This window comes from Tasmannia lanceolata, unplaced genomic scaffold, assembly GCF_043159265.1.
Source record: "Tasmannia lanceolata isolate RefF3 unplaced genomic scaffold, GAP_Taslan_0.1 ptg000015l, whole genome shotgun sequence".
Lineage (NCBI taxonomy): Eukaryota > Viridiplantae > Streptophyta > Magnoliopsida > Canellales > Winteraceae > Tasmannia > Tasmannia lanceolata.
Window position 1 is genome coordinate 24,432,501 of NW_027518692.1, and position 222,645 is coordinate 24,655,145.

At 38.3% G+C, this 222,645-nt stretch overlaps 11 protein-coding genes and 1 pseudogene across 14 annotated transcripts; 6 read left to right on the plus strand and 6 right to left on the minus strand.

Annotated features, from left to right (window-relative positions):
• Positions 1–36,708: 36,708 nt before the first annotated feature.
• Positions 36,709–38,510, minus strand: LOC143847219 (putative GATA transcription factor 22). The gene is made up of 3 exons (XM_077355965.1): positions 38,220–38,510; positions 37,712–38,107; positions 36,709–37,287 (listed from the first exon to the last, which is right to left on the minus strand). The coding sequence occupies exons 1-3, from the start codon at positions 38,403–38,405 to the stop codon at positions 36,976–36,978; spliced, it is 894 nt and encodes a 297-aa protein (XP_077212080.1). The 5' UTR covers positions 38,406–38,510; the 3' UTR covers positions 36,709–36,975.
• An 8,555-nt stretch (positions 38,511–47,065) lies between these two features.
• LOC143845604 (uncharacterized) lies at positions 47,066–53,206 on the plus strand. Its single transcript, XM_077353983.1, has 3 exons — positions 47,066–47,260; positions 47,396–47,563; positions 52,635–53,206. The coding sequence occupies exons 1-3, from the start codon at positions 47,218–47,220 to the stop codon at positions 52,946–52,948; spliced, it is 525 nt and encodes a 174-aa protein (XP_077210098.1). The 5' UTR covers positions 47,066–47,217; the 3' UTR covers positions 52,949–53,206.
• A 956-nt stretch (positions 53,207–54,162) lies between these two features.
• LOC143845603 (putative serine/threonine-protein kinase SIS8) lies at positions 54,163–80,832 on the minus strand. The gene is made up of 13 exons (XM_077353982.1): positions 80,204–80,832; positions 78,356–78,796; positions 74,093–74,196; positions 69,276–70,366; positions 68,937–68,977; positions 59,893–59,961; positions 59,660–59,760; positions 59,108–59,186; positions 58,924–59,022; positions 56,360–56,428; positions 55,904–55,953; positions 55,623–55,799; positions 54,163–54,810 (listed from the first exon to the last, which is right to left on the minus strand). The coding sequence occupies exons 1-13, from the start codon at positions 80,594–80,596 to the stop codon at positions 54,729–54,731; spliced, it is 2,796 nt and encodes a 931-aa protein (XP_077210097.1). The 5' UTR covers positions 80,597–80,832; the 3' UTR covers positions 54,163–54,728.
• Positions 80,833–89,819: 8,987 nt separating this feature from the next.
• On the plus strand, positions 89,820–94,068 carry LOC143846676 (large ribosomal subunit protein eL22y-like). The gene is made up of 2 exons (XM_077355173.1): positions 89,820–90,142; positions 93,795–94,068. The coding sequence occupies exons 1-2, from the start codon at positions 89,916–89,918 to the stop codon at positions 93,937–93,939; spliced, it is 372 nt and encodes a 123-aa protein (XP_077211288.1). The 5' UTR covers positions 89,820–89,915; the 3' UTR covers positions 93,940–94,068.
• A 4,438-nt stretch (positions 94,069–98,506) lies between these two features.
• On the plus strand, positions 98,507–117,343 carry LOC143845607 (glycine dehydrogenase (decarboxylating), mitochondrial-like). 3 transcript variants are annotated; one of them, XM_077353989.1, is made up of 17 exons: positions 98,507–99,247; positions 100,177–100,739; positions 101,069–101,314; positions 101,396–101,473; positions 103,672–103,772; positions 103,850–104,045; positions 104,144–104,269; positions 104,393–104,578; positions 105,106–105,219; positions 107,235–107,387; positions 108,461–108,649; positions 108,865–108,942; positions 109,038–109,163; positions 109,241–109,339; positions 109,505–109,622; positions 110,102–110,228; positions 117,006–117,343. In XM_077353989.1, the coding sequence occupies exons 1-16, from the start codon at positions 98,593–98,595 to the stop codon at positions 110,194–110,196; spliced, it is 3,123 nt and encodes a 1,040-aa protein (XP_077210104.1). In that variant the 5' UTR covers positions 98,507–98,592; the 3' UTR covers positions 110,197–110,228; positions 117,006–117,343. The 3 variants fall into 3 exon arrangements, with proteins under 3 accessions (XP_077210104.1, XP_077210103.1, XP_077210101.1); XM_077353988.1 differs by having other exon boundaries at positions 117,052–117,343; XM_077353986.1 differs by lacking the exon at positions 117,006–117,343 and having other exon boundaries at positions 110,102–110,370.
• Positions 117,344–119,453: 2,110 nt separating this feature from the next.
• On the plus strand, positions 119,454–130,981 carry LOC143845611 (glucosamine inositolphosphorylceramide transferase 1-like). The gene is made up of 4 exons (XM_077353993.1): positions 119,454–120,248; positions 120,888–121,010; positions 126,723–126,890; positions 128,744–130,981. The coding sequence occupies exons 1-4, from the start codon at positions 119,925–119,927 to the stop codon at positions 130,418–130,420; spliced, it is 2,292 nt and encodes a 763-aa protein (XP_077210108.1). The 5' UTR covers positions 119,454–119,924; the 3' UTR covers positions 130,421–130,981.
• Positions 130,982–136,750: 5,769 nt separating this feature from the next.
• Positions 136,751–147,850, plus strand: HDA2 (histone deacetylase 2). Of its 2 annotated transcripts, none has more exons than XM_077353995.1 (13): positions 136,751–136,965; positions 137,083–137,138; positions 137,722–137,839; positions 139,187–139,249; positions 139,809–139,877; positions 140,004–140,170; positions 140,305–140,369; positions 140,433–140,494; positions 140,715–140,759; positions 140,858–140,908; positions 144,112–144,198; positions 147,181–147,268; positions 147,348–147,850. In XM_077353995.1, the coding sequence occupies exons 1-13, from the start codon at positions 136,834–136,836 to the stop codon at positions 147,446–147,448; spliced, it is 1,104 nt and encodes a 367-aa protein (XP_077210110.1). In that variant the 5' UTR covers positions 136,751–136,833; the 3' UTR covers positions 147,449–147,850. The 2 variants fall into 2 exon arrangements, with proteins under 2 accessions (XP_077210110.1, XP_077210111.1); XM_077353996.1 differs by having other exon boundaries at positions 136,755–136,965; positions 140,448–140,494.
• A 3,806-nt stretch (positions 147,851–151,656) lies between these two features.
• Positions 151,657–152,693, minus strand: LOC143845614 (PRA1 family protein F3-like). The gene has a single exon (XM_077353997.1). The coding sequence runs from the start codon at positions 152,489–152,491 to the stop codon at positions 151,922–151,924; it is 570 nt and encodes a 189-aa protein (XP_077210112.1). The 5' UTR covers positions 152,492–152,693; the 3' UTR covers positions 151,657–151,921.
• Positions 152,694–164,530: 11,837 nt separating this feature from the next.
• Positions 164,531–171,321, plus strand: LOC143845615 (nucleosome assembly protein 1;2-like). The gene is made up of 12 exons (XM_077353998.1): positions 164,531–164,852; positions 164,966–165,009; positions 165,378–165,473; positions 168,735–168,827; positions 169,084–169,177; positions 169,260–169,321; positions 169,420–169,604; positions 169,694–169,871; positions 169,952–169,995; positions 170,508–170,718; positions 170,808–170,828; positions 170,960–171,321. Exons 1-12 carry the CDS (start codon positions 164,783–164,785, stop codon positions 171,020–171,022), a joined length of 1,161 nt encoding a protein of 386 aa, XP_077210113.1. The 5' UTR covers positions 164,531–164,782; the 3' UTR covers positions 171,023–171,321.
• A 2,997-nt stretch (positions 171,322–174,318) lies between these two features.
• LOC143845617 (beta-galactosidase-like) lies at positions 174,319–182,529 on the minus strand. Its single transcript, XM_077353999.1, has 19 exons — positions 182,070–182,529; positions 181,852–181,947; positions 181,563–181,675; positions 181,376–181,442; positions 181,181–181,273; positions 180,769–180,912; positions 180,042–180,130; positions 178,112–178,217; positions 177,899–177,986; positions 177,501–177,619; positions 177,247–177,411; positions 176,988–177,163; positions 176,787–176,896; positions 176,558–176,667; positions 176,350–176,460; positions 176,157–176,267; positions 175,856–176,061; positions 175,426–175,762; positions 174,319–175,253 (listed from the first exon to the last, which is right to left on the minus strand). Exons 1-19 carry the CDS (start codon positions 182,241–182,243, stop codon positions 175,143–175,145), a joined length of 2,526 nt encoding a protein of 841 aa, XP_077210114.1. The 5' UTR covers positions 182,244–182,529; the 3' UTR covers positions 174,319–175,142.
• Positions 182,530–190,157: 7,628 nt separating this feature from the next.
• LOC143891878 (cytokinin dehydrogenase 5-like) lies at positions 190,158–203,146 on the minus strand. Its single transcript, XM_077396380.1, has 9 exons — positions 202,464–203,146; positions 201,856–201,983; positions 199,957–200,220; positions 198,801–199,069; positions 197,826–198,127; positions 196,434–196,626; positions 191,887–192,061; positions 190,789–190,874; positions 190,158–190,380 (listed from the first exon to the last, which is right to left on the minus strand). Exons 1-9 carry the CDS (start codon positions 203,083–203,085, stop codon positions 190,158–190,160), a joined length of 2,262 nt encoding a protein of 753 aa, XP_077252495.1. The 5' UTR covers positions 203,086–203,146.
• Positions 203,147–218,167: 15,021 nt separating this feature from the next.
• Positions 218,168–218,521, minus strand: LOC143891879 (secreted RxLR effector protein 161 pseudogene; annotated as a pseudogene).
• Between the last annotated feature and the right edge of the window lie 4,124 nt (positions 218,522–222,645).

Here is a 222,645-nt window from a genome sequence, read left to right on the forward strand (position 1 = left end):
GTTTTTCAGTGAAATGGAGTGGACTCACTGATTCCTTTTTCAAAAGAAGCCATATTAAGTGCCTGCTAGAGTAACAACAATTCAGGAAAAGATAAAAGTTGTCACCAAAGACTAAAAGAGGTTTTGAGAATTTGGTTGTCTCTCTTTGTGAGAGTTAGGCTCAAATGTATTCCTTTTTATCTGTGAGTTCTTTACAAGTGGAAATTGTTACAACACTTACAAAAGATCTCTCTTAAAGAGTTGGAATAGTTTCCAAATTCATCATCTATTTTTGTTGGGAGATCGGTGGAAAATCTTCCAATATGCTCATCGAATAAGAGTCACCGTAGGTGAGTTGAAGTTTAGAACACAAAGCATCCAAAGAGTTCAAAGGTAAAGTCTTTGGCATGATGTGTGCAAGTTTGTCTTTATTCGAGATGTAATGAACATACCAAAGTCGCCCGGGCTATTTGATCTCTGAAAAAGTGAAAGTCAAATCTCCACATTTTTCAATCTTCCATGAAAAGATGTGATTGAGGGTGAGGTACACTCGGCACCAACATTGTGGCACCAAAGAATGGTTGATTTCCATAGTAAAACTTGTATCCAGAGAAGTTCTGTATCTTATAAAATCCACGTTTTAGCTTGTAAAATTCAGGATTTTACAAGCGTGGATTATAAAACCCATGTATCCAAATGACCCCTTATTTTCTAAGGAGCGATATTTGGCTTTGAGTGACAATATGTAGCTTGGGAGAGCTCGAGGACACCGAGTTTAGATCATGAAAATATTAAAATGCCCTTGTATATTTCTTGTCATATCGATAGCTTGCCCAATCAGCATCAGATTATGTGAGACTCAATTGGATAAAAAGTCCAATACCACAAGTGCTAGATTAGGACGGGTTTAGAAAAAGGATTAAAGAACTCTTACGGTCTTTCTATTGATCGAGAGCGTTCTAGAGAATAGTGACAATTTGGAGCGAGAAGAGGTGAAAATAGGTTTAGCATCAAGCATGTTTGTTCTCTTGTGAAGCTTGATGATATACACGTATTGAAAAAGGAAGAGGCCATTTTAAAATTAGGCAGCTTCAATTCCAAACAAGTAAGACAATGGGCCCAAATCCTTAGTGCAAACGCCCAGTTCATGCAATTGATCAAAGTTACAATAGATGTAAAAAACTAAGAGGAGGACTAACCACCTTGCCTCAAGAACAAAACAGGGTAAAAAACAAAACCCTAAATAGAAACATATCGCCTTAGGAGTCCGGCCACCCACCCTTACTCCCCAAACTACCTGAAGAGAGGTGGTGCTAAAGTATAAAAGTTTACCACAAAAATCCACATGCAAGGCCAACCCAAAAGAAGGGCCACGTATGCCATGCATAGGCCAACCAGTCCGTTTTCAACATGTCCGTCAGTCAGCCAATGGTGAGGCTGATCGTTTAGCTAAGGATGGAGAGAATTGGCATCTTTGGAGATTTTTTATTTCCTACCTCCCTGATTTGATATTTGTTTTCTCACAGGGAGATGATAATTTAACCAGGGGGGGGTGTTCTTCAACAGTTAAAAAAAAAAGAAAAAAAGTGGGCAACTTTAACGCTTTTTTACTCCAAAATCACATTATAAGGGGGGCGCATGCGTACTACAGGGGGTGAAAATATCATCGCCCTTCTTATATTACATATCTTATCTTGTACTCTCATCTTCACCATCTTGGTCTAGGGGTTTGTTTATTCTCTTTATTAATATATTGCTTCTCATTTCAAAAAAAGAAAAGAAATGAGATATCCTCCCCCCGCCCCCTCAACAGTGGGCAACTTTAACGCTTTCTGACTCCAAAATCACATTATAAGGTGGGCGCATGCATACTGAGGAGGGGTGAAAATATCATCGCCCTTCTTATATTACATATCTTATCTTGTGCTCTCATCTTGACCATCTTGGTCTAGGGGTTTGTTTATTCTCTTTATTAATATATTGCTCCTCATTTCCACCCAAAAAAAAAAGGGAAATGAGATATCCTCCTCCCCCCCTAAAAAAAAACAGATAAAATCCCCCCTTTGACGGTTTCTGTGAGAATGGTTCATTGATTGAGGATAAATCCACCCCTTCAACATTTTTCTTCGCCTTTAAAACTTAACAAATAACGTTAAAGGGGGGGGATTTTATCTGTCCAGGGGGATATCATTCCCCAAAAAAACAATGTGAGGGGGAGTGTTAAAGTACAAAAGATTAAATAACGCCATCTCCGAAGGCTAAACACTTTTGGAGTAATTGATTGTTTCACATGTGGAACCCAAAGCAAACAAAGCTTGACACCATCTCACAACTAGATCGGCTCGATCATCATGAAGAAAAATATCCCAAAGACTTCCTCGATTGGGTTCTAAAACCGGTTATATGCCCACCACTAGCATGCTGTGATTACTTTCTGAAAGTTGTCTCAACATGGACTCTATAGGTTCCTTGTTGAACATATCTTCTATTGAATCCCTACCCATTAGAAAAGCATTACTGAATTTTCAACCCTATCTCGAACCATCAGATCATTGATTCTCTCATCCAAATTGGCTATTGCTTCTAACACCTCTCCCTTGTCGTCCTTGTTAGAGAATATTGTGGGACCCCGCCCGAGGGTCCTCTCGATCTCCACACTAGTTGGAGAGCTCCGCTGTGGCTCTCTCAAATATAGTGCCCTTACAGCATGAGCATGGCGTATGCGATACCTCTTGATTCGGAGTAAAAACTCGGAACCAAGACATACCTAAATATAAAGAAGAGTCGCCATCAAGGAGTTAAGGCCCTGGAACCCATAAAATACTCTGTTGCAACAGATAACCAGAGATGAAAAAGGTTTGTGCCTGGTTATGAGTAGGGAAGGTGTTAGGCCACCCACTCACCCGAGCGAACTCGGTCTCTTATGCAATTTTTATTATTTTTGAAGCATTTTGGGCAAAAATCATGTGAAATGGGAACCGGTATCCCCGAGAAAAAGACGATCTATCTAAGAATGCATGACTCGGGGATGGGCAAAGAAAAGGAAAAACATCCATGTACTATGGAGGGTTGATAACAGTATCACCTGACATTAGAAAGAACACTAGAATATGCCGTCTCCCCCTCTCGAAATGTTCTCACATTACTCATGGGGAGGCGGAGAAGACTAGGACCAATCCAATATCAGATGACCCTGATACCTGTCTCCACTAATCCTAACTCATCACATCTAATCCTAACTCAACTCATCTAGGAAAGTAGTAAACAATCACATGCATACTACAGCTAAACCGGTAATAGATAAGAAATAATAACAGATAAGATGAGATAAGATGAGCAAGTATCCTGAGCAAGTAATCAAGATAAGATATGCAAGTAAATGCTACAGCTAAGCATGTGAGTGAACAAATAAGCAAACCAATGAAGAACTGATATGCTACAGGTAAGCATATAATCAATAATGGTCAAGAGAAAACTATAGCTAAGTATATACAAGCATGTAAGGCTAAGCAAGAGATATAATTGCGGGATAAACAGTCAAAACAAGAAAATAGACACACTATCATGTACCTATTCAAAAGATAATGACAAGAGATAGACCACAAACTCTAAAACTCTAATAACCCTATAAAAAATATGCATAGGGTGATCTGGACCTGAATGGTCGTCCAAGCTGCCTACGTATCCAAGCCTCTTTTGGAATCAAGATCAATGTAGTTTGGTGGCGCTATTCTAAGCTACAATGCCTATTGTACCTTGAACCACTAAACTAGACTCGATCAACTACACTGGACCAGTGATTAAAGCTTATTAAAGATGATTAGATTAGATTGAAGTTGATTGTAGATTTTAGGACACCTTATATGCTCCTAACTAAATGCAAGTTCGATCCTAGACTAATGCAGGTGAGCCATACATCCTATGTGTGACTTTTTTTTAGAATTAACAAGGATTTTATTAATCAAAGGAGGGACAAGGCGTCCCAGTATAGAAAAACGATATGGGGTCAGGCACAGAATTTCCTATGTATTCCCCGTAATATCACAATTGACAATCATTTCCGCCAATGTTACCTCTTGTTTGGCCAGTATATCCACACGAGTGTTGGCAGTTCTCCTCCTATGAATAATTTGTGGATGGAGGTTCCTTACTAGGTCTCGTATTTCATCGAGAATATTGTGTTGTCTCCATGGCCCGCCTCCATGATTGCTTGCCCAAGCTATAACATTAGATGAGTCCCCCTCCACTATAAGGGGTCCTAAATTATGCTCAGAGTACCATCTTAAGCCCAACAACAGTCCCCTTGCCTCCTCTTCATTAGCATCACATGTTCCCGCCAGTTCTGAATACGACATTAAGGTTATGCCCATATGATCACGGATCAGTCCCCAAAACCCGTCGGTCCCAGATTACCAATTGAGTTGTCCTCAGGAAAAGATGGGCTATTTAAGTGAACCATATTCTAGTCATCAGTTGACGATGTGTACAACTGACCTGACAAATGCACTCCTAACTATAAGACTCTCTATGACCAACTGTGGACCCCAATCAGAGAGAGGCGGGGGGACGAGCCCCCCAGAAAGTCTCTAGATCATCAACGTGAAGGAGAGCTCCACCAAGGAACTCTCGAAAGAGTGCCCCTCACAGCATGAGCGGCGATGTAAAGTGAGATACCTCTCGATTCGGGGACTAGCCCGGATTCGAGGCGAACCTTAAACAAAGAAAGAGTCGCCATCCAAGGAAGTAGGCCCTGGATCCCATGCTGTGCTCTGTCGCAACAGCTAACCAGAGATACAAAAGGTCCGTGCCTGATGACGAATGGGGAAGGGGTTAGACGCCCCCAATTCGCCCAAGTGCAAGCATCTGGTCTCTTATGCCATTTATTATTAACTTTGAAGAGTTTTGGGCGAAAATCATGCGAAATGGGAACGAATATCCCCGAGATAACGTCTAGCTAATCATGCATGTCTCGGAGATGAATAAGAAGCACACACAAAAGAAATGAAAGACATGGCACCTAAGAATAGGTAGGTTATGAGTGTCATGCCTAATTGGTGTCTAAGTTCTGATGGGCAAACACATGCATGCTAAAGCTAAAGGTATAGGGTCTGTACATGAAAGTAAGAAAACACAGCAAAACACACAACACAATACGACTCCACACACGACTCGACACGACAAACCCTAGACTCTAATACGATACTTGACTCGGACCAAGATGGCCATCCATCCTGGCTGCACTACGTATCCCGGCCTCGGAAAGAATCAAAGTCAACGTAGTTCGGCGACCTATTCTAAACCGCGATGCTTAACCCTCTAGGACCGCTATCCTAGACTCGATCAACTAGACCTGACTAGTTTTTAACGCTACTGCGCCATTACTTAAGTTCAAGTGAATGGTAATTTTTAGGACTCTATGTATGCCCTAACTAATGCAGGTGGGCCATGCACTCTATGTGTGACTAGGCTGTGTGTCCTAAGAAAAATCACGGGCTATCTAAGCGCATTCTAGTCTAGCCATCGGCTCGACTAAGTGTCTAACTGACCACGACAAGACTTAGCATATCAACATAAACAGGACAGACTCCTAACTCTAAGACACCTCAAACGCCTAGGACAGACTCCTAACTCTATTGGAAAATCTTTTAAAAATTGTTTGCAAGGTTATTTTGAAGAATTTTTGTATTTTGGAAAGGTTTGAAAGGTTTTGAAGCTTATGGAAGTTTTTGAAGTTGCGACTGAACTCAGGATGCTAGCTGCAAGCCTGAGCTGCCTACATACCCCTCAGCTAGGGATCAAGCCATCCGTAGTTCGGACTCAGATTTTCCTAACTACTCTATGAAAGAAGGACAAAATCCTAGATTTTATGAAGGACTGGATGGAATCATATGACTTTATTAAGAAAAGACAGAATCCTATGATTCCATGACGGTGGGACAGAATCCAATAACTCTGCAAAGGTAGGACAGACTCCTAACTCTAAGAAAGGTAGGACAGAATTATAAACTCTATAGAGGTAGGACAGACGCCTAAACTCTAAAAGGGGAGGACAGACTCCAGATATCCCACAAAGGTTGGACAGCATCCTATACTTTGTAGGGAAAATGAACAGAATCACGACTCTACAAGGGTTGGACAGCATCCTATACCTTGCAAGAGCGGATGAAAATCACATGACTTGATGAGAGGTTCGACAGAATCCTAACCCCTATGATGATAGGACAGTGTAAGCCCAAGGGTTCCCCATGGGTACATTCAATCATCTTGTTTTGATGATTAACAAACGCAAATTGATTAGTTGTTTATGGACTGATCATTTGCCTTGAGTGTTGTGCTTTATACAGGTCCTACACAAGTCAAATCATACTAGCACGCACCTTGTTGGCCTATGCTTGAAGATGAACCAAACGCAATAGCAAATGAGCTTGGAACATACTTGGACCAATCACACCTTGAAAGTACCAAGGAGAAGCTCATCATCAACCATCTCAAAGCATTGAACAAACAAAGGAAGTTCATGAAGGCCAAAGGTGGAGGATCAAGAACCTAATGCAAAGGACCAAGGAGCTTGTACCACAACTTGAAGATGTCAAGCATGGAAGCTCAACCATAGAAGATCCCAGCTCAAAAGAAGAGTTCAAGAGAGTGATAGAAAGGGTAGAATGTATTCCTATCTCTCTTGCATATTCTCTTGTCAAGGCACATTGTTTAAACCCCTAAAAATATTTTTTTCAAAGAGACTAACACACCCTTTAAGGACTTAAATGGATAAGTGAATGGCCATGGTGGTGTACCAACATGTTGGGACCCATATGGCATTCAACACAAGAATGAACAAAACAGAGTTCCGAAGCAACAACCTGGACCAGCAACTAAATCCTATCAAAACTTATTTAAACGATTTTCAAATATTTTTGAAAATATTTTTAACAGATAGCTCTCATTTTTCTCATATCCGTAGAGTATAGGAATGTCAAAATCCGACGAGAAATGAGGGAGATATGAATTTTACAACTTTGATATTGTTTGCTGGAAACCAGTCTCGGAACTCCGAGAACATTCTCGGAACTCCGAGAACATTCTCGGAGCTCCGAGAAATGCTCCAGATTCCAAAATTAAAAGCTCTGTTTGAATTCTCGGAACTCCGAGAAATATTTTTCTTCAAAAAAATATAGTCGTTGGGGTGCAACGGCTAGTTGATTTTTTGACCCAGTTTTGACTGTTTTACCCCCCAAACGGTCACATGGAGTTGGGACTTTATATATACCCATTCAAGGGTCCAAAACACATGAGGAACATTGTCCAACTCTAATAAACCCTAGAAATCCATTTGTGAATAATTTTTTGGGTTAATCTCTCACCAATCCTTCATTGTGCCTTGACTTTGGGAAAATCCATTTGAGATTGGTTAGGTTTAAACTTGTTTATCTTTGAGAGCATCCTTGGAGCTACAACTTGTAATCAAGCCTAGTAAGAGGCTAATACTTCTTCTTCTTCTTTATTCGATCGGTGGCAAGGGCATCCGTTATTTTTAATTCCCTTGGGTGAACCGCTTAGAACTCGGCGGAGAAGGAGAGTCATTGTAAAGGTGGAAGGGCATCCTCATTTAATTCCCTTGGAGTGTAAAAGCCTTGGAGCCGGGCGTCGTGGAGGTCTCAATAGTGGAAATCCTCAAGTGCGACCTTGAGTAGAGTGGAGTAGGCCGTTGGCCGCCGAACCACTATAAATCCTTGTTTCGCTTGCATTGGTATTTCTCGATTTCTCACTCCCTCTCTCACTCTCTTATTTGTGCTTGTCTTATTATTTAGAATTGAATGAGTTAGCATTGCCATCCAACGTGAATATCTTTACATTGCTAATTAGCCCACTAAATCTCCCAATTAAGTTGGTTGTTTAAACAAGGGTTTTTAAGCTTATATACATTTGTGAAAATTGGTTAAGTTTAACTAATTCAACTTAATTAACCAAGGGATAAAACTAGGGTCAAATTAGTAAAATTTTTCTAAGAGGCAAAATTTTTTTAACATCCTATTCACCCCCCCCCCCTCTAGGTTGCCAAACCAAGTCTCTACTTGGATTTCAATTGGTATCAAAGCTTGGGCTCTTGATTAAGACCCTAACCGGTTAAGAGTTAAAATATCAAACTTTTTGGCAACTTAAAAGATGGGATCTAGACTACCTATTTTGGATGGTTTGGATTATGGATCATGATTGATCCATATGAAGACATACTTAAAAGGTCTAGATAAAGATATGATAAAGATAATTGAAAATGGTTTTGATTTAAATGTTAAATCTAAAAGATCAAGTGATTATGATAAAAAAATATCTTTACTAAATACAAAAGCCCTAATTACAATATGTTGTGCATTACCACCTAACATTTATGAAAAAGTATCCTCTTGTAAAAATGTTTTGGACTCTATTGAAAATCTTCAAAATCAAAACATGTGCTTAATGGGATTATCTAATGAAGACCCCTTGGATAATGCTGAATTCACATTTGAAGAACTTGTTGAAAATGTCCAAGAATTACATAAGAAACTTGAGGATCAACTAGCTAAGAATTCAAACTTGAAAAACAATTTAGTTAGTATTCATAAGGAGTTAGGTCACTAGAAATAGATCATGCACATCTTAGTGACGAAAATGAAATTTTTAAAAAAGATTTTATTGAACTAAGTGATACTATTGCTTCACTAAGAGAGAAAAATCTACTCCTTAAAGAAGAAGAAGAGAAAATTAAAATGCTTTCATCTCTTGAATTAATAAATTTTAAAATGAAAATCAATGACTTAAATATCAAGAATGAAACATTAATGTTGGAAAATCATTATTTACAAGAAAGTGCAAAACATAGTTTTCATCATAGTCATTCTTGTAAATCATCTTGTTCATCCCGTCCATCTACCTACTCATATATGTCTTGTGATTTTTGTGGTAGATTTGGTTATTACAAATCTAAATGTATGTTTCGATTTGTAAAAAGTAGTAAGTTTGTTTGGGTTAAAAATGACTTATCACCTAGGACAAACTTGCTTGTAACCAAGATGGTTTGTGTTCCAAAACCCCTAACATGATCTATATTGTGTTTATTTTAGATTAGGGGATGTGCTTTAATTGAATATCATTTGAAAATATATTTGTTGATACAATGTGCTTGTTCTTGTTTAATTTTTTTTTGTATCAATACATGAAATTGAAAATACTTTCAAAACATGTGTATATAGATATCATATGCTCATATTTGCTTAACATATATCTATATATATCACCTTAAAACTCAAAGTCTATATGCTTGAATGTAATTAATTTGAGACTTTGATATGATGAGCCTAATTGAATATCATTTTGAGTTTCCTAGTTTAAGTGCCCACATATACTTAAAAATCATCATGCACTTAAAATATGTCATTCATCCACATGACAACCACAATAGAGCATTTAATGTGAAAACCATAAATTGATCCTTATAGAGTGTACAACAACATCTCTTGCCCATGTGTTCAAATTAAAAGCTTCAAGTACATCTTTAAAATTTGAACCCGTTTTGGTAGTTGCTAGAAGTTAGGCTAATTGATCACATCATTCTAGAAAAACCAAAAGAAAAGAAACCCATAGATTTTAAAGCTTGAACTTAAATGAAACTATTTTTGGCAATCAAATAGTATTTGAGCAAAAATTGAGAAAATGCAAAAGTACTATTCTTTGAACTTTATTTTGGACAAACATGGCACTTGCTAGACAATTGAGTATTTAATTGTTTTAATATATCATTTCTAGCAAAACTAAGGTATTAGATGCTATGTCTAAGAATTCACTACAAATCCCTTCTTAGACAACTTTTTGTACCCTAGGTGAACGAACATGCACATAGTTGTCCTATCAAAACCCATTCTATTACATGCTTAATGATTTTCATCAAATCTAATAAGAATCATAGATGGGTTAAAAATTAGTGTATTTCCAAAGAGCTTTAATTGGATAATCTCATGACTAAGATGAACCTTAATATGTATAGATATGTTATATGTATTTTGTTCAAGTAGTCATGAAAGTTCATAAATTGAATACATGTGTTCAAGGTAGTTTGCGTCATTTGATACATATATATTATAAAATCCTTGGATCTTTCCTTAAGTTCATAAAATGATATATATTATATAGGAAAGTTAAATCATGAATCTAGATTCAATGTATGACTTGAAATGAAAATATCATAGAAATCTAGAATCATATTTGGGCATTTACTCACTTGAGTAAAATTAAAATTCACTAAGGTGGTTGTATACATTAGAATGTGACGGGAACATGTGCCTCCCACACATTTTTGGTTTTCAATGGGCTTATGCACTTTGTGCCTAATGCCTTCTCATTTTACATGTGGTTTTGGATGTAGATGTAATGTTTGGACCATGCACATTATGTGTCATGCCCTTTGTGTCCAAACATGGTAGATTATCCATGGAAACCTTGATGATCATATCTTCTCATAAGGTATACTCTCACCTTCATGAATCATGGATGTCTCTCTAAGACGTGTATTTTATTGACCATTCTCACTATATCTTAGTCCTATAGAATTGAACTCAAATTGGTATATATATATTCTATAGTTCTCACCCCTTGTTTGATAATATCTACATGTATTAGATGTTAAACCTTAATCTTAAAAGTCACTCAATTGGTGCCCTTAGCCTTCTTAGATTCTAAGAGGGAGATGGTACATTCACCTTAATTAAAATATCTAACAAATTGGCCTTGTCCCAACATCTCAAACATGAATAGGTATACATTTATATGTGATCTCCCTAGCTAGTTATGTATGTTACATACTTAGGGAAGTAAAGCGTGAATTTGAGAATATGATATCACATTTAGGGGGAGCACGAGCCAAAGATTGAAAATCTTTTGTCCTATGCTTGTTTATCATGATGAGCTAGATTATGGCTATCATTTTATCATGATAAACTGACACTTGGAGAGTAAGTGTCATTGTAGCCCAAGGGTTGAATTTAACTTGGTACATTTTGGAAAATATATCCAAAAACTTTTGGAGTCTATGCAAGGACATCCCTTTGGATTCATGCATTGCATGACTCATTTTCAAAGCGGGAGCTTAGTATGATAAGATTTTATCCTAAATGGCTTATCATATGATATTAAATGTGTATATCATTATGCATATGATAAGTACACTCATTTGGAGCATTGTTGCTCCATATGGATTATAATCAGGCTTGTCTTGTGTTTTTCAAGTGTAGTTGAAGACAAGAAGCCCATTGCCTAGATGTTAGTGTCATATCCTTTAGGCGTCTTGAGTTATCTTGGATGGTCTAATATGATATCATCTATTCCAAGAATAAATTTTGGTGGCCAAGTATTCCATTGTCATATCTTTGGCCTATTCTGTCATGCCATGCCTTAAATCTTAAGTTTATCTAAGGCCATTGACAAATACTGAGGGAGAGAGCTAATTGTTGCTATCTTTATGTTTATATGGATCATTGTAAGATGCTAACACTATCCATTCAAACATTTCCTCACTAATTATACTAAAAATTGCATATCATTAGATTTTAAAAAAAAGAAGAAAAAAGGGGGCTTATCATGCTAAACTATACACTTGCTTGTTTTTCTTTCATGATAAGTAAACTACAAGCTTTAACTTGCTAATCTATTATTATATTACGGGTCATAGGGTAGATTTATATTGGATATATATATATATATATATATATATATATATATATACTAAGATACACCCTAAAAATTTGTGCTAAAATTCAAATGTCTCTTTGTTTTGCCAACATAGGCTTGATCTGTTTTGTGATTATTCATTTCCTATGTTGATTGTCTCTTATCATGCCATATATACTTTGGATTATACTTTGATTTTAATTGCTAACTCATGATAAGAAGTTAGGGGGAGCATCATATTTTCATTGAATATCTTTGATGCTTTATGTAATTGTGCTTAAATGCTTAATCCTTCCTTTTTGCTAATGCCAAAAGGGGGAGAATTTGTATAATTGATTAGATCCATTACCATATGCATTCTTGTATTATAACTTGTTAAATATAACTCATGCATATGTTGAGGGGGAGCAGTAATGATTAATTTGTCTATCTTATCCTCATAAGAGGTTCCTCCCACCTATCTAATCAATTTGGTTTGTCATCATCAAAAAGGGGGAGATTGTAAGCCCAAGGGTTCCCCATGGGTACATTCAATCATCTTGTTTTGATGATTAACAAACGCAAATTGATTAGTTGTTTATGGACTGATCATTTGCCTTGAGTGTTGTGCTTTATACAGGTCCTACACAAGTCAAATCGTACTAGCACGCACCTTGTTGGCCTATGCTTGAAGATGAACCAAACCCAATGGCAAATGAGCTTGGAACATACTTGGACCAATCACACCTTGGAAGTACCAAGGAGAAGCTCATCATCAACCATCTCAAAGCATTGAACAAACAAAGGAAGTTCATGAAGGCCAAAGGTGGAGGATCAAGAACCTAATACAAAGGACCAAGGAGCTTATACCACAACTTGAAGATGTCAAGCATGGAAGCTCAACCATAGAAGATCCCAGCTCAAAAGAAGAGTTCAAGAGAGTGATAGAAAGGGTAGAATGTATTCCTATCTCTCTTGCATATTTCTCTTGTCAAGGCACATTGTTTAAACCCCTAAAAATATGTTTTTCAAAGAGGCTAACACACCCTTTAAGGACTTAAATGGATAAGTGAATGGCCATGGTGGTATACCAACATGTTGGGACCCATATGGCATTCAACACAAGAATGAACAAAACAGAGTTCCGAAGCAACAACCTGGACCAGCAACTAAATCCTATCAAAACTTATTTAAACGATTTTCAAATATTTTTGAAAATATTTTAACAGATAGCTCTCATTTTTCTCATATCCGTAGAGTATAGGAACGTCAAAATCCGACGAGAAATGAGGGAGACATGAATTTTACAAGTTCGACACTGTTTGCTGGAAACCAGTCTCGGAGCTCCGAGAAATGCTTCAGATTCCAAAATTAAAAGCTCTGTTTGAATTCTCGGAACTCCGAGAATTTGCTCGGAACTTCAAGAAATGTTTTTCTTCAAAAAAATATAGCCGTTAGGGTGCAACGGCTAGTTGATTTTTTGACCCAGTTTTGACTGTTTTACCCTCCAAACGGTCACATGGAGTTGGGACTTTATATATACTCATTCAAGGGTCCAAAACACATGAGGAACATTGTCCAACTCTAATAAACCCTAGAAATCCATTTGTGAATCATTTTTTGGGTTAATCTCTCACCAATCCTTCATTGTGCCTTGACTTTGGGAAAATCCACTTGAGATTGGTTAGGTTTAAACTTGTTTATCTTTGAGAGCATCCTTGGAGCTACAACTTGTAATCAAGCCTAGTAAGAGGCTAATACTTCTTCTTCTTCTTTATTCGATCGGTGGCAAGGGCATCCGTTGTTTTTAATTCCCTTGGGTGAACCGCTTAGAACTCGGGGGAGAAGGAGAGTCATTGTAAGGTGGAAGGGCATCCTCATTTAATTCCCTTGGAGTGTAAAAGCCTTGGAGCCGGGCATCGTGGAGGTCTCAATAGTGGAAATCCTCAAGTGCGACCTTGAGTAGAGTGGAGTAGGCCGTTGGCCGAACCACTATAAATCCTTGTTTCGCTTGCATTGGTATTTCTCGATTTCTCACTCCCTCTCTCACTCTCTTATTTGTGCTTGTCTTATTATTTAGAATTGAATGAGTTAGCATTGCCATCCAACGTGAATATCTTTACATTGCTAATTAGCCCACTAAATCTCCTAATTAAGTTGGTTGTTTAAACAAGGGTTTTTAAGCTTATATACATTTGTGAAAATTGGTTAAGCTTAACTAATTCAACTTAATTAACCAAGGGATAAAACTAGTGTCAAATTAGTAAAAGTTTTCTAAGAGGCAAAAGTTTTTTTAACATCCTATTCACCCCCCTCTAGGTTGCCAAACCAAGTCTCTACTTGGATTTCAGACAGACTCCTGAAAGATTGAAGGACTAACTCTTATGCTGAAAACTGACTCATATACGAAAGGACAGACTCCTATTGCACAACCCTAAGAGGGGTGTTAGTAAGACTGGCCTAGTCTCCTAAACACTGGGGAGATAAAGAAGGGTGTTAGTGAGACTGGGCAAGTCTCCTAAATACCGAGGTGGGCTCCAAGTAACCTTATCATTGCCCTTGCAATGAGAGGGGATTCTAATGTACAAAGCTACATGACTTTAAAAGACTAAGCAAGTCTTCTAGAGAAAGAGGGGAGTGCTACTTGGACTGACCAAATCCCCTAATGATGGGCTTGGGATGACTCCTTCATCGCCCTTGACCAATAATGCAGGAACTTGGACTTCTGGAGCGGTTATACTTGATGCTTCCGTCAGAGACCTATATGGAACCAAGTCCATGATCACCTGATCCTTCTCAGCTACTGGAACTTTACTTCTAGAAAAGAGAATGTAGATGTTTCGCACTACTGTCTTGACATCGAAGCATCCAAAATCGGCTTCAGCTCTTCCGGGCTCCCGCCACCTCAAAATGTAAAAGCCTTCAGGGTAAAGATGATGAGGGAATGTATCAAGTCCTAGAACCATGACGAGCACGCCAAATGTTATGACTCCCGAGACCCTTTTTGGATGGTGGAGGGCGAACTGGTAAGTGGGGGAAACCAGTTCATGGCTAACGAATTAAAAATAGCAAGAAGGTCATGGACAAGGTCCATGAAGGATGCTCGGGAGAGTCCATAGCCTCTAAACTCTGGGGTGATAGCTCGGAATCCAGCATCGGCTACTGCTATAGCCCGGTATCTCCAAGAATACCATATCTCAGGAAATCTTTGCAAGAAAACCACCACAGCTGGACCCTTTCCAATCTTAGCTACATGCAGCTCAAACCCTCTTATATCTAGATGGGTATTGTATCTCTTCCATTTCCGCCTCTCTGTACGTCAATCGAGAGGAGATGTGGGTACTCTTCTATGAGGGGAAAAGAAATTCCAGAGGTGGTTTTGCTCTTGGTAGGTGTGCGATTAACAGATGGAGATGTGCTCTTTTGTCTTCATGTGTTTTGTTTCACTTGGGATCAACTATTCCCCAATTTTGTTCGTTCTAGCAATTTTAACCAAGAACAAAAGATGACGTGAAGAGAGGATAGCATGTCTAAGGGCAGCTCTGTTAAGCTTGTTCAAAATGAAGGAAGTCAGTTCTTTGGGGCTGTTTGGATATCACAAAAGGGGACTCGGATATAAACTAGAAAATTGCTGCTAACTTTGGATCCTCAAGAAATTTGTGAACTATACCGAATTTGTAACTGAGTTGAGACAATCAGAAAAGGCTTCCCTATTTTGTTGACACCAATAAGACAAATCTACAGGTACTGACATGAGAATCAGCTGAGTGAATGTAATGATAGTGTAAATGTTAGATAAAATTCAAAAGAATAAGACATAACCTCACCTGTAAAAAAAAATTATGACCTGAGGCCATAAAATACAAGGCATCACCAATTTCATATAACTATCCCAATTCTCTAGATGATTCCAGGAAAGAGTAGCTCGATAGAACTTATTGTCATCAACATTAGTTTTCTTAGATTTACACAGACAAATTCATCACTCTAAGCATGTCCTTTGCTCACAACAGTAAGTTGATTAACTCATCTACTACTGTTCTTATGGAAAATGAAAATAAGCAACTTGCTCTGTAAAATATATATATATATATATATATATATATATATATATATATATATATATATAATAGCATTTGATCATAGTTGCAAGTACTACTCCACATCAGTAGTTCAAAATCAAACATCACACAACAAAACATGATTAAACATTTAACCGATTATCTTTGAAATCAAATTTCTAAATAAATAAAAAAATTGCAGAGAATAGTTAGAAATATTACGTGAATCCCGCTTACACAACAATTTTGGCTCTAACCCTTGCGATTCTTCGCCAAGCTTCCTCCAATGAGAAATTCCGAGCTAGAATTTTGTCTCAATTCACAAGCAGATGGTGGATCTGAACTCGTGATCTCGAGCTAGGGTTACAGATGAAGATGAAATGGTGGAGATAAAAAACACAAGGCGCAGATCTGAAACTTTGAAGTAGTGAATCACTTATCTCTCTTAAATCTATATGAAAAACTATTCTGCAACTCCTCTTGGATCGGAGCTTGGCCGGAGCTCCGACAAGGTCGGTCGGAGAAGAAAGCAAGAGTAGTGTTAGGGTTTTACGAAAATTTTCTTTCCCTTTCTCGTTCTCCCTCTATGCTAGAGCACTTTAGCAAATAAAAAATGAGAGTTCCCCCTTCACTGCTCTAGGTCGATAACATTTATAGGAGAAATGGTGGATGATGGCGGCAATGGAGTTAGGGTTTCTTGGGAAAAGGAGAAGAGGGTTTGGGGATGGTTGAAAAATGGTTTAATGGGGCTGACTTGGGTAGACGTAGAAGGTGGATATGGGGTACGGTGGCTGATGGTGGTGGATTTTGGGTTTTCGAAGTGGGTTAGCTGGGTCGGATTCAATGGGGTTTTGAAATGGGTTTGGAATTGCAAGAATAGATGAAGTGGGTTTTGATTGTAATGGAAGAGGGTTTGATGGAAATGGCAGAGGTAGTGGATGGAGATGGTGGCCGTGGAATGGGATGGGCTTGCCGGATTCCGGCAGAACCCGCCGGAGAAGATGAAATAAAGAGGGTTTTGATAGAGATGGTTGAGATGGTAGTGGGAGAGGAAAATGGTGGAGGCTCGGCCGGAATGGGGACGAGGATGGGCCGGAGAAGATGGAGATGGGGGGCGGATTTTCCCTCTTTTTTCTCGTTCTCCTTCTCTCTGTTTTCCTTTCTCCAACGAAAATGAAACCTCTCCCCCTCTCCTCTCTATTTTTTGCTCTTTTATAACTAGGGTTAGGGACCTAGTTCTAATCCTAACCCTCCATTTCCTTGAATGGCCTAGATCACTTCTCCTTGTGCTAAAATCTAGAACCCTAAACATATGCTTTCCATCATGGCCCTACACTTGTCCCCATTTTGATCTTAGGGTCCTTGCTCATTGCTTATAGAGGAAGCAATACAAGCCTTCCAAGAATGCCCTTTTGGAGAGGGGGATTTCACTCTTTTACCCACATCCTAATTGTTGGTCATTTGAGGGGAAATGATAAAGTCACCCCCCCATTCATTCCTTGGACAGCCCATTTTATAGAAAAAGCAACATATTTACCACCCCGCTCTTATCTGGACAGCCCCGTCTAGTGCAATTTATGACTAGTCTGCTCTTTACAAAGTCATGGCTTGGGTAGGAAATGGGGGCGGAATAAGTTCCCTTCTTCTTTGATTTGCCTATGGTAAACTAGTACTGGCACACCCATGCCTTGCTAATTCGCCTCTCTTTTCGCTTTTCTTTATATTATGCTCAACTTAAGCCCAAGACATGGGCTGGGATGTGACTTGGGTCGATTTATGAAGCTCGGGTTGAGATTTTCAACTTGAAATCGGGCTAGGTTGGGATCGATTCCATTCATTTTCCGCGAAACCTTGGCCTGACCCGATCAAATCTATAGACTTAAGCGCAAAATATCAACACCAACAATTCAGGGTTCAAATAAAGGGGTGCCAATATCAGAGGTGGAGGTTACTTCGGGAATTTAACCAATCCCGGGGACATGAGAGTGGGGATCAGGGCTTCAAATTAAAGGGGGTTTCTTGGGTTACGAACATCGATCAAAGGGCTTGGCAACAACAGTATTTTTCATATTTTTCGGGTTTATTTCGCACTTCGAGACCTTATTCAACCTCGGGATTTTATTCGAATACGCGGGTTTAGGGCCTTGTCAAAATGGGGTGTCTACACTAACAGACTCCTATACATCTAAGACAGACTCTTATACATCTAGGACAGACTCCTATACATTTAGGACAAACTCCTATTGTATAGAAAAAATATTTTGAAAGGGGTTTAAAAGATTTTATTTAAAAGGTTTGACCAGACTTGGGATGACGATCCCAAGCTGCCTACATACCGTGTGGAAAGGGATCAAGTCAACGTAGTTCAAAAAGCTTTTCGAAAATACGTTTTTTTTATTTTTGCTTAAAATGAATTTTTGATTCATGAGGACAGATTCTTAGACTAATTGACAGCTTCCTAGACTAATTAACAGAATCTTAAACTCTATGAAGGTAGGACAGAATCCTATGACTCTATGAAGGTTTGACAGACTCATAAACTGTATGAAGATAAGACTGAAACCTATGACTCTATAAGGGTAGGATAGAATCCTATGACTCTATGACGGTAGGACAGAATCTTATGACTCTATGAAAGTAGGACAGACTCCTATGACTCTATGATGGTAGGACAGAATCCTATGACTAGGACAGTAGGACATAATCTTATGACTCTATGAAAGTATGACAGACTCATATGACTTTATGACGGTAGGACAGACTCCTAACTCTATGAAGATAGAACAGAGTCCTATAACTCTATAAGGATATGACAGAATCCTATGACTCTGTGATGATAGGACAGAATCATATGACTCTATGAATGTAGGATAGACTCCTATTACTCTATGACGGTAGGACAGACTCCTAACTTTATGGTAAGACAAAACCCTAAACTCTATGAAGATAAGACATGATCCTAAACTCTATGAAGATAGATAGGACATGATTCTAAACTCTATGAAGGTAGGACGGAATCCTAAACTCTTTGAAAGTAGGAAAGAATCCCAAACTCTATGATGGTAGGACATAATCCTATGACTCTTTAGCGGTAGGACAGACTCCTAACTCTATGTAGGTAGGACAGAATCCTATAACTCTATGAATGACCCTAAAGAGGAAGAAATCTCTTATCTTGCGAAAACTCTAAGGCAGGAAGGGAAGAAGTTGGCTCAAGAAACATTCCGTCCTAGCCAAAACCCAAGAGGAAGGTTTGCGGAAATTGACAGAAGTTCTAAGTTCACACATCTCCAATGCTAAACAAAGTCCAGGAGAGAATTAAAAGACAATGATATGGACTGCAGATTTAAGACAACTTTATACAACTTATACAGACCAGATGAAAGAGGAGTACTAAAATTACAAAATCAGTTCATTTAATAGGAGATAATTAGTGACCAAAGACTATACTTGTTCTACCTTAGCCTCACTAATTGACATATCATAATACCAACATAACTGTTACCATGTTCCAACTATTTCATCAAAACTATTTCTTCTTTACCACCCTTATACCAAGTTCTGACAACAATATCAAATTCTTTAAAGGATCTACACAAAGAGCCAATGGCTAATAGTCTAAAGATTTCATATTAAAGTCCCAAATACCCTCACACAAAGATGAAAGAAAATGTGTTAGCATGACCTCATAATTGAACATTTGCATTTTATTTCCAAAAGCCTACAAACACACGCCCCAAACAATAACATGAGCAAGAGATCAAAACTCAGCAGATCAAGTGAATACGTCCAACATATTACCAGAGCATGCAAATACATAGCCAAAAGAGAAGCATTCAATTTTGAGTTTTGTGAAGTTCAGCATCTGTTCTTAAACGTTTGACTCATATAACCATGCTTTTAAAGACAAGGCAAGCATTTGACAACTACATCCTTAAATCTCAAAGATGTTACCTCCAACAGATGGTAATATTTACAACAGACCACAATAGTATATATGGGAAAATTACACTACAAATCAGATAAAGTCTAAGCTAAACTATAATTGACTTGCCCTGCATTCTAAATAATGAAAGTGATATACCAATAAAGATATGTTGTATGCAAATTGTGAATCAGCCTACAGTATCTTATGGCATTATGCAAGAGCAGTTGCATCAACGGATAAGCATTTACCAGTTCAATTCATTTACTCAAGCATAATGATGTTTTATCACCTTTCATAAGAAACAAACAACAACGAAATCCTCATTATGATATGTTTATATGAGGATGCAAATCATAAATCCCCTTCACATTAGATGAATAATATTCAAGGAAAGCAAGGTAACTACATTTACCCAGATGGCAAGTGACACAAAATTTGAACACTTGTGATGCATTCTCTAAATGCCCTATCTCAAAGATTATTACCATATATTATGGGTAAATCTTCACAACTGAGCTATTGCGAATGGAAATAACCACTTCACAAATGAAGGTGTTTTTACCTATAGAATTAATCTATGTGGTTGTTCACATATGCAACAGCCCACCTGTGGGATACGCTATGCAATGTCATCCCAAAGACCTCCCTTTACAACAAAAGTTTGCCAAAAGGTTATTACAATATAAAAATAAAAAATCATTAGGACCAACTAACAAGAAGGCAAATTGGGACCATACAAGCTTTAAAGTTAGATAAGCCAAACAAAGGAGCATGCAGGGACTTTTATCAACTTCATGCTTTTTTCTTCTTTTTTTGTGCCACGACATGGGCATTCGAATCACCTTGTAACCTTAGCAAAGCATCACACCAATTGGGAGTTGTAAAATATGAAGATTAAGGTCAATTCCAGACTCAAATCCTTGTTGAATCCATTGAGTATTCAAAAGATGAAACACAAAATTATGCCCAGTGCTAATAAAACTAACCATTATCAAATTGCCATTAAATCATTTGTACACAAGAACTGATTATCCATGAACATCTTCAATCAACAAATGTCATTCCAGCCAAACAAAGAAATCAAGAGAAAATTAACTTGAACTTGCGAGCTAAAACTCAAAGTTTAACAAATTCAGCTGCTTCCTAAAATGAATCTAAGCATGCCAATTGGAGTTGAGAAGACAAGGACAGATTACATAACCATTGAACATGATTAAGCTAATGCCATTTTATATACAAAGCAATCTATATCCTGGCAAGTTTTCGAACCTGGTTATACCCATTTGGTCTCTCAAAAGGGATGAAAATAACCAACGATAGGGGGGCTTGAATTACTTACAGGTAGAAACTCAAGGACTAGAGAACAGTAAATCACCTCATCCCCTCTGCTTGAAGCCAAACAAAACTGCCCAATGATGTTGTTATGTTTTAAGCAATTACACCAAGTTTGCTAAACAAAGGAGAGCATGATCACCACTATGATTCCAAGATACGGATCGATAGTCCAAACATAACAGGCATATCAAAGGAGAACATAATCATCTCTACGATTCCAAAATACATACCCATAGTCTAAACATAACTGGCATAGCAAAGGAGAACATAATCATCTCTACGATTCTGAAATACAAACCCATAGTCTAAACATAACAGGCATAGCAAAATATTTTCGAGCAACTATGGAAACCATGTAATGCTAATTATAACTAGGAAAAAAATGGTGGATTACCTGAGTACATGTGCAAGGGCAACAACCAATACAGTGGGGCATGACACTATTGTGGATGCACGCTTACCGATGGAGATAACGAACAGTTTGCACCCGAAGTTGAGTAGCTACTCACTAACCTCAATCCAAATCATCATACAAGCTGATATTCAACAAGGCCCAACAAAATACTTCACATGAATGGTCTGTTGAGAGTGGACCTACGGGAGATATGAGATGAGCTTGATTTATTGGGCTGTTGGGAGTGGGTTGTTGGGAAGAGTAGGGATCAATGATTTGGGTTGGGGTTTGGCTCTATTGAAAATTATGGCAGAGGAATAAAGATGGGGTTCGGTGGTGATGATGGGAAAATAGAAGTGGTGGTGGTGCTTGGTGTTGGAAAGGGTAGTTGTGAAGGTGATGAAATATGAGGGTGTTAGATGGAGGCTAGGTGATAATGATGGTGGGTGTGATGGGAAGTAGAAAAATGGAGAAAATGAAGTGGGTTTGGGTACCATCCGCCACCGTGGGTACCTAAACCCAGAAACAATGAGGTGAATATATCTCTTGATGGATAAACTAGGTTGCTTTTTTCGATGAATCTAATAAGTACTCTTTTTCCCAAATACCCAAGTCACTGCTCCAAGTCCATCAATGTTTACTTTTGCAGCAAAGCAATAAATGCAGTGGTTTGATCACAAAAAAAAACAAGCAAAAAGGGACAGATACTTTCTTGTCAGAGAAGAAAAGAAGGGATTGTTAATAACAGCCTACCAATTTCCTAAAGACTCCCAATTTCTTTGCCTTATCCTAAATTTGATATCCACACTAAATCCTTATGTTGCAATCCTCGAAGACAAAATGCTAATGTCTAAATCCTAATGTTGCCACTACAGCCGTTAACGTCGTCACCATCTTCATCCGCTAGTTGTCGCTCATCTTCATCTTTTCTTCCTTTTTTTCCCCTCTATTTTTTCTTTTGCCTATTTCAGTTGAGGTACTTCTTTGAAGTGTGTGCCTGAAATAGTTGCTCTACTCAGTTGAGGGGCCTCGATTCTTTGAGGTTCATGCCTGAGAGAGTCAAATTCCGGGAGAATCGGCATCAAAAGCCAACCCATAATGATCCATTGTGATCCATTTCCTTAAAGATCAGTATCTAAAACCGATCCATCTTTGAAGATCGATATCTAAAATCGGTCCATGAAAGCTCGCCCATCGAGGCTAGAGTCCCATCAAGCCTATTAAGGCCCATCTTCTAAGCGACATTATCTTCGGCAATCCGCATCAGTTATTCACCAACAGACAGAAATGATGTCTTCAACAACATCGGCAACAAAGATCAGGCGAAATCTTCAACAGGCAATCATCAAGATTCAACAGTGTGCTAATTATTTTTGTGATGTTCTATTGTAATTATTTGGGGATATTTTTATTGTAATCAAACGTATGTTGATTTTCAATCCACATACGTTTGAGGGGGCATGTTAGCCGTTAGATCTAGATGAGAGTGAAAGGTTAGGTTGTTGCAAGTTGTTTAGATTAGGATTCTCTTGATCTTATCCTTATCTTATTTGTAAGTGCTTACTTAAGCACGGTTTGGTGTTAATGAAAATCAATAGAGATTAGTAGAAATCTTTGTTTCTATAGTCCTTAACTTTAAAGCAAACATGAGCAAGAGCTTCATCTATCTTCTTGAGAGACCCTATTTTACTCCTAATCAAAGTTCTAGCGCCTTTGTTTTTCCTTAATTTTGCTCCTACAGAAACATAGCTGACACCCTCTTTAGCTTCAACAACTAACTTATCTCTCCTAATATTCCATATCTACGTACTACCCAAAGAAACTGAATTTTCCATACTCTCCAATTCCTCTCCCTCATCTGATTCAACTCTACTCTTATTTGAATTTCCTGCATTAATCTTTGCTTGTGTTAGCCCAGCCAACATTCAAATAATAGGTTCTCTCAGATGAACTAGACATACACTCGGAACTCCAACATATTTTTTCTCACATTTGAGTAGGAAGAAATCAAACTAACATCATCCTTTTGCTGCTCCTCAGAATTAATTTGTTTTGAGTAGCGTTAGAATTATTTTGATCCAATGAAAATTCGTTTCCCTTATCAGAGTTCTTCCTTCCATTGGCTAATGTTGATTATCTATCCTTGGAAAAGGAAGTTTCTACCCAGTGTTTGGTGGTTGGGGGATCTACCCTTTGGTTTCCATATTTTGTCCCATCTCTATACCATTGGACATCTTTTGTGGCTTTTTCACCATCGAATTGTCTGGCACTGCTAGGCCCAACTGCCTTCATCTTCTTCACTCCTTCGGAATCAGCCAAAGCTAGGAAGCCTTTAGATTTGCAATCTGTAAATTTTCCAAATGTAAGCTACTTTTTTGGTAGGTAAGCTGGGGGTTTGGCGGGAACCTTACCAGTTTATTAAATGAAAAGAAAGATGATACATTAAAGTATAAGAACCATCATCCCTATCCTTGGGACACATTAGATAGGGAAAAACAAAGGACTCAAATGATCCAAAAATACTATAGGCCTATGAGCAAACCAATGGCGAAGAAACATATTTCAAATTCATCGAGGTCAACTTCCGGCTATACATCATGAATAATTGTGATGCAGATTATCTTTGGATCCCAAAGAAGCCAAATATGCCCATTTTCAACATGGCTATAGTTAGCATGGAAATGCCAATCTAAACAGGTAGTTAGTAAACTTGATGTGCCTAATGTTCCAAGAGATCTATCATCTTCTGACTCAACTTCCTAATTCTCTGGCCCTTCCTCTACTTCTGATGGTTTGTTCTCAATGGTTTATCCTCAGTCTCTAGTGGTTTGTCCTCAATGGGCGGAGGGTTATCCTCTTATGACCCTTCTGTGGCTTTTCCTCATCTTCTGATAGTTAGTTCTCAAAGTGGGTATGGCCTTCTTCCTTTGATGGGGGGTGAGTTGAGCCTTCATCTGGTATGATCTCCATTTAAGCCTCCTCTTGAAGACTATCTGTAGACACCCCATTTTGACCAGGCCTTAAACCCTCAATGTTTGTTCAAAACCCCATCTAAATCAGTCAATTAGGGTCCTAAATTCTACCCTACAATAGCTTAGGGTCTTAGCTATGTCTCCATGAAATTTAACTCGTGTTGCACCCCAATCCTTATTTTATCCCAAAACCATCAAAAGGGGTGTGAAATATCAAGGCAAGGTGTGCCCATATCAATCCCATGAGGGAGAGGAAAAATGATTTTATCCCATCCTTTTCCTGACTAAGCCACCCCTTACAGTATAAAAGAGTAGTGATAAATGTAATGGAAGGGGGGCTATCCGAGTAAAAAGTGGGGTCGGAATATCACTCCCTTTTTGCTTAATCCCGATCGAACAGGGCATAAAAGGAGGATCCCATTTTTGTTTATAAAATCAGATCGAGAGGGAGAGAGAGAGAGAGAACCCCAAACTCTAGCCTTCTTCTCCGGCGAGATTTCGCCCAGATCCGGATGTCCTGCCGGAGATCTGACCCCCGGAGTTCTTCTATATAGTCATTACTACATCCGTTTCCCTCTCATACTCATCCAAATTCAAGATCCAAACTCTCAAGCCCTAGATCCCCAAATATCAAAAACCAAACCCTTTTCTTTCTTCTCAGGTGGGATTCCAAACCCCGAAATTCAGATCTAAGATTTGGAAGAGAAGAGAGAGAGAGGGATCAGAGCTTTTGCAGAGAAAAGGGGAGAGAGAAAATAGACCTGAGATTTCAAACCCTATTCGTTCTTTTCTTCTTCTCCGGTGGTGTTTTTCTGGTCGATCGTCTGCAAGACTCCGGTCGTACTCTCCGTTTCGATCAATTTTCAGCCAAGATCTGAAATCTGAGTAGAGAGGTGAGAGCATAGAGAAATCAAGGAGAAGAGACTTGAGATGGAAAGAGAGAAATAGTTTGAGAAAGGGAAGAAGAATCTTCATTTTCTCCGGTGGAAATCTCATCGGAATCCTAGGATTCTACTGAGCTAGGCCGATTGCCTCTCCCTGCTATTTCGATCATCACAGTAACCAAAGAGAAAAAGAGAACTTGTGAGAGCTCATTTTCTGTGAAGGAGAAAATCGAGAGGGGAGCCTTGCTGATTTGTTGAAAATCCTAGATCTATAGAGAAAAATATAGAGAAGAGAAAGGGATTTGTAGCCGTCTTCAACTGCTAATCAACCATCAGATCCATCGGCCTCAAATTCCATCTCGATCTGACCCCATTTTTTTGTATTCAAACCCTCATTTGCTACCTCTTAATTCATAAGATCTATAACTATCTCTCACTGATCCAAACCTTGCTCATCCAATTCCACAGAAATATCACTATCTTCCTCATGTTCTCTCATAGATCTAGAGCATTTTCTGATTTAAAATTTCTAGATCGGACCTTGTTCGTTGAATTTTTGGCAAATTCTGCAAGTCTCAGACACATTACGTTCGGGTGAGCTACTTCAGCAGGTTCAGGTAACATTTCAAACCCTACTTGAATTACTGAAATCTTCATGGTTGTTTGCCTTGATTTTTTGATATTATGGCATTAATTCATGAATTTGAATTTGACTCTTGAGTATAATTTGGGGGTTTAACATCTGAAGTGAATGGATCATGAGTTAGTTGTGTTAAATTGAGAATGGAAATTAGGTGATAATTTTTACCCCATGTTGCGGGCATAAAAATGGATGAATCACCTAATTTCATGTTAATCTTCTGCTTCTAGAGTAACCAGAGATTTCATAAGCTTGATTTTTTTTATGTACATGTTGGTTATTCTCTCGTTAAATCCATCAATTATTTTCCTTGCCATGCATTGTTTTCTTTAGTTGATTTCTCTTGTGCTAAAAACCATTGATTCTGATATAGACTGAGTGTAATGGTACATCCACTGATTTTATTTTGTTCTAGTGCATTGGTCAATAGTGTAGCTGTTTTCATTGTTAGGGTGTAGTCTGCATAAATCTGTTTTTGTTTTTATATATATAGTAATTTGGGGCATTAGAATTTGAAAGGAAAAATAATTTATATGAGGTTTTAAAGTGATGAAACCTCAAGTTTTGAACCCATGCTATAGTCGACCCTCTACAATGAAATGTGAAATTCAATCTTATCACCTGTTTTAATCGAAGTTCCATTGAGAAGTTGTTTCAAGAATATTTGACGATTGTAGAAGTTTTCTACAGTATCCACTTGGTATACTTCTTTGGTTTGGATGACTACTCATGTTTAAATTTTAGTCAATTTGTCCCCTTCCATTTCCATCAAACAATAAAGTAGTCACTAGAAGTTGTCATAGCTCTGATATTTTGTGTTCAAGATGAATATTGTCGCTAAAATATGATGCCTGTGGCAATGCCTTTGCTAAAATATAGAAAGCTCAAAAATTGAATAGGCATACTTCCTTAATCTCATGGTTATGTAAATGGAAGCCTGTTGTTATCAGATTCACAAGGGGGACATCATGGGGCCTTTACTTTACATTTGGACCCTAATCATAACCCAGTGTTCACTCATCTGAATATGGTATCAATTTAGTCATTTGGGGATGGACTGTTTGATGGTCATTTAATGATGTGAACCCCCTGTCCCTCAACCACCGAATAATGTGAATTTCCTTTGTTGGGTCATAAGGTGGTGTGAGCCAATTTGTTTGGTCTCCAATTATTGTTTGCTATATTCTATCATGATAAGGACATGGTTCCTCAAGAGTTATATAAGTCACTCAATTAGTTCAGATGTGCTTAGTGATGATAGAGGGTCATAGCAAAATATTGCACTGTTGAAAAGATTGTCGGCTGATAAGCCCTCACCATTTTGATATCGACAGCTTAAATCGCAAGGGTGATGAAGGCGATAGCCCAAGCCCATCCATAGGGGACTCGCTTAGTCCAAGTAGCACTCCCCTCATTTATTTTAAGACTTGCCCAGTCTTTTATATCCCTTAAAACATAAGGTTTTTCTCATTGCCAGGGCGATGAGAGAGTCATCTAGAGCCCCTGTTTAGGGAGACAAGCTATGTCTCGTGCAGAGAAAATCATACCTTTTGAAGACAAGCTTTGTCTCCTTAGCGAGTCATACATAGGAAACTACCCAAGTCTCAAATAGAACATCTCCTTTAGGTTAAAGACCGACTTGGTCTGTTAAAAACCGTACTCTTCTTGTCTTTGCAAGGGCAATGGAGCCCATCTCTGTGTTTAGGAGACTAGCCTAGTCTCATTGGCACTCCCTTCTTAGGGTTGTGCACTAGGAGTCAGTCCTTTCATATAGGAGTCAGTCCTTTAGCTAGAGAGTCTGTCTTTAGTTAGAGAGTCAATCTTTCAGGAGTCTGTCCTATCATCATAGGGGTTAGGGTTCGGTCCAACCTCTCGTCAAGTCATATGATTTTATCCAGTTCCTTGCAAGGTATAGGATGCTGTCCAACCCTTGCAGAGCTGTGATTCTGTCTTTTCCCCCCGCAAAGCATAGGATGCTGTCCGACCTTTGCGGGATATTCAGGAGTCTGTCCTCCTCTTATGATGATAGGATTCTGTCATCTTATATCAAAAACATCAAAAACATTTGAAAAATCAAAAATCTCAAAAGTCTTGAGTCATTAGGAGTATAGTTAGGAAAATCTGTTTCCGAACTATGTTGGCTTGATCCCTTTCCAATGGGTACGTAGTGCAGCTTGGGATCCACATCCCAAGTCCAGCCAAACCTTTAAAAATAAACATTTCAAATCTTCCAAAAATATAAAAATTCTTCAAAACCTTTTCAAAAAGATCTTCCCCTAGAGTTAGGAGTCCGTCTTAGCTGTTTTGGGTGTTTTAGAGTTACGAGTCTTTCTTGTGTATATTGATACGGTATGTGTGGACCCCGATCCGAGAGAGGCGGGGGGACGTGCCCCCCAGACGAGTCTCAGGATCATCCACGTGAAGGAGAGCCCCACCAAGGAACTCTCGAAAGAGTGCCCCTCACAGCATGAGCGGCGATGTAAAGTGAGATACCTCTCGATTCGGGGACCAGCCCGGATTCGAGACGCACCTTAAACAAAGAAAGAGTCGCCATCCAAGGAAGTATGCCCTGGATCCCATGCTGTGCTCCGTCGCAACAGATAACCAGAGATACAAAAGGTCCGTGCCTGATGACGAATGGGGAAGGGGTTAGGCGCCCCCAATTCGCCCAAGTGCAAGCACCTGGTCTCTTATGCCATTTATTATTAACTTTGAAGAGTTTTGGGCAAAAATCATGTGAAATGGGAACAATCATCCCCGAGAAAACGTCTATCTAAGCATGCATGACCCGGGGATGGGCAAAGAAAGTAAACATCCAAATCCTAACTCATCCCATCTAATCCTAACTCATCACATCTAAGAAAGCAATAAACAATCGCATGCATAGCTACAGCTAAGCAGATAATGACAGATATAATGAGATAAGGAAAGCAAATATCTAAGTTCAGACAGATAATCAAGCTAAGACGAATGAATAAACGATATAGCTAAGCAATCAAAGCAGTAAAGTAAACACACTAGCATGCAAGCCTATGCAAGAGATAAGACTAAGAAAATGGCAATCGATCGCACGCTAGAAGAACAAACAAACTAGAATGCATGAGAAATCTAACATAAGCACACAGCAAGCTAAAAGGTGTAAGAAAAGAAAGAAATCGGAAAATCAACGGCATGTGAGAACCAAAAAAATGCCAGGGGAAAGAAGATGGAACACACAATAGGCTCAGAGGGCGATTCAAAAGGAATCAAGCCCGGCGATCCTAATCTGCTGAAGATCGGAAAAGTCTCGCGATCGTCATGACCTATCGTTGGGCTCAGCGAGGGCAATCCCTGTAAAGGGGCCACGCTACGTCATCGCCCGTCCCAAAACCCGATAAAACGTCAGAAAACCAATGAAAACCGGAAAATCAAGATGAAAACCGAAAATGGAATGAAAAGAGGGCTCCGAGTGACCTGGCAATCACCATCCTTGCCCATTTTTGCTTTTGTTTTGAAGTGCTTGAAAATATTTATTAAAAAGGTTTGACTGAACTTGGGTGGACGAAAAGATGAGAAATATTTGTAAATGGTGATTTAAAAAAATGGTGACTAGACTCAGGATGCCAGCAGCACGCCTGAGCTGCCTACGTACCCCTCAGCTAGGGATCAAGCCATCCGTAGTTCGGACCAGATTTTCCTAACTACACTCCTGATGACTCAAGATTTTTGAGATTTTTGATTTTTCAGATGTTTTTAGTGTTTTTGACTCAAGAGAATGGAATCTCATCATCATAAGGGTAGGATAGACTCCCGATATCCCGTAAAGGTTGGACAGCATCCTATGCTTTGCGGGGGAATCGAACAGAATAACAACTCTGCAAGGGTTGGACAGCATCCTATACCTTGCAGGAGCGGATAAAAATCACATGATTGGGTGAGGGGATGGACAGAATCCTAACCCCTATGATGATAGGACAGACTCTTGAAAGACTGAAGGACTGACTCCTATGCTGAAGACTGACTCTGAAAGATGGAAAGACGGACTCTTAAACTCTCTATGACAGACTCTAAAGAGGAAGAAATCCCTTAACCTGCGAAAACTCTAAGGCAAGAAGGGAAAGGGTTGGCTCAAGAAGCATTCCGTCATAGCCTTGACCCGACGAGGCATTCCCGAAATCGACAGGATGTCGAAATGCAAAGAGTATCCCAAGGAAGAACCCCAAGTCCGTATCGTTCGAACATTCAGATTGAGGAACACAAATCAAGATGAAAAGCTACAACAAGGGATTCCATCCAAAATCCCTTTATGCCGTACGCTTCGATACAGGAAACTTGCAGTAGAATGAATAGCCAGCGATGGGATAACTAATGGATTGCCTGAGGGAAGATAGCTCAGATCTAATGAGTGCAGAGTTTAAGCAACGCTACATGCTGTAAATCAATACAGCATTTCCATCAAATAAGAGAAGTGCAATTCCACTTCAACATGAAGAACTTCCTGACACAAGCATCCGAGCTATAAATGCACATTCAATCAAAACACTTGACATACGCATAAGGCCTTCACGCACGTCCCAACGACACTTGGCATTATAATACCCTTCGCTAAAGTGAAGTCCTCCTGAATTCCACTAACCCAAATGAGCCCAAACAGTGAAATTGTGAATTGGCAAATCCAAACAGGGCACCTTCCGATTCCGACCACAATACAAGTAAAAGCCTTGCTATAAGGAGATGGAGGCCAACAAATCATCCCTTGCAATAATACCTTGAATTAATAGCTCGCGCATTTTGCTTCCAAAGTCCACAGGCAATACAATTGGTCATAAGATACATAGCAGATCGTGTAAAACCATTTAACTCAGGCAGTGCAAGAAATCAAGAATGTGAAGTGGGTATTAAGATTTTGCTGCCTTTGCCTATGCATTTAACCAATGACAATAACATTATTAGCATTTCCCTCAAAGAGTATCACAGTTCTATAAGTGTCCAGACAGGAAATCACTTGGAACAGAGGAAACAAGCTGAGTTTACGTTTTTTTTAACTAGAAATCAAAGCATTTTACCAATGAAATTAGAGGACAAGGAAAGGGATTACCGAGTAGGAATGACCTTGGATCGCCTTTGCCAGAGTTCTTTAACAGAAAAACCAATTCCTGCAATGTCGAAGGCATGAGTTGCGAAGCAAAAATCCGGTTGGTGACCAGACGAAGACGAACCACTAACCCTCTCTCTCTCTCTCTCTCTCTCTCTCTCTCTCTCTCTCTCTTTTCTTTTTCTTTTGCGATAAATATCGCAAAATCGGAGGAGGAGGTGCGGTGGCTGTGGGGGAGGTAGAAAAAATGATTTGGGTTTTTGAAATGGGTTTGGGAAAATGGCAGAGGGTGACCGGTGGTGACGGTGGCCGATGGAGATGAGGGAGGAGAGGATGGCCGGTGGGTCGGATTTACAGGGGATTCGGCTGGGTTTGGGGTTGGGGTCGCAGAAATGGGTTAAAAGTGGTGAAGATGGGTTTTGATGGTGTGGTAAGAGAAGAAGAAAAATGGAGGTGGTGGAGAGGGTGGCTCGGTCGGATTCCGGCCGGTGGGTGGTGGTGGAAATGGCGATAGGAGGAATGGGTTTCGGTTTTTGGGGTTGGGGAAAATGGGTTTGGGCTTCGGTGGTTGGGGGAAGGTGAAGGTGGAAGATGGTGGTCGCTGTTGGGGTGGAGATGGAGAAATGGGTTTCGGTTTTTGGGATTGGGGAAAATGGGGTTTTTTTCTTTTGGGTTTGGAGGGGGTGAAGGTGGAGACAGAGGAGGGTTTTCGAAGGGTTGGGTGGTGGTGGTGAGGATGGTGGTGGTGGAGCTGAGGAGGAGGAAATGGTGGTTGTGGGTTTTTTCTTTTCTCCTGTGCTTCTCCCTCTCTGTTTTCTCAAACGACCATGAGCCTCCTCCTCCCCCCTTTTTTTTTCTCTGGTTGCTTCTTATGACCTAGATATTTTTCATGGGCATGATCCTAGCCATTCATTGCAAAGTCCATGCCTTGTGTAATTTCAACCCTTGATCTCCTCCATTGCCTTTACAAATCCTAGAAAATCTCTTTCTCACCTCATCCTACCCACACATTTTCCTTGTTGATCCTATGGCTTAGAATTATTGCTTCTCAAGCAAGCAATGTGAACATCCAAGAATACCCTTAAAGATGGGTTGATTTCCTCTTTGCCCAAACCCCTATTTTGAAGAATGATATACTTGCCCCCCTCCTTTTTGCTCTAGACAGCCCCATTTAGTGTATTTTAACTACTCTTATCTCTACAGGGGGGTGGCTCGGGTAAAAAAGGGGGCGGAATAAATTTTCTTCTTCTTTGATCTGCCTATGGTAAGCTAGTATTGGCACACCCATGCCCTGCTAATTCACCCTCCCTTTTCATATTTCTTTAAACTACGCCCAGCTCGAGCTCGAGACACGGGTTGGGATGCGACTTGGGTCGATTCATGAAATTCGGGTTGAGATTTTCAACTGACAGTCGGGTTAGGCTCGGATTAATTCCATTCATTTTCCGCCTGACCTCGGCCTGACTCGACCCAATCAATAAACATGAGCGTCAGATATCAATACCAACAATTCAGGGTTCAAAGTAAAAAGGGGGTTCCTTGGGTTATGAACATCGATCAAAGGGCCTGGCAACGACAGTATTTTCAAAATTTTTGGGTTTATTTCTCACCTCGGAATTTGGGAATTTTATGTGAATTTTTTTTTTTTTTTTGAAGTGGTTATTCAATTTTGGGGACTTTAGGGCCTTGTCAAAATGGGGTGTCTACAGTATGTCCTGTCGTGTGAGTGTCCCTAGAGTTAGGAGGCCTCAAGTTGATCGGTTAGACATGTAGTCAAACCGATGGCTAGACTATGAAGCATATAGTCAGCCCATGGTTTTCTTTATGATGCACAGCCTAGTTACACATAGGATGTGGGGCCCACCTCCATTGGCTTAAAGTTATTCAACTTGCATTAGTTAAGGCATATAGAGAGTCCTAAAATTTACAATTCACTTTAATTTAAGCAATCGTACAAAAAAGCTTGAAAAATCAGTCGAGTCTAGTGGATCGAGTCTAGGATAGCGGTTCTAGATGGTTAGGCATTGTAGTTTAAAATAGGTCATCGAACTACGTTGACTCCGATTCTTCCCGAGGCCGGGATACATAGAGCAGCTGGGATGGAAGGCTATCTTGGTCCGAGTCAAGTCTTGCATTAGAGTTTTAGGATTCTTCTTGTCCAGTCATGTACAGAGTTGATTTGTGTTGTATGTTTTGCTGTGTTTTCTTACTTTCATGTACAAATCCTATACCTTTAGCTGTAGCATGCATGTGTTTGCACACTAGAATTTAGACACCAATTAGGTATGACACTCATAACCTAGTTATTCTCAGGCGACACTTCTTTCATTTATTTTTTGTGTCTTTATTATTCATCTCTGAGACATGCATGATTAGGTAGGCGTCTTCTCGGAGATATATGTTCCCATTTCATATGACTTTCGCTCAAAACTCTTCAAAATCAATAACAAATGGCATAAGAGATCAGGTGCTAGCACTTGGGCGGACGAGGTGCTCTCCGGACCTTTCAAATTCGTAACCAGGCACGAACCTTCTTTTTATATCTCTGGTTATCCATTGCAACAGAGCATAGTATGGGATCCTTGGCCCACTTCCTTGGATGGCGACTCTTCTTTGTTTAAGGTACGCCTCGAATCTGGGCTAGTCCCCGAATCGAGAGGTATCTCACATTTTATCGTCACTCATGCTATGAGAGGCATTTCTTCTTTCGAGAGTTCCTTGGTAGAGCTCTTCATTCATGTGGATGATCCTGAGACTCTCGTCGGGGCCCGTTCCCCCCGCCTCTCTCGGATCGGGGTCCACACTATCGTCATCATCTTGGGAATCTGTCCCGGACTCATCACTATCATCTTTCTCTGAGACATCTCCTGTAGGTTCTTTTAGGATGGAGAAACTGTTTTCCAGACTGATGTTGGCAGAGGAGTCGTTTTGGAGGATTTTTGTTTCAGTCTCTTTTGTGTTTGCCCTATGGTGTGAATTTTTGCTTTCTTCTATTTTTCCAGAGGCTTTGAGGCTTTGCAATAGGCCTCCATTCCTGGCGAATGGTTGATGTCCTCTTTTCTTTTCCTGCTTAGGGGATGCCTTGGAAGTATTGATGAAGTCTTGGCAATCCTGGCAGGCATGAGGTCTTTATTCGTATTCTATTCTGGTGAATTCCATAGGGGGTAAGCCATTTCTTAGTGTTTGACTTTCCTATAAATCAAGAGAAGAAAAAGGAAAGCAAAAAAGCATGAATCTATTTTCCTCTTTTTCTATTTATATAATAGATAAGGTACGTCCAAACAGAGGAGAGAGAGAGAGAGAGAGAGAGAGAGAGAGAGAGAGAGAATACCTATTGGTTGGATTACACATTTCGTACAACTAATGCAAAAGATATATCAAAGAGATTGGACCGTTTTCAAATTCATCACCTACTGGAAATTGGCGTTTCGATCACCTATTTGATGAGATGTTTGATTGGATGGCTCAATATTCTTGATCTTTTTGTCAAATTTGCCGCTCTCGTAATGAAGTAGCTGACCATTTGGCAAGAGAGGGAGTCTCTAAGGACGCTCTAGCTCTTTTCGATTATGTTCCTCCTTAGTTCCCTCTTTTTCTTTGTATTTTGCTTTCTTAATGTATCTTGCTCTTCTTCTCTTGGCTTTGTACTTTGACCACCTCGGTCATCTTACTTTATAAAATTGGCTATCATTTTCAAAAAAAAAAAATCTTCCTTAAGCCCTGTTTGTTTTAGATGGGATTAAGTTTTTATAGATTAATAAAAAAATGTCCTCGAGTTTTTATTGATTCACCAGTTACTTGTTCGAGCTAATTCGACTCGGTCCACCTCCAAGTGCAGTGGACATTTCAAATTTTCATAACATATATGCTTCAAGTTCTTCTCCCCAATTGAAATGCTGGATTATAACATGTTAGGTGCAACCCAGTTTCCCACCTACCTAGGCGTGGATAGATTGACTAGATGAGTCGAAAGGCGTTTAGCCTTAGGGACCACCTCCTCTTCCAATTTTACAAAGAGATCTTAAGGACTCATTTATAACATGTTCTAAGCGACAATCCTTCACGGCAACATGTTTTCAGCATGTTCATCCCTACCTGAATGCCCAAAACCACAGACTTCATTTCCCTTCCAAGGTTCTCTCTCATAATTGATCCTCAGAGTGATGGGATCAACACATCAAGTTTCATCGGCCCTATCAGGTCCCAATACTACAAGCTACAAATTTAGCCACTCAGTCATGTTTTTTAACTTCATAACTAATCTCAAGTACTTAAGGTCCATTCTTAAGCCTAGGACCAAGATAAGTGATACCATATAAATAAATTAATAAAAAGAAAATTTGTCTTTTCTCTATCAATCTTTTCATCAAGTCTTAGCACAACGTTTCTTTTCTTTTTCTTTTGAAATGGCAATAATTATATATCATAGCAAATTAAGGAGGCCGAGGTGGACCACCCATATTTACAATAGGAAGCAAGAAAGAAACAGGAACGAAGAAAAAACAAAATACAGAGAAAACCCCTCCTCAGGGAGGAAGGCGGTCGAACCACATAATAGAACCAGCGGAAACACCACGCTTAGCTAGCGCATCCTCCTTATCATTTGCCGATCTTCTAACATGCTGAAAGCCGATAGCGGACCCCGCAGTTAAGTCCTCAATCTCATCAAAAATGGAAAGAAATCTCCACGTAGGAGCCACCCCACCTTTCAACCAAAGAAATCTCAACACAACGTTTCTTTTACTTATGAATGTTCATTTTAATCAAAGGGAGGTTTGAGGTTCCAAACACCTAAAATTTTGCTTGGTGTATGATCTTTTGCTTTGAATAGAAGATTAATTTAATATATATATATATATATATATATATATATATATATATATGCTAATAATAAATATAATGGCGACCATATCCACACTGTTAGACATTGGTGTGGCCTTTCTGTTGGATGTATTGAATGCTAGCTATTTTAAGCATGCTCCTAATTTTGATTGTCTCATTGATCACATACTCCCTTATTTGATTACACTCCATAATTTATTGGACATTAATTTGATTAGTTGTTGATAGCCATTTGGGAATTGTTATTTAGCCTTTAACATTGAATTACAAAAGGGTAAGATAAAGAGAGAAGTGTCGCTATTGAAACAAGGTACTGGGGATCGATATCATTTCCCAAGTATAAATGTTGATATTGAACTATGCAAAAATGTGGAGTGTTGAAGAGCTTATTCAATAAATAAAATCATATTGAATTTTTGTCCACACATATGTCTACCAATACCACAACATGGTAGAAAATGAAATTGACTGTTTGCTGTCCAAAGTTATTGTATCAACTTTGGCACTTATCTTATTAAGACAATCCTAATATAATTGAAAAATAACTTCATGTGTATTTGCTCCTTTAAAGATATTCCACCTTCTTATATCTTTATACACCAAATCATGGCCTCTCTTCTTATCTAGAGATGAAATATACAAATCCCTTAAACACTGTAAAAACTGCGATCAATTTTTCATGAGAGCTACTCTTTCTCTGTTTGAAAAAACATTTACTAGAGGGAAGAAAAGGATAGAGAGAGGGAGGGAGAGAGAAAGTGATGCAATTGAAAGACGTGACTAAAAGATCACAACATTAGTTATTCAGGAAAAAAAAAGATCACAACATTAGAAGATGTAAAGCTTAGCTTTTGTGTGTGTGTGTGTGTGTGTGAAGAGAGAGAGAGAGAGAGAGAGAGAGAGAGAGAGAGACGCTGAAATTACCCAAATACTTATTTGGTGTTTTCAAGTTTATTATGAATGTGATCGATAATTTCATTACCAATCTGTTTTAGAAAAACAACATAATTACTACAGACTCAAGCGATCACTAGAAACATTCATTTCTGTTATTGGGCAGACCCTTTCATCTAAATCCTAATCTTCTCTTCCCCCTCCATAAAACATAGTCTCCCACAAGAAAACAACCTCCTTAGCTACAAAAAGATTTAAAAAAAAAAAAAAAGGAACCAAGAAAACTGTAAAATTCAACCACGAACAAGACCGCAAGAAAGTGCCATTAGCAAGATCGCCGCTTCTCTTTCGTCCTGTGGAAAAACTCTTTGGAAGGCTGAATTCTTACTCAAACTTATCGTGAATTCATCGAATCGAAGCTTCTTTCTCGGGTGAGGGGACTCGAGCTTGCACCGTGTCTTGTGTTGGATGGTGTACTCAGTATCAGATTTCTTCTCTTTGATCACCTTCTTACTAATAGATGTGCCCATAGCTAGAAGCCCGCCGCTCACCGCCATGGCTCGTCTTGCTTTCCTTTGTCGGATTCCGCAGGCATTGCAAAGAGACTGCACCCATGAATTAGAAGTATTAGGAGATTGAAGAGGTGTAATTTCTCCAACAAGGATTGATCATTTTTATCAACCAGATGGAGGGCAGTTTGGAAGTAAAAAGTGATTCCTCTAACACAATTTTGTGGGCTATCCAATCTCCCGAGAGAATAAAGATAGGACTATGCACGGTACTTTCTCTTTTTCTCTTGTTCCTAGAAGCACCAACAATTTGGCTGATCTTCTAGCCAAATTAGGAGCATCTAGTGCCTCATTTTATATGGGTATCTTTATCGATTTAAGTGCACTTGTAATCATTTCTATATTTCTTAATAAAATTGGTATCTTTTTCAACAAAAAAAAAAAAGAGAGAGATGTAATTGAGTGATAGATGAATGTTAGAGACAATAAACATGTAGATTGCGGGGTGGGGAAGATTTACCTTCGGTCCTTCAGGTCCACTCCTCCATAGAGGAGTTTTTGTAGTGTTGCAATCCGAGCAGACTCTGATCTTGTTGTTGGGTGAGTTGTTACTGTTTTCTTCCTCAGAAGGACGCAATGATCGCTGCTGATTGTGAGAAGTTTGCATCTTATCGATCTGTTTGTTTGCTACCGTGGGATCCGATCTCATCATCTTCCTCATCAACCTCATCTTGGAAGACATCCACTTAGCGGACCCATTATCGAATTTATCTCCAAATCTATCATCTTCCTCACAAATAGAAGATTTGAGTCTGATGCTAGTATTGTTCTTGTTGTTGTCATCCACAATTGCAAGTGAAGATGATAGAAGGAAGTGATTTTCACTAGACCCACTAGTTGTAAATTGGAGATCACCCTAAAATCAGTAAGAAACATAGAGTTCAGAAATCAAAGAGGTGCAATTACAGGCAATAATTCATCTATATAATGATTTTGAACTTTAATTAGATAAACCCACTTGTTCTTACCTCATATTGTTGTTGATGATGATTTCTATCATGATCTCCTTTTTCTTGTTCTTGTGTTGGGTTGAAAAAGATGGGACATGTAGATGAACTAGTTTGGGGTATTTGGTTGAAAAGAAAATGGTGTTGATCTCCATTGCCCTCTAGAGGAGGCAAAGAAGAGGGAGGCTGGAGATAAATTGAAGTCATGGACTAGTCTTGTTCAACAAAGAACAAACTAGGTATGAGATAGGGAACGTGGGTGTTAAAAGGCTAAAAGGGGGCCAATCCATAGGGGTGTAAATATCTCTTTAAAGAAGGCAAAGAAGATGGGGAAAAGAAAAGTATAAAAAAAAAAGGAAAGGCTAAAAAGGTATTCACGTGACTACGAATACAAAGACACCCAAACACTCTCAGTTAAAAGACAGGTAAAGGAGAAAGGGAGAATACTACTACACAGTCCAAAATGACAAAACCCTATCTGCAAATTTCACCAAGAGCAGTTGCACTCCAATTAGTGGTATTTTGGAGTTTTGGGAAAGAATTTTAGGGGTCTGTGCAGTTGAAAGATGGGCTACATTTTGCATGATAGCATCTCCCTCCTTAGTCTAGCCAAAAAGCATTCAATGCTTGTGCAGGCTGTAGACAAAGACAGTTTTCCATTAATCTACATTTTCTTCAACTAATTACAGAACTTTGCAGCCTTTTATCCTCTCTCTTCTTTGTATTGTAAAACCAGCTAATCAAAAGATAACAAGTTCTTTTCAACCTTGAAACACAACCCACTAGACTCAAATCAGGGAAACCAACAGACCCAAATCAGAAAAGCATGGCTTCATCTGATCCTTTAAACCCCAAATGGGCAAAAGACTATGATTTTTACTGTAGAAGAATTAGAACCCACTTGGTTTTCAACAATTTTACCTTGAGACAAAAGTAGCTGACTAGATCACATGAGAAATCAATGATTGCATGGATTCTAAGTCCTGCTTGTCTTCCAACCGTTATTAGAAAGAGTGACCCTCTTTACTAGTCGAGGGAGTAATATAGATAGAAGCCCTTTTCATTCCATACCACATGTTGAAAACCAGCCAAATACATTCTAATGGCTAGCAAAAGATTAAGAAATGACAATATGCAAAGTGTACACATAATTTATGCGGTTGGGCACTGTTAGACTGAGTTGAGATTCACCGTTGGATTGAGTTGAAATCACACTGTTGGATCATCACAGTTGGAGATTAGGCAAGTTGGTCAAAGGAGGAACCTTACTAGATTAGGCACCTAGATTACATGAGTAACTAGATTAAATTAGAATATTCTTGTATTATCTCTTTCCATGTTTACCGTGATCTTCTTTCTATCTTTATCATGTATGTGCTCTATATAAGCACACCTTTAGATGCATTGTATATCATCAAAGAATTAGTAAAGTTCCCAATTTTATCATGGTATCAAAGCAAATGCCGGGTTCAAACCTCTTTGATAGCAAAATCCACATGTAATGGCCAAACCCAAAAGTAGGGCCAAATGTGCCACGTGTAGGCCAACCCAAAGATAGAAAGAAGATCATGGTAAACATGGAAAGAGATAATCCTGGAATATTCTAATTTAACTTAGTTACTCATTTAATCTAGGTGCCTAATCTAGCTAGGTTCCTCCTTTGGCCAACCATTCCAGCATTAGTCCATGGTGACTCATTACTACTCGTCCATCGAGGCTTGAACTAGTCTTGTCTAGCTCATTGAGGCTATGATTTGTTTTGATCCATCTTTTCGCGACACATCAACGAGCGACGTCTTCTTCGGTAATATACATTATGCAATAACATCAGGGGATATTCATCATCAAATTTTGGTTGTGCGCTTCAAATCAGAAGATTCTATTTTCTTATGAAGAATTTTAATGGAAAGTTATATTTTCATATTGGGAATTTATTGTAATCAAACTTATGTCGATTTTTCAATCCACATAAGATTTTCATGGTTGGACATAAAGGCCTGCTTCCAAAAGGGAGTTGATCAAAAATTTCAGTATGAGCAAGAATCAAAAAGATTATAGAAAATTTCACTGGTCAATTTAAAACAAGATCAATCAAATCCCAAATCCCTTCTCGTAATTCTCTTTATAAATTCCCCTAACTCTCTTGTATTTCCCACAAGGAGTCCTTGTCGTCCCCACCCCCAACAAGAACTTCTCTCAAAACTCATCCTACCCTTTCTTCCATTATGGTAAAAGAGAACCCTAATAAAGTAAAAATCTGCTCACCCTCCTTTCTCCCACTCAATACACATAAGTCGTATGCATATTGACCTCCTCGGTCCTTGGCTTCCTATCTGTACTTGAATAAAATTCAGCCGTTTCAATAAAAAATGCAAATTCCCAATTAAAATTTCTATATGATATTCTTAGTCAATTAAAATTCTCAAAAGTTTTTACATGCTGTGTGAGTGCGAAGTCCAGTAATTTTCACAAATAGTACAGTGGAGCCCACTTCATAAGATGATCCAAACCGTTCATCTGATGACAGAACCTAAATAGGTTTTACCCTAGCTATAGAACATCTCCTTAGAATGATCCTAAACCATGGATCTATATAGGTTTTAATAATTTGCAGTCCCTCTACAGATTGAAGGGTAAGGATCATCCTATGGAAATGATCTATTGAATCAAGTGCATAATCACTAGAAGAAAATAAATAAATAAAGACACAAATATCATATGATGCAAAGGCAACAAATTCGAAGCCTCGAGAAAGCTTTAATTCACCCGTTTGCATATGTACGAGAATTCCTTATCCGATCAAACACTGGGTAATATCCAGTGATTGGAAAAATAGTAATGAATTTTTTTCGATCACGAGCAATGCTACGTACATGGCTTGTGAATCACTCCCGTCCATGTTTCTAGTGAGAGAGACGGTGTCACAATTTTATAGAGTGAGTCCAAAGGCGGGTACTTATCACAGGGATGCTTCAAAATCTATGGGTCATGGGTCTGTGCTAAAGGACAGTATCCTCGATGGCAAAAGGCCCCATACCTCTCCCAACACACACCCTTATGGGCAAGAATGTAACCTTTTTGGACAAGTTGGAATTTAGGGGTCCAACTCAGGTCGAGCTCAACCTGAACCCGACGGGTTCAACTAATTTTTGCTCGAGTTGGGTGGGTTAGGATTGGGAAAAGCCAACCCCATTTTAATTTTGGGTTGGGTTAAGGTTGAGGCCTTGGTAACCCTACGTGGCCCAAACCTGATCTCAATCCTCAATTTTTATTGTGATTTTTTAAATGGGATTTGCTAGGGTCCATCGCAAAAGGCATTTCGCGGCTGGTCTGTGGCATGTCTGACCATCCACCTTGTGAATGGAGTGGATGGTCAGACATGCGACAGACCAGCACCGAACTCGGGCCACCCAGATTTGGAAAAAACAGGTTAGACAGGATTGGGTTAGGGTTGAGTAATATAGAGGTGGGTTGGGTTAGGGTTGACCATCACCAACCTAACGTTCGGGTTGGGTTGGGTTAGGGACTTAGGGTTGAGAGAATGTTGTCGCGGTTATGGTTGGCCTCAACCCGACCCAACCCAGCACCCCTAAAGTTGATGAGTAGCTATTTTCCCAGTCTCCACCGTACACATGACATGGTGCGAATCAATCGGGGCTGTCGATTTGATGGGCCACCACATGATTCCTCATGTGATCTGATCTTAGCCAACTAATTACAAACAGAGGTTTAGGATGGCCACGCAAAAAACGAACCTGCATAAATATCACCTTTGTTGATGGTTAGTATAATCTTCCGGTGCAGGCGAGACCCTTAATAGGGCAATCTGGTAGGCAGACCATGATGCAGTTTGATAGTACAAAATTATATTAGAAAAAGGGAAACAAATGCACATTATCATTGTGCTTGATTATTGAAAATGAAAATACTAAGGCCCGATTTGTTTAGATTTTGAAAATCAATTGCGAGTCCAAAACAGATTATTTGACCCAAATTTACATGTAGGCCTTGTTCGTTTAGGCCCTGTTCGTTTGAGATTATGACAACCGATTGTCAGCCCTAAGCCAATTATTGGACTCAAAATTACATTTAATTTTGAGTCCAATAATAGGTTTTGGGCTGACAATCGACTGTCATAATCTGAAACGAACTAGGCCTTAAGATTGGGACAACCGATTGTGAGCCTCAAACCAACATAATCAATTAATCGGTTTGGGGCTCACAATCATAAATGAATAGGGCCTTAATTTTGAGTCTAATAATCAGTTATATTCTTGAAACGCAAAATAAACACAGCCTAAAAACAATTGATTGTGATTATATGGATATTATTGCTACAAATTCAAAGGACTATATTCGGTATTAAACGGATGGATGTTAAAGAAACACGCTGCACAGTGTGGAGACTGAGAGAGAGAGAGAGAGAGAGAGAGAGAGAGAGAGACTTTTCATTGAAATTTTGTTTTCCGTGGAAAATTTTCACTGAAAGGTTTTTCCCAGGAAAAAACACAGCTTTGGTAAGTACACTTTAGAACAGACCATTTGACTTGGATGGAACCACTTTGTTAAAACTTTCAACGCTACGCTGTGAATGGACCCGATCCAAAGAATCCAAACGTTAATTGGAGAAAAAAGTGCGGTGGGGCCCACAATTCATAGGATGATCCAAACCGTTCATTTGTTGGGACAAAACATAAATAGGCATTACCTCGTAGAACAACTCCATAGGATGATCCTAACCCCCTCGGATCTACAGAGGGACGGCACGTTATAGAAACCTCTAAAGATCGAAGGGTTAGGATCATCCTATGGAGGTCGTGGCCCCACAAATGAACGGTTGGGTCATCCTATAAAGTGGACCCCACTGCATTCTTAAAAAATATTGGACTTCACTCAGCACACAACATAAGATTCATGAGATTTTATGTGATATGTGCCCATGAAGTCCAGTATTTTTCAAAATGTAGAGTAGGGACAGTTTCATAGGATGATCCAAACCGTTCATTATAGAAACCTCTAGTCTCTAGATCGGAGGGGGTTATGATCAGCGTATGCAGAAGATCTACAGGCTAAAACCTATTTACGCTGTAGCCCAACTAACAAACGTTTTTTATAATCCAATGAATTGGGAACCCACTTCACTCTTTGAAAAAATACTGAACTTCACTCCCACGCAGCATAGGATTTATGAGATTCTTTGTGCTGTGTACGCGTGAAGTCTGGCATTTCAAAAAGTAGGGTGGGACCCGTTTCATAGGATGATCTTAACCGTTCATTCGTTGGTTGTACCCAGTAAATCATCTCCAAAGGATATCCTAACCCTCGAAACTGCAGATGTTTCTATAATGTGAACCACATCTACAAATTGGAGGGTTGGGATCATCCTGTGGAAATTTCACGGGAGATAGCCTATTTACGTTGTGGCTGCAACAATTGAACGGTTTGGATCATCCAATGAAGTGGGCCCCACTGTACTTTTCTGAAAAATAATGAACGTCAAGTAAGGTTCAGAATTATTTTGGATCGGGACGTAGCCACAAAATCTGATGGAATGCCCTTGATCTGAAAATATCCTTCATATCTTCATTCATTTATATCTATTCGTGAGAGATATTCAAGTAACATTTAAAATTCCTACTCTAAACAACAAATATGTTAGGGGGCTATAAGATCATCTTTTCAAGGAGATTTTTCTGCCATAACCTATCTAGCTTGAGGACGAAGCAAAGGACGTAAATTTAATCACTCTTTATGTGTAACATATGCAAAATTAGTAACACTCAAGTTGGCCCGGTAGAATCAATGGACTTTGTTGCAGCCAGAAATTGGATATTTGTTGAGGTGGCTTTGGAAGAACTAAAGGAGGCCTGAGCACAATAGCAAATGGTCAAACGATCTATGTAGAGAGCACTCTGGGAAGGCCCTCCGATGCTTAAGTCAGTGACCAGCAACTGATAAGGAAAGAAATACTATAAATAGTAAATTTTGGGATCTGAACATTTACCTTTGAGCCTTAGGGGATTATTTATAATTGAGCATTAAGTATGAGATTACCCTAATGCCCTTAGACAAGCGTAAACTTATGAATGGGCAAGGCAAGGTCTGAAAGCTTTCTTAAAAGGTGTGATTACATTATTATCCTTTGCCACATGTCACTCTGTGTGTTAGGTACCTTACAGATATGCCAAAAGTTCCAGAACTGATGGAACGTGTTAGGCAAGGCCCTTTAAACTTGTCCGATATTAGGCTGGGTCCCACCCAGTCCCATACCTAGGCGGGCCCCCACTCAGGACCGTAACATTGTGATTGGGTGGTTATTTTAGTCCCCATAGACTTGATCACCTAAAGTATGCCACGTGAATGATGCATCAAGAACACTTACGTGTACCCATGTTGAATGTGTGACCATAATGGCTGTTAGACTCTCTCTCTCTCTCTCTCTCTCTCTCTCTCTCTCTCTCTCTCTAACACGCAAAGAATCAACAGCTTAGGGATATCATCAATGAATGCCTTTTTCATCACCCTTAGTCAAGCGGCTATGATCATTTGTTTAGAGTTTTTCTTTTTTTTTTTAAGTTTTTTTTGTTCACCAACAAAGAAAGATCAGCAATATCGGGTGAAAATTCTTCCGTGCTTTATAAGTTTGTATCCATTTTTGACCTATAGAATGATGGAGGGAGGGAGATTTGCTTTAGTGTAGATTAGCACCCTGTGGTTGTGCAAGTGTGGGATCCTCCCGCTCAAGGTTTTGTATAGCTTAACTTTGACAGATCCAGTATGGCTAAGCCAGGACCGACAGGCATTGGTGGGGTTCTAAGGGATGCGGGGGGGGGGGGGGGGGGGGGGGGTGAGCTCATATGGGGTTTTGGGGGTCTCAGACGCAATAAGGCAGAGGTTTGAGCAGCTCATCAGGGCATAAAAATCTTGGACAAAGACTCCTTGGACTGGGTGATAGCTGAGGGAGATTCCCTTAATGTCATCCGTTAGCTGAGATTTTATATGGTGGCCGACCTTTACATGTAAAGGTTAGAGAGAGAAAACCCTCCCACCCTTGATTTTTTATCCAAGAAAAGCCCCTTTTTTTTACTTTTCCTTGGATCACAAATCAAGGGTGGCAGGTTTTCTCTCTCTCCGCCCTTGTTACTACACGGTCGGCCATCATATAATTTCTCTCGTTGGCTTAGATGTTCTCATGACCCCCTTGGAGATTCGCGTATTATTTGGACGAGATCCAAGACATAGTGGGAGGGTCTTCGATCATCTTCAGACACATTAGAAGATCGGGCAATAACGTGCCAGATAGATTAGCAAGGGAAGGAGTAGGAATGTCGGAGTTTGAGATGCCTGATTATCTCCCCCTTGATATGTTTTTCCTTTCTTCTTATTTCTTATTTCTGTCATGCTTATGATTTTGGATGTACTGTTATAGGTCTGACCATTTCGGTCTTTCCTTTGTTTTTAACGAAAATATACTACGATTAAAAAAATATCTCATGATAATTCACAAAGTCACATAAATCTTCAGTTAACTTTTACATTTTACTGGAGAGAGAGAGAGAGTGTGACTTACTTTCTAATTACTACCTCCAAGGGGTTACGCACTTACGCGACTTACTTGACTTTGGGGTATGACGAAGAATCCCGAAGGGTAAGTCGCACCACTTAAAGCTTTTTTCATAGAGGGTAAATAAATGTTTTACCCCCACCCCACCTTTACTCCCACAGAACTCACCCTAGTAAATGATATTTTCTCTCCCTTTCTAGCATTTGCACCCCTCTTGTTTGTCTTTTTCATGAAAATTGTCCAACTCCTTTTGTTTGCCTATCCCTAAAGATGACTTCATTTCCAAAATTCCAAGTAAGGACAAACAAAATGGGTGGAAATATTTGAAATGTCATTTTCCTTTTCATTCACCTATGTTCTTGTGCTTTGGTGATTTTTTTTATGTTTTTTAATTTTGAATTTCTACTAATTTTGGTATTTTTCATTTACGGTAAAACTTTATTTCTCTGATGGTTATTGAAAAACTAAAATCTCGAATTTAAGACATGATTGAGTACAATAGATGTTGAGAAAACCCGCCGGGCATAACAATCCTATCGTGCACAAATTAAACGGAAAAGATAAAATAAACCAAGCAAGCCACAAGATGAACACCAAGATTTTACGTGGTTCGGCCAAGCTTACTCCTCGGGCGAGAAACACGATCTTCCAATATGAGAAAAAACAATATACAAGGATTACAATGGATTTAACCTGAAACTCAAAAGCCGCAACACTTTCATTGCTTCTCAAACCCAAGACTGTACCCAGGAGTAACCCGAGAGAAACCCACAAGAGAAAACCCAAGAAAAATCCAAAGCAACCCAAGAAAAACCCACTTCCCTCTTCTCTCTCTCACTCTCTCTCTTCTCCATCTTTCTTTCTCTCCCTTGTCTCTCTTCTTCCTCTTTCTCTCTTGCCTTCCCACACAAGCAAGTCATGTAGATGGGAATAAGGCAACTTTCCCAACAATAGACATTGCTGACATGTCATCTTAAACTGTTTCAAGGGGCTCATTTCTTTTTCTTGTTGCTTTTGTTATTGATCTCTGTTTTCTTTTTTTCTTTTTTTTTCTTTTTTTTTGAAAGTTATTGATCTTTTCATTTATTTATTTTCCTCTTCTCACTTCTTTTTTCTTTGTTTTGTTTTTTTCACTTTGTTGAATTATTGAGTTCTATTTTTTTAGGCTACTGATATCAGCACTACTTTGTTTTTATAATTGCACTAATCCATCTTGTTTTTTCATCTTTAATTGGCTTCTGAGAGCTTTGTGGGAACTGTATTAACCTTTGACAGCTGTTTAAATAATAAATGACAAGAAGACTTAGTTCAGTTATCAAAACACGGTAGTGCCAAAATCATTTCCCTTTTTAATGTCAATTGGAAACGAATACAATATGAATACCACATGTCTAGATCCTTTTACTGAAAACAGACGAAAAGAAAGAAAATATACACAGAAAAAGGTGAAGAACGATGAGCGATGGTCCAAAGCTATACACCAATAAACCCAAGAAAGGTATGATGCTAAAGAACCTATGTTTCTAATCTAGTATCTTTTGATTCATGGCTTCTTTGATTGTTTCACACCCACCAAACCCTGAAAAAAAATCCAGAGAATAAAGAGAATCATGGGTTTTTTGTTATATTGCAGGACAGTTGAAGCCAAAGGCAAAGGACTATTCTACGCCTGTTCCCAACCCATCTACTCCTAAAATGGAGTCTTCTCAATCAACTCCTCCTCCTCCTCCTAAGGAGTCATTTGCTCGCCGTTACAAATTTTTATGGCCACTTCTCCTTACTGTCAATCTTGCTGTTGGAGGTTATTATCTTCACAGTTTCTCTTTCTCTTTTTGTCTTTTATGCTATAGAATGCATAAAGGGGCTTTAATTGAAGATGGGTTTTGAGTTTGTTCCCTATTATCACTTTGATTTTTTTTTTTGTGGGAACCCTTGATTTTAATCTTGTACTTAAGTGGGCTTATGAGATTTGGCTACATAATTGTTGTATTGGTATGTGTTTTTTTGCTTTTTGGTTTACTTGGGTCTTCAAAAGGTGGATTATATATGCTTTGAATTGTTTTGTGTGTGTGTTCTTGAAATGGGGCTTGTGGCTATTCTAATTCTGTAATTTAAGTACTTGTACTTAATTTTGTGTTCTTGGACTTAAGTGGGTTTTGAGTTTGTACCCTATTATCACTTTCATTTTTGTCGGAACCCTTGATTTTGATCTTGCACATAAGTAGGCTTATGAGATTTTGCTACATAATTGTTGAATTGGTAGTTGGTTTTTTGCTTTTTGGTTTACTTGGGTCTTCGAAAGGTAGATTAGTTGTGCTAGAATTATTTTGGGAGTGTTTTTTAAATGGGACTTGTGGTCATTCTAATTGTAAGTTTAGTATTGGTTTCTTCTCCCATTGCTTCTGAATGAAGAAATGTTGGTCAATGCAAGAATTCGTATGAATGGCGAAAAAATTAGTCAATTTCACTGTCTATATTGTAATTTCGGTTGTTTAGGAAAAAGATATTAGTGAAAGACAAGGCATTGTGAGTCTGATTTAAGAGTTATTTGAGTCCCATAAGATGTGTGGTAGCTTCTAAGGTTATTTTATATGATTTGTGGACACGAACATGAGTGTCGACTGCGACACTGACACTCAATGTCGGACATGGCAAACCCCTAAAATTTAGAAACGGGGACATGGCTAAATTAGAAAGTATATATAATCATAGTTTGTCGATACGAATTCATGTGTCGAGTTTCGACACGGATATGAGTTGTCTGACATGGAAACATCTAAAAATCTAGAAATTGTGACACATACATACACATAAAATTATTGATTATTACACAAATTCGTGTCCACGCGCCCACATTAACTCTAACATTCCTAGAAAATACATTTAAAAGTATCTAAAGGAGTGTTGACACCTGTGGACACGTGTGTCGTTTCGGACACGACATGACACGTGTGTTAGCCATAAATTCAAAGTGTCGGCTAAATCTTAGGTTTTTTCTTGTGTTGTTGAAATGGTAATCATCTGTTTAAAGACATAGTGTGAATCACATGGAATTTTAGATGCATTGACCCCTTTATGGTTACTCTTTTTGGAGAAATTATATGGTGCCCCGACCATCAAGTCACGTGAAGGTGGTATGCCAAATGCACCATCCTCGATATTTGATCCAACAGCAGCGTCTTACAAAGTGCGCTGCTGTTGGATCAAATATCAAGGGTGGTACCGCTTTCACGATGCTTGACGGTCTGGCACAATATAAAAACTCACTCTTTCTGATATAATGAATTAAGTTCCACAGTGTATCATCCTTACTGGATTTATCCTTGATGAGATTGTGGCCATTGTAAGCTCGTGAAGTTAGAGAGCCTTGACACAAGTTGGTTGTTTGTTTTAGATGAGATCCGCATTCATGTTAGTACTCTGCCTATTGGGGCATACTTAGCAACCACTCTATTACCTCTCCCATCTATAGATAAGCATAATGCAAAGGGATTACATATATCATGGATAATAGTGTCCGGCTAGAGACATCTTGCCCTTATGAACATAATATTGTCATGTTTTCTTTCAGGCCAGGAGAGCAGAATATACCTCACCATACATTAAAGCTCAATAATTATTAGGGAAGTCACATCCAACCTCTGTTTATTAATACCCCAGAAATATGATACTAAATTATTATGTATTTAGGAGTTGCAAGATGAAAACTGGAAGATTCATGTATATGCTACTACCAACATCTTTAGTTGCCCCTTTAGCGAGTTGGGGTATACTTGGAGCCTGGTACCCAGGCATGTATTCCATACTAGCAGATTTTGGGTGTTCAACAAGTGCATAAGTAATGGGTACGGATCCAGAGACAAGTTTCTCATGCAATGTCTTTGTCTTGTATTGAATATATCCCATTTGTCGTCATATTTTATTTTACCATTTTTCCCTGTTCCTGTTTTTATCTAGTTTTTGTTTGTGTTTAGGGTGCTTTTCACTTTTCTTTATTTTGTTTTTCACTTCAGCTTGACTCCTTTGTTGGATATGGTTCAGCAAGCTTTACGTAGCCAGCAAATTCCATTACTTGTTTGTTGTTGATGGGACTTAATGAGGGAATGACACTCTATTATGCGTATGTTGTGAGAAGGGAGTGGTCTTTAAAGCCATCCTTGAATGAAGCAATCTTGTATGTCTCAAGTGAAAGAGCTGTCCAGGTTAGCACCAAGGAGGGAGTGTCAGAATGCCAAAAAAATAATGAAAATGATTAATGAGGACCCTAGTTTCATTGATAATATTATCAAATCTCCATTGATGCAGAGAATAGCCGGTAGCCCAAGCAATAATGTTGAACGAGTAGCCTTCCGTTAGTAACAGCTGACCGCCAAAGTGACTAGGGTAAGCTTTAGTCCCACTGTGAATACATTCACTTCGGTCTTGGTGGGGTCACACCTCCCAATTGGGCTAGAAAAAGCAAGCCTAACCTCACCCAAATGATCGTTAAAGGCCCCTCATATACCAAATGGGCACAGGTTGCCCAAGGAGGCATCATCAAAATTAAGCTTAAAAGAGTTAGAAATTGGACGTTCCCACCTTGGACAACTCTTCTAGCCTTCTCCTTCGACATCCTGTCTCTAATGATAAAAGGACTAGTCATGAACCACGTCACTAGCGGAGTATCCTCTAAATTCTTTGCACCCAAAAGATGATGAACCGCTTACATCATCTTTTCTAACCCAAATGTCTACATCTCCATCCCTCCGAGAGGGAGGCGAAAGAATTGGGAATAGCCCCAGTCATCTAAGGATTTGGATGTCTAGATGTCCAAGCCACCTTACAACAAATAGGAATGTGACGCAGCTCTCCTCATGAATTGTGCAAAAGATTAACTATGTTACCATGAGTTGTCATCAAACCAAAACACTGAACCTTTGGAGGGACTTCCAACAGCCAGACTCTTGACCAAAAAGTGGACCGACCGCCCTTAGGTAAGCAATAGAAAAAAGTCCGAACCGAAAAAACACCTCTAGGATCCGGCACACAAATTTTGTGGCCATCAATGCATGACGCGATGAACAAACAATTGAGGCACCCAAGAAGATTGGTAAAGGCATCAATCTCCTCATCCTTAAAAGTGTCGATGCCAGTCGCAGCCCCCAACAACCCTACATTCCGCACTCAAAATAGTTAGAAATTCTAATCCCCCTTTTCACAAACGATCCTATAGAGGCTGAGAAATTGAAGGGAAAAAGGACTAGGGCCCAACCACACATCCTCCCAAAACCTTGTAAGCAGATAAAATAACTCTCTAACGCTACAAGCTGACCTCCGTATTTCTGAGCCTTGACCACTACTAACTACTCTCTCCCCTCCCACCCTTCCCAACCCCCTCCCCGTACTTACTAATGATGATCCTTCTTCAAAGGGCGTCGCACTTTTCACCCAATCTCCACAACCACTTGCCTAGCAGTCGGGTCCGAGATGTAATCCCATCTCTCATCCAGCTCTTGGATGATACTTTGATATTTCGCAGCACTTCCAAAACTGAAATTCGCACAGTGAGAGGTACAATATGGTGGTTTGAGGAGGTTTCATGGTTTAAAGTGAATGTCTCAAAGAGCTTCCTTGTGGGTGTTAATGTGGATGAGATGTGTGAGAGACCTTTGCAGTTTCTTTTGGATGTCCTGTTCATAGGCTTCCAATTTCCTATCTCGGTCTTCCTCTAAGCATCAGGATTCCTCGTAAAGCACTTTGGGATTCAGTTATGGAGTGCATAGATAGAAAAGTGGCTCATTGGTAAAAATCTTATCTCTCTCGTGGAGGTGGGGTTACTATAATTAAGGCCACTCCTGCAAATCTTCCTGTGTGTTATATGTCCCTCTTCAGGATTCTGAAGATAGTAGCAAAAAGATTGAAAAAACTTCAGGGACCTCCTTTTTCAAAAAAGGAGGGCTCGGTCTTGGGAACATTTGCCTTCAATGAGATTCGAGAGAGATGACACACTAGCTAGAGAGTGTGTACCAAGGCCAGCTATTGGCAAGTTTTGTCCCTTCCGTAATTTCTATTTTCATTTTTAGTGATGATGCTGTTATCTACCCACAAGAAGGTAAAGCCAATGCCTAGTCATTGTTGCTGAAGAAGAGGAAATGTTAATCATTAAGGAAATTGATGAAGTTGACTATTGAGAACTTCCGTTCATGGATGATTTCATGGACACTAACACTTATGTCAAACACCTGGGATAGGAAGATGGGGAGCAAATTTTGTTTGAAGAGTATGTGGATTGGCATTTATTGTTATTAGAATCTGAATAGAGACTATCCCTAGTCCTTGCACAGTTTTGAGTAATTTAATGTCGTCTTTTACTCTAATGTCACAGTATATGGGTAATATTTCCAAACTTTTATATGTTTTTTATAAACTTCCAAGTTTTTTTCTTTAAGAAATGTTTGATGCATGAAATGAGTCAAGATCTCGAACCCGACACCTCCTTGGCTTGAGGCTTCCCTTGCCTTTGGGCTCTTAGAAGAGTGTGCCTCATGTTGCGTTCTGTATGACATATTGGATTTTCTTTGCATGAACCTCTTCAGTTGGAATGTCATTTCTAGTATCTGTCTTAGGGAAGCAACCGAAGAGTGGAAATCTTCTGTCACTTTTTCTTTTCTCATCATTTTTTTTTGAATGGCCATTTGAGTTGGGCTTTTATGAAAACCCGTCAATGACTTCCCATGTCCACCACAATTTACAATTGTTACCTTTCACATTGTATCGGGGAACTTGCTTTGCTATCGGCCTAGCATTTGTTGATTGTATGGCATTGCATTGATCGTGATCTCCATACGGGCTATGTAATTTCGTTATTTGCTGATGGTGATGTGGCATTTCAGCTTACCTATTTATGAGGACGGGGAACAAAGATACCGGTACAGAAGCCGAAGAAGTTGCACAGGAGGTTCCATCTGCTCCTGTTGAGAGTACAGCCGTACCAGTTCCTGAGAAAACATTGGCCGTTCCAATTGTCGTAGAACCAATAAAGGTGCACAAACCCATTCAAGAGAATGAGCAACGCCAGCTTTTCAAGTGGATGTTGGAAGAGAAGAGGAATACCAAGCCAGAAAATGCGTCTGAGAAGAAGTGTATTGATGAAGAGAAGGCCATCCTAAAACAGTTCATTCGGGCAAAATCCATCCCAACCTTCTAAGAAACTACTGTTTTCCTTTGACAATTTAGAGATTGTTAGAGTTGGGTTTTATTTGTTGTTTGCTTTCTCCTGCTTGTGGGCTTCATTTTCTTGGTATACAAGTAAGCCTCATCGATTGCAAATTTTTATCTGTTTGTGTGCCTTGGAAAAAAAGACAGTATCTGTTTTCAGATGAAATGTGGAGAATGCTTTTTCTACTGCAGCAAAGGGGGATTTCCTTGCCTCTTGAATTGAGAAAAGGAAGAGGGGTGTTTTTTTTCTGTTCTTTTCTTTGGAAATCCTTGGCTGTACTTGAAGAACATGAAAACTTTATCTTTCTAAGCCAATGCATACACAAGGGGCATGTGAATGTGATCTGAAAGAGAACAACTGCAAGTAAATAGAAGAAAACATCCATTTGCTCTGTGTTTGTTATTGCTAATCACAAGGCTTGGATAGTCCAAAGTTCCTATGTTCTGAACTCCTGTCCTAGATTCCTAATATCTTAATATTAAATTTAATATTATCAAATATATTTTTGTAAGTATGTGTTGAGTTTTAGAAAATTAAGATGATCAAATGTAACATATTCAAAGTCTCACAATTCTAATAAGGTTGTATGTACAAGTACATTCATCAAGTAATCTAATTCCCCACTTCTCAGTCTCGTTTAGCCTTTCTAGTCTCTCTATCTCAGCTTCTGCAACATTGTGTATGATAAAACTACTTTAGTGCTTAAATCTCTAGCAAAATTATAAATCTTAATCCTAAGTATGTCTTCCTTGTTGGGTAAGTTTCTACCCGCTCTAGGCTTAATGATCTGGGCCGTGTCTTAGGAGACGTGAAATAGACATGCCTGTAAAGATGCTATCTGCACCTTGACAGAAATACCCTATGAAGCTTTACTGTTCGGGGTTAGCTTTAGGCCTTTTCTGTACAGCTTAGGTAAGCAAGGAGAGCCCTTCTTATGGTTTTCTCCTCCTATCAAGTTTACTAGAAATCTCTCCCTCTCTCTCTCTCTCTCTCTCTCTCTCTCTCTCATAACAGAATTTTCTTTTCTTTTCCTTTTCCTTTCTTCTCACCACGTCATTTCAGTTCCTCAGATTTTCCAATCAGAAGGATGTGACTGAACGGAGCCATTTTGAAGTTCTTAAGTTGTGAGGGTGGGCTTGGTGAGGAGCATTTCCGGACTGTAAAAAGAGATTGAAATAACAGTAAACAAACAGCAAAACATGAACTGAAATAACTGCAAGTCCACAAACATGCATTTTGAGATTGAAATCTATCTGTAAATAATGGAACACGTTCTGTTCATTCCCATCAACTGTTTCTTTTTTTTTCCCTTTCCTTTTTCCCTTTTCTTCACAACAGCTACAAGCACGAATGAGAAGTATACATTGCTGAAGCTACCAAGCTTCAATGAATTACACACCCAAAAAACCAACAGTAATAAGATTATTTTACTGCATTCCTTTAACATTGTTCCATAACTTACATTTCACTTCCCTGTTTGTCTCCCACTGCACTTCGCACAGTCGTAGTCTTAACAGAGCCTCTCCATTTTTACTGGGTAATGTCTTCCACTTTGAGCAGACACCCAGTTCTGAATTCTCTTTTTTTTTTCAAGATACCAATTCTTTCTCGACTTACGTCGAATGATTCTTAAACAAAAGCTGTGGAAACTAAGGCTCAAATAATTTGAACCATTAAACTGTTCCATCTTTGAAAAATCGAAGTGAGGCACAAATGATAGGGCTAGGGCTAGCTACCATTATTGCCTCTCCCATTTGAGTCATGGACCCTAACTGTCCTCAACAACCAAGTGCTTCAGGTGCTTAAGTGGAGCCATGAGCTGCGCAAAAGACGGGCGCAGATTTGGGTCACTGCAAATGTAACCAAATGTTTGTTAGAATGAATGTAAGTACCAAGCGTACATAAAGCATGGCATAGGAAGTCACTTGGGCCAAAGCTTTCAAACAAATTACAAAACAGCTTTCGCCTGAAGAGTGCTAAAACTAATTAATGGTTGTGTGGTAGTTAGAGTTGGCAATCCACCAAAGCTTCTTGTGGTGTGTAAAACTCCGTTACAAAGTTTGGATTTGGGAATAATTTGACCAGGCAAATGTTCAGGAAATACGGGAAGCTTTTGGAAAAGATTCCGAAAAAACCTCTACATTTTCTATCTAAAAAATGAGATTTGTTAGGGACCATAACAGAAGGCGTTTCGCGGAACGGCTGTTGCATGAGAGTGCAGCCACCTCAGATGAATAAAATGAATCAGAGAAAATCTGTTGAAAAGTGAGCCTATGTGGCCTCACTCTCATGCAACAGCCATTCGACAAAATGCCTTCTGCGATGGTCCACTTATTTAGAACAGCAAATATGGAAGGATGGTAAAGTACTCGTGTTTGCTAGATTTGGATGTGAGTTCAGTCTTCACTATGTTTGTCTTATTCATTAATTTTGAATTCCTCATGAGATTTACAACTTGCAATGAGAAATTGATGTCAAATTCGCATTTAATTTGGAAAACATTGGGTTTAATTTGAAAAATTCACATTTGATTCAAAAAATAGTATAATTTTTTAACTATTCAAGATTTTTAAAATGGGGCGTCAAAAATTTGGGATTTTTCAAGGATTTTTCAATTATTCGGAGAATTTTGTAACTATGCTGTCGTGTACTGCAAGCCTACCTCTGCCAACAATCACATATGATCTGCGCAGCCATGGGATCAACCTCTCTTGGTATATCAAGTCGCCTGTTTTGGAACCCAACAGCTCCAACTACCTGCATGGGGTTCATCCCACTCCATGGCATACGCAAGGTAGCCAACTCCCATAGTATCACACCAAAGCTATATACATCACATCTGCAAGAAAGAAGATAAAATAGAAAATACTAATTATACTAATTCTATAATATTAATTATAGAAACAAGATAACCAACTTCATAGACGAAAGGGAGCTCCTTACTTCTCATTGGATGGTTCATTTCTTAACACTTCTGGTGCCATCCATTCTGGCTGCAATTAAATGGAAAACACTTAATTTTGATATTACAAGGAAAAAAGAACAAAACAGAAAAAGATTGCTTCATCTAAGCAAAATGTTAATGCCTAAAGACTTAATTTTAAAGCAAGATTTGAATTATCCTGAATGCCTAACATTACTACCTAACAGTGAAATCCTACATTTGAAAAAATTGTTCCCAAGACTGAAAACCGACTCAATAGCCTATAAAATAAATATATAAACAACAATAATTAAACAAAACTAAATATGTAAAATATGTCCCTCAGAGATAAAGCGGAAACCCAGAAAACCTTTAGACCTTAAATTAAACCCCAGAGCAAAATATATAAGCAAAAAAATCAAGAAGAAAATTCAATTGATCCTGAATGCATGCGATGGCATGGTACGAAGGATTACCGTTCCTGCAGTAGATTTTGAAGACAGAAATGTGTGGTGCTTCAACCGTGACAAGCCAAAGTCGCAAACCTGCAGAAATATGTAATTGCAGGTAATCAGAATTTTACGTCTGTAGAAAAAATGAAGAATAATTGCCTGTTTTTTCACCCGGATATCATTAAAGGGGTAAAGATTCTAAGCATGCTCATGGATTTTCAACTTTTGAATGGCCTTCAAGTGCTAAAATCTGAAATGTTCCACTAAGTTCACTATACTATAAATGTAGCATGTTTTTCCTTTCCATTCCAATCTATCACGATGATGATGGAACGCAGACATACCATTAACATTTTTAATACAACAGACCGATTGAGGTAAGAAAAATTAGCAATTCCAGGAGGGCAAAAGTTGCTCCTCGGCTAAGGAATCATTACTAACATCCCCTTGGCCAGCAAATTAGCACTATATTTGGCCTCACCAGGGTATATATCAACCATGGGAAAGGAAAAAGCAATTCATGGAGTATCAAAACTAGATTAAGAAATGTGGAACTAAGGCTCGTCCATAGTTACACGTAATGAAACAAATACATTCATGATGGCTCCTTTAAAAGGAAAAATTCCGTGTTCATCGTTGTGCTTACTGAAGAGTCAAGCATTAGGAGGTATGTGTCTAAGCTCAAAATCATTGAAGGAATCAAATACCAAATGTAGAATATCTGGAGGTTCAGTATGATTCTTTAAAAAATTGGGGCTGCTGAAAGATAAGATAGTTTATATTGTGTAAAGATTCTAAGCATGCTCATGGATTTTCAACTTTTGAATGGCCTTCAAGTGCTAAAATCTGAAATGTTCCACTAAGTTCACTATACTATAAATGTAGCATGTTTTTCCCTTCCATTCCAATCTATCACGATGATGATGGAACGCAGACATACCATTAACATTTTTAATACAACAGATCGATTGAGGTAAGAAAAATTAGCAATTCCAGGAGGGCAAAAGTTGCTCCTCGGCTGAGGAATCATTACTAACATCCTCTTGGCCAGCAAATTAGCACTATATTTGGCCTCACCAAGGTATATATCAACCATGGGAAAGGAAAAAGCAATCCATGGAGTATCAAAACTAGATTAAGAAATGTGGAACTACGGCTCGTCCATAGTTACACGTAATGAAACAAATACATTCATGATGGCTCCTTTAAAAGGAAAAATTCCGTGTTCACGTTGTGCGTACTGAAGAGTCAAGCATTAGGAGGTATGTGTCTAAGCTCAAAATCATTCAAGGAATCAAATACCAAATGTAGAATATCTGGAGGTTAATGATGATTCTTTAAAAAATTGGGGCTGCTGAAAGATAAGATAGTTTATATTGTGTTATTTACGGTGGGCCCCATCAACCATTAGAGACATATTTGGAAAAATTCCGTGTTCATCATTGTGCATACTGAAGAGTCAAGCATTAAGAGGTATGTGTCTAAGCTCAAAATCATTAAAGGAATCAAATACCAAATGTAGAATATCTGGAGGTTAATGATGATTCTTTAAAAAATTGGGGCTGCTGAAAGATAAGATAGTTTATAGTGTTATTTAGGGTGGGCCCCATCAACCATTAGAGACATATTTGTAATATTGGATGTTATATTCATATATAACACACACATACAAATAAATTTATGGGAGTTGTGGGGAATGCTTCCAAACCCTAGGGACTACCTTATCCATCTTTCCTTCTCCAAGTACTTTCTATATTTCCATTTACGTTGATAGGGGCAGCCAAACATTCGATTAAGGTCAAGAAAAAAATATAGAATGTCAGCTAGACAACCAAGTGGCTTGATTTGGAGAGTTAAGGATGCAGTGTTAATGATAAGAGTGTAAGAGTTCATTGCCCTTTCTGTATTTTAGTTTTTCTGTTTCATCTCCTCTCAATTTTACTGCCTGAATTACCATATAAGGATTTTAATTGAAAAGAGCCATGTCATGTAATTATAATTGAAGATGTTGGCATTTGTTCTTAATGAGAAGATAAATGGTAACTCAAATCTTGAAATATCAGCTTCAATAGCCAACAAAAACATATTCATGAGAATTGTTGTTGAGTGTCCTTGCTTGCATGGTCGTATACATATGGAATAACTATAGTCTCTAGAGAACTGAAATATGTAAATTAGACCATATGATTGAAAGATTGGTAAATATACTATATCTCTAATATTGTATGCAGGAATCTTACCAAAACTAAAGTATATGCACCTTCCATGGTAAGGGTATGCACATATCAACGTAAAAAAATTCAATAAACATGCGACTAATTCAAAAAACAAATACATACAGACTCTGTAAAATTTAGTCCTGTGTTGTGCACATATTAATCTTGAAACCCTTGAGGTTTAGCACTTTCACTTGTATACAACATAACAACCCGGCTAACTTTCCAATGAACAAATCATACATAATATAGTTCCCATATATTTACACCAAGAGAACCACAAACATTGTTGGAAGGCGAATGACCAAAATTCACCTTTCATATAAACTATAATGAAAGAAACCCATATTAGATAATTGGGAATAATCATACCTTAACTACCCAATTTTTATCAACAAGAAGATTTGGTGACTTCAGATCTCGATGCACGATAGTAGGATGGCTTGTATGCAAGTAGTTCATCCCTTTGGCCTGAGAAGAATAACCTTAAATTTAGTTATAACTTATAAGCGTTATGTAACTAGTCGCTGAAATTTGGTAATTTGTCAACTTATACCACATCTAGTGCCATTTTCAACCGTCGTTTTTCTTCCAGTTGAATGTTGGGACGATGCAATAACCTGAACAGACTCCCCCTGCAGACAAATGAATGGTGCAAGGCAGATTAACACAGTTATCAATACCAGGGGAGCCTTCTGTCCCTCTTTAAGATGACAAAGTGAAGCTTGTAAACGAGTGATATTTAGCTCTAATCTGTATGAATTCCTTGGAGACGAATTAGTGGAGTCAGAAGTACTACTATAGGATAGATACCAAAGAACTCTCTTTTTGTTTCTCTCTCTATGAATTAAGAGAATACCAGCTGGAATCAAATTGACAGTCTTTCCGTCTAAATGTACAAAGTGATAGTCTCAAGAAATAAAATAGTTTTGCGAGCAGATAAAGAATGGTACAGAGAATAAAAAACAAAAGTACGACCACGTCTCAACAATGTCTAAGATAAGAGTCATGAGACCAAATTAGTATGTGAATGTTTTGAGGCAAACGAATCCCATTTATTTTTCCTCTGGATATACCAAAAGTAACAAGATTAATACACTTGACAAACCTTGGGAGAAACTCCGTCAGTATTGAGAGATTTGGAGGACGAGTAACAGCTCCCATGAAAAGAACAACATTTGGATGCCGCAGCCTTAGCATGATTCTAATCTGCAAAATGGCACTGGTAGACATTGAATCGGAACTCGGAAGAAATTTTCTAAAGACAATTCACGAAATCAGGAATTTGATTCATTATAGTCTAACAATTTATGAATTCAGATATGAGTGTAAGATTCTTACTTCGCATCTAAATTGCTCCAAAGCATCACCTGAGACGTCTTGGTCCAAGAATTTCTTCACAGCAACTTCCTGTCATGCAGAGCCAATTCCACAATTTCAGTATAATGACAAAAGTATCATACCATTGCCTTAACCATCACCATCACAGTCTAAAAATTCTAGAGTTTAAACGGCAGGTTCCCCCCAGTTGTTTACCGCAACATTGTTTATGTAATAACAATAGCCACCTAAAGTTGCTCAATAAATATGGTTCCCTCACAAGATATTAAACAGGAAACACATACCTATATGTGAAGAAAGTCAAGAAGATGACTGAAAGTGTATGGATTATACAACGTTCATACTGTATTTGTTCTTTACTCCGTCTGATTTTCCCACTACTGCAAGTGTACATGCATGAGGGTATTCTTGTTCCTTATTTATAGTCTTTTTTTTTTTTGGAATGGCAGAGATATCTATTAAAAGAAAAGGAGGGGAAACCCCATGACCGAAATGGTCGATACAACAGCGATAGGACCACAGCAAAAACAAAAACAAAAATAAAACTACTAATACAAAGGCATCAAGGGGGAAGATGTTCAGAAAGCTCCAATCGGGGCAAATCGACCCAGGAGCAAGCCAAACGATCAATTAGCTGATCAGCCTAATCTCCTTGCATGCTGAAACTGTGACGAGTGCCCCTCTACACAATCTTGAATTTCTTCGATTGCATCTGCGAATCTCCAAGGGTGAGGAGCCCTCCTATTGATTACATACATAGAGGGAATCACTTTCCACAATCAATCCACCCTCACTTCCTCGCCATTGGAGTTCATTAATCCAACACACCCACTTGGTTGTGCCAAGCTTGTCTCTAAGCGCTCCCCCCACTCCGGTCGGCCAAGATAACCAATGCTAGACGCATCAAAGTTCAGCTTTACTATGCCCGGATCTAGATAGGACCACCGGGGAGAGGGACCTCCATTCTTGTCCTCACAACAGCATATTTCCCTTCTCATATAATCTCATATCATAGCTAGAGATATTCTTGAAGCAACGCAAATTCTTAACCCACATCATGGTTAAAGACAATCTTCATAAATTTATAAAGAGGTTCCCTGGAAGAGTTTTTGAATTGTAGAGCATTCCTTTCATTCCAAATAACCCATATGGTACCTAGTAACACTAGCCTCCTTAAGAGTCTCACTTTTGGGGCCAGGGACGAAGGCCCAGCTACCAAGCAATTCAGCAATCAGAGAGGAAAAACCCCACAAAAACTCAAACCGCCTTAGGATGCGGCGCCAAACATATCTGGTTAACCTGTCGTGTAAGAATATGTGATCCCTGATTCCTCATCCTCTAGACACAGCGCACGGTGATCAACAATTAAAAACTTCTAATTTTCGAGGTGGTCAACCGTTATAATCATATACAGAAACGCCAACCATAAAAAGCACACACTTCAGGCAGAATGGAAATCCTCCAAATTCTAGATAGTTGATGAGCTAGAAGATGAAAGAAAGATTTGACACTATAAACCCTGGAAGAGTTCTAGACTCAAACCCTTTTGTCTCTTCCTTCTCCTTCTTTTTTGAATGGTTTTTGTCTCTTCCTTCTTGACCAAAGGAATCCAAAATGTTCAGAAACAAAGCTACTCTCAATCTCCTCGTCAAAAAAAAACTTACTGAAACATAACCTTCCAAGTAATCTGACTATCAACCCGCTCAATAGAGTCTTGGATATTGGCTACTCTATCTACCGCCACTACAAAAGGATCTGGGAACAACTCTCTTACAGTTCTCTTGCACCACTTATCCACCCAAAACCTGATTGTCTCCCTTGTAGACTCCAAACCTGATGCCTTCTTGGAATATGTACTTTTGTCTCAAAATGTCCCTCCACACAGTCAAGTCACTGCTCTGGTATATATCATCAGATGCCCAATATCACTGACACACTTCGTACTTATCCCAAATACTGAAGTCCACAAGTGATTCATCTCCTCCCAAACCTCAACAGCCACTTACCAAGATACGTTTTATTCATACCTATGAGATTTTTTATTTTTTTTTGTGGGCAAGTTGGGGTTAGGCATGACCCCTACCAGAATTTAATGAAGAAAAATATTACAATCGAGTATAGAGAATTCCACTAGAGTCCTTACACACAATATCTAAGAGAGCAGATGGAATAGATAACAGATCAATATCCATCCCTTTACATGGACAATCAATCTTAGACAAAAAAATCAGCAGCTTCGTTTGCTTCTCTCCATGTGTGGGATGCTTTCCATTACAAGAAGAGTCTAGGAGGCCTCTGATCTTTGCCCAGAAGGGTCGAGCACGCCATGGGCACCCAAATTCTCCGATGAAGATCAGGGGGAAATCAAAAATATAGAGACCGAAGATCTTTACTGCCAGCATGGAATCTGATTCAATCCAAATGTTATTCAAAGATACACTCTATTCATACCTATGAGATTGCAGAAGCCTAATCCGCCGGCTTCCAAGGGTTTACAAACATCCCCACACTTAACAAGAGGTTCTTTCCAATCAAAGTAAAAGGCAGTAAAACAAAGTTTTACGCCCTTAGAACAAAGAGACGTGTGTTCCAATCGTTGTAAATTTTTGTTTTACCGCCGTTGTTGCTGATTTTTTTTTCTGAATAGTGTCTGACCGTAAACTAAATTCCATCTTATCGAGAGGAATTCATTTCCAAAACGCCATTTTATGTTGAAGACTCGTCGAACGACTATCTTCCTCTTTTCTTCTTCCAAAAAGGCAAAAGGCACATCTTCCTTGAAGCATCCCTTGCGAGGAATCTAATAAAGACAGACCGTTTAAGCAGGTCTTCGACGATCTCCGGCCACAATTTCCAGCTAGGTAACTCTCTCCCTCCCGCCCTCTCTCCACCCACGAAACCCTATTCTGGAGAAACCCTATTATGGAGATCTTTGTTCTCCTTCAATTTCAATGGCTTCGAGATTTATCTCTCGAAGAATAGGGTTTCTTGGGTACCGGGCTTTTCAGCATTTTATTTTTTTTTGAAAGATGACAAGTTTCATTAATATCCATAAAGCATTCGGGACCAGTAGTCCCATCCTGCAATACAAAATATCAATTTGTACTGGGCTGGGCATATCCAGACCCAGGGTAAAGTTTAAATTAAAATACATGACCCAATCATTCCTATCCCCAATTCTACTACTTATGATTCTGGAGCAACCCCTGTCACTATTCAGGCCCTAAATCATCCCTCTGGTCCCTCATCTGTTCCTTCTCAAGTAACCACAGTATGTAGATCTTCCTATCCAGAAAGCCTCAACTAGCGAGAACCATGGTCTCTCAAGCTATGGAGAGGCAAAGACTACTATTACCACACATAGGATCTAGGATTACATATCACCACAGTTAACCCATACACCGCAATCCGTACAGGAAGCTATCTTTCCCTGAATTCATAAGATTGGTGCCAATATCATACGTTCCACCCCCACACTAAATACCCAACTTCCTTTGGCCCACTTCTTCCAACCTGGGTCTGACGCTTATATAAAACAGAAGTCACATGAAGAAATACATTCCCTAAAAGATCAGATAGATAGATCACAGCTTACGGTTTAGCCTTGCTTAGGATCTTTACTCAGCCATGCAGGCTACATAAAGCATCAGATCCAAGCAGCATCTCAAAAATTCCTCTAACAGTTCGCAATTTAGTTTCTATTTCATCCACCTTTTCTATATCTACTTCTTCTCTGCGACTCTGGATTGCGATCCAAGTAATAACTCTCTGGTCTTGCTTAAATCCTCCTTATACGATATCCCAATGACATCTCCCACTGCTAAGAAGCCGTTGAAACCCTCCGGCTCAAGGCACCCAGGGTCCTCAGAAGATAGCGGTAACAGAATACCCCACCTTTATCATGATTACCATTAAGCTGCCTTAATCGTTGTGTGTCTTCCATTGTTGGGGACCCCTGCTCCCGATCCTGACCTGATCCCAGAGGATCACGCCGAATTTCCAACGATGAGATCGCCGATTGTTGTTCCTCCTCCCACAGGCACCTTCGCGTTTGCCTCCCCTTTTCTAGAATCTTATTAAAGATAGGTAAATTACGAAGGGGGGTATGAAGTTCCTCCTCACTATTCAAAGTGGTCTGGGAAGGAGATAGCCCCGAAATTCGAGCACCTGCGACGCTTTCTTTCACCCATTGCTTCTTAAGAGGGGAGATCAGGACCTCAGCCGGTGTAGGCGATTCCTTCATTGCCAACTTCTCGTTATATTTAAGATTTCTTAGAAGCTCTAAATCGTCATTTACCAGGGTAATTTCCCCATTAGCTACAAATTTGAGTCTTCAAGATGATCGCTGCTAGACATACTTGGACTCGGCGATTTTTTAAAGGTTCGGAGGTAGTGTTGATTGTCGAGATCACGTTTCTTCTTTCTGATTTCTTTTTTTCTATACAAGCACTTAATCTTTATATTGAGTACTGATAAGCCTCCACATGTCGCCAAGAGACGAACATCCTTCCCAGGGCCTTTCCTAAATTTACCTTTACCCAAGCGTGTGCTTTTCACATCATCACTTTTCCCATCCATGAGAAACCTACTTTTTAATTTTAAAACCTTTAAATCCTCTGCCGACTTTATCCCAAAAATATCGACAGCCTCTTTTCTATCCGCCTTCCTTTTAGTGCCAAGACTGATTTCCTTACAATTGGCAGACTCACAGGACCCCTAACTCTAGCCTCCCTACTTTCTGACGAAAAAGGAGTGATCACAGAGGGGACAGGTGGGTAAGTGGGGAATTCAAGATTTGAACTGGGGACCACCGCCGGCTCCGGTCCACATTCAGAGGCTTCTGCCACCTTTTCCGGTGGAGAGACTGTCGCCGGTGAGCCTATATCATCAAGGATCTGAACGGATTCCTTGAAAAGTGGCAAATTGTCTTTACTACTGGCCTCTCCGGCAAAAGGAAAGCTATTGAGAAAGGCTAGCTACATTGGTCAAGTCTACTGGAACAGACTAATCTACTGGTCCTCTCCCCCTCCCCGGGTAGGGTAAAGTCCCTCGCTATCTAGGCACCCTCTTTCCTCAATCCGAATCGGGTAAGGCATCCATCAGAGTGGTTGGGGTGAGGTAGTCTCTCATCCCTGCTGAGGCGTACCGCCGACAATGCCAGAGAATTCATACTGTCCTTAGAAACCACCTTAACTCCCACCGAGTAAATGTTAGAATCCACCCTTAATTTAATGAACGTAGGAATAGATTTCCACAAAGGGGATATAACCAAGGCGGAGGCAAAAGCCAAACAGTGTGAGTGGTTCCCAAAAAGCTGGGATTCTAGGACCTGGCCCAAGTGTGATCCCAGAATATCCACCGTGGTAGCAGACCAGACATGAAGAGGAATATCATAAAACCTCAACCGAACCGTTCTAGCACTCGTATTGTAAGCAAGGAACCACGGCTGGAGGGAAGCTAAAAGCCTCACCTCCACGCCGAAGGAGAGGTGGCCTGAAATCCAGAGTAGAACCGGAATAAAATATCCACCTACTAATGGCAAAAGGCTTTTCCAACTTTGGCAGGCCCCAGAAATGTTTAGCCCAAGCCCACACATCTTCCAAAAGCCAAGAATCAGATTTTAAGGATCCAATAAGACAGCTCTTAAGGTTTTTCTTTCTATCCTCCACTACAGAATCTGGTACATCCAAACATCGATCATCATCACAAGCTGCAACTTGGATCTTTTTAGGTCTCCAAACTAGATTAGTGTTCTCTCTATGCCGAGATTCGAAGCACTTTCTGCACAAGATGCGAGAACCAAAGTTTCTGTAATTGCATTTTAAGCACATCCAATCACTTCCAGTCGATAATGGTCTTCTATGTGATTCCACTGCTCTGCGACCAGGAATTTTCCTAGATCCGAAATCCAACCTTCTCCCCCTTGTGTCCCAATCTTCCAAGCTCCCCAGAGAGCCAGCATGCGAACGCGGTGGGAGCCAATGAGACCAGAGAGGTCTTTCTGCCACTGCCCCTTGCCCAAGAGAAAAGAGAGTTCTTCTACAGCAGAGGTTAGAAATCCCAAGGGATTTAAAAACTTCCATGGTGGAGTAGCCTTCATCTAAGCAAGACAGATAAGGATTTGAAAGACGCTCAAGATTTGTACCGCAAACGCAGAGAAAGTCCGACGCTTGAGAGCCTCCCAGTGGGATGTTCCGGCGACTTCTAAAAACTTCCCTGATAGTCATTTTTCATTCGTTTCAGCATTATTTTGAACCCACGCATAACGGATTCTAAGCAGCTGGGTGAAATTGTGCCAGGGGCGGAAAGGGCCACCTCTGATTTGTATTATTGAGGTTGGCAAAGTGTGTCCAAGAGACGATATTAGGTCTCTCTAATCTCGAATTCAAGTTTTGGTCTCTAATCTTACCTTTTCAAACAACAACCCTCATCTCTGGAAATTCATCGAGCGTAGCATTTCCTGACGCCTTTTAATCTCTCTTTATTTTTTTTCATCATAAAATGATGGACTTGTTTAAGCTGAGATTATGACAGATGGATAAAAGCTATGATTTGTGGACACGGACACTAACATGAGTGCCGCTTGTCGACACAGACATTGAGTGTCGGACACGGTAAAAAAAAAGGGTGGCTCAGTGCACGAGGCTCTCGCCATTGCGGGGTCTGGGGAGGGCTAGATGTATGTAGCCCTACACCCCTGCTTTGTAGAGAGGCTGTTTCCGTGACTCGAACCCGTGACCACCAGGTCACAATGGAGAAACCTTACCAGCAGTCATTGAGTGTCAAACACGGTAATCCCTAAAAATTTAGAATCATGGACAGGGCTAAAATAGAAATTATTTATGATATAACAGCAAATATTAGTTAAAGAAAACCTAAAAAAAGTTTATAATAAAAGAAGAATTAATAATAAAAAGAGGTAAACACAATATGCAATAATAAAACAGAATGTCACACTTGACACGACACAAAAGCGGTGACCACACACCCACACTAAGTCTAACACTTATAGCAGTACATTTAAAAGTGTCCAAAGGAGTGTCGACACGGGGGGGACACACATGTCGTGATGGACACAACAGGACACATGTGTCAGCAATAACTTCAAAGTGCCGGCTAAATCATAGGATAAAAGAAAGAACAAGAGAGTGGCTTCTCCTTTTTCAAAACCATATTGATCATTTGATTTATCATCTCTTTTTAGAGTTTTCATACCATATAAAAGCTCCTCTTATATATCCGTTTTCTTGATTCGGGTTTTTTTTATCTCAATCGTATTGTATTGATTTGGGTGGTTAAACTTTGTTTTCTTCCCCAACATCCTAGAGCTGCGTGTGGTTTCTTTTTGTTAGGGACTGGATGAGAGAAGTAGATGGAGGAACATGGACTTACGAATTAGTCATTTGATTATCTGGAAAGAATATTATCTTCATTTCAATGCTTTGGATGTTTCGAATGTGTGGCCGTCCATGCATTTGCCAAAAATTCAAAATACATATTTATGTCGTTCAGTTTGAAGTTTATTTAGCTTTGTCTACAATCTTGTGAAATGGAGTTTAATTTACAATCGTTCGGATTTTTCATTCTGATCACTTGAATAATAAGATTTGTTCTATGGAACTGTTTGTTAATTTACATTTCAGAATCATTAGCCAGAACTCTTTGCTAATAAGATTTGATCCATGTAGACGAACCAAACTGGTGTCAGGATTAGACTTGTTCAATTTGAGCCGTCCTTTCACCTTCTTCACGTAAATTTTCAAAAAGATTCATTAGCCGAGCCCAACTAGTTTGGGACAAAGGCTTAGTTGAGTTGAGTTGAGTCATTAGCCGGAACTTGTGAAATGGAGTTTAAGACTTTAAGTTACCATAGTTATGATTTTTGTGTACATTTGGCCCATCAGTGCATTAAGTGGTCCCCATTGTGGATAGGCCACAGCCAAAAAAATCTTATAGGGAAGATGATCCTAGACCACGGATTTAATTCACATAAAAATAGATGGTTCAGAGAAGTCTGAGTTTTAGGCCGTAAAAAGAATGGTCAATTGATCAATGTATTTATTTTACAACTTGTTTTACTGCATACAATGGATCAATGGAACAGGAAAACTTTACAGTGAAGGTTTCACTGTAAAGTTTATCATGTAAAGGACTCACTCAAGAAAATATTTTACGATAGTTTTATTACGATTGGAACGGAACCAAGGTTAAACTTCTTTATCTCATCTAAGTCTCACCAGAGAAAGTTCCTCTAAAGCTGCTCAATTCGATTAATGACACCCATTGGGCAACTGGACAAGGAAAAGTAGTAGATTGGGAGATTAGCTAGCATCATCTTTGAAAGCATTAGAGGCGAGTGGAGTTAGCTGTACTTCTGATGTAACACAGATATGATTGACATCGACAGAACTGCTACACACTTACAATCTGGAAAGAGATTAGGATTTTATAAGAATTGTAGCTATCTTGATCTAGTTATCGGCAAACATATTCAAGGAATTTTGGTGGAAACAGACAGATAAAGCATCATAAACATTTTTTTTAAGCTAGTGTCGGATCTCAAAAGCAAGTTGGAATTTTGGTAGAGGCTATAGAGCATTGGGGAATCTGTATTCCAAACATGAATTAAATACTCTTTCAGTAATCTTATGAAGAATTGAAAACACTATATCATGGTCACCACTGCAACCAATTCTGTTCTTTTTTTCAGTTTGATCTGAATCAAGATGATTTGTCAGAACAGCATATATCAGAGACCCATTATTGCGCACAGTTTCTTATATAGCAGAATTTTTAAATTGTGTGCAATTATTTGGATTGGTGTCTTTTTTGTTAAGTTTCCAATACTGAGGATAAAATTCACTCCATTACAATCAGTAAGAAAAGTTTGACAACGTTATATACATCCTAACCATGCAAATTTCAGCTTACATTAGCAGTTTTTGCCAGAAGTAAATGGAAGTCAAACGATATAGTGCATTCTAGGGCAAAAACGAAACATTGAAATGGTGACATGAACTATTTATACAATGAGTACAACTTACAGTGCCATTCCAATCAGCACGGTAAACCTCCCCACATGAACCTGCAATATAAGGGAGCGCAAATAGATGTAAGCAAATAAGCATGCAATGTCGTCATATAAACTATAAAATCTATCAATCTTCAATGCCATCATATAAACTTCAATCTATTTGCCAATACATTCAAGCAATAGAGAAAAGAGGATGCATACAAATTCATGCTTCCATAAGTTCTTTATTATAACCGTTCACATCAACACTACACGTTTGAGGCCATCACCAGGGGGGAAAACTCTTTTTTTTTTAGAATGGCAGCAAGTTACTGATTTATTAAGAAAATGAGTTTAACCTGATGCTTACCAAGACCAATTCGTTCACCAATCTGAAGATCTTCCCACGGAATCTCCCACTCAGCAACACCATCCAACATAGGGTTAATCCTATCGTTGCTAACATTGCTTGAAATATGTGGGTCATTATTGGCTGTTTCTCTGTATTTTTCCATAGATTCATTCCCGCTCTCTTGATATTGTTGTGAAGAAAAGCCTAGTTTTGGAATTTGTTCCTCATAGGTAGTTCTTGGAATCATGGCAGATGAATTAAGAATGGGAGCACTGTCTACTACAGGCACAGAATCGGACTGGACTATGAGCCAATCACTTGTGATCCCAAACCCATGACAGCCATCCAAAACATTTGTGTCTGGTCGTTGTTTTTGTGTCACATCCTCTGAAGGTAGATTTTGCTTGGTTTCACAATCAACATGGGCTAAGGATTTTACTCCTACAAAGGATAACCGAGAATGCCCAACGGGCGATGACAAATTATAATCACCTGTTTCAATCTCCTCATTTATTTTTCTGCCTTCCATAAAGCTTTCGTCTGGTATTTTCTGCTCTACAAGATTTCGTGGGGCGTTTAAATCAGAAAACAAATCTGGGGGAGGTGATGCACCACTTTCCAAGAGAACTGCATGCAGTTTCTGCGCAAACTCAGGGTTTTGTGCCGCACTTAAAACATATTTGGAAACATCTTTAACTTTCATCTGTTGGGCAGGTGAAGTTGCTTCTTGCACTCCCGATGACCCTCCATGAAGTCTACCCAATGAAGGAAGAAGCTTCCCAAATTCATGTTCAAATCTCGCAGTTTGATATTTTTCAGAGAGATGCACATCATTCTCCCCTGTCTGAGTGCTTACTCCTAATGTTTCATCTGACCCTGAACCGGACACTTTTGGAATAACAATCGGGTCAAGGGAACTTCGCTCTAGTCTTCCACCATTTTTCTCAAATTGGCAATTGTCCTTCTTATCAAGTGCCAAACACAAATCCTTGACAGTCTGCACAATGGTACCGGAACTCGTTATGGCAAGTCCAGAATCTTGAAGAAGACTACTGGGTTCTGCAGGAATTAATGCGCCCGGAGCCCCCATTAGATCAATAATGTATTCACTGTCGGAAATAAACAATGAATTAGCATCTCATTCATTAAATTCAGAAGAGTTATGCCATTATATTATATTATATAAATGTCACAAGGAACCGCATGATTTAGAAAATTAGTCTAATTAGAAGTGGTTGTGGGTAATTAGTTTGAATGACAAGTATAACAGAACATTTAAGAATGTGAAGCATAACAGAACATTTAAGAATGTCAAGTATAACAGTCAGGAAGTTGGATGAGGAGTGTTTTGTGTTTCTATCTAATAAACTGATTCTTGAACCTCTTTTATGTTTCTGGATGGCATATCTAGTATCAAGATTTTGGATGGCATATCTAGTATTAAGATTTTATTAATGAATTTATGTCAATTTTTTCTTGAACCTCTTTTATGTTTCTTGATTGGCGCCATTTATGATCAATTGATTCTTTGCTAAAAAAAATTCCGTGCTCTTTCTCAGCACTCAAGTGGCATTTTTTTGATAAAATTTCAGGGACTTACCATTCAAATCGATCCATCATCAGCATAAGTTCCTGAATCATGAAAATTGTGTATAGCTATGAATATTGGCTATATTTCAGAAGGAAATCGCAGTTATTACAATGTTAAAAGTGTATATACCTTGTATACTTATAGCATGAATTATTGGTTAAAACTTGATAAACAAGCTGATAAAAATCACAAATGGATCTCTATTGTTTTGAAGGACACAAAACAAAGAAGGTTTAGTTTAATATGAAATGAAAATGTCAATCCCATGTCTGCCATGAAAAAAAATTGTCAACAAGGAATGCAGATGAACATGAGATTGTAATTTTCCCAAATCTAAAAGAAATAAATAAGGCAGAGTTTAATTTTACTGAGAATCAAAGGATTAACTTTAACAAGAAGATGCATATTACGTTTAAAACAATCATTTTGGTCATTCTTAGCTATAATCTCAGCCTGAAATATATTTTAGAGTACCGCAAGAAATCGATGCCAAGGGCAGAACTACTGTTTAAGAACAAAAGCTTTATGTACAGGAAGGTTTTAAAAACACGTTGCCTTCAGATGAAAACCCAAAACTCTAATAGAATCACAAAGCTCCCAATAGTAAACTATGCTCCTTGCCAGGAGTCCCAATAAGGCAACCAGAAACATAATAAAACACAAGCTCATAGTTGTACAAGTTAAATAAAAGAAATAAGGTAAGTTGATAGTTCTCTAAACAAATTTAACTGATGGAAGTTGGTACAGAATCATTTTCATAAACACACTCAAAGTACGATTTTCTGTAGAAATTTCCCGAGCCAATGAGAAATAACGGCTAAAAAGAAAACGAGTCTCATGACACAAAAGCAGCTTGACAATCATATAGATATCTTATCTGTGCTCTATATCCGCAGAAGGGACCGACACCGAAAGTACACATTTTATCGGCACAGATTTCGGCCAAAATTTCAGAATTTCAGTCATTTTTGTATTTTTTAATTTTTTCGAAAATGAATTTTTTACCGATTTTACTGAATTTTGACCGAGATTTCGGTATTTTGGCCAAAATTTCGGTTTGGGCCCGAAACCTGAATTTTAAACCTTGACTCTGCGTAAGAGATGTAAAAAACTGTAATGGATACATATACTAAAGACACTGATGGTATGAATAGTGACAACTAAGTCATGATGCGGATATGTGCTCATTGAACTGCTGGTTCGCTGAAAAGAGTAGAAGAAAAAGGATGGTTTGATAGAAACAGAGAAAAGAACGAGCATATCCCCGGTAGGAAACCTTAATGATCTTATTACAAGATAGAATAGAAAAATACCAACTGCACGGCCTACAAAAATAATAAATCACAACAATGAAAATAAGTAAAAAGGGTAAAAATAGCTTGCAGGTGTGTAACCGAAGTGAAAAAAATTAGTACACCTTTCATAGCTTATCAGAAGAAGAGACAAGTCCAACAAGCATGCTGTGCACTGAGAGGTGGTGCCAATTTAGAAGTCAATGTGGTACAGGATCTTGCAGTATCAGGAAAGACAAAAGGGAATTGTGGCTTGGGAATTAGTGTTTATGAGAAGAATTAGTGTTTACGTGAAGCCCCAAGAATGGAGTGTATGAGTGTCTTCTATTGCAGCTTAGGTTGTTAAAGAGTGCTAATGTGTCTCCTTTCGAGTCTAATAAGAGGATTTGGATCCCAGACCTCCGAGGTTACTTTCAATTGTCTTTCTTCTGACTAGTGGCACTTGATGGCCTAATCTTCTCCATCTGAGATGCTAAAATGGATGAAGATTATGTTCACTAGCATGCAATATAAAAAAGTGACTAATAAATTTCGAGTACCATTATCTAAAAAGAGAGTGGAAATATCATTTCCCAACATTCTACTATGTAATATAAATATGGGTGTGTGTAACTGTATGAAATACATTGAGAGATAACAAGAATTATATTAAAATAAGGGAAAGAAGTACATGTGGAGGATGAGGTGGCCAATCACTATAGAAAATAAAGAGGAGGAAAATGCATTAAAACATATACAGATAAGTAAAGAAAGACACTACAAAACGGGCAGACCTTAATCAATAACCAACACTCTCATCAACAGCCTCCCTAGCAAGCGTGCCAAGTCGTTTGCTTCTAGGTACATGGGTGAGAGTAAGGGAAATATATCTCTATAAGTAATTAAATTCACTAATTGTCGAGGCAGACCTTAATCAATAACCAACACTCTCATCAACAGCCTCCCTAGCAAGCGTGCCAAGTCGTTTGCTTCTAGGTACATGGGTGAGAGTAAGGGAAATATATCTTTATAAGTAATTAAATTCTCTAATTGTCGAGGCCACGGGCTGGCTCTCGATGCCCAAGCAATTACATTTGACACATCTAGTTGGTATCTCATTCGTGGTCATGTGGCCAAAAAAGACAATTGTTTAATTTCTACGAACGTCACTTTACCAATTGACTTCACAACTTACGAGTGCCCATTGGATAGTACTTTGAAATTGGAAGATGAGTTCTAGGAGTTCTTCTGAAGCAGATAGGGTTGTGACCAGGTGGACTCCTCCGTAAAGTACACTAGATCTTGGTGGCAGTTCTCACATGAATCCAAGCCAGCTAGAACTTGGGCTGTTTTGAGGGGGGCTTAACACGTTACAGAGAGACTCTGACACAAACGGGTGGTGAGACACAGCTAACATGATCGTATGTGTTAAGAGATCAAGGCCTACCCTGTGGAGATTAGCAAATTTTATAGTGAACGCATTGATCTTAGTAGGGACACTAACCCCTTCATAGAAGCAGATTTCAAGGAGTGCCAAGAATGTTGTGCATGCTTACTAGAAGGGTCTAGCAGGTTGATCCATGGATTGGACAAGCCTTTCACTTTTTATAGTGCTTTTTTTAATAATTCTTCTTCAGGGCCATTCAACCTCATCCCCTCATTTTATTCTTCAAGGTGATATCTATTTCCAAGCAAACACACACCCTTCTTTGTACTTGGTATGTTTTATGCCCATTATTTTTTCTATTATTTCACAAAAAAAAAGGATTCGCGAGCTTCTTTCACGGATACTAGCAAACACTGAATAAGGAACTTCATTCGCAATCTCACAATAGCACATCATGAAGGATATAAAAAATAAATAATCATAAACCACATAGAAACTGCATACTTCGTTAAACGCACTTCTTAATAGAGAATTCCAAAAGCCTTTACATTAGTGGCATTAGAAACAGAGAGGATAAATTATTTACCTTTCTTGATCAATTTTAATTAAGTTCACAGCTCCTTCGTCTGTACCAGTGTAGTAGCTCCCTTTGACCAGCCTACACGGAAGATCGATCCGATCAGCTAACACCTGGAAACAGTATGTCAACAGTTTCAACACTTTGATGCATCTCCCCAATAGTAACACAGGCATCTAGAAAATAGTATCACAAGCATCTGGAAAAATCTGCTAGGATATACACTAAAAGGAGTGTCCATGCTTAAGTCAATGGTGGTTTTTGTTAGAGCAAGCAAAGGTGAATCAGAATTTTTATTAATGTAAGGCTATCAGCATGGTTTTAAATTTCGGTCGAAATACCGAAATTTCGGTTGGGACCAAAACCGAAATCACCAAAATCCAAAATTTCAGCCAATTTTTTCATCTCTTTCAAATATATATATATATATATATATATATATAAACAGTTCCTGCGCTCGAGTGCAGGAAACATGGCGGGCCCACATTTTTTGGGTGATCCTAACCATTCATTTGAAAGGCCTCATCGTGGATGGGGTGTGTACCAAAACTCAGCTTCATTGGATCATCTTAGGGTGTCCATTTGTGGGTGAGAAAATGGACAGATACTGTTTGTCCAAAAATCTGCCAATTTTTTCACCCCACAAATGGAAGGGTTAGGTTGATCCAATGGAGCTGATTTTTGGTACACACCCCATACACGATGGGGCCTTTCAAATGAATGCTTAGGATCACCCAAAAAGTGTGGGCCCACCATGTTTCCCGCACTCAAGCGCAGAAGAGCTTATCTGCGCTCGAGCGCAGGAACTGTTTCCTTATATATATATACAGAGAGAGAGAGAGAGAGAGAGAGAGAGAGAGAGAGAAAAGGGTTCCTGCTAACGTTAGCGTAAAACAAGCGTGGGCCACATTGTTGGGCTGATCCTAAGCATTCATTTGAAAGGCCCCATCATGGATGGGGTGTGTACCAAAAATCAGCTTCATTGGATCATCATAGGATGTCCATTTGTGGGGGTGAAAATTGACAGATACTGTTTTCCACTAATCTGCCCATTTTTTCACCCCACAAATGGACACCCTAAGATGATCCAATGGAGCTGATTTGTTGTGGACACCCTATTCATGAAAGGGCCTTCCAAATGAATGCTTTGGATCCCTCCAACAATGTGGGCCCACCTTGTTTTACGCTAACGTTAGCAGCTAAGCTTACCTGCTAACGTTAGCAAGAACCCTTTCCTCATATATATATATATATATATATAGACACACACACACACACACACACTAGTTGCAGACCCGTGCAATGCACGGGGCGGCCCAAAAAAGAAAGCTTTATAAATATTTTTAAAAAAAATAAAGAAAAGAAAAAAGAAACATTCATAAGATATATAGAAAATTTCAACAGAAGAGGGAATTCATAAAATTGGTTGCAGCCCCATGCAGCCCCGTGCGTTGCATGGGAACAAAAACAAAGATAAACAAAGTATCAAATGAAGCGAATGAAAAAAAAACTATAGAACAATAAAGTTGTCTAAAGAAGAGAACAATAGGAAGCTCGGTGACATAATCCATGTGCAAAGATATAATAGAACATAAATTTCATGAACATAAATCAGAGCAACAATTTATATAACTGAAATTATTGTACATTTCTACAGATTCAAATATCAGGATTTAATAAACCCCCCATGGATTTGGCAAATCTACTTTCTAGTGGAGTTGTATAATTTACAAACAAAGTAGAGTGAAGTGAGTTGAATTCTTGTATTCCTAAAAAAATTTCATTTTCTATTTTATGGTATTTTTCTATTGAAAGAACAAAATAAAAGGAGAACAACCATTAAATAAGTCACAAAAATCTTACAACAGCATGCATCAAAAATTTTGACGAATCAGTGGAGAGTAAAAATAAAGTGCGCAGACATTAAATATAACCCTAAAAAAATCATAAAATTAACATCATACATCAAGAATTCCTACACAAACCACCTAAAAAAAAATCTGAAATTACAATTTAATTAAGCGTAGAAAATGAGTAAAGATCTCGGGTGACTGCGTACTGTTTTAGAGACGGGGAAGGTGAGGTCGGAAGCAATTTTCAGCGTGATGATGATTTTCTTGCACATATTGTGCCATGAGAGACAAATAGCAATGCGCTCATATCTGAATCGGCCACACACACTTGATTGCCTCAAAACCCTTCGCCAAGCCTCTCAGTAGTTTTGGAGGCATGACTACAACAACTATCCATAACGTTCTTGCCGATCTTTATTGCGTGAATAGAGAAGAGCAAAGTTTATTGCGAGCGTTTGAAAGGAAGATTAGGAGAGGAGTAAATGTCAAGTTTTGCCGGTTGAAAGATAAGTTGAAAATAGTTTAAGAGGAAATTTAACAGCGAAAGGCATCCGGATACCAATTCTAATTAAAGCATAAACTGTGTAATAAAGGAAGGAATTAAAGAATGCAAAGGACGATTTCGAAACGGCATCTCTTTTTGAGATTTTAGAGGTTTAATACGGTTACTATCCATTAATGGTGTTTACTTTCAAATCTTTATGCCACGTAGGAAATCAGTTTACCATATGTGTTTTGGAAATGCAAAGGGATTCCATGACTTTTGAAATTCCAACCATATGTGTTTTGGAAATGCAAAGGGATTCCATGACTTGAAATTCCGTTTAGAGATAGAATATATAGAGAGTCCAACTTTTTCGGTATTTAGTAAGATAAGACCTGACTTTTGAAATTCCACGACTTGAAATTACACGCAGAGAGGGGGCCACGTGGCACAACCCCAGAGTCCAACATTCCCTTTTATATATATATATATATATATATATATATATATAGAGAGAGAGAGAGAGAGGAAACAGTTCCTGCGCTCGAGCACAGATAAGCTCATCTGCGCTCTGATCCTAACCATTCGATTTGTACAAGCACAAAATGGACCCATTTTCTAGACTTCCATTTTAAACCTCCACAAATCAACGCTTACCATGATCCTATAGAGATGATTTCTTAGGGACACCCTATCTATGTTAGGTTCTATAGAATCAATATCTAACATAACCCAAACAACATAGCCTATTTATATTAGCTTGCTCAGATAAGCTATCTGAGGTATCACTCAGAAACCTATATATATATATATATATATATATATATATATATATATATAGAGAGAGAGAGAGAGAGAGAGGAAACTGTTGGTGCGCTTAAGCGCCCAATCACAACCATTCATTTGCAAGGTCCTTACATAGATGGGGGGTGTACCAAAAATCAGCTCCATAGAATCATCCTAACCCATCCATTTTTGGAGAATCATCCTAACCCATCCACAAATCTGCCCAGTTTTGTCCTCCACAAATGGAGGGGTTAGGATGATCCTATGGAGCTGATTTTTGGTACACCCCCTATATATATATATATATATATATATATATATATATATATATATATATATAGAGAGAGAGAGAGAGAGAACATTTCCTACACACTTGTGTAGGTAAGTTACCTACACACTACCTTAAAATACAGTGGGGGCCCACATTGTTTGGGTGATCCAAACAATTCATTTGAATGGTCCTCACATAGATAGGGTGTCCACAGAAAATCAGATCCATAGGATCATCCCAACCCTACGATTTGTGGAGGTAAAATGGACGTGTATAAACCTTCACAAATTAGTCCATTTTTTGCCTCCATAGTTTGAATAGTTAGGATGATCCTATGGACCTGATTTTTTGTGGACACCCTATCTATGTGAGGACCATTCAAATGAATGGTTTGGATCACCCAAACAATGTGGGAACCCACTGTATTTTAAGGTAGTGTGTAGGCAACTTACCTACACAAGTGTGTAGGAAATGTTCTCTCATATATATATATATATATATATATATATATATATATATATATATATATATATATATATATATATATATATTTATTTATTTATTTATTTATTTATTTTTATTTTATTTTTATTTTTATTTATTTTATTTTTTATTTTATTTTTTTATTTATTTATATGTGTGTGTGTGACAATTTTTGTTATATCAAAATGAATGAGAGGTAATCACTATACAGTATAAGCATTACACTAAAACTATTTGTTAACCACTCAATGCAAATACCGCAAGCAGAGCAATAGATGAATACAAATAACATGTCTAGAATGTATAATCACAAACAATCATGATTGCCAAATAAAGGTAGGAGGCAAACATTATGTTCAAATTGGATGCAATTAATAATGTTAAAAAGTTGCAACCTTAAAAAGCAAGGCTCGGTGGCGTGACAATCCAATTCCAAGGCAACCAAGAGGAAGAACAATGGTGTTTAGAGAAGTTCGCAATTCATAGCTCCTAAGTGTCCACCTCCTTAACATATCATCGGCATCACTAACTGAACCACCCATGGTGTCAACAACAAGATCCGCGACCTTCTGGACCAAACCACTCGCAACTGGGCCCAGCTCCACAGCCTGGCATTCCATAGCAATAGAAATTGCTCTTTTCTCAATCTGTTGGAGTGCAGGATCTACAGTATGGTTTACCAAAACGACTTCATAATCAACACTGTCTGAAATAGATATTGCTTGAAGATCCACCAGCGAAGGCATTTTCCCTTGCAAGTTTGGATTTGACATGATGCCATAGACATCAAAAAATCCATCTGTCACTTTTTCATCATAATCCACAAAATTATAGGTCTGCACAGAAATGTCGTGAAACCAGTTTAGACATATTAAGAAGGAATATCAAAATGCAAAACAACCATTGTTCAATTTCAAAGTCAATTAGCACAATATCAAATAACGGCACTTCTAATCAAAGCATTTGAACTGCAGGAACATATTGCATTCCGAGAATTTCTATGAATTTACGCCACATGTACTAAGCTAATCTTTGTTGCCGTAACTATTTCTTTTGAGCAATAATAGGGATCGTTTACCATATTTGAAATGTATGAACACATTGTTCATACCATGTTCTAAACATTTTACTCCTTTGAAAGACGATTGTGTTCATTTCCATAACAATATCCGCATAGAAAAGTAGTAAAATTGTTAGAAAAGGTTTGGAAAATGAGAACGCAACTTGGGCTCAATAAGGACAAAGTATGAGTCAATATTTATCATCTAATGAATATTGAAATCTCTCTCCAACTTCCCCTGTACCCTAGCTCCAACGTGCAGTATGTAGCTGTATAGCTCTTGTCATTTTCATATAGAGGACTGCTTAAGTATTTCGAAGGACACTCAGAGCTATGATACCTATATACTTGTGCAGGCCCAACATATTGTGTCCAACACAAAATGATACAATACCGACACCCATACTGGATATTTCATGAACAATTCTAATGTTCGGAATAACTATCATGTTTCAAACAAATGTCACTCTTCGAATCACTGTTTTTTTCTTTTAAATTTATCATTAATTCTATCTTCTACATAAAGTGTAGTCAGAAAACATTGACTCTAATGATAAATTGATAGAACAGAGAGGATAATTCTTTCGGGCCATGACAAGTTGTTGCCCCAAAAATAAAGTAGGCACAATGCAAAGAGACTGAATAACAGCTAATTGTTTCCAATTGCTGTAAGATCAAGTCGGCAATCAGTGTTGAGATTTTGTGGTGAATGTGAAACTGGTGAATGTAAATAACAGATGATTTTATCCAATATCCATGCTATGCTAATTTAGTACAAAGCCAAGGCAGAACAATAACTGAAAATTCTTTAAAGAAACTAAGTCCTGCCTAAAACCCAACACCCACTATTTTTTTTATTGTATAGTCACTATTTTATTTACTCCACAATGCTATCTATTCCATAAACACTATTTCTCAACCATTACCCATAACCCACTGTAGAAACAACAATCACCAGTTCCATTCCATCCTAATATGTGATTTGTGATAACAAAACCAGAAAAAATCAAAACTTTTTGCATTCAAGAAAAGTGAATCATAGTGAGTTGACCACAATCCAAAAACACCATGCATATTTTGAGAGTATAAATGATCCGAAAAACCGCGTAAACAAGCAAGATCCCAAAAACTATTAAAAAAAAATTAAAAAAATCATAATTTGAGCCCTAATTCCAAAACATACCCAATAACGAAGAGAGAGGAAATCAACGAGCGAATCTTCATCAGGCGCGGACGGAGAACGACCGAGGCTGATCTGCTTCGCAGCCTTGATCTGAAAAGATTCCGGATCTTCTCGGGTAGTATTAGGATCCGAAGCGCTGATTGCCAGAGCAAGTTGGACTTGGAACTCCTCCTCGAAGAAATTGAAATCCACCGCATCATCGGATCCGGTGGGCCTCCGTAATTCCGCACCGGAGTCCGAAGCCCGATTTCTTGAAGTAGTAGTAGAAGAAGAAGGGGCAGTGGTAGAAGGTGAAGGAGAAATCTGGCGTTGATTTTCGGATCCTAATCTATGGTGATCGTTGACGCTGGATCCGATATGGAGTTTTCGAAGGATATGTTTCATCCTCGACATGGATCCGACTCTCCTACTGCATAGGATGATTGTTTGTCCGACGCCCTAGAATAGATCGTCCGACGCCCTAATCTCTCTTCTCTCTTATTTTCTTCTTCTTCTTATTAATGTACGCCCACCGCAGTGAAAGAGGATTCCATTATTCTGTACACGCCTTCGTCGTCAAGCCACCCCTCGAGGGAATTAAATTAATCGCCTCCAAACTCCAAAGATGGTGAATCTTAATTAATTCATTTGTTCACTAATCCGGATGCAAGACTGCTATCACCACCTCTCTGTTTTGATAATGGCAATCCACTCAGGGTTGCTTCGGTACGACGCCAACTCACTCTGAATTCCGAAACAGTTGATTTGACATTTTGACCCGTCCCCCACCAATAGTGGGTCCCTTCTTAGATTGATCTGAACCGTCCATTAGTATTATTGGACATTAGTATTGCATAATTACTGATTAGTATGATTTTAAGCGGCATGGATTTAAACTGCTTCACTTAGATTAGGCCAAAAAAAAGCTATAAAGTTTTTCTTAAGCTTGAGACCCATAAATTGCAAGTTGGTCGTTTACAGGTTGAAATTTTCAAAATGAAAGAGGGGGTGCCTTTAGTAGAACACGGGAGTGTGGATATTATTTCACTAGAAATATTTATTTATTTTTAATGTGAGGGTGTAGGGAATTCGGAAAATGAAAAGGTTTAAATTAGGAAAATAAAAGTGGATTAGTGGAGTATTATCTCTGAAAAAAATCAAATTACTAAAAAGTCCCTCGAAATCGAGTTTTTCCATGAACATTCGGTCTTTAATCTACTTCTTTTATTTAATTTTACCGTTTTGCCACCTGTGTTCTGTTCCCGTGTTATGCGGTGAGAAATGAGAAGGACGTTGAGACAGTGATCTACTACTTTTCTTTGATTGCGGTCCACATCGTACACGCAGGACACGTGTAGGGAGATATTAGCCATGGGCCCACAATGAATATGGTGGAAAGATGATCCATAGCCGTGGATGAGAAGTGGGTTTTAGGATTTTCACCATTGGATGCTGACCGTTACTCCATGATTTGGAGGTTCGATCTTATCACCCATTCGCCATGGGCCCATATGCCATAGATAGTCTGATAGTGGGCTCAAATATTAATCACAAGTCACATGTGGGACTGAACTGATCAAGTTGCAACTTGATGCTTTAGCAGCTAATTTCAATAAGGTCACATGTGCCACATGTATGGTGGGGCCTAAACAGCAGAGAGAGAGATCCTATGTTCACATGGATTCAAGGAGAGCCTTATTATATTATTATAATTATAAGAGAATGCTACAAAAACCAGCTACAAGGGTGCCCCGTTGGACCATCTCACCGAAGTGCATTTATAATGCCATAGAAAAAATATCAAATTAAAGGAAAAATAAATGCAATTTGGTGAGATTGTTCAATGGGGGGGGGGGGGGGGGGCCTTGTGATGAGCTTTCTACTGGGGGTACCCTTAAGTTTAATATTCATCAATGGTAAATGGTAATTTTAGGGGACATGTATGTGCAGTCAAGACCGTTGAAGGAACCCTAAACAAGGTGATGAATTAAGGACTCATAGAGTTATAGTTGTCCTATCAAGGTTTTTATATAAACAAAGGGAAGTGGTGTTTATATCAAAATAATTGAGAGATCTTTAATTTAAAATAAAATCAATCTCTCTCTCTCTCTCTCTAAAGTAAATACACTACAATAAGTAATGTCTAGTAAAGTGCCACATCGGATTAAAAAGGAGATAATGATATGTCTTGTGATTGGAAACATGAGATTTTACATGGTCGCCGACCATCAAGTACCGTCAAAACGGTGCCGCCCTTGATATTTGATCCAACGGCAGCCCACATTTTAAGATGCTGCTAGCACCCCACTTTTTAAGATGCTGCTGTTGGATCAAATATCAAGGGCGGTACTTTTGAAGTACCACCTTCACGTGACTTGACGGTCGAGCATCATATAATTTATCTGGAAACATAAAGGTGAAGCCAACCAAAAGACAACAATAAAAAATTAGGGTCTGTTTGGATGCCGTAATGTAGTAGTAGAATGAAAGAAATATGGATTCCCATTTCTATATTTTCCCTTTTTTCTTTTACGAGAGGAAAGTCAAACATTGCAAAATAGCTTGCAATTGGGAAATTTACACTGGACAATGACTGACCGTGGATAGTAAATAGCAGCTAAATAGTCGGAGGAAATGGAAAATGTATGCTTTCTTTCATTTTCCCACTTTTTGGTGCATCCAAACAAGAAATGACATCCACGGTCAGTCATCCAAACAATAAATGCAATTTGGTGAGATTGTTCAATGGGGGGGGGGGGGGGCTTGTGATGAGCTTTCTACTGGGGGTACCCTTAAGTTTAATATTCATCAATGGTAAATGGTAATTTTAGGGGACATGTATGTGCAGTCAAGACCGTTGAAGGAACCCTAAACAAGGTGATGAATTAAGGACTCATAGAGTTATAGTTGTCCTATCAAGGTTTTTATATAAACAAAGGGAAGTGGTGTTTATATCAAAATAATTGAGAGATCTTTAATTTAAAATAAAATCAATCTCTCTCTCTCTCTCTAAAGTAAATACACTACAATAAGTAATGTCTAGTAAAGTGCCACATCGGATTAAAAAGGAGATAATGATATGTCTTGTGATTGGAAACATGAGATTTTACATGGTCGCCGACCATCAAGTACCGTCAAAACGGTACCGCCCTTGATATTTGATCCAACGGCAGCCCACATTTTAAGATGCTGCTAGCACCCCACTTTTTAAGATGCTGCTGTTGGATCAAATATCAAGCGCGGTACTTTTGAAGTACCACCTTCACGTGACTTGACGGTCGAGCATCATATAATTTATCTGGAAACATAAAGGTGAAGCCAACCAAAAGACAACAATAAAAAATTAGGGTCTGTTTGGATGCCGTAATGTAGTAGTAGAATGAAAGAAATATGGATTCCCATTTCTATATTTTCCCTTTTTTCTTTTACGAGAGGAAAGTCAAACATTGCAAAATAGCTTGCAATTGGGAAATTTACACTGGACAATGACTGACCGTGGATAGTAAATAGCAGCTAAATAGTCGGAGGAAATGGAAAATGTATGCTTTCTTTCATTTTCCCACTTTTTGGTGCATCCAAACAAGAAATGACATCCACCATCCGTTTTTTATAATGACATTTTTCATTGGGGAATGATCCCCCCACCAGCACCACGGATAAAAGCCCCCCCCCCCCCCCCCCCCTCCTAACGTTATCCGGTAAGTTTTAAAGGCAAATAAAAACATTAAAAGGGGTGAATTTATCCTCAAGCAGTGAACCATTCTCACAAAAACCGTTCACCCGGAGAGGGAGAGGGGGGGCGGGGGGATATCATTTCCCTTTTTAGTTTTATTAAACACTATTTTGATCGACAATTGATAGTTATTAAAACCTCGCATAGCTTTTAACAACTAATTAGAAAAGAAAATTCTTAAGAAAATCACTTTTACACTATTAGTAAAAGGGGATTTGCTAGCGTCCATCGCTTAAGAGTTTTCGCAGCTGGTCTGTTGCATGTCAAACCAGCCACCTTTTACACTATTAGTAAAAAGGGATTTGCTAGTGTATGTCTTCATTCACGAGGTGGCTGGTTTGACATGCAACAACAGACCAGCTGCGAAAAGCCTTATGCGATGGACACTAGCAATTCCCTAGTAAAATACATGTATTGGGCCCAATACTGCCTAGTTAACATGATCGGAACTATTGATAGTAATGGCAGCATAAATCTGGCCAAATGCTATTGAGAACACATTGATCGGATGATCCTTATGCCCTTGATATCCAGCATGCCTCAAGAAACAAATGGGTAGGTTTTGAATGAATTTGACTTCACTGTCCGTGAGTCTTTCTAGTATCTACGATCCTTTATTGGTTTGTCGCTCAACAAACAACATAAGTGAGTAAGTGACAAGGAAATTGTATTGTATTTATGTGGCGAGCTGTGAAATGTTTTTTTGTATTTTACTCGTTACCTTTTTAAAGTTCTTCTTCGTCTCCTTACTTCATTAAAGTAAAACTATATTTCCACCCTTTTTGTTTTTTTCCTGTAAGTATCTTTATTTTTAAGGAAAATATTTTCAAAACATGACTCCTACCTGGAAATAAAGACGATGATGGATTATACCAAAATACCCTTCTTAAATTTAGGATTAAGTTTTTAAATAAATGTCATCTTAAATTACAAGTATACATGTAGGGTTCATTATCTTTTTTTGGGCAATAGGCCCTCTATGTAGGGCCCACTAATATAAAACTCATTAGCATATATGTTGGTATAAGGGTGTCAATTGCTGGCCAAGCTCGTTAAGCTTAACGAGCTGAGCCCGAGCTAGGCCAGGCTCGGCTCGGCTCGGCTCGTTAAGAATTTAATATATTTAAATATATATATTATATATTAATATATACACTAAAAGGGTTGTCGAGGGAGTGAAAGGGGGAAGCAAAATATGTCACTTCTTTTTTGGAACCCCGTTCGTTACTTGGACCACCCCTCGTAGTGTAAAAAGAGTAGTCAAATTACACTAGATAGGGCTGTCCAGGGAAGATGAGAGGTGTGAACTTAATATAACCCGAGCTCGATAAGGCTCGCGAGCCTGGCCGAGCTGAGCCTAGCTTTTGAGCTTAACGTGCCGAGCCGAGCCTAGCCTGGCCAAGCTCGGCTAGTTTACATCCCTATGTTGGCCAGTGTGACCATAGTATATCACCTATATCAGTGAAGTGTTCAATTTCCTTCTATAGATATCAAGCATCCAAATAAGAGAAATGATTTCCCTTGAAAAGCTCTCTCTTTTATATTTGTTGAACCAAACCCTTTAAATAGTTTTCTCCGTAAGTAAAGGAAAATATATGGCTATTTGGGGCAAGCCCTTTCTATGTGGAAAAAACCTTCCTGTCCCGAGTAAACAAAACCTAAGGCTCCGTTCAGTTACTTCATTGAGAAAGTGCACGAATATGAAGTGGCAACAGTGAAGGAAATGAAGATGAAAAATTAAGAAAATGAAAGGAAAATTGTGAGATGGTGTTTACCTGTCAACAGAAAGAGAAGGTAGAGTGAAGTAATAGGGTGCTAATATAAAACAATAGGACCGCCTATATCATATAAGGGGTTGGAGTTTGATTGAAAGAGGGTGGTGAAGAGGAAACATAACGGCAACAACTTGCCCATTCTAGCACTTTTCTCCTTGGACACCATGGTTTTAAATCTCGGTTTCGGTACCAGTTTCGGACCTCATTGAGATTGAATTTTAGACCGAAATACGACGAAAAAACAAAAAAAAAATAAATTATTTATTACAAAATTTCGTCCGAAATTACTGAAATTTTTGGTCAAATTTCTTGAAATTTTGAATTTCGGAAAAAAAGAAATTTCAACCGAAATTTTGAAATTTTGGACGAAATAAAGTAACGTTTCGGGTATTCGTGATTTCAGTGTCGCTCACTACCGAAACCCAAAATTTCGGTCGAAATTTAAAACCATGGACGTCACACCTATGGCTTCCGGATAAGAGAAACAAGTCGAAACTGTTATGTGCATTTCTTATGATGTATGTGGGGTGGATTTTGATGTAGCTTTTATTTAGTTATTGCTGTAATTTTTATTCAGTTATGGTTTATGGGTTTTAGGGTAGTGGGTGTTGGTTGTTGCTTATGTGTCTTTTAAGTGAGAAAATTGGTAGTTCATGTGTACTACCTTTGTGTTTGTATTAAATTAGTTGTATTTCAGTGAAATGGAGAAAGAAGAATTTTATAGCACAAAGGAGACTTTGTTCTAGGAGAGTCATGGCTCCTCTCAAATCGAGCCGTTAGGAGGTCCGGTTGCATCGATCAACCTCTTTCCCCCTCATTTCTATTTTCTATTTTGTTTATTTGCGTTACGGCCGATTGGGCACATAACAGAAACCCTCTATATAGGCATGATTTTTAAGAGACACACACCACCAAAAAATGCAAAAAAAAAAAGAAGAGAAGAAGTTATAAACGACGTAACTGTTTACACCCTTTTTTGAATTTTTTGAGCAGTTATCCGCCAATAGATGGATGGCGTTTGTTATTTTCAAATATGGCGACTTTTGAAATGCAAAATATACATTGGAAGTTACAAGTAGTTGTGACCTTTGAAATTCAAAGCTTAAAGTGGCAGTTACAAGTAGTTGTGACAGGTTTTATTCAAAATTCAAAAAGGAAGTTGTTGCTTCAAAAAATTGTCATATACCGTTTGTGAGACTCTATATAAGGAGATTACTATATCAAGAGAAGGGATCTTAGAACCAATTCAAAACATGTCACAACATTTCTGCAACGTCTTTTACTCTTTTTTTTTGTAGTTGTGGTCTTTTCTAAGAATTCAAGACTTGAAGGAATGGATTCATCACTTGTGGTTAGCATTTATCTTTAATCACAATTCCATATCTCTGTATTGGCACTTGTTTGTGTATTTTTTGATAAGATTAACCGAATTCTAGTAGATCTCCATCAAGTAATTTGCATTCTGCGTGCATAGACCTTAAAGCCATCACTCAGGCATCGTGTCATTAAAAAATATTTTATCTAAAAGACATTAAAAACCCAAGGAAGAAGTGATGTTCTCCTCTTCTTCTCAATCACCTAAAATGTTGGGATGCAAGTTGACCTCACTCTTAAAAGCTAACCGTTAAGGGAAGGGTGCCCAAGTTCTTATAAGCTCATTCACATATATTCACTTTTCCGAACTGGGACCTTTGCTTTTGTGTGGATCCCCAGCAATCTTCCCCTTCACGCGAAAGCAACATGGACAACCGCCCCCTCCACGAGACGGCAACTTGATAACCACAAGATATACATTGAAGGATTTTTCTCCATCCTGGAGAGTACACCGGGGTTACTGAGATCTTCCTTGTCCATCCTTGAGAGTTACCCCGCCACGACTCTAATACCATTTGTTGGGACACAGGTAAAACTCACCCTTAAAAGGTAGTCATTAAGGGGAGGCTGCCTCCCCTTAACGAATCTGCTTTTGTATGGAACCCCCATCAGATTCGATTCCAATAATCAATCGTTTTGGGCTATAGTGGAAGAAGGACTTCTCCTTTCCTGTAGGGGCATTCAGTTGTGTGTTTTCAGAAGTAAGCTCTAGAATAAAGGGATTAGCCTATATACTCCCTTGTCCGAAGCCATTATGGTCCGATGGCTAATAACACACATGTGGTGTTAGAAACAATAGACATTCGGTAGAGGAGACAAAACTGCTCTTCAACCAAAGACTACGTGCGTGGCTAGAGTGACACTTTGCTAAAGCGGTGCGTTGGTAAAATCTTGAAAAGGTTTTCCTTTCCATCACTTCCCACCAAACATGCCATTTTAAAGATGCTCTGAAGCAGTGGTGCAACTCGGGTCAGGGCGGGTTGAGTTTTCTCAATCCGGGTTGACTTCGGGAGTGGAACTCTGACATTTATATATATATATATATATATATATATATATATATATATATATATATATATATATATATATATATATATATATATATATAGAGGAAACTGTTGGTGCTCTTAAGCTCACCAAACTTATGGTGAGCTTAAGCGCCCAATCACATGGGGGCCCACTTTGTTAGGATGATCCAAAGCATTCATTTGAAAGTCCCTTACATAGATGGGGGGTGTACCAAAAATCAGCTCCATAGGATCATCCTAACCCCTCCATTTGTGAAGGACAAAAATGGACAGACACAAATCTGCCCATTTTTTGTCCTCCACAAATGGAGGCGTTAGGATGATCCCATGGAGCTGATTTTTGGTACACCCCCTATCTATCATAAGGCCTTGCAAATGAATGGTTTGGATCACCACAGAAAAGTGGGCCCCCATGTGATTGGGGAGCTTAAGCGCACCAAACTTAAGCTCACCAACAATTTCCTCTTATATATATATATATATATATATGAGGAAAATGATTGTACGCTCGACCGTACCTAAAGTTAGGTACCGGTAGAGTGCCAAATCACATGGGTCCCCCATTTTTGGTGGGCATCTAAACCATTCATTTGCAAGGCCCCATCATAGATAGGGTGCATACCAAAAATCAGCACCATTGAATCATCATAACCCCTCCAAAGCTGGAGGCCAAAATGGGCAGATTTGTGGACTGTCTGTCCATTTTGGCCTCCACAAATGGATGGGTTAGGATGATCCTATGGAGCTGATTTTTGGTATGCACCCTATCTATGATGGGGCCTTGCAAATGAATGGTTTAGATGCTCACAAAAAATGTGGGACCCATGTGGTTTGGCACTCTACCGTACCTAACTTTAGGTACGGTCGAGCGTACAATCTTATTCCTTTATATATATATATATATATATATATATATATATATATAGAGAGAGAGAGAGAGAGAGAGAGAGAGAGAGAGAGAGAGAGAGAGAGAGAGAGAACTGTTGGTGAGCTTAAGCTCACCAAACTTATGGTAAGCTAGCTTGCCCAATCACATGGGGGCCCACTTTGTTAGGATGATCCATAGCATTCATTTGAAAGTCCCTTACATAGATGGGGGGTGTACTAAAAATCAGTTCCATAGGATCATCCTAACCTCTCCATTTGTGGAGGACAAAATTGGACAGACACAAATCTGCCCCATTTTTGTCCTCCACAAATGGAGGGGTTAGGATGATCCTATGGAGCTGATTTTTGGTACACCCCCTATCTATGATAAGGCCTTGCAAATGAATAGTTTGGATCACTCCCCAAAATGTGGGACCCATGTGATTGGGAAAGCTAGCTCACCATAAGTTTGGCAGTTTCCTCATATATATTTTTTTTGTAAGCTTAAAAACTCGGGTCAGGTCGGGTCATGCTGAAGGCCATTCGACCTGACCCAATTTCCAACCAACACCCTCCCCTCCCCTCCCCGGCCCCGCCCCCCGCTCTTTTCGCAAACTCAGTTGCACCCCTACGAGTCTAAAGAGCTAATGAAAACAAGAGAATCATAATAAAGAGAGGGGCGATGATATTGTCACCCCCCCTGCGTACGCATTCGCCCCCCTTATTAATGCTTTTTTACGTCAAATCAAGCCAAAAGGGGAGCGAATGCGTAATTTAGGGGGGGTGACAATATCATCGCCCTAAAGAGAGACGTGCTATTTTCAACTAATGAGGTGTGGATATCATTTCCCTATAAATACCCTCCACATCCGTTGAATTGGAAGAGTAGGGTTAGGGTTTTGTTGCTACCGCGGGTACGGAGCAGAGAGAAAGAGAGAGAGCCAAAAAAAGTGAAAATGAGTCGAGGCAGTGCTCCAAAGGGCGGTAAGAAGAAGGGTTCGAGCTTCACAATCGACTGCGCAAAGCCCGTGGAGGACAAGATCATGGATATCGCCTCATTGGAAAAATTCTTACAAGAAAGGATCAAAGTTGGTGGCAAGGCTGGAGCCCTCGGAGATTCAATCACTATATCCCGCACTAAGGACAAGATCTCAGTCACCTCTGAAAACCCCATCTCCAAAAGGTATATGAGAACAAAATTACACTTACCCATCTCATTTTGGTTCATGCATTTTCTTTTTCTTTTTTGGGTTCTCTGGGTATCTGTTATTGTTGGATTTTGTGCATAGATGTTGTGGATGTTGTGGTTCTTTTAGGCTTTTGGTCGAACAGATTGATGTTAGTATGGTTGGTTCGAACTCGGACAGAGCTGACCCGGACCGGGTCAAAGTGTCAAACTGAGTTTGGAATCGAGTCAATAGCTATGGTTGTGTCTGGTTTCAGATGGGTCGAGTCGAGAACAACTGTTTCTAAATTGGAACAACCCAAAGATGTTATTATAGATAAAAATAAAATAAAATTGGAACAACCCAAAGATCCTATTGACATGTCCAGGAACTGGGCTAAATGATATATTGGATTGCAGCAATATTGGAACCTGCCGTTTAGGATAAAGTTCAGAGACTAATCTATCTGTATAAGGAAAAAGAACGATTCTAGCTAAGCGATGGATGCTAGTTTTTATAATACCATGATTGACATTGCTCGAAGCACAATATTGGAGTTTATCTTCTCCAAAGTGGCTAGGCTCACCTGGGTGAATATGTTATTGTTATTGTTATTGATTCCTAAAATTGATCATCACTGTGCGGAAATCTAAAGTTTTTTGGAATCTAAGCCTTACCCGTTGTTTTCTTCCAAATGCTGGTTACGTACCAGAAATTCCTTTGGTTGCACGTTGTTACCTCGTACCGTAGTGATGAATTAAAACGTAAGTAGTTGAGAAGGAGTTAAATTTTTAAATTTTGAATACTAGTTATAATTAAATGTTGAAGATTCAAACTTGGAAGTAACAGTAAAGGGGGGATTTCAAATTTGAATCCAATTATCAAGGTTGAGTCATGAGCCAGGCGTGTTGGGTGGATGCACTTAAAATTGTCAGCTGAAGCTACCAGCTTCAATAGGATTTACAAGTTCATTATCTTGGATTTATACAAATGGGTGAGTATAATACTACTCTAGGAGTGAAATACTTTTAGTGTTTTAAACTTAGACTTCTAAAGCATATACGAGGATTTGTAACTTATAAACAGAGTATGTAATCCAATGTTTTTTAAGTCCCAAAGGCTTCAACTAAAATGGCCCGGGCCTAAAATGGCACAACAGACTTGGTAGCTGATTTGTAGAGTTCTATAATAATGATATTAATATGGGAATTTACATATCTTTTCCTTTAAACACAAGGTATAATCAGATCCAAAGACCAAATAAGGTACAGACAAGCCAAGTTCAATTACATCTGTATAACAACTTGAGTTTCAGGACTGATTTACTTAGCGATCAAAGTTTTGAGTTGTAAAATTGCATATGATGTGTCAGTACCACAAGATACACAAATATTGACGGTGTAATAAATTTAAAAGATCAGATTGACAATATGTTGTGTATAAAATACACAATATATGACTATTAAACAGGGTGCAATTGGAAATCAGAATCCTAAACCCTTTAAATATACGCTGGAAAAGTGGAAATGAATGTATTTGACAATTAATTATTCTTATTAGGCCGTGATTAAATTAAAAAAAAAACAGTAAGTAATAGACTGATTTTGTGATCAATAGGTCGAAGTCTGCAAATACGATGCTTGCAATAAAACAAAGAAATTAATCAAATGGTTTATAACAAAATAGCATAAATTTGGGCTGATTTATTCTTTCTCAAATAACAAGATACTGTAGCTTTGAAATGCTGATCTGAAGCAAGAGAACTCAGATATACATGCATGTAAAGGCTAAATGGGGTTAGATGAAACTAAATTTGGTGGATAAAACTTAGATATATCTTGATATGGGTGATTTGTAAAAGAAGCAGAATTATGGTAGATTGTTATGCAAAATCTAAGCTTAAAATAAACTGCAAATACAATCATAAACAAGGTAAATGAATAAAGACAATCGAATTCAGTCCTTCTCTTCTAAGGGATGAACATCTGGGATGACAAGGAGTGGAGATTGAGGTGAAGGCTGAGTGGGGATGTTTGAAGACTGACAGACTTCTTAATCTTGATGCCCCGGTATGATAAAGAAAAAATGGAGAAAAATAAAGAAAATGGAGAAATGCAAGAGAGCTCAAGAGAGGAGAGCCTGTAGTGGCTTTTGCCTTGAGTTTTTCATGCTTAAGGAGGTTGTGGGGTGGTTTATTTATAGTGAAAAGGGGGAAAATGCTATTTTTTGATGAATCAATAAGGGTTTAAAAATCGGATTTTGGCATGATTTCAAAATTGATATGGTATAAAAGCAAGGTAATGTTGGAATTTATTGCGGTGATTGAGAATGTGGCCGGATTTGATGTTTTTTGGTCTGTAAATGGGCATTTAGGGCAAGAAATTTGAGGAATTTTTTAGTTTTAAACAGTCTTCATGCTTGGAGGGAAGGGAGGTTTGCAAAATGGGTATGATTCAAGGGATTTGTGGTTGTTTGATTGAAATCCCATGTTTTGTGGGCAAGCTTTTGGGGGAAAATAGGATTGGTTTCCATTTGGGGAAAAATGTGTTTGGAAAGGGGAATCTTGGATTTTAGGGCTCAATGCCATAGAGTTGTAAGAACCCTTGAATGAAAGTTCGTGATCAATAGATGTGTTCTGTTTTATTGCTACTTTTATACGAGATAGGTGTGTGCGAAATTACATTTGATCGGGGCTTCTATTCATGTTATGTTTTATTTCTAGATTCATAAAAGGTAGCTGGAAGTACAATTAAGAAGCAATTTTATTCCTTATTATCACTTGGTGGTGTGATGAGATGTGTTGGAGGGCGCTAAAGAAGCTTTCAGTTGGGGATAAAAGTCAACGAATTGGATTGCTGTCCATCGTGCAATGATGGCGATAAAAGATGGTAAATTCTGATGAGTATTCGTTGGCTCCAGCAGTGTTCTAGATGAATGAGTGTTGATTATTTCTTTCTTTATTTCTCTTTTAGATGACGCTGTTTGAGTTTGATGTGTTGCAGTTTTGTTTCTTACTTCTTGTGACCATCTTGGTCTGGACATTGTTTGTTTCTTCTTGTTTTTTGATAAATCTTCTTCATAATTGGAAATTCTTTATAGCACTAGGCTAACTGGTTTAATGTTATGTCAATTCAAACTTTCATGATCTATTCAAATTATTCCAATTAATAAATGATTGATGTTTTTTTTTTAATGATAATAAATGATTGGTGCTCTCAACCATGCCCATGTTTTTTCCAAAATGTAATGATTATAAGTTACTAAGATTGGGAATCCATATTATAAGAGCCCAAATCGAAAGCAAAATACTAAGTTAATGCAACTTTTTTTTACAACAATTCTTATGCTCAGGACCATATTAATCACGCACTTTGCACCTGCTGTCTTTTTGTCACTCTCCTTTCTTCAGGCCAAATAGTCTTTTTTTGGCTGTAATATATTTTGCTAACATAGGAGACAATGGAGGATCCATTCAAAAGTCAAAACAAAAAAAAGAGAGAGGCAATGCATGATAATGCCTTTTTTCTTTCACTTTATGTACTTGCTTTTTCACAATGTCCACTGCATTTTCAGTTTGGTGCAAGTGTGTAATCACAGCCATACTAACTCTCTGGCTATTTCACAATGTCCACATTTCTTAATCATTTTGTTTTTGTGGTGATGTTCCAGGTACTTGAAATACCTAACCAAGAAGTACCTTAAGAAGCATAATGTGAGGGATTGGCTGCGAGTCATTGCTTCCAACAAAGATCGAAACATGTATGAGCTGCGTTATTTCAACATTGCCGAGAACGAGGCCGAAGAAGAAGATTGATCCTTCCTTTTTTTTCCCACTTTGCAATGTTTAATTATCTGTTTTTGAGACCATATTACCAGTTTTGACTTGAAACCAATTATATGATCCTGTGATGCTCTTAAATGAATCAATTCACTTTGTGTGTTATATGCATATCCATATATTTTACATGAATTTCTGGATGATCTAGTGAAGGGGAGGTCTCTGAGGAGCTAATGTGTGCTGGGCGGGGGCTGCACGGTGGCAGCATTCACCATTTTGGCTGATTGCCGTGTAATGTCATCAGGGTAAGCTCCTCATTTGCATTTTACATTTGAATCTTCAATGTAGCTACATTTACTGCTCTTCTTTTATCCCAATCTTTCATGGATGTAGGAATATTACACTCTGGAAACAAGACCCAGAAAAATCCTGTTTAGAGTGCTACTGACTTGTAAGCACTAGAATTCTGTAAATCCAATGTGTGTAGACTTCCAAGCTGCTAGTTGGGCCCCTAAACCAACCTTGGGTCCTCCTTTAAGTTGCTCTGTTCGTTGCAGATTGTTGCAACTAATTGTAGGCCCCAAAAAAGGGTTTTTACAACTCTATCCCATTGAGCTCTAAAATCCAAGATTCCCCTTTCCAAACACATTTTTTAAAAAAAAAAATTGTAGGCCCCAAAGTGATTTGGGGTCCTCAATCGGCCGCAACATTCAGAAACGAACAGCGCCTCAGTGTAGTATCTTATCAACTTGCAAAGTTCTCTGGCACTGTGCACAAACAACTGCCGTTACCAAGTAGCTTAATGTAGCATGTTGTCAACTTGCAGATTTCTATAGAACTGTGCTCAGAGTCAGTGAGTCACAGACAAGTAACCTTATCAAGTAGTTTGGTGTAGTCTCTTGTTTAACTAGTTGGGCTTGGCCTTCACCTCAGCCACCCAATGATCTTCTCTCAGTTAATCTAAAGCCTTTTAACGTTGCACGATTTGACTTTTCTTATTGATGAAAAAAATGCAAATGCTCTCACCGCCACTAATCTCATGCATGAAATTAGTCCTGTATGATCAAGATAAACTAACCTAATATTAGGTCAACTGTTTAATCAATTGCAAGCTAAGTGCGTACTTTGGAAGTCACAACTTGGGTCTATGCCCAATTGGGTTAGATTTTGGTTCTACTTTGGAAGTCACAGCTTGGGCCTATGTCCAATTGGATTAGATTTTGGTTGTGTCAATGGTCTACTTGGGACCGTGGTTTTAAATTTTCAACAACTGATATGAAACGACCGGAATGTTTCCTCTCCAACCACAAACAAGGAGAAAAAGGGAAGTAGAGAAATGTAAATCTATTTTCTTTTCCTGCGAGACTTATATTAAGTGCATCGAAACGAACCCCAAAAGCTATCATTTGGAAAATTTCTTGGGGAAAGGAATGTAGAATGAATTTTACATGACGACCAATATATGCGAAGCTTCTCTAATTAGTGTGAGGGACACTTTCAGCTCTGTAATGTAGCTTGAAGCAAGTAAGAAGGGAGCCTCACTTAGGGTGAAATGCAATTCTCAGCTCCCTCCTATTCGCTAGGTTCGTAGTGACTTCTGTCCTACTTTCTTATATGGGATTTGATAGCGTCCATCGCAAAAGGCAATTCGCGGAGGGTATGTTGCATCTGAAAGCAGCCACATAGCCTCACTTTCCAGCAGATTTTGTCTTCATTCACAAGGTGGCTGCTGTAAGATGCAACGGACCATCCGCGAAATGCCTGCTAGCAAATCCCTTTTTATATATTCACTCATATGCACGTAGACTATTATGAACCAAAATCTCCCTACCAATCCACTTAATAACTTCCAAAGATCTATTAAATCTATGGAGTAGTGAGAAAGGGAGTAGGCGAATAGAGAATCATATTTTGTGGCCCTCTTTTTTTAAGAGAAAAGAGAGCCAACTATAGAATGAATTAAATGAATAACTAAATGCCAACTATGAAAACAGGAGCAGTATGGATTTGCTAGCCATTTTTGCGAAAAGCCATTTCGCGGCTCACTTTTGCAGGAGAGACAGTCCTTCCCAGACCCCGCAATGGCAGGAGCCTCATGTACTAGGCCTTCCTTTTTTTATCTGCTCTCTCATGCAAAAGTGAGCTGCGAACTTGCTCCTTAATAGCGGTATGCTAAATTGAAGGGCGTCCTTGCAAAAATGAGCTCCCAGTGGCTACAAGTCACCCGAGTGCATTTAATAGGCTTCTAGTCTAGGCTTATTAAACGCACTTTGGTGACTTGTAGCCAATGTGGTCGATATATTAATCTTTAGTCTACTAGAAAGTAGGTGGAGTTTCATTGTATATTCGAACCCTAATCTTGTCACATGTGTCAAACATTTGCCGGTGTAACATCACGGACGCACTACTTTATTTTGGTGGTAGGTGATTACATGATGGAAAAATTGTCAATGGGATGGCTCTTCGGCATAAGTCTCGGGTATGCTCCCTGGAGACCAGTGATCGAATCCCACCCGGACTTGCCCGATGCACGTGGTTTACGGGCGATTGCGTGCATCCGTAGGGAATAGTCCTACTCCCGAAGGGCATGGGGACACCCTACGTTATCAAAAAAAAAAAAAAAAAATAAAAATAAAAATAATAATAATAATAATACGAGAATTGTCTAGACCCCTACACCCAATGGTGGTTCCATCCCAAATCAAGCAGTAGATCATGTAACTGATGGACGGATGGGTTGTGAATCATTGAAAGACTAACTTACCTCCCATCTTTAGTAAATTTTATGCTCATGTTGGAATTAGACCTGGCAAACGGGTGGGTCGGGCCGGGTCAACCCGCGGGTGATGCGGGTGCGGGTCACACGGGTCAGGTTAGGAAATGACCCGCATTTTTGTCGGTCAGAATTTAGGTGACCCGCGCGGCCCGCGGGTCACCCGCAAATTCAAACAGTTGTTTATTTTGGAAAATTTTATCACTGGATTTTGATGAGGGCGGTATGGCCGGCACCGAGGCATGATCCAAACCGTCCATTAGATGGCCCACAGGCTAAATAGGTGTTGCCCCAAAAATCATTTCAATAGGTTGATCCTAACCCTCCGATCTATAGAGGGTTAGGATCAAGTGATCAACCCTCTAACATTCAAATCGGAGGGTTGGGATCAACCTATGGTGCTAGCCATAACCTATTCAAGCATCAAACCCTTGAAAAATAGATTAGCATGACAAAATCATCATCCTTTGCATTAGAAAAAAAAAGCCATCTAACTAGATTAGCATAACAAAATCACCACCCTTAAAAAAGCCAAGTGACCCGCGGGTTGACCCGACCCGACCCGACCCGTGCCCGCAAATTTGCGGGTGGGTCGGGTCGACCCGCGGGTGCGGGTCGCGTTTGCCAGGTCTGTTTGGAATGTGGTTTTTAAAAAAATTGATTTCTTGGTTAATTCTTACCATATTTTATTTTAAAGAGATGATAGATTCACCCCCTTTGTTTACTAGAAACACCCCTAAAGAACATGATGAACATGCCTTGACAAACTTGAAAAAAATATTCCATGAAATAATTGTGGGCTAGTTGTGAGATAGGTGGGAGAGGGTGAAACTTGAAAGGCCGTGAGTAAGAAGAGCCTGCAAACACCTATAAAAAGAAAAAGAAAAGGGAATGTTTTGATAAACATGCGTGAAACATCACTTTGAATACTACACGACAAACAAGTGGAGCCCATGTTTATCAAAACACTGGAGTTTAGAAATCATTTCCCAAAAAAATACTAATTTGAAGAGGGATTGTCGGTGCTCTCTCCATCCCCACCAACTCAAGCCCTCTACTTGTCCCTCCTTTTTCCACCCCACACTGGCCCACTAAGATTCAACGTAATAATTTTCCATGGTCGCTAAACATAAGCAGACGGAAAAGAATATCCGACGAATCTCCACCAACTTTTACTTTCCTTTTTAACTCTTGAATTGAGAGGAAACAGAGGTCTTGCATTTGGAAATTTCACAGCCAATATGGAATGTCATATGAATGGTAAGTGGCAACCAAACAATGCAAAAGGAAAGTAGTTTTTTTTAGTTTGGTTTTTTCCATTTTTGGTGCAACCAAACGGACACTAGCCATATTGAAGAGATTCACTTCCGTAGGTGTACTTACAATCATGCACGTCCATTGTTACTTAGCCTTACTTTTGGTTCATCTGAACCGTCCATCTAAACCAAAACACTCATTTATAAAAATGAAAAAAACAGAGCAGAAATTGGGAATCAATGCGTCCAAACCCTAACCCTAGTTTTATTTTGTTTCTCTCTAAAATTTTGTCGATTTTTTGAGGCGGGAGAAAACGATAAGCACCTTGTGAATGAGAATCCAACTTCGTGCGAACAATTTTTCCAATTAAAAAAATCAATTTTTCCAATTAAAAAAATCAATTTTATATTTACATTTTCGTCTCGATTTTCTACCTCTCATTCTCGGATTTGGTTTTTGAAGCCCCAACCTTTGCCACGTCACCCACTGTCACAGTTTTTTTGTCCGAGGGTGCGCACGTTAATACCGTACGCACCCCACCAGATTTAGAGCTCCATTCTCTCCTATATAAACACTTCTTCTTCTCGCTTTTCCCTCTCTCCCTCCAAAATCTCTTCCTTCTTCAATAGGGTGCGTAGTTCATTAAACTGCGCACATCCATGGAACGAGCTTGGAGATTCGCGAATCGGGAGATTCTCCGCCGAGTCCTTTCCGAGTCAAAACGTCAGAACTCGCATTTCTCCCATTCCTTCCCTCCTCCTCGCTACATCTCTTCTCTAACTCCATCAATTTTCTCCGATCTGCCACGGAAAAATGTCGGATCTCCGAATCTGGATCCGAAACTCGGTTCTCAATCCCGATCCGTATCGGTTGAATCGTTAAAACCGAGCGATACGTTCCCTCGCCGGCACAACTCGGCTACACCGGAAGAACAGACAAAAATGGCGGAATCGTGCGGATTTCCAACCCTCGATGCCCTAATTGATGCTACTGTTCCAAAATCGATCCGGATTTCAGACATGAAGATGCCAAAATTTGATGAAGGATTGACGGAGAGCCAGATGATTGCGCACATGAAAACCCTAGCTTCGAAGAACAAGGTTTTCAAATCCTTTATAGGGATGGGATACTATAACACTTCAGTTCCTGGTGTGATTCTGAGGAATATAATGGAGAATCCAGGGTGGTACACGCAATACACTCCTTACCAGGCCGAGATCTCGCAAGGAAGGCTCGAATCGCTTCTCAATTACCAGACGATGATCTCAGATCTTACCGGATTACCAATGTCGAATGCATCTCTACTTGATGAAGGTATTGTTAAAAGATCTGAAGTGCTCTATGGTTTTAAATGTCTGTTTCGGTGGAATTTTGGCCGATATCATATAAAATTATGATAATAATATCGGTATTTTAAAAATTTCCACCGAAATGTCTAAATTTTCGGAGATTTTTGTGGAAATTTCGTAAATTTCAGTGGAAATCATAAAATTTCGGTGGGAATTTTGTAAAATATGGTTAAAAACGAGCTGAAATTTTGCTGAAATCTTGTAAAAATCCGGTTTCTAGTGTAACATGATTTAAAACTATGTTTATAAGCACTATTTAGGATTTGATTGTAATCATCATAAATTAGTGAAAGAGGAGAAAGTGTTGGTGTGGTGCGCTCGAGTGCCCAATTACATGTGGGCCCACTTTGTTAGGATGATCCGAAACATTCATTTGAAAGTCCCTTACATAGATGGGGTGTGTACCAAAAATCAGCTCCACAGGGTCATCCTAACCCATCAATTTGTGGAGGTCAAAATGGACAAACACTGTTTGTCCACATACCTGCGCTTTTTTGCCCTCCACTTTTGGAGGGGTTAGGATGATTCAATGGACCTGATTTTTGGTACACACCCTATCTATGATAGGGCCTTGCGAATGAATGGTTTGGATCACCACAAAATATGTGGGACCCATGTGATTGGGCACTCGAGCGCACCACCAACACTTTCCTCTTAGTGAAAATCCTATTATGATAATGATTTCGGTATTTTTAAAATTTCCACCGAAATGTCTAAAAGTTTGGTGGAAGTTTTGTAAACACGGTAAAAATGAGCTAAACTTTTGCTGAAATCTTGTAAAAATTCAGTTTCCAGTGTAACATGGCGTTTCGGTTGAAATTTAAAGCTGTATATAAGTACTAGTTAGGATTTGATTGTAATCATCCTTAATTAGGAAAATCCTAAATTTGTCAGGTACTGCTGCCGCGGAGGCCATGGCAATGTGCAACAACATCCATAAGAGCAAGAAAAAGACGTTCTTGATCGCGAGTAATTGCCATCCTCAGACGATTGATGTCTGTAAAACGCGAGCTGATGGATTCGATCTCAAGGTGATTACTACTGATTTGAAGGATTTCGATTACAGTTCGAATGATGTTTGCGGAGTACTTGTTCAGTATCCTGGTACTGAGGGGGAGGTTTTGGATTATGGGGAGTTCGTAAAGAATGCACACGCGAAAGGGGTGAAGGTCGTGATGGCGACGGATCTTCTCGCACTGACTATGCTGAAGCCGCCTGGTGAATTTGGGGTGGATATTGTGGTTGGATCTGCACAGAGGTTTGGTGTGCCAATGGGGTATGGTGGTCCCCATGCAGCGTTCTTGGCTACCTCACAGGAGTATAAGAGGATGATGCCGGGGAGAATTATAGGCGTTAGTGTTGATTCATCTGGGAAACCTGCACTTCGGATGGCAATGCAGACTAGAGAGCAGCATATCAGGAGGGATAAGGCCACCAGCAATATCTGCACTGCTCAGGTTTTGAATTTTTGTCGAATTTTATCAATATATGTCAGAAAAAAAGATATTTTTTAAAATTTTGTTGGAATTAGTTGTTTTTGTCGGCGTTTGAGTCCAATAATAGGTTTTAGACTCGCAATCAGTAGTCAAAATCTAAAACGAAAAGGTCCTAAATGATGGTGAAGTGTAGGTTTTAGACTTCGATCTGGGTCCAGTACCCCGTCTAGGTTTATGCATGGTTATTTGTACCATTCAAAAAAAAAAAAAAAAAAAGTTATTTGTAGTTATCAAAAAGTTTTTTTTTTTTTTTTTTTTTAATTTTTGATTGGAATTAGATGTTTCTGTAGGCGTTGCTTGCGAACATGGCTGCAATGTATGCGGTCTATCATGGTCCAGAAGGCCTCAAAACTATTGCTGAGCGTGTTCATGGTCTCGCTGGGACTTTCGCATATGGGCTGAAGAAACTTGGGACGGTTACTGTCCAAGGGCTTCCCTTCTTTGATACAGTGAAGGTCAAGTGTGCTGATTCTAAGGCAATTGCTGATGCTGCTTATAAAAGTGAGATTAATCTACGGATCTTAGATTCAAACACTGTAAGTGATTGAAACCAGCCACGTCAATCTAATTTTTGAGTTAGAATTATGAGTTCTGATGCCGGTTTGGTAGACTTTCAGGTAACTGTCTCCTTTGACGAGATGACAACTTTAGAGGATGTGGACAAGCTTTTCAAAGTATTTGCTTGTGGTAAACCTGTGAGTATCTTCTGCTATTGTTATTCTATCTCTATCCAAGAATACTTGATACCGTGTATCTTATTGTTTAGTCCAAAAAGCAAATTATGTAGCCAAATTACTATATATATATATATATATATATATATATATATATATATATATATATATATATGAGGAAAAGGATTGTACACTCGAGCGTACCAAGCTTATGGTACGCTCGAGTGCCCAATCACATATGGGCCCACTTTGTTAGGATGATCCAAAGCATTCATTTGAAAGGCCCTATCATAGATAGGGTGTGTACCAAAAATCAGCTCCTTAGGATCATCCTAACCCATCCATTTGTCGATGGCAAAATGGATAGACCACAAATCTGCCCATTTTTGCCCTCCACTTTTGGAGGGGTTAGGATGATTCAATGGAGCTGATTTTTGGTACACACCCTATCTATGATAGGGCCTTGCAAATGAATGCTTTGGATCACCACAAAAAATGTGGGACCCATGTGATTGGTGCACTCGAGCGTACCATAAGCTTGGTATGCTCGAGCGTATAATCCTTTTCCTCTCTCTCTCTCTCTATATATATATATATATATATATATATATATATATATATATATATATATATATATATATATATATATATATATATAGCAGAAGAGAAAAGGAGAGAATTATTTGAATTTCTCCCAAAATTCTATGAGAATTATACATCACTTTTTTTGACTTTTTTTAACAAAGGCACCCATTAAAGCCATATAATTTCAATCCTACCCCCCTCCTTTATGCTTTTTTAATTATGAAAACCTCTATAGATTGGAGGGCTAGGATCAGCTTATGGAAATGATTTTATGGGCACAACCTATTGATGTTGTGTTCCATCACATGGACGGTTTGGATCAACCTATGATGTGGTCCGTACAGTTCTTTGTCGGCCCATGCACCGCACGGGGCTTTTTACTAGTATATATATATATATATGGAAAACTGTTTGTGAGCTCGAGCTCTATAGCTTATATGAGCTTGAGTGCCACAAACACATGGGTCCCTCATTTTTTGGGTGATGCAAAGCATTCATTTGGAAGGCCTTTACATAGATAGGGCGTGTACCAAAAATCAGGTCCATAGGATCATCCTTACCCATCCAAAAGTGAAGGGAAAAATGGACAGACACTGTTTGTTGATAATTCTGAATGGGCACTCTAATTCTATTTTTTTTTCTTTTTTGGTTAAAAATACTTATTCAGAGAAATAAAAAATAATGAGAAATTGTAATAAATCCTAAGCACTGTACTTATGAAATAAATATAAAACATTTCTGGAAATTTATTGCATTGTTAGCTTTTTGAAACAAATACTGCCCTCACTCTCTATTTTTCTGCCTTTTCCTGTTTGTTACGATCACATTTTGACATTTTGTAAGCTTGTAACTGTTTTGTAACTTATGTTATCGATCTAACTTCGTACTATTTAATTTGATTTAAATCTGTTTTTATGAAATAAATATAAAACATTTCTGCACATTTGTTGCATTGTTATCTTTTTGTAACAAATTGAGCATGTACTGCCCTGACTCTCCATTTTTCTGCCTTTTCCTGTTTGTTACCGTGGGAGCCGGTTTTTTCTATCATTAGTACCACCTTGACAAAATTGGGTGTCTACAGTTACGATCACATTTTGACATAATGTAAGCTTGTAACTTTTTGTAACTTATGTTATCGATCTAACTTTGTAGTCCTATTTTCGGACTCTTATTTAATTTGATTTAAATTATATCGAAGAAGAACTATTAGGAAGTATGAATTTGTAAATTCTTTTACTTATAGAAATTTTTGGTAGATCGAGACTGGCACTGCTTGCTCCGCAACTTGTAGGGAGACATATGTAGAAAAATTAGAAAATAGGCTTCAGGTTCCATTTCTAAGAAACAGACCCATATGTCTCATGGGAGTATCAGACAAGGCCCAATGGGCTCGTCTCATTTGTGTTTTTGTTTGATAAGACTATATTTTTGTACTGAACGATACTGTGTGATCCACAAATATAGCTTGATGTATGTTATTTCGTATCGATGTCCCCCCCAACCAAAACAGAAAAAAAAAGCTAGACATAGATCAGATGGTAGATATTTTATCTGGTGTTCATCTATGATGTCATCTCATGCAGTTATTTCTTTATCTCTGTCTTCATATGTGATCTGATTATGACTGTCAGGTGACTTTCACTGCTGCATCCCTTGCACTAGACGTTCAGTCTCCGATCCCCGCTGGGCTCGTAAGAGAGAGTCCCTATTTGACTCATCCGATATTCAATAAGTATGTACTTTCAGCGACCTTTCTTTTCTAGCAGTTGCATTTTGCAAGTTCTAAGAGTTAACCACTTCCTTCTTCAGGTACCACACAGAGCACGAGTTACTCAGATACATTCATAGGTTACAAGCGAAAGATCTTTCCTTATGCCACAGCATGATTCCTTTGGGCTCTTGCACAATGAAATTAAATGCTACAGCAGAGATGATGCCTGTGACTTGGCCTAACTTTGCAGACATGCACCCATTTGCCCCCACTGAACAAGCCATGGGTTATCAGGTAGTTGCAGTATTCTGTGGAACTGCTCATCCATTGGTTTTTCTTTTTCATGAGTCATACTGGCCTTGACAGTGTTGATTCTGGATGTTTCTTAAAAGGAAATGTTCAGCGACTTAGGTGAACTCCTGTGTACCATTACTGGATTTGATTCCTTCTCATTGCAACCAAATGCCGGTGCTGCTGGCGAGTACGCTGGACTGATGGTCATTCGCGCTTACCATTTGGTAGGTAATCCAAACTTGCAGGATAGCAAATTGTTTGCTGTTGTCTTGGAAAAATGTCATGAAATTGCACAAAATCAAAACTATATGATATTTTTATTTTCTGGGTTTGTTGGGAAACTTTAGGCCCGAGGTGACGGTCATCGGAATGTCTGCATTATACCTGTGTCTGCACACGGGACCAATCCTGCTAGTGCAGCCATGTGTGGAATGAAAATTGTTGCTGTTGGGACTGATGCAAAGGGAAACATCAATATTGTAGAGTTAAAGAAGGCTGCTGAAGCAAATAAGGACAATCTATCTGCTCTGATGGTATGGATTTAGTAGATTGGAAATCCATTCTCTTTCTTTCTGTCCGAATCATTTTGCTAATATCAATGCCTTTAAAAAAAAATCATTTTGCCAATATCAATCTATGCTTTGCATCCAACGATGCTACATTGCATGAGTAGGTAGTCCAGTTGGATCAACCTTCCTGTGATGGACACAGACCGCGTAATGGAGTTAATACGCAACATTTTAGGGGATTGCCATGTCCATATATTTTCCATGGTTGGAGATATGCACATCATTCCGAATATCAGTTCCAGACCCCTATTTTTACAGTACTTCAGTGATTTTTATGGAAATTTTGCTTGATGTGGATACTGGTACAATAACCACTGAATTGTTTTTCCAACCATATGCCGGTGGTGCTGGGCACCCATATCTATATAACCTCATAGTAACATAGCATGAACAATGATGAATGCCAAGGATGCATGCTAATTTTGAGCAAAGCTGCTTAGAATGTAATAAAGCAATAAAACTACTTCTAAAATGCTGTACTGAATTTTTAGGTTACATACCCTTCAACTCATGGAGTATATGAAGAAGGCATTGATGAGATATGCAAGATAATTCATGAAAATGGCGGGCAAGTTTACATGGATGGTGCTAACATGAATGCTCAGGTTTGTTTCTTCGTCTTTCTTCCTATAGAGTTTTTTTCACACTGTACATGGAAGTTGCAATGTTAATGTGTTTCTTGAGTGGTTTGGAATGCTGAGACCATGTCCTTGATGAACTTGTAAGAAGGCATAAACAAACTTATAAGAAGATATAAACAGATAATGTAAATGAATAAACAAACTTATAAGAAGGTATAAACAAATAATGTAAATGATGAATCTTGCAAAATGTTTTTGTATGTATGAACGACTACACCTGAATGGATCATTCTTGCAGGCAAAGTATGTTGAGCTTTAATAACATCTTTAAAATATCTTGTTTTATTTTCCTCTACTTAGTCTCACCTGTCATGTTGTTGCATATGAATTGTTGACTTGTAACTTCGGACTTTTAAAAGAGATTCACAGGCTTGAATAGAGCCGGATTAGAGACTACTAAGATTTTACAATAAGTTTACATTTCCACTTATATCAAGGTGTGTAAGCAGAAAGTATACAACTTCCTTGGCTTTTAGTGGTATAGTATTTGGTGGAATTGATTACTTCTTAAACATTTACGGAGATATGTTATGACTCATCACAACTAATACAACTAACTTAGTTGATACCCCGATACAAGGTCCTTTTCAAATAATTAAATAAAACCAATACAAGTTGAGATCTTTGGTGAAGCATCACTAACTTGTTGATGCCTCATCTCTCTACTAGAATCATGGTTGTGTGAAATTATAGGAACCTGTTCTTTGATTTCAACTTACCTTGGATTTAATTCTTCCCCCTCACTCCATATTTGACCATATGATTTTCAATCTCAATGTGCTTGGTTGTTATACTTGTTAATGAAATGCCTTTTTCTTGTAACTCATTTTCACCTTTGGAAGATAAGATTCTTACTTTTGGACTCTGCCTGTACCTGCATATGATGTTCATATGGTAATATTAGTCTGCCATACATGATTGCAATTCAGGGCGGGCTTCTCCCTTATAGTTTCGGCATCCTCTCTTTTCTGGTCAGATGACTGGTGTTATGTAGTCCGGCAATGTGGTTGAGTTCTTCTTGCTTCCTGATTCTCGATCATATTGGGGTCACACTCTAGTTTGTTTTTAGTGCTGGATATTTTGCTTTTGGTGATCTAGCTGGAAGGTGATCTAGCTGGAAGGAACATTGTGTGCTTCTCATTGCTTTTCTTTTGAGCCTTATTCTCATTGTGGATATATATATATGAGAAAAGAGAAGGTACTCCTTGGAGTAGATAACTTATCTACTCCCTACCTTAAAATAACAGTTGGGGCCACATTGTTTGGGTGATCCAAAGCATTCATTTGATGGGCCCTCACATAGATAGGGTGTGCCCAAAAAATCAGCTCGATAGGATCATCCTAACCCTATGAACTATGGAGGCAAAAAATGGACAGATTTGTGCAGGCTTATACACGTCCATTTTTGCCTCCACAGTTCATAGGGTTAGGATGATCCTATCGAGCTGATTTTTTGGGCACACCCTATCTATGTGAGGGCCCATCAAATGAATGCTTTGGATCACCCAAACAATATGGCCCCAACTGTTATTTTAAGGTAGGGAGTAGATAAGTTATCTACTCCAGGGAGTACCTTCTCTTCTCTCTCTCTCTCTTTCTCTCTCTCTCTCTCTCTATATATATATATATATATATATATATATATTTATATTTATATTTATATTTATATTTATATTTATGCTTGCGTTTTTATCTTGCCATGCATGATGGTCATTTATCTTAATAATCTTGATCACCTTCATTTTGTTGTTGAGGTTGCACGCTTGGGATGTAGCACCAAGACATGTTGCGTGTGAAACTTCTTAGTGGAATAAAATCTGAGTCTGTTATACTTCTAAGGGCCTGGTGGCCAGTATGAAATATGCTTTTTAATGGAAAATTAGTTGATTCTCCGGGCTTTCCTTCTTTTATTTTATTTACAATAGATCTTTTACAGGTGTGCATTTTATATTGATATGATCCTTTCTCTTGCTGCGCAGGTGGGTCTAACAAGCCCAGGTTGGATTGGAGCAGATGTTTGCCATCTTAATCTCCATAAAACATTTTGCATCCCTCATGGAGGAGGTGGTCCTGGAATGGGGCCCATTGGTGTTAAAAAACACTTGGCACCATTTCTACCATCACATCCTGTGGTAAGACATTCTGTTGAATCAACATATTTTTCACTAAAACCTGAATATTGAAATATTTCCATCTATCGTTGAATGCATGCCTTTGTATTGTAGTATGAAATAGGCATGAAGGAGGCTGATGGTATGAGAAGATATTCATTGAGACACCTCTTGCTTGTTTATCAAACTGCCCTAAGAAATTAATGTTGCATTTTTTTTTCATGGGTAGTAGATTTAAGTTAAAGATAAGAACTCATTATTTGGCTCAAATCCATCACAATTTATAAGAGATCTTCGTTTTTGTCAATCATTCTCATAGGTAACTCATCATTTGTTCAGCTGAACAGACCTTTTTTTTGGGGAACTTCCAGACCTTCTCTCTCTCTCTCTCCTCCTTCTCTTCTTCGTCTTCTTCTTCTTCTTCTTGTTTTTTGAAAGGTAACAGATAAACTTTTATTCCGTCAATGCTAAAAGCAAGGTACGGGGACAAGATGTCCCCGGGTGGCTAAACCGTGTAGACAGTAAGCAATAGATTGAAAAAACCGAAAAAACCCCCCTAACATCAGGGTGTTGCCCCCATCAGTACAGCATGACCTTGTTTTCTCTTTCACCATTCACATTTTGAACACGAAGATGTAGTTATCACCATTTAGGATATTTTCTTGCTGAATACTGAAATTAGGGATTGTGGGCGATTGTCATGTCGGGTGTACTTGAAAATTCTGCAGCTGAGATAAGAGGTTAGAAATCTCAAATTAACTGAAGGGGTCACTTAAATTCATTCATCCGATTTATACGTATTTTGCTTGTATAGATTTTGTGGAAAAGATTATTATACTCCTCATATTTTAGATGTATCTGGATGATTGGTGGGGAGATTTTTAGTTAGTTTTTTAACTGGATATGGGTGGTGACGGGTTTTGGGCACCCTCAGTTGAGTTTGTTGCATGGAACCCATGCCAAACTTTTGTAAAATATGGTTAACTTGTTTTATGTATTGTATGACTTCAGTGGTTGATTGATTTTTAAATCCATGTGTTTTAACTTTTTACATTAGTAGCATTTGGGATCTAACTGCTTTTATGTAATTTTAGGTGGCCACTGGTGGGATACCTCCTCCTGAGAAATCCCAGCCGCTTGGGACCATTTCTGCTGCACCTTGGGGCTCAGCACTTATTTTGCCCATTTCATACACATACATAGCCATGATGGGGTCCAAAGGACTCACCGATGCCTCAAAGATTGCTATCTTGAACGCGAACTACATGGCAAAGCGTTTGGAGGTTCATGAATCTTCCTTAGTTCCCTTATTAATTTGATCCTTATGGGGTGTGCGAATCCTACCACCATAACAAACTAACCCACCTTTCAAAAGTGGGCGAGAGAAGTAAACCACAGGTGCAACCAGGGTTCGGCACCTCTGTTTAAGGATAACTTTACTCTTATTAGTGAAATTTTAAGCCTTAAAATCTCTGTAATTATTTTTGTTTCTTTACAGAATCATTACCCCATACTTTTCCGTGGTGTTAATGGTACGGTTGCCCACGAATTCATTGTTGACTTGAGAGGATTTAAGGTGTGCTTGAAAGCTAGTCATTGTTCAGTATTTGTTCCTTCCTCTTTGTAATTTTTGTATCCCTTCTACTAACTGAAAGGGCATTGTTGTTGTAGACTACTGCTGGTATAGAGCCTGAAGATGTTGCTAAACGACTTATGGATTATGGATTTCACGGACCAACAATGTCATGGCCGGTTCCCGGCACACTTATGATTGAGCCCACTGAAAGTGAAAGCAAGGTGCGCTCTTGAATTTATCAACTGCCCTTTCCAAGTTTCACATTTTTCAGCTTACTGATATCTGATTTCCATTGCAGGCAGAATTAGATAGGTTTTGTGATGCTCTTATATCAATTAGAGAAGAAATTGCTCAGATTGAATGTGGGAAAGCTGATGCTAACAACAATGTCCTTAAGGTATGGATTGGCACTTATTTACATCCCAAATGCCATAATATCTTGTAATTGCATATGGGTTTTGTCTACTTATTTTCTCAAAGATCCATTTGCTAGTTAACCCTCATTTTAATAATTTAAATTATAGATTTTTCATCATTCAGAACATCCAATCACTTTGTGCAGGGGGCTCCTCATCCACCATCAGTGCTCATGGCGGATTCATGGACAAAACCCTACTCCAGAGATTATGCAGCCTTCCCTGCTTCCTGGCTCCGAGCATCCAAGTTCTGGCCTACAACAGGTATAGCTTATCATCTCATCATCATCCATTCAATATGAGAAGACGTTGCTGAAGATGATCGTAGTGACCTTGTTTCCTCTCTTCTCATCCTTGCCCACTTTTCAATTTGAAGTTGGCTTCAAAATACAGGGCCTTAGTTACACCCTGTTTCAATATAAGAGGAATGAACATGTACGAGCTGTATGTGCAAAATTCCAAGTCCGAGTTATGCCCTACCGAGTCAATTACAAGCTCCTGACTCACCCAGTTAATGAAAAATTGACTATGTCAATCATTAACTCACACAAGTTGACTCGGTTTTACCTTGTCCGAGTTGTCATGTGAGTCTCACCTTTTTAAACACTGATGGGACTACCATGGGCAGCTCTGACTCACTGAAATTTGGTGTGGCCGACTCACATAGTTGTCCCTTATTATAGTATAATATATATAGACTATGCCTATGTGATTGATACTAAGTAATGGGTTTTTTTAATCAGGGCGTGTGGACAATGTCTATGGCGACCGCAACCTCATATGCACCCTTCTCCCAGTATCGCAGATGGTTGAAGAGCCAGCTGCAGCTACGGCTTAATGTTATTAGCTTTGTGGCTGCATCTTAAAGAGGTTCTTAGCCTTCTATTCTTCTCTCTTTAACTGTATATAAGTTTCTGGGGATATTTATTCCATCTTCTTTATATATTCAAAGTTGTTGCTGCTACATGCAAGTCAAAATTCCATATTTCTGCTTAGTAAATTCTTTACACGATATAGTGTCCATCAAAGTGTCTCTTTGTTTGTACATGGTCATATATTACATTCAACTCTATATCCAGCCCCTTAGCTTACCCTGAAAATGTTTGATATTGCCGAGAAAAAATCCAAAACTGTTACAGTTTCCATCTATGATTTGGCCGACACTTCGAATTTATTGCCGATACACGTGTCGTGTCGTGTCCGGCACGACACCCGTGTCCACATGTGTCGACACTCCTTTAGACACTGTTAGATATGCTGCTAGAACTGTTAGCAACTTATATGTATGAGTGTGACACTATTTCTAGTTTTTTAGGGGTTTCCATGTCAGATACCTCGTATCCGTGTCGAAACTTGGTCGAAACTCGGCACACGAATCCTTGTCCACAAATCATGAGCATATGTACTTTCTATTTTTAGCCGTGTCCCCATTTCTAAATTTTGGGAGTTTGACGTGTCTGACACCCCGTGTCCATGTCGAGACACGACACTCGTGTCCGTGTCCACAAATCATAGGTTTCCATACTCCACGGCTTAGCATACCCCAAATGTTCCAACATCCTTAAAAATGAATCCCTCAAGCATTTTACCTTGCAAATAACATGTAGAAGCCATTCACGAGAAGCAAAAGCAAAACCTAAGATAGATTCGTGTGTCTTAGTCATTTCCTCAAGGTGTTGCAATGGAAGTGTGCATATAATGAATTTATGTACTATTTTCATTTCGTTATCTATCTATGCTCAAAATCTTATAGCATCTAATTATATAAAAGAAGCATGAAGGAAACAAAGCTCATCATGGAGAGAAGAAAAAATATATTGAATCAAAGCAACCCACAATTACTTCATGGGTACCCTAATGCAATATCTGATATATATATAGTGATTGTCGATCTCAATATGTTTCCAACATTCTTAGATGCCATTTAATCACTACAAATAAAAAAGGACATAGTGTTAATAATCATATATAGAGTAATGATACTTAGTATTAATAATCATATATAGAGTAATGATTCTTAGTATTAATAATCATGCATAGAGACCATTTCAAAAAAAAAATAAAAAATCATGCATAGAGAGCCACACCAACTCAGTTGTAGTGGATGCTATGAACCTATACTCGCCCAGCGACAGTTCATTTCTTTTAGACAGTCCAGGAGACGATAAAGATGAGTGACTGGACATCTTGCCCAATAAGCATCTAAAAAAGCATACAAAGTCCAGAGGATTGGAGTGGATACAGATGCCAAGATCCAATGTCACCTTGAGACACTGAAATTGATAAAAAAAAATGACACTAAGTTCCCACACTAAGGCATGTCAGGTAGAGTGAAGGTGAGGTATTGAACGAGGCCCACAATACTTGGATAGTGTCTAGGGTGAGATACTTATAGAGGCCCATTCTAAGAGTTCCTTGGCACAGCGATTTTGACAAAGAAAAAGCCCACCAGGAAAGCACTGTACCTCAGTTCCCAAAAGTAGTACAGTACTCATCTTTATTAGCAAATTCAGAGTGTGATGAGCTAGGAACTCATAGATGAGTGCAGATGATATGATCCAGAGTAGTAGAAGTAGAATAACCTGAATGAAGTACACCCAAATAAAGATTTGAGTCCACAATACTACAATAGAACCCACAAGGAAAGAAGGGAAGTACTGAAGCTATCAAACCAAGGCTGTTTCAACACGTAAATAGCCCTTTTAAGCTTGCACACATAATTTGACCAATAATTATTCGTGAATTCAGGGGGGTTGGTCCATAAAAAGGGTTTAATAAATTCTTGACAGCTGCTAGCAAAACGGAAATCCATTTTTGTAAAGGGCGATGATTTTTTCACCCCCTGTAGGATGATGCGCCCCCATGGAACGTGATTTGACGTCAAAGAGCATTACAGATGCGGAGTCAAGTAGGCGAGCTCTGAAATGCCACACACACACACACAGCTTTGAAACGCTATCTCAGACCTGCTTCTCTCGAGAGGTTTGGCTATTCTCCATAATTGGCTTATGGGAGATGGAATGTAGCCCTCTTTGACTGTGCCCATGACGTGATGTTTTAAGATCATTCCTAGCTCGGTTAGCTAAGCATGGGTGCATGGGTGCATGACAATGGCTATTTATAGCATGCGCTTGTGTGGCATGTAATGGTGGGAAATCATTATCTCTTGAGTGGAATGCAACATTGGATGCATGATGTTGTAGTAGTGCATGATGATGAGGACATGTATGATGCGATTCGGGTTGTTCATGGGGATTCAAGGAATGGAGCTGATGTTGCATTCTAATGGTCTTTCATATTGGGAATCATGTATCATGCACCGCATAAAGTTACTTAAAACTGGTCTGAGTTTACTCGGCTTAGTGGTAAACTGAATTGATGAGTTGCCAGGAATGAAACTTTTGAGAAAACCGTCCAGAGTGAGCCTGGAAAATCCCTAAAAAACAGTGAAAAAATGCATTACAAATTAATTTTTTTTTTTTTTGTTCTTATTCAGCCTCAGCCTCTCCCTCTCCCCCTCCCCATATCTCTCACAACTAGTCCTGCTATTATTCCATGGAGAGGAATGATAGAGGCAAGAGGGCCCTGCATAAAGAGTTGGAAAAGGGGCCTTGATTGGATCCACGTCATTGAGAGCAACTGATTTTATTTTCTCAACTGATTTTGTGGATCCAATGAAGGCCCTTTTCCAGCTCTTTACGCAAGGTGCCCTTGCCTTTCATTCGGCTTCCATGGAATATTTTTTTCATGGCTGCCAAGCCAAGTTTGGTGCTGAGTAGCTAAAAATTAGAAAAATAAATCTCTACTTTCGGGCAGAAATTTTCTTTTCCCTGTTTTCAGCCACATGTCACCTTCCTTGCCCCTCTCTCATCACTAGATAAACTAATATTCCATGGAAAAAAAAATAATAGTTGCAGACATGGCCTTAGTGTAAAATGACCAGCAGCATATCGTCGAATCTACATAAATGCCGGAGGGAAGAGTTTTTGGCCTAGGGAGGTTTGCTGCCGCATACTAGATAAGTTTGGGATTTCTTGGGTTTTCCTTCACTGGTTGGAAGACTTTTTGGATAGTTGCTACTCAGTGCCCTGCCGTTAAAAGGAAGAATATCATGAAGGCAATGGAAGCTTCGATATAGGTTTCTTTGGAATGAAAGGAATGCAAATCTCTTCAAGAACCATTCAGAAGGTTCTCTTTCCACATTCTTGAAGATCATATCTATTGTTATTTCTTGGCTGAGTCTCTCGCCCTTTAAATTCTAACCTAGCTATAATCTCGATAGAGCTGTAGGGAATTTAACCGGGTAGAAGTCACCCCTTAAAACTAGCCATTTGAGAGAGGGTGCACATTCCCTTATAGCCCATCCCCATCCATTTCACTTATTTGATGTGGGACTATTTGCTTTTGTGTGGAACCCCGACAATCTTCCCCTTCACGCGGAAGCAACGTGGACAATCTTGCCCCTCCACCCGGCGGCAACATGGGAACATGGTTGTAAATTTCGGCCAAAGTCCGAAATTTCGGATTTCGGGGGAGACCGAAACCAAAATTTGGCGAAATTTCAGATTTCGCCCTTTACCAAATTTCGGTATATTTGGTCCGAATTTTCGATTTAATGTAATTAAAAAAAAAAAAAAAAACCTGTTACAAAATTTCGGCTGAAATCTTGAAATTTATTAAATACTCTTTTTTAATTTATTACCAAATTTAGACCGAAATTTCAGAAATTCAGGGTACCGAAACTGAAATTTTAAACCATGCGTGGGAACCACACGATACTACACCGGGGGTTCCGAGATTTTCTCCGAGGGACATTCCCGCCCTCGGAGTCAATCCGAGGTGACTACACCCTAAGCTCTGATATCATTTGTTAAGAATTTAACCGGGAAGAACTCACCCTTAAAAGCTAGCCGTTTGAGGGAGGGTGCCCACTCCCTTGTAACCCATCGTCATTCATTTCACTTATCCGACGTGGGACTATTTGCTTTTGCGTGGAACCCCAACAAGAGGTTGGAAGGAGAATGAGAGGATTCAATTATTCCTAGTTGGATGATGCCAGGATGGCTCAAGCTACATTTTTATGAGTCTAGCATGGGAAACTTGGGTCCTGTTGGGTGGAAGGTTTGCTCAGAGATGAGGACGGAGAGACTGGATGGGCTTTCTCAGGTCCCATTGGGGTCAAGGATTCCAATGAGACAAAGGTAAGATCGATACTCCAAGACATGAGAATCGTTGATAATAGCTCGTTGGATAGATTTATTGTCGAGGGTGATTCTCTTAATACAATTAGTTGAATCGATGGTAGTATGACGTATCCATTAAGATTCGCAGATTTGATTGACGAGGTTTGCAACCGTGTGGATGGTCATCTTGTCCGCTGTTGTCAGAAGAACGTTCGTTGCTCAACTAATAGCGAAGCTGATCAATTAGCAAGGGACGGGGTGAATCAAGCGTCGTTAGAGATATAGTCTTGGGGTTTGCTTCTCTTTTTAATGTAATCTTATCATTTAAAAAAAAAAAAAAAAAAAGAAGGCGAGGGAAGAGGTGAACAACTATGCAGTATGCACTGCGAGATAACACACCGAGGTCGATTCTAAAGCCTGCCTTTTCATAGAGTACTAATTGAAAGTGTTTCGGTGGGAAATCGCTAAGTTGTTTAGAGTGCTTGTGTGTCCCGACAGAAATGTTAGCCCATGTTGAATAGATAGGGTGCTAGTAACCATTTATTTTACACTTCTCTAATTACCTATGGAAGGTTGTTACAAGTCCCCAAAAACTATCAACAACTAATTAGAAGCATTTAGTGAAGTGACGTGTGCCTCTATTAAAACAAAGGGTGTTGATATCTTTTTCCTATATTAATTTAAAGGGATTTGCTAGGGACTATTGCAGAAGGCATTTCGTGGGCCGGCTGTTGCATGAGAGAGCAGCCACCGCAGATGAATTAAATGAATAAAACAAAATCTATTGAAAAGTGAGCCTATGTGGCTGCTCTCTCATGCAACAGCCGACCCGCAAAATGCCTTCTGTGATAGTCCCTAGCAAATCCCTAATTTAGATTAGATTACTCGAGCCTAGGTTAATAATAATGTTCTATATAGAAACAACTTGTTTGGGTCTTAATATACAACTAAGTATAAATATAGTGGCTTACATTTGGGAACTGGTGGAGGGCTCTTTTGAGTTTTGACTTTGAAAAGAGGGCCAATGGCAACTGGGGAAGTACAGGTGTGGCTCTTTGGCTTAAAGTCTTGGGTATGCTCCGAGAGACGAGAGTTCAAATCCCCCCGGGCTTACCCGATGCGTGTGGTTTACGGGTGATTGCGTGATCCGGAAGGAATTAGTCCCACTCTACAAAGTGGGGTGGGACACCCTACGTCATTAAAAAAAAATAATAATAATAATTAGTTGTGGAAGGCCTTTTGCAACCATTCAAGAAAGGGCTAATCCGTTCCGTGGCCAAGAATGGAAAAATCCAAAGAATGCCCCGTTTGTCATGTTTTGGCTTTATGAAGGCCAAATGTATGCGAAGAAATAAAAAGAGATTTTCTAAAGGGACTTGGTGTCACTTTGTAAGATTCTCTCATATGGGATTTGCTAGGCAATATCATAGAAAGCCATTTCGCTCCTTACTTTTGCAGGAGAGAACAGCCACACAGGCTCACTTTTTAGCAGATTTTGTCTTACTCATTTTAATCATCTTCTACGAAATTACCTAGCAAACCCATCATATTTATTCCACTTCTGCCTTATTTTTTGGGTGATTGACAAGCTTTCTATCAAGGTTTTAAATTTCGGTTTCAGGGGTAATTTCGGACCCAGCCGAAACGGAAATCTCAGCCAAAATTTCGGCTGAAATTGGGTAAAGACGCACGAAATGGGTATTTTCTGCGCCGAAATTTCGGTAATTTAGGCTGAAATTTAGGAAAGTTATTTTTTTGCAAATTTCGACAAAGTTGACTAAATTTCAGGTTTCCGTCGTTTAGGTTTCGGTCTTGACCTCGGACGAAATTTAAAACCTTGCCCAGTATTCGTACACAAAGGTATCGACAACCAATTAAAAGTGTGTTTAATAAAGAGAGGAATGTCATTACTAAAATAAGAGAGTACTGATCCCTTCTCAATTGTAATGTAGATCAAATCGCTAGGGGTTAATAGTAGGTTAAAAGTTTTGTATCTAGAGACAAATTGTTTGGGTCATAAAATAAAACAAGATAGGGACTGACATTTGGGAAGTGGTGGAGGCCTTTTGTTTAGTTTGATTTTTGAAAATTAGAGCAGTGTTATCTGGTGGAGGGCTCTAATGTCTTCTGGTGGAGGGCTCATATTAGCCTTCCTAGTCTCATTATCCAAGACAAGGTCGTCCCCTATATATAATAATTATGCATGTATAGGGATTTGCTAGGGATTTCGCGCACTTATCAACCGATTTTGTGTTATTTATTAAATTTATCTGAGGTGGCTGTTCTCTCATTCAAAAGTCAACCGCGAAATGCCTTTCCACGAAATTCCCTAGCAAATCCTATATACATTTTGCACCACCAAAGAAGAATTTGCAAATTCTTCTTCTCCTTTCAAGTTGCACATTTTGTATGCAATATCACAAAATGCCAACAAAAACAATTTAAAAACTTATTTTTGCAGCAGGATTTTGTATTCGTTCTGAATTTCGGTCAATTGGGTCTGGTTGCAGTTGGCAGAAAAGCGTCTCCTGGACGGCATGAACTCATCAGTAGTTAAAGAACAAGCCAACGGTGATCGGTTTTGTCGATGGAAAATAGGGGGTACGACATGAGTGCCGTCCTGATGTTTGATCTATGCCCGGGCACAATATAAAAACTCTCTCTCTCTCTCTCTCTGTGTGTGTGTGTCTATATATATTTTGTAGTGTTGATGATGGGATACTTTTCTTTATTTTGCACTTTTCTAATTAGTTGTTTGATCTAATTCAAGGTGTTTAATAAAGTGAGGAGTTGTGGCTGGAATCCTCAAGCCAATTTCCTTAAAAAGTTGATTGCTGAAAATTTCCTAATAATAATACGGCTGAGACTACTAGAGGCTAATAGATTATTTTATTAGTATTTATTGTGCCCACAGACAACTTGTTTGGGTCATATTGTAAGGCAAGGATAGGATAGTGACAGGCATTTTGGAAATGGTGGATGCTTTCATCTGTTTGATTTTGAAAGTTGGACCAATGTCATCTGGGGGAGGGCTCATAGAGATTCTTATACTAGTCCTCGTCTCATTATCCATGAAAAATGTCGCATATATACTTAGCCAATTTTGAGGAAAGCCACAACAGCTGCATAGGCTCACTTTTTATTCATAGGGTTTTGTTAACGAGTGGGTTAGGGCACTTGGGAAAGGGATTTTCCCATCATTTTTCACATCGTTGGAGAATTTTACAAATGTTTTAAGTCATTTTTATCAAAACATGTGTAGAATTCCTTTCCCAATGCACCTTAACGAGTGCCCTTAAGATCGATGATCCTATGCATTTGAGGAAACCTTTGGGATCATATGTTGCTATTTTTCACATTGAAATGTACTCATTCACAATATGTGGAGATACACACATGTGCGAGGGATCAGAAAAAAAAATAAAAAATTCAGCGGAATTAGGCTAATGTGCGTTTTTTTTCCCAGAATAATTTGAATTACGTGCATCATAAATTGATTAAAAAGTGAGCCTATGTGGTTGTGTGGCTATCAACTAATAAAAACTAGGGATTTGCTAGGGACCATCTCAGAAGCCATTTTCCGGCCTCTGTGGCTCAGATTTTGTCTTATTAATTTAATTCATCAGGTGGCTGCTCTCTCATGCAACAGCCCGGACGCGAAATGCCTTCTGCGATGGTCCCTAGCAAATCTGTAAAAACTAATACTCCTCACTTTTTATTAGTATATATTGTAGATACAACACCGGCATTTCCCTCTTCCCTCCTTCAAAAGTAAGCCGTGAAATGGTCCTCTGAAAAATGGAGTACATAATCAATGCACATCACTCTCGTGTAAGGAAGTTAAACATTCTTTCCCTTTCATGTTGAACACTTTCGAAGGAAGTTGAAAATTCGTCTCCTTACAAGAGTCGCACACTACATATTCTGATATCTATTATCAAAAAACATGGAATAATATCTATCCTATGATTATCATGAACTTGGAAAAGACAGGCCAAGTTGTGTGTCTGAGAGAGAGAGAGAGTGATGGTATTTTAATATGATTAATTAAATAGACCAACAAATTTAAATATTGACAGGGGTATGCTATTATGAGATCCGCTTTGTGTGGTATTGGTGTCTAGATTTGTCTGTAGAAGATTAATTGTAAGATCTAGACCATTCGTCCATGTGGGACTGATCATAATGTCCTCCTAGCCTGAAATAATTCTTATCATAAGATCTTACCATTCAACTGGGGGAGCTTAATGTTGGGTACTGCTCATTTTAACTTAACCAACTATAATCAGAGACGCGTTTGGTAACCATTTTTTGCAGCAATTTTCTGATTCTGCCGCTAAAGAGAATGGAAATGAGAATGGCATTTGGTAAAAAAGAATGTCGCCCCAGTTTTCATTCCTAAAGCACATTTTCGGCGGAGTTTTGTGAAGCAAAATGGAGTCACTTCCCATCGCTTGAAATGATTTCGAGAATGGTTACCAAACACGCATGGCTCAATAAGTAATCAAAGATGATTTTATGTTTTTAAGAAATTATAAGGTGCACGGCCGTGCATGCCCAAAAATATAGTAGGGCGCACATTTTTTTTTTGAAGAAGTATAGTAGGGCGCACATTAGGTGTTCCAAATTATTCATTTGTTTGGACCTGACTTAGATAGGGTGTGCCCAGAAAATCTTCTCGTAGGATGATCCTATCCTAACCCTTCGATTTGTACTAACTATATAAAATCTCTTGTTTTCTTCTCTTATATTTTGAAATGTACTAAATAGGGACCACTAGATGAATGGTGTAGATAATCCTCAAGAGTCTCATTGATCTCATATTAGTCCATCTCATGGTACCATGTCCCATGATAATATGAATACTTATATATGAAAAAAATGGAAACCCCCATCTTTGTCAAAGTATGCAATACTAAATTTTAATTCAAAAGACAAAAGGGCCGTTTCTGTACGCTTTTGCTTTGTGTTTTACATGCGAAATGAGGATTTCATGAATGTTCTCTCTTCCCTTTTTTCTCACCGAAAAAAAAAAAAAATTCTCTATAACTTTGCATTTCGGTGACGCTTTAGACCATGACATTTTGATGGGTTCTCTACTTTAGAATCAGATTGGGTAACATTTTATTTTGGATTTTGCTTTGATGGGTTTCTTCCTTCCTTATTCCTCTCTTTTCTTTTAGTTGTAGAATCTATGTTTTGGGCATGAAAAGTATTGAGAAATGCAAATTTTCTTATGTGTTGAGTTGTAATGGAGATGGGTAAAAAGGGTAAGAAGGGTTTGATTTTTAGGGTTTTGGGTTGTGGAGAATGCTGCAATAGGAATTTGTTTTGGGCATGAAAAGTATCGAGAAATGCAAATTTTCTTATGTGTTGAGTTGTAATGGAGATGGGTAAAAAGGGTAAGAAGGCTTTGATTTTTAGGGTTTTGGGTTGTGGAGAATGTTGCAATATGAGTATGTGGTGTAAATTTAGATGGAGATTGAATCACCCTTCAAGGGTTCTTTTTCTTTCTTCCCCCTTTTTCTTTTTCTTGGGTTCTTTTATACTAGTTAGCTTTGTTGGGTATGCTTATCTCCGGTTAATGATCCCGTCTTCCCAGAGACAAGGTTTGAGTCCCTTTGGATGCAAACTTGACAGTGAAGGATCTTGGTCTATTGGAATTTATTATGGGAAGAACCCTTTCTCCCTCTCACCAATTGAACTGGTATGTTTTTTTTTACCCTTTGATGGTTTAGTTATATTTTTTAAATTGAACATTTTGCAGTACGATTTCCCACATCCCTCTCACCAATTGTATTGGTATGTTTTTTTTTACCCTTTTCTTGTTTAGTTCTGTTTTTCAAATTGAACATTTGTATTAAGATTTCTCACATTCATCTCACCAATTAAAGTGTTTTGTTTTTTTTAACCCTTTTATGGTTTAGGTGTGTTTTTGAATTTGAACATTTGTAGTGAGATTTCTCACATACCTCTCTCCAATTGAATTGATATGTTTTTTACCCTTTTCTGGTTTAGTTCTATGTGTCAAAGTGAACATTTGTAGTAAGATTTCTCACGTACCTCTCACCAATTGAATTTGTATGTTTTGTTTACCTTTCTCTGGTTTAGTTCTCTGTGTCAAAGTGAACATTTGTAGTAAGATTTCTCACATACCTCTAACCAATTGAATTGTTTTTTTTTTACCCTTTTCTGGTTAAGTTCTGTTTTTCTAATTGAAGATTTTTAGTAAGATTACCCACATCTCTGTCATCAATTGAATTGGTATGTTTTTTACTTTTTTTTTTCTAGTTTAGTTCTGTGTCAAAAGTGAAAATTTGTTGTAAGATTTTTTCCACATCGACAGGAAAATCGAAATGACGATGGAAGCTCGGCTTGGCCTGTTGCTAATCCGGTGCTTACGTGTGCGTCAGTCTCGGATGCGGGCTATCCGAGTAACTTTGTGGCAGACCCTTTCCTTTTTATTCAGGTTCTTGTTCTTACCTAATTGTATCCTGATGATAAAAATATTTAGTTCCATTCATCTTTTCTTTGTTGTGTAAATTGTTTTTCTGAATTGACCGATCATGGTTTGTTCTTAGCTTTTTGTTCTGGATTGGATAATCAACCTGTATTGATGTAGGAGGAGAACGTTTTTGGTATTGGATTATTCTGGACTGCTATTTTATAATAATTGCTTGGGCTTCGTTCTAGAACTTGGGTATTCTGAATAATCTATATGTCGAATAAATTTTAATCCTCTGTAAACATTGGACAGCTTGAATAAAATAAGTTTCTATGGAGGTTGATCGGGTACTTTTTTCAAAAGATAAACATTTCGAAAGAGGTCTCACTGATCGTACGGATTTAAGTTCTATGGTAAATTCATCAACGACATACAAAATTTGTCATTATTGGAGCATCATCGCTATTAGACTAGTGTTAAGTCAGGCGAGACAAAATAATGTGTCTACCGATGAGTTTTGAGGTGTACAGTAAATCTAATCTTCTTCGGTGCTAGTTTGAGGAGGATGATTTGCAATGAAGCTGATTTGATAGAGATTGAACTCTTTCTGATCTGTTCTTCATATGGATTGCTGTACATGTTTTTGGATTGCTACATCCTCTTGTGGACTGTTGTGTCCTTGTAGCAGTTCTAGTGAAGGCTGCTGTAAATTTGTGCACTGATTTTTTATTTTTTTGCAGACTGCTCTTGGAGTGTGTACTGTTACATCATTAATTGAAGGCTGTTGGACGATTGATGAATTTGTAATAGATCCATGGGGTAGCTCAAGAGAGGAATTGTTGTTGAGAAATCTGAAACTGGCAAGAATTTTTGGAATTCCTATGGATTACGGAACCGTAAGGCTTTGTTTGGCTGCAGCTAGTTAGCTTGTCGATTAGTGGTATAAGTAGTCAATAGGGAGGAGACAAACATTTGATTTACCTAGTATTTACCTCGTAGTATAGTGATTAGTAGTGTTTGGTTGCCAACCTCGTAGAGCAGTGGCAGGTGGTGTCATAAGTCATGACAAATATATATATATATATATATATATATATATATATGAGGAAAGTGTTGGTGAGCTTAAGCGCCCCAATCACATTGGGGCCTACTTTGTTAGGATGATCCAAAGCATTCATTTGAAATGCCCTTACATAGATGGGGTGTGTACCAAAAATCAGCTCCATAGGATCATCCTAACCCATCCATTTGTGGAGGTCAAAATGGACAGACATTATTTGTCCACAAATCTGCCCATTTTTGTCCTCCACAAATGGAGGGGTTAGGATGATCCTATGGAGCTGATTTTTGGTACACACCCTATCTATGATAGGGCCTTGCAAATGAATGGTTTGGATCACCACAGAAAATGTGGGTGTGATTGGGGCGCTTGAGCTCACCAACACTTTCCTCTCTCTCTCTCTCTCTCTCTCTCTCTATATATATATATATATATATATATATATATATATATATATATAGAGAGAGAGAGAGAGAGAGAGAGAGAGCATCATTCTCCAAGCCAAATTCCACCTTTTTTGAGAAGTTTGGCTTGGAAGGTATAAGGAGGGGATATGGATGCCATGTCACCAGACATGCAATGATTACCTATGAATCCGCATCACAGTTCTCTTCTCTTTACTTGTGAGATATGTGGCAATTCATACTAGAAATGAGAAGCAAATGTTCGTTTTTGTGGGCTTATGTACATATCTAAGGACTACTTGACATGCATGTGACTGCTGTGCTGTTTTTCTCATAGACTGCAATACTTTTCTTGGTGGGCAGTTGTGCCCTGTGTGGACTTCCAACATCCGTGTGACCTATTGTGCTGTTTTACTGTAGACTCCAATAACTCCTTCATGGTTTGTTGAACATTGTGTTCTATAGTGTCGTGTGTTAGCTCTCTCAACGTTGTACCTTGCTGGGTATTTCCTGTGTACCTACATTTCAGACTCATATAATCATTGTGCTTCGTCGGAATGAGTGAAAGTAAATCAATGATCATGAAGACACTAGCCGTACAACTTCAGTCAAGCTCAATGGGCCCCCAATAAGGGAGAAAAATTAAAATTTTCGACCGAAGATGGACCTAGTCCATCTGACTAAGTATTATGATTGACTCCGAGAAATCTATAAAATCATAACTTGGCTTTGGAACCGTATGGAACCACAAGTTAGTGCAAATGTGATGTTCCTCTATACAACCAAAGAGATATGAGACACCATTCATAAAACACATTCCCAGTATGCCAACATTTCCTTTATTTTGTATTTTTTGAACTATTCGAGAATATCTTCTTGTTCCAACAAGGGACCAAAAAGTTTAAGTGAATATTTTTTTGATAGGTAAGCTGGGATCGAACCTCAAGTTTAAGTGTATATTATAGTTTCCTTCACAGTATGTTGAAGCAATTACCAAGCAAAAATGTGAAATACAAGCTTCTTTATGCACTTCGGTTGAAATTTCGACATGTCGGACGGAGTCTTGTAATTTACATACTAAAGGGGGTAGTGTTTCGATCCTATGACCAAAATATTACTGAAATCTATACATGTGGACCAAAGGATTTTGTTTCGATGGCGATGGAAACAAAAATGTGTGGGCCGTTATGTTTTGGTTTCAGTCGACATTTAGAACCATGTGTGGGAGGACTTGAATGCGTATCAACTTCTCACATTGGATGTGGAAGTTTTATAGTACAACGAGAGGAGTTTAACGTGACTAAATTCCATTTTGGACTAGGCCACGAGTATAATTTTATTTGTGGGAAGATTTTTGTGGCACCATTCAAAAAATAAAAATAATTCTATTTGTGGGAAGTTTTTTTTTTTTTTGAATGGTTATTTGTGGGACAATTTTGTATGGAAAATTGCTTCCCTCTTTGAGTCACTAAAAAAAGTGAGCTTCCCTCATTGAATACCCTTTACAGACAACTTCAGCGTGTTGGGCTCTCTTCCTCATCTTCACAACAAAGACTGGTGTTGAGTTGGCCTTGATTTCTACTATTACTAGGGATGGATGGTCGTAGAGGTCATGGTGACTTTGGCCAAGGATGTGGCCGTGAGTCGGAGGATGTGGTGACTAGTTGAGTATATGGAACCTGCAAATACACTCATTGAGAGAGATCAAATGAGGTCCATGACAAGTATTGAGATAAAATCACGGAAATGTATAGGACCATGCAAATGATATATTTTAAGATGAAACTTTAGAAAATGTGCAAATAAGTACAAATACACACTTAAAAACCATCACATAAGTAAGACAACCATCCATAATGGTTTAATAACATCGAACACCTAATGATATGTGTTGTCGCGTATGTCTGATAATTCAGTACATGCCACATTTCACATGCAGTTCCTATAGATTTATATTCATAATACATATGCCACATTTCACATGCAATTCATGTAAATATAATTATGCAATACATACCGATATAGTATACAACTAATGCACTTATGTTTTTTGTTTCGATATGCATTTCAATTTCGGTATTGTCTAGGTAGAGATATAAATGAAGGCACTTGAGCGTAGTTAGTTTGAAAGTATTTGTTCCAAGCTGAGCATTATTGTTAATTTCTAAACATTAATAGACCTATTAATGACTTGTACATTATATATTGTAAGTTGTTTATAATTATGTTGATAGAGGCAAGGTTCTGAAAATCGGAATCGAATCGTAAATCGTAATAGGATTCGGATTGTAAATCGTAAGATTTTTTCAGATTTATATATAAAAATGAGAAAAAATATTTAAAAATATAAAAGGTTAAAAATAAGAATAAAATGAGTAATTATCTATTTTCCATTTGAAACTATTAAATTAAATATAAAATTCCATGATTAGTAATCCGAAGCACAAACCAAATTCATCGCACAATAAATTACTAAACAAAGCACAAACTATATTCATCATATAATAAATCATTATATAATTTATCACAACAGTAAACAAAGCACATACTCAAATCTATAATAATCATCATACAAAGAAATGTCAGCAATAAACAAAGCATTATGAAATATTTTCATTTTGAAATCACAATCGGTTCTCAAAATCCAAAATAGAAAGAATCGTAAAAATCATAATAATCGCATGATTCAAAGTCGAATCGTACTTGAATCGTAAGATTTTTTCGAAAAAAAATTCTTAATCCGATTTGAATCGTTCAACCCACGAATCGATTTGAATAGTAAGATTCAAATAGTAAATCGTAAGATTTTAACAACAGAGGATAGAGGTATGTTACTCCTAACTAGTTCACAAATCACGGCTAACCATAAAGACCAATTGAACATCTAGAAAACAAATTTAAATACCAAATAGTAAATGCCTCATACACATGTATTGGGTGTGAGACTTGTATCTTGCCTGATAGTTGTTAGAATCATCTGATAACTACATGTTTCAGGGCCAGCTGATACAAAGGGATACTAGACAAATAGTAAATCTGTCATACATACACATGTATAGGATTCTTTCACATAAAAGAGGACGGAGAAAGACAATCAAAGAATCCCGATCATGGTCCTTGCGGATCGGATCATCCGTATAGGATACAAAAACCAACTCCAAATATTTTATATCTTTCTCTTTGAATCATTTCTCAATTTCAGCTACGGTTTCATTAGATATCTTACAACCATGGTTTTAAATTTTGCCCGAATTTTGAAATTTAATAAAATAATGATTTTTTATTACCGGAATTTCGGTTTCGGTCATGGGCGAAACGGAAACCAAAACCGAAATTTAAATCCATGCTTACAACTAGAATCCTCTTTCTTATGATTCGGTTCCTCCAGCACTGTGAACCCCAGTTAGATTCAAGCATGATACACTTTTTAGATGTCTGTGAGATCCATCATAGGAGCCTTAGGAGGTGCGGAATGGCCTAGGTTAAACGACTGATGTCGAGGGAAGAGGAGCAGGTTCTTGAACATTTTGTTGGGTGATATATAAGGGTAATCAGGTAATGGAATAGGATTCTATCTGGGCCATGTCCAACAAATGGCAATCGTAATGGTATTTGCACAATGCTGGGCATTAACAAACCCTTCATGGCTCCCTTATTGAAAATAAAATTGAGATGAAAATAAAAAGATGACCTTTATTATGGTCATGTGACCAGCTGCAATTGAGCTTCCAATCTTTTTTAATGATTTCGGTATGGTTTCATTTATGTTTTTATCCATGCTTATTGGTATTGGGTGTCTTGGAAGGATCTTTAGTGTTAGTGGCGATGTTTGAAATGGTGAATCAGTTGAAGTTCTGAACTTTTCTCTATGGGTGGTGATGATGATTATGTGCCTGCAAATAGTCAGATAGACCAAATAGATGAATAGGGTTCTTGCTTTTATCATTTTCCTCAAGTGGCTTTTCTATATGTTTTATTTTATAACCCCTCACAACTCAATATTGCATACTCTATGATATTGTCTTTAGTACTTTTGAAATATATTAGGCATTGTTATTTTCTGTTGAAATTATGGGGGTTTCAGAGTTCAGACACATTTCTCTTTAAGCTGCCTCCATTTTCCGGTCAAACTATTTCCAGGTCTCACTGTCTCAGAATTATATGCAGTCTATCAATAACTTCTGAAAGATTCCTGTGTAACGTCAGCTGAATTTATTTATTTTTTGTTGGGTTACTTACGTAGTGTGATGCATTTTTTCTGTTGCTCTTCAGGGATATACTCTCTACTTGTTTTTTGAGACAAAAAATTCCATTACAATGCAAGGGGATATCGGTGTTGCACGAAGTGTTGATCAAGGTGCCACATGGGAATATCTTGGCATAGCTTTAGATGAGGATTGGCATGTGTCCTATCCATATGTTTTCGGCTACCATGGGCAAGTGAGTAAAACAATAACGTCCTTTTGCTTGGTTGTGAAGTGTGTTCATGAATAATCATTTTGTTATGTATGCTAAAAAAGGAAAAAAATAAGGATATACAGAATGAAAGCTTGCGAGCTTATATGGCTAAGTGGGCTAATATCTTGATGCCGTTTTGTTGGAAAGATAGAAAGCTAACAAATATACCATATTGAGAACCTTTGTCACAGCTTTAGATTTTATTAAAAATATTACAAGCGGTTTTTGTTAAAGAGTAACATGTTATAAAACCATCTTAATGCCTTATTATGATATTCTGATGCCTCTTCGTTAAGATAGAAACACAACAAGTAAGCCAAATATACCATAAAACCATTTCAAAAAAAAACCCAGCTAAGCCTAATCAACTCAATGTTGGACCTACTGACTCATTCGAAAACTCTTTTGACTCGCCTGAGTCAATAAAAAAAAACTCACTATGCCAATCATTGTATTTCTCGCATCAACTTTGTTTTTCCTTGGGTGAGTTCTTGGCTGAGTACGAATAACACCAGTTCTGAAGTCTCAATTGTTCTAACGATAACTTGCTAAAGTAATTTACATTCTCTTACCTCTCACAATTGTCATCATCACCATCATTATCATCATGATCATCGTTGTTATTGTTAAGGAGTTAAATTAGTGTAGGCCCCATCTTATTTATGTTTCAATTTGAATCTTTATATTTAGTGTGACCCTTCAGGTATTTACTTTAGATCGATAGGGCCTATCATTAGGTAGCCCTAATTGTATTTTATGTAATACCTATTAAGTGAATACTATAAAAGATTTTGTGGGAGTATTCACTTTCCACAATTTCCCTTTCTCCTTTCTTTCTTCTTTACTTTTTTCTCTCTCTCATGTTCTTTCATCTTTCCATATAAAGTGTGTTTGGGTGATCCATCCTCAGTTTTAACACTCACTCATAAGAACCTAGACCGCCTACGGATTTGTAAACAAAAACCACCTCGATTGGATCTACCAAGCAAATCAGGCCACCCATTGAAAGGATTCAAACTCAAAGGGCCTTTCGTCCAATCCCTTCCTTTGTTCTTATAATCCATTACAATCCAAGATCTAAAATCTTGAAGTTCTTGAGAACCCATGTTACATGGATTCTTCTAAATGAGTGAAGTACCCATGTCGGACAGGTCTTGGATTTGAATACTTCAAGATTCGCTGAGACACTTGTAGAGCTTTTTTATCTAATTTTTCTGAATACTGCCACCACAACCTTACGATTATTGCATGTTTTGAGTTTTAACCATCCTAATTGTAAGTTTCTTAAATGGAAATAAAACATTCTAGGGATTTGCTAGGGAATTTCGCGGAAAGGCATTTCACGGCTGACTTTTGCACGAGAGAACAGCCACCTCAGTTGAAGTAAATGATTAAGACAAAATCTGTTGGAAAGTAAGCCTGTGGGACTGTCTTCTCATGCAAAAGTCAGTTGCGAAATGCCTTCCCGTGAAATTCCCTAGCATATCTTAATATTTTTATTTACTTAACCTTTTACAATTTTTAATATATTACTTGTTTTAACCGCATTATTATGTACAAATATTAAAATTTGAGAATTGATTGAAATATTTTGGCCATCTTCTTGAATAATAAATCACACTTTGATCCATTTCAAAAAAATAAAAATCACACTTTGATATGGAACAATGCCGATTGCTTATCGCAATTAGCTTGTTCTATTGTAGAAATCCATTGATTAGAATGAATCATATTAATCAGTCACATTCATGTTTCCTTAGTTAACTCAGATTAGTATGGATCTTATCTGTTGCCTATTGTTGTTAAAGTGATTTTGATGTTTGATTATGGTTCAGATATACATGATGCCTGAGAGCAGTAAAAAGGGGGAACTTCGACTTTATCGAGCAACTAAATTTCCTCTCCAGTGGACATTGGAGAAGGTTCTTATAAGGAGACCACTTGTAGATGCTTCTCTGGTCCAGTATGAAGGTTACCATTGGCTCTTTGCTTCAGATTTCACCCGTTTTGGCACTGAAAAAAATGCAGAGCTAGAAGTATGGTACAGCAACTCGCCACTGGGCCCCTGGAAAGAGCATAAAAGAAATCCTATATTCAAAAGTGACAAAAGCTTGGGTGCTCGAAATGCGGGCAGGCCTTTTATTTATGAGGGTTACCTGTACCGCATTGGCCAGGATTGCGGTGAGACCTATGGTCGAAGAATTCGCGTTTACAAAGTGGAAAAACTTAGCTCGGAAGATTACCGAGAAGTTGAGGTTCCACTTGGAATCGAGGAGTCAAAGAAGGGCCGTGATGCTTGGAATGGTCATAGGTACCATAACCTAGATGCCCAACAGCTCCCATCGGGTGACTGGATCGCAGTAATGGACGGAGATCGTGTTCCATCCGGTGATTCTGTGCGGAGGTTCCTGCTTGGGTGCACCACACTTATGTTTCTCTTAGTACTGGGCACAATTCTAGGGTTTTTAATTGGTGTCATTAAGTGCATTGTTCCTCCAAGTTGGTGTATGACGTCTAGCCGGAGAAATGATTCTTTGTTGTTATGGTTTCGGCCCCAGTTCAATCTTAAGCTGCGCAGGTTTTTTTCGTGCTTTAACAGATTTAGTTCTGCGATTAGATTGAGAGTAAATCCGAGTACTTGCTCTGGTATGTTAGTTATCTGTCTAGTTTTTATCACTGGGATGGTATTGGTATGTACAACCATGCAGTTTTTATTCGGCGGCAATGGGGCAGAAGAGGCGTACTCATTTAAGGGGCATTATTCTCAGTTCACAATGCTCGCAATGACCTACGAAGCTCGGCTTTGGAACCTAAAACTGTACATCAAACATTACTCTCGATGCGCGTCCGTGAGAGAAATAGTCGTTGTTTGGAACAAAGGAAATCCTCCCAATCCAGATGACTTTGATTCTGCCGTTCCTGTGCGGGTCCGCATTGAGGAGCATAATTCTCTGAATAACCGTTTCAAGGTCGATCCTCTGATAAAAACCAGGGCTGTTCTTGAGCTGGACGATGATATTCTAATGACATGTAATGACATTGAGAGGGCATTCAAGGTCTGGCGGGAACATCCTGAAAGGATCGTGGGATTTTATCCACGGCTGCTCGAAGGAAACCCGTCGAAGTATAGGGACGAGAGGTATGCGAGAAAGAGAAATGGCTATAACACCATCTTAACTGGTGCGGCTTTCATGAACAGTGACGTGGCATTTAAGAGATATTGGAGTGAAAAAGCGGCAGAAGGAAGAGCTATAGTCGATCAGCATTTCAATTGTGAAGATGTGTTGATGAACTTTCTATATGCAAATGCGAGTTCGACTAGAACTGTGGAATATGTCCATCCTACGTGGGCAATTGACACTTCGAAGTTATCGGGTGCCGCTATTAGTCGTAACACTCAGATGCACTACAGGATTAGGACAAACTGCTTGTCAAAGTTTGCGGCAATTTATGGCCAACTCTCACCCCAGAAATGGGAGTTTGGTCATCGGGAAGATGGTTGGGATGTGTAGGCGTAATTAAAGTATTTTGCTTTGATCTTTCACTTCTTGGAAAGCTTCCAGTGGAGAGTAATACAGCCCGATTTTTAACAGGCCTAGAGTGAGTTGTTGGCTACAAGAATATAACTGGAAGTGTCGGTGGATCATGGGGAGCTAGTACAGTGGCAAACAAAGGCAATATTTCATAGATGAACAGCTAAAAGGGTTGACAAAAGCAGTGTTAACTGTAAGTTAGGCAGACGATAAAGTATCATATACTAAGATTTTGACAGCCCGTTTCAGATTTGCTGCTGCTGAAGGCTTTGGTGCTGGAGCAGCCTTTGTCAGGGCATTCGATTCAATAGAGTGGTTTCTTGAATGCCTTGTGGCCTTTTTGAATCATTAATCTGCTCTTTGATTAGTTTCAAGCATGTGCATTGTTCTCAATACAGGTGCCTGTTCATTAAGAAGGATTAGTTCAAACGTTCATTGATCAAGGTATTACTCATCTTTGTTTCTATGAAAATTTTGGCGGCCTTCTCTTCTCAATTTTTACCCATAAATAAATGAAAATTTGATGATAATGCCCTGATAGATGCTGTTGCAAGCTCACCCGCACCAAGTAACTGGGTGTGGTTCCCATACTGGCCCCTTCTTCTTCTTTTTTAATCTGGTAAATAGCATTTGCTCTCTTCTAAAACCTCTCTACTAAAATAATTTCAAGACATCTAAGTGTCTACATATTTTGAAGAATCTGCTTCTTGACTATAAGATGAGAGTGAAGTATAGAGGATTTTGGACCGCAATTTACCCGATTTTATCTTTGATTCTCTCTTACTAACAAACTCTCACCGAGACCCATCAAGGACCAAAGAAACTCAAATATGTTTAAGAGCACTACAATTATTTGGATCATAGATTGCACCTCATTTTCAATGAAGGAAAGATGAAATTCACTCCAGTGTTATGTTCTGTTAATATTATTTTCTACAATGAGTGTTTTAGATGGTGTCATTGTCATGTTGGTGTGTCCATTTGCAGTGTCTCATTTTGGTGCATATGGTAACATCATTCTCCGAAAGAAAATAAGCAGATTAACACAGAAGTCTGCTACAATTCCCACCCAATCTTGCAGGCAAAGCAAAATCTGCCCACAACCCGGATCTTCCAACAATGGCAAAATGCTATAAGAAAAACTTAAAGAAAACAATAAGCTTACCCAACAGAAATTTAAAAAACGAGGAGATTCTCCATTCAGTAAATCCAAGTATTAATTGTGAAGGATGTAAAATCACCAATTCACCACCCATTTCAATTCCCCATTTTCAAATTACAATAACCTGTAAATTTTGTCTCCCATTTGTGGAAAAACAAAATGTAAAAAACCCATCTTGGCTAAATCAATAAATCATAGAGAAAACCCTCAAACAAATACCCACAGAGAGAAGCAAAATGAAACCCATGAGTACTAGGATGGGTGACCTCCTGGGAATAGGATGGGTGTCCTCCTGGGAAGTCCTCGTGTTGCACCCTGTTACTTTTTAAAAGATTTTCAAAAAAAAAAAAAAAAAGTTCAAAAGCCCTCAACTCTCTGGCGTTAGATCCAAAACTAGGTCAGAAGAAGACTCCTCATTGGGCAGGCAAGTTCAAGTCCAGACCACCACCCTTGTTGTGGAAGAACACTCGCCCCATTTTCATCTCCTTTTTCCCAATGGAACCTCTTGTGGCCACCAAGGGCTTTACCACTAGAGAAAACTCTCAAACAAATGTTACAGTTGTGCTCCAAAAACATCACCATTTTCCCTCCCCCCCCCTCCTCCCCATGTAGTTTGGGCGGTTGTTTTATTCTTGTGTGAGGTTTTGAATTCAGAGTTCAGACGGGTTATTTTCAAAGCGCCGAAACAAGGGGAAGTGATATATTTATCCTATTTTCTTCAGCAGGGCACCCTCTCTGATGTATTTTTTCTGCTATGTAAGTTGGGTTCCTACCTGAGACTTAAGGTTGAGATACCTCAACCATTGAGCTAGCACTACTCTCGCCCAAGCTCGCTTAATTTGGAATTCTTATGGGATCTAGTGCATTTGTGCTGGTACGATTGCACTCCTCTAGTATGTTTATGACTACACGGTTTACACCACAATGGGGTGGCCTCGTGAGAAAAAAAGAGGATATGAATATGAGAAAGAGAAGATTATTTCCCCAAAAGAAGGCTTGTTTTATTAAAAAAAAAGGGAAGTGATATTTTCGCCCCGTTTCGGACAGCCCCCTCTAGTGTATTTATGACTACTCTTTTACAGTAGAAGGGGCTGTCCCAGGTATAAAAAGGGGGTAGGGAATATATCATTTCACGTAAAAAAAACACTGAAATATAAAGGAAATGGTAGTGAGATGTTTTGGTAAGACGGGACCCCATGGTAATGCAATGTGGTGTCAATACTAAGGCAGTGTCGTTCCCACATTTGCTTGATCTTGCCCGTTCATTTTTTTGGGCTATCAGAGATCCAAAGCAAGGTGTGTTAAATGAACGGTTCGGATCAATCAAAGGGGGGACCCACTATGGCTTAGTCGGCGGCGTCACTTGATATTACAATGAGGTTGCATCCTACAAAAGCATTCCTCCTAGAATGAGATGCATTGATTGAGGGCCACGCATATGATTTAATATGGTGAAGTGATATATCCTCCCCGGGTCCACCCCCCTTTAGTGTATTTTATGACTACTTTTTGTACACTCGAAGGGGTTCGGCCAGGGAATAAAAGCGGGCGAGCATATCATTTCCCTGTAAAATGGTTTGGAATATTTGTGGATCATTCTAATGGAGCCAGGAGCATTTGCATGCCGTCAATCGGGTGGTCAGGATCTTCATGTTGTGGAGGCTTTTGTGCTATGGCTCGCCTAAACTCACCCTTTCTTCCCTGGGCCACTCTCTTTAGTGTAAAAAGAGTAGTCATAAATACCCTAGTGGGGGGTGGCCCTGGGAATAAAAGGGCGCTGGGGGTTGAATATGACACTTCTTTTCGACCCCAATTGGTTGTCCTGTTGTTAAACGAAGAGGGCCTAATGAAGTAATAAGTATCAAAGTTCTTCCCTTTAGTTATTACTAGTAAAAATGCACCCACGTGCAGCCCATTTACAAGAGAAAAATAATTGAATTTTCACATCTAAGAATTTATCATTGTACAAATTTGAAATGCACCTCATCGATGTCTCTATACTTTTTCTCAAACTACCATTCTTGAGACGTACCTCACTAATTTGTTCCAAATCAAAATAGAAAATACATTCAGATTAAGAGGCACTTATAAACAAGCTAACGTTTAAAAAAAAAGGAAGAATCGAACCCCCGTGCCTTGGCAAAGGATCATGTCATTATGTTCACTGGTTTAATTGGAGCTTATGTAGATTTCAGTGCTTTCAACGATCCGACGCCATCTCGCCTTTCGCAAACAATCCTAACCCCACGGAGTCCTCGAAGAAGCTGAGACCAACATCCAAAACAACCAACCACTAAAACCAAATGAAGAAGAAGAAGACGATGAAACCCCTCAAGTTCTCAACAAACCCTACAGCTTGGGCCCGAAAATCTCCGATTGAGACTAACAACGTTCCAAATGGCTCAATCAAAACCCTAATTTCACCAATTTCATTGGCCCCAGTAAGCCCCACGTACTCCTCGCCACTGTATCCTCTCCCAAGGCATGCGAAAACCCTGTAGGCGATCGGTATCTTCTGAAATCTATCAAGAACAAGATCGATTATTGTCGGCTTCACAGGATGGAGATCTTCTATAACATGGCACTTCTTGATGCTGAAATGGTGGGATTCTGGGCCAAGCTTCCTTTGATCCGAAAGCTCCTTCTCTCCCACCTTGAGGTGGAATTCCTCTGGTGGATGGACAGTGATGCAATGTTCACTGATATGGCGTTTGAGCTCCCATGGGATCAGTACAAGATAGTTTTTAAAGTATGTGAAGAGGGTTTTTAACCTTTTTCTTGGAGAGGAATGCTAACCTCACACGGAGCCAATTTAATAGAAGCGGGCCACTGTTGGTCCACACAAAAGTAAATTACTAACATGTAAACCCATAAAGAAAATGTAATAAATGAGCCCTGATTCTAATGTGGTGTGTAGCCGTATAGTTCACTACCACCCACTTTGTAGGATGAATGGATGATCCAGACAGTCCATTTGTTTGGGCCACATCGTGAATAGTTTGTGCCCCAAAAACATTTCCATAGGATGTCCTAACCCTCCAATCTATAGAGGTTTCCATATTCTACAGAAGGACTCTACATTATGGAAACCTCTATAGATCGGAGGGTTAAGATCATTCTATGGAGATGATTTTTAGGACACAACCTATTAACATTGTGGTCCATCAAATGGACGGTTTAGATCATCCTATAACATGGGCCATACAGTACCTTTTGAAATATATGGGCGTAGGATGATCCAAACCATTAATTTGTTAGGGATGCATCGTGCATAGTTAATGCCCCAAAAATCATTTCCATAGGATGATCCTAACCCTCCAATCTATAGAGGAACTGTACATTATGGAAACCACATTAGATCCGAGGATTAGGATCATTCTATGGAAATGATTTTAGGACACAACCTGTTCATGTTGTGGTTCATCAAGTGGACGGCTTGGATCATCCTATAATGTGGGCCATTCAGTACCTTCTGAAATATATTGGACGATAAGGCCACTGTAAGATGATCCAAACCATCCATTTGATGGGCCACAACGTGAATAGGCATGTCCTAAAAATCATTTCCATAGAATGATCCCAACCCTCCGATCTATTGAGGTTTCTATAATGTATAGTCCCTTTGTAAAACTTGGAGGGCTAGGATCATCCAATGGAAATGATTTTTTGGCACAAAACTATTCATGTGCCTAACAAATGGACGGTTTGGATCATCCTAAATAGTGGATCGTACTGGACCAATAGTGGCCCGCTTCTATTCAAGCTGCTAATTGCCCGCGTGAGGCTAGCATTCCTCTTTCTTGAAAGAAGATTAGCGTTGATTGTTGATGTTGACTTGTGGGCAAGTGGAGAGATCTTATTGGTGGTGGAAAAAGCAGAGTGAAGAAGGAAATTTTCTTACGTTTTCTCTCTTGCAAATGCGAATGACAAAAATGCCCTGAGCTGTGGGATATAAGGGGAATTAAGGCTGTAGGACACAACTGGAAATAAATGCAAAGCGTGGAAGAAAATAACCCACCATTTTACCTTTGTATATAATAGTTATATTTCTAAAATTTCTTACAATGAGAACCAACCCTATTCAATTTTTACTTAGAGGTACCTTCAATTTATGACAACATCCCTCTAAATTAACCATAATTCAATCATTTTACTCTAAATATCAGAAAGGAAAAAATTCTCAAGAAAAATTTGTCTGTCAAATATGTTTTTCTTGAAATCGTAGAATTAAAAATCGTGTTAAAAAGAAAGAGGTAGGGGCAAATAGAAAGTAACATGGGTAGAAACAATGAGGAAATACTTGATGGCTAGGAACATAACATAGAACATGACCATGTATAGGAGATAATTGAAGAAAATGATCCATGCAGACGAACCCAACTAGTGTCAGAATTAGACTTAGTCAATTTGAGTTGGGTAATTTGGATATGATGACTGTAACATTCCAAATAGAAACATGGAATGGTTCTTTGCAGAAAAAACTGTTAATGTCTTGTTCTTGAATGAAACTTGACATTGATGCTTATTGATATTTACTTTTCAGCCATTATGAAATTGTACTAAGTTCTTTTGGTAGAACTAAATACTTTTGTATTTTAAACTAATGATTGGATTCATTTTCATAAAATTCATATTTGGCAATTTACAGGAATTGGCAAAAATGGAAGAACTTGCCTCGATTTAGATTTTGATAAGGATGACTTACTAGATGAGTGAATCCTTATAGAGCAGTGGAGACTATTATTTTCTTTTCAGTTGAAAAAATAGTTCACTTACATGTGAAATTGCTTTTGTTTGAGTTTAGATTATCTCTGAAACTCTTGGTTAGTCTTAAAAGTATTCTTGTTTTCAGTTGGCTTAAAAATCTTTTTTGATATGGTGTTATGGATGATTCAATATTTTGTTTGAACATCACATTATCTATCTATTGGATTGTGCTATATGTAAAACATAGGAGGAGATTGTTGGGTATATTGTGCTATATTGTGCTATATGTAGAACATATGAGGAGATTATTGGGTATATAATATAACCCACGTATGTTCTAATATAAGACTAATAAGATAATGGACAGATGTAGCGGCCTACATGGCTAGAGTCCATTAACCAGTCTTTAACCCTAGTGTATCTCAACAATACCATTTAACACCCCCCCTCTCTCTCTCTCTCTCTCTCTCTCTCTCTCGCTCTCTTATTTTTTGCTTACTTTGATATTCCTCCTACCAAGGTAATGGCAACAGCACCTTCGTTCGATGCCACCGTTTCGAAACCTTCCTCCTCTTCTTCTGAAACAGACGCTGAAACCCTCCGAAAAAACCGCATCCTTTCCAGCAAGCTCTATTTTGATATTCCTCCCACGAAGGTAATTTCACTTTATAAACTCAAAAAAAAAAATAATAATAAAAAATCACCGTTATTATATTTTATTCGTATATTTTGAATTTCTATTCGTGTAATTTCACCTTTCTATCTTCATCAGCTTCCTGTAATTTACTCATCTTCCTATGACATCGCTTTTCTAGGGATCGAGAAACTGTAAGTTTTCCTTTTTCTCTTTATTTTAATCCAGTGTTTCTATATTTGTTTTATTTTTTCTACTTCGAGTTAGGGCTCAATTCGTGAAATTAGGATCGAATTTGAATCAAATTACAATAGTACGAGGAAATGAAGTGGATGATTGGATTAGGGTTTGTATGGATATTCTATATGGTGCAAGCCCGTATAGTCCAGTATTTAAAAAAAAAAAAAAATTTACTGTACGGCCTGCGCCATAGGATGATCCAAACCGTCCATTTGTTGGGCCACAAGGTAAATAGGTTGTGCCCCGGAAATCATTTCCAAGGATGATCCTAGGCCCTCTGATCTATAAAGGAATTGCATATTAAGGAAACCTCGATCATCCTATGGAAATGATTTTTTGGGCACAACCTATTTATGTTGCGGACCAACAAATGGACGGTTTGGATCATCCTAGGGTGTTGGTCGTACAATACTTTTTTGAAAAATACTGGACTCTACGGGCTTTAGACCATATAAAAACTCTGTATTCTAGATTTGAAGTTGAAATGTGTTGTTTCCCCAATTTATGTAACTGAATAATTTAGTATAATTTATGTAGGCATCCATTTGATTCTTCGAAATGGGGTCGCATATGTCGATTCCTCATGGCGGATGGTGTTTTGGATAAGAGTTGGATAGTGGAGCCGATGGAAGCTTCTGAAGATGATCTTCTAGTGGTAAGCTAAGCTTTCATTCTTGTTTCTCTTCTTAATTATTTCTATTTAATTTACTTTCATGGGCATGATTTTTAAGATTCCTTTTTAAACTTACCCTACCATCACTGTAAATGTCAATTCATTGTTCATTTCATGATTTGATGGAGGGCCTACTTATTTGACGTTAACACATATTTTATTACTCTCATGGTTAGTTAATGATCTTACTCGAGAATGAGTGTTTAGAGGGATTGAGCCTCTAGCTGAATGGTCAAGGCTTTGTTCTTCAACCTAGAGGTTGGAGGTTCAATCTCTCAGCTTACCTACCAAAAAAAGTGTTTATACAAAAGATTTAACTCGATAAGAACCATGCTGCTTTTATGACAGCCTTGGTGCTTTAAATTCATCTAAATCTTTTCACTGTAGAGGAAGATCTGGAATTCCATGGCATTAGTCCAAAAAGGAACTGGATTGAGAGTTTGAGAACTGGCTCCAAGCTCTATGAGTTTGGAGGTTTGACATTTGCGGGTTGAATGAGGTTTCTAGATTTGCGGTGATGGAATGACATCGGTTAAGGCCAGCAATACAAGGTGGTTCATTTCAGATGGTTAAATCAAAATTTTTTTTTTTCGAACAATGACAGTCAGTTAAATCTTGTCAGTTAATCAAAATGAGTTTTACATACATAATGGAACTGTCAGTGGTTGTTGGTTCATGGGTTGGAGGAGTATATAGCTGCTGTTTTCCTCTTAGGGGTATGGTGTAACTGTCATTGTGTTGTAGGACGCCTCGTCCCCGGCGATGCATTTCGGTTGGCACCATAGTAATAATTTCTTGTTACATTAAAAAAAATAATGTGCTTAATCACTTGACTATGCGTAGTGGCATTGGAAATTTGAATATGTAGAACTTATATTATCTTGACAAGTATTCATTTACTAAAAATACAGCGGGCAGTGATATTTTCACCCCCCCCCCTCCGCACGCGGTAGTACACATGAACAGTGGGCAACTGTAACGCTTTTTGACGTCAAATCACGTTAAAAGTGGGGCGAATGCGTACTGCAGGGGGGTGAAAATATCATCGCCCAAAATATATTGAATTCCTTTTTCTTTTTTGAAATTAATTTTAACGACTTTTGATCCTCATAATTTCTGTAGGAAAATGTATATTAGGCTCTATGACTTTTGATCTTTGTTGCAATTATTTATTTTCTGCATTGAATTGTTTCTACTTTTGTTCCTCGCATAACTTTGCTCTATATTAGGTTGATATAAACGATATGAGATGAACATTATCAAAGAGAGATCTTCTTCATAACTACTGATTAAGTTACTTTAATTTTTATTTGTATAATTTTTGAGCAGGTGCACTCGGAATCATACTTGAGCAGTCTAAAGAGCAGCTTGAAAGTCTCCCTTATAATTGAGGTAACATGAAATCAGATGCCACGGACACTAAAATTTAGGTTTAGTTGTCCAGAGAATATATGGATCTCAAACTTTGTTTCCCTCTATAATTTGTGAATCGTTATGTATTGAAGTTAGTCATTATTTATTTTTGGAAGGATTACACACCATGAAATTCTTGGATCAACGTAACATATTCAAGATAGTTTCTTTGGGAAACGATCATTTCCCCTTTTGCAATTTCTCTTTGTTGGGCCGTGTTTGTGTCATGCGGCCCATGCCTGGATAACCTAGACATTCTTTTCTAGATTCTAGATTTTCAATCTTGTTTATTAGATGTTGATTTAAAAAGACCTTTGAACAGGGCATGGCTAGAACAAAATTTTTACTCTTAACATTTATTGCATATATGTATTAGTCAATACATCATCTTTTCTTTATGTTATTGTCAGTTTGGATTCTGTTTGCATTTAGAGATCTTATGAGCTTATGGGGTACGCTGATTTTGTCAGGCGAACCTAATGTTTATTGCAGTTATTGAGGTGTAAATCTGAATGATTCATTTTATTAAATGGTTTAGGTCCCCCCTGTTGCAATGCTTCCCAACTGCCTTGTGCAGAGGAAAGTTCTTTACCCATTCCGCAAACAGGTAAGAGTCCTGATTTGGTAGGCTTTTGAGGATATAAATGCATGCACACATACATGCATACATTTTACGTAATTATATCAAATAAATATTCTATATGGTATTAAAATATACCAAGATATACTGCAGGTGGGGGGCACCATCTTGGCGGCGCCACTTGCAAAGGAGCGAGGGTGGGCCATCAATGTTGGTGGAGGGTTTCATCACTGTTCTGGGGAAGCAGGAGGTGGATTTTGTGCATATGCTGACATTTCTCTCTGCATTCATTATGCATTTGTTCGTTTAAATATTTCGAGGTAGGTGGTTGCTGTTAACAAAATCTAACAGTAGAGGATTTCGTCCTTGGACTGGGAAATATGGATTAATATATCTTTATTTTTTAGCATTTTCACGAGTTCTACTTTTCTTTCTTGACTGCATTTCTTTACAGGGTTATGATTATAGATCTTGATGCGCATCAAGGGAATGGCCATGAAATGGACTTCTGTAATGACAGTAGGGTTCTTGACCTAGCATTTTGTCGTTGTTTGACCTTATCTTTATGATTTTCACTTATAGCATCTGTGCTGACAGGAAGAGTTTATATTCTAGACATGTTCAACTCTGGAATTTATCCTTTTGTAAGATACCCTTCTCACAAGATAATATTACAGTTCTTACCTTTCTCACAAGATAATATTAGGGCTCTTTAGCTCTGACACTTTCTTGCTATATATCCTCACATCATAATTCTATAAGTTTGTGACTAACTCGGGCATCATATTCCTTATCCAGGATTAACATCACTGATAAATATGCTCTCCTATTTAATAATGTCCAAATAATTATTTATGTTTTCAGGATTTTGAGGCAAGGAGATACATTGATCAGAAGGTTGAATTAGTGGTATGCCATGACAATGCCCTTTATTGTTTTTGTAATGCTTCTGTAATGCAATCTGTATTTGTTCTCGTTGTGACAATTTTACTTCCTGTAATGCTTAGAGTGGTACCAAAACAAATGAGTATTTGGAACGACTAGACGAGGCGCTTAAGGTAAATACCTTTTACTCTATCCCTGAAAAGCTTCATCTTCTTTGACCTATTTTCATTTGATTGATGTTCAATAATGCCCGTATGAGGTATTATATGCAAATTATTATAAATTTTTTACTTGATATTATTCGAGAGCATGCATATCTATTTTTTTTTTTTTTAAACAGATGAAATATATTAAAAGAGGAACAGAAAAAAACAATCAAGAGAAAAAAGAAAAGCCCAACAGAGTACAACAAAACAAAAGAAACTTAGGAGCGGCTCACACAAAAGGAATACTAAATATTCGACACAAAATGCCAACAAATGTCATTTATACAATTGACACCAAAATTTGCTAAAAAATCCGCCTTGGAGTTGTCGTCTCTATTTTTTTTTGAATGGCAACTAGATATTAGAAAAAGAGAAAGAGAAAGTAGTTTCCCTCTATGAATCTGTGAAATGAGGTAGCTCTCACATGTGGTTGGAAATTCCTTCATTTACCTGAAAAGAATTTGAGAAGCACCAAGGAGAATCATTTTCTCAAATCAATCTGCTTTTATCCAAGATCGCCAAATTCTTGATGGAGCTTCTATAGCTAATGATGTGGTGGAATATTACTCCAGAAATTCGATCAAGGGTATTGTCTGTAAGGTGGATATGCAAATGCTTATGCCATAGTTGATTGGAATTGTCTAGACTACTTGATGGGGCATATGGGATTTGGGTCTAGATGGCGAACATGGATAAAAAGACGCATATCTTTAGCATTGTTTTCCATCTTGTTCAATGACACGCCAAAAGGATTTTTCAAATCATCTCGGGGTTTGAGGTTGGGTGATCCATTGTCTCCTTTTTCATTCACTATGATGGCTGAAACTCTTAGTAGAGTGCTTGGTAAGGGAGGCATATGTGGTCTGATTGAATGATTCATAGTTAGATCCCCGGGTTTAGAAATTACTCATCTTCAATATACCGATGACACTTTGGTTTATAACAACACGAATGAGGATAAAGTTTTGAAATTGAAAGTTGTCCTTCGGTGCTATGAGATTATATATGGGCAAAAAGCTAATTTTGGCAAATCAAGGTTAGTGGGCATTTAATCATTCAAAAAAAAGTTAGTGGGCATTTAACTTTCTAGTGAAGAAAGACAAGAGATATGCAGAGTTGCTAGGGTGTTCAGTGGACCAGTTTCCCATATTTAGGCCTTTCTCTTTGAGAGGGTAGAGCAAAGAAGCGAGTTTGGATACAATTATTGAAAAAGTGTGAAAACATCTCTCTTCATGGAAACAAAATCTCATCTCGCTAGGGGGCATGATTACTCTTATTAGGGCAATTTTAGCCAAACTCTCGATTACTACTTGTCTTTGTTCAGGTGCTCAATTGGGTTATTAAACGTATTGAGCAAGTCAGCAGGTGGATGAGACTCTCGCAACCTTAAAGTCGTGAATAAAGCGCTTCTAGGTAAATGACTGAAAATTTGGGGAGGAGAGAACTTACTTGTGGTTTTTTATCATCTAATAGAAGTATGGGGTTAGTCATGGAAGTTGGATGTTGGATGATAAAAATAAAAATAGTCGGGTAACTGTTCAAAAAAATAAAAATAGCAGGGTGACTATGGGGCGAGATATCTTGGGACAAAAGACCAATTTCTTAGAAGGAATCATATATAGAGCATACAAGGGTGACATAATAAAGCTCTCAATGATGAAGGACGACTTGGGAAGATAATGATGGGGGACCATTGATGAGGACATCTAGCCAGTATTTTTCGAGTATACCGACGTAGATGGAGGTGCCAATAGCCAACCATCACCTCCATTTGGTTCGATGATGGATTTCCTCCCTTTGACCGGGATGGATCAGAAATTCAAAGCACACATTGTCCAGAGTTTCATAGATCATTAGATTATTAGTTGTTTTATTCTAGACTCTACTACTAGGAAACTGTGGGGTGTAACATTTTTTTGTCTCATATATTTACTTATGTTGTAATTTTATAATATTGTATTGAGATATTTATGACGTGCCATGTGTCGGTCTCTCTTTTAAAGAGAGAGCCCCAAGTAGTTATGTCCTACCAAAACCACCCATTACCATGTGTCATTCTATCTTTTAAATAGAGTGTCCCAAGTAATTATGCCATGTATCACCCAAGTAGTTATACTCATCTCTCCACTTCTCTTGCCATGTGTCACCCAAGTAGTTTTACTCATCTATCCACTTCACTTGCCATGTGTCACCCAAGTAGTTATACTCATCCATCCACTTCTCTTGCCATTTGTCACCCAAGTGTCACCCAAGTAGTTATACTCCTTTCTCCTCTACTCTTGCCATGTGTCACCCAAGTAGTTATACCCATCTCTCCTTTTCTCTAGCCATGTGTCGCCCAAGGTAGTTTATACCTGTCTCTCACCTTCTCGTAAAAGGTGGTTCTTTGTACATTATTTTGCCAATGAACGGATGAGAAATGGATGAATCTTTTTAAAGTTTGGTTTTGCAATAACTTGCAGTTGGACGTGTGAAGCCTTCTCCACGTATGATGCCTTAGCCTAGAACATACTAGAGTGATTGTAGTATATTTATCTCATGTGACTCTTTGATAAAGGCATTTATTTCCTACAATTTTCCTTCTACTTGCTATGAGATTCATTGATTAGCCTTGTTTTTCTTATCGTTATTCTTGATTTTAAAACCCTAACACAATCCCCCCAACAGGAGGATATGAAGGCATCACCACCAATTTGATGGAGAGAGAGAGAGAGAGAGAGAGAGAGAGAGAGAGAGAGAGAGAGAGAGAGAGAGAGGTCTGAATACGGGTAAGGGGAATAGAGGGGTATAAAAGGAGTTTCGTTAAAGGGCTCTCTTCTTCCTTTTTCATTGTACAATGTATGCTTTTTCTTATTCTCTGTTCTGGACCATCTCTGTCTTCTTTTAATTAAATTTATTTGCCATTCAAAAAAAAAATCGTGTGATTATTGAAGTGAGGGCGTGAGAATTTCATTCCCATATGTGTGTGCGTGCACCACTGGGCATTGTAGTTGAGGGTTGAATTTAGCTTACCATGAAAAGAATAACATGTATTATTGGGTATTTTATTACAATCAAAAGTACCTAAGTTGTAGTATTTGGCACATGTGAGTGAAGGCTTTCTTTTAATTTATTTCCATTGTATTGTCATGTAGATCGAAAGCATAAATTTTTTTTCACTCGAATTACAGGTTGCAGAACGCATGTTTGATCCTGAGTTGGTGATATACAATGCTGGCACTGATATCCTAGATGGAGATCCCTTGGGCAGGCTGAAGGTATATATTTTTTTTTTTGAAGACAGGCTAAAGGTATATTTTATTTTATTTTATCAAGTTTTGGTTGTCAACTATATACTTACTTTCAATATGTTATTTAGTTCACCTAGTCTCTGTCTGAGATATAAAAAAAGTCATTACATTTCATAATCTCGTCTGATTATTCCTTTCTTTTTCTTTTTTAACACCTGCCATAATTCCCAAGAAAAAGAAAATAAATAATCACACACAAGCATTTGTTTGTGTTTGTTAAAATCAGAGACGAGGAAATGCAATGAACCCAAGAGAAAGTATAGACACACAAGATAAATACCTTCTGTTGACAGAGAGCTGTAATTGTACAAGACTAGAGCGCCTAAGATAATACTAACTATCGTACACCTTTTAGTTTGTCTTGCACAAAAGAATTGAGCACTTTAGAATGCCATTTTATTGGCTATATGAGTCTTCTTCTTTTCCTACCTACAATTTAGATGGTGAGTTTAAGTTAGATCATCTTTTTTTAATGGCAACTGAGAGCTGTATTTGAATGTCCTTTTCTGTTTTACCAAAGTATAGATTAATCACCTGTGAATTATATGCAGTGCAGTTATAGGGGTTCTCCCCATTCATTAGTAAGAGAACATATTTACACATCCTGTCTAGAATATCAGCTGGTCAATATGATATATGATCAAATCAAGTGGAAGCAACTCTAGCTTGATGCTTATCATTGGGCATTTTCCTTTTCCTTACCTTGACAAGCCTAAACATTTTGTGTTGCAACTCTAGATTCACAGTGTTCTGCTAAAGAACCTAACCTGCGTAAGCTCCTTGAGAACCTTATGTGGTACGAGTCTTGATCATTCTAGCAAAAATATATAAAAAGAAGATTATAAAGCCAATTTCTTTCATTTTAGATAGGAACAATGCTTAAAAACTCATACTAAAACAAGCACTCAACCAAGGTAAAAGTGAGTCGAATCAGGTCTGTAGTTGTCAGGGCAAGTTTTTTATTAACTTGCGGCAAGTCAAAGGAGTTTTGTATTGACTCTATCGTGCCAAAACCAGGTCGACTTAGGCGAGATAACAATTGACAGATGGGTTTTTTTTAACAGCGTTGAGGAGGATGGATTGGAAATATAAGAGCCTAGAGGAGAGCTTGGTCTAATATCATGACCTGATTCCTAATGGAGTTGAAAGTTAACATAATTCTCAATAACGTCAAAATGAATAATAACCTTAGTTTGAACATGCAATTCTCAAAACTACCATTCTGGAAAAAAAGCAATAGAGTTGGGCTAAAATATCTCTTTCCAGCATAGTTATTGATGCCGTTTTGTTTCATCCATTCGAGACGAAATGTTTCATACCAGTGGCAATTCCTGTACAAATAGGGGTGATGAAACATTCAGTTAGAAGTGACGTTCTGTTTTGTCCTATTTCATCTGAAACCGTAGATCCTTTTTAAAAAAAATACAGTTTTGCCTCTTGCCCCCCAACGGCTATATTTTTTTTTTTACATTTTTTTACCATGTTTTTTTTACTGTTTTATAGTTGTTTGAAGGGTATTTTGTATCTTTTACAACCCCTCCCACCATAAGCGAATAGAGCTAAAAACCCATCAAACCCTATACTTTCTTCACTTCTACAACACTTGTATCTTTTTCAAATCCTTCTATTGTCATTAAGTATGATGATTCGGCTTATGAAAGCCCTTAGAAGATGACTTATTATCACTTATGTTTGAGAGATCAGACGTGATCTTTGAAAATTTTGAACAATTCAATCTTCATTTATGTTTGTAATATTTATTGTTAGCACTTACAATTTTGGTGATTAAATATTTTTAGTTTCACTTATGCATTGCAATAAATTTGATACTTTAAGTAATAAAATGTGTGTTTTTGTTAAATTTGGTTGATAAAATGGTTTCTTATATTTTTGTAATATATATCTATAATATATACTAGGGATTTGCGAGGGACCGTCGCATAAGGCATTTTATGGAGCATCTGTTGCATGGGAGAGCAACCACATAGGCTCAGATTTTTTCTTATTCATGTAATTCGGTGGCTGCTCTCTCATGCAACAGATGCTCCGCGAAATGCCTTCTGCGATGGTCCCTAGCAAATCCCTATATACTAACCATGTTTCTTTCCATTATCATTCATTTTCTTTTCAAGAAAAAATTTTATTGGAAACTTTTTCTTTATAACTCATGTTTTTGTTTTGATAGTGTGTGGCCTAACATTTTATACCTGAGCATAGGCATGGGTGGAGGCCACCACCTTACACATAATCTGGTGGGCCCACCATCTCTACCCAAACCTATGCATATGGTGGGGCCCACTACTTTACGCTTCATGCTATGATGGGGTGGGTCCCACCATTTTACACCTTATGTTTTGATGTGGTGGGCCCATTCTCTCCACTTTCCACACATACCCATGCATTAGTGTGGTGTCCACCATTTTACACCCCACGTTATTGATGGGGTGGGGACCATGTTTTTTATGGGGTGGGGCCTGCCATTTTATACCTCCAGTTCAATACGGGGTGGGGCTCACCTCTTACACCTCATGTTTTGATGGTGCAGGGCCCACCATTTTACACCCATGCATAGCATGGGCCCAGAATAGTAGTATTTGTGTGTGTGTGTGTGTGTGAATTTTTAACTATTAAAAAAAATTCTCCCACTATAGCATGTTTTCGAAAATAGAACACCGAAATGGATGAAACATCCTAGTGACCAAAACAAAACAGTATTCATAACTATGCTTTTGAGTATAAAGAGAACTAATAATACATGATTAGGTGTTAATGTTTTTTACAGGTAAATGCAACAAATTATTCAATATAGCATATATAATATGTCTATATTTATGCACTTATGTATAAGTATACATTTTATACACCTATTGACACAAAGAAGCATAAGCACATACATTATGCCAGTAGGTGGTTAGACTGTGGGGCCTTCTCTGTTTTTTACATGTGCAGGTCAGTCCTGATGGAGTAATCAGCAGAGATGAAAAGGTGTTTAGATTTGCGAAAGAAAAGAATGTACCTCTTGTAATGGTTACATCAGGTCTATTGAACTTCCAATTTTTAGTATTTGGCAGTCATGATATTAAACTCAATATCTTGATATTTACTTAATGTTTCAGGTGGTTATATGAAGACAAGTGCAAGAGTCATAGCAGATTCAATAATGAATCTCTCAAAGAAATGCTTGATAGATTTGGAGAGTCCCCAAGCTAAAATTTAACGAAGATCAAAACCTATTTTGTACATATTTGTATAAAACTATATGATAGCTGTAACCATTGTATAAAATATCAAACATCACATATTCCTCACACATACATCCATACAAATATAGACCAACTTTTAGCTGTCAATTCAGATTAATAAATAATTCACTAGTTGGGTACAATCTTGTTCTGATTGGTACCATGAGCCCTTTCAATTTTTGGATGTGAGATGGGGTCCCTTGAAAAGATATTGGACTCTGTATTTGTGTGGATTCCGCCACGCTCGCCCATAGGTATGGACACTGTTCCTGAACCTGAATAACCATGTACTATTGAAGTGGCCATCTTTTCAGGAATGGGATTATATTGTACAATGTTTTCATTATATCAATATTTATCACACTTAATTATTGTCATACCTGCAATGCTACTTCTTTAATTTAATAGTCTGGTTTACTCTTCTGGATCTTGTGGAATAATTGATTACTATGAGGTCCCTCTGCATTTTCCCTTTCCACACTTTCTCAGTGGCACAACCCTATTAACTATAACATGGTAATTAGGTCTTAATCTACTCATTGTTATATACCTTAGATCTGACAATTCTAACTTAATCCCTTTTTTCCTATTGGGACTTACTTCTGATTGGCTCTTGATAGCTTTCAATTGTATTGCCACTATCAAAACATGAGTATCGATGTGATGTCCAATAATTGAGTTAAATCTTAGATTTGAAAGAGAAATATTCAATTTCTCTCTGCTATACTGAAAAATATCAGGGCAAAAAAGAACAAATCTATCTATGCATCATCTATGTATTTGTACGTATCATTTTAGGCTAAAATGATTAATACATGCGCAATAATGAAGATTAAGGGCCTCACAGGATTCCAACAAAATCGGTACTTATTTGCTAATAAGGTTATTTTAAGTTAATCTTAATTACAAATGGGTTATCAGAGCCACCTCAGAAGCCATTATTAACTAAGATATTATAAAAATAGGAAAATGATATGGAGACCTAGAGTAGGACCTAAAACGGGACCTGCAATGAAAATATGCCACGTGTTAAAGAACAATTTACTTTTTACTTTTTGATTATTTTCCTAAACTTAAGGGATTGCTCAACTCACTACTGATGTTGCGGCGTGAAACAATTTGTTCGGTCCTAGTCTCGGTTTCCCTAGCATCACTCAGAAAAATATCATAATCATTGTTTGCTTATGAGATTATATGCAATTAAAATTATATGCGTATAAGATTATACCCATATAGTTTTTAGTCGGTATCCTAAGAGGCCCTATTATCGCTAATGAATGACTAAAATAGCCTAGGTAATTGTGAAAAAGTTCATAAACTAGAACTGTTGATATAAGGCCAAAGAGATGTTCCTTTTATCTACATTTGTGTATTGGTTTATTGATAGATTGCAAGAGAGATATTGTATTGTTCCCCCAAAAAAAAAAAAAAAAAAGATTTGCGAGAGATGACTAATCTTTGATTGACCTTTGGCCGTGTTCTCTGTATTTGTTCCTTCATTGACATTAAACTTTTCTCAAATGGTGACATCGTTTTATTTCAGCAGGCTTTATTTTCAGTTGGTACATCAGACCTGTTGTAATGTGAAGTGCGCTTAAATCTCTGTAATGGTATATTGTTTTTCCAGTTTTTCTGACAATTTCTATAGCTGAATTCACCCTAGCATTATACTTTTCCTTCAGTGTAAGGGACCTTCCAGTGGTGTTTTGCTTCTTATTGTCCCATGAAACTTGACTTCTACCCATAGACACCAAAACCCAAAAATGGATCTTTTTTTTTTTTTTTTGAATGGTAACAGAATTCATTAAAAGAAGACTGAGAAGGTCCCCCTTCAAGTACAAAGACGCACATACAAGCCAAGAAAGACAGATACAACCCCGCACTATATTAGGGCGGTAAAAATTCTAAAAATTCTAAAACCTGCTTAGAAACTCCATCTTTTGCTAACTTATCTGCCATAACGTTAGCAGATCTTCTCACATGCTGATATATAACTGAAAGCCCTTCCAAGAGGTCTTTTATCTCATCAAAGAAATGAAGAAATCTCCACGGAGGAATCAAAGAGCCCCTGAGCCATCTTATAACGTTAAGCGAATCACCCTCTATAATACAACTGCCTAACCTATTCCTTTCCATACTCAGAACGCCTTGGTGAACTGCTCTTACCTCTGCTTCACTCAAATCTGCTGTTCCGATTGGACCAGAAAAAGCCTTAACGACCTCTCCGGCGCTGTCTCTCAGGACACCACCGATCCCAGCAGGGCCAGGATTACCCAAACCCGAGCCATCAAAATTTAACTTTATTAGCCCCTCAAGGGGAGGACGCCAGACCAGAGTAGTAACAATAATATTTTCCTTACTATTGCATACTACACTCCATCCCTCCCACAGATCGAAAGCCGAAACAAATTGGAAAAGCGGAAGAGCCCGAGCCCAAGAGATAGTTAACGCAATGGCATTTATAAATAAAAAATAGGAAGATTTAGCTTTACCTTCAAATACTCTATTATTCCTTTCGATCCACAGAACCTACAATGTGGCCATCAATGAAAGCCACCATAAAACCTTTCCTTTTTTTTCCTCCATGGATCTTCTTATCATTTCAGTGACCTGCCAAATTAAAATGTATAACACGGAACCTTGTGTTCCAGATCCCAAATTTATTGAGTAGAGCAGACCAGTATTTTTATCCCTTTCAAAAAAAAAAAAACATCCAAAGTTTCTTTTCAAAATTTCTTGGTGCAATATTGTTCATTTATGCATGCATTGACAAACCTGACTTATCGCAAGGATGATATCATATGAAATGATTTTTCGGAATTCTTTGAGAAAAAGGGCTGCAAAAAGTAAACCTTAGTTAGGATTACATGTACACCTTATGTCTAATTAGTTGTGTTTCCACTTGCCAGTTCTTCAATTTAGGTATAAGTTTATTAAACTTAAGTAGATTATCCTTCCATTACACAGTCTCTACTTGTTTCCTGCCCAATTTACTTGGATTTTATGCTTACCATGTTTTAGGATGTCTTATAAGGGCCAAGGCCTGCTTAATAATTGTAGCAGAAGAAACCATAGAAGGAGACACACAGAAAGGGTTGATCCCCCCATAAAGTTGTTTATTTCAGTGAATTTCCATGCAGACAGAGATGCCAAGACAACATTATTGGAGCTAAAGTGAAGGCCTCTTGAAGGCCCATGACAGCTCACAATTTCTTACACAGAAAAGGTGGAAAGATCTAAAGAGGAAGTGATGGATTTTTAAAGGTTTGTCTGAAATCTGTGGGGCAGTTGAAAGGTGTAAAGGCTACTTTCTGACATTTATAAAGGCACCATCTTTCTGTGGAAAAGGTCCAAGGGTGCTTTCCCCACTATGAAAGAAAACAGTTACCCTCTATCTCAAATTTGCTTGTGTTATTTTCCATGTAAAAAAGAAAATGTGTACAAATTTGGGGATAACATGGGCTGTTTTTACCATTTGCGTCGTGGGTTTTCCTTGTTACCCCTCCTCACTTGTGAAAAGGGTTATTTGGAACAACCATAAGTGAGAGCTGTCAGAGAGTAGGGCAGCCAAGTAAAGGGGTGACCTGTGACTCTGGTTACATGGAGAACAACTAGAGTGACTACAACAAAGTGGGCAGTTTAAGACAATTGCTGTGGAGCATGATGGAATACTACGATCCTTAAGTGGTTTAAGGGCCTAGTGTTCCATCAGTCTTGGGCTTTTGGCATATTGGTTAGTTACCTAACAACCAAACTGTTGTTCCACTAGTCTTGGGCTTCTGGTATATTGGTTAGTAATTAGTTACCTAACAACCAAAGTGTTGGTGGTGATTCTTTTAGGCATGCCATCCATTCCGTGAAATGCCCACAAGAGTCTCAGCCCTATTTTACTGAGTGCGCAATTAACAATGGAAAATAAATTGAGGGTAACCCTCCAAAATCATTTACCCCCTCCCTATTTTACTGAGTGCGCAATTAACAAAATTCCTTTTACAACTATATTCATACTTTTCTATGCACTTATAAATGAACTTCATTGTAGCTGGCTTTTGCAAGGGTGCCCTTCAAATTATCATTCCTCTTATGATTAATTTAGAGTGATATTATCATAAATTGAATGTCTCTTATGTAAAAATTCAATATGATTGGTTCAATAACAGATGCAGGGACTACAGTTATCATCTCCTTTCAATGTAAATCTACTGAAATGCTTCTAATTTACTACTAAATAGCACCCTCAACTACATTATTCAAAATAAGATAACCCAAGATTATTTTAGTAACAGAACACATAAATCTCACCGAAACAGAGTGCCCCAAATGAGATCTCATCGAAACAGAGTGCCCCAAATGAGATTTAATCAAACAGAAAAAAAATCAATAAAAAAAGAAACAAAACCCAGTCTTCATAGAACACAAATAAATCAAGAAAAGATACCCAAAAATTACTAGGATGAAGAAGAAGGTTGATCCCCAACAACAGAATAAGCTCCTCTCGCCTCTTCATCAGAAAACAAATCCTCAGTCTTCCTAAACACAGCATGAAGAAATACAAGAACAAGTCCAACCAGAACCGAAATAATAATATTAAGTGTGGCACGTGTGAGAAGTAACGCGACAATCGTGACCACAGATAGCACAGCCAACACGATCCGATCGTCGATCGTACGGTGGAAAATCACGATCGGATCATCACGAAGAAAGTATAGGAAAAGCCAAGCTGCGATCATGATTATAAAGACTATGAGTGAAATTGGGTGCCATAAGAGACTGATAAAGACGATTAGGAGTACGATTATGGCGTAATTCATACGGAAATAAGCGGAGTTTGATCTGAGCCGTTGGATGGATTCGGGGAAAGATGGAGGGATAGATAGGGCGTGGAGGTGGATCATTTCTTTCCATGGGCGGCATGTTGAGAGGGCGGAGGTTGCTTTGGATTTAGCGGTGGAGATGAAATCTAGAGACGATTTTGTTCCTGGTTGGGCGGTTGGGATTGCTCCGTAGGTGGTGGTCATGGTGGAAAAAAAAGGGGGGGTGTGATCTGAAGTGGATTTGGTTGGGGGGCGTGGAGGAAGAAGAAGAGTGTTTTTGGGGTGAAAGTTGAACTACCAGTCTACCAGGGCATGGGAGGGGCTAGCTGTAGATAAGAATGAAGGAAGCGTAGTGGGGACGGGGTCGATTAAAGAAAGGAGGGGGCGGCAAGAGAGAGAAGAGAATGGTAATGGGCAGGTGGCAATGGCATGTAGGAGAATTTGAGGAAGAGATAAAGAGAGAAGGTCAAAACACGGTTTAGCCACGAAGAAACGTACGATATTTCCACCCCGGATGGATGGACTAGAACTAAAATGATCATGATGTGCTATATGTGCTTGGTGATCGAGGCCGTTGATCTGATAGGTCATCATTAGGGTGGCTTAGTGGGTCCAGGTCATACAATGAATGGGTATTTCTAAAGCTGAGATTTTATATGGTGTGAGCTCTTATAGTCCAGTATTTTTCAAAAAATGCTGAACGGACCACACTACAGTATAGGATGATCCAAATCGTCCATTTGATTGAACACAACGGAAATAGGTTGTGCCCAAAAAATCATTTCCATAGGATGATCCTAGCCCTCCAATCTATAGTGTAACTGCATATTATGGAAACCTCTATAGATCGGACGGTCGGGAACATCCTATAGCAATGTTTTTTGGGCAACATCTAATTATGTTATGGTCCATCACATGAACGGTTTGGATCATCCTATAATTTGGTCTGTACATCAATGTTTTTTGAAAAATACTGGACTATAAGGGTTTACACCATATCAAATCTCAAGTGAGGTTGCAATTTGGGTGGATACAAGTCCAACAATGAATGGGTATCTCCAAGATGAGATTTTATACAGTGTAAGCCCTTCTAGTCCCTTCTAGTCCAGCTCTGTTTGGTTGCCGGGTTTTTTTTGTTCCTGGGAGTTATATGGGAGAAAAAAATACCCTGGGAGATAGGTGGGAAAAAAAAAGTCCTAGAAGTATCCTGGTAAAATAAAAATCCCATGTTTGGTTGACCGGATTATGGTGGGAAAAAAAAAACCTTTGTTTGGTTGCTTGAACTGTTGGGTAGAAAAAAATTCTTCTCAAGCTTATTTTTGGTTCCTGAGTTTATTTTTGTTCCTGGGGTTATCTTGAGATGGGATGAAAAGGCAATCATTACAAAAGTGGGATTAAAAAATTCACCCCACAAGTAATTATTACAAGAGTGGAATTAAAATAAACCTAGTGCTAAAAGGCAACCAAACATGGGATGAGACCAAAATTTAACTTACTCTCCCACATAAGTCCCAGGAACAAAAAAAACCCGGCAACCAAACAGAGCAAAAACACAAGCAGAAACACAAGTAACACTTCCTAACCCATCACATCTCATTACTCCTCTTATCTGTTTAGAGAGATCTTTGTAGGAGAAGAATCGTTGATTGGTTGGGCTCTGCCAAGCTTCATAAGCCAGAGCATCTGAAAATGGATTGTCCTCACAATATATGTGGGAAATAGTGGAAGTCAGTATTGGATGATCCAAGGAGACCAGACTTTATTTAGGACCTTGTGAACTTAGCACAGTTGCTATCAGATTCAATCTGAACTAGTTTTATATTAAAAAACTTACTAGTTTTAAGTCATCTAGAAAGACCTTACATTACGTCTTGCATGTGGAACCTTTCACCATAGAAAGTGAGAGAATCCCACACGGATCTTTACTTTATCATCTCTGATAAAGCCCCTTCCTAACTTTCCTAGATTTCCCTTTTTTATAGTTTATTATATTTTAGACTGGGAAATGATATATTCATCCCTTTTTCTTCCTCGGGCCACCCCAATGTAGTGTAAAAGGGTAGTCATAAATACACTAGAGGGGATTGGCACCAGGAAGAAAAGGGTTCCAGTTAATATACTTTATATTATACTGTGTGTCTCATTTACAAGATTGAGCTATGCAAAAATCAATGGCTTAAGGGATGTCTAGATCAAAGGTCTAGAATCATGGACCAAGGGAAATAGGACAAGATCACAGTACAGGTGGTAATGGGTCCATCCATTGCATGGTTGCTTTCCTAAAATAATGCTCTATCACAGAAGATTTTTTTCCCCATCCCTTCTGTCACCATTTTTCTACACCTTCTGTTTGTCTTTTTCCACCTCTTTCTATTGTCTTTTCAGGAAAAGACAAAAAAAAGAGAGAGTGGAAAATGGAAATGCTGGAAAAAGAGGAGGAAATATCATTTCCCATTACTATTGGAACTCGATCTGATCTTCTTGTCTGATGGCATGAATAACGATAAATAGTTTACTGTGATTACAGTGGACTTTGAGGGTGTGGGACCTACCATCTGATGTTTCCCACATGATTTGATCAAGTAGATATATGCAAATGAATGGCTCAGATTAAAGTTGCTCCAATCAAAGTCTTAACTGCTCCACCACTACAGCATTTGCCCTTTGAATGTAAACCCACAGTTCATCCGAGGATTATAATTTCACATGTTTTATTCATATAAGGGATTTGCTAGCGTCCGTCTCCGGGGATGATCTGTTGCATGTGAGAGCATGATATTGGCACTGTCATGTTTTAATAATTGCATTAACTTACTTGATCTTTTATTATTAGCTCTCAAAGGTTATTACAATTCCCGAAAAAAGCTCTCAAAAGCCAATTGAAAAAAAAAAAGAAAAAAGGACAAGGTGAGTTAATGCAATTATCGAAAGATGGCAGTGCCAATATCAGTAGTTCTCAAAAGCCATATTTTAATAATTGCACCAACTTAATGTCAATATTAAGTTTTTAAAAATGGATCCAGATATATTTTGAAATTTTAAGTAAGTTTTTGTTTTTCAAAATATGCTTATTTGACATTATCAAAAGAATAAAACACTCTCTTAATAATAAATAACCAGCTAAAGTTGATACTTAATTAAGAAGAAACACTCAGACAATGTGTGAAAAGCGTGTGGAAAGATAATTAAGAAGAAACTCTTAGAAAGCATGTGAAAAGCCTACTTCCCCTAAATTTGGAAAGGCAGAAGAATTTGACTTCTACTTGAAAATGTGTGAAAAGGGTGTTTCCCCTAAATTTGAGAAAGCAAGAAGAATATAACTTCTGAAGCGAGCTTCCCATTTGACAAAGAAGCTTTTGGACTCCAATGAGACAACGAAAGGGGCCATGGCAATTCGGGTATACGATCAACCTGATTATCTTTTTTGGGAAAAATACACTTAGACCCCCTGTGGTTTCTGACACATTCAACTTAACTCCTAATGTTTAAAAAGTTACAAGTTGAGCCCATGTGGTTTCAATTTGTGTAAGGTAGACCCCCTCAGTTGACGGTTTGTCCACAGATTGAAGGGTTAGGATGATCCTATGGAGCTGATTTTTTGGGCACACCCTATCTATGTCAGGTAGACCTGGCAAACGGGTGGGTCGGGTCGGGTCGACCCGCATGTTTTTCCAAAACAGAGTTTTTATTGGGCTGTGATAAATTCACCCCCTAATTTTCAAAATGGACGGTACAGCCTACACCATAGGATGATCCAAACCGTCCATTTGATGGGCCACAACATAAATAGATCGTACCCCAAAAATCATTGCCATAGGACGATCTCAACCGTTCGATCTATAGAAGTTTCCATATTGTCAGTCCCTCTTTAGATCGGAGGGTTAGAATCATCCTATGCTAATGATTTTTTGGGCACAACCTATTTACATTATGGCCCATCAAATGCACAGTTTGGATCATCCTATGGTGTGGGTTGTACCTTCCAATCATCCATTTTGAAAAATAGGGAGTGTATTCATGCATAGTAAATTAGTAATGCTCATGAGCTGCTGGAAGTTGGGAGTCCTAAAAAAGTGAGATGCTATTAGAAGGGCTAATTTCCAAACACAAGTGCACTATTCCAACTCAAAAAGTGAGATGCTCTTAGCCCTTGATCTTACTTTCTATTTTAAAATAAAAAATGTTAAAAAAAATCCAAAAAATCCGGATGCCTGCAGGTTGACCCGACCCAACCCGTGTTTTTGCGGGTTGGGTCACCCGCGGATCGGTTTTGGCGGTTACTAAAACCCCGACCCGTGCCCGCAAATTTGCAGGTGGGTTGGGTCGACCCGCGGGCACGGGTCGCGTTTGCCAGGTCTAATGTCAGGGCCCATCAAATGAACGCTTTGGATCATCCAAACAATGTGGGCCCATTGTGTTTTTGGTAGTGTTTGGATTCGGGTCTGGGGTTTGGGCCCACTACTAAAAACACAATGGGTCCACATTGTTTGGATGATCCAAAGCGTCATTTGATGGGCCCTGACATAGATAGGGTGTGCCCAAAAAATCAGCTCCACAGGATCATCCTAACTCTTCAATCTGTGGACGAACCGTTAACTGAAGGGGTCTACCTTACACAAATTGACACCACAGGGGGTCCACTTGTAACTTTTTAAACATTAGGGGTTAAGTTGAATGCGTCAGAAACCACAGGGGGTCTAAGTGTATTTTTCCCTTTTTTTTCTCATTATACCACAATCTGTGAAATTAATTGAATTATCATAAACAGTGTGATCTGAAGAAATCTTAGGAATTTGATAACTTGTGACCAGACTAAAAACGCCAACAGATTGTATTACTCAGTTTTCAAACTCAGGAAACAAGCTGTTCTGCTTAAATTTATGGGATCTATAAATGCTAAAATCTGTTTTCAAAACACAGGGTTTAATAAAGATCAACCCAACTCTAGTACAGTTTGTTTCATTCAGCCCTTGGATTTTAACAGCCTCTATTATGTTCATATTGAGTTGCAGATTCATATCAAATGCTGAATATGTAATCCATTGTGTTTTCATTCATCAGTGATCAAACCGTAGTTTCAACTCTCCCCTGCAACATCATGGACTCCCCCTGGTCAACTCCCCGTTACCTCTAGAGAAATTATATGATGAGCGGGCGTACAAACAAGTAAATGTTGTACGATGGAAGGACCGAGGACCGCCGTTAAGTGTTTTTACACCCGCTCATCATATAAAATCTCTTTACCTCTGAATCCATGTTTTTCCTATAAAGTCAATCTAAACTCCTTTTGTCTCTCCCGAGTTATGACTGCATCAACTGAGTACTCAATACCATTAACTGAGCACTCGACCATGTTGTGCTGAGTTGACTAAGATTTGCTTTGCCGCATTTTGACCCGCATCCACGTCTTGAAACACTGAATCAAATGAGTACACTTGTTTTCTATTCAAGTTGTTCTTAACTCTAATGTTCATACATAATTGTGAAATTTCCCAGATATAGGTTTGTTACCTTTTCTTTTTCTTTTTTGAATGGCAGCTGAAATTTTATTAAAAGAACGGAAGGGGAAAAACCCTGGGATCAAGATGGTCAAAATCATAGTTACCAGGGTGGGAAATGGAAACAGGAAACGAAGCGTGAAAAGGAAAAAAACGCATGAAAAAAATATAGGGGAAACGAGAAACGTGAAACAATAGAAAACGGTACGAAATGATGTGTTTTTTCCAAAATGATTTTCGTAAGTTCCACACATGTTTCCTACACATTTCAAATGCGTTTTCTACGAGTGTTGCATACGTTTATCACGCGTTTACACATTATTCACATAAGTTTTCCATATGTTTTCCATGTGTTTCAGAAATATTTCTCCAATACTTTTTCTTTTTCTTTTTTGAATGGCAGCTGAAATTTTATTAAAAGAATGGAAGGGGAAAAACCCTAGGATCAAGATGGTCAAAATATGAAGTGGAATAAAACAACAAAAAAATGACAGAAAAAGAAAAAGAAAAACAAGCTTGTTATAGCTTAAGGTAGTAGGAAGAAAAAAGCTCTAGACGTTGCCCATCAGATCTAGTTCGGGCGAGCTTGTTAGCAACACATGCTGAACCTGCACCAAATGGCCCTCAACACAATCCTGAATTTCTTCAATCATACCAGAAAATCTTCAAGGAAAGCGACATTTTGATTCAGTTATCTTATCACATTTAAAGAATCTTTAGGCACCTTTAATCATATTTGGAGTCAGATATGAATATTTGCAAATAATGGGTATTATTAGTTCTAGAATTGATACAAGCCAATGGCTTCCAAAAAGGACTGTCCCATTTGTAAATGCAAATAAATTAAAATAACCATAAGAACGAATTTTGATGACACCCAAAGAGGGGAAATGATATCTGCACTCCCTTGTTTCAACAATGCCCGAAATTGCATACATTAGATGAAGGCGCTGAAAATTTTGTTTATCGCAGAAGCCCATCCCAATCCGAGGTAGATCCGGAGGCCGGAGGAGGCCGGAGAATATGATGGCAAAGATGTTGGGGTTGCACGCAAAAGCAAATAGTCCCACGTCGGATAAGTGAAATGGATGGGGATGGGTTATAAACTTATAATAAGGGAATGGGCACCCTCCCTCTAATGGCTAGCTTTTAGGGGTCAGTTCAACCCGGTCAAATTCTCTACAAATGGTATCAGAGCTCGTGATAACCTCAATTTGCCCCTGAGGGCGGGAATGTCCCTCGGGAAAGATCTCGGAAGCCCCGGTGTAGTATATCTTGTAGTTCCCACGTTGCCGTCGTGTGGAGGGACGGGATTGTCCATGTTGCTTCCACGTGGAAGGGGAGATTGTTGGGGTTGCACGCAAAAGCAAATAGTCCCACATCGTATAAGTGAAATGGATGTGGATGGGTTATAATAAGGGAATGGGCACCCTCCCTCCATTGGCTACCTTTTAGGGGTGAGTTCTACCCGGTCAAATTACCTACAAAAGAGACCGGTGGTGAGAGCACTGATTAAAGCGCGAAGGAGGTTTAAATGAGAAAGGATGGATTGTTGTTCATAGTGTAGCTGCTGTAGTTGTGGCCATGGATTCTGTCTACACTTGTAAAGCCAAGACGTTTCTCTACTTCCCTCATATGAATGAATTGATATCACACTCCCCTGTTTTAATAAAGGCATTCCTTTGATTTACACTTTTCTAATCATTTGTTTGACTCTGTTGTATCTCCTAACAGACTATTATTAAGAATTGACATCAATATCGAAAATCAGAATAGTAAAACTTATAGAGAAGTGACATTATCAAATGCCAAAACAATTGCATACCTCAAAAGAGGAAGGAATGACTCAGTGAGGTTTCATCTCATTGTATTACAAATAGGCGACGGGACCCACTTTGGTAGATCTGGACTGCCCACATGATGGGCTCTGCAACAGATGTCATGCATCTTAACATATGATTTGACCCACACTCAGTGTTTCTACTTGAACTTATATTTGTAGGTAATGAGTAACCTAGGATTATACTGGCTATATATCAACTATAGAGCTGTTCACACCATTTAGTGAGAATTATGTGTTGGAGACTTGTTTTGAATGTTCACATTATCTACTAAAGGGTCAATCGATTTTCTCTCTCCTTTTTTAGATGACAAGAACTTCATTAAAGAAAAAAAGGGCCCGCAACCGAGGTAGTCAGGGATTTACAAAAGAAAGATCAAAAACAAAAAGGAAAAGAATCACAGATACTTAAATTAAGGAGGAAGCTCAACTAGAACAACATAACTCGGTCTACCAACACACTCACGAGCTAGATGGCCTGCTTCCTTATTAGCTGATCTTCAGATGTGCTGTTGATATATAACATCAAGGGAGTGGGAACGACTCTCATCCATCCATCTAATAACATTAAGGGACTCCCCCTCCACAAATAAGTCTGTCGAACAACCAAGTACTCCCAAAGCTTAAGTTGTTGGAGATGACGTTATTTAATTTTTTATACTTTAACACTCCCCCTCATGTGTGGCTCCTTTTTTTAGGGTTGGCCTACACGTGGCACATGTGGACCCTCTTTTGGGCTGGCCATTACATGTTGATTTTTAATATCTAGGAGTTTTGAACTCATGACCTTTGCTCTAATACCATGTGAAACGACCAATTACTCCAAACGCCTAAGCTGTTGAGATGACATTATTTAATCTTTTATACTTTAACAAAGTCTGACAAGAATAATACTGTCAAATAGTTTGATTCCCTGCAATAATGCACTAACTTCCGCTTCATTAGAGTCCTTTAATCCAATTGAACTCAAGAAAACCCATCCGACTGATCTGACCTCATCTCTCAATAGACCTCCCACTCCGGCTGATCCAAGGTTACCAAAGCTCGACCCATCAAAGTTCAGTTTTAGCCACCCATGATTTGGGGGTATGAAGGGGGAGTCTAGCTAGGAGTAGCAATCTCCACTCTATTGGGGCTCAAGCAAATCTCCTTCCAACATCTATCAAGGTCAGAGGTAGAGGAGTTTAAAGTAAGGGAGGACTTGTCCCCAAGAAATAACAAGGGAGATGACTTTTGAAAAATAGATTTGGAGAAGTGTTTTTTTTTCTTCTAAATTTTCTATCCTTAAGATTTTCATTCTTTATGTTGCCCAATTGGTAGCCTTCATATCCTCCCTTGTACATGGAAGGAGTTTGTTGTTTCACTGAAGCGAGATTTGATATTCATCATGAAAAGAGCTTATGCCTTGTTCAAAAATTCATACAATTCTAATTATGTTCAAATATTTGTGATCTAAGATCGAGTATTATAATTTCTATGACATTGAAATGTATTGACTACTTTGCAATGTACTAGGGATGCCTTCTATTTGTAACTTTGCTTATGTAATTCTAAACAGAATGCAGTGCATGACTTGTGGTGACACTCATGTTGTGGTGAATAAAGATGATGAATCTTCTTGTAAATTGAGAAATACAAAGTTGGAAAGTTTAATTGGTTCTCCAAGAAAGGTGGGAGCATATTATGGACAAAAGTTGCAACAAAAAAATGCCATATATCCATACAGTATCTATTTGGTTGCACAATTTCTCAAGTTTACCAGGTTGTTTCGGTTGGTTTTAGGGTGCCACGACAATTACTGGTGGTGTTTGATTGCATGTTTATTAGTAGGAGACCGCATGCCTTGCCACTACCTCGCCTGCCCACGTCACTTGATTTTTGTTCTCTAGCAAACAACTTGAATGAAGAAAGTTTTCTTCAAGTAGAGTCTTGGGATTTAGCACTCTCTCTCTCTCTCTCTCTCTCTCTCTCTCTCTATATATATATATATATATATATATATATATATATATATATATATATGAGAGAACGGTTCCTACACATATGTGTAGAGAGTTCTCTACACTAGCTTAAAATACAGTGGGGGCCCACATTGTTTGGGTGATCCAAGCCATCCATTTTAAAGGCCCTCACATAGATAGGGTGTCTACAAAAAATCAGATCCATAGGATCATCCCAACCCTACGATTTGTGGAGGTAAAATGGATGTCTTTAAACCTTCACAAATTAGTCCAATTTTTGCCTCTACAGTTCGAATGGTTAGGATGATCCTATGGATCTGATTTTTTGTGGACACCCTACCTATGTGAGGGCCTTAAAAATGAATGGTTTGGATCACCCAAATAATGTGGCCCCCACTGTATTTTAAGCTAGTGTGTAGATAACTTATCTACATGTGTGTAGGAACCGTTTTCTCTCTCTCTCTCTCTCTCTCTCTCTCTATATATATATATATATATATATATATATATATATATATATATATATATATATATATTGATAATGGCACCCTTAGTTAAATTTTTTACCACCGTTATTTTAGGGTTTGATTGCATGACTAGTGATGGCCCACTCGATCAAAGACCCTAATAATCATACACATGTACAACATTTAAAATGGGGACCCAGATGCCACCAAAAAACCAACATGGGTGTTTCTTAGAAAACGTCCTTTAACTATTTTAGGGAAGGAAATCCCTCATAACACGGTCAGGTGTGTGTGTGTGTGTTTGGTTGTGGGGGGGGAGACATAACAAACGATACCCCAACAAAACAGACAAGATATGAAACTACTAGGGCTTTGGTTTTGGTATACATAAGGAATTAGAAAAGGGATAAATAAAGAGGGGAATGAATGAATGATAAAATGAGGAGCCCTACTATGAGAAGTAAGTGACAACCCTAATTTGAGCACAGCTATATGATCCGAAGGTATCTATATGGTGCCATCCCTCTATAGATCGGAAATGTTAGGATGGTCCTAATCCTTAAGATTGTACACAGTTAGGGCTTAAGCATTAGGATTAGGGAAAAGGAAACAGGGAAGAAAATCAAGAGAGAGTGAGAGAATCATCATCTAAACTAAAACCAGGAAAATGAAATGTTATTTATGATTTTGAGTAGGGTTTTTTAATAATACAAAAAGAGGGTTTCTCCAAAACGGGATCCCGTGCTGAAAAAAAGCACGGGATCTTCTATCGTGACACCTATGTATAAACAAAAAAAGTGAGGCACCTATCTCGACTACACATTAAGATTGCCAAATCGACCGGCAAACCTTATCTAGTCTTTATTTTCAGTAAGGGATCCCGTTTTAGATGTGTTTCCTTACAAAAATACCTTCTTTAATAAACATAGATGAATGAAAATATAAAGTATATTTCATACATTAGTACACTCTGCTTGGACTAGGACACTTCATTGGATTTTATGGCCATGTCTGGGTCACAATCCAAAGTAATTTCGAATTCAGGCCACCTTTAGATTTGGATTTCTCACATTTGGCAGTTGAGATTTGGATCTGGATCAAATCCTTAAATTTCCAAATCAGCTACAACAGTGAAAAAAGATCTAATTTTCAAATATGTTATGCAAGACATTATTTAGAAATCCATATTTGTGGCAAGTACCTTCACCTCCGCTACTCCTCGACCCTGCAACAAGATGTCCTTCCCCGTCTCTCTCGTACAACATGAGCATGAAGATGATTGACATATTTTGTATCCAAAACTGAAATCCAAATCCAAATTCAAAAACATGGGAGCATCACAGGCATGTCACGGCCGTCTGGTGCATGTGAGAGCGGCCATCTTAGATGAATTAAATTAATAAAACATAATATGCTGAAAAGTGAGCCAGTGTGGCTTCTCTCTCATGCAACAAACGAGCGTGAAATGCCTTTCTACATGGTTAACGATGGCTCTGATGGGTAATTTCGCTAGAATAGGCAATAATGAGATCACCATTTTAGTAAATGATGCGAAGAAGGGTAGTGACATCGATCCGCAAAAAATTCACGGAGCTATGAGAATATAAGGAATCATACTTTCATACAATATCTTAATCAAAATATATGGAATGATCAATAAATTCATTTTGATTCTACATGATAAAAAAAAACTTAAAAAATGGGCAAAATAATCATGCTTCATTTAGATTTGGGAAAATTACATTTACACCCCCTCTAGTTTCTGACATATCCACTTCCAACCCTATAGTTTAAAACGTGACAAATACACCCTTGTAGTTTCAATTTGTTTAAGGTTTGCCCCCTCAGCTGAAGGTTCGTCCATAGATTGAAGGGTTAGGATGATCCGATGGAGCTGATTTTTTGGGCACACCCTATCTATGTCAGGAACCATCAAATGAACGCTTTGGATCATCCAAATAATGTGGGCCCATACCCGAATCCAAACACTACCAAAAAATCATCCAAATAATGTGGCCCCACATTGTTTGGATGATCCAAAGCGTTCATTTGATGGGCCCTGACATAGAGAGGGTGTGCCCAAAAAATCAGCTCCATCAGATCATCCTAACCCTTCAATCTATGGACGAACCTACAGGTGAGGGGACCTACCTTAAACAAATTGAAACTACAAGGGTGTATTTGTCACGTTTTAAACTATAGGGGTGGAAGTGGCTGTGTCAGAGACTAGAGGGGGTGTAAATGTAATTTTCCCTTTAGATTTATAGGTAAAAAAGGAAAAAGATATACTCTCCCCTTATCTACCTAGGACATCCCTCTCTAATGTAAAAGTGCAGTCATAAATACAGTAGAGGGGGTTGTCCCAATTAAATAACGAGGGCAAATATGTCACTTCCTAAAATTATTTCAAAAAAGAAATAGAAAAGAGGCATCTACTTCCCTACTAGGACTCGGGTATTTAACTAAGACGGTTTCTCATTTCTCGTTCTCTTCCCCCTATTTCCTCTTCCTCCGCGTTAGGGTTTGGTAATCGGATCTAGGGTTTCTATCTCCTCTCTTCCCCCTATTTCCTCATCCTCCGCGTTAGGGTTTGGTAATTGGATCCAGGGTTTCTATCTCCTCTCTTCTTACTTCCATATTTGAACTTCGTACTTTCTCTTTGTTCTCTATTATACTCAAAAGAAGAAAAAAAAGAAGGAAAGAAGCAGAGAAAAAATACAGACTCTACCATGAGCAACAACAAGCAAATCGATTTTAACATGGCTGATCTTGGCTCATCTCTTCCCGCCGCAGCCGCCGGTATATATAAATAACTAAAACCCACATCCCATTTTCCTCTTTCGCCCCCTATTTCTCTCTCTTTCTGATTATATTGAAACCCTAATACCGTTTGTTCTACTAATTTTTTGTAGCTCTTAGTGCGGAGGATCGTGCAGGCCTTGTCAATGCTCTCAAGGTCTCTATTTCGAATCTCATTGTTCTTATTTATAACGTCTAGGGTTTTTATTTTTATAAAGATTGCCCTAATTAATAAAACGGCTAGGGTTTTGAATTTGTGAGGACCTATGGTTATTTGAACTGTTTGGGGAGTTTGCAGAATAAAATTGATAACGTCTAGGGTTTTAATAGAGATTGTTCTATTTCAAAGGGAAAAAAAATGTAGGGTTTTGATGACCGATGGTTATTTTGATTGTTTGTGAGGTTTGCAGAATACAATTGATAACTTCTAGGATAGGGCTTTAATAAAGATTGTACTGTTTCAAAAAATAAATCTAGGGTTTTGATGGCCTATTGTTATTTTAATTGTTTGGGGGGTTTTTGCAGAGTAAGCTTCAGAATCTGGCAGGACAGCATTCGGATGTCCTTGAGACTCTTTCTCCGAAGGTCCGAAAGCGTGTTGAGGTTCTTCGAGAGATTCAGGTCAGTTATTATCTGCTGATACGTACTTGTTTTGTGTATGTGCTGTAGTTTCAAATTAGTTATTAGATAGTTACTTATGCTAGGGTTGTGGTGTTAGTTTTCATTGAATGTGATGTTGGTGGGTAAATGAGTTGATGATGGTTGTGGCACTCTCTTTGTGCTTGTATTTAAGTAACTTTATTTCAATGAAAATGGAGAAGAAGAGAATTTTACAACAGCAAAGGAAACTTTGTTTTGAGGAGAGTCATGGTTCCTCTCGAATCGAGCCATTAGGAGGTCCGGTTGCCTCGAATCAACCTCTCTCCCCCTCATTTCTATTTTTTTATTTTGTTTATTTCCGTTATGGCCGTTTAGGCACGTAACATATGCATTCATTCCCCGCCAGCCCTTTTACGGTTTTGCAGCCTTTTCTTACTAGTTTCTGGTCATGGGTATCTTTTGTGGGTTTTTAAGTTATTTCTTCTTTTAGTGTTTTTGAAGTGATGGGCTTCCTTGGTTCTTATGCCAATGTTTAGATTTTCTTGCAGGACTTATGCAGGGACCATGGGTTTATTGTTTGTTTCTGTTGCTTTTGCGGTTGTTGGATTGTGTAGTTGGTTGTGCAGGAATCTATTCAGTTGTGTCATGTGAAATGGAAAATGTTAGTCTTTGATTCGATTGTGAACTGATTGCTATGCAAAGAAAATTAATTTTTAGTCGTAAGGTACATGATTTGGTGATATGGGTTACATTTTTGAAAGGGGTTGTTTACTACTATGTTGCAATATCTTCATTTGTTTTGCATTTAATTATGCTCCTTGTGGGACGTGGCTGACATATGCTCTATCTGGAAGAGCTTAACCATTTGGGTGGTGGCTTGAGTTGGGATCTATTGAAAGTAAAACATATGCATGAGAGGTAAGGTAAAGACCAGTATAAGTATAGCTGTTGTGAGAGAGCTAAACGAAAACCCATAGTTGTTTGTACTACACTAGTTGCAGATCAATGTATGCTCTGTTTTTATGTTGTCTCAAATTCATTGGACAGTATAGATAGGGTGTGGGGAGCATGGATGGAGTTCCGTGTGCTACCTTTTGACATGCAAGTACTTGATTCATCCCTTGTCATGATCATCATTAGCTTGCCTTGCAGTGTTTCGGGACTTTAGTATTTAACATGGTCCAAAGTTTGCTATTGTTTCTAGGAAATACTTGGAAACATGTTCATCCATACTCAATTCCATGAAACTTGTGCTTCGGGAGAACTCCAAAGTCGGCCAACTCACCTCATATTTGACTTGAGTCAAATCAGCCACAGCGTGATGCTTTATTCATCCAGTTTTGAATTTTTTATGACTTGAACAAAAGTAAACTTGGGTGTCCCTCTTTGCTGTCGATAGCACCACATTCATGAGTTTTCTTATTGTTTGCTCGCCTAATATCCTCTCTCATTCTGTGGTTCATTCTGATTAGTAGGTCTGTCTATTCACTGCCACATGCATCCAACTAAATCTTAATACATGTACTGCACCTTAGTGGATTATTCCACTTCGTATTATGAACAGGAACCTGTGAAATTTTTATTTTTGACCAATATGATAAGAATAGATGTTCTCCTTCAATTCATTTTGGTCTAGCAACCTTCTTTCTTTTCCCTTCACAAGTGTTGTGCACTTGATGACACATTTTTTTTAAACAGACTGGATTCCTGTTTTTCTATATCCTTCGCATGCATAACCATTCCTTGGTGTCATACTTTGATAAGGCATTCCTGCCAAGGAGATCCACTTTGGACCATTGGCATGCATACCAATGCTCAGTCATCATAAATTCTTTCCTTAGTGAGTGATACAAATGAATGTTCTTTGTGGCAACCTGGCATCTTTCCTGTTGAAATAAATTGATTAGTCTAAAATTGATTTCCTAAGTTATTATATAGATAATAATGTTGATTAGTATTGGTTTACAATCTTTTAAAAAATTTCAACTATTCCAGCACTTGTATGTCAAGATTTTTCATAGAAGGGAAATTGCTATTTAAATATTAATGCTTTGGAGTTTTTTTTTCTTGATATGGCCTTATTGTTTTTCAGGTGTTTATTCATTGAGTTTCTTTGGTTTTACTCCTAATCAACACACTGCAATATAGTGGAGATCATAGAAACACTTGCCTGATTTGTCTGTTTCTGATTGTATTCAATACTCACTTTACTAGTTAGTTTGGGTTCTTTCATCTTTTTTTTTTGGAAAAGTTTTTAATAGTTTAGTTTGGGTTCTTTCATCTTTGATGCTGATTGGTTTCTATTTTCACTCGGTATATTTGTCTTCCTTGCAAATTGTTCCTTTTTGGTTTTTTTCGTCCTTTTGTTGCAACTGTAGTTTAAAAATGATCTGCACGGAACATGTTAGCCCCTTCTATGGTTTGCCATTAATTTACCTAGATATGAGTTATATTTTTTTTTGAAAGGTACCTATTTATGATTAGTATTGGTTTACAATCTTTTTTGAAAACTCCTTTGATTCTCTCGCATCAACCAAGTACTCAGCCGCGTCATACCCGGTCGACTAGTATTTGTTTTGGCCTCGTTTTGACCCGCAGCCACGTTTGAAACAGCGGTCAAATATAACAATGCCACATTATCAGTTTGCCTACTATTGGGAAAATTTCCCCTTACACAATGCCTTTTTGATGAAATTACACAAAGGCCGAAGGGTTAATTTCTTTTTATGGTTATTTTTAGCTAGCAAATTTTCTCGCTCAACTGTCACCTTGCACATTTCCTTTAGGCTCTGTTTGGATTGCAGGAATTTTCTGGAAAAGTTTGGAAAGGAAATTAATTCTAAAATTTCTTTGTTTAAACAGGTAAAATGATACCTTGAACTAAACCCTATTCAATTTTTCCTTAGAAAGAACTTCAATTTATGATAATATCACACCATTCAAAAAAATTTTTTATGATAATATCACTCTAGATTAAACATAATCATATTATTTCCCTCTAAATTGTGGAAAGAAAAAAAATTCTGAATAGATTTTTTTCCATTAGGAATGTTTTTCTTGCAGTCCAAACAGTACCTTAGTGTGCTTGCGTAATCTACTATTTATTGCATTCTGAATTCATTTCTACTCGTTTGAAGTTTTTTTCTTTCTTTCTGTTTTTACTTTTTCTTTAAGCTCACCTGTTTGAGATAAAGGACCATTTGGGGAAGAGAACAAAATGGTTTTGTTAACTGTATGATGAAGTCTCAAATTTGAATCTTGTAATGCTTTCCTAATTTGCAGAGTCAGCACGATGAGTTGGAGGCAAAATTCTTTGAAGAAAGAGCAGCACTTGAAGCTAAGTACCAGAAGTTGTATGGCCCACTATACACAAAGGTATTCATTTTTCCTTGTCACTTATTTCAATCTATTGCCTGATATGGTAGCATATTGGCAGATTCTTGATACTTCTTCTGTTTCATAGTTTATCATGATGTTGCTTAGGCCAGGAATTGTTGGGTTGATGATACAACATGCCTGCATTTATTTGCTCTTTATATGGCCTTTTTTTTTTATGGTTCTTTATATGGGCTTATTGGGCACCATTTTTTCTTTTCCTAATTTTCTTAGTAACATTTCTCTGACTTTTCAGAGATATGAAATTGTGAATGGTGTCGTTGAAGCTGAAGGGGTTACAAATGAAGATGCTGCAGCAGAAACTGCTGGAGAGGATAATACCACAGAAGGTACTTTATAAACTTCAATGACTCAAATGTTAATACCCTTGTTTATGATGCTTATTATGTGTACTTTTTTCTACATTTTTAGAGAAAGGGGTGCCAGATTTCTGGCTCACTGCAATGAAAACTAATGAAGTGCTGGCCGAAGAGGTGAGGAGTGGCTGACTCTAAGTTCCATTTTGCCAAGTCGTGTAGCTTTTGCGTTGCATTACAGTTGGAATTATGCTCTCATTACTTCTGCTGTTCAGATTCAAGAGCGCGACGAAGGGGCCCTCAAGCATCTCAAAGATATCAAGTGGTTCAGGATTGATAATCCTAAGGGCTTCAAGCTTGAGTTTTTCTTCAATCCTAATCCTTACTTCAAGAACTCTGTGCTGACCAAAACCTATCATATGATTGATGACGACGAACCTATTCTTGAGAAAGCAATAGGGTAACTTCACTTTCTACCACATCACCCGCAAATTACAACCATCGAATCTTACTTTGCGTTACTCACTGGATTTGGTTGGGTGTTTGTAGGACAGAGATTGAATGGTTTCCAGGAAAGAGCTTGACCCAGAAGGTTCTGAAAAAGAAGCCTAAGAAGGGATCAAAGAGTGCCAAGCCCATCACTAAGACTGAGAAGTGTGACAGTTTCTTCAATTTCTTTAATCCTCCTCAAGTCCCTGATGATGAGGAAGATATTGATGAAGACACTGTAAGTTTATCCCCACTCTGACAAAGGGACTTCAAAAGATTCTTAATAGCTGATTTTTTGTTTGTCGTTTCTCCTGACAGGCTGAACAGCTTCAGAATCAAATGGAGGAAGATTATGACATTGGGTATGTCCCTTTGCCTTTCGTCACTCAAATATTTTTCTAACTTTTCTATGGGCATAAACCTATCGGTTGAACAGAATGATAGAAGCCAGTCATATTTATTGAATCTTATTTTGCCCTTTCAAAAAAAAAAATGATAGAAGCCAGCCCCCTGATTATTATTATTATATATATATATATATATATATATATATATATATATATATATATATATATATATATATATATATTTTTTTTTTTTGTTTGCAAAAGATAGCCAATTGATTGAGAAGAGCGCCCGAGATGGTGAAGTTACATAGTTAAAAATAACAAAAGAGGACAAAAAACCCTTTCAAAGCGACCAAATGTTGAGTTAATACTTGATTTAGAAGAAACAAATGCTGCATTAATGTTTGCGAACACTTCTTCTAGGTTTCAAAAAATTGATCAGCAGTAGGCGTTTCAAAAAGTGTCACATTACTTGCTTGTGGACTGTACTTGGGAAGATGACGAAAGTTGGTGGTGCCTTTTTGCAGGTCGACTATTCGGGACAAAATCATCCCCCATGCTGTCTCATGGTTTACAGGTGAAGCTGTACAGGGAGAGGATTTTGAGGACATTGACGGAGAGGATGATGAAGATGAAGACGGGGAGGACGATGAAGATGATGAAGAGGATGAAGACGACGAGGAAGATGAGGATGGAGACGAGGATGAAGATGATGATCAAGGCAAGAGCAGGAAGAAGGTAATGTATGGTTAAGTTAGTGTTGCACTGAAATTTATTGTGAACTGGTAGATACTGATTATTTGTCTCACTTGTGTCAAATATTCCAGCGGGGAGCAGCTGGACAGAAGGTATGATTTATAGAAATATGGAATTATCTCTGTTGCACTTTTCTAAAAATGAGTTTGTTGGTTGAGTGTTGTGAGTTAGTTGTACACTGTATATGATTAGGGTTTTTGGGTTTGTTTGGCTGAATCTACAGAAGGGTGGAGTCCCGGTCGGAGAGGGTCAAGGTGAACGGCCACCAGAGTGTAAGCAGCAGTAATGGTTTTCATCGGAATACAGTATGTGTTAAAAGTGTCAAAGTGATGGCTGAAGGGTTTTGTTTGGTTGCTGTGTTTTTTCATGCTTGTCAAAATCCATTTGGAAGAGAAAGGCAGTGGTAAAAGAAAAGGGGGACTAGAGTTTTGGTGTTTCTTTTTTTCCTTTATAGTTATTACCACCATTTCATTCTGGTTTTGGTTCTGAGAGTATTGGTAGGTAGCAAAATGCTTAATTTTTGTTGGTCTTGAAGAAATTGTCATGAACTGTTGCTTGATATTAAATTATTTTGCTTGTGTGATCTGTATTGTTGTTCTTTCGTTGGTGTTCATTACACCCTTCCACATTTCTATTGAAATGCATGTTTAAAAATGAGAGAATTTATATGGTGGCCGACTGTGAAATTTACAAGGGCAAAGTGTCAAAAATCAAGGGCAGAGTCTTGATGAAAAAATCAAGGGCTGCCCTTGTAAATTTCACGGTCGGCCACCATTTAATTTCTCTAAAAATGAAGTGCCATTATCAAAAGAGGGAATGAAGTGTCACTATCAAAACAAGAGAGTAAGAATGCTTTTTTAGGCCCAATCTTAAGTTCATGGGTTTGATCCCGCATTATCCATCCTATATATATTAGTAAAGCGGAATCCTACAAATTGTGGTGGTGCCATGTGGCACCCTCCGATACCCTGTTCTTCTATACCCAATCAATTCTAGCCTATACGTTACCATTTCCATTTATTTCAGTAATTACTCAAGGCGTCATGACGTTTCTTTCCAAATAAGTGCCCATTAGTATAATGTAAAATGATACTTAATAACCGTGGCAGCCCCTCCTCTAAGATGTAGGATACTCAGCTGTTTTAACGTAGGAATATTTAGTAAATCCCATAAATTCAGTCGTTTCAAAGTTTTCTTTTCCTAAAAGAGGTTTAATATGCAAATTGTCCTTTTGTAGGGTTAAAAACGTATATTAGGAAATCCCATAAGTTCAGCCACATCTCTCTGTCCCCAAATCCAAGAGCCCAAGAATCACACATCAAACCTACAAGAAGTTGGATTTCTTTCTTACGTAAAAAATGGTGAATTCAGAGGTTTGGAAGGGTGAAGAATACATTCTTGGTTTGTCAATCTTTAGCCGACAAAATGGTATTATTCCTTCTTCAATCTCTTCATATTTCCTCTTCTCTACTCCTCTTTTTGGCACACGAGTGAAGTGTACATGCTTCGTCAATTTCCATTTTCGTTAGATTTCGATGCAATACCACAAATTTGTGCTCTTCTTAATATAAAATTGTGAGATTTTACATTTGTTCTTCTGCTGTTCTTAGTATAAATTGGAAGACCTACATTTCTTTCCATGAAACTTAATAGAATTTCTTTCCATCTAGCTAAATATGGAGAGAGATAGAGAGCGATAGCAAATCCATGAAACTTAATAGAATTTCTTTCCATCTAGCTAAATATGGAGAGAGATAGAGAGCGATAGCAAATGGGCTCCGATCTTGATCTCTATCATTTCATATTCCCATGATGAGATCTATCTTTTCGTATCTTTTCCATGGAATATTGGTTTATCAAGCGGTGGGAAAGGGGCAAGGAGGATGTGTGAAATGAAGAGAATTAGAGGACATGAGTGCCGGATGTGTGAGTGGCGGCTGAAAAATAAGGAAAAGGAACACTCTAATCAAAATGAAAGTCTACTCAGCATACAATCTCAGGTCTCTTCATCTCCCACCCTCCCTAGTACTCCCTCCAAAAAAAGAGTGTTTTTATTTTTATTTGTAAGCTATAGGGTAACGTAGAAGGTGTTTTGGTAGGGGGCAGTAGCATTTTTGTGTTTAAAAGCTTGGACAAGAACTCAAGGTAAAACTGTGTCCAACATTGTAAACTATTATATGCACACAACATTGTAGGGTAAATTGAAAGGATTCTGTGACTTCTGACAAGCCTAAGCTTACCCACAGAAAAAGACTTCAGTAAGATCAGAACTTGCTAATCTAGCTAGTCTTGTCATTTGCATTAGGTTGTCGGAGTGTTGCTTTTTAGTCAGGTGGCTATTCTCATAGTTTGGTAATTTGGAGTGCAGAAAGAGAAACCCAGAATTTCTCAGGGATGTGTACAATCCTTGGCTTATTAGTTAGTGTTAATGGAGAGGTTTTGGGGCATGAAATTGAAAGGAAGACAGAAGGGTACTCAGGTCACATCTCAATCTTAAGGAAATTGCTTACAAACTTGCTGTCTTTATTTATTAGTAGTGAGCAATAAATACAACTTCAAATCTGTATTCCAAAACGAGCATGGACACCATGAAGAAGTTTGAAATCCTTGCAAAGAAGCATGAACCTTCTGTATGCTTGTAGATATGGAGAGGTAATGGTGAACTTCAAGGGTCATGTTTAGCACTCACCAAAGTAAAAGGCCATATGAAGTTGAAGGCCATGAAAGTCAAGTAAATCGTGAGATGTATACTGTATCACCTGATGGTTTGGAATTTTGCATGTGATCTGAACCTGTATTTGATTCATACATTTAAGCTTTTATCTTGGCAGATGATTAGGGGTGGCAATGGTTCGGTTTGACCCCCAAACCGAACCAAACCGAAATTTGAATCGGTTTGGTTTTACCGAACCAAAACTGAATTTTCGGTTCGGTTTCGGTTCGGTTCCACCAATTTTGCCACCCCTTACTCATAATAATTGCAAATATTCAGTTTCGGTTCGGTTTGATCCCCAAACCGAACCAAACCGAAATTTGAATCGGTTTGGTTTAACCAAACCGAAACCGAATTTTCGGTTCGGTTTCAGCTCGGTTCCGGTTCGGTTCGGCCAATTTTGCCACCCCTACAGATGATGAGACAAGAGAAAAATAAATAAATAATAAATAAATGGAGAAATAAAAAATGATACCAACATAAGCAAGAGAAGTAGACAATCCAAACACTTTTGAGCATGAGTTTATTGACTGTTCTAACTTCAGGACCAAACAATGACAACAGCCCAACACCATAAGCATTTATTGTTTTCCGAACGTACCTTTGAGCTTGGGTGCATACTCTGAAGTCTAACAAAGCAATCAAACAACTGCTTAGCCAAAAGGGCTGGCTACATAAGATAACCTTTTCTTTGCAAGCCAAGAGCTTGCTGTTCCTGCCCTACTCAAAAGGCAAGGCAACTTGATGCATGCTATAGGAAGAGAAACAGAAGAAAGAGGAAAAAAGAGAAGAAGAAGAAAGAAGGGGAATAAGAGGGAAGAGATCAGGGAAGAAAAGGAGAAAATGGGGAGGAAGAGAAAAATTAGAGGTGAGAAAAATCAATATTATTCCAAAGCTAACTAAAAGTCCCATACATCATGCCTATACATAGGCAATTGAAATAATCATGAAAATAAAATTTCTAAAACTAAATAACACGGAAATAAAATTCCTAAAACTCCTATTGGACAAATATGCCACTTACTGGCCCCATGGGCTTCTAGATCCTCGTCACAACTGCTTGAGGGTTTGCAGTCCTCTCCTCAAAGCTTGTCTTTTCTAACATAGCGCTGAACTGCTCCATGTGACTCTTTTTATTGTGCCCGGAAGGAAGCGAGGAAGAAAAGAAAACGAAGCTCAGACAGCATAAGATCAGCAGAGGTGGAGAAGGGGGAATTCCCTTTCAAAGAAACCATACAATCAATACATTTCTCTCCCTCCTCTCTACATTCTCTGAGATTTTACAAAGTTTCTCGGGGCTTCTAACTTACCAAATACATATTGTAAGGCCCTTAAAATAGGCTCTCGGATCCACTGACATAACCTCTAATTGCACATGGATGCAAAATCTGTAGTCTCGTGTTCCAGTCAAAGATCCTTCCATCTTTGTACTTACAAGCTGTATTTAACAAACAGTAATGTATGTGCAGAAGCTTCTTCTCACTAACCAGCTAATCTATGGGTTTTTTGGCTTCAGAGTGTGTTGCAATTACCACAACTTCACCACTGTCTCAAAACCAATGACCCCAATCTTGCATGTGTGCAAAAAAAATGAACCCCGAATCTGTATTTGAAGTGTGGATGTACGTATGTATATAAAAGACGAATATGGTATCATCTTCTTTATTTAATTTATTGGGGTTTTTCATGCCCTTCACTGGCAGATGGCCTCGACAGCGACCTTCTTCATGGTATTAGGACATGGGTCTCCACCAAAAACCTCTGGGGATATGGTAACAAAGCACCATTGCTGCCCAACGCAATTCTGCAATAGATTCTCCTGTGTTAAATTTTCGAAAACACTAGAAGAGAAAGATACAACTACATTTCACATCACCATGCCAAAGTTGATAGCATGTTTGCTGTTATAGTCGGGTTGATCGTTTTTTGTCCTCAAAGACATGCAATGGACTGATAAAAAGAAGAATGCCACATACCGTTTCGAAAGCATCATATGATTTGTGGGCATGACAGGCTCCCTCCCAAAAGTTTCCACATACTCCTTGTGGAGTCCCAAAACTGGCAAATTTTATGGATGAGATTTTCTGTCCAGGGGCACATGATAGATGGGCTTTGGGCCTTAAGGGTCTCTCGGGTCTCCCATAGACTTTGATATGCCAATTTTTCAGTGTTGGCTGCCATTCAGAAACATCGGCACAAACGCTTCCTACTGTTCTTCTTACCAAAGAAATTCCATATGGATCACCACCCGATTCTTCTAACACAACCAACGTATTCCCTGTTGGATTTAGCCAGGAACGAGGGACATGATACCTGTGATTTATATTTGTCTATCAGTTCATTGAAGTTCACAAGCATTATAATGTTCACTCTAAACTTGTTACAGAAAGAAATCAGCCCTCTTACCATCTCTGGGAGGACTCCCCACAATTAGTCTGACATTTTTTCTCATCGTATGTTCCGCTATAACTACAATTGGTGCAACTGCCATCTGCTTTATAAGCAGGCCAGTAGCGCCCTATGCTCTGATCGTTTATCCATACTTGTCCCTTTCCCATGCTACCCATATCTAAAGCCAAGGCATCCTCCCCGGCTGGTGCATTGAAGGTAGTCTGAAAGCATTAGAAAGGAAGTCATGTCCTGATTTACTAATTAGAGATATTTAAGAATTCATACTTTATCCCTAAATAAAGTTCGAGGCTAGCACCTTGTACCATGTTAGTGGCTCTTTTTGAGCCACTAATGACCCTTCTACCCACTCAACTGAGGAACTTCCACTGAGTGAATGAAGTTGTAAAGCTTCACCCTTCAAACCAATCTGCAGAAGATCATCTGAATTGATATTTGCAGCTCTTTTTTGAAATGAAAGGAAACACAGAGTAATTGAGAATAAGACAAACCTTGTATGACCATTTCTGCCATGACAAATCTCTTCTTCCCTCATTGAGACCATTCAACATAACAGGACCAAGAACCCCAGCATTCCAAGTCTCAAAATGCGATCCCACATTCTAAACCCACCAAATGAAAGGCTCGGAGTAAAAATTTGTCCGCAAGTACATGGTTTCATAGAAAATGAAACATACCCGACTAGGAAATCGAACTAACCGGGAGGCCAACAGCTATGCTTAGAAGTGAAATCTTGTTACTACCCGCCCACAGATTCACGTTGCCAGTAAATGTTAGTTTTGGGTCCTCTAAACTTCCATAAACAGTTCCTGCCAAACAACAAACAAAGGTTTAGTAATTAACAATTCCTTTGGAAATAAAAAGCTAGTGGCCGTAAGTATTCTTTGTCGACTCATGGAAGGGCATTTTTATAAATCACAATACCTACCTGATAGTTGATAGTTGATAAAAACATGTAAAGCATGGCCTGCCGATAACACGGAAAGTACAGGGTACTTGCCATTCTTTAAAAATTCTTCATCTGGGTCTATTGTGACACTGGAGAGAGGATGATATCAATAAGAGATAATTCCTAACATGAAACTTTGTTCATAAAGAATTCAAAGACCATGACAGATTTGATACTCACTCTGTCATGTACCACAAATAGTCAGTCACATCTCTCGTAACATTTATCTGCTCCAACAAACCGACGGTTGTGATTGAATCGTCATCATAGGAAGCAGTCTCTTCGTTGTATGACACCCAAGAAAAACCATCATTGCTTACGGGTGTCATTATCATCTGAGTGGTTTGTACACCAACCTGTATAGAGATACAATGAGCTGTGAGTTTATTTGAACGTGTGGAAGAACAAGTGAAATTCAATTCACTAAAGCCTTCCTCACCCTTGCAGTGTTGAAAACTGTGTTTTTGCAGTCAGGGAGGATGCTGATGGACCATGGTGGAAGATTATAATGCATGCCTTGAAATGCCACTTTTGCAAAAGTTTTTTGATCATAGTTCGCAAGGAATGCGGCACAAGCTCCTGATTGTGACTCAAAGACATGGGACTGGGCAGCAAATATTAAATTCTCAGTCCTAAATTACTCCAGGCTAGTATGTTATCCGAAGATATGAAAAAGTTCGAAGTGAGCTAAACCTCTTGATAATTGCCAAGCCATGTAATTGTGGGGTTTCCAGAAACTAATGCCGGTTCACACATTTTGATGGCTCTGTGCAGATCTTTCAAATGGCCCCATTTAGGTTGCCTTAGTAGTCCTAGAAAAGAAAAAGAAACCAGTCACCAAGACATGGGAGATATCTCTATGTAGAAAAGAATTGTGGTTTATTTAATAGAAGTTCCTTTCGCAGTTTCGCGCATAACTTCAAAAAGGTGCAGCTTCGATCTCGAATACCAATAGCAGATGAATCTAGGATGAAGGGCAAGGTCCCTTCTATATCAGTTCCAGTACATTTATATGGAATAGGAAAACTGCAACATAAACTGTTTCCCACAAGGGAATGGGGGATAAATATATGGCACTAAATTTCACATACCATATTCATCAAGTGGAGCATCATAGTCATAACTTGTAGCAATAAAAGGACCACCAGCTGTTCGGCCAAAATTTGTTCCTCCATGGTACTGAAGTTTCACAAGGAAAGATAAATCTAGTTAGAGGTCTGAGTTAAGCTTCTATGAAAATAATTTTCAATTGACTTTATGTAAGAACGAAGATTAATATCCAATATTTCGTGATTGCTAGTTACCATGTAATAGTTAATGAATGCCCCGCCTTTCTGAATGAAGCTTGCAACAGAAAACGCCAGGTCTTCAACTGGTCGGTGAGGGACTGCACCACCAAACTCCGTATACCTGCAAGTGCAATGAACAGAAAAAGGAGAGATAACGAGCTCTGAAAATCTCAACTGAGTTAGAGTTCTTAACTATAAGTAGTCGGAATGGAAAGTTAATCTGGTATTGAAATTCAGGAGATTACACGGCGACATGTTGAAGCTTAAGCTTTTGGAGCTATGATTTAGCCAACACTTTGAATTTATTACTGACGCACGTGTCCTGCCGTGTCCGACATGACATGCGTGTCCACCCGTGTCGATACTCATTTGGACACTTTTAAATGTACTGCTATAAATGTTAGACTTAATGTGGGTGTGTGGACACATTTTCGTGCCGTGTCAAGTGTGACATTCTATTTTATTATTGCATATTGTGTTTACCTTTTTTATTATTAACTCTTCTTTTATTATAAAACAATTTTTTCGCTCTTCTTTAACTAATATTTGTTGTTGTATCACATATATATACTTTCTATTTTAGTTGTGTCCCTGTTTCTAAATTTTGGGGGTTTGCCGTGTATGACACTCCGTGTCTGTGTCGACACGCGACACTCGTGTCTGTGTCCACAAATTATAGTTTTGGAATAATTGGTTGTTTCCCTTTCTCATGGTATTAGAGATATTGTTACACGGCAGGTCCTTGGTTCAGGACCCAAAACTCCTTGATATTAAAAATCCACTTGTATGGCCTACCCAAAAGACAGGCCAAATGGGCTAGGCCAACCCAAAGAAAAGAGGGGCCACATGTGAGGGGGAGTGTTGAAGTATAAATGATTAAATAACACCGACTCTAACAGCTTAAGCTTTTGGAGCAATTGATTGTTTCACATGACAAGCATAGTTGTCAAACTCTTACGAGTCGTACAAGTCAACTCTCGAGTTGAGTCGAGTTGTCGGGCTTTCAAGTCGAGTCGCCCATGCGAGTCACCTCCGTTGAAAACTCTTACGAGTCATCTGCTGACTCTTACGAGTCGCTCCGAGTTGAGTAAAAAAACTATGACTCATACGAGTCAAATTGAGTTGTTGGGCCTGGGCTTTCTTGCTTTGATGGTTGAAAACTTGGAATAAGAACTTAAAACTTAATTATTTTTATTCATGCAAGTTACAAGCATGTAGTTATTTACTAGTAAATGGTGGGCCCCACGCCATCAAAACATGAGATGTAAAATGGCGGGCTCCAGTCAAATGCATAGGTTTGGGTAGGGACAGTGGACACCACCTTGTCAATACCATTAGGGGTAAAATGGTGGGCCCACTTTCTGCATTGGTTTGGGTAGAGACAGTGGGCCCCACCAATCCTAGGCATGGTCATTAAATATTGGGCCCCACCCCATCATAGCATGAGGTGTAAAATAATTAGTCGAAACCATTCAAAAAAAAAAGTTGGTTCCACGGTGTATGCATGGGTTTGGATAGAGTTGGTGGGCTCATCAGATCAAGGGTAAAATAGTGGACCCTATCCATGCTATTCTTGGGTATAGAATATGGGCCCCACCCCACCCAATCAAAAGATCAAAACATGATGTAGGGGAAAATACTTTCCAGGAAAAATTTTTCTGGAAAAGGTGAATGACATTTGGAAAGTTACGTGCTTAGTATATATTATGGATGGATGGATAGATGGAAATTTTTGGCTTAGTGCTTTATCTATGTGCAATTGGGTTATATTTTTTTTACATGCTTCATCTTTTGAGATATAATGATATTTTTTTCAACTACATTTCTACTCTTTTCAAAAACTCTTACGAGTCACGAGTCGAGTCGTGTCACGAGTCATAAAATTAAGAAATCGAGTCACGAGTCGAGTCACGGGTTGACAACTATGATGACAAGCAACACTTACCAGCCAGTCCAGGCTTCCGTCCACATCTTGGGTTTGTAGGGCTGGTTGGGATAGAAATTATCGCAGTAGAAACCATTGCAGGTGTTTATCTGTTGAAAGATTGACAGAAACACGAAAAACCATGTTCAGAGGTTCAGTCAATCCACACAAAAATGATATGCATATGAGTTCCAACTAATAATTCCAAGAATTTTATTTTATTCTCTCGGGTCAGAATTTAAACAACCAATTTCTGCATCCAAATATCAACAATCGAACATGATAAGATATGAATAGGGGAAACATAATAATAGTATGCTTAGACATCATTTCTATCAAGACAAAGTTAGGAAAAGGCATCATGAAATTAGCTACAGACACAAGGATAGAAACAAAAAAGATAACTCAAGAAAGCAAAAAAGAAAAAGAAAAAAGTAAAATATAAGTCTCGAGTTTCTTGATCACCCATAAAAATTCTCATACACATGCAGTGGGACCTCAATTAGTAATAAGGGTGCAAGTTGGATCAGATCAGGTCGAGTTTTGCTAAAACTGAATTGGCATAAACCCAAATCCGACCCGATTTTATGGTAAAATCTCAACCTGAATTCCCAAAAATGGGCCCGAGCTGCACTCCTAATTAATAAAACCAATTAAGAATTGAAGCATCACTAAGAGTTACCAAGAAAGATGCACCAAAATGACAAGAAAGGAAATAGGGATACGGGTAGAATGCAGAGGCACATACAATTGGATCAGGGGCATTATCTTGTTTGCACATGACCCATGGGACTCCAGTACCGAGACCGACAGCCATGTTCGCCGCCCATTGTGTGTAAGCCCAACCAGGAGCACCAATCTCATACTCCACAGGCCCAAACTCGTTCTCAATCTGCAACCAAGCAAAGAGTGAGGGGTCCATCAGGTTTTGGTCCCTTTGGATATGTACAACTTTTCATCAGTGAAAGTAAGAAATAAAGAGCCTAAATTCACGTGAATTGTTGATTTAGGCCTAGTTCATCAGTGAAATTAAGAGATAAAGAGCCTAAATTCGCGTGAAATGTTGATTGATGTCTGCTTTAGAATAAAATAACAAGAACCCACCTCAAAAGGCATTGAATTAGGAGCAAATACTATTTGGATAATAAAAAAAAATTCACCTGTGACAGAATGATTGGACCGCCTTGTGATTCAAACAACCCTTCTGCCTTCATCATCTCTACAATCTTACTGGTAAATCCCGCCATCGCCGCCTTCATAATCATTCCATCATAAACAATCAAATACTTAAACAAACAAGACACAAATCTAAAACCTACCAAAAAAGAGTGATATTTCAAGTATTGGATCCAAACCTTGAAAGGCTCATTATCTGTTCTGAAACTAATACCAGGAATGTATTTCAACCAAACAGGGAAACCTCTGGTAAAGAACAGATAACTAAAAATTCAGAACTCTTCCAATTGAAATAATCAGAAACAACAAAATTAACACATAAAAAAACATGTTTTTCTTTCTTTTTATGATTTTGCTCTCAGTTACCCAAAATTCCATTCAGCACAAACATAGGGGCCAATCCTGAGGTTAACATAGAGGCCTGCCTGCTTCACCAGCTTTATGAATCCAACCAAATCATACTTGCCTTCAAAATAATACTACAAAGAAAAAAAAAAAAAAAACCCCACAAATAAAATCTCAAAATAATACCACAAAGAAAAGAAAACCCAAAAATAATAATACTAAAAAGAAAAAAAACAGACAAAAATATCTCAACCAAAAATTAAGAAAAATGGAAGTACCAAAAAATTAAATAAAAATTACAATCTAATACCTGGCCCTGAGAAGGCTCATGTCCATTCCAAAAAACATATGTCTGGATCACATCCAAACCTCCATCTTTGGCCTTCTGAATGAGATCAGGCCACATCTACAAAGAACCCAAATCCAACAAAAGGGGTAAATTTCAGTAAAAGGGCAAAAAAAAGCTAAAAACTCAAAAAGCAGAGATATCCATTACCCACATTCTCATAAAAAAACATTTTTTGATACCTGGGGAGTGCTTCTTGGATAGTGGATTGAACCAGAGATGAGAATTCTCCTCTGCCCATTTATGATTATAGCCCTACTGTCATATGAAACAGAGCATGTGGCCAAAGGTAGCAAAGAAACCAAGAAAAAAACCAAAGAGGTGGTGGTGGTTTTCATGGTTGGTTGAAAACCCATGAGTAGAAGCTCAAAGAAATGGGAGATGCTGTAGAGAAGTGGAAAGAGAAAGTGAGGAATATAACAGCTGTTCCTCTGTTTTTTGTTCTTTACCCTTTTTTTTTTTTTCTTCTTTCTTCTGTGCCTTTTTGGGTAGAGAAGCCAAATGGGTTTAGCGTGTTTGAAACAAATGGAGCTTTGCAGCCGCTTTTAAGGACTAAAAGTGAAATTGGGATCCACTTGCATGTACAGAGTACAGACCTTCATCTTACATGGATCCTCCTCATCCAATTTGGTGCTTGTTTTTTATTTTCTTTGTGGCCGTGGGTATTTTATTTGATGATAAAAAATGAAAAATAGATTAAATTTGTTATTATGATGGTAAGAAGAATGATAAAATGAAGGGCGCATTTGCAAAAGCCAGCTACAAGGGCTACCCCATTGGTCCATCCCTACCAAAGTGCATTTATAAGGGCACGGAATAGTATAAACTGGTGCAAACGAACATAGAATTAAATGGTACTCCCCCTTTACAATATGGTAATTTTTGTCGGAAGAGATAATTCCTGTGGGTTGCAAGTAGGGGTGGCAAAATTGGCCGAACCGAACCGGAACCGAGCCTGAACCGAACCGGAACCGAGCCTAAACCGAACCGAACCGAAAATTAGGTAACCAAACCGATTCAAATTTCAGTTTGGTTCGGTTTGGGGATCAAACCGAACCGAAACCGAATATTTCCAATTATTATGAGTAAGGGGTGGCAAAATTGGCAGAACCGAACCGAAACCGAACCGAAAATTCAGTTTTGGTTCGGTTTTGGTTTGGTAAAACCAAACCGATTCAAATTTCGGTTCGGTTCGGTTTGGGGGTCGAACCGAACAGAAACCGAACCATTGCCACCCATAGTTGCAAGCTTAGCTTGATACCAAAAGTCTTTATAAAGGCGGTTGGGCCCACGTTAATGATTGATCTAAACCATTCATCTTTTGAGCCCCTCGTTGATAGGTCATAACTAAAAAAATGGGGTGGTTGGATGATTGCAACCCTCTAAATTGTGGCCCCTGTTGGATCATGTGGCCATTAACATCTGATTAAAAAAATATGTGATCATGGCTCATCAAGGGATAAATCTCCAGGAGATTTTACACTGTGTAAGCCCTTATGGTCCTTTATTTTGCAAAAAGTACTGTACGGACCACACTATAGGATGATCCAAACCGTCCATATGATTGGCCATATCCTAAATAGGTTGTGCCCAAAAAATCATTTTCATAGGATGATCCTAGCCCCCCATCTATAGAGGAATGCCCTAAAAACTAATTATAAGGAATGCTCGACTCGAGGGTACCCTTGCAGAAATAAAATGAAAGGGCACCCTCATCGGTTGCACGTCACCGAAGTGCAATAAAATGCAATTAATGTTCTTGGACTTTTAGCACGTCACCAAAGTGGAGCAAAATGCATTGATAAAGACACGTATTTAAAAATTGATTTTTATACAAAAAAGTAATTATACATTTCTATTTAGAATTCCTCTATAATTATTATTGGGCGATCATAAATTCCCACCTCCCCTAGGATAATCATATGTGGTAGGTAGGCTTCAACGCTTTTTAATGTTAATTCACGTAAATTTGCACCACCTGTAGGATAATTCGCACCCCTCTACAGGAGGGTATGTGGGAGACTTCAACGCTTTTCAACATTAATTCACGTTAAAGGGTGCCAATAATCCAAGAGGGGGTGCGAATTTATCATTGCCCGTATTATTTTATATAAAAAACAATTTCTAAATTGATGTCTTTATAAATTTCATAGCATCTGTACTGAAGACCTTGGGAGAGGCATGCTGGAGATAAGGGTGCAACTCGGGTCGGGTTGAACCCGAAAAAAAGTCGGATCAGGTTGGGTATTCTTCGGGTTGGGTTCAAGTTGAGTTTTCCCAACAAGTCGGGTTCAGGTTGAGGGCTTGGGCAACCTGACCTGAGTGAAACACGACATTTTTTTTATCACTTTTCTAGTAAGCTTAAAATCTTGGGTTGGGTCGGGCTTGAGAAAACGATTCCTCAAGTCAGGTTGGGTTAAACCTAATTGGGTTGGAACTCGGGTCGAGTCAGGGCAGGGGCGGAGCCAGGAATTTACAGTTGGGGGGGCCTGACTAACTTACCCTTGCCTGCATTGGTCATTGGGGCCTGGGGGCGAGGGTCATTGCCACTAAACTACCTAAGAATGCATTTATAGCCATGCAACTTTAAAGGGATTTTCCAAGTCAAATGGGGGGCCATGCCCTCGCCCCTGTGCCTCCGCGCCTGAGTCAGGGTCAGGTTGGAACTCGTGGTCGGGTTGGCCTTAACCAGACCCAACCCGACCTGATTTGCAGCAGGCCAACCCGACCCAACCCGACTCGATTTGCATCCCTAGCTGTAGTCTGGATAAAAAATCAAATGAACCAGTACCCCATCTCAAATCCTTTTTATTTTTGTGCATCATGATTTGTTGGACATCAAGATCTTAAAGTCACATCTTAAAACGGCATGTAATAAAAACTCACCAAACCCCTTAGTTTAGGATAATCTTTAAGGGTGCCATTTACTATTTGTGGGTGGCTGCCAATCAACGCCGGGTCCAAAATTTGTACGGGAAACTGAAAACGATATAATTATTTTTTTGCGAAAGTGATATATTCACCCCCTTTTCTTCCCTGTGCCAGTCCTCCTAGTATATTTATGACCAAGTTTTAAATTTTGGTTTCCGAGGTAATTTCAATCCTGTCCGAAATTGAAATTCTAGCCGAAATTTAGGCTGAAATTCGGTAACGGGCGTTGGAAATGTCGTTTTTTGGCCGAAATTTCGGTACCTTTCGGTTTCGGCATGTAATAAAAACTCACCAAATCCCTTAGTTTAGGATAATCTAAAAGGCGCCATCTATGATTTATGGATCGCTGCCAATCAACTTCGGGTCCAAAATTTGTACGGGAAACTGAAAACGATATAATTATTTTTTTTGTGAATTCACCCCCTTTTCTTCCCTGTGCCAGCCATCCTGGTATATTTATGACCAAGTTTTAAATTTTGGTTTCGGAGGTAATTTCAGTCCTGTCCGAAATTAAAATTTTAGCCGAAACTTAGGCCGAAATTCGGTAACAGGCGTTGGACATGTCTTTTTTGGCCAAAATTTTGGTAATTTCAGCCGAAATTCTGTAAAGGAATAACAAATTAATATTTTATCTTTTATTTCGCCGAAATTTTGAAACCGAAATTCCGTACGTTTCGGTTTCGGTTTCGGTTTCGGTGTTGATCGAGATCCAAAATTTAATCAGTCACAGTACTTGGAACGGTGCCGAATTATTGACTTTAACAGTAGGGGGTGTATTGGAATGTGATAAATTTAATAAGTCACAGTACTTAGAACGGTGCCCCTACTGTTTAAGTCAATGAATTTTCACCAAACAAAGGAAAGTAGATATTTCCTCTATTTTTTTTTTTCTGAGTTTTCAATACGGTTAGTGTTTGGTGTGTTCAAACTTCAAAGAACATCGATACATCTTCACTGAAAAATAATAGAAGAGGCCCACTTTTTTTCTCTTTTTTTATTTCACGAATACATCTTCAGACTAATGGTGTGCCCCATGTGGCAAATGTGTGGAATTTGATTTTTGGTTTATGGGAAATTTGAGGAGGAGGAAATGATATTTCCACCCTCTTTTCTAGCACCTAGGTTAAGATGGAATTAAACCTACTGCCCTCAAGTTTAAGGTCACCATCAATTGATCAAATCTTATTTGGAATGTTCTTCGGATCCTGCTTTCATTATCTGGGTCATGATCTATTTTGAATTAATCAATTTCAAATCGGACCATCTATTGGATTTACTTAGGTTGTCCTACATAATGTGTAGAAATTAAAAATAAATAAAAAAAGTTAGAATATTATGCCCACTAATATAATCTTCTAAATAAGTAAAATAATACATTTTTTTATGGGTTAAGTAAAATAATAGTTGTGAACAGAGAAATTAATATAAAAATCATACAGGCATTTCCATGAAATTCCTAGCAAATCCATTATAAAAACATAAAATAAAGAGAGGGGTGCCATTAATAAAAAAAATAAAAAATAAAAAAGTAGCATCGATATACAATGTTTTCATGATCAGACAGCCTCGTGCTATCTTTAATTATTTAACCAGTTGTCAAAAGCTATTACAATTCCCAAAAAGCTATTAGCACTCAGTTAAAAAGAGAAAAGACAAGGTGAGTTGGTGTAATTATTAGAACATGGTTGTGCAATTATGTAGTCTTTTTTTAATTTTTCAAAACCTAAATTATGAGAGAAAGATGAAGATAATGAATTTGGGTATAAGTTTCTTCTTGTTTTCTGTTTTTAAAACAAAAGAAAGAAATTTTTCTCAAAATGAAAGGCAAAATAAAAGGAGAGGGTGATATGAAAATTCAGAAAACAGAATGATTGGGAAAATTATAGCATCTTGATTCTTCCTTAGTCTTTCTTTGTCGGTTAAGCATTGTAAGAAAATGAGAAAGGGATTTGAGCTCAAATGGGTCACCCAAATTATCATTAGGGCACAATTTCATTGTCATACAACGGGGCACTCGTACTATTACAAATTGGGTCCCACTTTTGGGTGGTCCGAACTGTCCATTTGATGGGGCCCTATCATGACTACCTGACGACACAAAAAACAATGTCATTTAATTTTTTTTATAACTCTATTATCCAATAATCTGCATTTGGAAAACCAGTGGTTCCAAACTGAAGGGCACAAAATAGGGATGAAAGGGGGCTCCATTGTTTGCATCTCAGCAATGTGCATCTAATATTCTTTTGACTTTTCAAACCATGTAATGCAACCTTGGTGATATACGACCAATGGGTGCACCCTTTCATCCCTATTTTGCCGGGGCGCCCTTCAGTTTAGAACCCCTGTTACTAGGCAAAAAGAAAGAAACAAGAGGATGGATTGGCCTAAAAGCTTGGGGTGCAACTCAGGTTGAATTTTGGGAATTTGGGTTGAGCTTTTAGCACAAAATTGGATCGGTTTCGATTCAAATTCATTTTTTAGCAAAAGCTCAACCCAATCCGACCCGAGTTGCACCACTAGTCAAAGCCATCAAGGTGCATTCGAACCATCAAAATGACACTCTCAATGCCGACAAACTTGTAATGAGATCAGTATTTTTCAAAAAGTACAGGGGCCCACCTCATAGGATGATCCAAACTGTTCATTTGTTGAGCCATAACGGGACATGACCCATAAATCATCTCAACAGGATGATCCTAACCCTCCGATCTGTTGAGGTTTCTATAATGTGCAGCCCTTGCACATGAATAATCTCCATAGGGTGATACCAACCCTACAATCTGTACAGGGACTGCACATTATAGAAACCTCAAGGTCGGAGGGTTAGATCATCCTATTCTGATGATTTATGGTCTACAGCCTATATACGTTGTGGCCAACAAATGAACGGTTTGGATCATCCTATGCTGTGGGGCTCGGTGTAATTTTTTTGAAAAATATTGGACTTCATGCAAAACAATGGGCCGAGCACCTATTACATCTTGCAATACCATGCTCAACTCAACTCAACAAAGTCTTTGTCCCAAACTAGTTGGGGTCAGCTAAATGAATTCTTTAGAAAGATTTCAAGAAGAAGGTGAAAGGAATCTACCCGGCTCTAATCTTGGCTCTAATTGAGTTCTTCTATGTGGACAATTTTCTTCAATTCTAATCTATAATAGGTCACGTTCTCTGTTATGTTCCTAGCTATCAAGTCTTTTCTCACTGTTTCTACCCAATTTGTTTTTGGTCTTCCCCTACCTCTTTTTACTACATCAATTTAGCATGAGTCGCCTCTTCTCACCGGAGCATCCAAAGGCCTATGTTGGATATGTCCAAACCATCTTAAGCAGTGCTCTCTCATCTTCTCCTCAATTGGTGCCACCCCCACCTTTCTACGAATATCTTCGTTTTTAATTCTATCTAACCTTGTATGGCCACACATCCATCTAAGCATTCGCCTCTTTGCTACACTCATCTTATGCACATGCTGCTTCTTGGTGGCCCAACATTCTGAGCCGTACAGCATGGCTGGCCCCATAGCTGTTTTATAAAACTTTTCCTTCAACTTGGTAAGGATTTTACGGTCGCACAAAACTCTTGAGGCAAGCTTCCGCTTCAACTAACTTGCTCTTATTCTATGGTAAACATCATCTTAAATCTCTCTTTCCTTATGTAGAATTGAACCAAGATGTCGAAAGATATCCCTCTTAGGTACCTCTTATCCAGTTATATTTACTACATCCCCGTCTCGTCTCCTTACATTACTAAAGTTGCACTCCATATACTCTGTCTTAGTCCTGCTCAATCTAAAACCTTTGGATTCCAACGTAGTCCTCCATAACTCTAACTTAGCATTTACTCCAGCTTTTGTTTCATCTATTAATACAATTTCATCTACAAATAACATAAACCACGGTACCTCATCCTGGATACCCTCCATAAGCTCATCCATAACTAGCGTAAAAGCATAAGGGCTTAGAGCTAATCCTTGGTGCAATCCTATTGTAATTGGAAACTCACTAGACATGCCATCCGTGATTCTGACACTAGTTGCTGCTCCATTGTACATATCCTTAATCACATCAACATATTTAGTAGGCACATTTTTTTCCTTTCAAGGACCCACCACATAACACTCCTAGGAACCCTATCATATGCTTTCTCCAAATCAATGAAAACCATATGAAGGTCCTTTTTATTTTTTAAAATCTCTCCATTAACCACCTAATCAAGAAGATAGCTTCCATAGTCGATCGTTCATGCATGAAGCTAAACTGATTCTCTGACACCTTAGTCTCTTTTCTTAATCAATGCGAAATAATTACCCTCTCCCAAAGCTTTATGGTGTGACTCATTAGCTTAATTCCCCAGTAATTAGTGTAACTCTGAATATCTCATTTATTCTTATAAATAGGTACTAATGTACTCTTCCTCCACTGATCAGGCATCTTCTTTGTCTTCAAAATATTGTTAAATAGTCTAGTTAACCAAACCAAACCCACATCACCCAAGCATCTCCAAGTCCCAATAGGATTATCATCAGGCCCCTTAGCCTTACATAATTTCAGATTTTTCATAGCTACTCTTACCTTTGATGTTCAGATTCTACGAACAAACTTCTGGTTTATATTATCAAAAGCATTTTCAAGATCTCCCATGATTTTTGACCTCATGCCAAACAATGGGCCAAGCACCTGTTACATCTTGCAATACCATGATTTGATAATGAGGAGAACTCAGCAATGGAACCGCTAGTTCATTTGTTGGACCCCACCATAAATAGGCTGTACGTCATAAATCATCTCTACAGGATGATCCCAACCCTCCAATCTATAGAGGTTTCTATAATGTGCAGTCCATCTACAAGTGAGTCGTCTTCTTATATCTTGTTGGGTTAGAGGAAAGGTTCTATTTCTTCTTGTAACTATTTTTCTTATCAATAAAATTTAAGGCGTCACTCCGGCTTCCTAGATAAACTCTAGGTTAAAAAAAGAGTTGTGTGTTGGAACTGTTTTCCAAGAGGGGTTCTAAACTGAAGGGCGCCCTTGCAAAATAGGGATGAAAGGACGCTTCCAATAGGGGTTGTAAACTGAAGGGCGCCCTTGTAAAACACGGATAAAAGGGTGCCCACATTGATCGTACATCACCAAAGTGCATTAAATGGTTTAAAAAGTCAAAGATCATTAAATGCACATTGCTAACTTGCAACCAATGGGGGCGTAATGATATGAACCTGCAACCAACGAGGGAGTAATGATATGAACCGACAAAATTGTTCAACGAATAAAAATGGGCAGTCCCCCATATATCTTAAATCGACTCCCATATAGGGCGCGTGCACAGGTAGGGTCTCTCTACTCTGCAGACGTGTTTTCAGCACCTCCAAGAGGTGGGTCCTTGCAGAGTGGGTCGGGGTCGGGCACGGTATTGCTGTTGGAAAACAAAACAGGGGAGGGTAGAAACCCAGAACCAGACAATATGGACACAATGAGATCGGGGTATGACACACAACCTTTTCCACCCGTTTCCCTTCTTTGAGGAAGAAGAAGGTTGGAATAGCCTCCACCTTCCACTCCTCTGCAACCATCTGAAACATGTGTTACCATTTTTACATGCATCAATCAAACAAAATCATCCATAAAGTTACTTTGAAACAATGACAAAAAAAATAGAGGAATCAATAAACCCTCCATTGAAAGATTTGGATGACTTTGAAAGACAATCAATGGAAAAAACCCAATCTTTGGACTTTCACTGCTTGACAAATAGTGAACTCCTATGCGCGCCTCTTAACATGTGCCATGGTAAAATGTACTCATAGAATCATCCTTGGGGATACACTTTTAGTCATGCTACATGTGGTGACAGTTAAAAAGGCTGTTGCATAACATATATTGTATGCCCTGCATTTAATTTTTGGAGAAAAGCTAAATTTCATTGAAGAGAAAAACACATTACAAGTGGGGCAGAGATTGCCTCACGTACAAAGAATCAGCCCCAACACCTCTTTTGGCTAATTCATTAGCCACAAGCTGAGTAGAGCATGGCGGAAGCTCAAGAGACTCAAATGACTATCAATACCGAAGAATTGCAGAAAATTAATACCTACAATTGGCACCTTAAGACCGCCAAAGAAGGCTCCAATAGCATTGGACTGAGATCTTCATTGCTATTTTAAAAGTGCAGTCCCCTTTAAATAGTTAAGACAAGATTAGGGTTAATTGCTGTCTACAACCTCGAGTGAGGCGCTAAAAACATCTCAATATGGAGGATTTGACCCTTAAAGAGCAAATTCCAAGTGAGCTAGTTAAAATTTGGGGATTTTAGGGATTTAGGCTTTAATGTTGTTAATTAGAAGTCCAAAATTTAATTTTGAACTGTGGTTTTAATTTGGGGTGGATTTGACAAATTGGGGCCGAAGAGCATTTTGGCATTCTTTAAAAAATAGAAGGGGTTTGAGACGATTAGAGAAAAAAATCTTCAAGGCTTTGGGGATGGATTTTAATCAAGTTGTGAGTTTAAAATTAGAAGTTCTAGGAAGATAAGACAGATTAAAAGAGAAGCAGGAAGTGATTGAGAAGTACATTGTGTCATGCAAAACTCCTTAATCTCAAACCAAGGAGTCCTTGATTTCACGCTGAGGAATATGCATATAGTCATGGAATGCAAGAAAGTGAGGCACATACAAAATTCTGTATCCATTCCATCATTAAAAAAATGTGGGGATCTCTTTTAAGAGATGGATACATAACTACTCAGGGCTCTCTCCTTAAAACAAAGACTAGGTAATGAGTGGTTAACTAGATATAACTACTTAGGACTTTATTTTTAAAAGAAAGACTGACATATGACAATGCGAGGTTGTAGTGATAGGTTTTTTCTTTTGGTCACACTCTTAGCAAGGATAGTAGTCTTGCCGACTCTTTAGCCAAAGCCAGAGTTAGTAAAGATGTGTTTACAAAGGGAGCAATCTCTATCCATGCTGTAAAGTTATTTTCTGTTCTATGAAATCAAATGATGGCTTCTTTAAAAATAAAAAAGAGAAAGAAAAAGAAAATACTTGTATAAAATCAGGATCATTACCTTCAATTCATCAACATCAACCTTCAAAAAGACAACATCAAGCAACTTTCTAGCGAGCTCCGTAAGCACTGGGGCGACTAACCGACAAGTTCCACACCAAGATGCAGTGAAGTCCACCCCACCTACATTTGAAAAGTATAAGCTATCACCACACCAAGCAGATGAAAATGCAGGGCTAACATTTAAAGAACAACAGGCTAACTTTCATAAACATCCATTTATACATTATAAGTTTATTGAATTTAGGATATTTCATTAAGTTTGACAAAGTAAATTAACATTCAATCATAATCTAGTCCTAGCTTTTGCCACCAGCCATGACCTTGTAGAAGTGGCTCACGGTTTCAATTATCTTATAGACTAGAAGTGGCTCAACCACCAAAATCAACATTTGAGGACCCTTCATTTAGATGCAAGGGATAGAATCAGGATAAGAGACCGACCAGGCTGATGATCACAATCAAGATCAATGCTAACGATCAATTTTTGGGTTCCACAATTCAAGGTGATATGCATGTATAATCAAAACAGAAGTCTTGTGGAGAATCATGACCCCACCCATATGGTCTTGGTCTCATGCCGCACTGATATCTAATCTGTAATGATACTGTTTAAAAAAAAAATCAACGATTTAGCTTCTCTTGGCAGAACCCTAAACAAGGTATGGTGGATCGAGGGTTAGGATCATCCGACCAAGGTAAGGTGGGCAATGAGCCAGACTTGTGGTTGTAGGTCGGATCAACTGATCAACAGACCCTATGATGTCCACATGGCACGCGAGAAGCCCACAAAGTGGCTGGTATGAAAGAGCCTTCCAGGCTGTCTTCTTGGCATTTTTCTATGCTCAAATGCACAGGTAAATCAACAATTATCTAATAAATAATAACTCATAATGTATGGGCAAATGAAACCTGCAGACTCTTATACATTTTGAAAAGAACCACTTTAAATATAGAAACGAAAAATAAAAAAATAGAAATAGATAAAATAATAATTAAACTACAAACACAAACAAATGAATCAGAGGTTTCATATGATTAAACCAAAGAAAATAAAAAGAAAGTCATTTGCTAAACTTTGATGTACCTAGTTTAGAGAACCATAGGGCCGGCTAGTTTTCGGGGTCTCCTTCTTGAGGATAGTGGAGCCACAAGGTGAGGTACTCTAGACAGTTGAACCGAATGGACACAGCGAATACGAAAGTGCAGGCAGTCTTGCTTGGGGGTCGCTTAGTTAAGAGACATGACCTAGAGAATCTAATTGTTGAAGGTGATTTTTGGAATATGATATGATTGATGAACAAGGGACATGACTGTTGGGTATATAGTATAACCCTTAATATGTTCTAATATAAGCCTAATAAGATAATGGACCGGTGTAGTGGGCCTACATGGGCTAGAGTCCATTAACCAGTCAATAACCCTAGTGTATCTCTATATATATAGGGGCTGGAGGCAACAAACTAGGTATTCCAAACTAGATACCTAGGGTGTAATGCTTCAAGCAATAACTTTGGTTGATGTGCGATCGAAGGATAATATGGCCGATGCTTTCACGAAGGGACTGGACAAAGATCGAATATTCAAAACTGTAGGGGAGATGGGGTTAAAGTCTGTATAGACAGGTATTAACCTATGATGAGCATATTTATGTGTGAATTGTAGGTAGGAATAATATGCATATGTTCTCATTTAAAGCGGTGCTACTAATGTATTTTCTGTATTTTTGGTGTTTCAGGGATATTTCTGGATTTTCACAAAATATGGAGCTAAAGGGGTGAAATTTCAAAGAAAAGATCAAATATGGAATCATTAACCACTATGGCCCATTGTTTGAATGGATTGAATCATTCCATGGAATTAATTTAAGAGGTATAATTAATTTGAGCAATAAGACAACAAAATGAATGGTATGGATCATCTTATGGAATAAATTGTGGACTCCACCCATGTAAGTGGTGGCCCATCAATTAGAGAATTCGGATTGCTCTATAGAACTAATTTGAAGGTGGGGCACACCATGAAGAAGGAGACAAAGTTGCCAAAATTCTACCCATTTCTACGTAAGAGAAGAGGAAAAAGTCAACAAAAGCTGCCAAAGTTACCAAAAAGGAGTGCAAAGTTGCTGAAATTATGAAGAAAGAAAAGAGGAAGTTTGCCATTACTAACAAATACTCAAAGTTACAAAATTGACAAATACAGGTGGTGATTTCCAAATATACAATACGCTTTCCAAGTTGGTGTTTCTCTTTAGTGTTGAAGATAGAAAGGAAAAAAAAGTTATATATTGAAGAGATCTCTCTACTTCTCTACCACTCTCAAGTTCTCTGTCTTAGGTTTTCTTGTTCTCTCTTGCTCTTTTTCAAGTTCTTTTTCTTTTCTACTCTTAACCAAGGATCAATCATCCACCCTTCAATCCAAGGTGACACTAAAGCTTGAAGAGGAGGATTTGGCCAAAGTTGGAGGAGAAAAAGACTATGTTCTATTTAATTTTTGTTATTTATTTTAAGTTCAATTTGATGTAATTTTGTTTTAATTCAAGTTAGTGAAGAAGTAATTTGCTTTTGTTTCATTTCCTTTCAAGTTCTATATGATAATTCTTCTCTCATCTATCTCTTTTATTTTTTTTCTACCCTTATTCATGAATAACTAAATCCTAATTACTTAGGGTTTAGTTGAAGCTATGGGGAAGGAGAAATATTTATAATTAAATCAATCTACTTAATTGAAAATTTGTGTAGGATTTTGTGTTTGAAAAATCCCAATCATTCATGCCATTGGCTTTCCCCTTTCGGATGAATGATTGTTGATTAACAAATATAAAGTTCTATATAATTAACGTAAATTGGAGAGTGGATTTGATTAATTACTTATAAGGAATGGCATCCCTTTGATCTTATTCCTTATTGACTAGTTAATCGAATTTTCAACCAAATTCAAGAGTTGTTTTAATTAATCAATCTAATCCAAACCCATGGTGGATTCTAACCCTAATTAATCTTTTATATTGAATTAAGATTTTTAACCATTTCCAATTACTTTTGCAATTTTCCAATTAACGTAGGCCCTTAGAATTTTGGTTTTCTAATTATATTAGATAAGTAGTTAAAAGAAATCATTAGAACTTTGGTACACTTTGCCTAAATTAAGATTTTCAAATCGCAATCTTATTTGTGTTCGATTCTTAGATTGTTTAGAATACAAACTTATAGATATTGTTGGCTCCGAGGTACGTCAACGAAAATTCTGAGTAAATGCCAGGCAACATATATCATAGTTTATATTCTAAGTGATACAAGAATAGGATTCACAAATAAGATTTCTCTTCCCTGAGTTCGACCCATGACTACAAGCGATCCGTGAACTTGCGGTTATTTATAATATCACAATCAACCTACATCCATGTTATTTTGAATTTTTTGAATCTCTCTCTTTTAGCTAAGATAAGCACTTGATATGTTTCATTGATGTTTATAGTTGTTTTATGTCATTCCATATTTGATGACGTCCTTTTGGAAAAAGTTGTTTCATTCCAAACTTGATGATACAACTTAACTCGAATTTGGATAAGATGACTGTAACTTCTAAATGGAAACATGAAATGGTTCTTTGCAAAAGAAACTATTTAGGTCTTGTTCTTTATTAAAACTTGACAATGATGCTTATTGATATTTATTTTTCAGCCAATATGAAATGTACTAAGTTCTTCTTGTAGAACTAGATACTTTAGTATTTTACACAAACGATTGGATTCATTTTCATGAAATTCATATTTGGTAATTTACAGGAATTGACGAAAATGGAGGAGCTTGCCTTGATTTAGATTTTGATAAGGATGACTTATTTGATGAGTGAATCCTTATAGAGCAGTGGGGACTATTATTTTCTTTTCAGTTGAATAAATAGCTCACTTACATGTGAAACTACTTTTGTTTGAGTTTAGATTATTTCTAAAACTCTTGGTTATTCTTAAAAGTATTCTTGTTTTCAGTTGGATTACAGATATTTTTTGATATGGTGATATGGATGATTCAATATTTTGTTTGGACATTACATTATCTATCTATTGGATTGTACTGTATGTAAAACACAGGAGGAGATTGTTGGGATATAGTATAACCCTAAATATGTTCTAATATAAGCCCAATAAGATAATGGACCGGTGTAGTGGGCCTACATGGGTTAGAGTCCATTAACCAGTCAATAACCTTAGTGTATCTCTATATATAGGCGCTAGAGGCAACAAACTAGGTATTCCAAACTAGATACCTAGGGTGTAATGCTTCAATCAACCTTGCTTGACTCTAACAAGAACTGCCCTTTGGGGTATATAGATGTGATTGAAGAGATTCTTGACTGAGTTGAGGGTTATTCAGTCGAAGTTAAATTCCAACATATATGGAGATTAGTAAATATTGAGGCTGATTAGTTAGCTCATGTGGTGTCAATTGAAGTGTCTTGAAACTTATGGAATTTTTCTATGCTTATAGTTCTTAGTTTTAGCTATTGATAGCTTCATGTTACATTACAGGGACAAAAGGTTTTTACCGGCTGTCAGGACCACCAGTAAAAGACCCATTATCTGCCGGTGAAACATAAACCGGCAATCTACTATTTGCCTCTAAATGAGGTGTCCCTAAAGGTTTTACCGGTGGATTTAAGTTTTTTTCTTTAGGTAATTTGGGGTTAGGCAGACCCCCGCCAGATATATTGAAAGAGAAGAAGAGATTTACAAGCGAAGCTAAGGAACCCCAACAATAATTACATCCAGTACAAAAGGAAATATAGAAGGAGGGATGTTGTATCCTTTGCAAGGGCAATCGGATTTTGAAAGGAAGTCAGCTGCCTTGTTCCCTTCCCACCAAATATGAGTAATTTCCCAGGAATGGAATTTCTCCAGGTTTTCTTTGATAGTTTCTAGGGTCAGCATCTTCTTCCATGGGCAAGGAATTTTGTTTAGGATGACATTGACTGCAATCTGGGAATCAGATTCAATCCATAGAGATTGAATATGGAGATCTCTGGCTAGTTGGATACCTGTGTGAATTGCATTCTTGAATGGGAGCAGCAGAGCAATTCATAGAATATGAGGCAAGAGGATGACCATCATTGAGTCTTAGAATGCCTCCAAATGCTACCTGAATCGGCTGAGAGAAATACGTCAGAATTTAGCTTGACAAAAGGGTCACGGGGAGGATGGCAAGTGACAGTTCTGGGCTCAGTGGAACTGTTGTATAGAGGAAGGTTCAAATGCTTTGCTATCCTTTTATTTTCTTCAGTCATGGTGTCTCCAATCATTAGGAAAATGAGTCTCTCTTGGGCTGCTTTGAGGATCAGATTGAGAGTGAATTTTTTGTGCTTTTTGTGCCCTTCATGAATTCTAGTGTTCCTTTCCAACCAAATATGGTCAACAGCAGGTGTGAAAAGAATGCGGACTAGGGTGGATATAAGTTACCACTGGCGGTCCTGATCATCACAATAGAGATTTTAGAATTGCAGAATTTATGCATAATTCGGCATTTAAGAAAGTCCTTGATATGTTAAGTCAGGATTTTAATCAGGAACTAGGGCTGGATGGGCACCCTTTATTGGCGTTTATAAAATTGGAGTAATTATTTAAAAAAAAAACTCCCGGCGGTTATGACTGCCGGGAAAATTATTTTTTTTTAAAAAATATTTTTTTAAAACTTGAAAATCCCTAGAAAAATTAGGTACAATATACAACCAGTTTACATTCACATAAGATAGACAACGGTACGTGTTTACATTACAACCTGTTTACATTCACATAAGATGACATGTCTCTTGCCTTTCCATGAGTCCATGAGTCCATGTCCAATTCCAGTTTTAATATTCAATTTCCATAGTCATGTTCTATCCAATTCCAAACATACAATACTTACTACATGTCTATCTCAAAGCATGGTAGAGTTTAGATACTTTCTTGCGAAAACAAAGGAGGGAAAATCTTCTGTCCTGGAGACAAGAGCCCTTTTGGATCAAACATCCTTTTCCTCTCTAGAAACATATTCCATTTTAGACCAAAATGATTTTTCCACTCTGTGTTGGTTGAGTAATGAGGAAGGTACTGCTTAGCATCGATCCCAGTCTTATCACAAAAGCTTAATATCTCTTTATTTTGATCTTCGAAGAACTCCAAATCGCGCACGGCTGATCGCAACAACCCTATGGTGTAGAAAATTTCTTCGTCTGGAATAACCGCTGATGTCTTCTCATCCCACCTGCAATGCATATTTCTTAAAGTTTAATCCAAAACATTAAGACCACTTTAGGCTGTGTATGGGTTTTCATAATTGGGAATGCATCCTATTTCAATTCCAACAAAATAAAATAAAATAAAATTTAATTTTAAAAAATCCAACAAAATTTTTATTCCAACCAGGGTGAAATCAGATTACCACCTTTTGGGGCTGGAAACCGATTTCAGTATTTTCGCCATCTTTAATTTCATCCTAATATTGATTATGCACCCTGATTCTGTTCATTTTTTTGAACCAAATGCTAGAATCGGGTGGAATCGGAATAGGATATACCAATTTTAGTGCTTGTTTCTGGTAATCTAAACACAACCTAGGCTGTTTTTGGATTGCCGAAATCATGAATTGTAATCGACATCCTATTCCGATTTCCCTGGAAATGGAATCGGAGAATTAAAATTAAATTTTAATTAAAAAATCAATAAAAATTTCATTGCAACTAGGCCGGAATAAGAATACCACCAGTTGGGTGGGAAACAAATTCCAACATTTTTGTCCTACTTCAATTCTGCTCATTTGTCTGCCTCACTGATTCCATTCAATTTTATGAACCGAACACTAGAATCTGGTGGAAACGGAGTAGGATGCCGATTCAAGTGGCTAATTCATTCTTTGGTATATTTATGCATAAACGTACTTGTTTCTGTTCATTGGGTAGACAAGATGAATCGTTCCCGTGGAGTTTCTCTTAAGGACCATTCTTTTGAAAACTCCTGCATCAAAGTCTGAAATTCTAGATCTGGGTACAAAGAGATTCAACCATGGATGAGGAACATCCCAGAGGCCTTTGGCGCGAAGCTTTAGCTCTCCATCGTGTACTCGATTGAGGAAATCTACGTATGATACGTCGTTTTTGAAAGCAAATCCAGGAATGAAGCTTAACGCTTTAAGCAGCAAATCCACTTCCTGTTAACATGATCAAATTATATTGAAATGACACTTTAATTCCTTCTAATTTTATTGAAATAGCTATTGTTATTGAAAAAAACCTAATAGGCAGTCTAATGAAACTTGTTGAAGTATAAATGATTAAATAACACCAACTAATTTAATCCCTTAAGCTTTTGGAGCAATTGGTTGCTTCACATAATATCAGAGGCAAGGCAACAACTTCTTAAAACAAAGTCATTGGAAGAAGAAAAAAAACAAAAGAGGGTGGTAACAGTGAAAAAAAGGGATGAAATATCATTTTCCTAATAATGATATGGAAATGATAAATGCGCCCCTTTTCATCACTTGGGACACCCAACTGCAGTTTACATGGCAATCAAATCCGTTGAATCCTTCTGACGTACGTGAAGTACATCAGCCCCTCTGCAGTTATTGATGCACTGCTGCTGGGTGGCCCAAGTGATGAAAAGGGGCGCATTTATCATTTCCCTAATAATAATAATAATAATATAGGAGAGCCAACACTCACACCCCTCCTAATTTGGTTAATAGATCCACAACAAATTTATTAATTTCTAATTTGTGATTGCACATTGAGCTTTTGCTAAAAAAATGAATATGAATCAACTCAAACTGACCTGATTTTATTGTAAAGCTCAACAAAAGTTCCGAAAAATGGACCGAGTTGCACCCCAATACCAACTAGGCAGGGGTGCAATTTGGGTCAGGTCGGGCTGAGCCTTTGCTAAAAAACTGAATTGGAATCAACCGAAACCCGACCTGATTTTATGGAAAAAGCTCAACCAAAATTCCCAAAAATCGATCACAGTTGCACCCTTAATACCCAACAATGGAGGGTGGGAGTGTACATACCAATCATATTGAAGAAATATCAAATATACCTGATCGACAGTATCCTCTGTGAGATTGTCATAGTACTTTGTGGCTTCTAGACAATAAATCATAGGATTTTTGGCTGCAAGAGAAGTTATTTTTTTATTGTCTATCTTTGAGAAAAAAGTGGACCTCCAATTACTTATCAGAGTCTCGTCACTAATAACAGATCCTTCCACATAGTCGTATCCTCCCTCATTCAAGGATATAAGATATTCCTGGTCTTTTGTAAAAGCCGAGAAATCATTGTACAGCAAACGGACCCACTTCACCTGAAAATAGTTCCATTTATTTATTCAGTAGCATTACATATGCGATAATATTGTATGGTGTCTGCCGTACTTGCACTTGCACTAATATTTTTTAAAAGTGCAGTCGGGCACACATGATTGGATCATACAGACCATTCATTTTTGGTTCCTTGGATAGGATGTGATCCATAAATTAGCCTCCTAAGGATGATTTTAACCCTCCAATCTGTCTAAGTTTCTATAATGTGACATCCCTCCATAGATCGGAGAGTTAGGATCGTTCTAGGAATTAATGATTCTCCGGGCACACCATAGTAAAGTTGGGGCCGAATAGATTGGAGGTTTAGAATCATCCTATCGAAATGATTTTTTGGGCACAACCCATTTACATTGTGGCCCATCAAATGGACAGTTTGGAGCATCCTATGGTGTCGGCCGGAAAAATACTGGACTATATAGTGGTGGTGATAAATGTGTGCCCCAATTTTAACCATGGTCACCCTTGTTTAGTGTTTTTGTGACATCTTTCTATTGCAAGAAACAACTAGGAAGGGATGACCCAAGTAAATAAAAGGGCAAATTTATGATTTCCCACACATATATTTATCAATCTTTCATAGGAGATGATACTATGAGAAGAATTTCCATATGAGTCTAATGAGACCGTCTAAGTGATAAGAGTCTGCACGATCTTGACTGTACATCTGGTGGGCGCTACTATGGAGACAGATAAGGATTCGCACATGAAATGTTTCTTGTCCTTCAAATTTAACTTCTTAAAGAAAGACTTCTGCATAGCGGTGGCCCACCGGATAAATACTCAGGATGATGTTGATGTTCTATGGCTGGTGAAGTGTCTCGTAAAGGTGTATCTCAATATCTAGGGGTGGCAAAATTGGCCGAACCGAACTCGAACCGAGGGGAAACCGAACCGAAAATTCAGTTTCGGTTTGGTTTAACCAAACTGATTTAAATTTTGGTACGGTTCGGTTTGGGGATCAAACCGAACCGAAACCGAATATTTCCAATTATTATGAGTAAGGGGTGGCAAAATTGGCAGAACCGAAGCGAAACCGAACCGAAAATTCGGTTTCGGTTCGGTTTCGGTTTGGTAAAAGCAAACTGATTCAAATTTCGGTTCGGTTCGGTTTGGGGGTCGAACCGAACCGAAACCGAACCATTGCCACCCCTAATTACAACTCTAATCAATCTTAATTTTTGCTTTGAATATTTGGCAAAAGGAAAATCATATTTTAATTATGGCAATTAATCCCCACTTTATTAATAAAATTTCCCCGTTAACTATTGAATTCATTTTGGGTCCGTTTGGTTGCCACCGAAATCAGGGTGAAAAATGATGCCATTTTCTCTTTCTCAAGAAGGTTTGGTGCAAAATCTTTTGAGAGGAAAAAGGGGCAAAATCTTCTCTCTGTGATATTGCAAGTGACATATTTCCATCCCTTTTCCTTTCCTTGTCACCACGCCATTCCTCTCCCTTTCCATTTATTTTCCAGCATCCAAATGGGCCCTTCAATTTTCATTCCTTCTACTAAATAATGTTCATCCAAACTTCAAAAGCAAATATTATAGTGGCAGTATTGAAACAAATAAGGGAGGGGCAAATTAAAGAGGTAATTAATTTGAAGAGTTGATTACCCTTTGTGGTGCTGGCTGGAGTGCAATTCTGGCTCTTGTGATAATCCCAAATTGGCCAAGACCACCAAGAACAGCATAAAACAGCTCTGAATTGAGGTGTTTGGAGCATTTCACAATCTCTCCTTTTCCTGTTACAGTACGTTCATGAATTCATATATAGTCACTGAAATTGTGACTCCATTGATAAACAAATAGACAAATACATAGAAGAAGTACGTGGGTTGTCTGTTGGGGAGCACGGAAATTACGGTCCCCTGGCTCCTAATTGGGGGACGGATGGGATATCATTTCTAGGGTGACATGACATTCAAAAGTGCGGCAACTATAACATAGTGGGTCCAACCTTTTATCGATCCGAACCGTCCAATAGTCCATATATATTCAACAACAAAAAGTAAAAATGATTTGTTGTTCCGATGGATCATCGACATTTTTTTGTGAGATCCAAAGTAATGCCTATCAAACGAACGGTTTAGATCAAGAAAATCCGAGACCCACTATTATTATGGGATTATTTTTTGTGCCATGTGAGATCCAAAGTAATGCCTATGAAACGAACGGTTTAGATCATCTCTAAAGATTAGATAGATGGGGAGGGAGATGTATACCGGTAACGACATCCAGTTCGTAAACATTGCTAATTTGAGGACCATGGCGAAAGGTTTGGCCACTAATTCCGGCATTAGAGAGGGTACCACCAATGGTTAAGTACAAGTAATCGGTCCAAGATGGAGGTGCAAGCCCATATGTAAGGGTGGCCTGCAGTACATCGATCCATAGCTGCTCACCACCAACATCGGCGTAGAAATGTGGGGGGCTAGATGAAACATTGATTCGAATTTCATGGTTTTTGTTCAAGGATCTCATATCTATAACGACCCCATTGTGGGCCATTGCCTGGCCTTGCGTGGAGTGACCGTGACCCCTAGCGGCAATGGGGAAAGGGAGAGAGGAACTGTGAGAGAATTTTATGAGGGTGGCGATGTCTTGAACTGATGATGGGTAGAGAACAGCTGCGGGGAGGGCTCGGGTGAGTTTACCAAAGTCGGTTGAGGCCATGGTTGTGGCATTGGGATCGAACCGAAGCCGGGTGGCCAGGTCAAGCCCTAGTAACCCTTGTGGTAACATGGTGGTACATGTCCTTTGTTGCCCTATTATTGAAATCAAACGACTTAAGACAAAGGTGGAAATGAAGAGGGATGACATGAAAGTGAAACAAGTCCTAGGCATTGTAGAGAGAGAGATAAAGAAATATATTTGTTGAGAGAAGCAAATATATATTGAGAGAGGAGAAGATATATATGTTGAGAGAGAGAGAGAGAGATTGGAGCTAAATTTATGTTGGGAGAGAGAGAGAGAGAGATATATTTATGTTGATAGATTGAAGGAAAATATATGTAGAGAGAGAGAGAGAGAGAGAGAGAGAGAGAGGGTGAAGGAAATCTATACGTTGAGACAGAAAGAGAGAGATAAATATATATCTAAATATATATTTGAGATATATATATCATATATGTTGAGAGAGGTTGAAAGAAAGATATCAGTTGAGAGAGAGAGAGAGAGAGAAAGAGAGAGAGACATGTTAGCTAGGAGAGGGGTGAAGGAGATAATGTGTTGAGAGAGAGAGAGAGAGAGAGAGAGAGGGAAGGCGTGGGTGAGAGATGAGGGTGATAATGGGGTATTTATAGGCGAAGGTCTGCATGGGAAGTTGGATGAAATCTTGGGTTGCAGAGAGGAAATCTTGGAGTCTGTTTTGCAAACGTATTTGGGGCCAACTTTGTTTGTTTTTCAAAGATACAGAGGACGAGAGTCTAGATCCTATTCTTGTCGTTATCATCCATGAAATCTTGTTTGTGGGGAATAGGACGACGACCCATGGGTTTACGTTGACTGAGAAGGGACCCCTTCAAGTCTCAAAAGTTTGTATAGAATCTGGGTTGTCCATATCAAAGCCAACTATAAAGATTTTACAAATTCTAAGGTCAAGATCCTGTCCCCACTATCCCATGAAGCTAACTGGAGAAATGGAATTTTGTCAGTGTCTCGAATTGAGTGTCTTTGATACGATGGAGATTTGGTCGTGAAATTGTTCCAACGTCTCCTCAATCTTTCACACCTCTGAACCTTAACTTGAAATATGATTGGAAATGTAAGTATCGAGAAATCACTCTCCAATGAATATATTCTATTCGGCCCCACCTTGGGTTGCTCCCCCTTAAGTTTTATTGATATTAGGGTAAATTATAAGAGGACATGCCAAGCTTCAAAGCTCAAAGAAATATGAAAGAGGGCATTTTGCATATGGTCTGTTGCGCCTGACAACAGCCAACTCGTGAATCAAGACAAAACCTACTGCAAAGTGAGACTCCATGGCTGCTGTAAGATGCAACAAACCATCTGCAAAATGCCTTCTGCGACGGACGCTAGCAAATCCCTTAACTAAAACAAATACTACAGGAATACCATTTAGTCACATGTCATAGTCCTCCTTGCAAATCTAGGAAGATCCTTCCATGAGCAAAACGTTATAATCATGGCTGGCGAGAGAATCTTTTAGCTTGAATAAACCTAGCAATGTGGTTGGCTAACATATTAATTTGTACAGTATACCCTACTGATTGGGGCTATTTTAGATGTGAGACTAAGATAGGAGGGCTATCCAGAGATAAAATAAACTTTGGCGGGGAGAATTGATATGTACATGCATCCATTGAGCTCAATAAGATATTCACCAATATTTGGTGTCTTAATAAAATTGCAGTTAAATTGGCACTGTAAAATGCCTACTTGCATCGATCTCCGAAATCTCTCAGCAGATGTGTTTCACCAAAGGAGCCAATCTACCTTCTTCACATCCTTTTCTTGCATACATGTCCATGTGTAGGACCTTAGGACTCACCACCATTGATCCTTAGGGTAGTATCACATTAGGATATATCTTTTAAGACAGATATCGATCATTTTCTAAGGAAAATAGACCACATACACCAAGGACCCATTGCCATGTTTTCGAAGATTGGGTCCATGAATATTGTTGGCCACATCGATTCCGGCCTAGTGCCTTTTATCCCATCCACATTGAATGATTCTACACCTCTTATCCAACATGATAAAAAAAGATGTCCTAAAGATGTCTTTTACTTGTTAATTTGTTGCCTTAATCTTGCGAATGACATCTTCGTTTTACCTATGCAATGACCATCAAATCAACAGTCTTGATCACCAAGCATGTATGCATTGGATAATTTTCATTTTCTTCATCGATATGAGATCATCTTGCAAGTTGATCTCCTAGTATTATTTCCTGTGGGACTTTCTATCGCGGTTGATGACGTGACACTGGTTGTTTCCCCTATTAAATTTCCATGCCATTGTGAAAAATATATAACTTTTAACATGAAATAGTAAGAACCATAAAAAAAGGGAAGTGATATCCCCCCTCCCCCCCCCTCTATTGGATAAAATCCCCCCCTTTAGCGTTATCCGTTAAATTTTAAAAGGCAAAGAAAAACGTTAAAGGGTATCCTCAAGCAGACTAAGCAGTGAACCACTGTCTCAGAAACCGTTAGGTGGGGCGGGGGGGGGGGGGGGGGGGGTGTTTATCCATTTTAGGTGGGGAAAATATCATTTCCCTACAGAAACCCAGAGTCATAAATCCAAATATGCCATGTGTTGTAGAAAGACATCTATTATCATTACATGCATGAACCTGCATTTTGAAACATTGTATCTAATGATTTATATATTGTTGTTAGTTTTTTATATATTTTTGTTGAGTGTTTTATCGTTTCTATAGTATAATAATAATTGCTGCTATACTTATACTTGAAGTAGTAATTAAAAAACTTGACAGACAAGTACACAGATAACATACCAACGTGCTGGCCAACACAATCTAAGATCTAATAAATCACCTTAAATTAAATATCAAATTATTACTTTTAGCTGATGTAAATATATAAAAAATAAAAAAATATGGTCAAAAAATTGCATTTCGCTATATTTAAGAAATCTTTCATATCACCCTATTCACACCAATTAATATGCATGACAAATATATATATATATATATATATATATATATATGATGCAATCCAAAAATTAACAGGAAATTTTGAGGATGCCTATTTTGGGAAGATTCACAAGTGGAAGTTTCATAAGTGGAAAATACGGAAAATTTTCATGAATAAGGAACTATTTTTGGTGGAAGCTATTGGAAATGTAAGTTATTGGAAACTTGCAAGATCATGCAAACTTGAAGATTTGAGAAAATGCAATTTCCTATTCTCTTAATATGTTGTTTCCTAAAGTTGGGTTCTCATTTTCTTATTTAGTTTGTTTCCTAGATTTGATAGGCTATAGTTGCTTTTCTTTTTTGTAGTTAGTTTTAGCTTAGGGAAACTGTAATATTTAGATAGATATGCCAATATCATTTTTAGCTACTTTTTAGATTGTAGAAATCTTTTGGAAATCTTTTAGAGATGTAATAAAAGAGATGGATGATTGGAGTTGAGAGAGTTTCTGAGATTGAATAAAATTTTATCTTCACGGCATACGTGAGATTTCGTACGAGTTCTTCTTGTGACTTGTTCTTTCTTGGTTTTGGTTTGATCTGGGTATTTTGGGCTGCGCCAGATTGGTATCAGAGCTACTTCACTCCTGTGGTTAGCGGCGGATTGATCATGCCACCGACAAGAAGAGATGTTCATACCATTCTGATGGCGGAGGTTGAGACAAGAGATGAACTAGCCATGCTTCGAAGACAAGTCGAAGACTTGACGGCCCAAATTCTTCACTTGGAAACTTCTAACCAAGATGAAGAAACCGAAGAGGAAGATGACACCCGCCTGAACCCTTTCCATGATAAGGTGCGAATGGAGGTTCCAGTGAATCCGCTTGAAAGAGACAACCACAGTTGGGAATCCGGACTGAAAATGGAGATGCCCGAGTTCCATGTTGGATTTTTCGCGGAAGAGTTCTTGGATTAGTTACGCACGGTGGAAAGAATATTCGAGTTCAAAGGGGTTCCAAACCACAAGCAAGTCCAACTTGTGGCTTTGAAGCTGAGGGGACGAGCCTCGGCATGGTGGGCACAATTGGAAGTCACACGATCCTGTCGTGAAAAATCTAAAATCAATACTTGGGAGAAGATGAAGAAGAAAATGATGGAAGCCTTCTTTCCTTTTATTGACTTTCAATATCTTTACCAACGACTGCATAATGTGAGAGAGAGAGAGAGAGAGAGAGAGAGAGAGAGAGAGAGAGAGCCATTACTTATCGAAGCGAACTATGAAGACCAAGGTGAACCTATCTATGATGAGTACGAGGATGATGATGAAGATGAAATAATGTAACCACAACCCATTTATGATGAGTATGAGGACGAGGACGAGGACGAGGATAAAATAGTGGAACTACAAGGAGTTGTTAGGGAAGCCTCAGTCATTCGAAAGGCAATGATTTCACCTCATGACAATTCAAATGGTTGGCTCAAAAATATTATTTTCCATACTACATGTACGGTGGCCAAAATAGTTTACCACAACAACAGTTGTGAGAACATCCAACCGGAGTCTACTGCGACCAAGTTACATATTATCTTAAAAAATCATCCAAATCCCTACAAGATTGTATGGTGGAAACGAGGAAGCGAAGAAGATTTGTCTGAGGATGATGTATCGAATTCGAGGGCTAATTCTTCTTAACAGGGAGTGACTGATGCAATCCAAAAATTAGCAGAAAATTTTGAGGATGGCTATTTTGAGAAGATTCACAAGTGAAAGTTTCATAAGTGGAAAATACTAAAAATTTTCATGAATAAGAAACTATTTTTGGTGGAAACTTACAGGATTGAGATATTGGAAATGTGTGTTATTGGAAACTTGCAAGATCATGCAAACTTGAAGATTTGGGAAAATACAATTTCTTATTCTCTTAATTTGTTGTTTCCTAAAGCTGGGTTCTCATTTTCTTATTTAGTTTGTTTCCTAGATTTGATAGGCTATAGTTGCTTTTCTTTTTTGTAGCTAGTTTTAGCTTAGGGAAACTTTAATATTTAGATAGATATGCCAATATCATTTTTAGCTACTTTTTAGATTGTATAAATCTTTTGAAAATCTTTTAGAGATGTAATAAAAGAAATGGATGATTGGAGTTGGTGGAGTTTTTGAGATTGAATAAAATTTTATCTTCACGGCATACGTGAGATTTCATATTTTGGGCTGCGCCAAAAAAAAAATATATATATATATATATATATATATATATATATATATATATATATATATATGAGAAAACGGTTCCTACACATATGCGTAGATAAGTTATCGTAGATAAGTTATCTACACACTAGCTTAAAATACAGTGGAGGCAAAATATGGACTAATTTGTGAAGGTTTAAAGACATCCATTTTACCTCCACAAATCGTAGGGTTGGGATGATCCTATGGATCTGATTTTTTGTAGACACCCTATCTATGTGAGGGCCTTTAAAATGGATGGCTTGGATCACCCAAACAATGTGGGCCCCCACTGTATTTTAAGCTAGTGTGTAGAGAGTTACATATGTGTAGGAACCGTTTTCTCTCTCTCTCTCTCTCTCTATATATATATATATATATATATATATGAGAAAACGGTTCCTACACATATGTGTAGATAACTTATCTACACACTAGCTTAAAATACAGTGGGGGCCACATTATTTAGGTGATCCAAACCATTCATTTTTAAGGCCCTCACATAGATAGGGTGTCCACAAAAAATCAGATCCATAGGATCATCCTAACCATTCGAACTGTGGAAGCTAAAAATGGACTAATTTGTAAAGGTTTAAAGACATCCATTTTACCTCCACAAATTGTAGGGTTGGGATGATCCTATGGATCTGATTTTTTGTAGACACCCTATCTATGTGAGGGCCTTTAAAATGGATGGCTTGGATCACTCAAACAATGTGGGTCCCCACTGTATTTTAAGCTAGTGTGTAGAGAACTCTCTACACATATGTGTAGGAACTGTTCTCTCTCTCTCTCTCTCTCTCTATATATATATATATATATATATATATATATATATAGAGAGAGAGAGAGAGAGAGAGAGAGAGAAAAGTTTCTCTAGTCGGCCGACTAGAGAACCTTCTCTAGTCCGCCGACCCAAAACACAGTGGGCCCACAATGTTTGGATGATCCAAAGCATTCATTTGATAGGCCCTGACATAGATAGGGTGTGCCCAAAAAATCAGTTCCATAGGATCATCTTAACCCTTAGATTTGTGGAGCTAAAAATTGGACAAATTAGTGAAGTTTTATACCCATCCATTTTAACCTCCACAAATCGTAGAGTTGGGATGATCCTATGGAGCTGAGTTTTTGGGCACACCCTATCCATGTCAGGGCCTATTAAATGAATGCTTCGGATCACACAAAAACTGTGGGCCCGCACTGATTTTTTGGCGGACGGACTAGAAAACTTCTCTAGTCGGCCGACTAGGAAAATCAACCCCATATATATATATATATATATGAGAGAACATTTCCTACACACTTGTGTAGGTAAGTTACCTACACACTACCTTAAAATACAGTGGGGACCCACATTGGTTGGGTGATCCAAACCATTCATTTGAATGATCCTCACATAGATAGGTTGTCCACAAAAAATCAGATCCATAGGATCATCCTAACCATTCAAACTATGGAGGCAAAAAATGGACTAATTTGTGAAGGTTTATACACGTCCATTTTACCTCCACAAATCGTAGGGTTGGGATGATCCTATGGATCTGATTTTTTGTGGACATCCTATCTATGTGAGGACCATTCAAATGAATTGTTTGGATCACCCAAACAATGTGGGCCCCCACTGTATTTTAAGGTGGTGTGTAGGTAACTTACCTACACAAGTGTGTAGGAAATGTTCTCTCATATATATATATTATATGAGAAAAGTGTTTCTAAGCACGTGCTAAAAAACACATGTGGCCCCACATTTTTTTGGGGATCCAAAGCATTCATTTGGAAGGCCCTTCCATGGATAAGGTGTGTACCAAAAATCAGCCCTATATGATCATCCTAACCCAATCAAAGGTGGAGTGGAAAATGGCCAAACAATGTGTGTCCATGTTTCTGCCCATTTTTTCCCTCAACAGATGGCAGGGTTAGGATGGTCCTATAGGGCTGATTTTTGGTACACACCCTATCCATGGAAGGGCCTTCCAAATGAATGCTTTGGATCCCCTAAAAATATGTGGGGCCAGATGTGTTTTTGAGCAAGTGCTTAGTTGCGCAGGGAGTTACCTGCGCAATATATATATATATATATATATATATATATATATATATATAGAGAGAGAGAGAGAGAGAGAGAGAGAGAGAGAGAGAGAGGAAAGTGTTGGTGAGCTTAAGCTCACCAAACTTATGGTGAGCTTAAGTGCCCAATCACATTGGGGCCTACTTTGTTAGGATGATCCAAAGCATTCATTTGAAAGGCCCTTATATAGATGAGGTGTGTACCAAAAATCAGCTCCATAGGATCATCCTAACTCATCCATTTGTGGAGGTCAAAATGGACAGACATTATTTGTCCACAAATCTGCCCATTTTTGTCCTCCACAAATGGAGGGGTTAAGATGATCCCATGGAGCTGATTTTTGGTACACACCCTATCTATGATAGGGCCTTGCAAATGAATGGTTTGGATCACCACAGAAAATGTGGGACCCATGTGATTGGGGCGCTTAAGCTCACCATAAGTTTCCTCATACATCTATATATACATCTATATATATATATATATATGAGAGAGAGAGAGAGAAGTGTTCCTGCGCAGTTGCGCAGGGAGTTACCTGCACATTAGTGGCTTAAAAAGCCACCGATTGGTCGCTTTTTGTGGACCCTGCAAAGGTGGACCCGCCATACGAACCAATCGGTGGCTTTTTAAGCCACTAATGCGCAGGTAACCCCTGCGCAGCTGCGCATGAACACTTTTCTCATATATATATATATATATATATATATATATATATATAGAGAGAGAGAGAGAGAGAGAGGAAAATGATTGTGAGCTTGAAGCTCATATAGCTTATATGAGCTTGAGGGCCCAAACACATGTAGGCCCACATTGTTAGGATGATCCAAAGCATCCATTTAAAAGGCCCTTACATAGATAGGGTGTGTACAAAAAATAAGTTCCATAGGATCATCCTAACCCATCCAAAAGTGGAGGGCAAAATGGACAGACACCGTTTGCCACAAATCTGCTCATTTTTGCCCTCCGCTTTTGGAGGGGTTAGGATGATCCAATGGAGCTATATATATAGAGGAAAATGATTGTGAGCTTGAAGCTCATATAGCTTATATGAGCTTGAGGGCCAAACACATGGGTCCCACATTTTTTGTGGTGATCCAAACCATTCATTTGCAAGGCCCCATTATAAATAGGGTGTGTACCAAAAATCAGCTCCATTGGATCATCCTAACCCCTCCAAAAGCGGAGGGCAAAAATGGGCAGATTTGTGGCAAACGGTGTCTGTCCATTTTGCCCTCCACTTTTGGATGGGTTAGGATGATCCTATGGAGCTGATTTTTTGTACACACCCTATCTATGTAAAGGCATTTCAAATGAATACTTTGGATCATCCTAACAATGTGGGCCCACATGTGTTTGGCCCTCAAGCTCATATAAGCTATATGAGCTTCAAGCTCACAATCATTTTCCTCATATATATATATATATATATATATATATATATATATATATATATATATGAGAAAACGGTTCCTACACATATGTGTAGATAAGTTTTCTACACACTAGCTTAAAATACAGTGGGGGCCACATTATTTGGGTGATCCAAACCATTCATTTTTAAGGCCCTCACATAGATAGGGTGTCCACAAAAAATCAGATCCATAGGATCATCCTAACCATTCCAACTGTGGAGGCAAAAAATGGACTAATTTGTAAAGGTTTAAAGACATCCATTTTACCTCCACAAATCGTAGGGTTGGGATGATCCTATGGATCTGATTTTTTGTAGACACCCTATCTATGTGAGGGCCTTTAAAATGGATGGCTTGGATCACCCAAACAATGTGGGCCCCCACTGTATTTTAAGCTAGTGTGTAGAGAACTCTCTACACATATGTGTAGGAACCGTTTTCTCTCTCTCTCTCTCTCTCTATATATATATATATATATATATATATATATATATATATATATATATAAACATTTCCTACACACTTGTGTAGGTAAGTTACCTACACACTAGCTTAAAATACATAGGGGGCCCACATTGTTTGGGTGATCCAAACCATTCATTTGAATGGTCCTCACAGAGATAGGGTGTCCACAAAAAATCAGATCCATAGGATCATTCCAACCCTACGATTTGTGGAGGTAAAATGGACGTGTATAAACCTTCACAAATTAGTCCATTTTGTGCCTCCATAGTTTGAATGGTTGGGATGATCCTATGGATCTGATTTTTTGTGGACACCCTATCTATGTGAGGACCACTCAAATGAATGGTTTGGATCACCCAAACAATGTGGGCCCCCTATGTATTTTAAGCTAGTGTGTAGGTAACTTACCTACACAAGTGTGTGGGAAATGTTTTCTCTCTCTCTCTCTCTCTCTCTCTCTATATATATATATATATATATATATATATATATATATATATATATATATCTAGTCATTCACCAATATTGGTCATTCCCCAATATACTCACCCATGGCAGTATTTTGAACCTTGATATTTGCATTTTGGAGAGAGAGAGAGATGATATTTTGTCATGAAAAACTATTGTTAACGGTATTGCACAGATTACCCAAGAGAGAGAGATGATATTTTGTCATGAAAAAACTATTATTAACGGTATTGCACAGATTACCCGAGAGAGAGAGAGAGAGAGAGAGAGAGAGAGAGAGAGAGAGAGATGATATTTTGTCATGAAAAAACTATTATTAACGGTATTGCACAGATTACCCAAATGGAGAACTGTTGGGGACCTCCTTGAAATGGGTTTATCTTCTTAGCAACTCCTCATTTGTAATTAGCTGTTGAAGGGTACTGTAATTCCCCCAAATTCAACAACAACAAATAAAAAATATAGTTTAATAAATTGAGGATTGTCATTATCAAAACAAGGAAATGCGGATCATTTTACTTTGACTAAGTAGATCATATGGGCATATCATAATAATCTTGCAATAATCATGCCTCCTCCGGAATGTGAGAGACAGAGAGACTGAGAGACAGAGATCTTATTGATCGAGATCTGTCTCTCATAAATCACTTATTTGGTGAGAGAGAGAGAGAGAGAGAGAATTGAATTCAAGCAACAAAATCATGTTGATGTTGCAACAACGTAACAGATCTTTCTGTCATAATGACTTAAATATTTTTTTTTGGTCAGAGAGAGAGAGAGAGAGAGAGAGAGGGAGGAAATTCAGATGTGAGAAAGAGAACTACTAAAGATATGGGAGATCTTGGCATGGATCCGGGCCCACGAGAGAGATCTTAGTGTGGATCCGGGCCCACACTATCCTGTGGTCCAAAAGACTTATTGAGAGAACAAACGAGGCTTTTATGCTTCACGTGGTTCCTGATTTTTCATATCTATCTATACGTGCATGAGAAAAGCCGGCCTTTTAAAAAAATATATAGAAATGATACATACCCCCCACCCTCTTTTACACAGGACAGCCGCCTCTATTCCCAAACAAAACCATGGCCAGAGCACATGGATTCCTGAGTCAGTCTTAGCTTTGAAAAATCTCTCCCTCTGCAACTTTCTTCCACTTTTTTGGCATTTTCTGCTCTGTGTTCCTTTTTTTCTCTGTATTGCTTTTCCCATACAGTACAAATGAGGATCTTATACAGTTCTCTACCTTACACCATAAGATCCATCAATTACGTCATTTACCTCTGTCCTAGTCTTATCCTCCATCAAATCACCTACCCATAAATCCTTGTTCTTTAATTTATCTTCTTACATCTCTTCTTCCCATCTTCTTGGGTTTATGTGAGTGTGAAAGCGAACCCAGATCAAACCATAAAAGCAGGAAAAAAAATAAAGCATAAGACAGACCCAAAAAGATTTACCTGTTCTGATATTGTGCATCAGCTATGTCAGCATTCAAGACATTTTGTTTTTGCAGCAAGAACATGCATTCTGTCCTAAGATACGCTTGTTTGTTACAATGATAAGGACAAGGAGCTGGGTTTTTCACCTCAAATTAAGATATATCCACCTAGTAGTTTTTTTTTTTTTTTTTTGTGTTGAGAAGAGAACTATTACACAATATGGAGACCCAACATGGAGATTCATACACTTTTCAATCTCTAAAGCCATGGCAACCATGAAAATTTATTCCATGGAATATTGGTGGGCCCAATTGTGTGGAAGAGACGGAGGAGGAGGGAGAGGGAGAGGGAGATACTTGAGTTAGATGGAGTGGAAAGAGCATAAAAAGAATCCCTAAAAATAATGAAAAGCAAATAACCTACTTAAAATTGGTTTTTAGTATTCATATTTTTTAGGAAAACTTGGTGTTTAGTTTTAGGTAATAATTGGTTTAATTTTTGGAACCTGAATAGAAATCACCATTAAAATCTAGCTGTTAAGCGGAGGGTGTCCAAGTTCTTATAAGCCATTCCACATCAATTCACTTATTCACTTCTCGGATGTGAGATCTTTCCTTTCCGGTGAAACCCCAGCAGATAAGTAAACCAAAGTAGACCACATGTTAATGAACCCAATATTATAAAATCAATCACATGAGCCTATCTCATATGTAGCCACATATCATATAATTTTTGAAGAGCTGGTAGGACACTGAAAGACAAGAAAGAAGATCATGTTCGTCGGGGACGATTTTGGCTTCCAACAAAATAAATAAAATACACATCTATACGAGGTGGTCGGATGCCACTAGTGCCTGTTGGTATTCTAATATATGAGATGTGATTTAAAAAATCATTTTTAACAGTTTATTACTTATTTCTAATATTTCCATTGGTTTTCAAATGCGTTTTTTTTTTCTATCTTCCTTCCTAAAAGTTTAGTCTCATATTGGCGGTAAAGGTATTTAGAATTCGTGTAGAGATCATTGTGTATCGGGCTGTTATATCTTGTGGGTGATTGTGTTGAGATTTAGTGCACCATAGTTTATTTTCGCTAATATAACATAGTCTAAATCTGTTTTCGGTAGCCAACTATCCACCTTTTGCAAGCCAGAGTCTCCTGGGATGTCTAATTGGCCGGAGAGAGGAATTTGTAACATCATGTCGCACCTGGTAGATTTTTTTTTTGAAAATTCATCCCTTAAAAAAGACATTTTTTACCATTTTGGCATCATCTTCTTTACAAAGCTGGATTTCCTTTCTAGAAATGTTTTCCTAATTCTTCTTGAAATTATTAGTAAGCCCCACATAGTAGAAATGGATTTCACTTTACCACACATCAAAGTTTACTCCATTTATTATGGTTGCCAACCTGAAAGATACCCATCTCAGTCTTTACAGGTATGCTGATAGAAGCAATCAAGATACCCCACATAGATAAAGACAACCCTAAATACGATTGACTTATTATCACAGGCCAGCCACAACTGCAGGACAATAATAACGATGAGTGAACAGCTACACATAAGTCACAACCATCACATTGTAGAGATTTGCAAGCTTTCATAAGAGATAAAAGATTTATTTGCTAGATCCTTTCTGATAGGAGAAGATCCATGCAAGATACGTGTCGGATTCCGAACTTAATGGATTGGGAATCCATTAAAAATTTATTCCATGGAATATTCGTTGGCCCAATTGTGTGGAAAGGGACTCAGTTGGAGGGAGTGGAGAAAGGTTTAGCAACCTCTGAAAATAGTGAAAATACAATACTTAGAATTGGTTTTTTGTTTTCCTGATTTTTAGGAGCTTTCCATGATCCCCACACTCCCATTCTGTTCGAGTATAAATGATTAAATAACACCAACTCTAATAGCTTAAGTTGGGCCGTCCCATAAAAACATGGTGTAAAATGTTGGGCCCAATTCTACACATGGGCTTGGGTTGAAATAGTGGAACCCACACCTGACATGAGGTAAAATAGTGAACACTGAAATGGTTTGAGTCGAGTTGGTGAGACCCACATTACTAAAACATCGTGTACACATGTCTGGACCCATCACCCTAGCATGAATTTGAATGGAGATTGAGGTACCACTCATGGGCCTCCCCTTATCAAAAAATCTTTGTAAATTATGGGCCCCACCCATGCTATGCATGAGGTGTGGGAAAAAATCTAGCATATATAGAAAATTTATCTATTCTGAAAATAGGTTGTTCGGATTCAACTCTAGAAAATTTGTCTCTTCTGAAAATATGTTGTTCGGATTCAACTCATCTCTTCTGAAAATAGGTTGTTCGGATTCAACTCTCTTTCTCTCTCTCTCCAAATTCCATTATTTTCAAAAGCGGGGAGGTCGGCAGTGCTTGGCCCTCAGTCAATTGAGTCAATGGCTTGGATTTTTTTTGTTTCCGCGGGCCCCATGCCATGTGTCGTGTTGCTGTTGGTGGTCCAATTTTACCCCCAATAGTCGGTAGTCGTGCATCCCTTCTTACACGCTAGGGTTGTTTAAAAAATAAAATCACCATTGAGAGTCAATGTTGATGAAAATTAAAATCTTGGTAGAAATAAATGATGCTTAAAGGTGCGTTACAATAATACCGCTCTCCTTAATACAATATTCTTCCCCATCAATCAATTGATGTGCAAAGGGAATCCGCGAGTTCACCTCCAAGATACCCAATAGATAAAATCTATTGATGTTTGTTGACACTATGCAGAAGCGGAAACAAAACCGAAACTGTTGGTATTTACAGAGATGAAAATGCAAAGCAGATGCTAATTTAAGAATGAGAGATGAGAGAATGGAGAAGAAGGGCTTTGACTTTATTCCAATAATAAAATCTTTGTGTGTCAGTGGCAGGTTAGTGAACAATCGAATTATACAAATGGGTGAGGAGTGCTACTCTTATAGAAGACCCATTCATGGCCTTTCACCATCGCATCCCTTCACCATGGCCTTTCCCAAAAGCCGTTCATGATACCCCTTTTACTCCCACCGATTCAGCCTAACGGTTGGGAAATAATATCCATTCGATTACATCTCCCACTCTGCCATTGTCTCACCTGCCCTCATCCTTAGGTGAGATCCTGCCCCCACGCCAAGTCATAAACTAATGTGGCAGAACATCGACACCATTTCCCATTAATGCACGTGCGCATGCATGCGACAATAAGAGTTCAAAAAATCTTATTTTTATTTTAGATACATATATAGATAAAACCATGCATGAAAAGTATGTTTATGCAAATGATGTTGGGAAATTTCTCACGACGAAGGTTATTTACCCATTCGTCATAACTATCTAACATAGAGCAGATGATCACATCTTTCAATGAAGGTTATTCACCCATTCATTGTCTTTGGATCCCCCAACGAAGGTTATTTGCCCATTCGTAAATCTTTGGATCCCCAACGAATGTTATTTGCCCATTCGTTGCTTCTTACCGATCAAAGGCTAACTTGCCAATGATCATACATCACGATTTAATCACACAATTCATTGTGCTTTTCCAATCGTAATACGATCCTCCATAGGGATTTAACCTACAACGAGGGTAAATACCCTTCCGTTGCGGATTTGCCATACAACGAAATTTCGTTGCGGATTCTCAATCGAAGGCTAACTAGCCACCACGATTGCTTCTCACCTATGACCATTCGTGATGTAACCAAACAATCATCCATTGGGATTTAACCTACAATGAGGGTTATAATTGCCCTTCCATTGCGGATTTGCCATACAACGAAAAATATTCGTTGCGGATTTCCGATCGAAAGCTAAAAAGCCACCACGATCGCTCGTCACCTATGGTCATCAATCGCCTCTCAACCCCATGGAGTAGATATGCTTCTTAAAATCATCTATTCCAATAGGTTTTGTTAGTGGGTCGGCGATCATCTCCTTAGTAGGCAGATATCCCACTAAAATTTCATTTTTCGCATATACATCATATATATAATGATATTGATGTTCAATATGCTTTCCTCTAGTGTCAATCTCACCATTCTTTATGATGGATATTGCTGCTTGATTATCACAATAATTGTGAACAGGATTGCCAGATATTTGATCTAGCTTAAGATCCTCTAGGAAGCGTCTTATCCATACAGTTTCAGATGCAGTTGCATTACAGGCTATAAACTTAGCTTCCATAGTAAATTTAGCAACACATCCTTACTTTTTGCTTGACCAGGATATTGCTCCGCCTCCTAATAGGAAGATATATCCAGATGTTGATTTCCTGTCATCAGGGTCACCTTCTAAATCAGCATCGCAATATCCTGTAACTGACAAATCATTACCTTCATATGTCAACTTATAATGCAAGGTACCTTTAAGATATCTCAATATTCTCTTAACTGCAACCCAATGCGTAATTCCAGGATTACTTTGATATCTACTCACAAGACCAGCCGCAAAACTTAAATCTGGTCTTATACACAACATGGCATACATTAAACTTCCTTCTACCTGAGCATAGGGCTTGTTTTGCATTTCAGTTGACTCTTCGTCATTAGTAGGTGCCATATTCTTTGATAATTTGGTACCTTTTCAAATGGGAGTATCTATTGCTTTTGACAAGTCCATTCTAAACTTCTTTAGAACTTTCTCTAAGTAGCTTTCTTGAAACAAGCTAAGAAGTTTGGACTTTCTATCCCTAGTTATTTTAATTCCTAAGACAAAAGAGGCTTCACCCATGTCTTTCATTTCAAACTGGGACTTTAACCATGATTTGACTTTCTCAATCAATAGCAGGTCATTTCCAACTAATAAGATATCATCAACATACAATGACAATATCACAAATGAACTCTCACTTTTTAAGATATATACACAATGGTCAAAACTGTTTGGTACAAAACCAAAATTTATCACAGCATTATGAAAAGTGTAGTACCATTGCCTAAGGGACTGTTTTAATCCATATAAGGACTTCTTCAACTTATAAAGTTTAGCTTCTTGTCCCTAAATTTCACATCCTTCAGGTTGGATCATATAAATTTCTTCATTAAGTTCTCCATTTAGGAATACTGTTTTAACATCCATTTGGTGAAGTTCCAAATCAAGATATGCCACCATTGACATAATTATCCTAATGGATGTAAATTTGGCTACTGGAGAATATGTCTCCTCGTAATCTAATCCTTCTTGCTGTGTAAATCCTTTTGCTACTAATCTAGCTTTATACTTATCAATTGATCCATCTAGCTTGAATTTTTGCTTAAATACCCACTTACAACATATAGCCTTTCTATCTTTAGTTTTATCTACTAGCTCCCACACTTGATTCTTCTCTATGGAGTTTAACTCTTCTTGAATAGGTTCTCTCCATTTGACAGAATCAGGAGCTTCTAATGCTTCCCTAATAGATGAAGGCTCATCGGATTTACTTTCATTTAGAGATCAGTGTAAAATTCTTTAAGCATCGATAAAGGTTGTCTAACTCTTTGAACTCTAGTTGTTTCAGGTTGAGGAATACTTAAACGAATTTTAGTTTCCTGACTAACTGAATCTTTTTCTTTAGATATTTCAAATAACTCTATTAACTTACTAGGATTTCTTGTATCTAAGCGTTCTTCTAGGAAATGAGCATCTCTGCTCTCGACCACTCCCACCGATCCATCGTCATGATGAATCACAAATCTATAACCCTTAGAATTCTCAGGGTATCCTATGAACGTGCACTTAATAGTTTTACTACTTAACTTATCCCTGTTTTGACTAGGAACTAGCACATGAGCACCAGAGCCCCAAACTCTCAAGTTACTTAAATTAGGTTTAAAACCTCTCCAGAGTTCATAAGGTGTCACTTTATAAGCCTTAGTTGGAACTCTATTTAAGATATACATGGCTGTTGATAAAGCTTCACCCCAAAAATTTGTGTTAAGATTTGAATGGCTTAACATAGACCTAACCATATCCATTAAGGTTCTATTTCTTCTTTCAGCTACACCATTTTGTTGCAGTGTATACGGTATTGTGGTTTGATGTATTATTCCACATTCCCTACAGAATTCGTTGAATAGTTCTGAACAATACTCACCACCTCTATCCGTTCTATGGATTTTAATTTGTCTACCTAATTGGTTTTCCACTTTATTTTTGTATTCTTTAAATATGTCCAAAGCATTTGATTTCCTTCGTATTAGATAGACGTACCCATTTCTTGAGTAGTCATCTATGAATGTTATAAAATACTCCATTACTTTATGGGTTTTAACATTTAAGGGACCACAAATGTCTGAATGTATAATTCCTAAGAGTTCAGATGATCTTTGCCCTTTTGGAAAAGGTTTTCTAGTCATCTTCCACTCACACATGGTTCACATGTAGAATAGTCTATTTCCATTTGAGGAATTAAACCATTCTCAAACATTCTTTTCATTTTATCTTTGTTTATGTGTCCTAATCTCATATGCCATATGAAAGGATCAACTACATTAAAAGACACATCAAAATACTCAGAAGAAGAAACACTTTTATTGATAATTCCAGAAGATACATCTAACTTATACAACCCATCAACTTTCTTTTCCCAGAACAAGACTTTTCCATGTTTTCCAATGGAGACTTTTTCTGATCGGAAACGAACTTCAAAACCATGTTCGTCCAATCGAGATACAGAGAGAAGGTTCCGTCTTATAGATGGAGCAAACAATACATCAGAGACAAGGAGATTATTCTGCCCAGATATCTTCAGACGGAGTGTTCCCACTCCTCTCACATCACAGTAAATGTCATTACCCATGAAGATACGATGATCACCAGCTTTCATTTCCTTCGTCTCTATGAAGTTCTCTCTGCTTTAAAGTTCTTATTTTTCTTGAACTTGTTATTCCTATGTTTGAATTTTCCCTTCACTTTTCTCTTTTTAAAGTTGTTCACTTGGGGCTTGTTATTTTCTGAAGAAGATGGGACAACTAGCATTGCTTATGACTGTTTTCTCTTAAATCTCCTTTCATATTCCACACTTAACTTTAGTGGAAGAGTCCTCATGTCAACTTCTTGACCAGAGAAGTTTATGGAGACTACAACTGAGTCCCATGAGGCAGGGAGACTATGAAGAACAGTCGAGACTTGCATTTTTTCTGGAATGGGATTTCCTACAGCAGTCAGTTCCTTAACTATCACTAACATTTTGTTAACATGATCCACTACAGATTCCCCTTCTTTCATTCTACTTGAATTAAACTTCTCGATCAATAGTTGAACATATGATTCAGACATAGTACCATATGAACATATGAACGGTCATATATCCGTTTGTTTGAAACGGTGTTAGAGGGGTATGAAGGCTATTTGAAAAGCCATGTTAAAAGGACGTGATGGCCGAACGGCCATGATGAAGGGCTGTATGAATCTTCTATAAGAACAGCCTCATTTTCCCCATTTGGTTTATTCGAACATACCTCCATAACTGCCACTGTCGGACATAAGTTTTCTTAGTTGGAAGAAAGTCTAAAGGCCCTCCCTCTCCATTCTCTCATCTTCAATTTGCATTTGCATTTTGTACTTGTCTTACATCTCTGTGATTCCCATCAGTGAGAGAATGGAGAGGGAGGCCCCTTAGACTTTCTTCCAATTAAGAAAACTTATGTCCAACAGTGGCAGTTATGGAGGTATGTTCGAATAAACCAAATGGGGAAGATGAGGCTGTTCTTATAGAAGATTCATACAGCCCTTCATCATGGCCGTTCGGCCATCACGTCCTTTTAACATGGCTTTTCAAATAGCCTTCATATCCCTCTAACACCGTTTCAAACAAACGGATATATGACCGTTCATTCAGTTACATTTTCAAGCACAATAGTGATCTGACGGAGGGAATTCAACTACAAAGGTGTTAGTGATTTTAATTTTTCGCCAATCCGGTCAATATCTAATACTTGGTTTCGGTAATTTCATTTGAAATCCATGGCTTCTAAGGCTCTAAGTAGCGAACTTAGTAAAACTGAGAAATTTAATGGAATGAATTTCTGGATGTGGAAACGTAGGATCACACATATTCTTAGCCAAGAAAAGGTAGATTATATGTTGACTACAAGTCCACCACCAGAACCCGCACTTAGGGCTGCTGATTTGGTTAAAAGAAATTATGAAAAATATATGGCAGATGATAAAACCGCTAGAACCATTTTATTAACTTTCATGAAACCAGATTTAGAAATAATCTATGAAGAATATGAATACACTAAGGAAATGTATGAATCAATAGTTGAGACACCCTCGAATTTGACAATTAATTCTACGAGATACTGATTTCTGTTTTTGTGACAAACAAATAACCAGAGAAAAAGAAAAAGAAAATGGAATTATAGAGTTTAGAAATATCGAAAGAGGAAGGTTTTGGAAATCACTAGAAAGTGATTTACACACAATGGATTCTCATATTACCTTGGAAATGGTGTGTTTCTGGTCTTTTTGTAGACCGTTTGGTGCTTTTTAACATTGAATTGCACCTATTAGTAGTACCTAATCAATATGGACTGCTTATCTGAGCATTCGATCGCACCAGATTATGATTCTACAGTGCAGGTCAACTCTGGAATGACTATTGGCTTTAACAAAATCCCATAAGAGACATAAGCTCATAGAAAACCATTGCTCCCTTTGCATTTCCAATGTTGAGTCAGCCAATTACCTCCTCATCC

What these genes read in the sequence shown, in the direction of transcription:
- LOC143891878 (XM_077396380.1), bottom strand. Translation starts at nt 203,085, where the DNA reads ATGCCTAGGACTTGTTTCACTTTCATGTCATCCCTCTTCATTTCCACC. An exon ending in TACCCAATGAACAGAAACAA is followed by an intron (nt 198,128 to 198,800) that starts GTACGTTTATGC and finishes TATGCATTGCAG; the next exon opens with GTGGGATGAGAAGACATCAG. An exon ending in GGTGTTGGGGCTGATTCTTT is followed by an intron (nt 190,381 to 190,788) that starts GTACGTGAGGCA and finishes AGATGGTTGCAG; the next exon opens with AGGAGTGGAAGGTGGAGGCT.
- LOC143845617 (XM_077353999.1), bottom strand. Translation starts at nt 182,243, where the DNA reads ATGGGTTTTCAACCAACCATGAAAACCACCACCACCTCTTTGGTTTTT. An exon ending in ATGAGCCTTCTCAGGGCCAG is followed by an intron (nt 181,676 to 181,851) that starts GTATTAGATTGT and finishes TTTTCTTTGTAG; the next exon opens with TATTATTTTGAAGGCAAGTA. An exon ending in CATATGATGCTTTCGAAACG is followed by an intron (nt 175,254 to 175,425) that starts GTATGTGGCATT and finishes AATCTATTGCAG; the next exon opens with AATTGCGTTGGGCAGCAATG.
- LOC143845615 (XM_077353998.1), top strand. Translation starts at nt 164,783, where the DNA reads ATGAGCAACAACAAGCAAATCGATTTTAACATGGCTGATCTTGGCTCA. An exon ending in GAGGAAGATTATGACATTGG is followed by an intron (nt 169,996 to 170,507) that starts GTATGTCCCTTT and finishes GCCTTTTTGCAG; the next exon opens with GTCGACTATTCGGGACAAAA. An exon ending in AAGGCAAGAGCAGGAAGAAG is followed by an intron (nt 170,719 to 170,807) that starts GTAATGTATGGT and finishes CAAATATTCCAG; the next exon opens with CGGGGAGCAGCTGGACAGAA.
- HDA2 (XM_077353995.1), top strand. Translation starts at nt 136,834, where the DNA reads ATGGCAACAGCACCTTCGTTCGATGCCACCGTTTCGAAACCTTCCTCC. An exon ending in TTTACCCATTCCGCAAACAG is followed by an intron (nt 139,878 to 140,003) that starts GTAAGAGTCCTG and finishes GATATACTGCAG; the next exon opens with GTGGGGGGCACCATCTTGGC. An exon ending in ATCCCTTGGGCAGGCTGAAG is followed by an intron (nt 144,199 to 147,180) that starts GTATATATTTTT and finishes TTACATGTGCAG; the next exon opens with GTCAGTCCTGATGGAGTAAT.
- LOC143845603 (XM_077353982.1), bottom strand. Translation starts at nt 80,596, where the DNA reads ATGTCGAGGATGAAACATATCCTTCGAAAACTCCATATCGGATCCAGC. An exon ending in TGGTGAACGAATTGGTCTTG is followed by an intron (nt 68,978 to 69,275) that starts GTAAGCATCAGG and finishes CTTATATTGCAG; the next exon opens with GTTCATGTGGGGAGGTTTAC. An exon ending in TGGAGCAATTTAGATGCGAA is followed by an intron (nt 59,761 to 59,892) that starts GTAAGAATCTTA and finishes GCCATTTTGCAG; the next exon opens with ATTAGAATCATGCTAAGGCT.
- LOC143845604 (XM_077353983.1), top strand. Translation starts at nt 47,218, where the DNA reads ATGAGCGATGGTCCAAAGCTATACACCAATAAACCCAAGAAAG. An exon ending in CACCAATAAACCCAAGAAAG is followed by an intron (nt 47,261 to 47,395) that starts GTATGATGCTAA and finishes GTTATATTGCAG; the next exon opens with GACAGTTGAAGCCAAAGGCA. An exon ending in TGTCAATCTTGCTGTTGGAG is followed by an intron (nt 47,564 to 52,634) that starts GTTATTATCTTC and finishes GTGGCATTTCAG; the next exon opens with CTTACCTATTTATGAGGACG.
- LOC143845607 (XM_077353989.1), top strand. Translation starts at nt 98,593, where the DNA reads ATGGAACGAGCTTGGAGATTCGCGAATCGGGAGATTCTCCGCCGAGTC. An exon ending in GCAATATCTGCACTGCTCAG is followed by an intron (nt 100,740 to 101,068) that starts GTTTTGAATTTT and finishes ATGTTTCTGTAG; the next exon opens with GCGTTGCTTGCGAACATGGC. An exon ending in TCATTCGCGCTTACCATTTG is followed by an intron (nt 104,270 to 104,392) that starts GTAGGTAATCCA and finishes GGGAAACTTTAG; the next exon opens with GCCCGAGGTGACGGTCATCG.
- LOC143847219 (XM_077355965.1), bottom strand. Translation starts at nt 38,405, where the DNA reads ATGACTTCAATTTATCTCCAGCCTCCCTCTTCTTTGCCTCCTCTAGAG. An exon ending in ATCATCAACAACAATATGAG is followed by an intron (nt 38,108 to 38,219) that starts GTAAGAACAAGT and finishes TACTGATTTTAG; the next exon opens with GGTGATCTCCAATTTACAAC. An exon ending in GTGGACCTGAAGGACCGAAG is followed by an intron (nt 37,288 to 37,711) that starts GTAAATCTTCCC and finishes TCATGGGTGCAG; the next exon opens with TCTCTTTGCAATGCCTGCGG.
- LOC143846676 (XM_077355173.1), top strand. Translation starts at nt 89,916, where the DNA reads ATGAGTCGAGGCAGTGCTCCAAAGGGCGGTAAGAAGAAGGGTTCGAGC. An exon ending in GAAAACCCCATCTCCAAAAG is followed by an intron (nt 90,143 to 93,794) that starts GTATATGAGAAC and finishes GTGATGTTCCAG; the next exon opens with GTACTTGAAATACCTAACCA.
- LOC143845611 (XM_077353993.1), top strand. Translation starts at nt 119,925, where the DNA reads ATGGAGATGGGTAAAAAGGGTAAGAAGGCTTTGATTTTTAGGGTTTTG. An exon ending in CCCTCTCACCAATTGAACTG is followed by an intron (nt 120,249 to 120,887) that starts GTATGTTTTTTT and finishes CCACATCGACAG; the next exon opens with GAAAATCGAAATGACGATGG. An exon ending in TTTTCGGCTACCATGGGCAA is followed by an intron (nt 126,891 to 128,743) that starts GTGAGTAAAACA and finishes ATTATGGTTCAG; the next exon opens with ATATACATGATGCCTGAGAG.
- LOC143845614 (XM_077353997.1), bottom strand. Translation starts at nt 152,491, where the DNA reads ATGACCACCACCTACGGAGCAATCCCAACCGCCCAACCAGGAACAAAA.